We start from the raw sequence: 288,358 nt of genomic DNA, 5'->3' as shown, positions 1-288,358 counted from the left end.
AGCGGGTCTTCCTACTGAGGTAACTCTGGGTACAGTCACCAGGCCTTCCTTCTGAGTGAGCTCTGAGTACAGTCACCAGGCCTTTCTTCCGAGGTACGTCTGGGTAGTAAACAGGCCTTCCTTCCGAGGTACATCTAGGTACAGTCACCAGGCCTTCCTTCCTAGGTGCCTCTGGGTACAGTCACCAAGCCTTCCTTCCGAGGTACCTCTGGGTACAGTCACCAGGCCTTCCTTCCCACCTACCTCTGGGTACAGTCACCAGGCCTTCCTTCCGAAGTACCTCTGCATACAGTCACTGGGTCTTTCTTCCGAGGTACCTCTGGGTACAGTCACCGGGCCTTCCTTCTGAGGTACCTCTGTGTACCGTCACCAGGCATTTCTTACGAGGTACCTCTGGATACAGTCACCAGGCCTTCCTTCTGAAGTAACTCTGGGTACAGTCAACAGGCCTTCCTTCTGAGGTAGCTCTGGGTACAGTCACCAGGCCTTCCTTCAGATGTAACTCTGGGTGCAGTAACTAGGCTGTCCTTCCCAGGTACCTCTGATTACAGTCACCAGGCCTTCCTTCCGAGGTATCTCTGGGTACAGTCACCAGGCTTTCCTTTCCAGGTACCTCTGGGTGCAGTCACCAGTCCTTCCTTCTGAGGTGCCTCTGGTACAGTCACACAGCCTTGTTTCTGAGGTCCCTCTGGGTACAGTAACCAGGCCTTTCTTCCGAGGTACGTCTGGGTAGTCACCAGGCATTCCTTCCGAGGTACCTGTGGGTACAGTCTCCAGGCCTTCCTTCCGAGGTACGTCTGGGTACAGTCATTAGGCCTTCCTTTTGAGGTCCCTCTGCGTACAGGCACCGGAACTTCCTTCTGATGTACCTCTGGGTAGAGTCAAAAGGCCTTTCTTCCGAGGTACCTCTGCGTGCAGTCACTAGGTCTTTCTTCGGAGGTACTTCGGGGTGCAGTCACCAGGCCTTCCTTCCTAGGTGCCTCTGGGTACAGTCACCAAGCCTTCCTTCCGAGGTACCTCTGGGTACAGTCACCAGGCCTTCACTCTGAGGTACCTCTGGGTACAGTCACCGGGCCTTCATTCCGATGTACCTCTGGGTACAGTCACCAGGCTTTTCTTAAGAGGTACCTCTGGGTACAGTCACGAGGTTTTCCTTCTGAGTTAGCTCTGGGTACAGTGACCAGGCCTTCCTTCCGAGTTTCCTCTGGGTAGAGTCAAAAGGCCTTTCTTCCGAGGCACATCTGGGGCAGTCACTAGGCCATTCTTCCAAGGTACGTCTGGGTAGTCACCAGGCCTTCCTTCCGTGTTACGTCTATGTACAGTCACCAGGCCTTCCTTTTGAGGTGCTTCTGGGTACAATTACCAGGCCTTCCTTCACACGTACCTCTGGGGAGAGTCACCAGGCTTTCCTTCCGAAGTACCTCTGGGTACAGTCACCCGGCCTTCCTTTCGAGGTACCTCTGGGTACAGTCACCAGGGATTCCTTCTGAGGTACCTCTGGGTAGAGTCATCAGGCCTTCCTTCCGCGGTACCTCTGCGTACAGGAAGTGGGTCTTCCTACTGAGGTAACTCTGGGTACAGTCACCAGGCCTTCCTTCTGAGTTAGCTCTGAGTACAGTCACCAGGCCTTTCTTCCGAGGAATGTCTTCGTAGTCACCAGGCCTTCCTTCCGAGGTACATCTAGGTACAGTCACCAAGCCTTCCTTCCTAGGTGCCTCTGGGTACAGTCACCAAGCCTTCCTTCCGAGGTACCTCTGGGCAAAGTCACCAGGCCTTCCTTCCGAGGTACCTCTGGGTACAATCACCAGGCCTTCCTTCTGAAGTCACAGTGGGTACAGTCACGAGGTCTTCTTTCTGAGGTACCTCTGAGTACAGTCAGCAGGCCTTTCTTCCGAGGTAAGTCTGGGTAGTCACCAGGCATTCCTTCCGAGGTACCTCTGGGACAATCACCAGGTTTTCCTTCCGTGGTACTTCTGAGTAGAATCACCTGGCATTTCTTCTGATGTACGCCTGTGTACAGTCACCAGGCCTTCCTTCTGAGGTACTTTTGGGTACAGTCACCAGGCCTTCCTTCCGAGGTACTTCTGCGTACAATCATCAGGCCTTCTTTCTGAGGTCTCTCTGGGTACAGACACGAGGTCTTTCTTCCGAGGAACCTCTGCGTACAGTCACTAGGCCTTTTTTCCGAGGTACCTCTGGGTACAGTCACCAGGCCTTCCTTCCGAGGTAACTCTGGGTACAGTCACCAGCCCTTTCTTCTGAGCTAACTCTGGGCACAGTCACCAGGCCTTTCTTATGAGGTACCTCTGGGTACAGTCACTAGGCCTTCCTTCTGAGTTAGCTCTGGGTACAGTCCCCCAGCCTTCCTTCCGAGGTACTAATCAGTAAAGTCACCAGGCCTTTCTTACGAGTTACCTCTTGGTATCGTCACCAGGCCTCCTTCTGAGATACCTCTGGGTACAGTCACCAGGCCTTCCTTCCGAGGTATCTCTGGATACAATCACCAGGACTTCTTTCCGAGGTACCTCTGGGTACACTCACCAAGGCTTTCTTACAAGTTTCCTCTGGGTACAGTCACCAGGGTTTCCCTCGGAGATAGCTATGGGTACGTCACCAGGCCTTCCTTCAGAGGTATCTCTGGGTACAGTCACCAGCTTTCCTTCTGAGGTACTTCTGGGTACAGTCACCCGGCCTTCTTTCTGAGGTCCCTCTGGGTACAGTCACCACGCCTTTCTTCCGAGATAACTCTGGGTGCAGTCACCAGGCATTTCTTACTAGGTACCTCTGGGTACAATCACCAGGTCTTCCTTCTGAGGTCTCTCTGGGTACAGACACGAGGTCTTTCTTCCGAGGTACCTCTGGGTACAGTCACCAGGCCTTCCTTCCGAGGTGCCTCTGGGTACACTCAGCAGGCCTTCCTCCCGAGGTACCTCTGAGTAGAGTCTCCAGACCTTCCTTCTGAGTTACCTCTGGGAAGAGTCATCAGGCCTTCCTTCTGAGGTACTTCTGGGTATAGGCAGCGGGTCTTCCTTCTGAGGTAACTCTGGGTACAGTCACCAGACCTTCCTTCCGAGGTATCTCTGGGTACAGCCACCAGGACTTCCTTCCAAGGTACCTCTGGGTACAGTCATCAGGCCTTCTTTTCGAGGTACCCCTGGGTACAGTCACCATCGCTTCCTTCCGATGTACCTCTGGGTAGAGTCACCAGGCCTTCCTTCCGAGGTGCCTCTGGGTACACTCAGCAGGCCTTCCTCCCGAGGTACCTCTGAGTAGAGTCTCCAGACCTTCCTTCTGACTTACCTCTGGGAAGAGTCATCAGGCCTTCCTTCTCAGGTACTTCTGCGTATAGGCAGCGGGTCTTCCTTCTGAGGTAACTCTGGGTACAGTCACCAGGCCTTCCTTCCGAGGTATCTCTGGGTACAGCCACCAGGCTTTTCTTAAGAGGTATCTCTGGGTACAGTCACCAGGACTTCCTTCCAAGGTACCTCTGGGTACAGTCATCAGGCCTTCCTTCCGAAGTACCTCTGGGTACAGTCACCGGGCCTTTCTTTCGAGGTATCTCTGGGTACACTCACCAGGCCTTCTTTTCGAGGTACCCCTGGGTACAGTCACCATCGCTTCCTTCCGATGTACCTCTGGGTAGAGTCACCAGGCCTTCCTTCCGAGGTACCTCTGGGTAGAGTCACCATCACTTCCTTCCGAGGTACCTCTGGGAACAGTCACCCGGCCTTCTTTCTGATGTCCCTCTGGGTACAGTCACCAGGCCATTCTTCCGAGGTACATCTGGGTAGTCACCCGGCATTCCTTCCATGTTACCTCTATGTACAGTCACCAGGCCTTCCTTTTCAGGTGCCTCTGGGTACAGTCACCACGCCTTTCTTCCGAGATATCTCTGGGTGCAGTCACTAGGCATTTCTTACGAGGTACCTCTGGGTACAGTCACCAGGCCTAACTTCTGAGGTACTTCGGTACTGTCACCAGGCATTCCTTCCGAGGTCCATCTGGGTACAGTCACCACGCCTTTCTTCCGAGATACCTCTGGGTACAATCACCAGGTCTTCCTTCTGAGGTCTCTCTGGGTACAGACACGACGTCTTTCTTCCGAGGTACCTCTGGGTACAGTCACTAGGCCTTTTTTCCGAAGTACTTCTGGGTACAGTCACCAGGCCTTCCTTCCGAGGTGCCTCTGGGTACACTCAGCAGGCCTTCCTCCCGAGGTACCTCTCAGTAGAGTCTCCAGACCTTCCTTCTGAGTTACGTCTGGGAAGAGTCATCAGGCCTTCCTTCTGTGGTACTTCTGCGTATAGGCAGCGGGTCTTCCTTCTGAGGTAACTCTGGGTACAGTCACCAGGCCTTCCTTCCGAGGTATCTCTGGGTACAGCCACCAGACTTTTCTTACGAGGTATCTCTGGGTACAGTCACCAGGACTTCCTTCCAAGGTACCTCTGGGTACAGTCATCAGGCCTTCCCTCCGAAGTCCTCTGGGTACAGTCACCGGGCCTTTCTTTCGAGGTATCTCTGGGTACACTCACCAGGCCTTCTTTTCGAGGTACCTCTGGGTACAGTCACCATCGCTTCCTTCCGATGGACTTCGGGGTAGAGTCACCAGGCCTTCTTTCTGAGGTCCCTCTGGGTACAGTCACCAGGCTTTTTCCCGAGATAACTCTGGGTACAGTCACCAGGACTTTCTTACGAGGTACCTCTAGGTACAGTCACCAGGCCTTCCTTCCGAGGTACCTCTGGGTACAAGCACCAGGCCTTCCTTCTGAGGTACCTCTGGGTACAGTCACGAGGTCTTTCTTCTGAGGTTCCTCTGCGTACAGTTACCAGGCCTTCCTTCCAGGTTGTCTCTGGGTACAGTCACCAGGCCTTCCTTCCGGGTTACCTCTGGGTACAGTCACCAGGCCTTCCTTCCGAGGTACCGCTGGATACAATCACCAGGCCTTCTTTCCGAGGTATCTCTGGGTACACTCACCAAGACTTTCTTACGAGTTACCTCTGGGTACAGTCACCAGGGTTTCCTTCTGAGGTACCTATGGGTACAGTCACCAGGCCTTCCTTCAGAGGTACCTCTGGGTACAGTCACCAGGCCTTCCTTCCGAAGTACCTCTGGGTACAGTCAGCGGACCTTTCTTCCGAGGTAACTCTGGGTACACTCACCAGGCCTTCTTTTCGAGGTACCTCTGGGTACAAGCACCAGGCCTTCTATCTGAGGTCTCTCTGGGTACAGACACGAGGTCTTTCTTCCAAGGAAACTCTGGGTACAGTCACTAGGCATTTTTTCCGAGGTACCTCTGGGTACTGTCACCAGGCCTTCCTTCCGAGGTGCCTCTGGGTACACTCAGCAGGCCTTCTTCCCAAAGTATCCCTGAGTGCAGTCACCAGACCTTCGTTCTGAATTACCTCTGGGTAGAGTCATCAGGCCTTCCTTCTGAGGTACCTCTGCGTACAGGCAGCGGGTCTTCCTTCTGAGGTAACTCTGGGTACAGTCACCCAGCTTTCCTTCCCTTGTAACTCTGGTTACAGTCACCAGGCCTTCCTTCCGAAGTACCTCTGGGTACAGTCAGCGGACCTTTCTTCCGAGGTAACTCTGGGTACACTCACCAGGCCTTCTTTTCTAGGTACCTCTGGGTACAGTCATCATCGCTTCCTTCCGAGGTACCTCTGCGAAGAGTCACCAGGCCTTCCTTCAGAGGTACCTCTGGGTACAGGCAGCGGGCCTTCTTTCTGAGGTCCGTCTGGGTACAGTCACCAAGCCTTTCTTACGAGTTACCTCTGGGTACAGTCACCAGGCCTTCCTTCCGAGGTAACTCTGGGTACAGTCACCAGGCCTTTCTTCTGAGCTAACTCTGGGCACAGTCACCAGGCCTTTCTTATGAGGTACCTCTGGGTACAGTCACTAGGCCTTCCTTATGAGTTAGCTCTGGGTACAGTCCCCTAGCCTTCCTTCTGAGGTACTAATGAGTACAGTCACCAGGTCTTTCTTACGAGTTACCTCTTGGTACCGTCACCAGGCCTCCTTCTGAGATACCTCTGGGTACAGTCACCAGGCCTTCCTTCCGAGGTATCTCTGGATACAATCACCAGGACTTCTTTCCGAGGTACCTCTGGGTACACTCACCAAGCCTTTCTTACGAGTTACCTCTGGGTACAGTCACCAGGGTTTCCTTCGCAGATACCTATGGGTACGTCACCAGGCCTTCCTTCAGAGGTATCTCTGGGTACAGTCACCAGCTTTCCTTCTGAGGTACTTCAGGGTACAGTCACCCGGCCTTCTTTCTGAGGTCCCTCTGGGTACAGTAACCACGCCTTTCTTCCGAGATACCTCTGGGTGCAGTCACCAGGCATTTCTTACTAGGTACCTCTGGGTACAATCACCAGGTCTTCTTTCTGAGGTCTCTCTGGGTACAGACACGAGGTCTTTCTTCCGAGGTACCTCTGGGTACAGTCACTAGGCCTTTTTTCCGAGGTACTTCTGGGTACAGTCACCAGGCCTTCCTTCCGAGGTGCCTCTGGGTACACTCAGCAGGCCTTCCTCCCGAGGTACCTCTGAGTAGAGTCTCCAGACCTTCCTTCTGACTTACCTCTGGGAAGAGTCATCAGGCCTTCCTTCTCAGGTACTTCTGCGTATAGGCAGCGGGTCTTCCTTCTGAGGTAACTCTGGGTACAGTCACCAGGCCTTCCTTCCGAGGTATCTCTGGGTACAGCCACCAGGCTTTTCTTAAGAGGTATCTCTGGGTACAGTCACCAGGACTTCCTTCCAAGGTACCTCTGGGTACAGTCATCAGGCCTTCCTTCCGAAGTACCTCTGGGTACAGTCACCGGGCCTTTCTTTCGAGGTATCTCTGGGTACACTCACCAGGCCTTCTTTTCGAGGTACCTCTGGGTACAGTCACCATCGCTTCCTTCCGATGTACCTCTGGGTAGAGTCACCAGGCCTTCCTTCCGAGGTACCTCTGGGGACAGTCACCCGGCCTTCTTTCTGAGGTCCCTCTGGGTACAGTCACCAGTCCATTCTTCCGAGGTACATCTGGGTAGTCACCCGGCATTCCTTCCGTGTTACCTCTATGTACAGTCACCAGGCCTTCCTTTTGAGGTGCTTCTGGGTACAGTCACCAGGCCTTCGTTCACACGTACCTCTGGGGAGAGTCACCGGGCCTTCCTTCCGAAGTACCTCTGGGTACAGTCACCGGGCCTTCCTTTCGAGGTAACTCTGGGTACAGTCACCAGGGATTCCTTCTGAGGTACCTCTGGGTAGAGTCATCAGGCCTTCCTTCTGAGGTACCTCTGCGTACAGGAAGTGGTCTTCCTACTGAGGTAACTCGGGTACAGTCACGAGGCCTTCCTTCTGAGTTAGCTCTGAGTACAGTCACCAGGCCTTTCTTCCGAGGAATGTCTGGGTAGTCACCAGGCCTTCCTTCCGAGGTACATCTTGCTACAGTCACCAGGCCTTCCTTCCTAGGTGCCTCTGGTACAGTCACCAAGCCTTCCTTCCGAGGTACCTCTGGGCAAAGTCACCAGGCATTCCTTCCGAGGTACCTCTGGGTACAATCACCAGGCCTTCCTTCTGAGGTCACAATGGGTACAGTCACGAGGTCTTCTTTCTGAGGTACCTCTGAGTACAGTCACCAGGCCTTTCTTCCGAGGTAAGTCTGGGTAGTCACCAGGTATTCCTCCCGAGGTACCTCTGGGACAATCACCACGTTTTCCTTCCGTGGTACTTCTGAGTAGAATCACCTGGCATTTCTTCTGATGAACGCCTGTGTACAGTCACCAGGCCTTCCTTCCGAGGTATCTCTTGGTACACTCACCAGGCCTTTCTTCCGAGGTACCTCTGGGTACGATCACCAGGCCTTCCTTCCGAGGTACCTCTGTGTACAATCACCAGGCCTTCTTTCTGAGGTCTCTCTGGGTACAGACACGAGGTCTTTCTTCCGAGGAACCTCTGGGTACAGTCACTAGGCCTTTTTTCCGAGGTACTTCTGAGTACAGTCACCAGGCCTTCCTTCCGAGGAGCCTCTGGGTACACTCAGCAGGCCTTCATCCCAAGGTATCCCTGAGTACAGTCACCAGACCTTCGTTCTGAATTACCTCTGGGTAGAGTCATCAGGCCTTCCTTCTGAGGTAGCTCTGCGTATAGGCAGCGGGTCTTCCTTCTGAGGTAACTCTGGGTACAGTCACCCGGCTTTCCTTCCCATGTAACTCTGGTTACAGTCACCAGGCCTTTCTTCCGAGGTATCTCTGGGTACAACCACCAGGCATTTCTTAAGAGGTATCTCTGGGTACAGTCACCAGGACTTCCTTCCTAGGTACCTCTGGGTACAGTCACCAGGCCTTCCTTCCGAAGTACCTCTGGGTACAGTCAGCGGACGTTTCTTCCGAGTTAACTCTGGGTACACTCACCAGGCCTTCTTTTCGAGGTACCTCTGTGTACAGTCATCATCGCTTCCTTCCGAGGTACCTCTGCGAACAGTCACCAGGCCTTCCTTCCGAGGTACCTCTGGGTACAGTCGCCCGGCCTTCTTTCTGAGGTCCCTCTGGGTACAGTCACCAAGCCTTTCTTACGAGTTACCTCTAGGTACAGTCACCAGGCCTTCCTTCCGAGGTAACTCTGGGTACAGTCACCAGGCCTTTCTTCTGAGCTAACTCTGGGCACAGTCACCAGGCCTTTCTTACGAGGTACCTCTGGGTACAGTCACCAGGCCTTCCTTCCGAGGTACCTCTGGGTACAAGCACCAGGCCTTCCTTCTGAGGTACCTCTGGGTACAGTCACGAGGTCTTTCTTCTGAGGTTCCTCTGCGTACAGTCACCAGGCCTTCCTTCTGGGTTGCCTCTGGGTACAGTCACCAGGCCTTCCTTCCGGGTTGCCTCTGGGTACAGTCACCAGGCCTCCTTCCGAGGTACCTCTGGATACTATCACCAGGCCTTCTTTCCGAGGTACCTCTGGGTACACTCACCAAGCCTTTCTTACGAGTTACCTCTGGGTACAGTCACCAGGATTTCCTTCGGAGGTACCTATGGGTACAGTCACCAGGCCTTCCTTTAGAGGTACCTCTGGGTACAGTAACCGGCCTTCCTTCTGAGGTACTTCTGGGTACAGTCACCACTCCTTTCTTCCGAGATACCTCTGGGTACAATCACCAGGTCTTCCTTCTGAGGTCTCTCTGGGTACAGACACGAGGTCTTTCTTCCGAGGTACCTCTGGGTACAGTCACTAGTCCTTTTTTCCGAGGTACTTCTGGGTACAGTCACCAGGCCTTCCTTCCGAGCTGCCTCTGGGTACACTCAGCATGCCTTCCTGTGGAGGTACCTCTGAGTACAGTCACCAGACCTTCCTTCTGAGTTACCTCTGGGAAGAGTCATCAGGCCTTCCTTCTGAGGTACCTCTGCGTATAGGCAGCGGGTCTTCCTTTTGAGGTAACTCTGGGTACAGTCACCAGGCCTTCCTTCCCACGTAACTCTGGTTACAGTCACCAGGCCTTTCTTCTGAGGTATCTCTGGTACAGCCACCAGGCATTTCTTACTAGGTATCTCTAGGTACAGTCACCAGGCCTTCCTTCCGAGGTGCCTCTGGGTAAAGTCACCAGGCATTCCTTCCGAGGTACCTCTGGGTACGATCACCAGGCCTTCCTTCCGAGGTACCTCTGGGTACAATCACCAGGCCTTCTTTCTGAGGTCTCTCTGAGTACAGACACGAGGTCTTTCTTCCGAGGAACCTCTGGGTACAGTCACTAGACCTTTTTTCCGAGGTTCCTCTGGGTACAGTCACCAGGCCTTCCTTCCGAGGTGCCTCTGGGTACACTCAGCAGGCCTTCTTCCCAAGGTATCCCTGAGTACATTCACCAGACCTTCGTTCTGAATTACCTCTGGGTAGAGTCATCAGGCCTTCCTTCTGAGGTAGCTCTGCGTATAGGCAGCGGGTCTTCCTTCTGAGGTAACTCTGGGTACAGTCACCAGGCCTTCCTTCTGAATTAGCTCTGAGTACAGTCACCAGGCCTTTCTTCCGAGGAATGTCTGGGTAGTCACCAGGCCTTCCTTCCGAGGTACATCTAGCTACAGTCACCAGGCCTTCCTTCCTAGGTGCCTCTGGGTACAGTCACCAAGCCTTCCTTCCGAGGTACCTCTGGGTAAATTCACCAGGCATTCCTTCCGAGGTACCTCTGGGTACAATCACCAGGCCTTCCTTCTGAGGTCACAATCGGTACAGTCACGAGGTCTTCTTTCTGAGGTACGTCTGAGTACAGTCACCAGGCCTTTCTTCCGAGGTAAGTCTGGGTAGTCACCAGGCATTCCTTCCGAGGTACCTCTGGGACAATCAAGAGGTTTTCCTTCCGTGGTACTTCTGAGTAGAATCACCTGGCATTTCTTCTGATGTACGCCTGTGTACAGTCACCAGGCCTTCCTTCTGAGGTACTTTTGGGTACAGTCACCAGGCCTTTCTTCCGAGGTACCTCTGAGTACGATCACCAAGGCTTCCTTCCGAGGTACCTCTGGGTACAATCACCAGGCCTTCTTTCTGAGGTCTCTCTGGGTACAGACACGAGGTCTTTCTTCCGAGGAACCTCTGGGTACAGTCACTAGGCCTTTTATCCGAGGTACTTCTGGGTACAGTCACCAGGCCTTCCTTCCGAGGTGCCTCTGGGTACACTCAGCAGGCCTTCTTCCCAAGGTATCCCTGAGTACAGTCACCAGACCTTCGTTCTGAATTACTTCTGGGTAGAGTCATCAGGCCTTCCTTCTGAAGAAGCTCTGCGTATAGGCAGCGGGTCTTCCGTCTGAGGTAACTCTGGGTACAGTCACCAAGCCTTTCTTACGAGGTATCTCTGGGTACAGCCACCAGGCATTTCTTAAGAGTTATTTCTGGGTACAGTCACCAGGACTTCCTTCCTAGGTACCTCTGGGTACAGTTACCAGGCCTTCCTTCGAAGTACCTCTGGGTACAGTCAGCGGACCTTTCTTCCGAGGTAACTCTGGGTACACTCACCAGGCCTTCTTTTCGAGGTACCTCTGGGTACAGTCAACATCACTTCCTTCCGAGGTACCTCTGCGAAGAGTCACGAGGCCTTCCTTCCGAGGTACCTCTGGGTACAGTCGCCCGGCCTTCTTTCTGAGGTCCCTCTGGGTACAGTCACCAAGCCTTTCTTACGAGTTACCTCTGGGTACAGTCACCAGGCCTTCCTTCCGAGGTAACTCTGGGTACAGTCACCAGGCCTTTCTTCTGAGCTAACTCTGGGCACAGTCATGACGCCTTTCTTCCGAGATACCTCTGGGTGCAGTCACCAGGCATTTCTTACGAGGTACCTCTGGGTACAGTCACCAGGCTTAACTTCTGAGGACTTGGGTACTGTCACCAGGCATTCCTTCCGAGGTCCCTCTGAGTACAGTCACCACACCTTTCTTCCGAGATTCCTCTTGTTACAGTCACCAGGCCTTCCTTCCGAGGTACTTCTGGGTACAGTCTCCAGGCCTTCCTTCCTAGGTACCTCTGGGTACAGTTACCAGGCCTTCCTTCCGAAGTACCTCTGGGTACAGTCAGCGGACCTTTCTTCCGAGGTAACTCTGGGTACACTCACCAGGCCTTCTTTTCGAGGTACCTCTGGGTACAGTCACCAGGCCTTCCTTCCGAGGTACCTCTGGGTACAGTCGCTCGTCCTTCTTTCTGAGGTCCGTCTGGGTACAGTCACCAAGCCTTTCTTACGAGTTACCTCTGGGTACAGTCACCAGGCCTTCCTTCCGAGGTAACTCTGGGTACAGTCACCAGGCCTTTCTTCTGAGCTAACTCTGGGCACAGTCACCAGGCCTTTCTTACGAGGTACCTCTGGGTACAGTCACTAGGCCTTCCTTCTGAGTTAGCTCTGGGTACAGTCCCCCAGCCTTCCTTCCGAGGTACTAATCAGTAAAGTCACCAGGCCTTTCTTACGAGTTACCTCTTGGTACCGTCACCAGGCCTCCTTCTGAGATACCTCTGGGTACAGTCACCAGGCCTTCCTTCCGAGGTATCTCTGGATACAATCACCAGGACTTCTTTCCGAGGTACCTCTGGGTACACTCACCAAGCCTTTCTTACGATTTAACTCTGGGTACCGTCACCAGGGTTTCCTTCGGAGGTATCTATGGGTACGTCACCAGGCCTTCATTCAGAGGTACCTCTGGGTACAGTCGCCCGGCCTTCTTCCTGAGGTCCCTCTGGGTACAGTCACCAAGGCTTTCTTACGAGTTACCTCTGGGTACAGTCACCAGGCCTTCCTTCCGAGGTAACTCTGGGTACAGTCACCAGGCCTTTCTTCTGAGCTAACTCTGGGCACAGTCACCAGGCCTTTCTTACGAGGTACCTCTGGGTACAGTCACTAGGCCTTCCTTCTGAGTTAGCTCTGGGTACAGTCCCCTAGACTTCCTTCCGAGGTACTAATGAGTACAGTCACCGGGCCTTTCTTACGAGTTACCTCTTGGTACAGTCACCAGGCCTCCTTCTGAGATACTCTGGGTACAGTCACCAGGCCTTCCTTCCGAGGTATCTCTGGATACAATCACCAGGACTTCTTTCCGAGGTACCTCTGGGTACACTCACCAAGCCTTTCTTACGAGTTACCTCTGGGTACCGTCACCAGGGCTTCCTTCGGAGGTACCTATGGGTACGTCACCAGGCCTTCCTTCCGGGTTGCCTCTGGGTACAGTCACCAGGCCTTCCTTCCGAGGTACCTCTGGATACTTTCACCAGGTCTTCTTTCCGAGGTACCTCTGGGTACACTCACCAAGGCTTTCTTACGAGTTACCTCTGGGTACAGTCACCAGGGTTTCCTTCTGAGGTATCTATGGGTACAGTCACCAGGCCTTCCTTCAGAGGTACCTCTGGTTACAGTCACCAGGCCTTCCTTCTGAGGTACTTCTGGGTACAGTCACCCGGCCTTCTTTCTGAGGTCCTTCTGGGTACAGTCACCACGCTTTTCTTCCGAGATACCTCTGGGTGCAGTCACCAGGCATTTCTTACGAGGTACCTCTGGGTACGGTCACCAGGCTTAACTTCTGAGGTACTTGGGTACTGTCACCAGGCATTCCTTCCGAGATCTCTCTGGGTACAGTCACCACGCCTTTCTTCCGAGATACCTCTGGGTACAATCACCAGGTCTTCCTTCTGAGGTCTCTCTGGGTACAGACACGAGGTCTTTCTTCCGAGGTACCTCTGGGTACAGTCACTAGTCCTCTTTTCCGAGGCACTTCTGGGTACATCACCAGGCCTTCCTTCCGAGGTGCCTCTGGGTACACTCAGCAGGCCTTCCTCCGGAGGTACCTCTGAGTACAGTCACCAGACCTTCCTTCTGAGTTACCTCTGGGAAGAGTCATCAAGCCTTCCTTCTGAGGTACCTCTGCGTATAGGCAGCGGGTCTTCCTTTTGAGGTAACTCTGGGTACAGTCACCAGGCCTTTCTTCCGAGGTATCTCTGGGTACAGCCTCCAGGCATTTCTTCCGAGGTATCTCTGGGTACAGTCACCAGGACTTCCTTCCAAGGTACCTCTGGGTACAGTCACTGGGCCTTTCTTCTGAGGTACCTCTGGGTACACTCACCAGGCCTTCTTTTCGAGGTACCTCTGGGTACAGTCACCATCGCTTCCTTCCGATGTACCTCTGGGTAGAGTCACCAGGCCTTCCTTCGGAGGTACCTCTGGGTACAGTCACCATCACTTCCTTCCGAGGTACCTCTGGGGACAGTCACCTGGCCTTCTTTCTGAGGTCCCTCTGGGTACAGTCACCAGGCCATTCTTCCGAGGTACGTCTGGGTAGTCACCAGGCCTTCCTTCCGTGTTACCTCTATGTACAGTCACCAGGCCTTCCTTTTGAGGTGCCTCTGGGTACAGTTACCAGGCCTTCCTTCACACGTACCTCTGGGGAGAGTCACCAGGCCTTCCTTCCGAAGTACCTCTGGGTACAGTCACCCGGCCTTCCTTTCGAGGTACCTCTGGGTACAGTCACCAGGGATTCCTTCTGAGGTACCTCTGGGTACGATCACCAGGCCTTCCTTCCGAGGTACCTCTGGGTACAATCACCAGGCCTTCCTTCTGAGTTAGCTCTGAGTACAGTCACCAGGCCTTTCTTCCGTGGAATGTCTGGGTAGTCACCAGGCCTTCCTTCCGAGGTACATCTAGGTACAGTCACCAGGCCTTCCTTCCTAGGTGCCTCTGGGTACAGTCACCAAGCCTTCCTTCCGAGGTACCTCTGGGTAAAGTCACCAGGCATTCCTTCCGAGGTACCTCTGGGTACGATCACCAGGCCTTCCTTCCGAGGTACCTCTGGGTACAATCACCAGGCCTTCTTTCTGAGGTCTCTCTGAGTACAGACACGAGGTCTTTCTTCCGAGGAACCTCTGGGTACAGTCACTAGACCTTTTTTCCGAGGTTCCTCTGGGTACAGTCACCAGGCCTTCCTTCCGAGGTGCCTCTGGGTACACTCAGCAGGCCTTCTTCCCAAGGTATCCCTGAGTACAATCACCAGACCTTCGTTCTGAATTACCTCTGGGTAGAGTCATCAGGCCTTCCTTCTGAGGTAGCTCTGCGTATCGGCAGCGGGTCTTCCTTCTGAGGTAACTCTGGGTACGGTCACCAGGCCTTCCTTCTGAGTTAGCTCTGAGTACAGTCACCAGGCCTTTCTTCCGAGGAATGTCTGGGTAGTCACCAGGCCTTCCTTCCGAGGTACATCTAGGTACAGTCACCAGGCCTTCCTTCCTAGGTACCTCTGGGTACAGTCACTAGGCCTTCCTTCTGAGTTAGGTCTGGGTACAGTCCCCCAGCCTTCCTTCCGAGGTACTAATGAGTACAGTCACCAGGCCTTTCTTACGAGTTACCTCTTGGTACAGTCACCAGGCCTCCTTCTGAGATACCTCTGGGTACAGTCACCAGGCCTTCCTTCCGAGGTATCTCTGGATACAATCACCAGGACTTCTTTCCGAGGTACCTCTGGGTACAATCACCAGGCCTTCTTTCTGAGGTCTCTCTGGGTACAGACACGAGGTCTTTCTTCCGAGGAACCTCTGGGTACGGTCACTAGGCCTTTTTTCCGAGGTTCCTCTGGGTACAGTCACCAGGCCTTCCTTCCGAGGTGCCTCTGGGTACACTCAGCAGGCCTTCTTCCCAAGGTATCCCTGAGTACAATCACCAGACCTTCGTTCTGAATTACCTCTGGGTAGAGTCATCAGGCCTTCCTTCTGAGGTAGCTCTGCGTATCGGCAGCGGGTCTTCCTTCTGAGGTAACTCTGGGTACGGTCACCAGGCCTTCCTTCTGAGTTAGCTCTGAGTACAGTCACCAGGCCTTTCTTCCGAGGAATGTCTGGGTAGTCACCAGGCATTCCTTCCGAGGTACATCTAGGTACAGTCACCAGGCCTTCCTTCCTAGGTACCTCTGGGTACAGTCACTAGGCCTTCCTTCTGAGTTAGGTCTGGGTACAGTCCCCCAGCCTTCCTTCCGAGGTACTAATGAGTACAGTCACCAGGCCTTTCTTACGGGTTACCTCTTGGTACAGTCACCAGGCCTCCTTCTGAGATACCTCTGGGTACACTCACCAAGCCTTTCTTACGAGTTACCTCTGGGTACAGTCACCAGGGTTTCCTTCCGAGGCACCTATGGGTACGTCACCAGGCCTTCCTTGAGAGGTATCTCTGGGTACAGTCACCAGCTTTCCTTCTGAGGTACTTCTGGGTACAGTCACCCGGCCTTCTTTCTGAGGTCCCTCTGGGTACAGTCACCACGCCTTTTTCCGAGATACCTCTGGGTGCAGTCACCAGGCATTTCTTACGAGGTACCTCTGGGTACGGTCACCAGGCTTAACTTCTGAGGACTTGGGTACTGTCACCAGGCATTCCTTCCGAGGTCCCTCTGAGTACAGTCACCACACCTTTCTTCCGAGATACCTCTGGTTACAGTCACCAGGCCTTCCTTCCGAGGTACCTCTGGGTACAATCACCAGGTCTTCCTTCTGAGGTCTCTCTGGGTACAGACACGAGGTCTTTCTTCCGAGGTACCTCTGGGTACAGTCACTAGGCCTTTTTTCCGAGGTACTTCTGGGTACAGTCACCAGGCCTTCCTTCCGAGGTGCCTCTGGGTACACTCAGCAGGCCTTCCTCCCGAGGTACCTCTGAGTAGAGTCTCCAGACCTTCCTTCTGAGTTACCTCTGGGAAGAGTCATCAGGCCTTCCTTCTGAGGTACCTCTGCGTATAGGCAGTGGGTCTTCCTTCTGAGGTCACTCTGGGTACAGTCACCAGGCCTTCCTTCCCATGTAACTCTGTTTACACTCACCAGGCCTTTCTTCCGAGGTATCTCTGGTACAGCCATCAGGCATTTCTTACGAGGTACCTCTGGGTACAGTCACCAGGACTTCCTTCCAAGGTACCTCTGGGTAGAGTCACCAGGCCTTCCTTCCGAGGTACCTCTGGGTACAGTCAGCGGACCTTTCTTCCGAGGTACCTCTGGGTACAGTCACCAGGCCTTCTTTTCGAGGTACCTCTGGGTACAGTCATCATCGCTTCCTTCCGAGGTACCTCTGGGGACAGTCACCAGGACTTCCTTCTAATGTACATCTGGGTACGGTCACAAGGCCTTCCTTCCGAGGTACCTCTGGGTACCGTCACCAGGCCTTCCTTCCGATGCACCTCTGGGTACACACACCAGGCCTTCCTTCTGAGGTAACTCTGGGTACAGTCACCAGGCCTTCCTTCTGAGTTAGCTCTGGGTAAAGTCACCAGGCCTTCCTTCCGAGGTACCTCTGGGTACAGTCACCATCGCTTCCTTCTGAGGTAACTCTGGGTAGAGTCACCAGGCCTTCCTTCTGAGGTACCTCTGGGTACAGTCACCATCGCTTCTTTCCGAGGTACCTCTGGACAGAGTCACCACGCCTTCCTTCTGAGGTAACTCTGGGTACGATCACCAGAATTGTCTTCCGAGGTACCTCTGGGTGCAGTCACCAGGCCTTTCTTTCGAGGTACCTCTGGGTACAGTCAACAGGCCTTCCTTCTGAGGTACCTGTGGGCACAGTAACCAGGCCTGACTTCTAATGTACATCAGGTACGGTCACCAGGCTTTCCTTCCGAGGTACCCCTGGGTACAGCCACTAGGCCTTTCTTCCGAGGTATTTCGGGGTGCCGCCCCAGGCCTTCCTTCCGATGTACCTCTGTGTACAATCACCAGCCTTTCCGTCTGAGATACCTCTGGGTACAGTCACTAGGCCTTTCTTCCGAGGTACTTCTGAGTACAGTCACCAGGCCTGCCTTCCGAGGTGCCTCTGGGTACAGTCAGCAGGCCTTCCTCCCAAGGTACCTGTGAGTACAGTCACCAGACCTTCCTTCCGAGGTACCTCTGGGTAGAGTCACCAGGCCTTCCTTCCGAAGTACCTCTGGGTAAAGCCACCAGGCATTTCTTACGAGGTACCTCTGGGTAGAGTCACCAGGCCTTTCTTCCGAGGAATGTCTGGGTAGTCACCAGGCCTTCCTTCCGAGGTACCTCTGGGTACAGTCACCAGGCTTTCATTCCGAGGTACCTCTGGGTACAGTCACCATCGCTTCCTTCCGAGGTAACTCTGGGTAGAGTCACCAGGCATTCCTTGTGAGGTACCTATGCGTACAGTCACCAGGCCTTCCCTCCGAGGTAGCTCTGGGTACAGTCACCAGGCCTTCCTTCTGAGGTACTTCTGGGTACAGTCACCAGGCCTTCCTTCCGAGGTACCTCTGAATACAGTCACCATGCCTTACTTCCCAGCTACGTTTGGGTACGGTCACCAAGCCTTCCTTCCGAGGCACCTCTGGTTACAGCCACCGGGCCTTACTTCCGAAGTACCTCTGGGTACAGTTCCCAGACCTTCCTTCCGAGGTACCTCTGAGTATAGTCACCAGGCGTTTCTTCCGAGGTGCTTTTGGGTACAGTCACCAGGCCTTGCCTCCGAGGTACCTCTGGGTAAAGTCACCAGGCCTTTCTTACGAGGTACCTCTGGGTATAGTCAGCAGGCTTTCTTTCTGAGGTACCTATGCGTACAGTCACCAGAACTTCCTTCAGAGGTACCTCTGGGTACAGGCACTGGCCTTCCTTGTGAGGTAATTCTGGGTACAGTAACCAGGCCTTCCTTCTGAGGTAACCCTGGGTGCAGTCACCAGAATTTTCTTCCGGGGTACATCTGGGTACAGTCACCAGGCCTTTCTTTCGAGGTATCTCTGGGTACAGTCAGAAGGACTTCCTTGTGAGTTACCTCTGGGTAGAGTCACCAGGCCATCCTTCCGAGGTACCTCTGCGTACAGTAACCAGGCCTTCCTTCCGAGGTAGTTCTGGGTACAATCACCAGGCCTTCCTTCCGAGGTATCGCTGGGTACAATCACCAGGCCTTCCTTCTGAGGTACCTTTGGGTACAGTGACGTGGTGTTTCTTCTGAGGTAGCTCTAAGTACAGTCACCAGGCCTTTCTTCCGAGGTACTTCTGGGTAGTAACCATGCCTTCCTTCCAAGGTACCTCTCGGTACAGTCTCCAGGCCTTCCTTCCGAGGTACTTCTGGGTACAGTCACCAGGCCTTCTTCCGATGTAACTCTGGGTACAGTCAGCAGGCCTCCTTCCGAGGTAACTCTGGGTACAGTCACCAGGCCTTCCTTCTGAGGTAACTCTGGGTACAGTCAGCAGGCCTTTCTTTCGAGGTATCTGTGGGTACAGTCAGAAGGACTTCCTTGTCAGTTACCTCTGGGTACAGTTACCAGGCCTTTCTTACGAGGTACCTCTGGGTACAGTCACCGGCCTTCCTTCTGAGGTACTTCTGGGTACTGTCATTAGGCCTTCCTTCCGAGGTACCTCTGGGTACAGTCACCACGCCTTCCTTCCCAGGCATCTCTGGGTACAGTCACCAGGCATTTCTTACGAGGTACCTCTGGGTACATTAACCAGGCTTTCCTTCTGAGGTACTTGAGTACTGTCACCAGGCATTCCTTCCGAGGTACCTCTGGGTACAGTCACCAGGCCTTCCTTCTGAGGTAACCCTGGGTGCAGTCACCAGAATTTTCTTCCGGGGTACCTCTGGGTACAGTCACCAGGCCTTTCTTCCGAGGTATGTCTGGGTACAGTCAGAAGGACTTCCTTGTGAGTTACCTCTGGGTGCAGTCACCAGGCCTTCCTTCCAAGGTACCTCTGGGTACAGTCACCAGAACTTCCTTCTAATGTACTTCTGGGTACGGTCACAAGGCCTTCCTTCCGAGGCACCTCTGGGTACACCCACCAGGCCTTCCTTCTGAGGTAACTCTGGGTACAATCCCGGGTCTTCCTTCTGAGGTACCTCTGGGTACAGTGACAAGGTCTTCCTTCTGAGGTACCTCTGAGTACAGTCACCAGGCCTTTCTTCCGAGGTACTTCTGGGTAGTCACCAGGCCTTCCTTCCGAGGTACCTCTCGGTACAGTCACCAGGCCTTCCTTCCGAGGTAACTCTGGGTACAGTCACCAGGCCTCCTTCTGAGGTACCCCTGGGTACAGTCACCAGGCCTCCTTCCAAGGTCCCTGTGGGTACAGTCACCAGGCTTTCCTTCTGAGTTAGCTCTGGGTTCAGTCCACCAACCTTCCTTCCGAGGTACCTCTGGGTACAGTCACCAGGCCTTTCTTCCGAGGTACTAATGAGTACAGCCACCAGGCCTTCCTTCCGAGGTACCTCTGGGTAGAGTCAGCAGGCATTTCTGCCGAGGTACCTGTGGGTACAGTCACCAGGCCTTCTTTTCGAGGTTCCTCTGAGTTCAGTCACCTGGCCTTCCTTCTGATGTACCTCTGGGTAGAGTCATCAGGCCTTCCTTCTGAGGTACCTCTGAGTACAGTCACCAGACCTTCCTTGCGAGGCATCTCTGGGTACAGTCAGCAGGCATTTCTTACGAGGTACCGCTGGGTACAGTCACCAGGCGTTTCTTCAGAGGTACGTCTGGGTAAAGTCACCAGGCCTTTCTTCCGAGGTACTTCTTGGTACTGTCAGCAGGCCTTCCTTCCGAGGTACCTCTGGGTACAGTCACCAGGCCTTCTTTCCGAAGTACTTCTGGGTACAGTCACCAGGCCTTCGTTCCGAGTTATCTCTGGGTACAGTCATCATGTCTTCCTTCCGAGGTACCTCTGGGTACAGTCACCAGGCCTTTCTTCTGAGGTACTTCTGGGTACAGTCACTAGGCCTTCCTTCCGAGGTACCTTTGGGTACAATCACCAGGCCTTCCTTCCGAGGTACCTCTGGGTGCAGTCACCAGGCCTTCCTTCCGAGGTACCTCTGGGTATTATCACCGGGACTTTCTTCCGAGGTACCTCTGGTTACAGTCACCGGGCCTTCCTTTCTAGGTATCTGTGTGTAGAGTCAGCAGGCGTTCCTTCCGAGTACCTCTATGTACAGTCACCATGCCTTCCTTCCGTGGTAGCTCTGGGTACAGTCTCCAGGCCTTCCTTCCCACGTACCTGTGGGTACAGTCACCAGGCCTTCCTTCCGAAGTACCTCTGGGTACAGTCACCGAGCCTTTCTTCCGAGGTACGTCTGGGTACAGTCTCCAGGCCTTTCTTCTGAGTTACCTCTGGGTACAGTCACCAGGCCTTCCTTTCGAGGTACCTCTGGGTACAGTCACCAGGGCTTCCTTCCGAGGTACCTCTGGGTAGTGTCACCATGCCTTTTACAAAAACAGGCAAATGTATAGAGACGAAAGTTTATAGGGGTTCTCAGGGGCAGGAGGGAGGGAATAAAGAGGTGCTATTGCATATTTTTTTTTATTGCATATGGAAACTGAGTTTCTGTTTACAATGATGGAAAAATCACACAGATTAAGGGTAGGGTTGCACAGCCGATTAATGTAATTTCTGTTTTTTATTGCATATTTTTTTTTATTGCATATGGAAACTGAGTTTCTCTTTACAATGATGGAAAAATCACACAGATTAAGGGTAGGGTTGCACAGCCGATTAATGTAATTTCTGTCAATAGTGTGTACACCTGTAGAACTCGTTCACTTGGCAAAGGTTGTGTGTTATATTTACATCAACAACAAAAATGTGTAGCTGCTGAGGCAAAATGATAGTACTGAATTGATGAGATATATTCTTTTATTATACTCTTCTCTATTTTCTCATTTGTTTTTATAAGAAGTTACTGTTAAAATCAAAGGAAATAAAATGTTTGCATGATGAAAGTGGATAGCAATGTCTATTCCACCCATTGTGTCCCTCTGAAGTTTAAATGAGGAACTACATGCCACTAGCAGACGTCCAGCCTTATTTAGCACTCAGGAAATATTCATTTCTCCTACCTCTCTGGCTCACAGTCTTCTCCCCGTCTTTATATGCTCTTTTCTGGTTGCATGTGACCACCAGGCTTCCTGACTCCATCATTCTGCTTTCCATACTAATGTTATTATAACCTTGGGATCTTGGGCAGTGGTGAAAGTCACACATTGTCCCTGCCATTAGGAAGGGGACAAGCCAGTGCGGGTGGGAGGGGCAGTGGGGAAATTCGGCTTAGAGAAAGGACAGACCACCTTCCAGGAACCACACTGGCCTTCAGAGAGCTTTGTTGGCTGTGGTTCACCTGGCCAGCTTGTAGGCGTCAGGGTGCCCTAGGGCTCGGTGTTTAGTCCTCTCTCTCTATTGACACCCTCTGTCTGGAATGCCTCAGTGTGTCCACAGCCATTGGCCTATAGCTGAGGACGTGAGATTTACACCTCCAGCCATTTCAACTCCTCCTGGGTCCAGACTTATACTCAAATATCAGCTTAAATCTCTGTATCGGCCTCTTCATGTATAAAATGTGCATTATAATGATACATTCCTCATAGGGCTATCGTGCAGAACAAATATCTTAGGAAAGGAGAAGCCCTTACAAGAATCCTGGCACCAGTGCATGTACTCAGTAAGTGTTAGCTGTTAGTATTATTACCTGACATCTCCATGTGGATATCTTAACAGCTATTCCATGTTATCAAGGCCACGAGACAATTCCGGTCCCAACTCCATTCCACACTTATAAATGAATTTCCCAAGGCTTCAGTGATGGGAGGCTGTGTGTTTTTCCACACAACGGACATGGGTACGAAAGGTTGGCCAGGGCCTTCATAATAAGCTGCTCCAAAGTTCATATGAGTGGCCATTGAGACAAGTTACAACCAACTAATGCGGGAAAAAAATAGAACCACTCCTAGCTGCTCATGCTAGTATTCTCAGTCCAGAATATCTGGTGAGGGCACTATTATGGACTGAATTGTAAAACCCCAAAAGGTATGTTGAAATCCTAACCACCGTACCCGTAAATGTGACCTGATTTGGATATAGGGGATTTTAAAATTATATTAATGAGGCCATACCAGTGTAGGTTGGGTCCTAAACCTAGTCCCTTCTGAGTTATAAAAACAGCAGAATAGACACAGACACACTCAGTAGGAGAGGAAGACAGACAACGGAGCATATGCATCTACAAGACCAGGAACACAATGGGTGGCTGGAAGCTGCTAGAAGCTGGAGTAGACATGAGCCATGCCCTGAATTCAGGCAGGTAGCCTCCTGAACTGCGAGAGAATAAATTTTTATTCTCTAAAACCACCCAACTGTGTTATTTTTTTTTTTTCTTACGGCAGCACTAGGTAACTAACACACATAGCTGTGCTTATAAATCCAGCCCAGTGTAAAATAGTGCTCTCCCCTCCTTGGTCTAAAAAAAAATCTAGCCCACCTGAATCCTGCTGTTTCCCTGTCAGTGTCCTCTGCTTTCACTGAGAGCTATGACAGAGTTGCCTTGATGCTGCTGCAGAGAAATTCACTTTATTTTTTACTTTGTATTTATGATTAACTAATATTAATTCTAATATTTTCTATGGTTTTTAAATTTTTCTGTGGAGACATTCCTATAATCTATGAATAATAAGAGTTATATGTTTTCTTTTTCTTTTTGTACTCCAGTGTTAAATATTTAATAGAAATAATGAGAGAAAGCATCCTGATTTTGTTGCTAATTAATATTAAAGAGAATGTTCCATATTTCACCAGGAACTATCATGCTAGTTGTAGTTTTCCACATTCGGGAACTCCTTTTCTGTTCCGTGTTTGCTCAGAGTTCTTATGTCTCAGTGTGGTTGGATTTTATCACTGCCTTTTCACCGTCTCTTGAGGTGAACCTATGTCTTTTCTTCCTTAACCTACACATGTGGTGAATTAAATTATTAAACCTTTAATGTTCACTCAAGCTTGCATCCTTTAAATAAACCCCCTTGATCATGGCGTATTACGTGCTTTATACTTTGCTGGATTTCTTTGCCAGCATTTTAGGTAGGTTTTTGCATCTCAATTGCTTAGTGTGCTTGTCCTGTAACTCCCCTTGTACCTTCTTTTTCTAATTTGGTATCAATATTAAAGTGGCCTTAGGGAACAAGTTGGGAAGCATCTCATAGTTTTCTCTTCTTTATTGACTGTGTACAAGATTGAAATGATCTGTTTTTTGCGTGTTTGCTGGAACCTGCCTAAAAGTGATCTACCAAACCCAAAACCAGTTGGCCATTGAGTTGATTCCATCTTTGTAGGGAGATCTTGAACTACTGACCCATTTTGTGTAGTGATTAAAGGCCTCTTCTGATGCTACTTTACTTAGAAAAATTTCCACTGCATGTTTTAGGCTGTTAGGATTTCATCTTTAAATATTATGTGGTTATCACTGTTTTCCGCCTCATCCAGGTCAATTAATCCCAGATTTTCCATTTTCCTGAAGTGAGAGTGTGTATCTACTCCTGGTACCAATTCCCTAATCTAAGACTTATTTGCAAAGAAAGATACAACCCAGCCTCCTTGACTCCAAAATGTGAGGTCACAGTCTCATATTATGTGATTTTTTTTTGTTTTGTTATTTTTTTCTTTTACATATTCTGTAATTGTTCTTTTTCTTAAAATTTTTTTATTTACTTTTTTTTCCTTTTTTCATTTCCCACCTATCTAGCAGTTTTAGGAAACCTTGTGGAGTAGTGGTTAAAAGCTACAGCTGGTAACTAAAAGGTTGGCAGTTCAAGTCCACCGGGCGCTCCTTGGGAACCCTATAGGGCAGTTCTACTCTGTCCTTTATGGTCCCTATGAGTCGGAATGGATTAGACGACAACGAGTTATTGGGTCTAGTGGTTTTAAGGTTGTGCATTTCAGGTTCAGGTCTTTAATCTAGCTGAGAACCGACTCCGGGTTCTGTGTGGTGAGGTGCCCAGTTGCATCTGTGCATCAAGAGAAGGTGCCTCAAGAACTAGGGGAGGGGGCGGCAGGGATGCTCAGAGAGGGGCACCCGGGAGAGGTGCGGGGTCCTGGGCAGCTCTACCACAAGCTGGTGGGGAGCAGGAAAGAGCTGGCTTCAGGAGCCTTTTGTGACAGTCCCAGCCCACCCAGCCCCACCCACACCTCAGACTGCCCAGACTGGCAGGTCCCAACAGAACTCGGGGACCCGAAGGCCATAGAGGGCAAGACCCAGGGTACATACTGGAGCATGATCACAGCGCATATGATGAGATAGGAGGGCAGAGGAGGCATATGGGGACTTGGGTCCAGACAGTGGACACAGAAGGGTGAGAACTTGTGGTTAGCGTCAGGATCCAAACGTGGAGGCCTTCGAGATGCACTTCCTGGAGGAGAAGGTGAAGCCACAGAGGCCACACTGCCTGGCACCCACCCCGTCCCCTTCCCAGGGCCCCAGACTGGACTCGCCACCTGCACTGCCCTAGGAGAGCTCCCCAAGTGTGGTACTCTTAGTTTGAGGAGCAAGAGAGCCCGCCCTGGTCTAGGCTAGGGAATTTATTTCCTTTGCTTTCATCATGGGTGTGAGTGGACTCTTGTCTGCACAGACTAAAGACGAATTATCAAAATCAGCTCAAGACTCCAGATTTGACTTAGATATCATAAATTAAAACAGAGAAATACAACTTTAGCAATAAGTGCCTGCCTGGAGCCCAGGTTGCATTAAAAAACAAAAAAACCTGAACAAGATCCAAGAGGGAGTGAGTGATAGGAGCCTCCTTCTTTTGCCACCCTCCTGTGGTCCCAAGCTTTCTCTTTTCCCACCTCACAAGACTGTAGCAACTGCTCTGAGATTTTTAGAATAAAGATACCCAGGAATATCACTGCTCCCACCCTGTGAGGATTTCCCCAGTGCTCGGTTAGACTAAGACTGAGAATCCTCCTGAGGCTTCCGGGTCCTGTGTACTGGACAGTCAACACACCGAGGTTCAGAGCCACTTCATTTTTCCTGCAATTGGGCATGACCCCAGGACATGTCTCTGAGAGTGCTGACACTTCCAGAAACCAATGACCCTCTCACTGAGTTTCTGTCTGTCTTGGTCTCAAGATCAGTCAGGACAGCTTGTCACCTCAGGAGTGTTTCTGTTGAAGGAAACCTAAGCAGCACTATGGGTTTGTCCCTCACACCCCGCAAACCTGCCTCCTCTGAGTGGGGCGAGGAGCTACTGAAACATTGAAATCATTAAAACTAGCAGAAGCCACAGCCCATGGTACTGGGAGAAAACTGGGAGGGAGAGAGAGCTGGAGAGGTATAAAGACCCAGTTGTGAAGGCAACCAGCGGCCAAGATGTCCGAAGCCACAAAGCTGACAGAAGCTGAATGGCCTCAAACCTGCTGCTCCTGAGCCCATTTCTTCTTTCAATGGAAAAAGCCTTTCCCTGCTCTTATGTGACTGGGCTGGAAGGGCTTTTGACTTATAACATGAAGCAGCCTCCAGAGCCTCTTGGGGCAAGTGATGGTCAAGGAGGCTCTGCCCAATCCCACCCTGCCCTTCCCACTTGTCAGAGGACCAGGAATTTCAGTCTTCCAGCTCCTGGGCTGATCTAGTGACTTGTAACAGGATTTCACTTTCAAACTTTGAAAGATGGGAAATACTGCCTGGGTCCTGGTCTCATTACAGAACTTACATACAGGATAAGAAGAGTAGTTTGGGGCTTGACACCTGACATCTCAGCAAAGGTTTCTGTTTGTTTAGGAGGGAAGAGGTAAAAAGAAGGCAGTGTCTACTATGTTCTTTTCCGCGTGTTTAGAAAATCCTCACGAAGACGCTCTCAGGTAAGGAGTTATGGGAAATGCCTTGGTTTACTCTTAAACTTTGCCCTTGAGGCATTTTCTTCATGGAGGACATGTAAAATGTTGTCCATTCAAGGAGGCACTCTAACTCTTATGGAGACTTTGTACAGAATGACTATGTATGAAAACTAAACTTGGTCCTTCAGCAAAGAGGTTACTTCTCAGGGAAGGCCCACGGGGAAGTTTGTACCAAATTCTGTGGTGCTGCCATTATTCCAAGGAGCCCTGGTGGTGCAAAGTTTAAGTGCTTGACTGCTAACCGAAAGGTCAATGGTTTGAACCCACCCAAAGGCTCAAAGGAGTAAAGATCTGGCAATCCTCTCCCATTAAGATTACAACTCAGGAAACCCTGTTGGGACAGTATTGCCTTCACTCTGGGCAGCAATGACTCACAAATCCACTCCATGGCACCTAGCAACAAGAACAAGCCATTGCTCCCAATGTGCCTGAAACGCCTCTCTGGGGGAGGCCGGCCTTCAGAGGCAGCTCATGACCACATCAGAATTGAGACTCATTTTTTGTTACCACACCTTATTTTGGGTCCCAAAATTTAGTTTCCATTTTATTCACCAGACTTGACTACAGACATCTTTCAGATATTGTCAAAATTAGTTCTATTCTCTAATAATGATTTTCTGTCAAGAGTATGTTCCCAAGCGTTTCCAAGAGACTGGAAAAACTTTCCAAAGAGTCATGTCCAGCGCCATGTTGTGCAGTGACTACAGTATTAACACAGTATATTTACCCACATAGTTCCCATGTTTTCTGCTTTCCTGAAATACGGCTGAAATTCCAAGTCTACCTCCTGAAGCACTTCCATTAGCGTCTCGTTTGGGAGAAGTCTGGTGGCGATGAATTCTCTCAGTTTTCCTTCGCTAAGAATGGCACTATTTTTTCTTTACTCCTGAAGGTAATGATTGGATATAGAAATCTGGGGTAATGTTTCTGATCTTTCAGTGTTGAAAAAATGTTTTTTCACAACATTTCAGCCTCTGTGGTTTTCTGATAATGAAGAAAGAGTCAGTGAAATTATTTTTCCCATGTGAAATCTATTGTTTTCTCTCTAGCTTCTTCCTGGGTATTTTCTTGATCTTTGTTATTCTGCAGTTGATTATGATGTACTGTATTTTTGTGCAAATAATGCACACATTATAGATATTTTTTGCCAACTGAGCCTTCCTCTTTCCGGGTACTCTTATGAGAAATGGTGCCTAATTTTATTTTTTTTTTTATATATGTTGGTGTAAAAAACTAGCACAGCATGCTTGCAAATATGCCGGTTTGGGGGGAGGGGAGCGTGTGATTTGCAAAAAACACATAACACAATATTTGCATAAAAATATGATATTTTCACACAGAGTTCTTTAGGATTAACCTGTTGGGGTTTGCTGACCTTCTGAATCTGTAAGTTCACGTCTTTCATCAAACTTGGAAAGTGTTCACCCAGTATTTCATCAAATATGTTTTCCTACAGCACACATTTTCTCCACTTCTTCTGGAGTTCTAATAAATAAACAGATTTTTTCTCTAATTCTTGAGGCTCTTTTCATTTTTTTCCGTATTTTTTCTCTCTTTTCAGAGTAAATATTTTAAACTCATCTATTTTTTTCTCCGTCATCACCATTCTGCTGTTGAAACTATCAAATGAATTTTATTTCTACCATGTATTTTTACCATGTAAAATTTTCCTTTGCAAATAGCACCTGTTATCTTTCCATTTATTTAAAAAAGTGTCCCTGTTATTTCTTGGAGAATGATTAGAATAGCATTTTAAAATCTGTGTCTTATGATTTCAAGACTACAAGTCTGGCTTAATTTTATGAGAATTTTTTTCTTTTTTGTTTTTAGCAGTCTATTGACCCAGTTATGTTCAGGCTCCAAGTTCTGTCCCATCTTCTCTATTCTATGGTTCAAATGTTAGTTCAATTTTTGAAGGCTTTGCAGCTGTATTCAGATCTAATCTATGTGAGCCCCACTCAGTCTGGAACCTTGATGGCGTTCTAACCCATAGGGCGCCTCTTAAAGGATTTGATAATGCTTCTTAGAGTCAGGGCAATGCATATGCATCTGGGGGGTGAACCAGGAGTTCATAGCAAGTCTGCAGAATCTCTTTCTTGCACAGTCTCCTCTCTTTATTTCTCTGCTGCTGTCTGAGTTCTGAAGGAGTGCTTTCCTGGCCCACTGGCAGGAATGCTGGGGCTTTAATCTCTTCATTCTGTCGTTCACATAAGTGACTGGTTCTTCCTATGGGGCCAAAGAACTGGACAACCAGCCAAAAGGCTGGCAGTTTGAACTTGTCAAGAAGCACCTCAAAAGACAAGCCTGGCAATCTGCTTTTGAAAAGTCTCAGCCTTTGAGGTAGAATTGACTAGGTGCCAGGTAACAACAGAGAGAGAAAAAAAAATATATTGGAGATTCTTCTACACTCGTTGGCCCTTCCATACTCTGGTCAGAGAGAAGGATTCTCCTCTGCCAGAGTTTCAGGTGTCTGCCCACCTGTCCACCTGCCCACCTGCCCATCTCTCTCCTTTATGGACCCTCTATCCCATTTATATGAGAGAGGGCTTCTCTCGTAGCTGTTTCTGTCCACAACAGATGTGCAGCTCTGGGATTTGGGCTCATTTAATTTCAACCTCTGGAATGTTCATACTCTGTGTTCTGGTTTCCCACCCCCCCAATCCACCTTCAACAGTTTCCCTTGCAGAATCCTCAGATAGAATCCCATGCATTTGTCCAGATACTTAGCTGTCAGATACCAGCATAGCCACCGGGGGAAGTGATAGTTGTGGTAAGGGGGGGAGGGAGTGTACACTGCAGGAGCTGCAAGACCTGGCTGCCTTGTGTGAGCAGGACGGGGGTGTGCTGAGGGATGAGTGCTGAAGGTGCTGAGTCAAGGGGAGTTTAATATAAAGTTGGGTCAAGGAGAGTTTGTTGACAAGGATTTATTGCCGTAGCAAGGGTTCTGGAAATGGGTTTAATATGCTGTGGGATTGCTTTTGGAAGCTTAGAAAAGGCAATGGCCCAAATTCTATGAAATTGAAATGCCGGACCTACTGTGTCGGGTGTTGGAAGAAGAAATAAAAGCCTCCAATATGTGGGCATGTCTGAGTTAGTCCTCTATAAGACCATTTCTTGGAGGTCCTGAAGGACACCCATTTCATCAAAAGAATAAGGAATGCGGAGATGAGGGGAGCACCAGCAACATGGAGCTTACCAATATGTACCTTTGCAGGGGGTCCCTGGGTGCCACAAACAGTTAAGTGTTCTATACTAGCTGAAAGTTCGTTGGTTTGAACCTACCCAAAGGCACCTCAGAAGACAGTCCTGACGATCTGCTTTTAAAGGATCACAGCCTTGAAAACCCTATTGAACACTTCTACTATTCCCACATGGGGTGGTCATGAGTCAGAAATGACCTGATGACAGCTAACAAGAACAATTCTCTATAGGCTCATGTTGTTAGTGGGAGCTGGGCTGCCTAGTAGCAGTGTAAATCATGGGATCCCAGCTGAACAGAGGCCAGGTGGAAGTACTTACCTGTCAGAAACAAGTTGTGTGTAGATTACCATAAAGGTCAGTAGCTCGGAGTATTAGTTATCTATTGGTGCATAACAAATTATCCCCAAACTTATCAGGTGTGAGATAAATGGAAAAATATTAAACCCATTCCGATAAATTTGGAACTAGACAAAAATTTTGCTATCACTCAACATAGTTTTTAGGTGAAGGAATAAACTAGAAAATTTAAATAACTAGTACAAGTATTAAAAGAGATATTTAAAATAATGATGATATAATTACATACCTGCATAAAAGACAAATGCATCAAAATCAATGGTTTCTCTCCAGTATAGAATGAGGGTCTAAAATTGGCAAGGGTGGGAAGGGCAGACCCTTCTCTTTCCCCTACTACTTGACTGTATCACACTGTGTCCAAAACTGTAAAATATTTAGCAAAACATTGTTTTAACCAGAGCAGCAAAGGACCTCTATGAGGGAAAACAATGTATTAAAGTACATAAAATGAAACCTGAATATATGCAAAAATATGCCATATTTTCAAATGGAACGTCTTGTCAATTAAATGGAGGTCCCTAAAACTAATATATAAGTGGAATGCATTTCTAGCCGGAATATTAAGATAGTTGTTTTTGAACTGTATACAGGAATCATATGCTACAAATAGTACAGTAGATAAAAGAATAGATAACAAAGAATATACCTGTTGTTACGAGACTTGGAGGCGATTTTTGACTCAAAGCGATCCCATCTGACTGCCCCATAGGGTTTTCTAGGTTGTAATCATTACGGGAGCAGAACACCAGGTCTTTCTCCCTTGGAGCCACCTGGTGGGTTCCACCTGCCAAACTTTCTTTGGATTAGCAGTTGGGCACTTAATCGCTGCAAAACGAGGGCGGTTTTACCAAAGTAAAACATGAAAAAGCAGGATAGTAACAGGTGTCTACCTCTTCGGGTAACAGAACAAATTGACATTATATAGCATAGAAACTGACAAGTCGACCAATGAAACAGAAAATCTGTTAAGAAGTCACAATAACTTACAAAGGTCATATTTCAAGAAAATTATATTTATTTAATAAATGGTGCTGACTCAAGTGATCGTTCTGGGGGACAAAGCTTGCAAAAATGTGATACACAAATGATAGATTTGGAAAATCATGTGAAATGGAGATGACAAGGCTTAATAACAATTTCCATTTTACCCAGAAGGATAAAAGTTAATCACTTGAACAATGAGCAGTGAATTCAAACAGTTCATTCAGAGTAAATCCACATGCCCAGTAAACATAGTCCAAGTTAAGAAAATATCACACTGCCAGTGAAACTGGCACAATTTGAAAATCAGCACCACCTATGGCTGGCTGGGCTGTGGGGAGAAGGATGCCCTGAGACGTGGCTGGAGAGGTGCATTATGGCAGCCTCTAGGGGAATTTTTTTTTAGGGGAAAGACATGGCCATGGCTCTGTACTTTTACTATTCTTTGAATTGGAAATCTCACTCTGTGGAGTCTATTCCACAGAAACAAATCCTATAGTATAGAAAGGATAGTTATTATTAATATGACCAAACTTTGTCCATTGATGGTGGAATGATAGAGAACTTATGGTAAAGCTACATCCTCAATAAAACAGGGAGTCCTTAGAATGAAAAAGAGTTGTAGTAGTTGAGTGGGAGAAATCTCTATGAAGTATTATGGAAGTATTACTGAAACAATCAAGGTGCAGAGAAGTGTATATAAAATGAGCACATCTGGGTTAAACAATATCAATTTTTTGAATATGCTTGAATACCTGTTGATGTTTATGTGTGTGTATAAATGAGAAGATGAGGATACATGTAAGTCTGTGTGTGCTTGTTTAAGCAAGGATAAGAGAGACTACTTACCACATTGTTAACCCGAATTACCTTGGATTCACTTGTGGGTAGGAACAGGGGGAGGAGAGCTAGAACATGCAGGAAGAGTGGACTTAAAAAGCATGGATGATAATGTTTCCATTTTAGTGGTGTTATATATGGGTGAATAAATCTGTCTTGTACAGAGAAGGCCAGAATATTCCTTAGAAGTAAGGATGGCTTTGGACATGTTATCAAGAAGGACCAGTCCCTGGAAAAGGACATCATGCTTGGTAAAGCAGAGGTCCAGGGAAAAAGAGGAAGACCCTCAATGAGATTGATACAGTGGCTGCAACAGTGTGCTCAAATATAGCAACTATTATTGGGATTGCAATGACCGGGCCGAGTTTTGTTCTGTGGTGCCTAGGGTCACTGTGGGTCAGAACTGACTTGATAGCTTCTAACAACAACATGTATAAGTCCAGATAAAGTGTACTGAGTTGATATCATCTATTTAAATTTTTCATGTAAGTTAAAGACCCAAAAATATAGTGTCAGTGCCATATCTAATGACTTACAGAGAATCAAGGTAGAATGTCAAGTGAAAGAAGGGGCGAGAGCAATGTGGGTACAGTGAGACCAAGTTTCCATAAAAGCAAACACTCCAGCAGATGTACTTGTGTACCTGTGACTGTGTGTATGTGTCCCTGCAGAGAAATGTAGGGAAGGACACACATGTGTCTATTAACATTGGATACCTTGTGGGAACGGGAGCAAATTACATATGAGGGTGGGACCCTGATGTAACTTTTTTGTCATACAAATCTGTAATCTTGCAAATGTAATAAAAAACAATTTCAGAACTTTGGAAATTGATAAACATCATAGATACATGTATATTTTAATGTGTTTCGTTAGATATTTTAAATAGGTGAAAATTTTCTATAATGACAGACAAAAGATTTTAATCACTGGAAGGAGAGCACACCACAGACAGTAATAATCAGATCCAGTGGATTTCTTGTTCTTGGAACCAGTGAGCTCTTCTGGTCTCTATAACTGGAAATGACCAAAAATAATTTTGGGAAGTCAGTAGAGTTACCCCTCAAACATGTTTGCAAGCACATGTCTACAGCTAAATGTAGAAGGCTGGACACTATGTGCGATTCACTAGGTAACTCATGATGCTCCAGAAAATTCTCTTTCCTGGATGTGCTGGTACCACCTCCTCCCTGCCTTGACCCACTGTATAACCCGCCTTTGTGCATTCGAGGCCCTTTTCAGTTCTGAGCCTAGAGCATAGAGGACATCAACTGGGAAGGTAGCTTATAAGAATTAAGACGTTGATGAAAAGATTTCAGAAAGCAGTACCTCCCCAGCCAGCCTCTCCCCAGCCTGGGAATGCCAACCCCTCCCACCCTGATACCTCTGAGAATCTCTGATTTTTTGTTTTGGATCCTTAGGAGACTGCAGAATTTACCTGGCCTGAACACCTTGGCTCTTCTCTGCCTGTGACCCTCTCCCTCACAGGAGCTGTCTCTGTCACTCTGAGGCATACACACAGGACAGACTGTGGATGGAGGTGCCCATCCTAGAGGTTCTGCCCTCCTTTCCTCTGCCCTCTGCGGTCTCATCACCCAGAGAGATGGATACATCCCTGTCATGTCCAGGGCTTCCCCACACCTGGGATTTGATGTTGTGACTGAGACTTGGTCTTTGTTGTCCACTGTTGAGTCTGGGCCTGAATTTGCCTCTTCCCATCCATACCTCTGGTCACCTGTGTTCTCGCTGTTCTCCCCAGGTTCAGAAGCCTCTCCTCTCTTTTGCTTCTCTCATCTCAGATGGCCTTTTTCTTCCAGTTCTTTGACCTCGGGACAGGTCAGATTTGACAGGGGGGAAAAAAAATTAACAAGATTTATTGACGTGTCAAGAACTGGAATGTACAGCTTTATTTAAAGGAGAAGAAAAAGTTCCAAAGCTCTACCCCTTACCCGAGGACATACTCTACAAGAAATACCCTGCAAGCGCTGAATCAACTCTTATCCAGAAATGGTTAACACCCAGGGGGATTTTCTACACCACCTCCCACTTACATTCCCCTAATGAGGCAACAACAATGCATCCTAATCAGAACCCCAAATTCACCCTAGGAAACCAGAAGACATGGCTGGGGTGAATTCATTTTCCTTCACCGGGCCCTCCTCTCCTCCTGCCAAGCCCTACCTCTTTCTCTGCCTGTATGCTGCTGGGAAGGGACCCAGAGTCCTTGGTTTAGGGCTTTATGCCCACTGCTCACCTGCAGGCAGGTTTCCTGACACCCTGCCATCTCTCTGATTCCTTCTCCTCCAAAGAACTCAGTGATACCCCCTTCACCATCACACCTCAACAGGGTCCCCCTTAGCCTCCCAAGTCCCACTGAAATCCCATTCCCCTTTCCCTACTTACGCTGTGCTCATCCTTAGGGTCCCAAGACCTCACCATCAAGATGAGGCCTGTCCTGTCCTCTCCTGGGCCAGGGGAGCCTCTTAGGGGACCTGGTGTCTGTGTTCAGCTATCTGGGGCTTCTTCCATCCAGATCCCCCTTAGGGCTGGAGCTCTTTGTGCCCTTGGGGTTGAAGGCTGGTGGGCACACGGGAAGGAGGCTAGGATCTTCCAGGGAAGCTGGGTTAAACGAACCTGAATGGAGGTCTCTCCTGAAGGGCCCACGTTTCCAGCCCAAAGGCCCTGCTCCTCCTAGTCCCAGGGTGCTAGCAGGTCTTTAGGTGCTTCCCCCTCTGGCCTTGGTGCTGTGCCTTCTGCAGCCTGGCCTGCCTCTGCAGCCTGTCCAGCTGGTGCCTCAGCCTCTTCAGTTCTTCTCTCTGCTTCTCCAGCTGCTCCTCCAGGTGCCTGCAGACCGCTCTCTTCTCCCTCACCTCCCTCTTCTTGGAGGCCATCAGGTAACGCCTGGCCAGCTGCTGGCAGCGTTGGGGCCTGCGCTGGACTGAGCGTGGCAGCCGCCTCTCCAGCAGCTCTTCAAAGAAGACCCGGCAGCTGAAGCCCTGAGTCACACCACGCGCCGCGTGCGCAACCAGGGCCTCCCGGGACTCGAACACGCGGTAGCAGGCCACGCAGCGGAAGCCGTGCTCACGGGTCACCAGCCACTCTGGGGTGGCTGCGCGGGGGCTCTCCCCATGCTCCTCCCCTTGGTCGGTGGTGTCCGGAGTACAGGTCTGGGTCCCCTCCTGCCAGGGCTCCAGGTTGCTGACCAGGGACTGAGTGTTGGCCAGTGTGGGGGCAGAGCTGATCGTGCTCTCCTCAGAGAGCTTGGCCTCAAAGACCTGGGGCATCTTGCCCACGGGGGCAAAGGAGGTTTTGGTCTGCCAGGCGACCGCCACCCCCTTGACTGTGCGCACCTTGGTGAAATATGTGCACCTGACCCATCGCTGTCCTGGGGCAGCCCCGTAGCTGGAGGAGTGAGAGGTTTGCTTGGTGGAAAATGAAGGAAAAGAGCTCTCTGATGGTTTTTGGAATCTTCCTGGGCCTGGAACTTGGGCTTTTTGCTTGGGATATTGTTGACTCCTGGGCATTTTCCTCTTGGATAGAGACCTCTGAGAATAGAGAGTAGATTTAGTAGAGCTTTCAGGGTCCTTATCCTCACCTGTGAGCCCAAAGCTTTGGTCACAGGGACCCCTGGAGGCCTCTCCATCACCACATCCTCCACCTCTGCAGACCCCATGCTTTCTTTCTTCTTCCCCAGAGACCCACCACCCTTTGGGGGCACTGCTGTGGAAGACAAAGTCTCCATTGTAAAGTGGCACTGTTTATGGTAGTTCATTTTTTAAGAAGTTATTTTTCTTTAATTCCACATTTATTGAATTCCAAAGAATTTGTTCCTTTGGAACTTAGAAATGACCTCATTCCCCTGAAACGTCATAATAAATGTGTGACGTCATTGAAAGAAGTTTTCTATGAGGGTGATTTTCTTAGTAAATTTGGGGTGTAAACGCTCAAAGGAGAGCAATGCTCACCTCTTTTCAATCTCTTTTCCTGAAAGGCTGTTTTACGGAGAAGTTATACTTAAAGAGAAGAATGCGTATATTTAGTTAAGACACTTAACTAAATATACGCATTCTCCTTCTATCATTCATTAGATTTGGGTTGTTTTAGAATAACTCACTGTTGAATGAGAATATGTTAGAGCCAGGACATATGACAAAATATAAACACAAGAATTTGTTAAAATGAATAAATTTTTAACACTAAAACAATTTCATCTGGGAATAAAAATTCTTTTATATATATTGTTGATCCTCTACTATATACAGAGAATTTCTATTTTAATAACTTTCATTTCTTTCTTCCTTCCTTCCTCCCTCTCTCTTTCTCTTCCTCCCTCCCTCCCTTCCTTTACTTCTTTCCTTTCTCTCTCTCTTTCTGTTCTATGGCATTAAAAAGTGTACCACCCTTTAGATTCACCAGTTCCAAATAGTTGAGAGATAATATAGGGTAGCTGTGAGTTGGAATCAACTCTATGGTAATGGGTTTGGTTTACAGGGTATGTATTTTAAAAGGTTTTATATATATACATAATTTAGCTGGACATTTAGGGAAAACTACTTAAAATCTCCTCATATCAATTTTATCATCTATAAAATGTCAGTGGTGATATCAACCTTAAGAGGTTGTGTGAAGTATAAACTACAATTTAATCCTGACATGAATCCTGAAATATTTTAGGTGTCACCCAGTGAAGGTGGTGAATAAAAGTTTTACCTCCCATGTATGGTCATGGTCCAGATTTAAGGCTTGTTTCTCCCACTTTTGTTTCTTCTCTGAAACTATCATCAGATTTTTTTCTCCTTGTCCTTTCTTTTTGTGTATAATGTAATAAATGCTAGTGCCCATATCACAAAATTATGGGGGAAAATTAAAAATAAAGACAGGTTAAAAGTTTTGTAAATAGACTACAAATAAATATTTATTTTTCTTTCAATGGATAAAATAAAAATAAAAGGGACAAAAAAACCTATTTGGATTTATTTTTACAGAAGAAAAAACATCCTCTTCTATTTAGACCTGGGGAAAATGCTTAAAGCTGCTTCCGGGTCAGGCACACAGCCCTTGAAATGAGTTCACAGGACAGGATACTAGCACATAAACAGGGAGACATGGATAAAAAACAATATGTTCCATTGGCAGTCATAAGACATGGCATCAAATAACTGATCTGATGTGGCATTCATTACTTCTGTATTGTCCTGTTTTCCCCACTTCTTTAATTTAGGAAAATATTAGCTACCTCGTGGGCAAAACCATTTTAAAAACATGATTGTAAATATGATGTACATATATTCACAAAACGTGGAGGAATTCTATCCCTTCAAAAATATAGGAAAAAACATTTGGGGAACTAGTGACTAAAAACAATGAAACATATAAATCCTTAGATTAGGGAAGGCAAAGATATCCCAAGAGGGTAAAGTAAAAATAAATCTGAATCAAGATATAATGTAGTGAAACTTCAGTACATGAATACAATAAAAAATCTTAAAAAGAACCAGAGAGTAAAGAAAGACATTTATTCAAGAACATAGTGGAAAAATTAACAAGTTGCAAGAATCCTTAGAGAGACAGCATGTAGAAATCCAAAAGATTAACAATAAAATTACAGAATTAGACAACGCAATAGGAAGTCAAAGGAGCAGACTCGAGCAATTAGAATGCAGACTGGGACATCTGGAGGACCAGGGAATCAACACCAACATAGCTGAAAAAAAATCAGATAAAAGAATTAAAAAAAATGAAGAAACCCTAAGAATTATGTTGGACTCTATCAAGAAGGATAACCTGCGGGTGATTGGAGTCCCAGAACAGGGAGGGGGGACAGAAAACACAGAGAAAATAGTTGAAGATCTGCTGACAGAAAACTTCCCTGACATCATGAAAGATGAAAGGATATCTATCCAAGATGCTCATCGAACCCCATTTAAGATTGATACAAAAAGAAAAACACCAAGACATATTATCATCAAACTCGCCAAAACCAAACATAAACAGAAAATTTTAAAAGCAGCCAGGGAGAAAAGAAACGTTTCCTTCAAGGGAGAATCAATAAGAATATGTTCTGACTACTCAGCAGAAACCATGCAGGCAAGAAGGGAATGGGACGACATATACAGAACACTGAAGGAGAAAAACTGCCAGCCAAGGATCATATATCCAGCAAAACTCTCTCTGAAATATGAAGGCGAAATTAAGATATTTACAGACAAACACAAGTTTAGAGAATTTGCAAAAACCAAACCAAAGCTACAAGAAATACTAAAGGATATTGTTCGGTCAGAGAACCAATAATATCAGATATCAGCACAACACAAGGTCACAAAACAGAACGTCCTGATATCAACTCAAATAGGGAAATCACAAAAACAAACAAATTAAGATTAATTAAAAAAAAAAATACACATAACAGGGAATCATGGAAGTCAATAGGTAAAAGATCACAATAATCAAAAAGAGGGACTAAATACAGGAGGCATTGAACTGCCATATGGAGAGTGATACAAGGCGATATAGAACAATACAAGTTAGGTTTTTACTTAGAAAAATAGGGGTAAATAATAAGGTAACCACAAAAAGGTATAACAACTCTATAACTCAAGATAAAAACCAAGAAAAACGTAACGACTCAACTAACATAAAGTCAAGCACTATGAAAATGAGGATCTCACAATTTACTAAGAAAAACGCCTCAGCACAAAAAAGTATGTGGAAAAATGAAATTGTCAACAACACACATAAAAAGGCATCAAAATGACAGCACTAAAAACTTATTTATCTATAATTACCCTGAATGTAAAAGGACTAAATGCACCAATAAAGAGACAGAGAGTCACAGACTGGATAAAGAAACACGATCCATCTATATGCTGTCTACAAGAGACACACCTTAGACTTAGAGACACAAACAAACTAAAACTCAAAGGATGGAAAAAAGTATATCAAGCAAACAATAAGCAAAAAAGAAGAGGAATAGCAATATTAATTTCTGACAAAATAGACTTTAGACTTAAATCCACCACAAAGGATAAAGAAGGACACTATATAATGATAAAAGGGACAATTGATCAGGAAGACATAACCATATTAAATATTTATGCACCCAATGACAGGGCTGCAAGATACATAAATCAAATTTTAACAGAATTGAAAAGCGAGATATATACCTCCACAATTATAGTAGGAGACTTCAACACACCACTTTCGGAGAAGGACAGGACATCCAGTAAGAAGCTCAACAGAGACACGGAAGATCTAATTACAACAATCAACCAACTTGACCTCATTGACTTATACAGAACTTTCCACCCAACTGCTGCAAAGTATACTTTTTTTTCTGGCGCACATGGAACATTCTCTAGAATAGACCACATATTAGGTCATAAAACAAACCTTTGCAGACTCCAAAACATCGAAATATTACAAAGCATCTTCTCAGACCACAAGGCAATAAAACTAGAGATCAATAACAGAAAAACTACGAAAAGAAATCAAATACTTGGAAAATGAACAATACCCTCCTGAAAAAAGACTGGGTGATAGAAGACATCAAGGAGGGAATAAGGAAATTCATAGAAAACAATGAGAATGAAAATACTTCCTATCAAAACCTCTGGGACACAGCAAAAGCAGTGCTCAGAGGCCAATTTATATCAATAAATGCACACATACAAAAAGAAGAAAGAGCCAAAAGCAGAGAACTCTCCCTACAACTTGAACAAATAGAAAGTGAGCAACAAAAGAATCCATTAGGCACCAGAAGAAAACAACTAATAAAAATTAGAGCTGAACTAAATGAATTAGAGAACAGAAAAACAATTGAAAGAATTAACAAAGCCAAAAGCTGGTTCTTTGAAAAAATTAACAAAATTGATAAACCATTGGCTAGACTGACTAAAGAAATACAGGAAAGGAAACAAATAACCTGAATAAGAAATGAGAAGGACCACATCACAACAGAACCAAATGAAATTAAAAGAATCATTTCAGATTATTATGAAAAATTGTACTCTAACAAATTTGAAAACCTAGAAGAAATGGATGAATTCCTGGAAAAACACTGCCTACCTAAACTAACACATTCAGAAGTAGAACAACTAAATAGACCCATAACAAAAAAAGAGATTGAAACGGTAATCAAAAAACTCCCAAGAAAAAAAACCCTGGCCCGGACGGCTTCACTGCAGAGTTCTACCAAACTTTCAGAGAAGAGTTAACACCACTACTACTAAAGGTATTCCAAAGCATAGAAAATGACGGAATACTACCCAACTCATTCTATGAAGCCACCATCCCCCTGATACCAAAACCAGGTAAAGACATTACAAAAAAAGAAAATTATAGACCTATATCCCTCATGAACATTGATGCAAAAATCCTCAACAAAATTCTAGCCAATAGAATCCAACAACACATCCAAAAAATAATTCACCCTGATCAAGTGGGATTTATACCAGGTATGCAAGGCTGGTTTAATATCAGAAAAACCATTAATGTAATCCATCACTTAAATAAAACAAAAGACAAAAACCACATGATCTTATGAATTGATGCAGAAAAGGCATTTGACAAAGTCCAACACCCATTCATGATAAAAACTCTTACCAAAATAGGAATTGAAGGAAAATTCCTCAACATAATAAAGGGCATCTATGCAAAGCCAACAGCCAATATCACTCTAAATGGAGAGAACCTGAAAGCATTTCCCTTGAGAATGGGAACCAGACAAGGATGTCCTTTATCACCGCTCTTATTCAACATCGTGTTGGAAGTCTTAGCCAGGGCAATTAGGCTAGACAAAGAAATAAAAGGTATCCGGATTGGCAAGGAAGAAGTAAAGTTATCACTATTTGCAGATGACAGGATTATATACACAGAAAACCCTAAGGAATCCTCCAGAAAACTACTGAAACTAATAGAAGAGTTTGGCAGAGTCTCAGGTTATAAAATAAACATACAAAAATCACTTGGATTCCTCTACATCAACAAAAAGAACACCGAAGAGGAAATAACCAAATCAATACCATTCACAGTAGCCCCCAAGAAGATAAGATACTTAGGAATAAATCTTACCAAGGATGTAAAAGACCTATACAAAGAAAACTACAAAGCTCTACTACAAGAAATTCAAAAGGACATACTTAAGTGGAAAAACATACCTTGCTCATGGATAGGAAGACTTAACATAGTAAAAATGTCTATTCTACCAAAAGCCATCTATACATTTAACGCACTTCCGATCCAAATTCCAATGTCATATTTTAAGTGGATAGAGAAACAAATCACCAATTTCATATGGAAGGGAAAGAAGCCCCGGATAAGCAAAGCACTACTGAAAAAGAGGAAGAAAGTGGGAGGCCTCACCTTACCCGACTTCAGAACCTATTATACAGCCACAGTAGTCAAAACAGCCTGGTATTGGTACAACAACAGACACATAGACCAATGGAACAGAATTGAGAACGCAGACATAGATCCATCCACGTATGAGCAGCTGATATTTGACAAAGGACCAGTGTCAATTAACTGGGGAAAAGATAGCCTTTTTAACAAATGGTGCTGGCATAACTGGATATCCATTTGAAAAAAAATGAAACAGGACCCATACCTCACACCATGCACAAAAACTAACTCCAAGTGGATCAAAGACCTAAACATAAAGACTAAAACGATAAACATCATGGAAGAAAAAATTGGGACAACCCTAGGAGCCCTAATACAAGGCATAAACAGAATAGAAAACATTACCAAAAATGATGAAGAGAAACCCGATAACTGGGAGCTCCTAAAAATCAAACACCTATGCTCATCTAAAGACTTCTCCAAGAGAGTAAAAAGACCACGTACAGACTGGGAAAGAATTTTTAGCTATGACATCTCCGACCAGCGCCTGATCTCTAAAATCTACATGATTCTGTCAAAACTCAACCACAAAAAGACAAACAACCCAATCAAGAAGTGGGCAAAGGATATGAACACACATTTCACTAAAGAAGATATTCAGGCAGCCAACAGATACATGAGAAAATGCTCTCGATCATTAGCCATTAGAGAAACGCAAATTCAAACTACGATGAGATTCCATCTCACACCAGCAAGGCTGGCATTAATCCAAAAAACACAAAATAATAAATGTTGGAGAGGCTGTGGAGAGATTGGAACTCTCATACACTGCTGGTGGGAATGTAAAATGGTACAACCACTTTGGAAATCTATCTGGCATTATCTTAAACAGTTAGAAATAGAACTACCATACAACCCAGAAATCCCACTCCTAGGAATATACCCTAGAGATACAAGAGCCTTCATACAAACAGATAAATGCACACCCATGTTTATTGCAGCTCTGTTTACAATAGCAAAAGTTGGAAGCAACCAAGGTGTCCATCAACGGATGAATGGGTAAATAAATTGTGGTATATTCACACAATGGAATACTACTCATCGATAAAGAACAGTGACGAATCTGTGAAACATTTCATAACATGGAGGAACCTGGAAGGCATTATGCTGAGTGAAATTAGTCAGAGGCAAAAGGACAAATATTGTATAAGACCACTATTATAAGATCTTGAGAAATAGTAAACCTGAGAAGAACACATACTTTTGTGGTTACGAGGGGGGGAGGGAGGGAGGGTGGGAGAGGGTTTTTTATTGATTAATCAGTAGATAAGAACTGCTTTAGGTGAAGGGAAAGACAACACTCAATACATGGAAGGTCAGCTCAATTGGACTGGACCAAAAGCAAAGAAGTTTCCGGGATAAAATGAATGCTTCAAAGGTCAGCGGAGCAAGCGCGGGGGGTCTGGGGAACATGGTTTGCAGGGACTTCTAAGTCAATTGGCAAAATAATCTATCATGAAATCATTCTGCATCCCACTTTGAAATATGGCGTCTGGGGTCTTAAATGCTAACAAGCAGCCATCTAAGATGCAGCAATTGGTCTCAACCCACCTGGAGCAAAGGAAATTGAAGAACACCAAGGCCACAAGACAACTAAGAGCCCAAGAGACAGAAAGGGCCACATGAACCAGAAACCTACATCATCCTGAGACCAGAAGAACTAGTTGGTGCCCGGCCACAATCGATGACTGCCCTGACAGGGAGCACAGCAGAGGACCCCTGAGGGAGCAGGAGATCAGTGGGATACAGACCCCAAATTCTCATAAAAAGACCAAACTTAATGGTCTGACTGAGACTGGAGGAATCCCGGCGGCCATGCTCCCCAGACCTTCTGTTGACACAGGACAGGAACCATCCCTGAAGACAACTCATCAGAAATGAAAGGGACTGGTCAGCGGGTGGGAGAGAGACGCTGATGAAGAGTGAGCTAATTATATCAGGTGGACACTTGAGATTGTGTTGGCAACTCTTGTCTGGAGGGGGGATGGGAGGATAGAGAGAGAGGGAAGCCGGCAAAATTGTCAAGAAAGGAGAGACTGAAAGGGCGGACTCAAGAGGGGGAGAGCAAGTGGGAGTAGGGAGTGAGAAGTATGTAAAGTTATATGTGACAGACTGATTGGATTTGTAAACGTTCACTTGAAGCTTAATAAAAGTTATTAAAAATAAATAAATAAATAAATAATATAGGAAAAAACATTTGGGAAACTAGTGACCAAAAACAATGAAACATAAAAATCCTTAGATTAGGGAAGGCAAAGATATCCCAAGAGGGCAAAGTAAAAATAAATCTGAATCAAGATATAATGTAGTGAAACTTCAGTACATGAATACAATAAAAAATCTTAAAAAGAACCAGAGAGTAAAGAAAGACATTTATTCAAGAACATAGTGGAAAAATTCACAAGTTGCAAGAATCCTTAGAGAGACAGCATGTAGAAATCCAAAAGATTAACAATAAAATTACAGAATTAGACAACGCAATAGGAAGTCAGAGGAGCAGACTTGAGCAATTAGAATGCAGACTGGGACATCTGGAGGACCAGGGAATTAACACCAACATAGCTGAAAAAAAAAAACAGATAAAAGAATTAAAAAAAATGAAGAAACCCTAAGAATCATGTGGGACTCTATCAAGAAGGATAACTTGTGTGTGATTGGAGTCCCAGAACAGGGAGGGAGGACAGAAAACACAGAGAAAATAGTTGAAGATCTGCTGACAGAAAACTTCCCTGACATCATGAAAGACGAAAGGATATCTATCCAAGATGCTCATCGAACCCCATTTAAGACTGATCCAAAAAGGAAAACACCAAGACATATTAACATCAAACTCGCCAAAACCAAACATAAACAGAAAATTTTAAAAGCAGCCAGGGAGAAAAGAAGGTCACCTTCAAGGGAGAATCAATAAGAATAAGTTTAGACTACTCAGCAGAAACCATGCAGGCAAGAAGGGAATGGGACGACACATACAGAGCACTGAAGGAGAAAAACTGCCAGCCAAGGATCATATATCCAGCCAAACTCTCTCTGAAATATGAAGGTGAAATTAAGATATTTACAGATAAACACAAGTTTAGAGAATTTGCAAAAACCAAACCAAAGCTACAAGAAATACTAAAGGATATTGTTTGGTCAGAAAACGAATAATATCAGATACCAGCACAACATGAGGTCACAAAACAGAACATCCTGATATCAACTCAAATAGGGAAATCACAAAAACAAATTAAGATTAATTAAAAAAAATGCTCATAACAGGGAATCACTGAAGTCAAAATGTAAAAGATCACAATAATCAAAAAGAGGGACTAAATACAGGTGGCATAGAACTGCCATATGGAGAGTGATACAAGGCGATATAGAACATTACAAGTTATGTTTTTACTTAGAAAAATAGGGGTAAATATTAAGGTAACCACAAAGAGGTATAACAACTCCATAACTCAAGACAAAAGCCAAGAAAAAAGTAACGACTCAACAAACATAAAGTCAAACACTATGAAAATGAGGATCTCACAATTTACTAAGAAAAACGTCTCAGCACAAAAAAGTATGTGGAAAAATGAAATTGTCAAGAACACACATAAAAAGACATCAAAATGACAACACTAAACACTTATTTTTCTATAATTACGCTGAATGTAAATAGACTAAATGCACCAATAAAGAGACAGAGAGTCTCGGACTGGATAAAGAAACACGATCCATCTATATGCTGCCTACAAGAGACACACCTTAGACTTGGAGACACAAACAAACTAAAACTCAAAGGATGGAAAAAAATATATCAAGCAAACAACAAGCAAAAAAGAAGAGGAGTAGCAATATTAATTTCTGACAAAATAGACTTTAGACTTAAATTCACCACAAAGGATAAAGAAGGACACTACATAATGATAAAAGGGACAATTGATCAGGAAGACATAACCATATTAAATATTTATGTACCCAATGACAGGGCTGCAAGATACATAAATCAAATTTTAACAGAACTGGAAAGTGAGATAGACACCTCCACAATTATAGTAGGAGACTTCAACACACCACTTTCGGAGAAGGACAGGACATCCAGTAAGAAGCTCAATAGAGACACGGAAGACCTAATTACAACAATCAACCAACTTGACCTCATTGACTTATACAGAACTTTCCACCCAACTGCTGCAAAGTATACTTTTTTTTCTGGCGCACATGGAACATTCTCTAGAATAGACCACATATTAGGTCATAAAACAAACCTTTGCAGACTCCAAAACATCGAAATATTACAAAGCATCTTCTCAGACCACAAGGCAATAAAACTAGAAATCAATAACAGAAAAACTAGGGAAAAGAAATCAAATACTTGGAAAATGAACAATACCCTCCTGAAAAAAGACTGGGTGATAGAAGACATCAAGGAGGGAATAAGGAAATTCATAGAATACAATGAGAATGAAAATACTTCCTATCAAAACCTCTGGGACACAGCAAAAGCAGTGCTCAGAGGCCAATTTATATCAAGAAATGCTCACATACAAAAAGAAGAAAGAGCCAAAATCAAAGAACTGTCCCTACAACTTGAACAAATAGAAAGTGAGCAACAAAACAATCCATCAAGCACCAGAAGAAAACAACTAATAAAAATTAGAGCTGAACTAAATGAATTAGAGAACAGAAAAAACAATTGAAAGAATTAACAAAGCCAAAAGCTGGTTCTTTGAAAAAATTAACAAAATTGATAAACCATTGGCTAGACTGACTAAAGAAATACAGGAAAGGAAACAAATAACCCAAATAAGAAACGAGAAGGATCACATCACAACAGAAGCAACTGAAATTAAAAGAATCATATCAGATTATTATGAAAAATTGTACTCTTAGAAATTTGCAAACCTAGAAGAAATGGATGAATTCCTGGAAAAACACTACCTACCTAAATTAACACATTCAGAAGTAGAACAACAAAATAGACTCATAACAAAAAAAGAGATTGAAAGAGTAATCAAAAAACTTCAATAAAAAAAAAAAGAGATTGAAAAGGTAATCAAAAAACTCCCAAAAACAAAAAGCCCTGGCCCGGACGGCTTCACTGCAGAGTTCTACCAAACTTTCAGAGAAGAGTTAACACCACTACTACTAAAGGTATTTCAAAGCATAGAAAAGGACGGAATACTACCCAACTCATTCTCTGAAGCCACCGTCTCCCTGATACCAAAACCAGGTAAAGACATTACAAAAAAAGAAAATTACAGACCTATATTCCTCATGAACATAGATGCAAAAATCCTCATCAAAATTCTAGCCAATAGAATTCAACAACATATCAAAAAAATAATTCACCACGATCAAGTGGGATTTATACCAGGTTTTTTTTTTTTATGCAAGGCTGGTTTAATATCAGAAAAGCCATTAGTGTAATCCATCACATAAATAAAACAAAAGACAAAAACCACATGATCTTATGAATTGATGCAGAAAAGGCATTTGACAAAGTCCAACACCCATTCATGATAAAAACTCTCACCAAAGTAGGAATTGAAGGAAAATTCCTCAACATAATAAAGGGCATCTATGCAAAGCCAACAGCCAACATCATTCTAAATGGAGAGAGCCTGAAAACATTTCCCTTGAGAACGGGAACTAGACAAGGATGCCCTTTATCACCGCTCTTATTCAACATCGTGCTAGAAGTCCTAGCCAGGGCAATTAGGCTAGACAAAGAAATAAAGGACATCCAGATTGGCAAGGAGGAAGTAAAATTATCTCTATTTGCAGATGACATGATCTTAATACACAGAAAACCCTAAGGAATCCTCCAGAAAACTACTGAAACTAATAGAAGAGTTTGGCAGAGTCTCAGGTTATAAGATAAACATACAAAAATCACTTGGATTCCTCTACATCAACAAAAAGAACATCGAAGAGGAAATCACCAAATCAATACCATTCACAGTAGCCCCCAAGAAGATAAAATACTTAGGAATAAATCTTACCAAGGATGTAAAAGACCTATACAAAGAAAACTACAAAGCTCTACTACAAGAAATTAAAAAGGACCTACTTAAGTAGAAAAACATACCTTGCTCATGGATAGGAAGACTTAACATAGCAAAAATGTCTATTCTACCAAAAGCCATCTTTACATACAATGCACTTCCGATCCAAATTCCAATGTCATTTTTTAATGTGATAGAGAAATCACCAACTTCATATGGAAGGGAAAGAAGCCTCGGATAAGCAAAGCATTACTGAAAAAGAAGAAGAAAGTGGGAGGCCTCACTGTACCTGATTTCAGAACCTATTATACAGCCACAGTAGTCAAAACAGCCTGGTATTGGTACAACAACAGGCACATAGACCAGTGGAACAGAATTGAGAACCGAGATATAAATCCAACAACATATGAGCACCTGATATTTGACAAAGGCCCAGTATCAGTTAATTGGGGAAAAGATAGTCTTTTAACAAATTGTGCTGGCATAATTGGATATCCATTTGCAAAAAAATGAAACAGGACCCATACCTCAGACCAAGCACAAAAACTACCTCCAAGTGAATCAAAGACCTAAACATAAAGACTAAAACGATAAAGATCATGGAAGAAAAAATAGGGACAACCCTAGGAGCCCTAATACAAGGCATAAACAGAATACAAAACATTACCAAAAATGATGAAGAGAGACCCGATAACTGGGAGCTCCTAAAAATCAAACACCTATGCTCATCTAAACACTTCACCAAAAGAGTAAAAAGACCACCTACAGACTGGGAAAGAATTTTCAGCTATGACATCTCCGACCAGCGCCTGATCTCTAAAATCTATATGATTCTGTCAAAACTCAACCACAAAAAGACAAACAACCCAATCAAGAAGTGGGCAAAGGAAATGAACACACTTCACTGAAGAAGATATTCAGGCAGCTAACAGACACATGAGAAAATGTTCTCGATCATTAGCCATTAGAGAAATGCAAATTAAAACTACGATGAGATTCCATCTCACTCCAACAAGGCTGGCATTAATCCAAAAAACACAAAATAATAAATGTTGGAGAGACTGCGGAGAGACTGGAACTCTTATACACTGCTGGTGGGAATGTCAAATGGTACAACCACTTTGGAAATCTATCTGGCGTTATCTTATACAGTTAGAAATAGAACTACCATACAACCCAGAAATCCCACTCCTCGGAATATACCCTAGAGAAACAAGAGCCTTCACACAAACAGATATATGCACACCCATGTTTATTGCAGCCCTGTTGTTTTTTTTTTTTTTTTTACAATAGCAAAAAGCTGGAAGCAACCAAGGTGTCCATCAACAGATGAATGGGTAAATAAACTGTGCTATATTCACACGATGGAATACTACGCATTGATAAAGAACAGTGACGAATCTGTGAAACATTTCATAACATGGAGGAACCTGGAAGGCATTACGCTGAGCGAAATTAGTCAGAAGCAAAAGAACAAATATTGTATAAGACCACTAGTATAAGATCTTGAGAAATAGTAAAAACTGAGAAGAACACATACTTTTGTGGTTATGACTGGGGGAGGGAGGGAGGGATGGAGAGGGTTTCTTACTGATTAATTAGTAGATAAGAACTGCTTTAGGTGAAGGGAAGGACAACACTCAATACATGGAAGGTCAGCGCAATTGGACTGGACCAAAAGCAAAGAAGTTTCCGGGATAAAATGAATGCTTCAAACGTCAGCGGAGCAAGGTCCAGGGTTTGGGAACCATGCTCTAAGGGGACTTCTAAGTCAACTGGCAAAATAATTCTGTTATGAAAACATTCTGCATCCCACTTTGAAATGTGGCGTCTGGTGTCTTAAATGCTAACAAGTGGCCATCTAAGATGCATGAATTGGTCTCAGCTCACCTGGAGCAAAGGAGAATGAAGAACACCAAGGTCACATGACAACTAAGAGCCCAAGAGACAGAAAGGGCCACATGAACCAGAGACCTACATTATCCTGAGACCAGAAGAACTAGTTGGTGCCTGGCTACAATCAATAACTGCACTGACAGGGAGGACAATAGAGAACCCCTGAGGGAGCAGGACATCAGTGGGATGCAGACCCCAAATTCTCATAAACAGACCATACTTAATGGTCTGACTGTGACTAGAGGAATTCCGGCGGTCATGGTCCCCAAACCTTTTGTTGGCACAGGACAGGAACCATCCCCGAAGACAACTCCTCAGACATGAAAGGGACTGGACAGTGGGTAGGAGAGAGATGCTGAGGAAGAGTGAGCTAATTATATCAGGTAGACACTTGAGACTGTGTTGGCATCTCCTGTCTGGAGGGGGGATGAGAGGATAGAGAGAGTTGGAAGCTGGCAAAATTGTCACGAAAGGAGAGACTGGAAGGGCTGACTCATTAGGGGGAGAGCAAGTGGGAGTAAGGAGTAAGATGTGTATAAACTTATACGTGACAGACTGACTTGATTTGTAAACGTTCACTTGAAGCTGAATAAAAGTTAATAAAAAAAACTTTATTTAACAGAAGAAATGAGAAAATAATATCTGCTCTTAACACTTCTATTCATATTCATATTTCAGATTTACACCCCCCCAAAAAAGAAAGAGAAAGAAATTATAATGGTTGTGAATTGATATAAAAAATTATTATTGAAGGTTATACAATAGTCTAAACAGAAAACCTAATAGAAATTAAATGCAATTGATGAATTGTAACAGAAAACTTAGCAATGATTTTAGATGAATTTTCAAAACCATTTAATTAAACAAAAGCTTTACAAGATTTATTTTAAAAGATACAAGTACATAAGAACAAAACTGCACACACTCCTCAATGACATGCATGGAATCAAGCTTTCGAGACCTTCATTTGCTGATGTGGCATGACTCAAAATAAGAAGAAACGGCTGCAAACATCCATTAATAATAGAAACACAGAATGTATGAAGTATGAATCTAGGAAAATTAGAAATCATTAAAAAATGAAATGGAACACATAAACATCAATATCTTAGGCATTAGTGAGCTGAAATGGACTGATATTCGCCATTTTGAATCGGACAATCATATGGACTACTATGCCAAATCGAAGAGAAATGGCATTAAGTTTATCATCAAAAACAACATTTCAAGATCTATCCTGAAGTACAATGCTGTCAGTGATAGGATGATATCCATATGCCTACAAGGAAGACCAGTGTCTTAGTCATATAGTGGTGCTATAACAGAAATGCCACAAGTGGGTGGCTCTAACAAAGAGAAATTAATTTTCTCACAGTCTAGTAGGCTAGAATTCAAAATTCAGGGTGTCAGCTCCAGGGGAAACTTTCTCTGTCAGCTCTGTGGGAAGGTCTCCATCATCAATCTTCCCCTGGTCAAGGGGCTTCTCAGGTGCAGGGACCCTGGGTCCAAAGGACATGCTCTGCTACTGGGGATGCTTTCTTGGTGTTATGAGGTCGCCATATCTCTCTGCTTGCTTGTCTCTTTTATATCTCAAAAGGTATTGCCTTAAGACACTATCTAATCTTATAGATCTCATCAATATAACTGCGACTAATCCATCTCATCACATCATTGTGACAGGATTTACACCACATAGGGAAATCACATTAGATGACTAAATGGTAGACAATCATACAATACTGGGAATCATGGCCTAGGCAAGTTGACAGATATTTTTTAGGGACACATTTCAATCCATGACAAGCACTTAATATGACTATTATTCAAATTTATGCACCAACTGCTAATGCCAAAGATGAAGAAACTGAAGATTTTTACCAACTTCTGCAGTCTGAAATTGATCAGACATGCAATCAAGATGCATTGATAATTACTGATGAGTGCAATGTGAAAGTTGGAAACAAAGAAGAAGGAACAGTAGTTGGAAAATCTGGCCTTGGAGACAGCATGATAGAATTTTGCACGACCAATGACTTCTTCATTGCAAATACCTTTTTTCAACAACTTAAATGGTGAGTATACGCATGGGCTTCACCAGATGGAATATACAGGAATCAAATGTCTACATCTGTGGAAAGAGACAATGGAAAAGCTCAATATCATCAGTCAGAACAAGACCAGGGGCTGACTGTGGAACAGACCATCAATTTCTCATATGCAAGTCTATGAGAGCCAAAGCACAACCTTGATTATATCTCACCTGAATTTAGAGACTATCTCAAGAATAGATTTGATAAATTGAAGGCTAATGCTTGAAGGCCAGATGAGTTGTGGAATGACATCAAGGACATTATACATGAAGAAAGTAAGAGGTCATTGCTCTGACAGGGATCACAATAGAGGGTCTGAGAGCTGGAGAAAAATGTGGAACAAAATTCTAACTCTCAAAAAAGACCAGATTACTCACCTGACAGAGACTGGAGAGATGCTGAGTATGTCCCCCGGACACACTTTTAGCTCAGTAATGAAGTCACTCCTGAAGTTCACCCTTCAGACAAAGATTAGACAGACCCATAAAGCAAAACTAAAGGGGCACAAAAGCCCAGGGGCAAGGGCTAGAAGGCAGGAGGGGACAGAAAAGCTGGTCATAGGGAACCCAGGGTCAAGAAGGGCAGAGTGTTGACATATTGTGGGGTTGGTAATTAGTGTCACAAAACAATACGTGTACTAATTGTTTAATGGGAACCTAGTTTGTTCTGTAAACCTTCATCTAAAGTATGACAATAAAGATATAAAATAAAATATATATGTATATCTGTTGGAAAAAAAAGAAAGCAAGAGGTCATTAAAAAGCCAGGAAAGAAAAAAAGAAGACCAAAATGGATGTCAGAAAAAACTCCGAATTTGCTCTTGAATGTAGAGTAGCTAAAGCAAAAAGAAAATAATGAAGTAAAAGAGATGAATAGAAGATTTCAAAGGGCACCTCAAGAAGACAAAGTAAAATATTATCATGAAATGTGTAAAGACCTGGAGTTAGAAAACCAAAAGGGAAGCACATGCTCAGCATTTGTCAAACTGAAAGAACTGAAGAAAAAATTCAAGCCTTGTGTTGCAATATTGAAGGATTCTACAGGGAAAATATTAAATGACACAGAAAGTATCAAAAGAAGATAGAGAGAGGCAGAGTCAAGATTGCACAGTAGTCAGACACTTCCAGTGATCTCTCTTACAACAAAAACCAAAAAAAAAAAACAAAAAACAAAGACCTGAAAAAACAAGTGCAACAATTTTATACATGACAAGATAAGGGCCCTGAACATCAAAGGCAAAGTTAGGAAATCAGACTGAGTGGCAGGGGGAGGGAGACACGGTTCAGAAGTGGCGAGCAGTTGCTGGACCTGACGTGGTGAGAAATGGCACCCCTTGGACACAATCCCCTGGAGGGACACTGGCAGGGCTGGCAGTAGCATTCAGGATGCAGTTTCCTCAGGGGGAGACAGCAAGTCACACAGTCTACTCACAACTCCGGAACCAGAGAAGAACAGTGTTGTTGGCAAAAGCTAAGTATTTGCATTCGTTTTACTGTGCGCTCAGCCCCCAAGACGGCTTCAGTAGCTGTAGATTTCCCTGCACCTGAGATAGGTGTTGCTGTGCAGCCTGAGCCGTTCTCCTGGCCTTGGAGAAGGAATAAATTAACAACTGGTGGAAAAGATAATCTGCCAGCTCCACTAAGCTGGGGAGCTCAGGACAGAAGAAGCTCCTTTCCAGGCACAAATGGTCCACGGACTTTAAATACCTTTCACCCCTGCATGGACCTGTGTAGGCCCATCTCGGGAGATTAGGCCCTTGTTACTGCAACGGTGTATGTGCTGGGTATCCAACTTCAACTGTTTTACCTTGCAGTGGAGAGGTGTGTTTTTGATGTTTGACACTGCTCTGCCTATTAAACAGGGTCCTCACCTACCTACATTGGTGGCCTGAGGAGTGGTGGCTCCACCCACATCATCTAGACACCCAAGACAGGGGTCCAAGGATAACAGGTGCCTCCCAGTCCTTACAACCAAAAGCATAGGGTGCCTGTGGTATAAATGCAGAGCCCAGCTACCTGTGCACTATAGAAAACGGGTGCACTTTCCTCACAGACACTTGGGAGATGGTTGTCAGCCCCCTGCCTTTGTTCAGAGTGTGACCCCCTGATGCAACCAGATACCTGTGTCTCCAACAATCACCCCTCCCCATCTAAGACTATAGGACTTGATGACCTACAATTGATGACCAACTATCTAGACACCTGAGCTGAATCTATACAAGAAAAGTGAATGGACTCCTAGGCTCATATACCTGGTAACAGCTCGAGCCATCTGGTGACAGGACGTTAAATCTTGAAAGTTGCAAATGATCAAGCGAGCTCACTCAAGCACCCTATTTGGGCATATCAAAACAAAACAAAGCAAAAAGCTAGGATACAGTAGGCAAAAGTAAAATTATAAAATAAAATAACTTATGGATGCCTCAGAGACAGCAGTCAATATCAAATCACATAAAGAAGCAGACCATGATCACTTCAACAATCTCTCAAAACAAAGAATCAAGGAATCTTCCACATGAAGGTGTCTTCCTGGAATTACCAGACGTAGAATACAAAAGGTTAATATACAGAACTTTCAAGAGATCAGGGAGATCAGGCAAAGTGCAGAACAAGCCAAAGAACACACAGATAAACTAGATGAAGAAATTAAAAAGGCTACCCAAGAACATAAAGAAAAATTTAATAGGCTGCAACAATCCATAGAAAGAAAGCAATCAGGAATTCAGAAGATTGACAATAAAATTACAGAATTAGACAACTCAGTGGACAGAGGAACAGTATTGAGGAAATGGAAAGCAGAATTGGTGAGATTGAAGATAAATAACGTGGCACCAATATATTTGAAGAAAAATCAGATAAAACTATTTTTAAAAACATGAAGAAATCCTAAGAATCATGCGGGACTCTATCAAGAGAAATAACCTAAGAGTGAAGTATCAGATTAGGGAGGGTTAACAGAAAAAACAGAGAGAATTGTTGAAGATTTGTTGGCAGAAAATTTCCTTGATACCGTGAAAGATGAGCAGCAGATATCTATTCAAAATGCTCATTGAACCCCACATAAGGTAGATCTCAAAAGAAAGTCACCCAGACATATTATAAACAAACTTGCCAAAACCAAAGACAAAGAGAGAATTTTAAGAGCAGCTAGGAATAAACGAAAAGTCGCCTACAAAAGAGACTCAATAAGAATAAGCTCAGACTACTCGAGAGAAACCATGCAGGGAAGAAGGCAATGGGATGAGTTATATAAAGTAATGAAGGAAAAGATTTGCCAGCCAAGAATCATATACACAGCAAAACTGTCTCTCAAATATGAAGGTGAAATTAGGACATTTCCAGATAAACAGAAGATTAGGGAATTTGTAAAAAAAAAAAAAAAAAAAAACCTACAAGAAATACTAAAGAGGGTTTTCTGGTTAGAAAATCAACAATATCAGATATCAACCCAAGACTAGAATGCAGGACAGAGCAACCAGATATCAACCCAGGTAGGGAAATCACAAAAATAAATCAAGATAAAAAAATGCTCAGAACAGGGAAACAGTGATGTTATTACGTAAAGGACGACAATACTAAAATAATAAAGAGGGACTGAAAAATGTAGTCATAGATCTTTCATATAGAGAGATAGTCAAGGGGTAGAGAGAAATAAAAGTTAGATTTAAACTTAGAAAAATAATGGCAAATATTAAGGTAACCAAAAAGGAGACTAACAATCCTACACATCAAAATAAAATACAAGAAAAACGTAACAACTCAGAAAAAAAAAATCAACAACGAATAAGAGGAAAAGACCACATACAGAGAAAAACTACTCAGTACAAAAAATTAAGCAGAAAAAAGAAACTCGACAACATACAAAAAAAGATATCAAAATGACAGCACAAAACTCATAACTACCAGAATTACACTGACTGTAAGTGGACTAAATGCACAAATAGAGACAGAGAGTGAAAGAATGGATTAAAAAACACGATCCATCTATACACTGCCTACAAGAGACACTCCTTAAAGACACAAACAAACTAAAACTCAAAGGATGGAAAAAATATATATCAAGCAAAAAAGAATCAACAAAGAGCAAGAGTGGCAATATTAATTTCTGACAAAATAGACTTTAAAGTTAAATTCACCGAAAAGGATAAGGAAGGACACTATAAAATGATTAAACAGACAATATACCAGGAGGATATCACCATATTAAATATTCACACACCCAATGACAGGGCTTCAAGATACATAAAACAAACTCTAACAGCATTGTAAAGTGAGATAGACAGCTCCACAACAATATTAGGTGACTTCAACATACCACTTTGGTGACGAACAGAACATTCAGAAAGAAGCTCAGTAAAGACATGGAAGATCTAAATGCCACAATCAATCAACTTGACTTCACATACATATACAGAACACTCCACCCAACAGCAGCCAAGTATACTTTCTTTTCCAATGCATATGGAACATTCTCTGGGAGAGACCACATATTAGGCAATAAAGCACACCTTAAAGAATCCAAAACATCAAAATATTGCAAAGCATCTTCTCTGACCATGAAGCTATAAAAGTAGAAATCAAAAACAAAACAAAAAAAAAAGCAGGGGAAAGAAATCAAACACTCAGAAACTGAGCAATACCTTGCTCAAAAACGACTGGGTTATAGAAGAAATTAAGGATGGAATAAAGAAATTTACAGTATCCAATGAGAATGAAAACACTTCCTACCAGAACCTTTGAGACACAGGTAAAGCAGTGCTCAGAGGTCAATTTATAGCAATACATGCACACATCCAAAAAGAAGAAAGGGCCAAAATCAAAGAATTATCCCTACAACTTGAAGAAATAGAAAGAGAGCAACAAAAGAAACCCTCAGGCATCAGAAGAAATTAAATAATAAAAAGTAGAGCAGAATTAAATGAAATAGAGAACAGAAAAAAAAATTGAAAGAGTTAACAAGACCAAAAGCTGGTTCTTTGAAAAAATTAACAAAATTGCTAAAACATTGGCCAAACGGACAAAAGAAAAACAGGAGAAGAAGCAAATTACCCAACATCACAACAGACCCAACTGAAATTAAAAGAATCATATCAGATTAGTATGAAAAATCATACTCTAACAACTTTGAAAACCTAGAAGAAATGGATGAATTTCTAGAAACACATTGCCTACCTAAACTAACAGAAACAGAGGTAGAACAGTTAAATAAACCCATAACAGAAGAAGAGGTTGAAAAAGGTAATTTTAAAAATTAAAAATCTCCCAACAACAACAACAAAAGCCCTGGCCCTGACAGCTTCCCTGGTGAGTTCTACCAAACTTTCAGGAAAGAGTTAACACTACTACTAGTAAAGGTATTTTAGAGCATTGAAAAAGATGAAATACTCCCAAACTCATTCTATGAAGCCAGCATATCCCTGTTACCAAAACCAGGTAAAGACACCACACACACACACACAAAAAAAAAACAAATTACAGACCTATATTCCTTACGAAATTAGATGCAAAAATCCTCAACAAAATTCTACCCAATAGAATTCAATAACATGTCAAAAAAAATAATTCACCAGGACCACGTGGGATTCATACTAGGTATGCAGGGATGGTTCAACATTAGAAGAACAATCGAAGTAATCCACCATATAGGTAAAACAAAGGACAAGAACCACATGATCTTATCAACTGATGCAGAAAAGGCATTTGACAAAGTCCAACACCCGTTCATGAGAAAAACTCTCAGCAAAATAGGAATTGAAGGAAAATTCCTCAACACAATAAAGGGCATTTATATAAAGCCAACAGCCAACATCACCCTTAATGGAGAGAGCCTGAAAGCATTCCCTTGAGATGGGGAACCAGACAAGGATGCCCTTTATCACCACTCTTATTCAACAGTATGCTGGAGGTCCTAGCCAGAGCAATTAGGCCAGATAAAGAAATAAAGGGCATCCAGATTGGTAAAGAAGAAATAAAAGTATCTCTATTTGCAGATAACACGATCTTATACAGAGAAAACCCTAAAGAATCCTCAAGAAAACTACTGAAACTAGTAGAAGAGTTCAGCAGAATATCAGGATACAAGATAAACCTACAAAAATCAGTTGGATTCCTCTACACCAACAAAAAGAACATTGAAGAGGAAATCACCAAATCAATACCATTTACAGTAGCCCCCAAGAAGATAAAATACTAGGAATAATTGTAACCAGAGACATAAAAGACCTATACAAAGAAAACTACAAGACACTACTACAAGAAACCAAAAGAGACTTACGTAAGTGGACAAACATACCTTGATCATAGACAGGAACTCTGAACATTGTAAAAATGTCTCTTCTACTGAAAGCGATCTATAGATATGCTGCAATTCCAATCCCAATTCCAAGGACATTTTTTAATGTGATGGAGAAACAAATCACCAACTTCATATGGAAGGGAAAGAGGCCCCAGATAAATAAAGCATTACTGAAAAAGAAGAACAAAGTGGGAGGCATCACGTTACCTGATTTTAGAACTTATTATACCGCCATAGTAGTGAAAACAGCCTGGTACCGGTACAGCAGCAGACACATAGACCAATGGAACAGAACTGAGAAACCAGACATAAATCCATTCACTTATTAGCTGATATTTGATAAAGGCTCAAAGTCAGTTAAATGGGGGAAAGATAGCCTCTTTAACAAATGGTGCTGGCATAACTGGATATCCCTCCACAAAAAAATGAAACAAGATCCATACCTCACACCATGCACAAAAACTAACTGAAATGGATCAAAGACCTAAATATGAAATCTAAAATGATAAAAATCATGGAAGAAAAAACAGGGACAACACTAGGAGCCCTAATAAAAAAAAAATATGTAGCATAAACAGTACAAAAAACATTGCTAACAATGTGCAAGCACCCAAAGAGAAAAGAGAACTCCTAAAAATCGAACACTTACGCTCAGCCCAAGCCTTCACCAGAAGAGTAAACTGATTACTTACAGAGTGGGAAACAATTTTTAGCTATAACATTTCCGATCAGCCTCTGATCTCTAAAATCTACATGATATTGCAAAAACTCAATAACAAAAAGACAAATAATCCATTTTAAAGATGGGCAAAGGATAGGAACAGGCACTTCAACGAAGAAGACATTCAGGCAGGTAACAGATACATGAGGAAATGCTCACAATCATTAGCCATTAGAGAAATGTAAATCAAAACTACAACGAGACACCATCTCACTCCAGCAAGGCTGCCATTAATGCCAAATCACAAAATAATAAATGTTGGAGAGGTTGTAGAGAGACTGGAACACTTATTCACTGCTGGTGGGAATTTAAAATGGTGCAGCCACTTTGGAGATCAATCTGGCACTTCCTTAAAAAGCTAGAAATACAACTACAATAGGATATGGCAATCCCACTCCTTGGAATATATCTTAGAGAAATAAGAGCCTTTATATGAACAGATACATGGACAACCATGTTCATTGCAGCACTGTTTACAATAGCAGAAAGATGGAAGTAACCAAGGTGCCCATCAACAGATGAATGGATAAATAAATTGTGGTGCATTCACACGATGGAATACTTCACACAGATCAAGAACAATGATGAATCCGTGAAATATTTCATAGCTTGGAGGAATCTGGAGGGCATTACGCTGAGTGAAATTAGTCAGTTGCAAAAGGACAAATATTGTATGAGACCACTATTATAAGAACTCAAGAAATAGTCTAAACAGAGAAGAAAATATTCTTTGATAGTTACGAGGGTGGGGAGAAAGGGAGGGAGAAGGATATTTGCAAATCTAGATAGTAGACAAGAACTATTTTAGGTGAAGGGAAAGACAACATACAATAAAGGAGAGGTCAGCATAAATGGACTAAATGAAAAGCAGATTCCTGAATAAACCAAATGCTCCAAAGGCCAGAGTAGCAGGGGCAGCAGTTGAGGGACCATGTTTTCAGGGGACATCTAGGTCAATTGGCATAATAAAATCTATTAAGAAAACATTCTGCATCCCACTTGGTGAGTGGCGTCTGCAGTCTTAAAAACACTATCAAGCGGCCATCTAAGATGCATCCATTGGTCTCAACCCACCTGGAGCAAAGGAGAATGCAGAACACCAAAGACACAAGGTAATTATGAGTCCAGAAGACAGAAATGGCCACATAAATCCAAGACTATATCAGCCTGAGACCAGACGAACTAGATGGTGCCTGTCTACAACCGAAGACTGCCCCGACAGGGAACGAAACAGGGCATCCCTGACGGAGCATGAGAGCAGTGAGATGCAGACCTCAAAGTCTCATAAAAAAAAATCAGACTTAGTGATCTGACTGAGACTAGAGGAACCCTGGAGGTCATGGTCCCCAGACCTTCTGTTGGCCCAAGACTGGAACCATTCCCAAAGCCAACTCTTCAGACAGGGATTGGCCTGGATTATAGGATAGAAAATGATAGTGGTGAGGAGTGACCTTCTTGTCTCAAGTGGACACATGAGACTATGTGGGCAGCTCCCGTTTGGAGGGGAGATGAGAAGGCAGAGGGGGACAGAAAGTAGCTGAAGGGACACAGGGAATTCAGGGCTGAGAGAAGAAGTGTGCTGTCTCATTAGTGGGAGAGGAACTAGGAGTACATAGCAAGCTGTATACAAATTTTTGTATGAGAGACTGACTTGATTTGTAAAGGTTCACTTAAAGCACACACACACAAAAGATGGAAAGAATACACAGAGTCACAGTACCAAAAGAAATGGTCGACTTTCAGTCGTTTCATGAGGTGGCATATGATGAAGAACTGGTAGTAGTGAAGCAAGAAGTCCAAGCTACACTGAAGACACTGGCGAAAAACAAGGCTCCAGGAGCTGACAGAACACCCACTGAGTTGTTTCAACAAACAGATGCAGCACTGCAGATGCTCACTCCACCATGCAAAGAAATTTGGAAGCTAGCTACCTGGCCAACAGACTGCAAGAGATGCATGTTTGTGTCCATTCAAAGAAAGGCGATCCAACAGACTGCGGAAGTTATCAAATGTAAATCATAGTATTAGTAAATATGGTAAACAAACAAACAAAGAAACTCTATCTATTCTACACTGAATATGACATTCTATCCCCAGGAGATCTAGTGAGTTTATGATGTTGTTGTTAGGTGCTGTTGGGTCAGTTCCAACACATAGCGACCCTGTGTACAACAGAACGGAACAGTGCCCAGCCCTGGGCCTTTCTCATTGCTACGTCTGAGCCCACTGTTGCAGCCACTGTCTCAATCTGTCTCATTGAGGATCTTTGTCTTTTTCACTGACCCTCTACTTTACCAAGCACGATGTCTTTTTCCAGGGACTGATTCCTCCTGATAATATGTCCAGAGTACGTGAGACCAAGTCTTGCCACCCACTTTTCTAAGGAGCATTCTGGCTGTACTTCTTCCAAGACAGGTGTGTTCATTCTTCTAGCAGTCCATGGTATATTCATTATTCTTCACCAACAACATAATTCAAGTTTCAGTTCTTTCGTCTTCCTTATTCATTGTCCAGCTTTAGCATGCATATGAGGTGACTGAAAATATCATGGCTTGGTTCAGGCACACCTTAGTCCTCAAAGTGACATCTTTGATTTTTAACACTTTAAAGAGGTCTTTTGTAGCAGATTTGCCCAATAAAATATGTCATTTGATTTCTCAAAGTGTGCTTCCATGGGTGGTGATTGTGGATCCAAGTAAGATGAAATCCTTGACGACTTCAGTATTTTCTCTGTTTATTGTGATTTTTTTATTGTTCCAGTTGTGAGGATTTTTGCTTTCTTTATGTTGAAGTGTAATCCATACTGAAGGCTGAAGTCTTTGATCCTCATCAGTAAGTGCTTCAAGTTCTCTTCACTTTCAGTAAGCAAGGTTGTGTCATCTGCATGTCTAGGCTGTTAATGAGTCTTCCTCCAATCCTGGTGCCCCTTCTTCTTCATATGATCCAGCTTCTTGGACTGTATGGATTATATGTTTTTTTAAAGACACTGAGTTTTTGGTAATTTACTATGGCAGCCCTAGAAAATGAATACAGAGCCCTTCACCAAGAACAAGTCAAGTTAGCACCAAAAATGCTCCTGTAAGGGTAGCCACGTAACATGAGACATGGCAGTTTTAAAAAGTATAAAGTAAAACTCTCAGCTTTGACAGACAAAGGGCTCCTCTAAGACTAAGTTCATTGCTGTTGAGTCGATTCTATCTCATAGCAACCCTAAAGGACAGAGTAGAATTGACCCATAGGGTTTCCAAGGAGTGACTGGTAGATTCGAACTGCTTGAATAAGTATTGTGAAAAAATACAACCCTGACACACAACTTTTCTGAGCTTAGTATTAAAACAAAACAAAACAAAAAGAAGTCGCTATCGAGTGGATTCTCACTCATAGGGACCGTACAGGACAGAGTAGAGCTTCCCCACAGGGTTTCCAAGGAGCGACTGGTAGATTCAAACTGCAGACCTTTTGGTAGCAGCCAAATGCATAACCACTGCACCACCAGTGGCTTTCAAATCAGCTATAGGCTGATGATCTCCAAATTCTTAGAACCTGGAAAACTATTCTACCTCAGAGTGGTATCCACAGCTGGGAACTGTTCTCCACACTTGGATGACCTCAGACATCCAAATCTAACATGTCCAGAAAAAATCTTTTGGTCATTTTCTCAAGTTTGTTCCTCCATGGTTTTCCACATGGTAGAGAATGGCTCTGGTGACCATGCGCTCATGGTAGCCTGAATTCCAGAAGTCACCTTTGATTCTCCATTCCCCTCATCCCATACGTCTGATCGACCAGCAGTTCTTGGCAGCTCAAGCTCCAAAGTACACCTCAAGCCTGTCCACTGTTCCCACCTGCACTTCCACCATCACTCCTCACCCTGACCACTGCAGAAGCATCCTGACTGGTCCTCTGTATTTGCTGTCTTCAAGTTCTCCTGGGCTACAGTTAATTCCTGGGACACATTCTTTCTCAAGATCATTGAACAATAGAAGGAGAAGGGCATTTAGTTGTATGCTACCTCCTCCGCTTGAGCTGCATGCCCCTCAGAAATCACTTTTCACTGTCCACTCTATAATGTCTCTATTCCAATTTCCTGTCTTTGGCCGCACTGCTTTGATAGCGTGCATGCATGTTTGCTTCAGGGGTCATGTAGACAGCTGCTTGGAGGAATTTTTCTTAGTACAATCATGGTTGTGTGCCATCAAGAGATTCTGACTCATATCAACCCTGTATGACAACTTAGAACTGCTTCACAAGGTTTCCTAGGTTGCGGCTTTTTATGGTGCAGCCCCGGTGGCACCGTGGTTAAGAGCTCGGCTGCTAACCAAAGGGTGGACAGTTCAAATCCACCAGTTGCTTCTTGGCGGAAATACATGGCAGTCTGCTTCTGTAAAGACTTATAGTCTTAGAAACCCTATGGGGCAGTTCTACTCTGCCCTATAGGGTCACTACGAGTCTGAATTGATTCAACAGCAACTGGTTTGGATTTTGTTTGGTTAGAATCTTTATGGGAGCCCATCTCCAGATCTTTTCAACCCCTGAGCTGGTGGGTTCCAACGGCCCACCTTTCAGTTAGCCAAGCACTTAACCGTTGCACCTCCAATACTTAACTCTGCACGCGAGAGGGCCCTCTCCTGACGTCTCCCGTCTCCTCACCCCGCACACCTTGGCGTTGTCCTTGCTTCTAGACCCCACCCTCCCCTCTGGAGGCCCAACCCCCCCACGCCGGCCCCCCACCCGGGCCGCTGGGCCGGGCCAGCAGCCATGTTCCTCGCCCTCCAGCCAGTTACTCACAGAAGCGCCCGGACGGGTGGTGAGGGGCCCGGGCCGGATGGCGCGCCTTATAGCGGACGGTGTTCGTGCTGCTTTCCGTGCGTGTTTTCTGAAAGGTATGAAACTCCGGCAGGTGGGTGGAGGGACCCGCTCGCAGACTGAACAAGCCCGGCCCCTCGAAGGTGTGGAGGGAAGGCGCCAGGAGGGCAGGTTCCAGTGCCAGCACCCCGTGGGCTCCAGAGGTTGGAGAGTCCGGAAGTTGGTTTAGCAGCTGGCATCGCCCCCTCCGGCGTACCCCGACCCGAGTGATCCCCAGGGGCGGATGCGGCGCGGGGGCGGGCGGACGCAGCCACTCTAGGGGCTGCGAGAGGGAGCCTCTGGCCCGGGAGACGCAGCTGGTCTGTGAAATTTGCATCCCCATGGATTTGCGGGGGGCGGGGGTGGGGGTCCAGCCGCGGGGTCCAGCTGCGGAGTGCCCTCGGGCCTGGGGGCTTGAAGGGCTTGGGGAGAAAGGCCGTGTCCAGGGCTGCGCCCAGGTCCCTACTCTGCCCGGGGCGGGTTTGCGGGCCAAGCTGGGTGATGGGCTCCTGCCCCCTCCGCCCCCTACCTGCTCCCTGTGCCAGGGGAGAAACCAAGGCCCAGAGTTCACCCGGGGGCGGTGAGATTCCAGACTGAGGAGGGGGCACTCGCCCCCGTTCGTCGTCCCACCCCCACCAGACTCCGTAGGGTGCCAGGGACGGGGAGAGAGCGATCCCCCGCCCAAGGCCCCGCTGCCCCTTACTGTTTTGGGCGCTGTGCCTGGGAGGCTGAGGCACCCCGCGCCCTCGCCCGCGCCCAGCTGGTCTACTCTCGGGGCTGGGGCGTCGGCGCGGCCCCGGCCGCACCTGGAAAGGAAGGGGTCTTGGGAATCTCTGGAGCAGCGTGGGGACCCTACTCCTTGTGGAAGCAGCGATTCAGTGTGTGTTAACAGTGTGGATGCCGGTCCCGCTCCCCCTCTGGGTGGCGGGGGTGGGGGTAGCAGGAAGGGGTCCTGAGCAACCATGTTGTTTGTTAACTTAAACGTTTGTGCGGCGCTGTGTACCGGTCGCTGTGGACGCGATCTCTGGTGCTGAGGGGATTTGAGGGTTCCTCACACTGGCGGGATTTGGAGCCTCTACCCTGGTGGCAGTGGGTTTAGTGGGTTACCCTGGTGGCTAGTGGTTAAGTGCTAAGGCTGCTAGCCAAAAGGTTGGCAGTTTGAATCCACCAGGCGCTCCTTGGAAACTCTGTGGGGCAGTTCTACTCTGTCCTATAGGGTCGCTATGAGTCAGAATTGACTCGATGGCCACAGGTGTGGTTTTTTTTTTTTTTTAGGTTGGAGATTAGGTGTCTCTCGGGCTGACATTTGAAGGTCTGGAGCTGGCCGTTTATGAGGGTTTATAAGGGTTTTAAGTGCTCCGGCCATGGGCACCAACCCGATCTTCCAGCCCCTGCGGACGGACCGCCTCCCCCGCCCCGGGGGGATTGGCTGCTCTGGGACCCCGAGCCCAGAGGGCGGTGAGAAGCTGACAAACGTGAGTGATTGCCCTGCAGGCTCCAGTCGGCGGGGCAGCCCTGCTCACATGGTCTCAATACGGGCAGTCGGGCAGTGGGCTTCGTGCCTGGGGAGTGGTTTCCGAATGTTCCCTGGTGTCCCCCCACCCCGTGTGGGGCGACAACTCTCCCCTGGGCGGGGACCTAGTAGAGGCCTGCAGGGCATCAGGGTATGGAGGGGCAGAGCTTGGGCGGGGAGGGCACGGCCCTGCAGGTTCCTCTACGTGAGCACGGCGGGGGGGTTGCGGGTCGTGAAGGCTGGGCCTGGTCGAGGACCCACTAGGTCTTGCAGAAGGAGTGGGTTAGGATAATCATAGCATTAATGGGAGTATTGAGAGAGCGCCCTGGGGCGTTGGGTCCCTCGGGAAGAAAAGCTTCTGCTATCCCCACTGGAGCGGTACCCAGGTCGTCCCGGCTTAGGTCCAGGAGGTTCCCATGCACGGAGGGCCTGGTGGGCAGAACAGAACCGGCGGTGCGCGCGCCCTCTCGCGCCCTTGCGCCGAATCGCTGAAGTTCAGTGTCAGGCGATTCTAAGCCATGGTTCTGGAACTCAATAGTGAAGCAGAGCAAATGATGCAGTGCCTTGATGGGACCGGTGGAGACAACAAGAAGCAAAGCACAGCGGAAACTTCAAAATTCCACCGAGTGTTAGTAGGATTTGGAGGGAGAAAATAGACGGAGACTCGAGAGGCCCAGAGATGCAGAAGGGTTAGAGGATTAGGGTTAGGGGTTAGGGTTTGGTGTTAGGGGTCCAGGTTTGGGGGTTAGAGGTTTGGGAGTTAGGTTTAGGGGTATAGGTTTTAGGTGGTTGGGGGTTGGGTTAGAGCTGGGGTTACTAGGCTCGGGCACAAGTGGTTTAGGGTTATGGTTAGGGTTGGAGTGAGGCTGAGGTTGATTCCCCAGTCTTGTGTACCGTCTCTTCCTTCACCAGAGTTACCACATATCTGTTGTTTGGTTGGAAACCCTGATGGCGTAGTGGTTAAGAGCCACCGGTGCTAACCAAAGGTCTGCAGTTCGAATGCACCAGGCACTCCTTGGAAACTCTATGGGGCAGTTCTAATCTGTTCTATAGGGTCTCTATGAGCTGGAATCTACTCGACGGCAGTGGGTTTCGTTGTTTTGGTTATTGTTTAGTTAGCTTTTCTCTACCCACTCCGTCTCCTTGGTGAACATCAAGGATTGTTTCTGTGCGTAAATGTTTTCATGAATTTTTATGATAGTGGTCTCTCACTGTATATGTCGTTTTGTGATTGACTTAGTCAGTATGATGCGCCCCAGATTCATCCATGGTGTGAGATGTTGCGGAGATTCATCATTGGTCTTTATTGTCGTGTAGTGTTCCACTGTGTGTATGTACCGTAGTTTGTTTATCCGTTCCTCCATGGATGAGCACTTAGGTTGTTTCCATCTTTTTGTTACTGTGAATAATGTTGCAGTGAACACGGGTGTGCATATGTCTATTCCTGTGACTGCTCATGGAAACCCTGGTGGCTAGTGGTTAAGTGCTACTGCTGCTAACAAAAAGGGTTAGGGTTTGGGGTTAGGGATATTAGGGTTAGGGTTGTTAGAGTTAGGGTCCTTAGGGTTTGGGGTTAGAGTTTAGGGTTAGGGTTTTTCGGTTAGGGTTTTTGGGTTGGGGTTATGTGTTAGGGTTAGGTTTAGGGTTTGAGGTTAGAGTTTGAAGTTACAGGTTAGGTGTTAGGGGTTGCAGTTTAGGGTTTTGGGGTTTAGTCATTAGGGTTTGGGTTAGGTTTTAGGGTTTAGGGTTTAGGTTTAGGGTTGGGTTTGGTGTTGGGTTTGTTTAGGATATGTGGTTTGAGGTTAGAGGGTGGGTGTTAGAGGGTTGGGGTTTAGAGGGTTGGGGGTTAGAGATTGAAGGAGTTAGAGGGTGAGGGGTTAGAGGGTGAGGGGTTAGAGGTTGAGAAGATTATAGAGTGAGGGAGTGAGAAGGTGAGGGTGTGAGGAGGTGAATGTTAGGGTTTAGGGCTAGAGGGTTTAGGCTTAGGGTTCAGAGGCTTAGAGTTAGGGGGTTAGGGTTTCAGGGTTCAGAGGTTGGGGTTGGTGTTGTGGTTAGGGTTAGAGGTTTAGGGTTAGAGGTTTAGGGTTAGAGGATTAGGGGTATGGTTTAGAGGTTTAGGGTTAGGGGTTAGGGCTAGGGTTTAGGGATTCAGGTTTAGGGGTTTGGGATGGGTTTGGGGTAAGGTGTTAGGGTTAGGGTTAGAGGGTTAGGTTTAGGGCTTAGGGCTTAGAGTTTAGGGTTTTAGGACTTAGCTTTTAGGGCTTACGGCTTAGAGCCTAGGATTTAGGGCTTAAGATTTAGAGTTTAAGGCTCAGAGTGAGGGCTGGGGGCTGGGGTTAGAGTTTAGGGTTAGGGTATTAGGGTTAGAGGGTTAGATAGTTAAGCGTTTAAGTTTAGGGGTTAGTGGTTGGGGTTAAGGGTGTTAGTGTATAGGGTTTTGACGTTTAGGGTGTTAGGTTTAAATGTGTTAGGGCTAAGGGTGTTAGGGTTTTAAGTGTTATGGTTTAGGGTTTATGGTTAAGTGATAGGGTTAGGCTTAGGCTCATTGTTAGGTTTAGGGCTAGGGATTTGAGGTTTAGAGTTTGGAGCTGGGTTTGGGGGTTGGGGTTAGGTTTAGGGCTAGGGTTAGAGGATTAGGTTTAGAGGGTTAGGGTTCTGGGTTAGGGTTTCAGGTTAGCATTAGAGGGTTAGGGTTCGAGGGTTAGTGTTAGGGTTGTTAGGGTTAGAGAGGCTAGGGGTTAGGGTTAGGTGTTAGGGTTTAGGGTTTATGGTTAGGCTTAGGGTTTGGGCTTTGGGGTTTGAGGTTTGGGTTTAGGGTTTGGGGCTTAGAGTATAGGGTTTAGAGTGTAGGGTTTTGGTGTGTAGTGTTTTGGGGTGTAGGTGTTTAGGTTGTAGGGTTTAGGGTATAGGGGTTAGGGTTTGGGTTAGGGTTAGAGTTTAGGGCCTTGGAGGTTAGGACCTAAGGGCTTAGGGTCTTAGGGGCTTTGGGGCTCATGGCTTAGGGGCTAGAGTTAGAGGGCTAAGGCCAGAGGGCCAGAAGGCCAGAGGGCCAGGGTTATGGTTTGATTCCTGGCTGGCAATTTTTTTCCTTCAATATTTTGTATAAGTCATCCCATTGCCTTCTTGCCTCCATGATTTCTGCTGAGTAGTCCAAGTTTATTATTATTTACTCTCCTTTGTTGGTGACTTCCTTTATCCCTAGCCTCTCTTTAAGTTCTCTTTATATTTGATTTTGGCAAGTTTGATTATTATATGTCTCGGTCACTTTCTTTTGAGATCTACCTTATGTGGAATTCGATGAGCATCTTTCATGATATCAGGGAAGTTTTCTGCCAAAAAATCTTCAACAGTTCCCTCTGTATTTTCTGTTAGCCCTCCCTGTTCTGGTACTCCAATCACTCATAGTTATTTCTCTTGATAAAGTCCCACATGATTCTTTGGATTTCTTCATTTAAAATTCTTTTATCTGGTTTCTCTTGAAATATATTAGTCCCAAGAGATTTATCTTCAATCTCAGTAATTCTGCCTTCCAGTTCTTCAATTGTGCTCTTCTTAGTTTCTATTGAGTTTTCTAACTCTGTAATTTTATTTTTAATCTTCTGAATTTCTGCTTGCAGTCTCTCTGTGGTTTCTTGCAGCTTATTAAATTTTTAATTATGTTCTTGAGTAACCTTTTTAATTTCTTCAGCTGCTTTATCTTTGTGTTCCTTGGCTTGTTCTGCATTTTGCCTCATTTCCTTCCTGATGTCTTTAAGAGTTCTGTATATTAATCTTTTGTATTCTGCGTCTGGTAATTCCAGGATTGCACCTTCATCCAGAAGATTCCTTGAGTCTTTGTTCTGAGTGCTTGTTGAAGCAATCATGGGTGAGCTTCTTTTTTTTATTATTTTAATAATTTTTATTGTGTTTTAAATGAAAGTTTACAAATCAAGCCAGTCTCTCACATAAAAACTTATACACAACTTGTTACATATTCCCAATTACTTTCCCCCCAATGGGACAGCCCACTCCCTCCTTCCACTCTTTCTTTTCGTGAGCATTTTGCCAGTTTCTAAGCCCCTCTACCCACCCATCTCCTTTCCAGGCAGGAGATGCCAACATTGTCTCAAGTGTCCACCCAAACCAAGTAGCTCATGCCTCACCAGCATCCCTCTCCAACCCATTGTCTAGTCCAATCCACGTCTGATGAACTGGCTTTGGGGATGGTTCCCGTAGTGGGTAAACGGAAGTTGTGGGGGCCATGATCACTGGGCTCCTTCCAGTCTCAGTCAGACCATTAAGTCTGGTCTTTTTATGAGAATCTGGGGTCTGCATCCCACTGTTCTCCTGCTCCCTCAAGGGATCTCTGTTATGTTCCCTGTCAGGACAGTGATTGGTTGTGGCTCGGCACTATCTAGTTCTTCTGGTCTCAGGATGATGTAGTCTCTAGTTCATGTAGTCCTTTCTGTCTGTTGGGCTCATTATTATCTTATGTTCTTGGTGTTCTCCATTCTCCCTTGATCCAGGTGGGTTGAGAATCATTGATGCATCTGAGATGGCTGCTTGCTAGCATTTAATATCCCAGATGCCACTCTTCAAAGTGGGATGCAGAATGTTTTCTGAATAGATTTTATTATGCCAGTTGACTTAGATGTCCCTTGAAACCGTGGTCCCCAAACCCCTGCCCCTGCTTTGCTGACCTTTGAAGCATTCAGTTTATTCAGGAAACTGCTTTGCTTTGGGTTTAGTCCAGTTGTGCTGACCTCCACTGTGTTGAGTGTTGTCCTTCCATTCACCCAAAGTAGTTCTTGTCTATCTCTTTAGTAAATACCCCTCTCCTACCCTCCCTCCCTCCCCCCTCTCGTAACAACAAAGGAATATGTTCTTATCAGTTTAAACTATTTCTCAAGATCTTATAATAGTGGTCTTATACAATATTTGACCTTTTGCAACTAATTTCACTCAGCATAATGCCTTCCAGGTTTCTCCATGTTATGAAATGTTACACAGATTCATCACTGTTCTTTATTGATGTGTAGTATTCCATTGTGTGAATATACCATAATTTATTTATCCATTCATCCATTGATGGGCACCTTGGTTGGTTCCATCTTTTTGCTATTGTAAACAGTGCTGCAATAAACATAGATGTGCATGTATCTGTTTGTGTAACAGCTCTTATTTCTCTAGGATATATTCTGAGGGGTGAGATTGCTGGGTTGTATGGTAGTTCTATTTCTAGCTTTTTAAGGAAGCGCCAAATTGATTTCCAAAGTAGTTGTATACCATTTTACATTCCCACCAGCAGTGTATAAGTGTTCCACTGTGTCAATCCCCCTCATTGAGGGTCACCCTCTTTTCCGCTGACCCTGTACTCTGCCAAGCATGACGTCCTACTCCAGGGACTGATCCCTCCTGACAACATATCCAAAGTATATAAGATGCAGTCTCGCCATCCTTGCCTCTAAGGAGCATTCTGGCCGCACTTTTTCCCAAACAGATTTGTTCGTTCTTTTGGCAGTCCATGGTATATTCAATATTCTTCACCAACACCACAATTCAAAGGCGTCAACTCTTCTTCGGTCTTCCTTATTCATTTTCCAGCTTTCACATGTATATGATGTGATTGAAAATAGCATGGCTTGCGTCAGGCGCACCTTAGTCTTCAGGGTGACATCTTTGCTCTTCAACACTTTGAAGAGGTCCTTTGCAGCAGATTTGCCCAATGCAATGTGTCTTTTGATTTCTTGACTGCTGCTTCCATGGCTGTTGATTGTGGATCCAAGTAAAATGAAATCCTTGACAACGTCAGTCTTTTCTCCATTTCTCATGATGTTGCACGTTGGTCCAGTTGTGAGGATTTTTGTTTTCTTTATGTTGAGGCGTAATCCATACTGGAGGCTGTGGTCTTTGATGTTCATTAGTAAGTGCTTCAAGTCCTCTTCACTTTCAGCAAACAGGGTTGTGCCATCTGCATAATGAAGGTTGTTAATGAGCCTTCCTGCAATCCTGATGCCCCGTTCTTCTTCATATAGTCCAGATTCTCGTATTATTTGCTCAGCATACAGATTAAATCGGTATGCTGAAAGAATACAACCCTGACGCACACCTTTCCTGACTTTAAACCAATCAGTATCCCCTTGTTCTGTCTGAACAACTGCCTCTTAATCTATGTAAAGGTTCCTCATGAGCACAATTAAGTGTCCTGGAATTCCCATTCTTCCCAGTGTTATCCATAGTTTGTTATGATCCACACAGTCGAATGTCTTTGCATAGTCAATAATACACAGGTAAACATCTTTCTGGTATTCTCTGCTTTCAGCCAGAATCGATATGGTTTCAGCTATGATATCCCTCCTTCCATGTCCTCTTCTGAATCCTGCTTAAATTTCTGGCAGTTCCCTGTCAATGTACTGCTGCAGCTGCTTTTGAATGATTTTTAGCAGAATATTACTTGCATGTGATATTAATGATATTGTTTGATAATTTCCACATTTGGTTGGATCACCTTTCTTAGGAATAGGCGTAAATATGGATCCTTTCCAGTTCGTAGGCCAGGTAGCTGTATTCCATATTTCTTGGGATTAGACAAGCGAGCGATTCCAGTGCTGCATCCATTTGGTGAAACGTCTCAGTTGGTATTCCATCAATTCTTGGAGGCTTTTTTTTCTCACCAATTCCTTCAGTGCAGCACGGACTTCTTCCTTCAGTACCATCGGTTGCTGATCATATGCTACTTCCTGAAATGGTTGAAGATCGACCAATTCTTTTTGGTATAGTGACTGTGGGTATTACTTTCATCTTCTTTTGATGCTTCCTGCGTCATTTAATATTATACCTGTAGAATCCTTCAGTATTGCAACTCAAGAGTTGAATTTTTTTGTCAGTTCTCTCAGCTTGAGAAATGCTGAGTGTGTTCTTCCCTTTTGGTTATCCATCTCCAGATCTTTACACATGTCATTATAATACTTTTTCTTCTCAAGCCACCCTTTGAAATCTTCTGTTCAGCTCTATTACTTCATCATTTCTTCCGTTCACTTCAGCTACCTGACATTCAAGAGCAAGGTTCAGAGTCTCTTCTGACATCCGTTTTGGTCTTTTCTCTTTCCTGTCTTTTAAAGGACCTCTTGCTTTCTTCATGTGTGATGTCCTTGATGTCATTCCACAACTCGTCTGGTCTTCAGTCATTAGCGTTGAACACGTAAAATGTATTCTTGAGGTGGTCTCTAAATACAGGTGAGATATACTCAAGGTCGTACTTTGGCCCTTTTTGACTTATTCTAATTTTCTTCAGTTTCAACTTGAACTCCCATGTGAGCAATTGACAGTCTGTTTCACAATCGATCCCTGGCCTTGTTCTGACTGATGATATGAGTTTTCCCATCTTCTCTTTCCACAGATGTAGTCAGTTTGATTCCCGTGTATTCCATCTGGTAAAGTCCACGTGTATAGCTCCCGTTTATGTTGGTGGAAAAAAATATTTGCAGTGGATGAGTCACTGGTCTTGCAAAATTCTTTCATGAGATTTCTGGCATCATTTCTATCAGCAATGCTGTGTTTTCCAACTACTTTTCCTTCTTTGTTTCCAACTTTAACATTCTAATGACCGGTAATTATCAATGCATCTTGATTGCATGTTTGATCAATTTCAGGCTGCAGAAGTTGTTTAAAATCTTCAATTTCTTTGTCTTTGGCATTAATGGTTGGTGCATAAATTTGAAGAGTCATATAAACTGGTCTTCCTTGTAAGTGTATGGATATTAGCTATCAGTGACAACATTGTACTTCAGGCTAGATCTTGAAATGTTCTCTTTGATGATTAATGTAACGTCATTCTTTTGACTCTGGTGGAATATCCATGTTTGTAAGACCGCTCACAGACTGTTTCACCAGAGAGTTTTCTGGTACTGCAATATCTACCACTAATCTCTGTGATCCCTGTGAATTGGCAAAATAAGAATAGCGCTATAGATTTCTTCCAAATACAGAAAACATAATTATGAAAATGTTCTTGCTATTGATTATATTCTTTACTAATCTGTTCCTATGGGATTTTTGGTACTTCACTTGAAAAATGAGTCCATGGTACTCTGTTGTGATTGTTTACTTTGTGTGGCCTTTCTAGCCATGGTCTTATAACATCCACCCTGGTGCTTGGGCAGGACTGTGTGATAGGGTAATTGTGGCTCACCAAGGGGATTGTTTAGTTTTCCCTTCAAAGAGCACCAGTTCCAGAGCAAAGAGGAGGATTCAACTCCCATCAAGGAAGAACAGCCAGGAGCTGAGCGTATATTATAGACCTGAGATCCCTGCACTGAGAAGCTCCTAGAAGCAGGAGACTGAGATAGAGAGAGGAAGCTGTAACCCTGAAGACGGTAAGATGCCATGGCAGGAGAGACCAAGCAACAGGGACCCGGCTATAGGAGATGATGGCCCAGGGAGAAGGAAAGCTGAGTGCCTTCGGAGAGAGGCCCAAGGCCAGGCAGAGTCACACCTATGAGCACAGGAGGGAAGAGGCTGTCCTGATATAGAAGAACTGTATTCTGAGTGTCTTTGAGCCTGAGCTATAACTGTTACTTCCCTAATAAACCCCATAATCGTGAATATGGACTATGAGTTCTGTGTGGCCATTGTAATGAGTTATTGAACCCAGCAGAGAAGTGCTGTGTGAGGGACAGTTGGTGTCATAGTAGTGAAGATGGTGGAGAGAGGATAGTTTTTCACCAATGCCTTCAATGCAGCTTCGATTTCTTCCTTTTATACCATCAGTTCTTGATCTTATGCTACCTCTTGAAATGGTTGAAAATTATCCAGTTCTACTGCAGTAACTATATTAATATCAGATAAATTATACTTCAGAAAAAGGAGTATTATTGGGAATAAGTAGGGACATAACATAATAAAGGTTCAATTCTCCAAAAAGATACAACAATCCTAAATGTGTATGTATTTAACAACAGGGCTCCAAAATACAAAAACTGATAAATCTGAAAGGGGAAATGGACAAATACGCATTTATAATTGATATCAGTACTTTTCTATCAATAATTAATAGAGCCCTGCTGGTTGAAGTCCAAAGCATCTGTGTGATGTCTATGTGTGTGTATGTGTGTATGTATGTATATAGTATAATGACAAGTAATACAGAAATAAATAGAGATGTTGTAGTCCTTGGGAGGTGCAAACGGTTAATGCATTCAGCTGCTAACCAAAATGTTGGAGGTTTGAGTCCACTCAGAGGGACTTCAGAAGAAAGGCTTGGTGATCTACTTTTGAAAAATTAGTCACTGAACTGACACACTTGTGTGTCACTACTACTCTGACTCATGGGGGGAGGGGTTACCATGAGTCAGATCAGCTTGATAGCAATCGAATGATTTTTTTTTTTCATTCTGCCAATGTTTGCCCTTTAATTGGTATCTTAGGCTGGGTTCTCTAGAGAAGCAAAACCAGTGAGATATATATATACATATATATTTATATGTAAATAGATTTATATGAAGGAAATGGCTCACGAGGCTGTAGAGGCTGGTAAGTCTCAAGTCCATGGGTCAGGCTGGTAGCTTCTCCTGACTCACACAGATGCAGGGACTGCAGAACTCAAGATCTGCAGGTCATACAACAGGTCTGTGGCTCACAGGCTGCAAAGGCTGACAAATCTCAAGATCGGCAGGTAAGCTGGCAGGTCGTGGCTCACAGACTGCGGAGGCTGATGAATCCCAAAATTGGAAGGTAAGCTGAGAGTTCAAGTCCCAAAAACTTGAGATCAGATGAAGAGGAGCCAGCTGCAGGATTCAGAGTGAGCAAAAGCTCAAGAGCCTTGCCAGAAAGTCCACCTATATTGGATGCAGTCCACACCCCTGAGGAAACTCCCTCACATCTGATTGGCTACTCACAGCAGATCCCATCATGGAGGTAATCACATTATGTCACATCTCATCATGGAAATGATTGCATCGTTATACGACTGCTAAACTACAAGATAACTGCCAAAGCACTGAAAATCATGGTCCGACAAAGTTGACACACAACTTTAATGATCCCAATTGTGAATTTAATCTATTTATATTTAAAGCGATTAATGATAAGGAAGGACTTATATCTTCTACTTTTGTAGTAGGTGTTATATGTATTTTGTTTCTCATTTTCTTGACTACTGTCCACTTTTGTGTTTGACTGATTTTTTTCAAGTGTACAATTTTGATCCTCTCCTTTTTTCCTTTCCTGATATTTTTTAGCTTCTTAGTGGTGACCATGAGGATTACAATTAATATTTTATATTTATAACAATCTTCTTTTAATTAATACAAATTTAGCTTCAACAGTATAGAAAATTCTGCTTTTATTCAGCTCAGTTACCACCCCTACTTATGTTGCTGGTACAAGAATTGCATCTTTATACATTGTGTGTCCATTAAGAGAGATGTGTAATCATTTTTATGCATTCGTGCTTTAAATCATATATGAAAAAAAGAGAGGCGTGATATAAAAATATTACTGACTTTGTTTTATCTAAGTAGTTACCTTTACAGAGTCTTTGTTTCTTTTTATGGCTTCCAGTTACTGTCTAGTGTCCTTCCATGCCAGCCAGAATGATTCCCTGTAGCATTTCTCATAAGGCAGTTCTGCTGCTAACACACTCCCTCAGGTTTTGTGTATCTGGGCATGTCTTAATTTCGCCTTCATTTTTGAAAGATAGTTTTGCTAGATATTGAAATCTTGGTTCATAGTTTTGTTTCTGTATTTTTTTTCCAGTATCTTAACTACATCATCCCACTATTTTCTTGTCTCAATGGTTTCTGATGAAAAATCAACAGTTAAACTTGTTGAGACTCTCTTGTACCTTAGGAGTCACTTATCTCTTTCTGCTTTCAAGTTTCTGTCTTCATCTTTTGACATTTTGATTGTGTCTGTCTGTGGATATCTATGTATTTATCGTCCTTTGAGTTTATTGAGCTTCTTGGATATCCAGATGACATTTGGGAAACTTCCAGTCATTACGCTTTCAAATATTCTTTCTGTCCTTTCATCTTTCTTTCCTTTCTGGGACTCCCTTAATGAGTATATTGGTATGCTTGATGTTGTCCCGCAGGTCCCTTAGGCTCTGTTCGTTCTCTTCATTCTTTTTCCTTTATGCTCCTCAGTTAGAACAATTTCAGTTGTGCTTTTTCAAGTTTACATTTTCCTGCTTTCTTGCTCAAATCTGCTGTTGAGCTCCTCTGATGAAAATTTTATTTCAGCTATTCTGCTTTTCAGCTCTATAATTTCTATTTGGTTCTTTTGTATAATATTTCTTTATTAATATTTTCTACTTGTTCATACATTCTTCTCCTGGTTTCCTTTTTTTGTGTGTGTGTCTATGGTTTCTTTAGCTCTTTGAGGAAATTTAAGACAATTGGTTTAAATTCTTTGTCTAGTAATCCCAATATCTGTGTTTCCTTAGGGATGCTTTCAGTTCATTTCTCTTCTTTCTTTCTTCTTAACAAATGAACCATCCTTTTCTTTTTTCTTTTTATGACTTAAAATAGTGTGTTGCAAACTGGATATCTTAAATATTATAATGTAACTCTGGAAATCAGATTCCCTCCAGTCATTAGGGTTTGCTTTTTTATTTTTAATTGTTGAGGGCCAGTCATCCATTTGCTTAGTGATGTTCCCAAACTATTTCTGCAAAGATTGTATGTCTTCTCATGTGTGGACACTGAAGTTCTGTTCTGTTATGTCAGCAGTCAGTTCATGACCTGACAGTGCTTTCTTTAAATGCTTGTAGCCAAAAAGAAAAAGTAACATTATCCCAGTCTTTGCAGATTGGCTCTGAACTGGGGCATTCTTTCAATGCTAAGCAAGAGCGCCTAAAACTCTGCCTTAGCCTTCACTTCCTGCCTCCATGGAGCCCAAAGATCAGCCAGAGGTGCAAGCCTAAAGCTTTGTCAGGATCTTTATGAGCATGTCTTCATCCTTAGGCAAGAACATTGCACTCCAGATTCCTCAGTATATGTGGTGGCCCTTCAAAGCCCTTAAACCACCAACCATCTTCCTTTCAGCCCCCTTTTTTCCAAGCTTTTTGGATGTCTCTGCTGTTTACTCTGTCCTTCATCCTTTGACCCTGGAGGTAGGACCAATTCTTTGAGCTTCGTACTCCTGAGTTTCCATCACATCATACATTTTTTCTTGTGTGCTGTTGAGTCAATTCTGACTCATAGTGACTATAGGATGGAGTAGAACTTCTCCAAAGGGTTTCTAAGGCTGTAATCTTTATGGAAGGAAACGGTCATATCTTTCTCCTGTGGAGTAGTTGGTGGATCAAATCAAAAAGTTTAAGAGCTGGGTGCTTAACCACTGCTTACTGGGGCTCCTTTTGACATCATGCATCATAACAGATTTTTAACACACCCCTCAGAAACATAGAAGTCCATAAATTATCAAGGATACAGAAGATTTAACATGTATAAAAATAATACCAAATTGATATATGTATATCTGCATGCATTATTCAACCACTAAAGAATGTACATTCATCTCATGCACATAAAAACATAGTGTTTATAAAAATTGACTGTATACTGTGTTATAAAGCAAGTCTCAACAAATTTCAAGAGTCTGCAATAATATAGAGGATACTATGTAAGTACACCATAATTCAAAAAAAAAAACCATCTTAGAAAAAGAAAATACAAAATCTCCACGTGCTTGAATATTTTCAAATACTATGAGTCAAAAAAGACATCGTGATGAAAATTAGAATACATTTTGAAGTGAACAGTTATGAGCATAGTGCATATAAAAATTTGTGCAGTACAGACAATATAATATAGGAAACTAATAGCCTTAAAAATATAATTGGAAATAACAAATCTTGAAAAATAAGTGAGTTAAACATCCATTCAAAATGTTGGGAAAAAACCAGAAACAAACATTCATAGGAATTTTTGTTTCTATTAATGATTGAATACATGCAACAGACGATCAACGAAGACTAAAGTTGATTCTTAGAAAATGCTAGTAAAATTGAGAAACTCTAGGCAAGATTGATCAAGTGAAAAAGAATGAAGGTATAAATAACGAATATCAGGAATTAGAAAGAAAATGACTACAGATCTTGCAGAACTTAAAGGTAATGTGAGAATGTCATGAACCATATTAGCCAATAAATTTGCAAATTTAGGTAAAGTAGGCAAACGTATCATACCATGTAAGTTAATAACAACGATTCAAGAAGAAACAGGAAGTAAAAGTAATTCCACAACTGTTAATAGAATTGAATTAGAGCTCAAACTATTCTCAAAAAGAAAACTTCATGTCAGATGGCTTTTCCTGCAAATTCTGCCAAATATTCAAGAAATATTTGACAAATTCTTCAATATAAAATGAAATATATACCCAAACTTATTTTATAAAGCTTGTAGAATGAATATTGATACCAAAACCTGACAAGAGCAGCACAAGATGGGAAAAATACAGGCCAATGTCACTGATGAACATAGATGCAAAATATAAAAATAAATAGGCAAAACAAATCCAGCAATACTATAAAGAAGAATATATTATGACCAAGTTGGGTCTATCCCAAGAATTCAAGGTTAGTTTAACATTCAAAAATGAATCAGTATAATTTACCATATGTACAGGAAAAATAAATGTGATTACATTAATAGGTGTAATAAAATAAGTATTTGATAACCTTCAGCATCCACTCATGTTTTTTAAAAGAACATCTAGCATGCCATGAGACCAGAAGAACCAGAAGGTTCCCGGCTACTGTCGCTGAACATTTTGATCAAAGAGTCCATAGAAAAGCCCTGATCAAAAGGGGGAAAATGCAGAACAGAATTTCACATTCTCATGAACCCTAGACTTTGTGGAGCCGTTGAGGGTGAATGAACTCCTGAAACTATTGCCGTGAGATAATCTTTAAACGTTACACCAAAAGCATTCCCTTGAATCATGTTAAAACCGAAGCATAAAAAAGAAAAAACCAGACTGTTGCTGTTGAGTTGATTCTGACTCAGAGACCCTGTAGAATAGCACTGCCCCACAGGGTTTCCAAGGTGCAGGTGGTGGATTCAAACTGCTCTTCTTTTGCTTGGCTACCGTATCACTTAACCACTGTGCCACGAGGGCTCCAGAACATTAGCTTACTTAACTAATAAAAGTGGTCTACCTTGAGCATATGCTCTTTGAAGAACTGTCTACATGGCATCAGATTGACAACAGCTACTGAAAAGATTAGATAGGAACCTTAAGGAGCAGTGGGTTTATGTTAATGACAGAGGAACAACTCAGAAAAGGAGGGTAAGAATGGTTGCACAACTTGAATGTAACCGATGTCATTAAATTGTACAGGTAGAAACTGCTGAGTTGGTGTATGTTTTGCTACATATATTCTCCACCACAAAAAATAAATTTACAGGTAATAACGAAAAATGTCAAGGAGAGCTAAATATTTTGAAAATAAGACAGAGTTGCATGTGAGGGAATGAGTGGGGTGAGCTGTTTTAGATTAATAGTCAGTAAAGGCTTATGGGAGCAGGATATTTAAGAAGATAACTGACCTATATCAAATGAGATAATAGCTGTATGAAGTTCTGAAGGGAGGATATTGCCAATAAAGGCAAGAGTTGTTTCTGAGGCCCTTAAATAACCAAGTGTTTTGGCATGTTTGAGGAAGCTCAGGAAATAAGTCATGGCTAGTGTGGAGTGAACCGAGGGAAGACTGTTAGGAAATGAGGTTAGTATGGTGGGCAAGCCCTGCATCATGAAAGACCATGGGAAGGGTTTGGGAATTTTTCCTAATCGCCATGAGAAGCCACTGAAATGATGCTGTTATGTAGACTGTAAGAGGGAAGATCAGTGGCATGGAGTCCAGTTTTAACCAAGAGATGATGGTGGCTGTAAGGTGGAGGTAGTGAGAAGTGGATAGAGTCAGGATTTATCTTAAGGTAGCGCCAAGAGTCCAGAATATGTGTCAATGGATTGGATGCAAGATTTGAATAAAGGAGAGAAATCAAGGATGATTTCTAGGTTTTTGTCCTGAACAACTCAGAGGATAGTGAGAACATTTGCTGAGATAAGGAAGACTGGCAGGTAAATAAGACACTTGGAGCAAGAATTTTATTTGAACCACATTAAGTTTGAGATGCCTAGTAGACATTCAAGGGGCGATGCGAAGTCAGCCATTAGTGAAGGAACAACAGCGCAGAGTATGTAAATGAGGGTATCCTAGGGCTCAGGTGGAATTGACTGCCATGAATTGGCTCAGATAACCTAGACAGTGAGAAGTGATGAGTGATGTTACTTAAACAGGGCATGGAAATCAATGAAAAAGGTGTGGGAGTGGCAGGGAGGCTAAGGTAGAGAAGTTTCTCTCTCCCTAAACCTGATTGGCTGGATTTGAAGACAGCATAAGTTCCTATATAAGAAATATCCAGCAAATTACCAGTTGATTTAATAAATTGATAACAAAGTCCACCTTTCAGCCAAAGATTGAAAAACAAACAAACCAATTACCATCCAGTGGATTCTGACTCTTAGCAACCCTATAGGACGGAGTAGAACTACCCCACAGGGTTTCTAAGGAGCAGCTCATGGATTCAAACAGCAGACCTTTTGGTTAGCAGCTGAGCTCTTAACCACTGCACCACCAGGGCTCAGACCAAGAATAACACACGTGAGGAACTTACTCCTTAGTTCAATCAAGTATGTAGAAATTCAAATTTGTAATTTTGGAGATTCCCCCTCCTTTTTTTCAAAATGGTGGACATTGAGATGGAGGATTTTCCTATGCCCACCATCCTAAGGGATTTAATTAACCCATAGTTGAGACATTGTAAACATCTCAAGAGATTATTACCTTTGAGAAACTTGAGGGTGAGTAGGCATATCACCTGGCTCCTCTTAAACTCCTTTTAAAAACCTGACTTGAAGACTCACCTGCCTTTTTGAATAAGTGCCAGCTTGAATAGGCAGGGTTCAGGGAATTGCCAACCAAAGGTATGGTTTCTCCAGAGGCCTCCAAGGGGTGTAAAAGAAGAGTGGAGCCAGACTCCGTGCTTGGGACACACCGTTGGTATGAAATATTTGAGTGTGTGTGTGGTGAGGGGAGCACTCGGTGTGGGAGAGTGGGGTGGGTGGGTAATAGGGAAATGCCTGGGGTTTTTTTTGTTTGTTTTTAAGAAACAGTGTTTTACAATTTTTTATTATTATTATTATTTATTACAGTGAACAGTTCAGTGGAGACACATTCCTTATCTGCAGGGGCTAGTGGAAGTGCTGACAGCTGAGAATGTAGCCTGCTCCCCAAGTGCCAGTTGGCATTTTGGAGAGAAAACTTGATGTTTGGAGCACTGACTGGCCCTGCCTTTTCTAAATAATTAAGGGTGGTGGGGTGGTGGTAAGAGAAAGAGGATGGTCTATGAACACTGACCCTGGAAAATTAACCCGAGTGTGTGGGTTGTGGATAGCAGGAAAAGAACATCACCCGCAAATGACAGCAGTGCCTTTATTTATTTGTTTATTTATGCTTCTTTTTAGTTCTGAGTTGTTTTTAAACCACAAATTAATGGGGCCACCATGAGTTTTCAGAGAATGAGTTTTACAAAAATCTAAGTGTTTTAAATATTGCAAGGATTTATTTATATATGCTGTATATGAGAAAAGTCCTTACAGTTAAAGGGAGGAGAAAGAAAGTATATTCAGGAATTAAATTTTCACAGTTCTCTAAATTCTTATATTTCTCTTGTTGTCCATTTTTCTTTTTTTGTCCTTCATCCACCCCTTCCACCTTGACCCACTGTCTTCATCATCTAGTGCTGCCATAACAGAAATACCATGAGTGGATGGCTTTAACCGAGAGAAATTTAATACCTCACATTAAAGTAGGCTGATAGTCCAAATTCAAGGCATCAGCTCTAGGGGAAAGCTTTCTCTCTCTTTAGGCTCTGGAAGAAGGTCCTTGTCCTTAGCCTTCGCATGGTCAAGGAGCTTCTCAGGTGCAGGGACCCTGGGTCCAAAGGACATGCTCTGCTCCTGGTGCTGCTTTCTTGATAGTATGAGGCCCCCAACTCTCCGCTTGCTTCCCTTTCGTTTTATCTCTGGAGAGATAAAAGGTGGTGCAGGCCACACCCCAGGGAAAGGTGACCTGAGTGAGGGTGGTGTTACAATCCCACCCTAATCCTCTTAAAGTAAAATTACAATCAAAAAATGGAGGACAACTACACAATAGTGGGAATCATGGCCTAACCAAGTTGAAACACAGGTTTTTTTCGGGTTATAATTCAATCCATGACACCCACCAAACCAAACTTGTCACCATCAAGTTGATTCCAACTCATAGAGACCCTAGTTGATTCGAACTCGTAGAGACCCTATAGCATAGAGTAGAACTACCCAATAGAGTTTCCAAGGACTAGTTGTTGGATTCGAACTGCTCACCTTTTGGTTAGCAGCTGAGCTCTTAACCACTATGCCACCAGGGCTCTTCTTGATCCACAGTCCACCCTAATTCACCACTGTGTTAGAAAAAGGTTTTGCTACTCTGAAATAAGAACTTTTGTGTTAGTGGTTGCTTTTGGTATGTCTTTAAGCACTGAACAGTTACCTCATACCCGTTAAAAACCCATTGCCACTGAGTCTATTCCAACTCATAGCGGCCTAATAGGGCAGAGCAGAACTGTGCCATAGACTTTCCAAGGAGCACCTGGTGGATTTGAACTGATGACCTTTTGGTTAGCAGCCATAGCTCTTAAACAGTACACCACCAGTGTGGGAGGGGTTTAATTGATAACATCATGTCTGGGCTCCAAGGGAGATGGAATGGATGTGCAGGAGAAGGGCATGCAGAGTCTGCCTGTATAGTCCCCAGAGCTCTGTTCAAGATCATAACACACCTCAGTAATCACTTGAATCTAAACATACAACTTTAACAGTTGATGTAAATGACTTTACACATGAATTTTGGAACTCAACTCTTTCTCAATGGAAGTTCCTTCAACCTAGCCGTTTGTTTGTATTCCCTTAATAATTATGAAAACTAACATTTATTGTGTTCATTCTGTGTGTAAGGCCTTTTTCTAAGTGCTTTGTGTGTTTTATTTAACCTGCGTAACAACCTTTTGAATAAGACCCATTTTAGAAATGGGAAACTGAGGCAGTGAGAGGTAAAGTAACGTGCCCAGATCACCCAGCTGATAAACTGAGTTAGGATTTAAACCCAGGGAGTTTGTTTCAGAATTTGCTTATGTAATCACTGTAGATGACAGCAGTGAGCCCTAGTGGCTCTGTGGTTAAAGAACTTGGCTGCTAACTGAAAGGTCAGTGGTTCGAACCCACCAGCCTCTCTGTAGGAGACAGATGTGGCAGTCTGCTTCAGTGAAGACTTACAGCCTTGGAAACCCTATGGGGTAGTTTTACTCTGTCCTTTGGGGTCAGTATGAGTTAGAATCGACTTGATGACAGTGGGTTTTGGCACATAATACTAACGTACAGTGTATTCTACATGCCGTGTATATGTTCAGGAACTAATTTTCCCAACATTTATGCCATATATAGATTACCAATCCAGTTGCCGTTGAGTAGATTTTCACTCATGACGACCCCGTGAGTTTTCAGAGTAGGACTGCCGTCCATACGGTTTTCAATAGCTGTGACCATTTGGAGGTAGATTGCCAGGCCTTTCTTCCAAGACAACTCTGAGTGGATTTAAACTGCCTACCTTTCAGTTAGTAGCTGAGCACTTAACTCTTTGTGCCACCTAATACATATATATACTAGGAGGTTTTCCTCCTTATTTGTACTTTAACGTTTTTTAGACTCTTATGAATACTTGTTCCTGGCAGTGAACTAGATGCTAAAGAACAGAATAGGCACATGTAACCCTCTGTCACCTCCTCCCTCCCCTCTTTTGCTGAGATGAAATGAAAAGGAATTAATGAGGACAGATTATTGGATTAGGGCCCATACTCAGGGCTCTAACAGCATGGGGAGTTTCTCCTGTCACTTCAGTTCTTGTTCAGGAATTGACACCTCCTTTTTGTGAATCACAAAAGACCAGTGCTTTATATCAAGCCATTTACATGTGGTGTATGGAGCAGTGATTTAAAAAAATTAAATTTTATTTTCAGAGATTTTTTTCTAATAATTGTTTACATTTATTTTAATTGTATATTCCAAAACCCCTACAAAAAGGCTGAATGAAGTTCTTCCCTGAAAGGTGCATATTTTGCAGTCCAGACATCCTGCTCCTCTCAGTCTGAGAGTCCTAGCACGTCTTCAGGCGCTTTCTCCTTTGACCTTGAGGCCATGCCTGCACCCTCTGCAGCCAGGTCTCCGACATGTGTAGCAGCACCAGTAGGTGTGGTAGCCTCTTCAGCCCCTGTCTCCTCCTCCAGATGCTCCTGGAGGTGCCTGGCTCTTCTTGCCAGGACTCCAGGATGCTGACCAGGGACTCAGTGTTGGTTAGACTGAGGGCAGACCTGATGGCACTCACTCTCTTCAAAAACTCAGCCCCAAGACCAGGGGCCTTTTCCCGACAGGGGTGCGAGATGTTTTGGTCTGGTCTGTCAGACCATGGCTAACCCCTTGACTTTACACACTTGGGTAAAATACTCATACTTGACCTATTGATCTCTGGAGTAATTTGATGAGTGAGAATTCTGCCTAGTGGAAGCTGATGCAAAAGGCCTCGCTGATACTTGGGGAATCCTCCTGGGCTTGGAACTTGGGCTTTTTGTTCTCATGTTCTACCCTGAGTGACACTTTCCTCTTGGGTTGAGACTTGCAATAATGGAGAGTTAATTTACATGAGCCCTCTGGGCTCTGGTTTCTCAACTGTGACCTAAGTCTCTGGTCTCAGGGATCCCTGGAGACCTGTCCATCACCACCACCATCCTCCACTTCCACAGTCCCCATGGTTTCTTTCTTCTTCCCCAGACACCGACCATAGTTTACGGAATTTACTCTGGGCAATAAAGTCTCCTCCTGAAAATTTCAGTGATGGTACTACCTTATAGCAAAAGTCTATCGTTTTTCAAAAAATTATAATACATTGATTTAAAAAAAAAAAAAAAACTCCCAGTTTTCTTTTAGTAGATTCCAATTCTTAGCAACCCTATAGGACAGAGTAGGACTCCCCACAGGGTTTCCAAGGAGCAGCTGGTGGATTCCAACTGCCAACATTTTAGGTAGCAGCCAAAGGTTTATCCAGTGATAGTTTATAATATAAACAGAGGATCGCCACATTAAAAAACATTTTTTTTTTTTTTTTTTTGCATTTGTTGGATGGAAGTGAACTTGCTCCTGTGGAATATGGAAATTACCTCATTCTCTGCACTTTCATGATAATACATGGTTTCTCTAAAAGCTGTTTTCTATGAAAGTTATTTTTTTTAGTAAATTTAGAGTGTAAACATTGAAACAGGAGAATCGGTCTCCTCTTTGTAACTTGTTTTCATCCTCCTTTTAAGGGAAGGATTTTCATAGAAGGAATTATACTTAAAGAGACAGCATAATTTGTACTTTTCTGTATAATTTAAAACTTCTCCTCATACCCATAACTAGCCTACACCAGGAGATTAAAATTGCCTTTCTCTGAACAGAAGCCCATTACCATGTCCTTCAGGGTGAGGCAGAAACAGATGTCCATATATGAGAGTCTGATGGCACAAACCTTAGTAGCCAAATCACAACCATGCCTCCTGTGGGCGGGGGGGGCGGGGGGCAGGCTTGAATATGTCAGCATAAGGGTCAGTATTTTTCTAAGTATGAGGGAATGATTGGCCAGTTAAGGAAGAAAGAGAAGGATTTTGGGAGGAGAGTGTAAGCTCCAGTGACAGACAGAAGATGGGGTGGGGGATCTCTCAAAGGGTATTAGAGGCCAGTCAGAAAACCAGGAAGCAGCAGGAAGCAGGGCCAGTGGAGGGCAGCACTGGGTGGAGGAGCACAGCAGAGGTAATAGTAGTGGGGAGGGTAACAAAACTGGCCTGAAAAGAGTGATACATGACTGATCCTAGATGAAGCTCAGGTTGAGAAAAGTAGGAAAATAAAAAATTCTATCCTGTAGCCATGTTTGTGGTTAGGAGTTGTTAGGCTCTTGAAGGAGGTGGGTAGGAGACACAGGAGGGTAACGGGAGTTCCTGGATCTAGGGAGGAGTCTACAGCCCTTCTTCTGCCCTCAATGATGTGGGTTCTGGGCTCTTCAACCTACTACTCCCAGAACCTCCTGAGTAATTTCCTTAGTTCTTCACATGGTATATTAATTCCATCTCATTAGAAAATATAATAATTAAGTACGCTTCTTCCTACCCACCCTTTCCACCATCCTATATTCTCTGCCCCAGTTGCCCACTGGCTTCCTTCCCTTCCATCATGTTCAGATCCAGAAGAAAAGAGTGCCTTGTCAGCAGCTATTCTGGAAAGCTCTCAAACTTACAATTGAATTCTTTCGTTTCATCCCTCATTTATTCCTACATTTCTTATTGACAAAATAAACTTTGGTTAATTATCTACTAAATGACAGAAAGTGCTTTCTCAGGAGAATCTTCCTTATGACCTTATCCATTCATCCCAAATCCTTCATCTTGTCCTACCATGGCTCTCTTTTCTGGTGGAAGTCAGACCTTTTGTTCTGTAGCACTCATCAATCTGGGTCGATTTTTCCTTATCTTTATCTAGAGTCTTAGAGAAAGGCCTTTTCCTCGTGTATCACTGTTTCATCCTGCCTGGGTGAAGATGTCCAAACATAATGGTCTCTGAAGGACCTTTATCCCTTCTCCCAGCAGGACCCTTTGATAACCTGGGGACTCTGGCTTGCTCCTGAATTTCCTTGATTCAGTAGCTACGGTTTCTCTCCCACAAGACCTGAGATCGGCACCCTTTTCAAAAAGCAGCTGAGATCTGAGTTAGCACCAAGGCTTCCGTGATCCTGTGTGACATCATTGCTGACAGTGCTGAGTTCCATGGGCCCAGTTTGAAGCTAAACAGGGCAACCAGAAAAACATGAAACTGTCAGGTAGACACTTGAGAAGTGCTAGTGCCAATGTAGGAAGAAGGAGATTAGATACTAAAAATGAATTGAAATTTTCCATGCCGTGTAAGGGGTTACTATCCCCTGGTGGGTAAAGAGAGCACAGGGAATGATAACAGTATAATGGGCAGCTGCTTTCTCCCAGTCCTCTCATTTGACTCTGTTGGAATCATGTCTCTCCAGCTCTGGTTATAAAATGTCCACTCTGAGCCCCTCTTAGGTCTCCTTAGCCTCTGAGGCTTCACACAGGCTCTGCTCTCTGACTAGGAGATGTTCTCTCCCTTCCCGTCTGCTGGCCTACTCTCCCTGGTGAAGCGTGAAGGTGAAGAAAACTGACCCCATTGGAAAGATTAGGCTCATGACTTCACCAAGAAGCCCTAAGACTCAGGAGTTTTGTGGTCAGTCAGAATGGGAAGTTTGGGAGTTGACTTGGGGAAAGCCCATGACAGACTCTGCTTTTGTTTAGGAGGCCATTTAGAAGAGAAGGCAGCAAATGGGGAGACCATTTGAGGAGGAAATTAAGAAGGTTGGGGTGGTGATGAGGAAGGAGGAGACTTCTCCAAGGAAAATAAAAGTTTCAACATGGGGATGGTAGGGGCTTGTTTTGTGTGACCCCAAAGGACAGAAGAGGCAGGAATGGTAGGGAAACAATAGAACAAAAGATAATCTGTGCCTGTTCACAAATGTAACAAATGCCCCAGTGTTTTCAGCCTATTTCCTCAGACTTTTCTCATCAAGCCATCCCTCCCCTTTTACTGAAGCCTCTGGAAAATACCTGGGGCTTCCTGGATGCTCGGCCTTTTTTCACCCCTTAACTATTCAGTCATATTCCCAACTTGGTTCAGGCATCACTTCCTGGTTGTAGTCTTCCCTGAATCTTCTCCTGGTAGATGAGTCCACTTCTTGCTCTGTACTCCATTGTACCCAGGAAACCCTTTACTGCCGCATAAAACACAATTGCATTTACTACACATTCTTCCTCTCTCTGTGCCCACGCCTTCTATGAGACTCCAGAGCACCTTTCATTAGCAGTAGGAGTCTTCTTCTAATGGTTGCTTCAGCCATTGAAATAGTAGCAGAGATGATACAAGGAGAGAATTGAAAAGATTTTACATTGAGTCTTGCCCTTTTGTTGCTCTTAAACCCTGAGAACCTGTGGGAGTGACCCCAGGCCAGCCTGCTGAATGATGAGGGACCATTGGAAAGAGGATCCAGCGGTTTCCCTGAGTTGATTTTATGAAACTGACTCGCAGGTGACCTGGAATCAAATTGTAGACACATGAGTAAGCCCTGCTGTGAGCCACTGTGGCTGGCCCAGATCAGAAGAACCCCAAATTGACAACCTGAAAAATTGTGAGCTTAGTAAATGGTTGTTTTTTTAAGACACTACCTTTTGGAGTCATCTGTTACACAGCAATACGTGACTGATACACCTGTTAACTTGGCCGTTTCTCTCACCAGGCAGTGAGGCAACTTCTCTAAGTCATTTCATCACCAAGAGCATCTGGCCTAGGGTCTGACATGTAGCTGTTTATACAGGAAATCTTTGTTGACTTAATGCACGAATGAGTAATACGAATTTTATGTGCGAGTCTGCACAAAATCATGTATGAATAAAAGCATGATTTTTTAAAAAATAAAATGAATTGAGGCTCAGAACTACCTGCTTACAAAATTGAGGGGAGTTTTTAACCTCACTTACTTTTAGGGTACTCCCTCCTCCAGATATGCAATAATTCCCAGGGTCTGGACCAGTGCTTGGAGAAGACCTTCAACACACCCATTGCCTCAGCCTATGTGGGTGATCTCTCTAGAAGCATTCGTTCTGCTGTTTCCATTCTCAGCTGGATCATGAGAACCTTGGTGGGGCTGTCAACAGCATAACAGGGTTTGTCTACTTATGTGCCTGCATCAGCCTTTGAAGTGCTGTAACCTACTCCAGGGCACTATCAAGAAGGAGGTCCTACCCCTTCCCAATGTCTAGGACCCTACTATCTGACTGTCACTCTTCCCCTGGGCTCCAGTTCCCTCAGTGTGATCACCTCAGTGAGCTGAGGCTTTTACCACAGACTCTTCAGAGTCTTGAAGTTTCAGGGCTTCAACACTGTGAGTCCAGCTATCTCCTTGAAATGAGGTAGGGAAGGAGGAAAAATGTAGGAAGATTTTATTTTCCATTTAATGTTGCAATAAAATTTCCTGCCCTGCATTTTTGAAGGGTCCTGCCTAACAATTCCCTCTGTTCTCTTCCAAGATGTAGGACGATGAAGAGTGAATGTTTGTTGTGTCATAATCTGCAGAAGGCTGCAAAGTGCACATGGGGTCCATTCCCCCGATGCTCACACTAGAGCACCCCACCCATGTGGAAATCTCTGCAAGTGTTACTGAGTCCCTCTCACATCCACAGTGAACAGCTTTCAGATTCTTATAAGAGGGAATTGTGTCCCAACACCAGCTGCTCCCTAGAAACCCTATGGGGCAGTTCTACTCTCGTATAGGGTCTCTGAGTCAGAATTGACTAGATGGCTACAGGTTTGGTTTTTTCTTTCAGCCAAGTGGTGAGAGTTTGATGTCAGCTCCATAATCATGTTATTAAAAAATAATGACAGGGTACCAGGTGAAAGTAACAAAACAAAACTGAAATGTAATGGCTTTTTCACATTTATTGGCCCCACAGAGTTCCTTCGAGGTGTTTACTTTTCACTAGATTCGGAGAAATCTTTGTGAGAGAGACAACAGCTTGAGATAGCTCCAAAATTACGTTTCCCTCCTTAATGTTAGGTTACATTAAGAGCTGGTTGGCTGGTTTATCATCTGCCTGCTTCACAAAAATAGAAGGCCCATGCAGGCAGGAACTTGTCTGTTGTGTTTGTCCGAGTATCCTGGTACATGGCACCTAAGAAGTGCTAAAAAATGATTTGAGCGAATGTGGGTGGGTTTTTATAAAAAACACTGTGTTGCTGTCTTTATTTAGTTAAATAGTGAAAACAGGGATAAGGAAAATGGAGACAATTATTTGTATAATTTAGAGTTACATAAGATGAGAATAGAAGTTGAATAATGAAGAGATAAAAAAATAAGCTGTACGGATGGAATGTACCCCCTTCCCTTTGCTTTGGAGGGAGACGTTTTAAAATTGGATTGTTTTTTTCCCTACTGATTTATAGGTTCTATATGTTAATTGAAAAGTTAGTCTTTTAGGAATCACAAATATTTCTATTGAGATACAATTCACCTGCCGTAACACTGCCTTTGAAAATATGCACAATACCGTGGCTTTTAGTATATGGGCAGACTTGGCACAACAGTCACCACTGTCTGTCTTCAGAATATTTTCAGTGCCCCGTAAATAAAGGCCCTTGTTAATGAAGGCGTATTAACAGTCACCCTCATTACTCCTTTCCTCCAAGCCGTAGCAACGACTAATCTACTTCTGTCTGTGTTGGTTTGTTCTGGACATTTCACGTAAATGGAATCATGCAGGATGCGGTCATTTGTGTTTGGCTTCTTTCATTTAGCGTAATGTTCTCAAGGTTCGTCCATGTTGTGGCATGTATCAGTACTTGGTGCCTTTTTGTGGCTGAGTAATATTCCAGTCTATGAATATACCACATCCTGTCTATCAGGTCATGACATGTGGGTTCTCTCCACAGTTTGGCTGTTATGAATAACACTACTAGGAATACTCTGTGTAAGTTTGTATGTGAACATGCTTTTGATTCTCCGGGGTACAGACCTAGGAGTGCAATTGCAGTGTTGTGTGGTAATTCTCTGTTTAACTTTCTGCAGAATTGCCAAACCGTTTTCCAAAACAATTGGATCATTTTACATTTCCACCAGCGGTATTCCAGCTTCTCCACATCGTCGCCGACACTTGTTGTCCATCCTGTTGAGTTTAGCCATCTTACTGCTTTTGAAATAATAGTGCACTTTAGTTTAGATTTGAATTTCCCTGATGACTAATGAGGTTACGCTTCTTTTCCTGTGCTTGTTGACAGTTTCTGTATCTGCTTTTGAGAACTCTCTATTCAAATCCTTAGCCTGCAAACTTTTTTTCAGCTTTTTGCCTGTATTTTTACTCTCTTCATATACTTTTTGATATGCCAAAGATCTATAGATCTTAACAGTTTTAGCCTTCATATTTTGGGATTTTTAAAAAGTCTTTCTCTTTTATCAATAAAAAGAAAATAAAAACTTCTAAAATTTTTATGGTTGCATATTTTAGTTTTAAATATTCGATCCATCTGGAATTTTGTTTTGTGTAAGGTTGTTTTGTGTAAGGTATGAGAAAAAGGATGAAAACATTTTTACAGGTGGTCTGAGTGATTACCAAATTGCTACAAACGCTCCTTTTCCCATGACCCATATCTTGACTGCATTTTCCCGTAGTCCGTACAGAGAAGCCTTTTTACAAAGGGAGGCCACCATTCCCAGCCATTTCATTTTAAGGTTTGTTTTCTGCAATTAAATCCCTTGTGTATCTTATCTACACACCTTTTCTTTTAAGCTAATACAAATTTTGTGTGAGTAGGACCTTGGCGAGTGTAAGATGGGCTTGAATTTCATAACTGGTTCCGTGTGGTGCAGCCCAGCAGACGGACAGACAGAAGCAGGGGCTGCAGAGGCGACAGAAGCTATGAGAACAGGAGCCTCTAGAGATTTGCTGTGGAATTTCACATAAAGCTCTAGACTTTTCTGTGTAAACTTATCATCATATATGGACATCACCTTAGAACAGACAGAGAATAATGCTTTAAAAGTTAGACATTCCTAAGGAAGGTGTTCATTCCTTAGCAGATGCTGAGAAGTGTATGTGTTTTGGTGAAGATATGTACCCATTTCTACTGGGTATGTATCTAGAAGTAGCATTGCTGGGTCCTAGGATATATGTATGTTCACAGCTCTTGTAAATACAGACAAAACATTTTTAAATTGGTTGTATCAAATTACACTTCCAGTAGCGGTAGATTAGAGCTCCATTTACTCCACGTTATACCCAATAGTTGGTATTTTCCATCCTTTCCATTTTAGCCATTCTGGCGTGTAGGGGATAGTATCACATTATGGCTTTTTATTAGAATTTCTCTGATAACCAGTGAAGTTTTGTCACTTTTCATATGTTTCTTGGCCATATAGAAATCTTTTATACAGTGTACAAGTATTCGCTCATTTTTCTATTGAACTGTCCGCTTCCTTTTTCCTTTTTGGATTGTTCTTTATGTATTCCAGAACCAAGTCAGTATTAGGATATATGTATTGCAAATAACTTCTGCTACCACATGAATTCACCCTTGTGGCTTGTCGTGAACTTTCAGATGCAAACACCCGTCTTTTACAAAAACAAGCAAATGTGTAGACATAAAAGTTTATTAGGGGTTACCAGGGGCAGGAAGGAGGAAATAAAGTGGTGTTCCTGCATATGGAGACTGAGTTCTGGTTAACAGTGGTAGGAAAGTCACATTGATTAAGGGCAGGGTTGCACAGCCAATTAATGGTAATTACTGTCAGTTGTTCAGTCACCAAAGGTTGTGTGGTATGTTTACAACAACAACGATGAGCAGCTGCTGGGGCAACATAATAGTACTCAACGGATGAGGCGTATTCTTTTATTATACTTTTCTCTATTTTCTAATTTGTTTTTGTAACATGCTACTGTTCAAATTTATAAAATGTTTGCATGATGAAAGTGGATAACAAGGTCTATCCCACCCATTACATCCTTCTAAGGTTTAAATGAGGGACTACATGCCATCAGCAGAGGCTCAGCCTTGGTTGGCACTCGATAAATACTTGATTTCTCCCACTCTTCTGGCTCACTGTCTTCTCCCCTGGTTTATTTGCTCTTCTCTTTCGAGCTGGAAGCATGTGACCACCAGGCTTCCCGACACCATCATTCTGCTTTCCATACCAATGTTATTGTAGTCTTGGGTTCCTGGGCAGCCTCTCCACAGGTTTAATTCTTTCACTTCTGTTCATTTATTGTTTAAATATATTCGTTTAATTTTGTCCTGCTTGTAGAAGTATATTCTAGTCATTGAAAATTTGGAGACTACCCCAACACACATGGGAACACCATGAGTAAGAATAGACTCCACGGCAATGGGTTTTATATGTGTGTCGCACACATTTATGTATATTCACTTAAATATTATATCCTGCTCCTTTCACTCAATATTATATTTCCATGATAAAGTTTTGTTTATTTTACAGACAACATCAAATTGTTTTATTATATTCTGCTGTGTGCAAGGAGTATATAATTTTAGCAATTTGAGTATAGTTGAAATATTAAATGTGCATGTTTCTGGTAATCTTCAACCTATACTTAAATCTTTTAACAAAAATCTTTGCTATTGAACCTTTTTTTTTATTTGTTATTCAGCATTCTTTAACACTAGGAGATAGTCTCAGGATCAACTCAGATCATATTTTCTCCCTCTTACACACGAAGGCCCTTAAAGTATTCAAAGATTGTCGTTGTTGTTGTTAGGTGCCGTCGGGTCGGTTCTGACTCATAGGGACCCTATGCACAACAGAACGGAACACTGCCTGGTCCTGCGCCATCCTTACAATCATTGTTATGCTTGAGCTCATTGTTGCAGCCACTGTGTCAATCCCCCTCATTGAGGGTCACCCTCTTTTCCGCTGACCCTGTACTCTGCCAAGCGTGACGTCCTTCTCCAGGGACTGATCTCTCCTGACAACATATCCAAAGTATATAAGACACAGTCTCGCCATCCTTGCCTCTAAGGAGCATTCTGGCCGCACTTTTTCCCAAACAGATTTGTTCGTTCTTTTGGCAGTCCATGGTATATTCAATATTCTTCACCAACACCACAATTCAAAGGCGTCAACTCTTCTTCAGTCTTCCTTATTCATTTTCCAGCTTTCACATGTATATGATGTGATTGAAAATAGCATGGCTTGCGTCAGGCGCACCTTAGTCTTCAGGGTGACATCTTTGCTCTTCAACACTTTGAAGAGGTCCTTTGCAGCAGATTTGCCCAATGCAATGTGTCTTTTGATTTCTTGACTGCTGCTTCCATGGCTGTTGATTGTGGATCCAAGTCAAATGAAATCCTTGACAACTTCAATCTTTTCTCCATTTCTCATGATGTTGCACATTGGTCCAGTTGTGAGGATTTTTGTTTTCTTTATGTTGCAGTGTAATCCATACTGGAGGCTGTGGTCTTTGATCTTCATTAGTAAGTGCTTCAAGTCCTCTTCACTTTCAGCAAGCAGGGTTGTGTCATCTGCATAATGAAGGTTGTTAATGAGTCTTCCTCCAATCCTGATGCCCCGTTCTTCTTCATATAGTCCAGATTCTCGTATTATTTGTTCAGCATACAGATTAAATAGGTATGGTGAAAGAATACAACCCTGACGCACACCTTTCCTGACTTTAAACCAATCAGTATCCCCTTGTTCTGTCTGAACAACTGCCTCTTAATCTATGTAAAGGTTCCTCATGAGCACAATTAAGTATTCTGGAATTCCCATTCTTCCCAGTGTTATCCATAGTTTGTTATGATCCACACAGTTGAATGCCTTTGCATAGTCAATAAAACACAGGTAAACATCCTTCTGGTAGTCTCTGCTTTCAGCCAGGATCCATCCAACATCAGCAAGGATATCCCTGGTTCCACGTCCTCTTCTGAAACTGGCCTGAATTTCTGGCAGTACCCTGTCGATATACTGCTGCAGCCGTTTTTGAAAGATCTACAGCAAAATTTTGCTTGTGTGTGATATTAATCATATGGTTCTATAATTTCCACATTCGTTTGGGTCACCTTTCTTGGGAATAGGCATAAATATGGATCTCTTCCAAAAAATATATATATATATATATTTCTTTTTTTTTTTTTTTCCAATCAGTTGGCCAGGACGCTGTCTTCCATATTTCCTGGCATAGACGAGTGAGCATCTCCAGCGCTGCATCTGTTTGCTGAAACATCTCTATTGATATTCCATCAATTCCTGGAGCCTTGTTTTTCGCCAATGCCTTCAGAACAGCTTTGACTTTTCTTCCTTCAGTACCATTGGTTCCTGATCATAGGCCACCTCTTGAAATGGTTGAATAGTGACCAATTCTTTTTGGTATAATAATTCTGTGTATTCCTTCCATCTTCTTTTGATGCTTCCTGCGTCGTTTAATATTTTCCCCATGGAATCCTTCACTTTCGCAACTCGAGGCTTGAATTTTTTCTTCAGTTCTTTTAGCTTGAGAAACACCGAGCATGTTCTTCCCTTTTGGTTTTCCATCTCCAGCTCTTTGCACATGTCATTATAATACTTTACTTTGTCTTTTTGAGAGGCCCTTTGAAATCTTCAGTTCTTTTATTTCATCAATTCTTCCTTTTGCTTTAGCTGCTCGAGGTTCGAGAGCAAGTTTCAGAGTCTCCTCTGACACCCATCTTGGTCTTTTCTTTCTTTCCTATCTTTTCAGTGACCTCTTGCTTTCTTCATGGATGATGTCCTTGATGTCATTCAAAAACTTGTCTTGTCTTCGGTAACTAGTGTTCAATGTGTCAAATTTATTCTTGAGATGGTCTCTAAATTCGGGTGGGATATTTTTGCTGTCATGGACTTGCTCTGATTTTCCTCAATTTCAGCTTGAACTTGAATATGAGCAATTGATGGTCTGTTCCACAGTCAGCCCCTGGCCGTTTTGTGACTGATGATATTGAGCTTTTCCATCGTCTCTTTCCACAGATGTAGTCAATTTGATTTCTGTGTGTTCCATCTGGCGAGGTCCATGTGTATAGTCACCGTTTATGCTGGTGAAAGAAGGTATTTGCAATGAAGAAGTCATTGGTCTTGCAAAATTCTATCATTTGATCTCCGGCATTGTTTCTATCACCAAGGCCGTATTTTCCAACTACTGATCCTTCTTTATTTCCAGCTTTTGCATTCCAATAGCCAGTAATTATCAATGCATCTTGATAGCATGTTCGATCAATTTCAGACTGCAGCAGCCGAAAAAAATCTCCTATTTCTTCATCTTTGGCCCTGGTGGTTGGTGTGTAAACTTGAATAATAGTTGTGTTAACTGGTCTTTCTTGTAGGAGTGTGGATATTATCCTATCATTGACAGCGTTGTATTTCACGATAGATCTTGAAATGTTCTTTTTGACGATGAATGCAACATCATTCCTCCTCGAGTTGTCATTCCCAGCGTAGAAGACTATATGATTGTCTGATTCAAAATGGCCAGTACCAGCCCATTTCAGCTCACGAATGCCTAGGATATTGATGTTTGTGCATTCCATTTCATTTTTGATGATTTCCAATTTTCCAAGATTCATAATTCGTACATTCCAGGTTCCAATTATTAATGGATGTTTGCAGCTATTTCTTCTCATTTTGAGAAGTGCCATATCAGCAGATGAAGGTCCTGAAAGCTTTACTCCATCCATGTCATTAAGGTTGACTCTACTTTGAAGAGGCAGCTCTTCCCCAGTCATGTTTTGAGTGCCTTCCAACCTGGGGGGGTCATCTTCCGGCCATATATCAGACAGTGTTCCGTTGCTGTTCCTAAGGTTTTCACTGGCTAATGCTTTCCAGAAGTAGATTTCCGGGTCCTTCTTCCTAGGCTCTCTTGTCTGGAAGCTCAGCTGAAACCTGTCCTCCATGGGTTACCCTGCTGGTATCTGAATACCGGTGGCATAGCTTCCAGCATCACAGCAACACACAAGCCCCCACAATATGACAAACTGTCAGACACGTGGGGGTAGCAAACTATGATTTCATTCATCATTTTCATTTTTTCATTCAATCAATATTTAGAAAGATTCCATGTGCCAGGAATAGTCTACATCATGTGGACGCAGTGGTGAAAGGTACACATTGTCCCTGCCATTGTGAAGGGGACACCCAGTGCGGGTGGGAGGGGGACTGGTAAAATGCAGTCCAGAGAAAGGACAGACCATGCTCCAGGAACCACACTGGACTTCAGAGAGCTTTGTTGGCTGCCGTTCATCTGTCCGGCTTCTAGATGTCAGAGTGCCCTCAGGCTCAGTGCTTAGTCCTCTCTCTCTATATAGACACCCTCTCTCTAGGATGTCTCAGTGAGTCGGTGGCTGTCTGTAGCTGAGGATGTGATGTTTACACCTCCATCCATTTCAACTCCTCCTGGTTCATGACTTCTATTCAAATGTCAGCGTAACTCTCTGTACTGAGTTCTTCATCTGTAAAATGTGCCTTATAATGATACATTCCTCACATGGGTATCATGCAGAGCAAGTATCTTAAGAAAGGAGAAACCCTCACAAGAGTCCTGGCACCAGTAAGTGTTAGCTGTCAGTATTATTACCTGCCATCTCCACGTAGATGTCTAACAGCTATGCCATGTTATCAACGCCATGAAACAATTCTTGGTCCCAACCCCATTCCACCCTTATCGATGAATTTCTCAGGGCTTCAGTGATGGGAATGTGTGCGTTTTCCCACATAATGGACATGGCTAATAAAGGTTGGCCTGGTCCTTCATAATAAGTTGCTCCAAAGTTTATATGGGTGGACTCAGACAAGTGATAGCCAACTAATATAGACAAAAAATAGAACTCTCAGCTGCTCATATTTGTACTCTCAGCCTAGAATATCTGGTGAGGGTACTATATGGACTGAATTGTGTAACCCCAAAGGTACGTTGAAATCCTAACTACTGTACCTATAAATGTGACCTGATTTGGATATAGGGGATTTTTAAAATTATTTTAATGAGGCCATACCAGTGTAGGGTGGGTCCTAAACCTAATCCCTTGTGAGTTACAAAAAGAACAGAATAGACACAGACACAAACAGGGGAAGAGGGAGACAGACAAAGGGGAAGATAATCTACAAGGCCAGGAACGCAAAGGGTGGCTGGAAGCTGCTAGAAGCTGAAGTAGACATGAGCCATGCCCTGAATTCCTACTTCTAGCCTCCCGAACTGTGAGAAAATAAATATCTGTTCTTTAAAGCCACCCAATAGTGTTATTTTTTTCTTATGGCAGCCCTAGATGACTAACACATACCCATGGTTATCCATGAAGCCTGGTGTAAAATAGTGTTCTCCCCTCCTTGTCTAGCCCACCCGAATCCTGCTATTTCCTTATCAGTGTCCTCTGCCTTCACTAAGAGCTACAACAGAGTCGGCTTGATGCTGATGCATAGAAATGCAGTTTATTTTTTAGTTTATATTTATGATTGACTAGCATTAATTTCAATGGTTTGTTAATTTTTCTGTGGAGGTATTTCTGTAATCTATGAGTAATAGCAGTTGCAGCTTTTCCTTCTTTTTGTTGTCGCTTTGTTCTAGCTTGGGCCTCCAGTGTTAAATATTTAATATAAATAATGATAGAAAGCATCCTTATTTTTTTAAAGAATTTTTTTGTGTGCTTTAAGTGAAAGTTTTCAAATCAAGTCAGTCTCTCACACAAAAACGCGTATGCACCTTGCTACACACTCCCAATTACTCTCCCCCTAATGAGACAGCCTGCTCTCTCCCTCCACTCTCTCTTTTCGTGTCCTTTTCGCCAGCTTCTAAACCCCCTCCACCCTCTCATCTCCCTTCCAGGCAGGAGATGCCAACATAGTCTCAAGTGTCCACCTGATTCAAGAAGCTCACTCCTCACCAGCATCCCTCTCCAACACATTGTCCAGTCCAATCCATGTCTGAAGAGTTGGCTTCGGGAATGGTTCCTGTCCTGGGGCAACGGAAGGTCTGGGGGTCATGACCACTGGGATCCTTCCAGTCTCAGTAAGACCATTAAGTATGATCTTATGAGAATTTGGGGTCTGCATCCCACTGTTCTCCTGCTCCCTCAGGGTTTCTCTGTTGTGTTCCCTGTCAGGGCAGTCATTGGTTGTAGCCGGGCACCATCTAGTTCTTCTGGTCTCAGGATGATGTAGTAACTGATTCACGTGGCCCTTTCTGTCTCCTGGGCTCGTAATCACCTCGTGTCCTTGGTGTTCTTCATTCTCCTTTGATCCAGGTGAGTTGAGACCAATGGATGAACCTTAGATGGCTGCTTTCTAATGTTTAAGACGCCAGACGCCAGTCTTCAAATTGGGAAAGCATCCTTATTTTAATGCTAATTAATTTTAAAGAGAATGTCCCACATTTCACCATGAACTATCATGCCAGTTGTATTTTTCCAACTTAAGGAACTCCTTTTCTGGTCCATGATTGCTCAGAGTCCTTATCTCTCAGTGTGATTGGATTTTATCAACTGCTTTGTCCCCATCTCTTGAGGTGAACATGTCTTTTCTTCTTCCATCTGTGCTTATGGTGAATTAAATTATTAAATCTTTAATGTTCACTCAAGCTTGCATGCTGATGATAAACCCCCTTGATGATGGCGTATTACCTGGTTTATACTTTGCTGGATTTCCTTTGCCAGTATTTTATGTAGGTTTTTGCATCTCAGTTACTTAGTGTGCTTGCCCTGTAACTCTTCTTCTACGATCCTTGTCTAATTTGGTGTCAATATTAAACTAGCCTTAGGGATGAAGTAGAGGAGCATCTCATCTTTTTCTCTTCTTTTCTGACTTTGCACAAGACTAAAATGCTCTGTTTCTTGCCTGTTTGCTGCAACCTGAATGAAAGTGGTCTCGGCCTCCTATTTTCTTAGGGAGATCTTGAACTACTGACCCATTTTGTGTAGTGATTAAAGGTCTTTTCTGGTGCTACTTAGAAAAATTTCCACTGCATGTTCTAGGCTGCTAGGATTTCATCTTTGAATGTTATGTTGTTATCACTATTTTCAGTCTCATCCACGTCAATTAATCAATCCCAGATTTTCCCTCATTTTTCCAAAGTCAAACTCTACATCTATTCCTGGTACCAATTCCCTTATCTAAGACTTGTTTGCAAACAAAAATACAACCCAGCCTCTTTGAGTCCATGATGTGAGAATACAGTCCCATATAACTTTTTTTGTAACTGTTTTTCTTGTTAAGTGTTTCTCCTCTTTTTTTTTTTTTGTTCATTTCCCACGTATCTAGCAGTTTCAAAGTTGTGCACTTCAGGTTGAGGTCATTAGCTGGATTGACTCCGTGCAGGGCCATGGGGTGCCAGTTGCAAATGGGCATCCAAAGAGCACTCCTCTAGAACTAGGAGGCAGGAGGATGTGGTTGGGCGGTTGCGGGGGCGGGGGAGGGAACTGGGCAGGGCTGTGTGGAGAGGGGCGCCCAGGGGAGGTGCCAGGTCGGAGGCTGCCCCACCACAATCTCAAGTGCATCAGGAAGGAGCTGGCTGCAGGAGCCTTTCGCCAGGCTTTCCCTGAACTCAGACCCGCTAGGCTCACAGGTCCCACCAGAACTAGGGGAAGCCTGAGTCTACCGAGGTCAAGTCCCAGGGTACACCCCTGAGCCCAGTCACAGTGCTTATGCTGGGATAGGAGGGCAGAGGAGGCGTATGGGGACTTGGGTCCAGAGGGTGACCCAGAAAGGGTGGGAGAGTTGTGGTCACCCTAGGACTCTGGCTCTGCACGTGAAGGGCCCCAGGTTGCACTTCCAGGAGGAGAAGGCAAAGCCACAGAGCCCACACTGCTCACACAAACAATCCCCCACCCCCCTCTGCCCTTTCTCCAGGCGGGACGCCCCTCCTGTGCTGTCCTCAGAAGGGCTCTTCAGGGACCACACCCCTAGTTTGCGGAGCAGCAGAGCCTGCCCCAGTCTGGACTAGGGACTTTATTTCTTCCACTCTCACCACTGGCTGAAGGCAGACTCCTGTCTCCACAGACTAAAGAGGAATTATCAAAATGAGCTCGAAACTCTAGATTTGAGTTAAGGATCATAAATTAACACAGAGAAATACAACTTTAACAACAAAGACCTGTTTGGAGCCCCAGTTGGAATTAAAAAAAAAAAAACTTGAACAGAGGGAGTGATAAAGGCTTCCTTCTTTTGCCATCCTCTCTCGGTGGTCCCAAGCTTTCTCATCTCCCACCTCACAAGACTGTATCAACTGCTTTGAGACTTTTAGAATAAAGATCCCCAGGCGTATCACTGCTGTTACCCTGTGAGGATTTCCCCAGTGCTGGGTTAGACTAAGACAGAATCCTTCCAAGGCTTCCAGGGCCAGTGTACTGGACGGTCAACACACAGAGCCTCAGAGCCCACTTCATTTTTCCTGCAGTTGGGCATGACCCCAGGGACATGACCCTGAGAGTGCTGACACTTCCTGAAGCCAGTGACCCTCCCCCTGGGCTTCTCTCTGCCTGGGTCTCAGAATCTCTGAGGCCAACTTGTACCCTCGGAAGTGTTTCTGCTGAAGGACACGTAAACAGCACTGTGGATTTGTGTCCTGCAGTCTGCAAAACTGCCTCCCCTGAGTGGGGTGAGGAGCTACTGAAATACTGAAATCGTTGAAACTAGCAGAAGCCACAGCTCATGGTGCTGGGAGAAAACTGGGAAGGACGGAGAGGTGAAGAGGCTATAAAGGCCCAGGTGTGAAGGCGACCATGGGCCAGGATGTCCTGAAGTCGCAAAGCTGACCAACGCTGAGTGCCCTAAAACCTGCCACTCCTGTGCCCATCTTTTCTTTCAATGGACAAAGTCTTCCCCTGCTCTTATGTGCCTGGGCTGGAAGGGCCTTTGACTTAGAACATGAAGCAGCCTCCAGAGCCTCTTGGGGCAAGTGATGGTCAAGGAGGCTCTGCCTAACCCCACCCTGCCCTTCCCAGTTGTCAGAGGACCAGGAATTTCAGTCTTCCAGCTCCTGGGCTGATCTAGTGACTCGTAACAGGATTTCACTGGAACTGGAAGGTGTTGAAGACAGGAAGTACTCCTGGGTTTCTTCACCCAGCTGAATGCCTAGTTCCTGGTCTTATTACACGGCTTACATTCAGGATAAGAAGAGGCGTTTGGAGCTTTACGCATGACCTCTTAGCAGCGGTTTCTGTTCAGGAGCGAAGAGGTAAAAAGAAAGCAGTGTCTACTAAGTCCTTTTCCAAGAGTCTCAGGAAATTCTCACGAAGACCCTCTCAGGTAAGGACTGATGGGAAATGCCTTGGTTTAATATTAAACTTTGCCTTGACACATTTTGTTTATGGAGGGCATATACAATATTGTCCGCTCAAGGAAGCACTGTAATTCTTATCTAGACTTTATGTAGAATGAGTATATATAAAACCTAAACTTGGTCCTTAAGCAAGGGGTTACCTCTCAGAGAAGGCCTATGGGAAGGTTTCTACCAAATTCTGTGGTGCTGCCATTGCTCCAAGGAGCCCAGGTGGTGCCAAGTTTGAGCACTCGGCTGTTAACTGAAGGTTAGTTTTTTGAACCCACCAAAAGGCTCTAAGGAGTAAAGACCTGGCGAACTGCTTCCATTAAGATTACAAACCAGGAAACCCTATCAGGGCAGTTCTCCTTTTACACTGGGCCGCAATGACTCAGAAACCCACTCGATGGCACCTAGCAATAACAACAGGAAGCTGTTGCCCCCAATGTGCTTGAAGTGCCTCTCTGGGGAAGGCTGGCCTTCACAGCCAGCTCATGGCCACACGGGAACTGAGACTCATGTTTTGTTGCCACACCTTAGTTTCAGTCAGTAAATTTATTTTCCAGTTTATTGACGAGACTTGACTACAGACATCTCTCAGGTATTGTCAAAATTAATTCCATTCTCTACTAATGATTTGCCAGGATGTATTTCCAAGCATTTCCAAGAGACTGGAAAAACTTTCCAAAGAGGCTTGTCCAGCGCCATGTTGTGCAGTAACTACAGTGTTGACGTAGTATATTAACCACATAGTTTCCACGTTTTCTGCTTTCCTTAAATAACAACTGAAATTCCAAGTCTACCACCTGAAGTACTTCCCGTAGTGTTTCACTTAGAAGTCTGGTGGTGATGAATTCTCTCAGTTTTCTTTCCCCTAAGAATGGCATTATTTGAGCTTTACTCCTGAAGGTAATGATACATAGATACATGATACATAGAATTCTGGGTTAATATTTCCATCTTTCAGGGTTGAAAAAATGTTGTTTCACAATCTTTTTTTTTTTGGCTTCCATGGCTTCTGATAGTGAATACAGAGTCATTCAAATTATTTTTCTCAGGTGAAATGTGTTGTTTTCTCTCTACCTCCTTCCTGAGTATTTTCTTGACCTTTGTTATTCTGCAGTTGATTTATATATATATGTGTGTGTCAACTGTTTTTCCCCTCCCGGGTATGTCTGTAAGTTCAGTACACTGTTTTTTTCTTTTTACATGCTGCTGTTAAAAAATATATATATATATTAGTAATGTACTTACAAATATACTTGGGATGTGGCGTAAGGCCCACTGGGTTGGCAAAAAACCCATAACCCGCAGAATATTTTTGTGCAAATTCGGTATTGGGGCATGGAATTCTTTAACTTGCTGTGGTTTGCTGAACTTCTTGAATCTGTAAGTTTATGTCTTTCACCACATTTGGAAAGTGTTCAGCCAGTATTTTTTCAAATACTATTTTCTTCACCACACGTTTTGTCCACTTCTTCTGGAGTTCCAATAAATAAGCTTTTTGTCTAGTTCTTGAGGCACTGTCCATTTTTTTCCATATTTTCCTCTCAGTTTGCAGAATGGATATTTTCTACTGATCTATTTCAAGTATTTAGTTTTTTTCTCTGTCATCACCATTCTGCTATTGTGAAAATATCAACTGAATTTTTGATTTCTACGATTGTACTTTTAACATGTAAAATTTTCATTTGCAAATAGCACCTATTATCTTTCCATTTATTTAAAAAGTGTCCCTGTTATTTCTTGGATTAGAATAGCATTTTAAAATCTGTTTCTTATGATTTTGAGAGTACAAGTCCTGCTTAAATTTTATGGAGAATTTTTTTGTTTTTAGCAGTCGATTGACCCAGTTATGTTCAGGCTCCAAGTTCTGTCCCATCTTCTGTATTCTATGGTTGAAATGTTAGTTCAATTTTTGAAGGCTTTGCAGCTGTATTAAAGTCTAATCTATGTGAGCGCCACTCAGTATGGAACCTTGATGGCATTCTAACCCATAGTGCGGGTCTTAAAGGATTTGATAATGCTTCTTTGGGTCAGGGCAATGGATACGCACCTGAGGGGTGAACCAGGAGTTCATAGCAAGTCTGCAGAATCTCTTTCTTGCACAGCCTCCTCTTTCTCTTTCTCTTCTGCTCTCTGAGTTCAGAAGGAGTGCTTTCCTGGCCCACTGGTGGGAATGCTGGGGCTTTAATCTCCTCATTCTGTTGTGCACATCAGTGACTGGTTCTGCCTATGGGGCCAAAGCACTGGACAACCAGCCAAAAGGCTGGCAGTTTGAACCTGTCAAGAAGCGCCTCAGAAGACAAGCCTGGCGATCAGCTTTTGAAAAGTCTCACCCTTTGAGGTAGAATTGACTAGGTGTCAGTTAACAGCAGAGAGAGAGAAAATGTAATGGAGCTTTCTCTACAATATTTGGTTCTTCCATACTCTGGTCAGAGAGAAGGATTCTCCTCTGCCAGAGTTTCAGGTGTCTGCCCACCTGCCCAGCTGCCTGTCTCTCTCCTTTGTGGATCTTCTATCCCATTTATATGAGAGAGGGCTTCTCTCGGGGCTGTTTCTGTCCACAACGGGTGTGCAGCTGTGAGATTTGGGCTCATTTAATTTCAGCCTCTGGAATGTTCATACTTTATGTTCTGGCTCCGCCCCGCCCCCATCCACCTTCAACACTTTCCTTTGCAGAGTCCTGAGATAGTGTCCCATGCATTTGTCCAGATACTTAGTTGTCAGATACCAGCATAGCCACCGGGGAAGTGTTGGTTGTGGTTGCGGAGAGGGACTGTACACTGAAGGAGCTGCAAGACCTGGCTGCCTTGTGTGAGCAGGACGGGGGTGTGCTGAGGAGTGGGTGCTGAAGGTGCTGAGTCAAGGGGCGTTTAATATAAAGTTGGGTCAAGGAGAGTTTGTTGACAAGGATTTATTGCCGTAGCAAGGGTTCTGGAAATGGGTTTAATATGCTGTGGGATTGCTTTTGGAAGCTTAGAAAAGGCAATGGCCCACATTCTCTGAAATCGAAATGCCAGACCTGCTGTGTCAGATGTTGGAAGAGGGATTAAAAGCCTCCAATATGTGGGCACGTCTGAGTTAGTCTTCTATAAGACCATTTCTTGGAGGTCCTGAAGGATACCCATTTCATCAGAAGAATAAGGAATGCGGAGATGAGGGGAGCACCAGCAACACAGAGCTTTCCAATATGTATACTTTGTAGGGAGTCCCTGGACACCACAAACAGTTAAGTGCTTGACTATTATCCGAAAGTCTGGCAGTTTGGCAGTTTGAACGTACTCAGAGGGTCCTTGGAAGACAGTCCTGGCCATCTGCTACTAAAGGATGAAAGCCTTAAAAACACTATTGAACAGTTAGTTCTACTATGCCCACATGGGGTGGTCATGAGTCAGAAATGACTTGATGACAACTAACAGCAACAATCGTCTATAGGCTCAGGTTGTTAGTGGGAGCTGGGCTGCCTAGTAGCAATGCAAATCATGGGATCCCAGCTCCACAGAGGCCAGGTGGAAGTACTTAACTGTCAGAAACAAGTTGTGTGTGATTCCAATAATGGTCAGCAGGTCAGAGTAGTAGTTATCTATTGGGGCATAATAGATTCTCCCCAAACTTAGCAGGTGTGAGTTAAATGGAAAATTAATATTCAACTCATTCTGATAAATTTGGAACTAGACAAAAATTTTGGTATCACTCAACATAGTTTTCAGGTGAAGGAATAAACTGGAAAATTTAAATAACTAGTATAAGTATAATAAGAGATTTTTCAAATAATGATGATATAATTGCATACCTGAATAAAAGACAAATACATCAAAATCAATAGTTTGTCTCCAGCATAGACATGAGGGTCTCAAATTGGCAAGGGTGAGAAGGGCAGACCGTTCTCTTTCCCCTACTACTTGACTGGATCAAACTGTGTTCAAAACTGTAAAATATTTAGGAAAACATTGTTTTGACCAGAGCAGCAAAGGACTTCTATGACGAAAACTAATGTACTAAAATACATAAAATGAAACCTGAATATATGCAAAAAAATGCCATATTTTCAAATGAGAAGTCTTGTCAATCAAATGGAGGTCCCTAAAACTAATATATAAGTGGAATGTATTTCCAGTCAGAATATTAAGATAGTTGTTTTTGAATTGTATACAGTGATCATATGCTACAAATAGTACAGTAGATAGCAGAGGATGTTGCTGGTGTTAGGAGACTTGGAGTCCATTTCTGACTCATAGTGATCCCATTTCACTGCCCCATAGGGTTTTCTAGGCTGTGATCATTATGGGAGGAGAACAATAGGTCTTTCCCCTCAGTGCCCCCTGGTGGGTTCGACCTGCCAAACCTTCTTTGGATTAGCAGATGAGCACTTAATCACTGCAACACCACGGCTGCTTTAAAAGGTATAGAGAAGAAAAACATGAAAAAGCAGGATACTGACAGGTGTCTACCTCCTCAGGTAACAGAAAAAATTGATATTACATAGCATAGAAACTGACAAGTCGACCAATGAAACAAAATCTGCTAAGAAGTCACAATAACCATTGATACAAAGGCGCTATTTTGAGAAAATTATATTTATTTAATAAACGGTGCTGACTCAAGTGATCGTTCTGGGGGACAAAGCTTGAGAAAATGTGATACACAAATGATAGATTTGGAAAATCATGTGAAATGGAGATGATAAGACTTAATAACAATTTCCATTTTACACAGAAGGATAAAAGTTAAGCACTTGAAAAATGAGCAGTGAATTCAAAAAGATCGTTCACAGCAAATCCACATGCCCAATAAACATAGTCCAAGTTGCTCAAAAACACTGCTAGTTAAGAAAATATCAAAGTCCCAGTGAAACTGGCACAATTTAAAAATCAACACCATCTATGGCTGGCTGGGCTGTGGGGAGAAGGATACCCTGAGACATGGCTGGAAAGGTGCTTTAGGACAGCCTCTAGGGGAAAGACACGGCCATGGCTCTGTACTTTTAAAACATACTTTGAGCTGGAAATCTCACTCTATGGAGTCTATTCCACAGAAACAGATCCTGTAGTACACAACGGATAGTTATCATTAGTGTTGACCAAACATTGACTGTACATTGATAGTTGAATGATAGATAACTTATGGTAAAGCTACATCATCAATAAATGAGTTGTAGTAGTTGAGTGGGAAAAATATCTGTGAAGTATTATTTATTACTGAAAAAATCTAGGTGCATGCAGAGAAGTGTATATAAAATGAGCATTTCTGGGTTAAACAATATCAATTGTTTGAATATGCTTGAATACCTGTTTATGTTTATGAGTGTGTATAAGTCCGTGTGCTTGTTTAAGCAAGGATAAGAGAGACTACTTACCACACTGTTAACCTGAATTATCTTGGATTCACTTGCGGGAAAGAACAGGGGGAGGAGAGCTAGAACACGCAGGAAGAGTGGACTTAAAAAGCATGGATGATAATGTTTCCATTTTAGTAGTGTTACGTATGGACGAATAAATCTGTCTTAAAGGGAGAAAGCCAGAATATTCCTTAGAAGCAAGGATGGCTTTGGCCATGTTATCAAGAGGGAGGGACCAGTCCCTGGAAAAGGACATCATGCTTGGTAAAGCAGAGGTCCAGTGAAAAAGAGGAAGACCCTCAATGAGATTGATACAGTGGCTGCAACAGTGTGCTCAAATAGAGCAAAGATTATTAGGATTGCACGTGACCGGGTGGTGTTTTGTTCTGTGGTGCAAAGGGCCACTGTGAGTCAGAACTGACTTGATAGCTTCTGACAAGAACATGTAGAAGTCCAGATAAAGTGTACTGAATTGATATCATCTATTTAAATTATTCATGTAAGTTAAAAGATCAAAAAATATAGTGGCAGTGCCATATCTAATGACTTACAGAGAATCAAGGTAGAATATCAAGTGAAATAAGGGGCGAGAGCAATGTGGGTGGAGTGTGACCAGGCTTTCATAAAAGTAAACACCCCAGCAGATGTACTTGTGTACCTGTGACTGTGTATATGTGTCCCTGCAGAGAGGTGTAGGGAAGGATACACGTGTGTCTATTAACATTGGATACCTTGGGGGAGCAGGACCAAATTACATATGAGGGTGGGACCCTGACATAAATTTTTTTGTCACACAAATCTGTGATCTTGCAAATGTGATAAAAAACAATTTCAGAGCTTTGGAAATTCATAAACATCATAGATATATGTATATTTTAACGTGTTTTGTTAGATATTTAAAATAGGTGAAAATTCTCCAGAATGACAGACAAAAGATTTGAATCACTGGCAGGAGAGCACACCGCAGAAAGTAATAATCAGATCCAGTGGATTTCTTGTTGTTCTTGGAGCCAGTGAGTTCTTCTGGTCTCTATAACTGGAAATGACCAAAAATAACTTTGGGAAGTCAGTAGAGTTACCCCTCAGATACGTCCTGCAAGTACACGTCTACAGCTAAATGTAGAAGGCTGGACACCACGTGCAATCCACTAGGTAACTCATGCGCCTCTAGAAGATTCTCTTTCCTGAATATGCTGCTTCCACCTCCTCCCTGCCTAGCCCCACTGGATAACCCACCTTTGTGCATTGTAGGCCCCATTCAGGTCTGAGCCTAGATCATAGAGGACATCAACTGGGAAGGTAGCTTTTAAGAAGAAAGATGTTGATGAAAAGATTTCAGAAACCAGCACCTCCCCAGCCAGCCTCTCCCCAGCCTGGGAATGCCAACCCCTCCCACCCTGATACCTCTGAGAATCTCTGAGTTTTCGGTTTGGATTCTTAGGAGACTGCAGAATTTACCAGGTCTGAACACCTTGGTTCTTTTCTGCCTGTGACCCTCTGCCTCGCAGGAGCCGTCCCTGTCACTCTGAGGAATACACACAGGACAGACTGTGGACGGAGGTGCCCATCCTAGAGGCCCTGCCCTCCATTTCTCTGCCCCTGGGGGGTTCCCTGTGATACTTGTGGTCTCATTTCCTAGAGAGATGGATACACCCCTGTCATGTCCAGGGCTTCCCCAGACTTGGGATTTGATGTCGCGACTGAGACTGGGGCTTTGTTGTCCACTGTTGAGTCTGGGCCTGAATCTGCCCCTTCCCACCATTACCTCTGATCACCTGTGTTCTTGCTGTTCTCCCTGGGTTTGAAGCCTGTCCTCTCTTTTGGTTCTTTCACCTCAGAGGGCCTTTTTCTTCCAGTTCTTTGACCTCGCGACAGGTCGGATTTGACCACAGGAAAACAAAAAAAAATTAGCAAGTTTGTTTGACATGTCAAGAACCGGAATGTACAGCTTGATTTTAAGGAGAAGAAAAAGTTCCAAAGCTCTACCCCTTACCCTAGGACATGCTCTACAGGAAATATCCTGCAAGCCCTGGATCAACTCTTATCCACAAATGGTTAACACCCAGGGGGATTTTTCTACACCACCTCCCACTTACATTCCCCTAATGTGGCAAAAAGGATGCATCCCAATCATAAACCCAAATTCACCCTAGGAGCCCAGAAGACATGGCTTGGGTGAGTTCATTTTCCTTCAACCTGCCCTCCTCTCCTCCTACCAAGCCCTGCCTCTTTCTCTGCCTCTATACTGCTGGGAAGGGACCCAGAGTTGTTTGTTTAGGGCTTTATGTCCACTGCTCACCTGCAGACATGTTTCCCAACAGCCTGCCATCTCTCTGATTCCTTCTTCTCCAAAGAACTCAGTGACACCCCCTTCACCATCACACCTCAGCAGGGCCCCCCCCAATCCTCCCAAGTCCCACTGAAATCCCATTTCCCTTTCCCTATTTATGCTGCGCTCATCCTTAGGGTCCCAAGATCTCACCATCCAGATGAGGCCTGTCCTATCCTCTCCTGGGCCAGGGGAGCCTCTGAGGGGACCTGGTGTCTGCGGTCAGCTATCTGGGGCTTCTTCCATCCAGATCCCCCTTAGGGCTGGAGCTCTCTGTGCACTTGGGTTGGGAGGTTTGGGGTCACAGGGGAAGGAGGGTAGGATCTTCCAGGGGAGCTGGGTGAAACGAACCTGAATGGAGGTCTCTCCTGAAGGGCCCACGTTTCCAGCCCAAAGGCCTTGCTCCTCCTAGTCCCGGGGTTCTAGCACGTCTTCAGGCGCTTCCCCCTCTGGCCTCGGTGGTGTGCCTGCTCCTTCTGCAGCCTGGTCTCCTGCCTCTTCAGCCTGTCCAGCTGGTGCCTCAGCCTCTTCAGTTCTTCTCTCTGCTTCTCCAGCTGCTCCTCCAGGCGTCTGCAGACCGCTCTCTTCTCCCTCACCTCCCTCTTCTTGGCAGCCATCAGGCAACGCCTGGCCAGCTGGTGGCAGCGTCTGGGCCTGCGCTGCACTGAGCGTGGCAGCCGCCTCTCCAGCAGCTCTTCAAAGAAGACCCGGCAGCTGAAGCCCTGGCTCACACCATGCTCCGCATGGGCCACGAGGGCCTCCCGGGACTCGAACACGCGGCAGCAGGCCACGCAGCGGAAGCCGCGCTCACGGGTCACCAGCCACTCCGGGGTGGTTGCACGGGGTCTCTCAGCATGCTCCTCCCGTTGGTCAGTGGGCTCCTGGGTACAGGTCTGGGGCCCCTCCTGCCAGGGCTCCAGGGTGCTGACCAGGGACTCAGTGTTGGCCAGACTTGGGGCAGAGCCGATGGTGCTCTCCTCAGAGAGCTCGGCTTCAAAGACCTGGGGCATCTTGCCCACGGGGGCAAAGGAGGTTTTGGTCTGCCAGGAGACCGCCACCCCCTTGACCGTGCGCACCTTGGTGAAATATGCGCACCTGACCCATGGCTTTCCTGGGGCAGCCCCGTAGCTGGAGGAGTGAGAGGTCTGCTCGGTGGAAGAGGAAGGAGAAGCGTTCTCGGATTGTTTTGGAATCTTCCTGGGCCTGGAGCTTCGACTTTTTTCATGGGACGTTGTTGACTGTTGCACATTTTCCTCTTGGATAGAGACCTCTGAGAATAGAGAGTTAATTTAGTTGAGCTTTCAGGGTCCTTATTCTCACCTGTGACCCCAAAGCTTTGGTCATAGGGACCCCTGGAGGCCTCTCCATCACCACATCCTCCACCTCTGCAGACCCCATGCTTTCTTTCTTCTTCCCCAGAGACCCACCACCCTTTGGGGGCACTGCTGTGGAAGACAAAGTCTCCATTGTAAAGTGGCACTGTTTATGGTAGTTCATTTTTTAAGAAGTTATTTTTCTTTAATTCCACATTTATTGAATTCCAATGAATTTGTTCCTTTGGAACTTAGAAATGACCTCATTCCCATGAAGCTTCATAATAAATGTGTGACTTGATGTTTTGTATGCGGGTGATATTCTTAGTAAATTTGGAGGGTAAACACTCCAGAGCAATGGTCACCTCTTTTCATCCTCTTTTTACTGAAAGGCTTTTTATAGAGGAGTTATACGTAAAGAGAAGAATGTGTATATTTAGTTATGATTCTTACACGTATACCTCTTCCTTGCACCCTTCTTAACCCAGCCACAGTAGAAGATGAAAATTGTTTTTCTCGGAATAGAAGCCCAGTCCTTAGTAGATGAAGTGAGGCAGAAAGAGATGGCCGTATCTGAGAACCTTGATGCGAGAACTTCAGATGGAGAACACACAGCCTCCTCCGCTGTGTATGTCTCAGTGGGTTGTCTATGTCAACCTAAAGGCCTCTGTATGTTTCTGAATCTTTGGGAACGACTGCAGAGTTCAGGATGCAGAAAGAGATGGAGCTAGGTCAGGTGCGTTGGATGGAGGGAAAGCTTGAGAGAGAGACAAGATTCAGAGATGGAACATGCCAGCAGTTGGTTAGAAGGATACAGAGATCAAGGAGGGAGCAGAAAGCAGGGCTCAGCCACTGAAAGGCAGAATGGGGCAGCAACAAAGAAGACAAGGCGGGGGCAGACTAGTCGGAGAAAGAATGGATAACTAAGAATGATAGCAGAAGCTGAGGTTAGCTATAGTTGGAATTTTAAAATTCTTTCCTGCTAGACTTTGAAAACATCATGCTAAATGGAATAAGTTAGTATTTGCCCTAAGTATAGGGCAAATACTGTACGATCTGACTTATATGAAATAAGCAAATATATAGAAAGCAAGGATTATTGGTCGTTGCCAGTTGTGGGCAGGGGGAAGGGGAAGTTTTTCCACTGGGGCATTGAGGTTATGTTAATGGTTGTAGAAAAGTTTGGAGAAGGATATTGAGAATGGTTATATGACTTGAAGAATGTAATGAGTATCACTGACTCATACATTAGCAATTATTCAGTTATGTTTTATGTATATTTTGAACACAATTAAAAAAAATAAAACTTTGCAATTACAAGAGAAAAAAAAACGATCTATACTATAGCTGTCTTTACCTAGAAGAAATGTTAAACCCTTCGGTAAAGATGGTCAGGAGACCTTGGAGGAGAAGGGAAATCCCTAGAGCTAGAGGGGCAGGGCCTTCCTGGACCTTCTTCTGCTTGAGTCCAGGCTGAGGACTGTGGCAGCTTACATTGACTGGGAACTCTGAATGAACGTGTCGTACTGTGCTCCATCACACCACCCACTCCCAAAACCTCCTGATAAATTTGATATATTTTTTTAATTCGCATGATATATTAATTCATTCTCATGAAAAAATTAAGTACAAGTCTCTGTAACCACCCTTCTCCCTGGTTCTATACCCACTGCCCCAGTTGCCCACCTGCGTTCTTTCCACTAACAAAGCAGGAGAGTTCACCAATCTGACTTGTCTGCTACTGTTATGGAAAGCCCCTCAGATGACAGTAGAATTCTATACTTCACTTACATATTTATTCCTTTGTTTATTTATTCACACTATAATTTCTTACTGTTTACTAATTGACAGGAAGTTTTTTCAGGTGAAAGCCTCGGTGATCCCTTGTGGTCCTTGTTTCCAGGGTGAATCAAACCCCTTGCTGCCCAGCACCCATCGCACAGACTGAATTTTCCTCCCGCCCTTACCTCGGGCCTTAGAGAAAGGCCTCTTCCTCATGTATTGCCGCTCCATTCTGGCTGGGTGAAGATGAACCACGAAGGATGGTCACCGGCAAGATGTTTCTCCTCCTCCCACGTAGAGATGATGTCCCAAACTCTCACAAGTTGGGGACCTTGATTTAGGCAGAACCGTTTGTAATTTGGTATCCAAAGTCGCTCTCCCACAGGAGACCTCAGACCCACAAAGAGCAGTTGGGATCTGAGTGAGCACCAAGGTTTCCAGTAACTCTTGTGTGACATCATCGCTGACATCGCTCAGTTCCAAGGGCCCAGTTTGAATCTAAACAGCGCACTAGGAAAAAATATGGCAACTGTTGTGGGAGAGGCTAGGAGGCTGGGAGGAGGGAAATTATATCTTAAAAATGAATTGAAATGTTCACTTAAAGAAGTCAACATCTAAGAGGAAGGAAACTGTGAGTTGAGGAAATAGAAGAGTATAATGAGTCGCTATTTCTCCCAAACCTCTTCTCTGGCCCTGAATCAAATCTCTCCAGCCCTAGAAACACAATGTCCACTCTGAACACCTCTCAGGCCTCCTTTGCCACTTAGGCTTCACACAGGCTGTTCCCTCTGACTAGTAGACATTCTCTCCCTTCCTGTTGACTGGTTCCTCCTCCAAGGTACCCAGTCTGTGCTTCTGGTTTATGTATTCAGAGGACCTAGTAATCTTTTAGTAATCCTCCATCATAGCACTGAGTCATAGGAGATGCTCAATTTCCAATTTGTGTCTTCCAAATGTGTTGTAAATAATTTGGGGACAAAGACAAGGTCTGCCTCATATTTGGTAGTCCCAGAAAGTGAGACAGAACCCCACCCATAGGAGATACCCAATATATATCTATTGATTAAATAAAAGAAAACTCTTCCAAAAGACTCACCCTTCGTAGCTATCCGTGCAGAATGGAGTTTTTGGTCTGTTGCCTGGAGGTACCATCACTCAGTGGTGGTGTCTAGGCCACTCTCTCTTGACCTCCTGACTCTAAACCCTGTGAAGCCTCTTGGCCTGTCCACACGCTTCTCCCTTGGAGCCACTAAAAAGGGTAGGATTACATCATCACAGAAAAGCACTGAGACTCCGGACGTCTATGGTTAACCTGCCTGGGAGGCTTAGGAGAGCCCTCGGGGAAAGGTCCACTGTCCTCTGCTTGATCTCCTTGTTTGTCCAAGGGGCAATTAGAAAAGGAACAAGCAAATTGTTGAAACATTTTAAGGCAGGGTTTGGGAAGTTGTGCTTGGTAGGTAGAGGAGAGCCTGAGGATTTGAAGGAAAAAAATAAAGATGTCAACGTGGGAGCAGAGGGCTCGCTTTGTGTGACGACAGATGGTAGAATGTGGGCAAGTGGTTGGAAATATATAAAAAAAGAAAATCTCCTAACCATCCACTCGTATTTCAAAATTTAGGTCAAGCATCACTTCCTGGTGGAAGCCTTTCCGACCCTACACCTGGTAGAATTTCCCACCCTGCTCCACACTCTATTGTATTTAAGAAACGCTTCTGCCACAACTAGGGACAAACTTGGTTGCATTTACATGTTGTGATGGATAGCAAAAATGGCCACATGTTCTAATATGTATGTATCCATACATATTATATGACTTATATCTCCCTTTCTCAAGAGCAAGATTCTTCCTCCACTCCTTGAATTTGGACTGATCTATGATTGCTTTGGCCTTTGGAACAGTACAAAGACCAATAGAAGCAGAGACCGAACATAATTAGACACATCGTGACTTGCTCTCTTACCAAAAACGAAACCCATCACTCTCAAGTATATTCTAACTCATAGTGACCCTGAAGGACAGAGTAGAACTGCCCCATAGGATTTCCAAGGCTGTCATCTTTACAGAAGGAGAGTGCCATGTCTTTCTTCCACAGAGCAGCTGGTGGGTACAAACTGATTACCTTTCCTTTAGCAACTGAGCCCTTAACCACTGCACCACCAGGGCTCCTCCTTGCCTTCTTGCTGCTCTTCAAACACTGAGAACCCATGGGAACAGCCCAGGCCACCCTAATAAATGACAAGAGACCATTAGAGAGAGAATCCAGCTGAGAAGACTTCAGGCCCTCTGCCCGCCAGCTGACATGGTGGCTGATTCCAGATACATGAGGGAGCCCAGCCGAGAGCGGCTGAGTCTGCCCCAGACCAGAAGAACCCCAAACTGCCAACCCGGAAACCTGTGAGCGAAGTAACTGCTTGTTCTTTTAAGGCACTTCATTTTTGGGTCATTTGTTATACAGCAATTGATAACTGATTCATTAACTGGGCTGTTTCTCTCACCAGACTGCAAGGAATCTTAATCATTTCTGTATCAACAGTATCTGGCAGAGGGTTGTTCCTGTAGTCATTAGACAGTAGAAATTTCTTCATTTGCATAATTTAAAAGTTTCTATCATTATGTTTTAACTTTCTTTTATAAATAAGATATGGCTGGATTTGCAAGTCTAAGCTGAGTGTACATGTTTTTTCCTTAGGTATTAATCCCTTTTTCTTGCTATTACTCATACATTTAGACATAATTCCAATATTATACTTCATATTCACTGTTCTTTTTTTTCTGCCTTTCCTGTTTCTTTTTTTATTGGAATGATGAAATTTCTCTTACTTTCTTTTTCCTTCTAGCTATTTGAAAGTCGTATTTTCAATTCCTATTCATTCATGGCAAACATGAGATCTTTGAACATTTTAATATGTGGTATATTGTATCAAGTTCATATCTCAGTTCTCCTCTCAAACAGTAATTTTTTGCTAGCTGCCATTGAGGTGACTCCGACTAATGGTGAACTTAGGTAACACAGAACTAAAGGTTGCCAGGTCCTGTGTCATCCTCACAAGTGCCAGCAATTTAGATTCCATCATTATGGCTAATGTGCCAGTCCATCTCACCAAGGGTCTCCTACAGCCTTGTTGGCCTTCTCCTTCACCAACCATGATATTCTCCTCTAGGACTGATTAATCTCTCCTGATGACATGTCCAAAGCAAGTGAATTGGACAGTATTCTCTTGTGATCTGTAAGGGTTTAATTGTCTAATTTTCAGAAGTAAATCTCCAGGTCTTTCTTCCTAGTGTGTCTTAGTCTTGAAGCTCCACTGAAACCTGTCCACCATGGATAACCCTGTTGGTATTTAAAATACTGGTGGCCTAGCTTCCAGCATCATAGCAACATCCAAACCACCACCGTACAGCAAACTAAGACAGGCAGCGAGCTGAACAGCATATTGTTGTTGTTAGGTGTCATCAGGTCAGTTCTAATTTATAGTGACCCTATATACAGCAGAACAAAACACTGGCCAGTCTTGTGCCATCCTCACACTTGTTATTATGCTAGAGCCCATTGTTGCAGCCACCGTGTCAATCCATCTCACTGAGGGTCTTCCTCTTTTTCACTTTCTACTTTACCAAGCATAATGTCCTTCTCCAGGGCCTGGTCTCCCCTGATAACATGTCCAAAGTATGTGATACAAACACTCACCATCTGTGCTTGTAAGGAATATTCTGGCTGTACTTCTTCCAAGACAGATTTGTTTGTTCTTCTGGCAGTCTATGGTATATTCAATATCGTTCACCAACACCATAATTCAAAGGCAGCCTTTCTTCATCAGTTTCCCTTATTCATTGTCCAGCTTTCACATGCGTATGAGGCGTTTGAAAATGTCATGGCTTGTGTCAGGCACACCTTAGCCTTCAGAGTGACATCTGTGCTTGTCACCAGCTTAAAGAGTTCTTTTGCAGCAGATTTGCAATACGTCATTTGATTCCTTGATTGCTGCTTCCATGAGCGTGGACTGGGGAACTGAATAAAATGAGATGCTTGATAACTTCAATTTTTTCTCTGTTTATCATGATGTTGCTTATTGGTCCAGTTGTGAAGATTTTTGTTTTCTTTATGTTGAGGTGCAACCCATGCTGAAGGTTGTAGTCTTTGATATTCACCACTAAGTGCTTCAGGTCCTCTTCACTTTCACCAAGTTTGTGTTATCTGCATATCGTAGGTTGTTAATGAATCTTCCTCTAAACCTAATGCCACGTTTGTCTTCATAGAGTGCAGCTTTTTGGATTATTTGCTCAGCATACAGATTGAATAAATGTGATGAAAGGATAGAACCCTGACACAAACTATTCCTGATTTTAAACCACATAGTGCCCTTTGTTCTCTCTGAAAAACTGCCTCGTGGTCTATGTACAGGTTTCAAATGAGCAATATTAAGTGTTCTAGAATTTCCGTTCTTTGAAGTGTTATCCATAATTTTTTATGATTCACACAGTATAATGCCATTTCATAGTCAATAAAACGCATGGAAACATCTTTCTGGTATTCTGGTATTCTCTGCTTTCAGCCCAGATCCATCAGACATCAGTAATGATATTCCTCATTCCATATCCTCTTCTGAATCTGACTTGAATTTCTGTTGCAACTTCTTTTTAATGATCTTCAGCAAAATTTTACTGAGTTTTGATATTAATGATATTGTTTGATAGTTTCTGAATTTTGTTGAATCACTTTCTTTGGAATGTGCACAAACATGGATCTCTTCCAATCGGATGGCTAGATTATTCGGCCAGTGCTGCATCTGTTTGTTGAAACATCTCAATTGGTACCTGTCAGTTCTTGGAGTCTTGTTTTTTGCCAATGCCTTCAGTGAAGTGTGGACTTCTTCCTTCAATACCATCAGTTCTTGATGACATGCTACCTCCTGAAATGGATGAACATCGACCCATGCTTGTGTGTGTGTGTGTGTGTGTGTGTGTGTGTGTCTGTGCAGTGACCCTGTGTATTCTTTCCATCTTATTTTGATGCTTCCTGTGTTGTTCAAGATTTTGCCTGTATAATCCTTCACTATTGCATCTCGAGGCTTGGATTTTTTCTTCAGTTCCTTTAGCTTGAGAGATGCCAAGCATGTTCTTCCCTTTTGTTTTTCTAACGCCAAGTCTTTGCACATGTCATTATCATACTTTGTCTTCTCGAGCCGCCCTTTGAAATCTTCTCTTCAGCTCTTCTACTTCCTCATTTCTTTCATTTCCTTTAGCTACTTTACGTTCAAGAGCAAGTTTCAGAGTATCTCTGACATTCATATTGGTCTTTTCTTTCAGTATAAGGGCTGTATTAGAGGGTACCATCATTTTTATAACTTGCAAGTATCCTCTGTCAGGGCAGTTATTGACTGTAGCTGCACACCACGTAGTTCTTCTGGTTTCAGGCTGATGGCGTCTCTGGTTTATGTGGCCATTAAGGGAAGACCTTTTATTCAAAGAATTATACTTAGAGCAAAATTTGTATATTTATGTATAATTTAAAGCTTCTCCTTTAAGATTGCCTTTCCCTGAACAGAAAGCTCTCACCATGTCATTATGAGAAATACTCTTTCAGTGTGAGGCAGAAAGAGATGTCCATATTTGAGAGTCCGATGGTACAAATCTCAGTAGCCAAGACACAACCACATCAACTGTGTGTGTGGGTGGGTTGTATAAGGGAACATAAGGGTCTGTATTTTCCTGAGTATGAAGGTAGGATTGGCGAGTTAAGGAAGAAAGAGATGGAAGCATCTTGGGAGTGGAGTGCAAACTCCGTGACAGAAGTTGCAGCAGGGGATCTCTCAAGAGGGTTTTAGAGGCCAGTTAGAAACCTAGGAAGCAAAAGGAAATAGGGCCAGTGGAGGGCAGCACTACAGTAGTGGTGGGGGGTAGCAAAAATAATGGTAGTGGAGAGGGCAACAAAACTGCCCTGAAAGGAGTGGCAAATTAAAGATCCTAGACAAAATTCAGGTTAAGAAAAGTAGGAATGTAAAAAAATTCTATCCTATAGCTTTCTTTGCTGTGAGAGTTTTTTAGGCCCTTCGAGAGATGTGGGGAGAAGACATAGGAGGAGAAGGGGAGTTCCTGAATCTAGGGGAGGAGTCTGCAAGCCATCTTCTGCCCTCAATGATGTGGGCTCTGGGCTCCTTCAACTTCTCACTCCCAGAACCTCCTGAAATATTTTCTTAATTCTTCACATAGTACATTAATATCATGTCATTAGAAAATATAATAAGTACGCTTCTCTCTAACCACCCTTTCCCCCATCTATACTCTCTGCCCTAGTTGTCCACTGGCTTCCTTCCTTTCCATCAGGTACAGATCCTAAACAACAGAGTGCCTGGAAAGCTCTTGAACTCCCAATGAATTCTGTAGCTTGATCCCTCACTTATTCCTACATTTCTTATTGATATAAGAATTTGGTTAATTGCCCACCAAATGACAGGAAATGCTTTCTCAGGACCCTCCTTCTTATGACCTTATCCATTCCCAATTCCTTCATCTTGTCCTATCATGGCTCTCTTTTCTGGTGGAAACCAGACCCTTTGTTCCGTAACACACATCAGTCTGGGACAATTTTTCCTCTCACCCTTATCTAGAGTCTTAGAGAAAGGCCTCTTCCTTGTGTATCACTGTTTCCTCCTCTCTGGGTGAAGAAGTTCAATCATAATGATGTTCTGAAGGATCTTTATCCCTTTTCCCAGTTCTTCACGATGCATGACCGTTTGGTGACTTGGGGACCCCGGTTTAGTCCGGAATTTCCGTGATAGAGTAGTTCCAGGTGCTCTCGCACAGGATCTCAGATCGACACCCTCTCCAAAAGAGTAGGTGAGATCAGCGTGAACTTCCATAACCCTGTGTGACATCATTCCTGACATTGCTCAGTTCCATGGGCCCACTTTAAATAGAAACACAGCAAAAACAAAAATATGAAACAGTTCAAGTAGGAGCTTGAATACTGCCAGTCCCAGACTGGGAAAAGGGGGCTTAGATATAAAAAAGGAATTGCAACTTTTCTCTGCACTCCATGTCATTACTATCCCTTGGTGGGGAGAGAGAGAGTACAGGGAATCGTTACAGTGTGATCAGGAGTTGATTTGCCCAAAACTTCTCATTTGACTCTCTTGGAATCATGTCTCTCCAGCCCTGGTCATACAATGTCCACTCTGAACACCTCTCAGGTCTCCTTAGCCTCTGAGGCTTCACACAGGCTCTTCCCCGTGACTAGAAGATTTTCTCTCCCATCCCATCTTATGGCCTACTCTCTGGTGAAGCATGGTGGTTAAGAGAACTGACCCCATTGGAACAGATTGGGCTTATGAGCTCACCATAAAATGCTAAGACTCAGGAATTTGTGGTCAGCCAGAATGGGAGGTTTAGGAGTTGAGTTGGGGAAAGTCCATGACCTCTGCATCTTCCAGGCTCTGCTTTCACTCTGGAGCCCATATAGAAAAGGAGCTGGTAAATGGAGACAGCATTTGAGGAAGCAATTAAGAACGTTGGGGTGGTGATGACTTCTCAGAGGAAAATAAAAGTTTCAACAGGGAAATGCTAGGGTCTACTCTTGTATGACTCCAAACTATAAATAGGGACGAGTGGTTGGAAAACAGTAGAACAAAAGATGATCTGCATCTGGTCACAAATGTACCAAATGCCTCAGTGGCTTCAGCCTGTCTCCTCAGACTTCTCTCTGGAGAAGACATGGGGCTTCCTGGACCTGGGCCTTTTGTCACCCCTTAACTATCCAATCATATTCCCAACTTGGTTCAGGCATCAATTCCTGGTTGTGCTCTTCCCTAAATATCCTCCTGGTAGATTTGTTCACTTCTTGCTCCTTACTCCATTGTACCTGCAAAACCCTTTACCACAGTATAAAACACAATTGCATTTACCTGTTGTGGTTGATGTAAGAAATGTCTACACATTTATCCGCTGTCTGTGCCCATGCCTTCTATGAGACTCTGGAGCGCCTTTCATTAGCAGTAGGAGTCTTTCTCCATCCCTTAGTTGGGGCTGACATTATTGTTTTGGACATTGGGATGGTAGAAAATCTGATAAAATGAGAGAGTTGAAAGACTTTACACTGAGACTTCCCTTTTGTTGCTCTTAAACCCTGAGAACTCATGGGAACATCCTCATGCCAGCCTGCTAGATGATGGAAGACCAATGGAGGGAGGATCTAGCGGTTTCACTGACTTGATGTTATGAACTGGCTCCCAGCTACCTGGAAGCAAATTGTGGACACATGAGGAAGCCATGTTGTGAGCCACTGTGCCTGGCCCAGATCAGAAGAGCTCCAAACTGACAACTTGAAAAATTGTGAGCTGGTAAATTGTTGTTGTTTTAAGACACTACAATTTGGGGTCATTTGTTACAGAGCAATACATGACTGATACAACTGTTAACTTGGCTGTTTCTCTCACCAGGCATTGAGGGAAATTCTCTGAGTCATTTCATCATCAAGAGCAACTGCCATAGGGTCTCACATGTAGCTATTGTATAGTAAATCTTTGGTGGCTTCATGGATGAATGAATAATATGAACCGTAACTGTGAATCAGCACAAATTCATGTGTGCAAGAAAACATGATATTTCTTTCAATCAACTGAATTCCAACTCAGAGCTCTTGGCTTACAAAATTGGGGTGAAATTTTAACCTTACTTATTTTTAGGGCTTTGTTTTTTTTTTCCGTGTTGGTTTATTTTTAGGGTGCCCCTCACCCAGATATGCAGTAATTCCTGGAGTCTAATGAAGGACCAAGGTTTGGAGAAGAGCTTTAACACACTCATTGCCCCAGTCTATGTGGGTGATCTCTCTAGAAGCATTGCCTCTGCGGCTTCCTTTCCCAGCTGGAGCATGAGAACGTTGGCAGGGCTGGGAACGCCATAAGGGAGTCTGTCTACTTACGTGCCTGCATCACCCTTTGAGGTGCTGCCACTTACCCCAGGGCTTTATCAAGAAGCAGACCTCACCCCTTCCTAATGTCTAGGACTCTGCTGTCTGACTCCCACTCTTCCCCTGGGTTCCAGTTCACTCACTGTGATTAATCCAGTGAGCTGAGGCTTTTACCATAGACTCTTCAGAGTCTCCAGGCTTCAGGGATTCAACTCTGTGAGTCCAACTACCTCTCTGAAATGAGGTAGGGAAGGAAGGAAAATGCAGAAAGATTTTATGTTGAATTTAATGTTTCAATAAAATTTCTTGCCCTGCGTTTTCAAAGGGTCCTGCCTGACGGTTCCCTCTGTTCTCTTACAAGATGCAGGACGATGAGGAGGGAATGTTTGTTGTGTCATAATCTGTGGAAGGATGCAAAGTGCACATGGGGTTCGTTACTCCTGATGCTCACACTATTGCACCCCACCTACTGGGAAATCACCGTAAGTGTTGCTGAGTCCCTCACACATCCACACTGAACAGCTTTCGGATTCTCATAAGCAGGAGTTATTTGTGTCCTAAGATGAGCCACTCCTTGGAAGCCCTACCCTGTCCTATAGGGTCGCTGTGAGTCGGAATCAACTGCATGGCAAGAGTGTTTTTTTTGGAGAGGGGTTGATATTAGCTGCAGAATAATGTTTAAAAAAATGCTGACAGCGTAGCAGGTGAAACCAACACAATGAAACTGAAATGAAATCTCTTTTTCACACTTATCAACCCCACAGTTCCTTCGAAGTGTGTACTTTTCACTGGGTTTAGAGGAAAGAGAGAACTCTTCACGAGAGAGACACAGCTTGGGACACCTCCAAAATCACACGACTCCTCCCTGATGTTAGGTAACATTCCATGCTGTTTGGCTGGTTTATCATCTGACTGCTCCACACAAATAGAAGGCCCATACGGGCAGGAGCTTCTCTGCTGTGTTGCAAGAGTATCCTGGTTCCTAGCACCTAAGAAGCACTCAAAACTGATTTGAGTGAATGAATGAGTGGGTGGGTTTTTATAAAAACCATGGTACTGCTCTCTTTATGTAGTTACAATAGTGAAAACAGGGATAAGGAAATGGAGACTAGTACTTGTATAACTTAAAGTTATATAAAATGAGAACAGAACTTCTATAATGAAGAGAGAGACAAAAATAAAGTGTACTAACTGAATGTACCCCCTTCGCTTTGGTTGGAAAGAGACATGGTAAAGTTGGGTTGTTTTTCCCCTACTGATTTATAAGTTCTATATATTGAATTGAAAAGTTAGTCTTTTAGGAGTCAGAAATATTTCTATTGAGAGATAATTCACCCGCCATAACATTGCCCTTTGAAATGTGCACAATTCTGTGGTTGTTAGTATATGGACAGAGTTGTGCAACAATCACCACTGTCTAGCTTCACGATATTTTCAGTGCCCTGTAAATAAATGCCCTACATATTAGTAGTCATCCTCATTATTCCTTTCGTCCAAGACGTAGCAACCACTAATCTACTTTCTGTCTGTGTTGGTTTGTCTGTTCTGGACATCTCATATAAATGGAGTCACACACCATGTGGTCATTTCTGTTTGGCTTCTTTCACTTAGCATAACGTTCTCAAAGTTTGTCCATATTGTTGCATGTATTTTAATGACTAATATTCCAGTCTACGAATATACCACAGCTTGTCTATCAGTTCATGACATTTGGATTCTCTCCATATTTTGGGTATTTATGAATAATTCTGCTATGAAAATTCTTTTGTAAGTTGTTATGTGAACATGCTTCAGCTCTCCTGGGTACATACCTAGGAGTGGAATTGCTATGCATGGTAACTCTATGTTTAACTTTCTGAGCAAGTACTTAACTGTTTTCCAAACTGATTGGATCGTGTCACATGTCCACCAGCAATGTATGAGGGTTCCAGTTTCTCCACATCCTCACCACATATGTTGTCCATCCTATTGATTTGAGCCATCTTAGTGGTTTTGAAATAATAGTGCGTTTTGGTTTTGATTTGCATTTCCCTAATGACTAATGAGGTTGAGCTTCTTTTCATGTGATTATTGACCATTTATATATCTTCTTTGGAGAAATGTCTAGTCAAATCCTTAGCCTGCAATTTTTTTTTTCAGCTTTTTGCCTGTATTTTTGCTTTCTTCATATAGTTTTTGCTATGCCAAAGATCTGTATCTATATCTTACCAGTTTTAGCCTTCACAGCTTTGGGATTTTTAGAAAATCTTTCTCTTTTACCAATAAAAAGCAAAACAAAATCTCTCATAGTTTCTTCTGAAATTTTTATGGTGGCATATTTTACTTTTAAATATGTGATCCTTTTGGAATTTTTTTTCCTGCAAGCTATGAGAAAAAGGATGAAAATATTTTTACAGGTGATCTAAATGATTACCAAATTGCTGCAAACATTCCTTTTTGCCTTTTTGCATAAGCCATATCTTAACTGCATTTTCCCATATTCCATATAGAAAAGCATTTTTACAGAAGGAGGCCCGCCATTCCCAGCCATTTCATTTTAAGGTTTTGCTTTGCTGCAATAGAAATCCCTTCTATACCTTATCTATACACCTGTTCTCATAGCCAATAAAAATTTTGTGTGAGTAGGACTCCTGTGAATTTATAAGATGAGGTTGAATTTTATAACTGGTTCCATGTGGTGCAGCCCAGCAGAAGGACAGACAGAAGCAGTAGCTCCAGAGGGAACAGAAGCTATAAGCACATGAGCCTCTAGAGATTTGCTCTTGAATTTCAGAGAAAGCTCTAGACTTTTCTATATAAACATATTATATATGGCCATCACCTTAGAACAGACAGAGAATAATGCTTTGAATGTGAAGCATTCAGGACAGAACTGGAGAAAAATGTAGAACAATCTTCTAACTCACAAAAAAAAACACCAGACTTACTAACTTGACAGGGATTGGAGAAACCCTGAGTGTATGGACCCCAGATATCCTTTGAGGTCAATAATGAAGTCGCTCATGAGGTTCACCCTTCAGCCAAAGATTAGACAGGCCCATAAAACGAAATGAGGCTCCAGCAGCATACTAGCCCAGGAACAAGGACTAGAAGGTAGAAGAGGACAGGAAAGCTGGTAATAGGGAACCTAAGTTGAAGAAGAGAGAGTGTCGACATGTCATGGGGTTGGTAACCGTTGTTATAAAACAATATATGTACTAGCTGTTTAGTAAGAAGCTAGTTTGTTCTGTAAACCTTCATCTAAAGAAAAATTTAAAAAGTTAGGCTTTCAGAATGAGAGTGTTCATTCCTTAGAAGTATGTGCTTTGTTGAACATATCTACGCATTTCTATTGGGTATGTATCTAGAAGTAGAATTGCTGGGTCGTAGGATACATGTGTGTTCACAGCTTTAGTAGATATGGCCAAAGCATTTTTAAAGTGGTTGTACCAAATTACACTTTCACTAGCAGTAAATTAGAGATCCCTTTGCTCCATGCTCTACCTAGTAGTTGGTATTTTCCATCTTTTTCATTTTAGCCATTCTGGTATGTGGGGGATAGTATCACATTGTGACATTTTGTTAAGAGTTTCTCTGATAACTAATGAATGTATGTTGGCCATATAGAAATCTTTTCAAGTATTTCCTCATCTATTGGACTTTTTTTTTGTTTTTGCTTTATAAACGGTTCTTTATATATTCTAGAACCAAGTCCATAGTAGGACATAGGTATTGCAAATAACTTCTGCTACCATACGAATTCACCCTTGTGGCTTGTCAAGAGCTTTCAGATTCAGAAACCTGCCTTTTATAAGAACAGGCAAATGGTTAGTAACGAAAGTTTATTAGGGGTTAACAGGGGCAGGAGGGAGGAAATAAAGCAGTGTTATTGCATACAGAGCACGGAGTTTCAGTTTATGGTGATGGAAAAATCCCATTGATAAGGGTAAGTTTGCACAGCTGATTAATGTAATTGCTGTCAATAGCTTGTACACCTGTACAACTTGTTCACTTGGCAAAGGTTGTGTGCAATATTTACAGCAGCAACAAAAATGAGCAGCTTCTGAGGCAACACTATAGTCTGTAATTGATGAGATGTATTCTTTTATTATACTTTTCTCAGTTTTCTGGTTTGTTAACATGTGACTGTTAAAATCAAAGATAATAAAGCGTTTGCATGATGAAAGTGGTAACAATGTCTATCCCACCCATTGTGTCCCTCTGAAGCTTAAATGAGGAACTACATGCCACTAGCAGTCGCCCAGCCTTACTTGGCACTCGGGAAATATTTCATTTCTCCCACTCCTCTGGCTCACGGTCTTCTCCCCTTGTTTATTTGCTCTTTTCTCTTTCCAGCTGGCTGCATGTGACCACCAGGCTTCCTGACTCCATCATTCTGCTTTCCATACCAGTGTTATTGTAACCTTGGGATCTTGGGCAGTGGTGAAAGTTACACACTGTCCCTGCCATTAGGAAGGGGACAAGCCAGTGCGGGTGGGAGGGGCAGTGGGGAAATTCGGCCTAGAGAAAGGACAGGCCACCTTCCAGGAACCGCACTGGCCTTCAGAGAGCTTTGTTGGCTGTGGTTCACCTGGCCAGCTTGTAGGCGTCAGGGTGCCCTAGGGCTCGGTGCTTAGTTCTCTCTATTGACACCCTCTGTCTAGGATGACTCAGTGAGTCCACTGCTGTCTATCTGTAGCTAAAGATGCCAGCTTTGTAGCTCTAGTCAAATTCCTCCTGGGTGCAGACTCGTATATTCAAATGTCAGCCTAACTCTCTGTATCGACCTCTTTTGTAAAATGGGCATTATAATGGCACATTCCTCATAGGACTATCATGCAGAGCAAAACTCTTAAGGAGAAGCTTTTACAAGAGCCCCTGACACCAGTGCATGTGCTCAGTAAGTGTTAGCTGTTAGTATTATTACCTGACATCTCCACGTGGACGTCTGACAGCTATGCCATGTTATCAAGGCCATGAAGTAAGTCTTGGTCCCAAACCCATTCCACCCGCATCAATTTCTCAATGCTACAGTGATGGGAGTCTGTGTGTTTTTCCACATAATGGACATGGTTAAAAAGGTTGACCAGGTCCTTCATAATAAGTTGCTCCAAAGTTCATATGGGTGACCATTGATACAAGTTACAGTCAACTAATATAGAAAAAAAACAGAACCACTCTCAGCAGCTCATGCTTGGACTCTCAGTCCAGAATATCTGGTGAGGGCACTATTATGGACTGAATTGTATAACCCCAAAAGGTATGTTGAAATCCTAACCACTGTACCTGTAAATGTGACCTAATTTAGAAATAGGGGATTTTTAAAATTATGTTAATAAGGCCATACCAGTGTAGGGTGGGTCCTAGACCTAGTCCCTTCTGAGTTATAAAAACAGCAGAATAGACACAGACAGGAGCAGATGCATCTACAAGGCCAGGAACACAAAGGGTGGCTGGAAGCTGCTAGAAGCTGAAGTAGACATGAGCCATGCCCTGAATTCAGACTTCGAGCCTCTCCTGAACTGTAAGAAAATAAATTTCTGTTCTTTAAAGCCACTCAGTTGTGTTATTTTTTTCTTATGGCGGCACTAGGTAACTAACACACATATCTGTGCTTATAAATCCAGCCTAGGGTAAAATAGTGCTCTCCCCTCCTTGTCTAGCCCACCTGGATCCTGCTGTTTCCCTATCAGTGTCCTCTGCTTTCACTAAGCTACAAAAGAGCCGGCTTGATGCTGATGCATAGAAATTCACTCTATTTTTTACTTTGTATTTATGATTAGTATTAATTCTAATGTTTTCTATGGCTTTTAAAAATTTCCTGTGAAGACATTCGTATAATCTATGAATAATAACAGTTATACTTTTTCTTGTCATTTCGTTCTAGCTTCGACCTCCATTGTTAAATATTTCATAGAAATAATAAGAGAAAGCATCCTTGTTTTATTGCTAATTAATTTTAAAGAGAATGTCCCACATTTCGCCATGAACTATCATGCTAGTTGTAGTTTTCCAAGTTTGGGAACTCCTTTTTTTGTTCCTAGTTTGCTCAGAGTTCTTATGTCTCAGTGTGATTGGATTTTATCACTACTTTTCGCCATCTCTTTATGTGAGCCTTGTCTTTTCTTCCTTAACCTACACATGTGGTGAATTAAGTTATTAAATGTTTAATGTTCACTCGATTGCATGCTGACAATAAACCCCCTTGATCGTGGCGTATTACATGGTTTACACTTGTCTGGAGTTCTTTGCCAGCATTTTATGTAGGGTTTTGCATCTCAATTACTTATACCTTTCTTTTCTAATTCGGTATCAATATTAAAGTAGCCTTAAGGATCAAGTTGGAGAGCATCTCATATTTTTCTCTTCTTTGGTGACTATGTACAAGATTAAGATGATCTGTTTTTTGCATGTTTGCTGGAACTTGCCTGAAAGTGGTCTCCCAAACCTGAAACCATTTGGCCATCGAGTTGATTCCTTCTTCTTAGGGAGATCTTGAACTACTGACCCATTTTGTATAGTGATTAAAGGCCATTTCTGGTGCCAATTTACTTAGAAAAATTTTCACTGCATGTTGTAGACTGCTAGGATGTCATCATTAAATATTACGCAGTTATCACTGTTTTCAGCCTCATCCAGGCCAATTAATCAATCCCAGATTTTCCATTTTCCGGAAGTCACGCTGCGTATCTACTCCTGGTACCAGTTCCCTTATCTAAGACTTATTTGCAAAGAAACATACAACCAAGCCTCCTTTGAGTCTATGATGTGAGAATACAGTCAGTCCCATATAATGTGACATCTTTGTAATTGTTCTTTTTAAGTGTTTCACATTTACTTTTTTTTTTTTCATTTCCCACCTATCTAGCAGTTTTAAAGTTGTGCATTTCAGGTTGAGGTCATTAGCTGGATTGACTCTGCGGGGCGGTGCGGTGCCCAGTTGCATCTGGGCATCAAGAGAAGGCGCCTCTAGAACTAGGAGGCCTGAGGCGGAGGGTGGGTGGTTGGGGGGTGGGGGCGGGGCAGGGCTGCACAGAGAGGGGCGCCCTGGGGGATGCGCGATGCCCAGGGCTGCCCCACCGCAAGCTCGCGGGCAGCAGGATGAAGCTGGCTTCAGGAGCCTTTTGCGACAGTCCCAGCCCACCCAGCCCTGCCCTGAACTCACCCACCAGGCTCACAGGTCGCACCAGAATAGGGGAAGCCTGAGGCCACAGAGAGCGAGACCCAGTGCACGCACCTGAGCCTGATCACAGCGCTTATGCTGGGATAGGAGAGGAGAGGAGGCATATGGGGACTTGGGTCCAGAGGATGACCCAGGAAAGGTGGGAGAGTTGAGGTCACCCTCTAACTCTGGGTCCGCACGTGGAGGCCCGAGGTTGCACTTCTGGGAGGAGAAGGCAAAGCCCCAGAGGCCACACTGTAGGTACACACACTGCACCCCCTTTCTCCCTCAGAAGGGCTCCCCAGGGAGGTCACCCCTAGTTTGGGGTGCAGCAGAGCCGACCCCGGTCAGGACTAGGGACTTTATTTCCTGCACTTTCACCACTGGCTTATAGTAGACTCCTTTCTCCATAGACTAAAGAAGAAATCATCAAAATAAGCTCAAAACTCCAGATTTGAGTTAAGGATCATAAATACAACTTCAGTGATAAATGCCTGTTTGGAGCCCAAGTTGCATTAAAAAAAAAAAAAAATCCTGAACAAGACCCCAGAGGGAGTGATAGGAACCTCCCTCTTTTGCCACAGTCCCTCTGTGGCCCCAAGCTTTCTTATCTCCCACCTCCTAAGACTGTATCAACTGCTTTGAGAGTTTTAGAATAAAGATCCCCAGGAATATGGCTGCTCTCATTCAGTAAGGATTTCCCCAGTGCTGGATTAGACTAAATTCTGAGAATTCTCCAGAGGCTTCCGGGGCCTTCATACTGGACGGTCAACACACCAAGCTGCAGAGCTAATTCCTTTTTCCTGCAATTGGGCATGACCCCAGGGACATGACCCTGAGGGTGCTGACACTTCCTCAACCAATGACCCTCCCCCTGGGTTTCCCTCTGTCTGGGTCTCAGGATCAGTCAGGCCAACTTGTCCCCTCCAGAGAGTTTCTGTTGAAGGACACCTAAGCGGCACTATGGGTTTGTGCCCCCCACCCTGCAAACCTGCCTCCTCTGAGTGGGGTGAGGTGCTACTGAAACATTGAAACTAGCAGAAGCCACAGCCCATGGTGCTGGAAGAAAGCTGGGAGGGAGAGAGAAGTGGAGAGGCTATAAAGGCCCAGTTGTAAAGGTGAACTGGGGCCGGGATGCCCTGAAGCCAAAAAGCTGAATGGTCTCACACCTGCAGCTCCTGAGCCCATCTCTTCTTTCAATGGAGAAAGTCTTTCCCTGCTCTTACTCTGCTGGGCCGGAAGGGCCTTTGACTTTTAACATGAAGCAGCCTCCAGAGCCTCTTGGGGCAAGTGATGTCAAGGAGGCTCTGCCCAGTGCCCCCCCCGCCCCCACTTGTCAGAGCACCAGGAATTTCAGTCTTCCAGGTCCTGGGCTGATCTAGTGACTTATAACAGGATTCCACTGGAACTCGAAACTTTGGAAGATGGGAAATACTAAAAAAAAAAAAAAATTTTTTTTTTCTCTTCACACAGCTGAACACCTGGTTCCTGGTCTTACTATACAAGTTTCATAGAGGATGCGAAGAGGAGTTTGGGTTTGACACCTGACATCTTAGCAGTGGTTCCTGTTTGTTTGGGAGGGAAGTGGTAAAAAGAAGGCAGCATCTACTACTTCCTTTTCCATGAGTCTCAGAAAATCCTCCTGAAGACCCTCTCAGGTCCCAAGGACTGGTGGGAAATCCCTTGGTTTATTCTTAAACTTTGCCCTTGAGGCATATTTTGTTGATGACCACATATAAAATATTGTCCTCTCAAGGATGCACTCTAATTCTTACCTAGACTTGATGCAGAATGAGTATATATGAAAACTAAAGTTGGTTCTTAAGCAAGGGATTATCTCTCAGAGAAGGTCCATGGGAAGGTTCATACCAACTTCTGTGGTACTGATATTGCTCCAAGGAGCCCTGGTGGTACAAAAGTTAAGTGCTCGGCTGCTAACCGAAATGTTAATTGTTTGAACCTACCCAGAGGCTCTAAGGAATAAAGATCTGGCAACCTCCTCCCGTTAAGATTACACACCAGTAAACCCTATGGGGACAATTCTCCTTTCACACCGGGCCACGGTGACTCAGAAATCCCCTCGATGGCACCTAGCAAAAACAACAGGAAGACATTGCTCCCGATGTGCTTGAAATGCCTCTCTGGGGAAGGCCTTCAGAGCTGGCTCATGGCCACATGGGAATTGAGACTCATTTTTTTGTTTCCACGACTTATTTTGGGTCCAAAAATTTATTTTCCAGTTTATTCACCAGACTTGAATACAGCCAGCTCTCAGATATTGTCAAAATTAATTCCTTTCTCTAATAATGATTTGCCACCAAGAGTGTATTCCCAAGCATTTCCAAGAGACTGGAAAACCTTTCCAAAGAGGCATGTCCAGCGCCATGTTGTGCAGTGACTACAGTGTTGACATAGTATATTTACCCACATAGTTCCTACGTTTTCTGCTTTCCTGAAATATGAATGAAATTCCAAGTCTACCACCTGAACCACTTTTCTCAGTGTTTCATTTAGCAGAAGTCTGGTGGTGATGAATTCTCTCAGTTTTCCATCCCCTGAGAATGGCATTACTTTTGCTTTACTCCCAAAGGTATGACTGGGTATAGAATTATATATCTATATAGATTAATATTTCCCTCTTTGTGTTGAAAAAATGTTGTTTCACAATCTTTTGGCTTCCATGGCTTCTGATAATGACTATAGAGTTATTTGAATTATTTTTCCCATTTGAAATGTGTTGTTTTCTGTCTAACTTCTTCCTGAGTATTTTCTTGGTCTTTGTTATTCTGCCATTGATTATGATATATCATATTTTTATGCAAATAATGCATGTTTTATATATATTTTTTCTTTTTTTGTCAACTGCATTTTCCCCCTCCCAGGTATTGTCATAAGCACAGTACGCCGTTTTCTTTTTTACATGTCACTGTAAAAGAATTCGTATAGTGTGCTTAAAATATTTTCATAATAATATGTTATTGCGGTATATAATTCCTTAAATTTAACTCATTGGGGTTTGCTGAGCTTCTTGAATCTGTAAGTTCATGTCTTTCACCAAATTTGGAAAGTGTTAGTATTTCTCCTAATACTTTTTTCTGCACCACACATTTTCTCCATGTCTTCTGGAGTTCCAATAAAGAAATAGGGTTTTGGTCTAGTTTTTGAGGCTCTGCTCATCTTTTTCTGTATTTTTTCTCTGTTTTCAGAATAAATATTTTCTATTGATCTACTTCCAACTCAGTTTTTTTCTCTGTCATCACCATTCTGCTTTTGAAACTATCAAATGAATTTTTCATTGCTAGCATTGCATTTTTAGCATGTAAAATTTTCCTTTGCAAATAGCCACTATCTTTCCACGTATTTAAAAAATGTCCCTGTTATTTCTTGGAGCATGATTAGAATAGCATTTTAAAATACGTGTCTTAAGATTTCAAAACTGTAAGTCTTGCTTAAATGTTATGGAAAAACAAAATGTTAATTTTGTTTTTTTTAGCATTCAATTGACCCAGATATGTTCATGCTGCAAGTTCTGTCCTGTTTTTGTATTCTGTGGCTCACATCTTCGTTCAATTTTTGAAGCCTTTGCGGTGATACTCGGGTCTAATCTACATGAGTGCCACCCAGACTGGAATCTTGATGGCGTTGTAACCCCTAGTGAGGCTCTTAAAGGATTTGATAGTGCTTCTTAGGGTCAGGGCAAGGCATATGCATCTGGGGGGATGGGTGGTGAACCAGGAGTTCATAGCAAGTTTGAAGAATCTCTTTCTTGTGCCGCTTCCTCTCTCTATTTCTCTGATGCTCTCTGAGCTCTGAAGGAGTGCTTTCTTGGCCCACTGGTAGGAATCCTGTGGCTTTAATCTCCTCATTCTGTCGTGCACATAAGCGACTGGTTCTGCCTATGGGGCCAAAATACTCCACAACCGGCCCAAAGGTTGGCAGCATGAGTCTGTCAAGAAGCGTCTCAGAAGACTAGCCTGGTGATCTGCTTTCGAAAAGTCACACCCTTTGAGGCAGAACTGACTAAATGCCAACAGCAGACAGGGAGAGAGAAAACTTAATGGAGCTTCCTCCACACTCTTGGGCCCTTACATACTCTGGTCAGAGAGAAGGAATCTGTTCTTCCAGAGTTTTAAGTTTCTTCCCACCTGCCGACTTGCCCACCTCTCTCCTTTATGGACCCTCTATCCCATTTGATATGAGAGAGGGCTTCTCTTGGAGCTGTTTCTGTGCACAGCTGGTATGCAGTTACATGATTTGGACTCATTTAATTTCAGCCTCTGGAATGTTTATACTTTATGTTCTGGTTTCCTACCACTGCCAACCACTTCCTTTGCAGAGTCCTGAGATAGCAGCCCATGCATTTGTCCAGATACTTAGTTGTCACATACCAGTATAGCCACTGGGGGAAGTGTTGGTTGTGGTAAGGGGGGGAGGGACTGTACACTGAAGGAGCTGCAAGATCTGGCTGCCTTGTGTGAGCAGGACGGGGGTGTGCTGAGGATGGGTGCTGAAGGTGCTGAGTCAAGGGGAGTTTAATATAAAGTTGGGTCAAGGACAGTTTGTTGATATGGGGGAACTCTCTCCTAACAAGGATTTATCGCCATAGCAAGGGCTCTAGAAATGGGTCTCGTAAGCTGTGGCATTGTTCTTCGATGCTTGGAAAAGGCAATGGCCCACTATCTACGAAATAGAAATGCCAGACCTGCTGTGTCAGATGTGGGAAGATGAGGCAAAAGTCTCCAATATGTGGCCGTGGCAGAGTTAGTTTCTATAAGACCATTTCTTGGCGGTCCTGAAGGACGCCCATTTCATCAAAATAATAAGGAATGCAGAGATGAGGGGAGCAGCAACAACACTGAACTTACTGATATCTGTCTTCTCTAGGGGGTCCCTGGGTGCCACAAACAGTTCAGTGCTCAACTACCAGCTGAAAGGTTGGCAGTTTGAACCCACCGAGGGGTGCCTCAGAAGACAGGCCTGGTGATCTCCTTCTAAAGGGTCACAGCCTTGGAAACCCTATTAAGCAGTTGTACGCTGCACACATGGGGTTGTCATCAGTTGGAAATGACTTGACAGCAACAAACGACAACAACAAACGACAACAATTCTCTATTGGCTGAGATTGTTCATGGGAGCTGGGCTACCTCATACCAATATAAGTAATGGGATCCCAGCCCAACAGAGGCCAGGCAGAAGTACTTAACTGTCAGAAACAAGTTGTGTGTGATTACAACAACGGTCAGCAGGTCAGAGTATTAGTTACCTATTGGGGCATAATAGATTATCCCCAAACTTAGCAGATGAGAGATAAATGGAAAAATATTCAATTCATGCTGATAAATTTGGAACTAGACAAAGATTTTGGTAAGACTCAACATACTTTTAAGGTGAAGGGTTAAACTAGAAAATTTAAATAACTGGTATAAGTATAAAAACAGATTTTCAAAATAATGATATAATTGCATACCCGAATAAAAGACAAATACATCAAAATCAAGGGTTTCTGTCCCATGTGGACATAAGAGACTAAAATTAGCAAGGGTGGGAAAGGCTGGTCGTTCTCTTTCGCCTATTACTTGACTGTAGCAAACTGTGTCCAAAACTATAAAATATTTAGGGGAACATTGTTCTGACCGGAGCAGCGAAGGACATATATAAAGAAAACTAATGTATTAACGTAAATAAAACAAAACCTGAATATGTGCAAAAAAATATGCCATATTTCCAAGTGGGAAGCCTTGTTAATCAAATGGAGGTTCCCAAAACTAACACATAAATGGATTGCATTTCCAATTAGAATATTCGGGTAGTTGTTTTTTAATTGTATACATTAATCATAAGCTACAAGTAGTACAATAGATAACAAAGAATGTTGTTGCTGGAGCCTTGGACAAGATGTTTGACTCACAGCCGTCCCGTCTGACTGCCCAGTAGGCCTTTATAGGCCGTAATCTTTATGGGAGCAGACCGCCAGGCCTTTCTCCCTCAGAGCCACTGGGTGGGTGCGACCTGGCAGCCTTTCTTTCAATTAGCAGTCAAGCACTTAACCATTGCAACACCAGGGCTGCATTACCAAAGAATAGACAAGAAAAACCTGAAATAACAGGATAGTAACAGGTGTCTACCTCATCAAGTAACAGAACAAATCAATATTACATAGCATACAAACTGACAGACAACTGAAATAGAAAACCTACTAGGAAATCACAGTAACTATTCATAAAAAAAAAAAAAAAGGTGGTGTGAAAATCATATTTATTTAATAAATGGTGCTGACTCAACTGATTGTTCTGGGGGACAAAGCTTGCAAAAATGTGATACACAAATCATAGATTTGGAAAATTATGTGAAATGTAGATGACCAGGATTAATAACAGTTTATATTTTACACAGAAGGATAAAAGTTAAGCACTTGAAAAATGAGCAGTGAATTCAAACAGATCGTTCACAGCAAATCCACATGCCCAATAAACATAGTCCAAGTTGCTCAAAAACACTGGTAGTTAAGAAAATATCAAAGTCCCAGTGAAACTGGCACAATTTAAAAATCAACACCATCTATAGCTGGCTGGGCTGTGGGGAGAAGGAAACCCTGAGACATGGCTGGAAAGGTGCTTTAGGACAGCCTCTAGGGGAAAGACATGGCCATGGCTCTGTACTTTTAACATTCTTTGAACTGGAAATCTCACTCTGTGGAGTCTACTCCACATAAGCGAATCCTGTACTATACAAAGGATGTTTATTATTGATGCTGACAATACATTGACTGTCCATTGGTGGTGAAATGATAGAGAATATATGGTAGAGCTACATCATCAATAACATAGGAAGTCATTAGAATGAAAAAGAGTTGTAGTAGTTAAGTAGGAGAAATCTCTGTGAAGTATTATGGAAGTTTACTGAAAAAATCAAGGTGCAGAAAAGTATATATAAAATGAGCACATTTGGGTAGAACAATAACAATTGAACATATTTGAATACCTGTTTACATGTATGTGTGTGTATAAATGAACAGATGATGGTACATGTATGTGTGCGTGTGCTTGTTTAAGCAAGGATAAGATAGACTACTTACCATATGGTCGAAGTGAATTACCTTGGATTCACTTGTGGGAAAGAACAGGGGGTGGAAACCTAGAACATGCAGGAAGAGTGGACTGAAAAAGCATGGGTGATAACGTGTTTCCATTTCACTAGTGTTATGTATGAGACAAACAAATCTGTCTTGAAAGAAGCTGGAATGTTCCTTAGAAGCAAGGATGGCTTTAGACATGTTATCAGAAGGGACCAGTCCCTGGAGAAGGACACCATGCTTGGTAAAGCAGAGGTCCAGCGAAAAAGAGGAAGACCCTCTATGAGATTGACTGACACAGTGGCTACAACAGTGGGCTCAAATATAGCAACCATTATGAGGGTTGCCCAGGACCAGGCAGTGTTTTGTTGTGTTGTGCATAGGGTCGCTGTGAGTCAGAGCCAACTCGATAGCACCTAACAACATGTCTAAGTCTAGATAAAGTGTACTAAAACTGTTATTATCTATTTAAATTATGTGTGTAACTTAGAAGACATAAAAATATAGTTAATGCTATATCTAATGACTTACAGAGAGTCAAGATAGAATGTCAGGTGAAAGAAGGGGCAAGAGCAATGTGGGTAGAGTATGACCAAGTTTCCATAAAAGCAAACACCCCATCAGATCTACTTGTGTACCTGTGACTGTGTATACATGTCACAGCAGAGAAACCTAGGGAAGGGTACACATGTGTCTATTAACTTTGGATACCTTGGGGGAGCAGGAGCAAAATATGAGGGTGGGACTCTGCATGTTAACTTTTTCATTATACAAATTTGTATTCTTAGATATGTAATAAAAAAGAATTTCATAGCTTTGGAAATTTTTGGAAATTAGTAAATGACATAGACATATATTTTTAAATAGGTGAAAATTCTCTATGACAGACAAAGGTTTTAATCACTGAAAGGAGAGCATACCACAGACAGTAATAATCACGATCAGTGGATTTCTTGCATGTTCTTGGAGCCAATGTGCTCTTCTGGTGTCTGTAACTAGAAATGACCAAAAATAATTTGGGGAAGTCAATCACCTCTTGCAAACACACGTCCACAGCTAAATGAAGGAGAATGGACACCATGTGCAATTCACTAGGTAACTCATGTGCCTCTAGAAGATTCTCTTTCCCAGATATGCTGCCACTACCTCCTCCCCACCTTGCCACACCGAATAACCCACCCTTGTGCATTCTAGGCCCTTTTCAGGACTGAGCATAGATGACGTCAACTGAGAAGATAGTTGATGAAGAGAAGAGGGTTTGATGAAAAAATTTCAGAAAGCAGTACCTCCCCAACCAGCCTCTCCCCAACCTGGGAATGCCAACCTCTCCCACTCTGATACCTCTGAGAATCTCTGATTTTCCGTTTGGATCCTTAGGAGACTGCTGAATTCACCTGTCCTGAAAGCCTTCACTGCCCTCTAGCTCTGACGCTGTTCCATGCAGGAGCTGTCTCTGTCACTCTGAGAAATCCACACAGGACAGCCTGTGGTTGGAGGTGCTCATTCTGGAGGTCCTGCCCTCCCTTCCTGTGCTCCCGAAGGCTTCCCTGTGACAGTAGAGGTCTCATCTTCCAGGGAGATGGCTACGCCCCTGTCATGTCCAGACATGGGACCTGATGCTACGGCTGAGATTTGGGCTTTTCTGTCCACTGCTTAGTCTGGGCCTGAATCTGCCCCTTCCCACCCTCACCTCTGATCACCTGTGTTCTTGCTGTTCTCTCTGGGTTTACAAGCCTGCCCTCTGCTTCTTTCATCTGAGTCAACCTTTTTCTTCAGTTCTTTGACCTCAGGACATGTCAGGTTAGACCACAGAAAGAAGAAAAAATATTAGCAAGTTTCATTAACATGTGGAAAACCTGAAAGAATAGCTTGATTTATTGGAGAGGAAAAAGTTCCAAAGCTCTACTCCTTACTTTAGGACATGCTATACAGAAAATATCCTGCAAGCACTGGATCAACTCTTATCCAGAAATGGAAAACACCCAGGAGGATTTTGCTACACCAGCTCCCCCTTCCCCTCCCCTAATCCTAATTGTAAACCCAAATTCATCCTGTGAGGACAGAAGACATGACTGGGGTGAGCTCCTTTTCCTCCACCCCGCCCTCCTGTCCTCCTCCCAAGCCCTGCTTCTTTCTCTGCCTGCAGGCTGCTGGGAAGGGACCCAGAGGCCTTGGTTTAGGGCTTTATGTTCACTGCTCACCTGCAGGCAGGTTCCGCACAGTCTGCGGCTTCTCTGATTCCTTCTCCTGCAAAGAACTCAGTGATACCCCATGACCGTCACACCTCCCTTAGAGCTGTCCTTGCAGGGACCCCTCAACCTCCCAAGTTCCACTGAAATCCCATTTCCCTTTCCCTACTTATGCTATGCTCATCCTCAGAGTTCTGAGACCTCATCATCCAGGTGAGGCCTGTCCTCTCCTCTTCTGGGCCAGTGGAGCCTCTGAGGGGACCTGGTGTCTGCGGTCAGCTATCTGGGGCTTCCTCCATCCAGATCCTCCTAGGGCTGGAGCTCTCTGTGTACTCGGGGTGGGAGGGTGGGGATCTTCCAGGGGAGCTGGGTTAAACAAAACTGAATGGAGGTCTCTCCTGAAGGGCCCACACTTCCAGCCCAAAGGCCCTACTCCTCCTAGTCCGGGGGTCCTAGAGGGTCTTCTGGTGCTTCCCGCTCTGGCCTTGGTGCTGCACCTGCACCCTCTGTAGCCTGAACTTCTGCCTCTGCAGCCTCTCCAGCTGGTCCCTCAGCCTCTTTAGCTCCTCTCTCTGCTTCTCCAGCTGCTCCTCCAGGTGCCTGCAGACCACACTCTTCTCCCTCACCTCCCTCTTCTTGGCGACCATCAGGCAGCGTCTGCCCACCTGGCGGCAGCATTCGGGCCTACAGGGGACTGAGGGTGGAATCTGGAAGGCATTATGCTGAGTGAAATTAGTCTGTTGCAAAACGACAAATACTGTATGAGACCACTATTGTAAGAACTCATGAAAAAGTTTAAACGCAGCAGAAAACATTCTTTGATGGTTAAGAGTGTGGGGAGTGAGGGAGAGGAAAATTCACTAACATTGTGAAAATGTCAGTTCTACCCAAAACCATCTACAGATACAATGCAATCCCAATTCCAATTCCAAAGACAGTTTTTTAACAGTAACTGTAGACAAATATCATCTTAGGTGAAGGGAAGGACATCACACAATACAGGGGAAGTCAGCACAACTGGACTAAACTAAAAGCTAAGAAGTTTCCTGATCACAACCAAATACTTTGAGGGACAGGAGAGCAGGGGCAGTGGTCTGGGGACCATGGATTCGGGGGACGTGTAGGTAATTGGCATAAGGAAGTTTATTAAGAAAATGTTCTGCATCCAGTTTTGGTGAATGGCATCTGGGGTCTTCCCAGCTAGTAAGCCGCCATCTAAAATTCAGAGATAAGAGGTTTGGGAGAAACCACAGCCCATCACACTCCATTATCATTCCCTGAACTCACATTTCTCTTCCCAATAGAATGGTAACCTCTTTGAAGGCAGGGAAAACTTTCAATTCATTTTTATTACATACTTATTATTAAGTTTCCCCCAATCCTCCCAACACCTCCAAAAGCTGCCATGTTTGTCTTGTTTAGGTTCACACTGGGCCCTCGAAACTGAACAATGTCAGCAATGATGTCACACAAGTGTTATGGAAGCCTTGGTGCTCACTCAGATCCAACTGCTCTTTGGAGAGGTTGTTGATCTGAGGTCTCCTGTGGGAGAGCAACTTAAGCTACCAGTTCACAGAGAGTGATTCCTCAGTTGGAGTTCCCAACTCGTGAGAGCTTGGAACAGAGGGGTGAACATCCTTTGGGGGACCTTTTTTTTTTTTTTGGTTTACCTTCACCCAGTCAGGATGAAATGGCAATATGGGAAGGAGAAACCTCTAAGACTCGAGGTAGGGGTGGGAGAAAAATTCTTCCTGATTGACAGGAGGTGTGTGGCAAAGAGTCTGATTTCACCAGACAAGATTTGGAGACAAGATATGGATTTTGAGTGAGGAGATGAAGTGGCTCTCCCAGAGAAAGTACTTGCTGTCATTTAGTAGACAACAAAACAGTGATATGAATAAAGGAATGAGCGAGTGAACCAAAGAACACTACTGTAACTCTAAGGGCCTTTCTGAGTAGGCACAGACTAGCTACTCAATTGTTCAGGCTTGGGAACCTCCTATGTTGAGGAAGCCACTGGGCAACTGGGACGGGGGTGAAGGGTGTTTAGGGAGATCAGTTATTCATTTGTATCATATTTTCAAATAAGATTGAATTAATATGTCATGTCAGGAATAACGAAAGAAGTAAAATTTCTCAGGAGCTTATGAAAGTGGGTGGCGTGAGGAAGCACTGTGTCTGTACCACTGTGAGCTATGCTGTCCCCAGCCTGGGCTTGGGCGGAAGAACCCATCCCCCTAGATCCAGGGAATCCCCTTCTCCTCTTCCAAGGCTTAACACCCAGTCACAGCAAAGCCTCACTTCAGGATAGCATTTTAAATTCCTACTCTACTTAGCTTGAAGTATAGGTTAAGGAGGTAAAAGTGCCTAGATGATGCAGTTTGTGCTCAACAGCTCACCTAAAAGTAGGAGTACTGGGGAGAAAAGTCCTGGCGATCTGCTTCTGTTAAGATTACAGTCAAGAAAACCCAATGGAGCAGTTCTACTGTGAAACACATGGGGTCGCCACAAGTCAGAATCGACTTCATGGCAACTGACAACAACAAACTGAACCTGAGCTTCTGTGGTTCCTAATTGTGCACACTTTCATCAGCCAGTGTCTGTCCTCCTTCATCTTTTCAGCTGCTTGCCCATGCTGCCCTGGACCTCCCCAGCCCCGTTTCCTGTTTCCTCCTTGGTCCTCTGCCTGGCCGCTAACTTGCTTCTGAGAGCTTTCGCTACTTTCCACCCCACACCCAACCTGGCTCCGTCTGTTTTCTCTCTTCATCCTGAGGCCTTGAATCCTTCCCTCATGTTCAGAAGTGTACATAGATAGACCTTATGTTGACACACACAACCCTCCTAGACACACACAGGTGAGGTGGTTGTGTCTTAGCCTCTCAGGTTTGTGGCATCAAGGCTTTCAGTCAAACATATGTTATCTGCATCACTCTGAAGTCACTCATCTAATAAGGACATGGTAAGGGGCTTCTGTTCAATTGTTTTCAAGAGGAAACAATTTTAACCTATTACTGTGGCTTGGTTAAGAAGGGTACAAGGAGGAGGTATACCTGTCAGGGTCTTAACTAAATATACAAATTATTCTCTAACTTTTAGGTATAATTCCTTCTATGAAAGGCTTCCCTTAAAAAGAGGTGAAAAAAAATTTTTAAAAAAGAGGTGAAAATTTCTCCCATTTGCGTGTTTAAATTTACTAAGAAAATCACTTTCATAGGAAACTCCTTTTGGAGAAGTCACAAAATATTATAAAAGTTCAAGAAAATGAGGTCATTCCCATGTTCCAAAGGAGCAAATTCCCTGAACATTCAGCAAATAAAGGGGGGAGGGAGCACATTGGATGATCTTCTATTTACAAATATAAAATCCCAAGACATGTTATAGTGTTTTCAGAGTAAACATTTTTGTTATAAGGTACTACTATCATTAGTGTCATTGTGCCCAGGGGATTCTGTCTCCCACAGCAGCGCCCCCAAGAGGAGTGAGGGGTCCCAGGACAGAGGGAGAATTGATGGGAGGATGGTGGTGATGGACAGGCCCCAGGGATCCCTAAGACCAAATCCTTGGGCTCATAGATGAGTCTTCCCAAGACCCAGACTCGATAATGAGCAGAAAAGGCCAAGTTTCAGCCACAACAGCAAGCACTAGGAGCTGGGAAACCCTGGAGGTGCCAGGGGTATGTCCTTCCCTCGGTGATGAGACCCCAAGTGGCACAGGGAAGCCCTCAGGGGCAAGGAAGGGAGGGCAGGGCCTCCAGGAGGGGCATTTCCAACCACAGGCTGCCCTGTTTGTACTTCTCAGAGTGACAGACTCTCCTGCGAGGGACAGGGTCAGAGGCGGAGGAAGCGAGGGCTTTCAGGCGAGGTGAATTCTGCAGTCTCTGATGATCAAACAGAAAGCCCTGGATGCTCAGAGGTACAAGAGAGTGAGGGGGCCGGCATTCCCACAGTGGCCATAGGCTGGCTGAGGGGGTCCTACTGTCCCTGGAGCTATTGGTCGAAATATTTTTCCTTAAAAGCTGCATCTTTCCAGTTAACTTCCTCTATGTTCAGTCCAGGAAAAGGTATAGCATGCAAAGGGTACGTTTTCCAGCAGAGCAACAAGTGGAAGGAAGTGATAGTGGCATATCAGGGAAAGAGAATCTTCTAGTCGTCTATGAGTTACCTAGTGAACTGCATGTGGTGTCCAGCCTTCTTCCTTTATCTGTAGACATGTACTTGCAAGAAACATTTGAGGAGTAACTTCATGGACCCTTACAAAATTCTTGCTGGTCATTTCCGGGTGTAGAGACCAGAAGAGCTCATTGTCTCTAAGAACAAGCAAGAAATCTGCTGGGTCTGACTGTTGAGCAGTCTGTGGTGTGCTCTTCTTCCAGTGATTAAAATCTTTGTATCTGTTGTTAAAGATATTTTCCCCCTGTTCAAAAAAAAAAATCCAACAAAATGTTTTTAAAATAATGTATCTATGATGATGTTTATCAACTTTCAAAGCTCTGAAAGTCTTTTGTATAACACCTCTAAGGGTACAGATTTGTATAAGGAAAAAGTTACAGTCATGGTCCCACCCTCATATGTAATTTGGTCCTGCACCCCCAAGGCATCCAATGTTAACAGACACATGTGTATCTTTCCCTACGTTTCTCAGCTGGGACACATACACACAGTCACAGGTTCGCAAGTAGATTCCCTGGTTTGTTTGCTTTAATGGAAATTGGGTCATACACTACCCACGGTGCTCTGTAAATTGCTGATTCCCTGAAGGTCATTAGGTATGGCACTAACACTGCCTTTTTGGGTTTTTTTTAAGATTGAACTCATATTTACATATAAAGCATTTAAATAGATGAGAACAATTACTGTATACACTATCTAGACTCATACATAGCACTAAAAAAAAATTTTTTTATTGAACTCATATTTACACATAAAGCGTTTAAATAGATGAGAACAATTACTGTATACACTATCTAGACTCATACATAGCACTAAAAAAAATTTTTTTTTATTGAACTCATATTTACACATAAAGCATTTAAATAGATGAGAACCATTACTGTATACACTATCTAGACTCATACATAGCACTACTACAGTGGAAACACATATCACCCGTGCTTTCTAAGTCCGCTCTTCCTGCATGTTCTAACTCCCCCGCCCCCGCCAGTCCTTTTCCAGAAGTGAATCCAAGGTGCTTCAGGTTAACAATGTGGTAAGTAGTCTCTCTTACCCTTGCTTATACGAGCACACACAGACATACATGTATCTTCGTCTGCTCATTTACACACTCACATAAACACAAACAGGTATTCAAGCATACTCAAACAATTGCTATTGCTTTACCCTAATGTGCTCATTTTATACAGACTTCTCTGCACCTTGATTTTCTCCTTCAATAATACTTCACAGAGATTTCTCCTATTTAACTACCAGAGTTCTTTTTCATTCTAATGACTCCTAAATTTTATTGATTTAGCTCTACCATAAATTATCTTTCCACCATCCATGGCAGTCGATTTTGCCATTATTAACAATAACCGTCCTTTGTATACTAGAGGATTTGCTTCCATGGGATAGATTCCAAAGGGTGAGATTTCTAGGTCAAAGAATGTTTCAAAATTACAGAGCCATGTCCGTGTCTTTCCCCTAAAGGCTGTCATAATGCCCCTTTCCAGCCATGTCTGAGGCACCCTTCTCCCCACAGCACCCCCCGGCCCCAGCCATAGGTGGTGTAGATTTTTAAATTGTGCCAGTTTCACTGGGACTTTGATATTTTCTTCACTGCCAGTGTTTTTGAACAACTTTGATTATGCTTATTAGCCATTCGTATTTGCTCTGAACGGTCTTTTGAATTCATTGCTCATTTTGCAAGTCCTCAATTTTTGTCTTCCTTGTATAAAATGGAAATAGTTGTTAATCCTTATCATCGACATTTCCCATAATTTCCCAAATCCATCGCTGATGTATCACATTCTTAGAAGTTTTTTTTTTTTTTTTTTGCCCAGAATGATCAGTTGAGTCAGCAGCATTTATAAGATAAACCATAATTTTCCTGAGTTGAAATACCACCTCTGTATTAACGGTTATTATGATAATCTTTGTGGATTTGCTACTTCGTTTCCTTGGTCTAGCTTTCAGTTCCTATGCTATGTAATATTTGTTCCATTAGTTGATGAAGCAGCCTCCTTCTTTTTCATGTTTTTGTTGTCTGTTCTTTTGTATCTGTTATACTATTTGCATCTTAAGATTACTGTATACAGTTCAACAAATAACTAGGTAAATATTCTAATGGGAATTGCAATACATTTGTATGTTGATTTTGGGGGACTGTCATTGATTAAACAAGACTTCCCATTTGATAAAACATATTTTTTGCATTATTAAGGTTTAATTTTATTTCCTCCTCTACTTCAAATAGGTTCTTTTCTGTTCCAGTCAAAACAACGTTTTCCTAAGTAGTTCATGGTTTTGGACACAATTTGATGCAATCATGTAGCAAAGAAAATTGTCTTTATTCCTCCCACGCTGAAACTTCCAATTTTGGGCACTGTGTCTAGATTGGAGAGAAGTCATTGATTTTGGTATATTTGGCTTGTCAGTTTACCAAAATTTTTATCCTCATTTTCTAGGTATGCAATTATATTATCATCATAAAAAGAAGAAAATCTGTTTTAATATTTAATTCATTCCTTAACTTTTCTAGCTCATTAATTCACCTAGAAAAGTATGTTGGGTCATAAAAGTAATAACAGTATATTTGTCTACTTCGAAATTTTATTAGCATGAATGGAGTATTTTTCCATTTATCTAATATCTACTATGTTTTATGATAATTTTTTATGCCCCAGTAGATAATATATTGACCTGTTGACCGTTACAGTAATGACATACACCTTGTTTCTGATACTTAAGTGCTTCCACCTGGCTTCTGCTGCTCTGGGACCCCATTATTCCCATTGCTACTAGGCAGCTGTCTCCTACCCACAACCTAAGCCTCCAGAGGACAGACATCGCTAAGTTTCACTTTGCTGCCGCTCCCCTCCACCGTGCCTTCCTTATTGTTCTGATGAGAGGAGTGTCCTTCAGGACTTCTCAAAAATGGTCTTAAGAAAACTCACTCTGGATGTCCATGTATTAGAGACTTTCCCCCATTTTTCAACATCTGACACAGCAGTAACGGCATTTTGATTTCATAGAATGTGGACCATTGCCTTTTCCAAGCTTCCAAGCGCAATCCCTGTAGCATATTAAACCCATTTCCAGAACCCCAACAATGGCAATAAATCCTTTTTAGGAGAGAGTTCCCCCATATCAACAAACTCTTCTTGACCCAACTTTACGTTAAACTCCCCTTGACTCAGCACCTTCAGCACTCGTCCCTCAGCACACCCCGGTCCTGCTCACACAAGGCAGCCAGGTCTTGCAGCTCCTTCAGTGTACAGTCCCTCCCCGCAACCACAACCAACACTTCCCCGGTGGCTATGCTGGTATCTGACAACTAAGTATCTGGACAAATGCATGGGATGCTATCTCAGGACTCTGCAAAGGAAGTGGTTGAAGGTGGCTGGGGGAGGAAACCAGAACATAAAGTATGAATATTCCAGAGGCTGAAATTAAATGAGCCCAAATCTCATAACTACACTCAGGTTGTGGATAGAAATAGGTCCAAGACAATCCTTCTTTCTCTCATGTGGGGGGTAGACGGTCTGTAAAGGAGAGAGATGGGCAGGCAGGCAGGGGGGCAAACACCTAATACTCTAAGTCCAAAGAGTGTAGAGGAATGTCTGTTACATTTTCTGTCTCTATCATACCATTATTTCGCCCCATAGACAGACCCACTCACTTAACCGTGTGGCAGAATGAAGAGATTAAAGCCCCAACATTCTTGCCAGTGGACCGGAAAGGTAGCCCCTCAGAAGGCAGATATAGAGAGGAAGCAGCTCAAGACAGGGATTTCATAAAGTCGCACATAAAGTCACCTCTAAGTTGACTCGACGGCAATGGGTAAGTTGCACATGCATAGATCTGATCCTAAGAAGCATTGTAAACCTTTGAGCACTGTATTATGGGTTAGAACACCATCTAGGTCCCAGACTGAGTGGCACTCACATAGATAAGTCCTCAAAATATTTTCGTCCTCTTAAGCTTTGAAAATTCAAAAGACATTTGAGCCACAGCATACAGGAGATGAGACAGAACTTGCAGCCTGAACATAACTGGGTCTATTTCTTGCTAAAACAAGCAAACAAAAAAAATGACAATTTCCATAAGGTTAAAGCAGGACTCACAGCACTGGCATAACAGAAAAACTGTAAAAAGGTATTGTAACCGTGCTCTAAGAAGTAACAGGAAGAGTTTTTTTTTTTTTTTTTAAACAAATGGCAATGTAAATATTATCACTAAAGAAAAAGAAGGTATTTACAAATGACAATTTTTGATGTGAGAAAAATTTAGGTATGAATACACTAATAAAAAAAATTTTTTTTAGAAATTAAAAATTCACTTGATGGGCTCAATAGCAGAATGTAGATGGTATTCTGTGTAGGTGTTAAAGTATTTGAAAAAATCTGGGCTGAACAGTTCCCAATTTTGGTGAAAGACAAACTTACGAATTTAAGAAGCTCAGGACATGCCAACAAATTAAATTCAAAGAACTTTATGCCCAAATAAGTTATAATCAACTATAGAATACCAAAGACAATGAAATGCCTTGGAAGAAGTTAGAGAGAAAACAACACATTTCACAAAGGGGAAGAAAATTTTCAATTACTCTACAGTTCTCATCCAAAACCATGGAGGTCAAAAGACTGCAACAACATTTTTTCAGTGCTGAAAGAAAAGAATCGTTAACTCAGAATTCTATATCCAGTGAAAATATCCATCAGGAATAAAGGAAAATAATGACATTCTCAGCTGAAGGAACTCTAAAGAGAATTCATAACCACCAGACTTAGTTTAAGCACTAAAGGAAGTTCTTCAGGTGGCAGACTCGGAATTTCAGGAATTATAGAAAGCAGCACAGTGCTAAGTATCTGGGTGAACACTCTATGCCAACCCTGCTGTCACTACACAACATGGCGCAGGACTGCCCTCTTTGGAAAGTCTTTACAGCTTGGTGCAAACACTTTGGAATACACTCTTGGTGGCGTATCAGTACTAGAGAATGAAATTTACTTTGAAAATATGAGAGATGTCTGTAGCCACATCTGGTGAAAAACTGGATAATAACATTTTGGACACCAAATGAAAGATGGTAGCAAACAAACAAACAAAATGAGTCTGAATTCCCATGTGCCCATGAGCCAGCTCTGAAGGCCTTCCCCAGGGAGGCATTTCAAATACATCTGGAGCAATGGCAGCATCAGGGAATGAAGGCTATATACCTCTCCTCTGGCCTTCTCTGAAGGGTAACCACTTGCTTAAGTACCAAGCTTAGTGGTTAACATATAGTCATTCTGTAGACAGTCTAGCTAAGAATTACAATGCCTCCTTGAGAGGAAAGCATTTTATACAAATGACATAAACAAGTGCCTCAAAGACAAAGTTATAGTAAACCAAGGCATTTCCCATCAGTCTTTACCTGAGAGGGTCTTTGTAAGGATTTCCAGCGGCTCAGAAAAAAGAACAGAGTAAACTCTGTCTTCTTTCACCTCTTCCCTCCTCAAGAAACAGGAACTGGTGCTAAGATGTCAGGGGTCAAGCTCCAAACTCCTCTCCTGGTCCCGTATCTAAGTTGTGTAATAGCACCAGACAATGAGCTATAAGAAGATGAACCCAAGGAGTATTTCCAGTCTGTGACAGGTTTGCCTTCCAGTGAAATCCTGTTTCAAATCGCTAGACCAGTGGAGGAGCTCTGGTCCTCTGACCTGAGAGAAGGACAGGGTGGGGTTGTCAGAACCTCCTTGACCATCATTCTCCCCAAGAGGTTTTAGAGACTCGTTCATGTCATAACTCAAGGACTATTACTGCCCAGTTGCATAACTGCGGAAAAAGACTTTCTCCTTTGAAGGAGCAAAGGGCCCAGGAGGGGCAGGTGTGAGGCTTTTCTCTTTAAGTCAGCTTTGTGGCTTCAGGTCACTGGCCCCTGGCCACCTTCACAACCTGCCTTTTGAACTCATCCTCATCTCTCCCTCCCAAATTCCCCCAGCACCCTGGGCTGTGGCTTCTGCGGGTTTCAATGGTGTCCTTTCAGTAGCTCCTTGCTCTCCGCTGAGGGAGCAAACCCACAGTGCCCTTAAGTGTCCTTCAGTAGGAACATTGCTGAGGGTACACGATGGCCTGACTGATCCTTAGACCCAGATGGGCAGAACTTTGGGCGGGGGGTCATTGTCCAGAAGTCTCAGCTTCCTTTAAGTGGCTCCAAACTTCAGTGTGTTGACTGCCCAATACACAGGTGGGGGAAGCCTGTGGAAGATTCTCAGTCCTAGTTTCACCCAGCACTGGGCAAACCCTAAGGGGGGAGAGCAGTGATATTCCTGAGGATCTTTATTCTAAAGTTCTCAAAGCAGCTGATATAGTCTTAAGAGGTGGGAGATGAGAAAGCTTGGGACCATGGGAGGGTGGCAAAAGAAGGAGACTCCTATCACTCCCTCTGCGGTCTTGAGTAGTCCTTTCTTCCTTCCTCCCTTCCTTCCTCACACCCTCCCCCTTCCTTCCTTTCTCTTGCTTTTCCTCCCTTCCCTTCCTCCCTCCCTCCCTCTGTCGCTTCTTTCCTTCCTTCCCTCCATCCCTCCCTTTCTCCCCGCTTCTTCCCTCTTCTTTTTTTTTTTTTAATGCATCTCAGACTCCAAGCAGGCATTTGTTGCTAAAATCATATTTCTCTGTGTTAACTTATGATCCTTAACTTAAATCTGGAGTATGTAGCTCATTTTGATAATTCCTCTTCTGTCTGCACAGAGAAGAGACTGCTCACAGCCAGTGATGAGAGGGGAGGAAACAAATTCCTTAGCCAGAGCAGGCTCTGCTGTTTCCTGTACTAGGGGTGACGCCCCTGGGGAGCCTTTCCCAGGGCAGCAGGGCAGGCAGTGAGTCCAGCCTGGGGCTGCGGCCAGGCTGTGTGGCCTCTGTGGCTTTGATTTCTCCTCCTGGAAGGGCACCCTGTGGGCTTCCCATGGGAGGACCCTGACTCCATGGGTGACCACAACTCACTGCCCTGCCTCCTGTCCTCCTCTGGACCCATGTCCTGATAGGCCTTCTTCCCTCCTTCCCAGTATAAGCATTGTGATCAAGCGGGGCAGAAAAAGTCCTCAGGGCCAGACCCTGGGCCTTGCCCTCCGTGGCCTTAGGCTTCCCCGAGTTTTGGTGGGACCTGTAGCCTGGCGGGGGTCTGGGGCCTTGAGGTGCTGGACTGGCTGGGCCTGTCCCAGAAGGCACAGCAGGCCGGGCTCTGTCCAGCAGCCCCACGGGTTTGCGATGGGGCTGCCCCGGGCCTCGCGCCACCCTCGCGCCCCTCTCCGCGCAGCCCCGCCCCCCCCCCAACTGCCCAACCGGCGCCCTCCCCGCCTTCTGGTTCTAGAAGTGTGTTCTCTCGCTGCATAGATGCAACTGGGCACTGCACTGCACACAGAGTCAATCCCACCTGAGTTGAAGACTTGAACATAAAACCCACAACTTTAATACTACCAGATGGAGGAGGAGGGAAGGGATGAAAAAAGAAAGTAAAGAAAAAAAGTTTTAGCAAAAGAACAATTAGAAAAATAAGTATTAGAAGATTATATGCTCACATTATGGATTCACGGAGCCTGTGCACACAAAACTGCTTGGATAGCATACTGTGATATCTTTCTTTGGAAATAAGACTTAGATACGGGGATTGGTGCCAGGAATAGTTGCAGAGGCTGACTTTGGGAAAAGGGGGAAAATTTGGCATTGATTAGTTGGTCTGAATGAGGCTGAAAACCATGAAAATCAAGATAATATTTAAGATAGAATTCTAGTAGCCTAGAACAGGCAGCAGAAATTTTTCTAATTACTACCAGAAGAGGCCTTTAATCACTAAACAACATGGATCAATAGTTCAAGATCTCTGTACAAAGAAAATAATGGGCCTAGATAATTTTCAGTCAGGTTACCATCAAACATGCAAGAAACAGATAATTTTAAACTTGTACATAGGCAACAAAGAATAGAAAACCATGAGACACTCCTCCAACTGGATCTTAAGGCTAGTTTAATAAGGATAACCAATTACAGAAGGATGGTAGAAGAAGAGTTACAGGACAAGCACACTAAATAACTGAGATGCAAAAACCTACGTGAAGTGCTGGCAAAGGAAATCTGGCACAGAATAAAACATATAATATGCCATGATCAAGATGGTTTATTGTAGGCACGCAGGTTTGAGAGAACATTAAAGATTTAATAATTTAATTCACCACATGTATAGGTGAAAGAAGAAAAGACAGGGTCACCTGAAGAGATGGGATAAAGCAGTTGATAAAATCCAGTCACTGTGAGAGATAAGAACTCTGAGCAAACATGAAACAGGAAAGGAGTTGCCTGACCTGGAAAACTATAATTAATATGGTATTAACTGGAAATGTTGGACATTTCACTTAAAATTAGCAATAAAATAAGAATGCTTTGTATTATTTTTATTAAACATTTAAAATGGAGATCAAACTCATACAATAAGACACAAAACAAAAAAGAAAGAAAAGGCATAACTTTTATCATATGTAGATTACAGAGCAGTCTCCATAGAAAAAAATTCAAAACTATAGAAAGTATTGTAATTAATAAAAATTAATCATACATATGAGGAACCCTCGTGGCACAGTAGTTCTGTGTTCGGCTGCTCAGTGAAGGATGGGCGGTTCCAACCCACCAGCCTCTTCAGGAGGAAGATGTGGCAGTCGGCTTCCGTAAAAATGTACAGCCTTGGAAACCATATGGAGCACTTCTACTCTGTCCTACAGGGTGACTACGAGTTGGAATTGACTGGAAAGCAGTAGGTAATCATAAATATAAAATAAGAATATGTATTTTCACCACAATTAAAAATTAATCAATCAAATTTCTATCCATCAGCACGAAGCTGACCCTGCCAAGGCTCTCGGGTGAGAGCAGAGGACACTGAGAGGGAAAGAGCAGGATTCTGGTGGGCCGCACCGAGGAGGAAGGGGGCAGGGTGGTTCAGTGGTTGAATCCTTGCCTTCCATGCAGGGGACCCCAATCAATTCCCGGCCCGTGCACCGCACGCACGGTTACCACCATCTGTCAGAGGAAGCTTGCTTGTTGCTGTGAGGCTGAACAGGTTTCAGCAGAGCTTCCAGACTAAGAGGAATGAAGAAGAAAGAGGTGGCAATCTATTTTTGAAAATCAGCCAGTGAACACACTACGAATCAAAACAGTCCCATCTCGCTTTGCATAGCATCACCATTAGTCAGGGGCTGAGTAAAGAGCAGCTAACACCAACAACGAATACCAAGGAGGAAAGAACATTACTTTACTTTGGGCTAAATTTATCATCTTGGTACCTGTAGGAGTTACAATAACAACAACAAAAACAAAGTGACTATTGGGTGGCTTTAAAAGAGAAATATATTTCCTCACAGTTCAGGAGGCCAGAAGTCTGAATTCAGAGCATAGCTCCAGGGGAGGGTCCTTCCTCCTCTATTTCAGCTTCTAGAAACTGCCAGCAATCCTTAGAGTTCCTGCACTGTAGAGGCATTTGTCTCCACCCTCCACCATCTGCCTTCCTCTGCCCCGTGTGTATTTCTGTGTCTATTCCACACATTTTCATAGCTCAGAAGTGAATAGGTTTAGGACCCACCGTACACTGTTATGGCCTCATTAACATAACAAAGGGAGCCCCCTATTTTCAAGCTGGGTCATATTTACAATTGCGGGAGTTAGAATTTCAACACACATTTTTGTGGGACACAATTCAGTCCATAACAATAGTCTTACCAGATATTCTGGATTGAGAGTCCTAGCAGGAGCAGCTGAGGATGATTCTAATTGTTTGCTACATTAGTTGGCTAAAGCTCGTAGCAAAGTTTGCCCATTCAAATGTCTGAGCAATTCATTAGGTAAGACCCGGCCAAACTTTCCTAAACATATCCATTGTGTGGAAGAAAACACATACTACCATTATGGAAGTCTGGAGAAATGCATTAATAAAAGTAGAATAGGGCTTGGGACCAAGAATTATTTCATGGCCTTGATAACATGTGATAACTGTTAGACGTCCACCTGGAGATGTCAGGTAATGATACTAACAGCTAACACGTATTGAGTACATGCACTGGTGGTGCCAGGACCCTTGTGAGGGCTTCTCCTTTCTTACGATATTTGTTCTGCATGATAGCTGTATGAGGAATGTATCATTATAATGCACATTTTATACATGAAGAGGTCGATACAGAGATTTATGCTGACATTTGAGTATAAGTCTGGACCCAGGAGGAGTTGAAATGGCTGGAGGTGGAACCTTGACTTAATAAATAAGTGAATAGAAATGGAAGCACTACATCTGTGGAGAGGCTGCCCATGAGCCCAAGATTACGGTGCACTGGTATGGAAAACAGAATTGCGAAGTCATGAACCCTGTAGCCATATGTAGCCCTCAAGGTCTTAGTAGAGCAATAAGGAAAAGAGAGAGAGCTAGAGGAGAGAAGAACACATTCCCTGAGTGACGTAGGAGGCTTGGCCCTCTGCTATGTTCACATGTCATTCCTCATTTAACCCTTAGATTGATACAGTGTGTGAGATAGGTATTATTATTCACTTTTAACATTGCAAAAGTTTTATTTTCTCTGACTTAACAGTAATGAGTGTTTATTGAAACAAACGAGAAACTAGAGAAAAGTATACTTAAAGGGGAAATCTCATCAATTGACTACTATTATTTAGTCAGAAACTGAGGAAGTTGTTGTTGTTAGGTGCCATCCAGTCATTTTTGACTCATAGTGACCTGATATGACCGAACAGAACTGCTCCATAGGTTTTTCTAGGCTGTAATCTTTATGGAAGCAGATTGCCAGGTCTTTCTCCCATGGAGGTGCCTTGTAGGTTTGAACTGCCAACCTTTCAGTTCGCAGGGAGCTCTTAACCTTTGCACCACCAGGGCTCAGGAGATATGTATGGAAAAAGAAAATAGAACATCATTAAAAGAGTCAAGCAGAATGGTGGTGGGAGTATTTCTAATACAGGGCTTAGCTGCTACCAGTTAGGAAAGCAGACAGAAGTATATGATCTACAAGGAAAAATGGCACATTATTTCTGACTCCTTTTTTTACCCCAGCCCTCACTCTCACCTCCCACTTTGGCCTGCCTAGTGAGCAATAAACACAAGAAAAGGGGCTAGACATCTTTGGTCATCATGCAAATGCAAATATAAAGCAACAATATTATACTACCCCATACCAACCAGGATGGGTAAAATAAAAAAGATACTAAATACCAAATTTTGAGTAGAATGGAGGAACTGGAACTCTAATCTACTGCAAGGGAGAGTGTAAACTGGTATAACCATTTTAAACAATTATTTGAACCTATCTATAATTTATAATTCAGCAAATTTACTTCTAGACAAATACCCATCAAAAATGAAAATATATGTTCACCAAAATACATATACTTGTAAATATCCTCCAAGGCATGAATATATTCCTTATAAATGCCTATGGCTTAGGGTGTTATTCCCTGTGGATAGTAAAGTTGATATACAGATTCATCTTCATATGGAAAAAATCTAGAGCCCTTTGTAGAACAAAATAGCAAATCCCAGAGAATCATGTTCTCATGGCTTAAGACATCCTTGTGGTTTCTATTTACACCTCTCCTGCTTTGAGGCTGGAACACATAGACCCAGTTATGAAATCACCCTTGCTTGTTAGTTTTGCAAAAATCCCGCACACCTCAAAATTTTTGTGAGTTTAATAGAGAAAAGATCACAGATGGATAAATAAAAAAAAAAAAGAGAAAGGGTATATTTTGCACCAAAGCAATATATTTAAAATGAAATGGTGAGAATGGTGGGCTTCCTTTTTCTGAAAATGCTTTTCAATTTGTTTGATGGTGGGGAGCAGAGGAAAGAGACGGTTTATTCAAGAAGTAGTTTTCTGGGCAATTTGGTAACTACCTAAACAATAACCTCTAAAAATAAACATTTTGATCCATTGACTTGCTGCTTACACCTGCTTATTTCCAGTTAGATCACATATTTAAATTTAAAATACAAAAAATAAAAAAATTTTAAGAAACTATGGCATTTTTGCTTAATTTTTTAACTGATAAGGAGGAAGTGCATTCTAAAATACTCAAAGTCATAAAATAGAAAGGTGATAAGTTAGGTGTAAGAAAATATAACCAAATAGAGAAGTAGTAACTTTGGCAAAGGATAAAAGAGTACACAATACTGGGGAAACCAGCAGAACTGTATAACTCAGGGTCATGGTAGCTCCATAAACACATCCAAACTCCCTGAGGGACCAAATTACTGGGCTGAGGGACCAAATTACTGGGCTGAGGGACCTGGGGACCATGGTCTCAGGGAACATCCAGCTCAACTGGCATAACATAGTTTATAAAGAAAATATTCTACATTCTACTTTGGCGAGTATCATCTGGGGTCTTAAAAGCCTGTGAACAGCCATCTAAGATACTCCACTGGTCTCACCCCTCAGGAGCAAGGGGGAATGAAGAAAACCAAAGACACGAGGGGAAGATTAGTCCAAGGGACTAATGGATCACAACTACCATGGCCTCCACCAGACTGAGTCCAGCACAACTAGATGGTGCCAGGCTACCACCACTGACTGCTCTGACAAGGATCACAATAGAGGGCCCCAGACAGAGCTGGAGAAAAATGTAGGAAAAAATTCTAACTCACAAAAAAAGACCAGACTTACTGGCCTGACAGAGACTGGAGAAACTGCAAGAGTATGGTCCCCAGGCATCCTTTTAGCTCAGTAATGAAGTCACTCCTGAGGTGTGCCCTTCAGCCAGAGATTAGAGATTATGGCCCACAGACACCTGCTAACCCAGAACTGAAGACACTCCCAAAGTCTACCTTTCAGCCAAAGATTAGACAGGCTTATAAAACAAACAATAACACACGTGAAGAACATGCTTCTTAATTCAATGAAGTGTATGACACCAAATGGGCATCATCTGTTCAGGACAACTGGAGGAATGGACACAGGAAACCTGAGGTGTAAAGGGAAAGTGGGAGCATGCTAATAGATAGTGGGGATTGCAACCAACGGCAACAAAACAATTTGTGTATAAATTTTTGAATGAGAAAATAATTTGTGCTGTAAACTTTCACCTAAAGCAAAATAAAAATGTATCACTCATAAAGGCAAACTTAAATAAACAGAAGCAATACATCAATAGGGGTTACTATAAAATCCCCAATTAATAAATGGGCAAGGTCAATGATTCCACTTTAAGACAGAAGATTGAATACGCATACTTACCTCCTTTAATTCCTTAAAGTCCACTAAAATAAAAAATAGCCATAGAAAAATCATTTTTAAAGGAATTAATATGCAAGTATCAGACTGGGAGAGGCAACCAAGAACATTGATTCCTGAGCTGTCAGTAGGGCATGAGACCTGATTTGTAGTGTAAATACCCAAAAAGGCTCAGCAAATAATGACACCTCATCCTACTTTTGAAGTGACAGTGAATGTGATGCGAAAAACAATATAGTTGAAAAAACTTAATGTAATGGAAAATGGCAGAGTAGAAAGCACCAAGTATTGGTCTCTCCAGCAAAACAGCACTAAGCTTGAAAAAAAAAGTCAGAATCATCTATTGCAGTGCTCTGCAACCTAATCAGATACTTAGGGCAACCAGAGAACTACTTGATGAAGAGAGTGGCTGCTGAGCTTTAGTAAGAGAGCAACATGGGGGAACGAGCTACCAGCACCCATTCCTCAGCATGACCACAGACATACGGGCAGTGGCTTTTATTCTTAGAGTGGCTAACTGATGCCAGCATGGACTATAAGAACCTTGTCCTCCAAATATTTGGAGTTGTACATTTTGGTGGGTCAGGGGGTTACTTGAGGGAACACTGAGGATATTTTTGCCCTGTTTTAGCCCCTTCAGGATCCAGTGGCTGAAAGAGATACAAACAAACAAAAAAAAACTTGTTGCCATAGAGTCATTTCCAACCAACAGCAACCCTATAGGACAGAATAAAACTGCCTCATAGGATTCCCAAGGAGCAGCTGTTGGATTTGAACTGCCAACCTTTTGATTAGCAGCCGAGCTCTTAACCACGGTGCTAACAGGGTTTCTAAAGAGATATACACACCTTTAAAAAAATCTCCATATTTAAGGAAATATCTGTAAGGTCACAAACTGACCACAGAGATAATGGAACAGATGCTTGACTGACCACTCACAGGTGAAATAAAGACATTACATACATAATTTAAAAATCCACTTTGCAAATGGATGGCTGAAGCCCTCAAAAAACAACAGCAGTAACCATGATGAGGGAGAGAATATAATTTCCAGAACTGCCACATTTTAATAGTCAAAATTTCCATTTCTCAACAAAAAATTCCAGAGCATACAAAAAACCAGAAAAATATGGCTCATATAAAGTAAAGAAAAATATCTGACAGAAACAATCTCTGAGGGAGCCTAGACATTGGAAGTAGTAGTCAAAGACATTAAATCAAATATCTTAAATATGCTCAATGAAATAAAGAAAGCCATGAATAAAGAGGTAAATCACAAGAACAATGTATGAACAAATAGAAAATGTCCACAGTGGTATAAATCAAACCGGTTGCTATTCAGTTGAACCTGACTCATTGTGACCCTATAGGACAGAGGAGAACTGCCCCATATGGTGTCCAAGGAGAAGCTGGTGGATTCTAGCTGCCAAACTCTTAACCACTGCACCAGCAGAGCTCTAATAAAGATACAGAAACTTTTTTTTTTTCAGCTGTTGTGCTTTTCATCTTCATGATTTCCATTTGGTTCATTTTTATAGTTTCTATGATATAGTCTCACTCATGATGACATAGTTTCTATAATAAAGGAATTGAAACTATAAAAATGAACCAAATGGAAATTATGAAGCTGAAAACACAACAGCTGAAATAAAAATTCACTAGAGTGGCTCAATGACAGATTTGAACAGGCAGAACACAGAGTCAGCAAATTTGAAGACAAGGTATTTGGAATTATCCAGTCTGAAGGGGGAAAAAAGAATAAGAAAAACAAACAGAACCTGCATTTCCCGTGGGACATCAAACACGCCAGTAAACATATCACACCAAAACCAAACCCATTGCTGTTGAGTCGATCCCAACTCATAGCAACCTTGTAGGACAAAGTAGAACCAGCCTCATAGGGTTTCCAAGGCTGTAAATCTTTATGGGAGCAGACTGCCATATTTTTCTCCCGGCAACACATCATGGTCATCCCAAAAGTAGAGGATAGAGAGAAAGGTGCAGAAGCAAAAATAACAGCCGGACACTATCCAAATTTGATGAAAGACATAAATCATGCAGCACACTGGCCTTGGCTCAAACCCATGAGTTTCCAGGGTTTGAAGAGCAGCTATAGAGCAAGCCCCAAAGCCCAAGTCCTTTCAGTTCTCTACTTCTATCAGGTTTGGTATTGGCCAATGGCCAAAGCTGTCATAAGTTCAGTCGCAATTCAAGAGGTTAACAGACTTCTGCTTTTGATGAAAGCAGCTTCCAGGTCATTTTCCAAAGGCATGGAAAACAAACAGGAAAAATATATGGCCATACTGTATTCAGGTACAATAAATAAAAGCACTTGAGTGTTTTCTGAACTATGGTAAGGAATTTCTTGAGTACAAGAATCTCCCGGAGTGGGACATAGTTCTGTTGTACATAGGGTCACTATGAGTCGGAATTGACTCAATGGCACCTAAAGACAACAGCAACAGGGAGTAGGATGTGCTACCAGGAATAGTGTCAAGAAAGGCTTCAACCAAGAAGTGATGCTTGAAACATTAAAAGGGCACAGGTACAGAGATAGCAAGAATGAGTGGCCACTTTTACCATCAATCACAAGAAGCAAATACAATCAAGTGTGTTCTGAGCTATGGCAAATTGTTTCTAAAACACAATGGAGTACACAGCAGGGAGTGACGAGTTATACCAGCAGTAGGGTCAGAGAAGGGTTTACCAGGAAGTGATGCTGAGCCAAATGTGGAAATATCAGTAGCTGGTTAAAAAGTAGGAAATGGCCCAATATATTCAGGAAACCCCAAGTATTCTCCTGAGGCCACAGTGCAAGTGCATGGGTATCATGAACGTAAAAATTCTGAGGAGACAGGGTGAAGCTATTGGGGCATTTTTGCTGCATTTCTGAGCAAGAAAGTTCTTCTTTTGTCCTTTTGTGTTTAGAGATGCTTGTCCCGGTTCTACCCTTTGCAGTCACACAAAACAATCCTCCTCTCCTCCTCATCTGAGACCTTCCGTTTTCCTCCAAGTTATCAGATTCCCTTCTGTTCACCAACAAAACTTTCTAAAACCCCTTCTCAAATGGTTTCAACAATTTTACTGGTTGCTTTTCTAAACAGCGCTCTAGAACAAAATCAAATGTGCAGCAAAGCAGAGAACAGTGGGCTTTTTCCTGAGGGCTCTGCTAGGCCTCCCATGTGGGTTGACCATGGAGGTCCTTATACTCATTACTTTTCTGTGAGGCCATAATGCTAACCCTTTTCCAGAAGGCCCAAGAGAAAGCATGGGAAGGGGGTAAGTGTACCATATTCTGGGGCTCAGAGCCAGGAAGATCAATGAATTTGGGTCAACAGCCTACCCATGAGTGATGGTGCTTTTAGGCACCACATCGAAGAGTTCTATTCTGCGCTGATTTTCTACAAAGGATGGGTCTTTTGGGGGACTCATTATTCATCATTCATTGATCCAACTAATATATGTCAAGTATCTACTATGTGTCAGGTACTATCCTACTTTCTAGGACTACACGTATAAGGCAGACCTTGTGTTTGCCCCTAAGTTGCTTATAATCCTTCTAAAGGAGATAGATTTTTAAATGAGGATTTCACGTGAACAGTTGAGTGGGGTGGGGAGGGGGAGTGTTATCATGTAGGGATTATAGAGTGATCTGATATACTTAGAGCAGGAATATCAAGTAGTTTAGGCAGACTCAGCAAGCTGTGACATGAAGTATAACAATGTTGTTGTTGTTGCTATGTTCTATCAACTCGATTCCAACTCCTACTGACCCCACGTGACAGAGTAGAATAGCCCCATGAGGTTTCCAAGGCTGTAATCTTTACGAGAGCAGATAGCCAGCTCTTTCTCCCCAAAAGCCACTAAGTGGGTTTGAACTGACACCTTTTTCCTTAGTAGCCAACACTTAACAATTGCACCACCATGGCTCCTCTAACAGTGAGCATTCACACAATCTTAGTCTGTAGCAGTCACTGTTGTTAAAGGTGGCATCTTCTCAACAACCCTATGAGAAGGATAAAAAAAAAAAAAAAGAGTTCTCTTAATCTGACAGGTGATGGAAGTGAGGCATAGAGAGGTTAAATGCCTCATCCAAGGTCATATGGCAGGTATATGGAGACACTGGGACTCAAGCCCAGGAGTTTGGCTGGGGCCTGCTGTCTTCACCATCATGGTTCACCACGGAGAAGAAGGGAGGGGAGAGAACATCTTCCATCCGAAGGGAACAGCCTATGTGAAGCCTCAGCTGCAAAGGAGGCCTGAGAGGGCTTCAGAGTGCACATGTGTTTCTAGGACTGGAGCAAAGTGGTTCAAACAGTGTCAGAGGAGTGGCTTGGGGAACAACAGCCCTTATACTGTTATCATTCCCTGGACTCTCAAGTCACCCCAGTGGATATTAACCTGTTTAAGGGCAGGGGAAAGGTTCAATTCATTCTTTCTATATTATTTCCCTTAAAATAACTTCCTAACCCCTGCCAGAAGAGTTGCCACATTTTTCTTGTTGCCGTGTATGGATTCACAATGGGCCCTTGGAACTGAGATATGTCAACAATGATGTCACACAAGAGTTACGGGAAGCCATGGTGTTCACTCAGATCCCAACGGCTCTTTGGAGAGGTTGTTGATCTGAGGTCTTCTGTGGGAGAGCGACTTAAGCTACCAGTTGCCAGAGAGTGTTTCCTAAGTCAGAGTCGTCCAGCTAGTGAGAGTTTGGGATATCTTCTCTAACTGGGAGGAGGGAGAAACCTCCTTCAGAAAACCACCCTTTTTGGCTCATCTTCACCCAGGGATGGAGCAGCGGAATGCAACGAAGAGGGCTTTCTCTAAGAATTGAGGTGGGAGGAAAATTCTTCCCAATCAATTAGAGCTGGCAGTGAGGGGTTGTATTTCCCTGAAAAAGAAGGCCACAAGGAGAGAAGATGAAGCCTTTGATGTGGGATGACCGGGCTCACTAAGGTTTTTGTTGGGAAAGTACTTCCTGCCATTTAGTAGACGATTAAGCAAAGTAGGTAATGTGAAGGAATAAATGCGTTAATCATAAAATTCTACTGTAACCTGAGGGTTTTTCAGAGTAGGGAGGAGAAGACACTCAATATTTTAGGCATATGCTTCTATCTCTGGGATTGAAGGAGGCAAGTGGTCACCTAGGGCAGTGGGTGAAGGACCAGGAAGAAGGGTAGTTATGGAGACTTGTACTTATTTTTAATATGTTCTAATGAGATCGAATTGATAAGTCATGTGATGAACTAAAAGAAATAAAGGTATTTGAGGAGTTTTGGGAGTGGGTGGTGTGAGAGAACACAGTACCCCACGCTGACCCAGAGTTGCCGGTCACTGTGAGCCCTAACAGTTCCCAGCCTGGACTCAGGCAGCAGAAGGTCTGGGCATGACTTGCTGCCTGAGCTCCAGGGACTTGCCCTTTTCCTCCAAGTTCTAAAGTTCTATTTAGACTTGAAGTTTTAAAATTTTACCACACTGAACCTGAGCTTATGCTGTAAATCCTGGTGGCACACCCTGATACTATAACCTCTTCCACCACCCACCCCTTTTTCTTCTCTGCTTTTCTCCTGTATTGCCCCACAGTGGCTGAGCCCTGCTTTCTGCTCCCTCCTTGGTCTCTGTATCTCTCTAACATACTCCTGGGAGGTCCCTCCTCTCTATCCTGTATCTCACCTTGGAGTTTTCTGTCCATCCAACTCACACAACCTACCTCCATCTCCTTCTTCTCTCTGAGCTCTCCAGTCCTTCCCTCAGATACAGAAAAACCTACAGACCTTTAGGCTGACATGGACAACCCACCCAGACACACCCAGGTGAGGTAGTTTTATTTGACCACTGACGTCTGTGGAATCAAGACTCTCAGATACATACAGTCATCTGTTTTCTGCCTGAGGACCTTGAAAGAGTTCATCTAAGATGGACCTGTAGAGGGGACTTCTGTTTACAGAAAGATGAGTTTAACCCTCTGTTGCTTGTTTAGGAAGGGTACAAGGAAGAGGTATACCTGTAAGGTTTTTAACAAAGTATACAAATTTTTCTTTCTCTTTAGGTACGGCGCCTCTATAAAAGTCCTCCCTTCAAAGAGAGTTAAAAGAGATGAGCATTTCTCCTGTTTGAATGTTTACTTGTTAAATATGGTAAGAAAATCACCGGTGTAGAAGAAATCTTTAGGAGAAGTTTCAGACTGTTAAAAAGGTTCAGGGAAATGAGGACATTTACATGTTCCAAAGGAGGGAATTCACTTGGCATTCAACATATCAATGCCACGAAAAAATTAACTTGAAGATTCTTTGTTTACAAATATGAAACCCCACAATACTATTTTCAAAGGGCGTGAACTTTTGTTACAAGGCACTACTATCACTAGAAGGGGACCTTTGGTGGCACAAACCGTTTGTGCTCTACAGATAAACGAAGGGTTAGTGGTTCCAACTCACACAGGTGCGTCCTGAAAGAGAGGCCTTGCTTCTGCTGTCATAATGATTACAGCCAAGAATACTCTATGGAGTGCAGCTTTACTCTGTAACACATGGTATAGCCATGAGTCAGAATCCACTGCTTGGAAATGGCTATTATCATTGGTACCATTTTGCAGAGATTTTATTGCTCACAGCAATGCCCCCAAAAATATGGTAGCTTCTGTGGAAAGAGAGAAGGGACGAGGTCTGCAGAGGTGGAGGATGCTGGTGATGGAGAGGCCTCCAGGGATTCCTGAGACCAGAGCCTTGGGCTCCTATATGAAGATCAGGGCCATGAGAGCTCATATAAATTAACTATTCTCAGAGGTCTCTATCCAAAAGGAAAATGCCCAAGAATCCACAACATCTCAAGCAAAAAACCCAAGCTCTAGGGCCAGGAAGACTCCACTACCATCAGAGAGGCCTTTTCCCTCAGCTTCCGCTGAGCAGACATCTCATTCATCCAGCTAAGGGGCTACCCCAGAGAAGCGATGGGTAAGGTGTGCATATTTCACCCAGGTGCGCACGGTCAAGTGGGTGGCTGTGGCCTGGCAGACCAAAACCTCCTTTGCCCCCGTGGGACAGATGCCCCAAGTCTTTGAGGCCGAGCTCTCTGAGTAGAGCACCGTCGCTGTGCCCCCAGTCTGGCCAACACTGAGTCCCTGGTGAGCACCCTGGGGCCTTGGAAGGAGGGGCCCCAGGCCCGCACCACCGAGCCCAGCATCTAAGGAGAGGAGCATGGGGAAAGCCCCCACGCAGCCACCCCGGAGTGGCTAGTGACCCATGAGCGCAGCTTCCACTGCTTGGCCTGCTGCCTTGTGTTCAAGTCCCAGGAGGCCCTGGTGGCTCACGTGGAGCATGGACTACGCCAGGACTTCAGCTGCCAGGTCCTGTGTGAAGAGCTGCTGGAAAAGGAACTGCCACCCTCACCCCCACGCGAGCCCAGAGGCGGCCACCAGCTGGCCAAGGCCACTTGATGGCCTCCAAGAAGAGGAAGGTGTGGGAGAGGAGTGCCATCTGCAGGAGTTGGAGGGGCAGCTGGAGAAGCAGAGAGAGCAGCTGAGGAGGTTGAGGCACCAGCTGGTGAGGTTGCAGAGGGAGGAGGCCAGGCTACAGAGGGTGGGGACACAGCAGAAGAGGAAGAGCCTGAAGACCTGCTAGCAACTTGGGACTGGGAGGAGCAGGGCATTTGTGCCGGGAAATGTGGGTTGTCTCATCAGCTGCTACCCAAAAGATATGTGGCCCACGGAAGAAAGGCCTGGCAATCTACTTCTGTACTATCACAGTCGTTGAAAACTCTGTGCAGTGCAGTTCTACTCTGAAACACCTGGGTTCACCATGCATTGAAATCAACAAGACAGTAGGTTTTTGTTCTGTTAAGGCCTCTGTTCAGGCTCCTTTAACCCACCTGCCCTGTAAGAACCTCTCCTCCCAGCCTGTGCCCCAACCCAACTACTCCAAGTGCATGGAGAGCTGCAATCCTAGGGGAACCTGGATGGAAGGAGCCCCAGGACACCTGACTGCAGACACCAGGTCTGCTCAGAGGTTCCCCTAGCCTAGGAGAGGAGAGGACAGGCCTGATCTGGATGGTGAGGTCTCAGAACCCTGAGAATGAGCACAGCATAAGGAGGGGGAGGAGAAATGGGATTTCAGTGGGACTTGGGAGGCTGAGGGGGACCCTGGAAAGACAGCTCCAAGGGAAGTGTGCTGGTGAACGGGGTGTCACTGAGTTTTTTGCATAGAAGGAACCAGAGAGAGAGTAGGCTGTGGGGAGACCTGCCTGTAGGTGAGCAGTGGGCATAAGGCCCTAACCAAGGACTCTGGGTCACTTCTCATCATCCTCCAAGCATAGAAAGGAAGAGGTCCTGGTTGGGCAAAGAGGAGGAGGTGGTGAAATAAAGAGCTCACCGCATTCAAGTCTACTGCCCTCGCTGGGGGGATTTGGGTTTATTGCTGTGATTTAGTGTTGCCTCTTTGGAGGAAACCCTCATGGTGTATTGGTTAAGTGCCAGGGCTGCTAACCAAAGCGTCGGCAGTTCGAATCCACCAGGTACTCATTGGAAACTCTATGGGGCAGTTCTACTCTGTCCTATAGGGTCACTATGAGTCGGAATCGACTTGGCGGCACTGGGTACTGGGCCTCTTTGGACTGGACTGGGAGATGGTTTAGAAAAACTCTCCTGGGTGTCACCCTTTTCTGCGTAACAGTTGATCTAGTAGTGTCTGCATAACTCATGCAAAGGATGAGTTCCTAGGATGTAAGGGAACTTTTTTTTTTCTTTTAAAAAAGATTTTTCTGTTTGATTTTGCACATATCAATGACACTAGCTTGTTCTTTCTTTTTTTCTGTGGTATAATTTGGCCAATCCTGAGGTCAGAGAACCGGAAGAAAAAGACTGGGCTGGAAGTATAGGAACAAAGGCAGACGAGGCCTCTTAACCCTGGGAGAACACAGATGGTTAGAGGTGAGGCCAGCAAGGGGCAGATTCAGGCCCAGACTGTATAATGAACAAAAAAGCCCAAGTCTTAGACACATCATCATGTCCCACGCCCTGGGAAGCCCTGCAGGTGCCAGGGGCATGTTGACCCTCCTGGGAGATAAGACCCCAAATGGCACAGGGAAGCCTTCAGGAGCAAGGAAGGGAGGGCAGGGCCTCCAGGACAGGCATCTCCATCCACAGGCTGCCCTGTGTATATTTCTCAGTGACAGTAATGGCTCCTGCGAGGGACGGGGTCAGAGGCAGACAGAAGCGAGAGCTTTGAGACAGGATTAATTCTGCCAGTACCAGAGGATGAAAAAGGAAAGCCTACGGTTCTCAGAGGTACAGAACTGCCAGGGGCCTGATGTTTACAAGGTGGGCAGAGGTGTCTGAAGAGGTCCACCTGTCTAAAGACTTATGGCCATAGTCTTCATTATCCTAAAAGCAGCAATTTCCCAGTTAACTTCCTCTAAGTTTAAACCAAAGCCAAACCCATTGCCACTGAGTCCTGATAAAAGGCCTGGAGTGCTCAAGGGTGGGTTTTCCAGTAGAGCAATGAGGGGAGGAAGATGGTAATAGCATACCTGACAAGGAGACTCTTCTTTGTGCCTTGCGTTACCTACTCAATTGCACATGGTGTTCAGCCCTCATCTTTGCGTATACACGTGTACATGCATTAAGAGTTACTGTATTGAGCCTCGCAGAATTCTTTTTGGTCCTTTCTAGGGATAGAGATCAGAAGAGGTCACTGGCTCCATATACCAAACATGAAATCTGCAGAGTCTGACTTTTGTACAGTCTGTGTTTGTGTTCTCTATCCAGGGATTAAAATCTCTGATCTGACATTAAAGATTGTTTTTTTTCCTACAAGAAAAAGAGGAAGACCCTCAACAAGATGGATTAACACAGTGGCTGCAACAATGGGATCAAACAGCAACAGGTGTGAGGATGGTGCAGGATGGGGTAGTATTTCCTACTGTTGTACATAAGGTCATTATGAGTCGGAACCAACTTGATGGCACCTAACAACAACAACAACATAAAAAAAATAGTTTTAAAAACATATATGTCATATTTTACGACTTGCAAATATCTTATAATCTTATTATGACATACGTAACAGTACAAATTTGTAAAGAAGTTATAATACAAGCCATCCCTACATATGTATGATGCTCCTGCTCTCCCAAGGTGTCCAGTGTTCAAAGACACATGTGTGTCCTTCCTTACATTTCTCTTTTCTGGGACACATGTTACAGTTGTACGTATCCATGTAGATCTATTTGCATGTTTGCTGTTACAGAACCTTCAACACAGTCTACCCACATTGCTCCTTGCCCCTTTTTTCACTTGACATTTGATCATGGCCCCCTGTAAGTCAGTAGATATGGAACTAATGCTGTTTGGTTCTTCTAATTTTTTAACTCGTATTTATACACAAAGAATGTAAATAAATGGGAACAATGACAATGTGCAACCTATACACTTTCATATAATTCTACAGAAATGAAAACACATAGCAGCTATGATCTTTAAAAAAATCTGCTGCCATTGAGTCGATTAAGCATAGTCTTTTCAGTATGTTCTAGCTCCCCACCCCTTGTCCCTTCCCATAACTGAATCTAAGATAGTTCATATCAACAATCAGGTAAGTGTTCTATCTTATTATTCTTGCTTAACTATCATACTCATACATGCAAATAACCACATCTACTCATTTATGGACATATATATATATACATATAAAAAAATTTTTTTATATGCTTATGTAAATACATTTGGTTATTTGTTATTGTTTTACCCATAGGGGCTCACTTTATATATATACTTCTCTCTGTCTTGCTTTTTTTTCTTCAATGATACTTCACAGTGATTTCACTTACTAATCTTCTATAGCTCTGTTTCATTCTAATGACTACCATATATTATTATATGATATGGTTATTATATTATTATTCTAATATTACTGGAATATTTGAATATTATGTATTAAAATTTTATCATAATATCACATCATCAATGGGCAATAATTTTATTTTTCCTTTTTTGTCTTTAACAATAACCATCCTTTGCATATACTACATGGAGCCTTGGTGGCACAGTGGTTAAGAGCCCAGCTGCTAACCAAAAGGTTGGCAGTTCGAATCCACCAGCTGCTCCCTGGAAACTGTATGAGGCAGTTCTACTGTGTCCTGTAGGGTTACTATATACTCTAGGATTTGTATCTGTGGGGTAGATTCTAATGAGTGACATTTCCAGTTCAAAGAATGTTTTAAAAAGTATAGAGCCATGTCTATGTCTTTCCCCTATGAGCCTGTAGTAACGCACCTGTCTTTGTCATCTAGTGCTGCTTTAACAAAAATACCACAAGTGGATAGCTTCAACAAAGAGAAATTTATTCTCTCACTGTCTAGTAGGCTGCAAATCCAAATGCAGGGTGGCTTTCTATCTCTGCTAGCTCTGGAGAAAGGTCCTTGTCATCACTCTTTCCTTGGTCTGGGAGCTTCTCAGTGTGGGAATCTCAGGTCAATTGCTTCCCTTTCCTTTTATCTCTTGTAAGGTAAAAAGTGGAGCAGGCCACACCCCAGGGAAACTCCATTTACACTGGATCATAGTAAGGGTGTTAAAATCCCACCCTAATCCTCTTTAACGTAAAATTACAATCAAAAGTGGAGGACAATTACACAATACTGGGAATCATGGCCCAGACAAATTGATATATACCTTTTGGAGGGGACATAATTCCATCCATGACAGCACCTTTCCAGCCATGTCTGAGGGCATCCTTCTTCCCACAGCCCACCCAGCCATAAGTGGTGTTGATTTTTAAATTGTGCCAGTTTCACTGGGATTTTGATTGACATTTTCTTAACTATCAGTGTTTTTGAAACTTTGATTATTTTTATTGGGGATTTGGATATTTTCTGAATGGTCGGTAATTGCTCATTACCAACAGTGCTGATGAGGGCCACGATACATAGATGCTGAAAAAGTGGGAGAAAAATGAAGAACAGAACTCAGGTTATTAAAAAGTCCAGACTTACTGGACCAGTTGAGACTAGAGGACTCCCTGAGATTATCACCCTGAGATACTCTTTAAACCTTGTACTGAAACTATTCCCTGAGTTCATCTTTTAGCGAAATAGCAGACTGGCACACAAAATAAAGGGTATTATCCATCAGTACGGCACTCCATTAAAAAGCCATTATATGCAGCCAAAATGTCAACCATTACTCTAAAGCAAAGACGAGATGATAAGGGGGCAGGGAAACTAGAGTACTGGAAATGGAACAACCAGAACACAATTAAAGACACTGTTGACACGCTGTGAAAGATCTGAATGATTTTTGTAGAAATTGTCAGACAGGAACCTAATTTGCTGCGTAAAGTTTCACCAAAAACATAATAAAATATTATTAAAAAAAATCATTGCTCATTTTCCAAATGCCAAATTTTTGTGTCTCCTTCATCTAAAGTAGGAATAGTTATTAGTCCTTTGTCATCTACGTTTCAAATTTTTAAATCTTTTGCTTGTTTATCTTTTCTTTTTTTTTTTTTTTGCGAGTGATATTTTCCTCTCTTCAATAATTGAAATGTTTTATGCTCAATTACATCTACCTTTTCTCTTAGAATTTCTGGATTTCCTATATAGGTTAAGAAAATCTTACATGTAACTTCGTAATTTTCTGTTAAGATTGTTGTTGATTTATACATTAAATTTGTAAATCCATGTGGTATTTTGGCACACTTTTCTATAAGGACAATCAGTTGAGTCAGCACCATTTATTATGTAAATCATAATTTTGCCTAGTTGAAATATCAACTCTGTCTTCGTGGTTATTAGGATCTCCTTATGAATTTTCTATTTTGTTCCATTGGTGTATTTCTCAGTTCCTAGTATAAACCCTGGTGGCGCAGTGGTTAAGAGCTATGGCTGCTAACCAAAAGGTTGGCAGTTCAAGTCCACCAGGCGCTCCTTGGAAACTATGGGGTAGTTCTACCCTGTCCTATAGGGTCACTATGAGTCAGAATCGACTCGACAGCATGGGTTTGGTTTTTTGGTTTAGTATAATGTATTAATATGTTCTATTATTCAATGAAAGAAGGCTGCACTTACTATCCTTTTTCATATTTCAATTGTCTGTTCTTTGGTATAAGGAGCCCTGGCGGTGCAATGGTTAAGCACTTGGCTGCTAACCGAGAGGTTGGCGGGTCGAACGCACCCAGCAGCTCTACAGGAGAAAGACCTGGGAATCTGCTTCTGGAAAAATTACAGCCCCCTTCCTTCCCCCTCAGAAAAAACCCTAAGTGGCAGTTCTACTCTGTGTTCAGTTCAACAGACAACTATTTTGATATTCTAATGGGAATCACATTATATATATATCTTAGTTTTGAAACACTTGACTTATTTTACAAGTCTTCACGTTTGGGAGAACAGGCATATTTCTTTGCGTTCATTCGGGTTTTGTTTTATTTACTTCAGTAGATTATTTTCTTCATATAGGTTCCTTACCGTTTCTATCAAAACATTTCCCTAAGTATCTTATTGTTTTTGACACTATTTGGTACAATCAAATAGCAGAGAAAAAAGAATGGTCTATCCTTCCCATTTCCATTTTTTCGCGTGCTTATTTCTGGTCGAAAATATAGCACTGATTTTGGTATATATGTCCTATATCCTGCCACTTTATCAGCAATTTTATATTCGTCTTCTAGGTTTGCAATTATATCAGCATTAAAAAAGTTTTAAAATCTTTTAATAGTTACCCTCGTTATTTAAAATTTCTGGCTTATTCATTCACCGTCAAAACTATATTCTGGGATAGAAGTAATTATAGCTATCTTTGTTTAGTTGTGAATTTTATCAAAATGAATGGACTGTTTTGTAGTCTATCCCACATTTGTTAAGTTTTGGGATAATTCGTTGCGCACCAGTAGATAACAAACACATTGACCTTGCCGACCATGATTGCATTTAGCTTCGTGGGCAAGTTGGGGAGAGTTTCATCTTCATCTATTCTTTGATGGATCCTGTCTAAGACCAAAATTAACTGTTTGCATGCTTCATGAAATCTGAGAGCCAACCAGGCCTGTAATTTTCTTTGCAGGAAGATTTTTAACTCTAATCCATTTTCGACTCAACGGCAAGTAGCGACAACAACAATCCATTTTGCTTCATGGAATCTTCTGGCAATAATTTATTAGAGAAGTTTCCAATGTGTGCTCTAGGCTGCTAGAAACCCATCTTTAAAGATTATGTGGATATTCACTCTTTTCAGCCTTATCCAAACCCATTGATCAATCCCAGATTCTCCCCATTTCCACAAAGGTCCTTTCCTGCATCCACTCCTGGTACCAGTTCCCTCCTCTCAGACTTTGTATTTTCTGAAAAGAAATGAACAGTGTGCCACCCAAGCAGTGTCGTGCCCACAGGCTCCTGAGTCCAAAATAGGGAGGATACTGTCTTCAAATATTCTTTTATTTTCTATTTTTGTCTTTACTTAATTTCTTTTTCATACCGTATCGTAATTGTTTTAAAGTTGTGCTTTTATGTCTGGGTCTGAAACCCAGCTGAGATTCCCTTTGTGTGTGGTATGTTGTGGTGTCCAGCTGCATGTGGGCATCAAAAGGACACATTTTTCAGGAGGGTGGGGATGGGGAGGGTGCTGACACATTGCCGGGATTGCAACCAATGTCGAGGAACAATTTGTGTATGAATTGCTGAATGGCAAACTAATTTACTATGTAAATTTTCACCTAAAGCACAAAAATGTTATACGCACACACACTCACACACACACACACGCACGCACAGTGTGAAACTAAAAGGCAGGGAGAGGCAGTTGGGGCGGTTGGGCCAACCACAGTGGGTGCTGCGCGCGGGGAGAGGAGCACTCCAGGGCGTCACGGAGTCCTGCGCCCAGCAGGGCTGGCAGAGGACCTGAGCCTGGGTCCGGTGCCTCTGGCGAAGGGCCAGCTCCCCTCATACCTGCCTGCCAGCCAGGCTTCAGCCCCTGCCCTCATCCCTCTGGGTCTCCCCCACCAGTCTCCTCATTGCTACCACTAAAATTTAGGGGGAGGCCAATGCCACGGAGGGGGTGGCCCAGAACCTGGACTTCAGGAGCTCCGCGTGCACCGCCGGGCCCGCAGCACTTCCGCTGCGAATCAGTCAGCTGTCGGGTATCCCTAGGACGCTAGGCACGGGTGAGTGAGTTGCGATCACACATGGGTTTCTAAATCCATCCATAGGAAACCCCGGGGGGTGCACTTCCAGGAGGAAAAGGCCAGGCCAAAGAGGCCACACTGTCAGGTGGACCCTCTCTCCAGTCAGGACTCACCACCTGCACCGCACTGGGAAGAGTCCTCCCAAGGGCTCACCCCTAGATTGAAGGCCACGATCAGACTGTGGGGATCCCCAGGCTCCCAGAGCTGCAGCACCGCACGGGGAGGGTGAAGTGGTGCTTACAGGCCAAGCCCTGGCAGCAGTTCCTCTTGCATGTGACCCCTTTGTCAGCCTGAATTTCTTGCACTGTTTTTCCACCAGCCTGGCATTCCGCAACAGAAGCTGCAGGGAGAGTTGCCTCATGAAGCTGCTTTGCACTGAGGTCCTGAGCCTGTGCACTCCCAGGACGAGGTCCCATGATTTTAGTTGGGTGGTTTCTTTCCAATGACATGTTTTCCTAGATTTTCTTCTCAGCCCTATCTAGTTCTTTCTTCTTTTCCTCCCACCTCCATTTTGTTGGCTCCTGTGACATCTATCAGTTCTTTTGCCCCCACCCTCCCATGACTCTGCCACTGTAGACCCCACCCTGGAAGACCCCCATGGAAGGTGCTAGAGAGTGGTTCATGGGCCCCTAGCTGCTCAGCAATTTGGGGAGGGGGTATCTAGGGATCTATACTTCTAAGAAGCTCTTCAGGCAATTCTGGTCCTGATACAATGGAAGGCTTTATTTTAGAGGTCAGCTGTGAGCAGGCCCCTACTGAGAATGGCTGTGGCAGGTTTTCCACACACCCCTCTGCTTTGCTCAGTCTAGGGGAGACAGAAGAAGATAGCAGAGCTAAGCTGCAAGGATTTCCTGCAGCAAAGCCTGCCCTGGTGTGGGCTAGGGAATTTGTTTCCCCCATTCTCATCACTAGCTGTGAGGAGACTGTTCTCTGCTCAGACAGAGTTAACAAAATGAGCTCGAAACAATAAATGCCTGTTTGGAGCCCTAGTTGCTAAAAAAAAGGCGGGAGGGGGGGAATGAAACAAGAATCCAAAGGACGTGAAATGAGCCTCCTCTTTTGACACTCTGCCTGGTCCCTAACTTTCTCATCTTCCACCTCCCAAGACTGTACAAACTGAGTTCAGATCCTGGAATAAAGATCCCCAGGAATATTGCTGCTTTCGTCGCCCCGTGAGGGTTTCCCCAGTGCTGGCCAGAATAAGGTCTGAGAATCCTCCAGGGACTGCCCAGGCCTGTGTACTAGACATTCAACACACTGAGGTTCAGAACCACTTCAGTTTTCCAACACTCGGGCTTGACCCCAGGGACCTGACCCTGAGGAAGCTGAGATTTTCTGAAGTCAATACTCCCACCCACTCCTCGGGTTCTCCCCATCTGAGCCTCAGGATCAGTCAGGCCTCATGTCCTCTCAGCAGTGTTTCTGCTAAAGGACAACAAAGGGTACTGTAAGGAGCCCTGGTGGCACAGTGGTTAAAGTGCTCAGCGGCTAGCCAAAAGTTTGGTGGTTCAAACCTGCCAGCCACTCCACAGGAGAAGAGGTGGCAGTCTGCTTCTGTGAAGATTTACAGCCTTGGAAACCCTGTGGGGCAGTTCTACTGTGTTGTACAGGGTCTCTATGAGTTGGAATCGACTTGATGGCAGTAGGTTTGGGTTTTGAAGGACACTGTGGGTTTGTGCTCTATACCCTGAGCACCTGCCCACTCTGAAAGGTGCAAGGAGCTACTGAAAGGACACCATCATAACTGGCAGAAGCCACAGCCCATGGTGCTGAGGGAAAGCTGGGAGGGAGAGAGAGGTGGATGAGTTAGAAAGGCCCGGTTCTGCAGGCAGCCAGGGGCCAGGGTGACCTGAAGCCAGAAAGCTGACTGAAGACGAAAAGCTTCAAACCTGCCCCTCCTGAGTCCGTTTCTTCTTTCAAAGTCTTTCGCTGCTCTTATTGGCTAGGCCTGAAAGGCCTTTGCTTTAACACGAAGGAGCCTCCAAAGCCTCTTGGGGCAAAGAATAGCCCAGGAGGCCCTGTCAACCACACTCCGTCCTTCCCGCAAGTCCGAGGGCCAGTAGTTTCAGCCTTCCAGCTCCTCCACCGATCTAATGACTTGAAACAGGGTTTCACTGAAGCTCAAACATGACATAGACTGGAAATACTCCTGGGTTCTCTTCTCACAGCAGCTGATCGCTTGGTTCCTAGTTTTATTAGAAAACTTAGATACGGGACGAGAAGAGGAGATTGTGGAATGCCTGACATCTTAGCGCCAGTTTTTTTTTTTTTTTCTTGAGGAGAAAAGAAGGCGGCATTTACTGTGTCCTTTTCCGTGAGTCTCACGAAATTCTCACGAAGACCCTCTCAGTTAAGGACTGGTGGGAAGTGCCTTGCTTTTCTTTTAAACTTTGTCCTGAGGTGCTTTGATTATGGAGCACATATGAAGAATTTTCCCCTCAGGGAAGCATTCTAATTCTTACCTAGACTGTAAGCAGAATGACGACATTTTAAGCACTAAGCTTGGTACATAAGTGAGTGGGCACCCCTCAAAGCAGGCCTGTGGAGAGGTTCATTCACGATTCCCTGGGAGGCACACCCGTTGCTCCAGACAACTTTGAAATGCCTCCCTGGGGAAGGCCTTCAGGCCTGGTTCCTGGCCACATGGGAATTCAGTCCCGTTTTTCTGTTAACACTGCTCATTTGGGGTCCAGAATGATATTGCCCAATGTCTCATTTCCAAGGCCTCTGCTGTGAGTGTGACTAAGAGACAATATGGGAATTCTTAGAAAATCCTGCAAGAAAGGCACTTTTTAAATTCAGTATTTTTCAAACCAATGAAGTTTTCATTCTTACTGAAAAAGGGGAAAAAATGCCACAAACTCGGGGGGGGGGGTGGGTGGGGATATTTGCAATGAACATAACTACCTAAGGATAGGCATTCAGAATATGTTAAGATCTCTCTCAGTGAATAGAGAAAAAGCAAAAACCCAATGGAGAAGAGTCACTAGAAGGCAGATTATAGCAGAGGCACCTAAAATGGCCTATAAACCCGAGCTCCTCAGAAGTAATCAGGGATCATCACAGAGACCACACAGAATAGTCCTTCCCACACAGGGAGCAGTCCAGGGCCAGGCCCCTGAATGAACGTGTTATGAAGCTATCACTGAGAAAAGAGGATCAGTCCGTCTATACCACCACTGGGGCCCACTCGGCATCCTGCATGCCTTTGACCAGAATACCTAGGTTCTGCTTCTGGTTAAGTAAAAAAACCAGGTGACCTTATAGAGGGGTTTGGAGAGCATTTCCCTTAGCCCAGCTTCTCAAAACGGGTGTCTGCTGCCCAAGAGGAGAAAATCAGAGGGAAAACCCATGCAGTGCGCAGATGGGGAGATGACCTATTTCCCTGGGGCCAGCCCTGAAATCCTATAGCCTATTTCAAGGTGGCACAGCATAGCCATATTGAGAGGGAAATCTCCATGGTTCCCTGAGATGAGCTCACAGCTCTGCCCATGTCCTGGCCCATTCCAGCACCACCTCTGGCCCCCAGAATCTAGGATTTAGATGTGACTAATTAGCTCACCATTTAAAATTCATTGCTCAAAATCCATTTCCTCATTAAGGGTTACCCTGACCACCCATTTAAAATTGCAACCAGGGAAACTCTTCCCTCCCATTCACACTCACATGCTCCCTAGCCCTGCCCTATTTTATTACTAGCACTTATCACCTTTAACTGTCTTAGTCATCTAGTGCTGCTGTAACAGGAATACCACAAGCTGATGGCTTTAACAAAGAGAAATTTATTTTCTCATACCCTAGTAGGCTAAAAGTCCAAAATCGGAGCACCAGCTCCAGTGGAAGTCTTTCTCTCTCTGTCATCTCTGGAGGAAGGTCCTTGTTACCAATCTACCCCTGGACTAGGAGCTTCTCTGTGCAGGAACCCCAGCACTGCTTTCTTGGTGTTATGAGATCTCCAACTCTCTGCTTACTTCTCTTTCATTTTATCTCTTGAAAAGAAAAGGTGGTGTAGGCCATACCCCGGAGAAACTCCCTTTACATTGGATCAGGGATGTGACCTTAGTAAGGGGGTTACAATCCCACCCTAATCCTCTTTAACATAAAATTACAATCACAAAATGAAGGGCAAGCACACAATACTAGGAATTATGGCCTAACCAAGTTGACTCATATTTTGGGAAGACACAGTTTGATCCATGACATTCCACCCTTTGCCCCTCAACCAAATTCATGTCCTTGCTACATGTAAGATGTATTTACCCCATCATATGACAGCAAAAGTCTTAAATCAACTCCTAGTCTAAAATCCAAACATTCCTCTTCATCTGTGAAATCTAGAATATAAGTTTTCTGTTTTCAAATGCAGTGGCAGGACAAGTGCAAGCTGTACGTTTCCATTACAAATGGAGAAACTAGAAGAATAGAAGGGATAACAAGCACCAAGCAAGTTAACAGAACACATTACATTATCCCTAAAGGCTTTGCAAATAATCCTCTGTTCTCTGAGACCATTTACACAATGGCCCAGCCCTCTAGACTCTAGGTATTGGCCACACTCTCCAGATTCTGAGCGGAGGCCCCAGAGCCCTGGGGTTCAGCTCTGCCTTCCTGACCCACTTTGATGGCAACTCTGCTCCCTCGACTTTAGTCATACCATTCTCCTGGTCCATCTGAGTGGCGACTCCACCCTTAGAAACACCAGAAGTCATGGCTCCACTTTGAAATCCCAGAGGTCAAGGCTATACCTTTTGAGACTAAGGCAGCTCAGCTTACAGTGTTCCTTGTCTCTTTTAACCTCTGCTTTTTGGCTTCTTGGCCCTCTGGCCTTATGCCCACATCTGTCCTATTGGGGCAAGTGTTCCAAAGCTCAGTAGCTCCCCCGATAAGTGCCTGGAGGCACCCCACTCTGCCAGGAATCCTCCAGCACACAGGCACTCAGCTCTCTCGCTCCTTGGGTTGACTTCAGCACTGCCTGGCCCTGGTTTCCTGGGTGTGCTGCTCCTGGCTCCCTGCTGCTGCTGGTCCTCTGCTGCTGTTTCTCACCATCGGTACCTTCTCCGGTGTTACCAGTTCTCCTCACTTCCTTCTGAGTCTGTCCATTTACAGTTTCAAAACCACTTCCACATTTTAAGTATCTGTTAGAGCAGCACCCCATTCTCTCAGTACCAAATTCTGTCTTAGTCATCTAGTGCTGCTACAACAGAAATACCACAAGAGGATGGCTTTAACAAAGACAAATTTATTTTCTCACAGTCTAATAGGCTGGTGATCCAAATTCACGGTGTCAGCTCCAGGGGAAGGCTTTCTCTATCAGTTTTGGAGGAAGTCTTTGTCACCTTCACTAATTGTGCCCTATTTTATTACTAGCACTTATCACCTTTAACATAATAAATATTTCCTAGTTTATTACATTTATTATCTATTGTCTCTCCACTGGACTATAAGCTTAGTGAGGACAGGAATTTTTGTGTGCTTTATGCATTGATATATATCCCCCGATCATAGATAGAACACTTCCTAGTGTAGTATGTTTTAGGTAGTTCAATATTTGTGGAATGGATGCATGAATCCAAAGAAAGACAGCTCGAATAGGGAAATTCTCTGCTATCTCTTCTCCCAATGATGGAGGCACAACTGTCATATCTCTGGTGATTCCAGGGCTTTCCATGCCTCTCATTTGCAGCCAAAGCTGTAGACTGGGATTTCCTAACTACTCTTTATGCTGGAGACATGCACGTGAAATGCTCCATGTCCCCCTCCCACCACTGAGATTCAAGTTGACACCCCTCACCCAGGCCCAACCAACATCCCCTCTTTTTTGCTCTTTTGGGCACTCGCTGCATCTGATCTTGCGATGTCAGCAAGGGTCAGAGAGCCCCATGGAAAGAAAGAAAGGCCCCCCCGTGTCAAATCTGCGCCCCAAAACAGACACCAAGCCCATCAGAAAATCCCAAGGCCACAGATCTTCTCATCAAATTTGTCTCAGAGGTGTCTCTTATGGAAGAATTCTGAGCTGACCACAGGTCATGGAGCCTCACCAGGTCTAGAAGGAGGGAGTCACAAGTTGGGCCTGCATGTATTGAGGTCAACACTCACACCCGTGCTTATGATAGAAGTAGACTCGGCCACTTCTGACTTCACCAATCCGTATTACTCTTCTTTGTACCTTGGTGGGCTGAGCACAGGAACCCAGCCATGGCTCTGGCTACTGCTCTGATATCCCGGTTGGGTTTGGGAATGAAGGATGGTTGCTCTAGGCACTTTTGACCCCCACCCTTCTTAGAGGTATGGCCAGTTGAATTGATGTAGATGTTTCTTCTTTATTCCCTGAATCTTCTTGAATCTGAATTCTTCATTTGGATATTCTAGGACCTCTCTCCTCAGGCTGGGATCCAGGGACCAGCAGCACTGGTAGCACCTGGAACCTTGATGGAAATGTAGACTCTTGGGCCTCAACCCAGACCTCCTGACTCAGACTCATCATTTTAACACGATCCTTAGGTGATCTGGGTGCACAGTGAAGTTTGGGAAGCACCATGACTGACCTGGATCTCAGAGAAATCAAATATAATGCATGTGAGTTCTTGGGCCCATTACAAAAGGGATTGTCATCCCTGAGATCTGGTTTGGCCCCATCTTTCTGTCAGTAAGTGAGATCTCTTTGGTTCCTTCTCAGGAGATAAGCCTTCCCAGCTTCTAGTTGAGGTCTTAAAGAGAAGTACTTAGTACCAAAGGACATGAAAAATAAACTTGAAAGAAAAATGTGTTCATTTCCAGGAGAAAACCCAGTGCAAAGTGTTGCATTTATACTTGGTATATTTTCAATCTCAGAGGAATTCACAGTTTAAATAATTCTGTTAAAACATTTTTTGTTAATTGACTGCTGAATTAATGTCTACCACTGGGACATGGAAACAACACGGATTTGCTCAACCTTGGTAATGTGAATTTATCATATTATTTCAGGAAGAAAATGCACGTTTCTTCATGAACGTGTAATTTAAATAGGGAATCTGCAGAGTTTTATAACTGTTTAACGGTTTAAGCAAGGATAATGAGATAAACTTAACAGATTCTTAGTGTGAATTCCCTTGGATTCACTTGTCGGAAAAGACAGGCAGAGGAGAGTTAAAACATATAGAAACAGTATGCTTCAAAAGCATTGATGATATGTCTTTTCATTTCTGTAGAGTTGTATGTGACTGTTGACAGTGTGTACTGCCCTGGTGGCACAGTGGCTAAAAGCTCGCTTGCTAACCAAAAGATTAGTGGTTCAAATCCACCAGCTGCTCCTTAGAAACCCAATGGGCAGCTCTACTCTGTTCTATAGGGTTGCTATGAGTCGGAATCAACTTGCTGGCAGTGAGTTCGGGTTTTTTGTTTTTTTGGTATGTTCCCGTTTATATATGAGTTAAAAATTAGAAGAACCAAAAAGATAGTGTTACTGCGATGTCTACTGACTTATGGGAAACAAGATAAATTGTCAAGTGAAGAATGGTGCAGAGAAACATGTGGGTAGAGTGTGACCTAATCTCCAGAAGAGCAAACAAACCATAAAGCTACGTGTGTACCTGTGACTATGCATATGTGTTCCAGCAAACAGGAATGTGTGAAGAGGTACACATGTGTCTTTGAACACGGACACCTTGGAGAAGCAGGTAAAATTTACACATGTGGGGATGGCTCTTATTATAATTCTTATAAAGATCTGTGTTGTTAAATGTGTTATAATAAGAATACAAAAGTTTTCAAAGTAAAAAAAAAATCATAGAAATATATATATGTATATATTTAAAACAGTTTTATTGGCTGTTATTTTATATAGGCAAAACACTGTCATCAATACTGGATTCAGAGACTTTCACCACTGGATGAAGAGCAAACTCAGAGATGGAACAAAAGTCTCAGCAAATTTCTTGCTTGTTCTTGGAGCTAATGACCTCTTCTGGTCTCTATACCTGGAAATGGCCAAAAAGAGTTCTGTCAGGATTAATGTAGTCATTGTTCAAACATCTACTGCGTGTACATGTCTTCGGGGTAAGGAAGAATGCTGGACACCATGTGCAATTCATTAAGTAACAAGTGGACCATTAGGCAGTTTTTTCTCTGATGTCCCACTACCCCGTTCCTCCCCTTGTTGATCTACTGGAAAACCCATGGTATACATTGTAGGCCATTTTTCAGGACTCAACATAGAGGAAGTTAACTGGAAAGATACATCTTTTAAAGATAAAGAAGATTTTGTCCACAAGGTCTTTAGACAGGTGGACCTCCCAGGCAGCCTCTGCATAGGATGGGAATGCAAGACCCCTCTCACTCAGTATCTCTGAGCATTTCAGTCTTTCTGTTTCTTTATCAGGAGACTGCAGAATTTACCCACTTCAGAACGCTTGCTGCCATCAACCCCAACCAGTCCCATATAGGACCCCTCACTTCCACTCTGAGAAATAAAAGTAGGACAGCCTGCAGGTGGAGGTGCCTGACCTGGAGGCCCTGTCTATCCTTCCTTACCCCTGAGGGCTTCCCTGTGCCAACTGGGGTTTCATTTCCCAGGGTGGACATACTTCTGGCACTTCCAGGGCTTCCCAGGCCCTGGAGCTTGATATTAAGGATGGGACTTGGGCTTTTCTGGGCCTGCAGAGCCTGGGCCTCAAGCTGCCCCTTCCTACCCTCAACCTTTGGTTATCTGTACTCTGGCTGTCTTTACCAGGTTTAGGAGGCCTTGCCTTCTCTTTTGCTCCTTTCATCTCAGTCAGGCTTTTCTCTTCCAGTTCTCTGATCTCAGGGCAGTTCAGGCTAGACCACAGAAAAGAGAAAGATGAAACAAGTGTCATTGATTATGTGTGGAGGCTGCTGGGAAAGGAATTGACTGTCATTGGTTTAGGGCTTTATGCCCACTGCTCACCTGCAGGCAGGTTTCCCCACAGCCTACTGTCTCATTGGCTCCTTCTGTCACAAATAACGTGGTGATGCCCCCTTCACCATCACACTTCCCTTAGAGCTGTCATTACAGAGGCTCCCTCTCAGTCTCCCAAGTCCCACTGAAATCCCATTTCACTTTCCCTACTAATGCTGTGCTCATCCTCAAGGCCTCAAGAGCTCACCATCCAGATGAGGCCTGTCGTTTCCTCTCCAAGAGAGCCTCTGAGCAGACCTGGTGTCTATGATCAGCTGTCCTGATGCTTCTTCCATCCAGTTCCCCCTCCGGCTGGAGCTCTCCATGCAGTTAAGGGGATGGAGTGGGGTGGGGAGGAAGGCACATGTGAGGATTTTACAGGTGTAGTGGGTGAAAGGAGCCTGAAAGGATGTCTTTCCAGAAGGGCCCACACTTTAAGGCCATGCCTGTACCCTCTGTAGCCAGGTCTCCCACATCTGCAGCAGCACCAGTAGGTGCTGTAGCCTCTCCAGCCCCTGTCTCTGCTCCTCTAGATGCTCCTGAAGGTGCCCGGCTCTTCTTGCCAGGACTCCAGGATGCTGACCGAGGCTTAGGTATTGTGTAGACTGGAAGCAGAGCCGATGGGGCTGTCTTTGAGAACTTGGCCTCAAGACTGGGGGCATCTTGCCTACGGAGGCATGGGATGTTTTGGTCTGCCAGACCACGGCTACCCCCTTAACTGTACACACTTGGGTGAAATACACATACTTGGCTCATTGCTTCTCTGGAGTAGCTTGATGAGTGAGATATCTGTTCAGAGGAAGCTGAGAAAGAAGATCTCTCTGATTCTTAAGGAGTCTTCCTGGACCTGAAGCTTACGTTTTTTGCTTCCGATATTCTGGCTTGAGTGGCACTTTCCTCTTGGGTTGAGACTTCTGATAATAAAGAGTTAACTTACATGAACCCTCTGGGCACTGAGTTCTCAACTGTGACCCAAGACCCTGGTTTCAGGTGTCCCTGGGAGCCTCTCCATCATCACTGTCCTCCACCTCTGCAGGACCTGTGGGTTCTTCCTTTTTCCCTGGGGACCTTCCATCTTTGGGGAACATCACTGTGGGAGACCAAGTCTCCTCTGGAAAATCTTTTGTGATATTAGCACTTCATAACAGAAGTCTATAGTCTTTCAAAGGACTATAATACACTGATAATTTCTATTGCAAAGAGAGGGTCTCCACATTAATTTTTTTGGCATTTGTTGCATGCCAAATGAAATTGTTCCTTTGGAACTTGAAAATGACCTCATTTGTCTGAACTTTCATAATCACACATGACTTCTCTGAGAGACATTTTCTATGAAAGTGATTTTCATAACAGATTTAGAGTGTAAACAGTGAAACAGGAGAAATTGTCATCACTTTTTAAACTCTTTTCAGCCTTCTTTTAAGGGAAGGGTATTTATAGGAGGAAGCATACTTAGAAAAATTTGTATTTTATATGCATATAAAGCTTCTCCTTGTATCCTTAACCAACCCAGGGTAGAAGGTTAAAATTGCCCTTTTCTGAACAGAAGGCCCTTACCATGCTGCTATGAGAAGCACTCCTTCAGGGTGAGGCAGAAACAGATGTCCATTTCTGAGAGTTTTGATGCCACAAACCTCAGGTGGGCAACATACAAGAACCTCACCTGAGTGTGGCTGGGTGTGCTGTAATGTCAGCCTAAGGGTCTGTGTACATTTCTGAATATGAAGGAAGGATTGGTGAGTTAACGAAGAAATGAATGGAAGCAGTTTGGGAGGGGAGTGAAAGCTCCAGGGACAGACAGAAGATGGGATGGGGGACTTGTCAAGAGGGTGTCAGAAAACCAGGAAGGAGCAGGAAGCATGGCCAGGGGAGGGCAGCATAGGCTAGGGGGCATCAGAGATAATGGTAGTGGGGAGAGCAACAAAACTGGCCTGTGATACAGTGGGAAATTAGTAATCCTAGATGAAGCTCAGGTTAAGTCAAGTAGGAATGTAAAAAATTCTATCCTGTAGCTATCTTTGCTGTGAGGGATTTAGGCCCTGGGGGAGAGGTAGGGAGGAGACATAGGAGGAGAAGATGAGTTCCTGGGTCTAGGGAAGGAGTCTGAAAGACCTTCTTCTGCCCTAACAGGCTGGGGCTGCATGGTTGACAATGATGTGGGCCCTGTACTTCTTCACACCACCCACTCCTAGAACCTCGTGAAAATTTTCTTAGTTCTTCACATAGTATGTTCATTCCATCTCATTAGAAAATATAATAATGCAGTACACTTTTCCCTAACCACCCTTTCCTCAGTCCTACATTCTCTGTCCCAGTTGTACACTGGCTTCCTTCCTTTCCATCAGGTTTAAAGGCCAGAACAATTGAGTATTATTTCTGCACTTATTCCAGAAATTTCTCAGAATCCTAAGTTTGATCATTGATTTATTCCTGCATTTCCCATTGACATTACAAACTTTGGTGAATTATCTACCAAATGACAGGAAATGCTTTCTTAGGTCAATCCTCCTTATGACCCTATCTGTTCACCTCAAATCCTTCATCTTCTCCTGTCATAGCCCTGATTTCTGTGGAAATCAGATCCCCTAGTTCCCTAGCTCTCACCCATCTGGGAGATTTTTCCTCCCACCCTTATTTAGAGTCTTAGAGAAAGGCCTCTTCTTCGTTTATCACTGATTCATCCTGTCTGGGTGAAGACATCCAAAAATAATGGTATTCTGAAGGATCTCTATTCCTCCTCCCAGTTACTGATGATATCTGAATCTTTCATGACTTGGAGACTCTGACGTAGTCCTGAATTTCCTGGATTTGCTATCTAAAGACACTCTCCTGCAGGAGACCTCAGATCGGCACCCTCTCCAAAGAGCAGTTGACATCTGAGCGAGCACCAAGACTTCCATAGCCCTTGTGTGACATCATTGTTGACACTGCTCGGTTCTATGGGCCCAGTTTGAAGCGAAGCTGGGCAGCAAGGAAAATATGGCAACTGTTGAAGTAGGGGCTTGGGGGCTGGGAGGAGGGAGATTATATATTAAAAATAAATTAAAACTTCTCTCTGCACTCAAAGAGGTTACCATCCCTTGGGAGGGAGAGAGAGCATACAGGGAATGAAAATAGTGTGATAGGCAGTTGCTTCCACCAAATCCTCTCATTTAACTCAATTTGAATCGTCTCTCCAGCCCTGGTCATACAACATCCACTCTGCACCCTTTTCAGGTCTCCTTAGCCTCTGAGGCTTCACACAGGCTCTTCACTCTGACTAGGAGATGTTGTCCCCCTTCCCATCTCCTGGCCTACTCTCCCTGGTGAAGTATGTGGTGAAGAGAACTGACCCTGTTGGAACAGGTTAGGCTTATGGCCTCACCAAAAAGCCCTAAGACTCAGGACTTTTATGCAGCCAGAATAGGAGGTTTAGGAGTTGACTTGGGAAAGCCCATGACCTCTGCTTCTTCCAGACTCTATTTTTGTTTTGGATGCCATTTAGAAAAAGATCCTGGAAATGGGGAGATCTATTATGGAAGAAATTAGGAAAGTTGGGGAGGTGATGAGAGAGGTGCTGACTTCTCGGTAGAAAATAGAAATTTTAACACGAAGATGCTAGGGGCTCGTTTTGTGTGACTCCCAACTGTATAGGAGGGAGGACTGGTTGGAAAACAGAACAAAAGACGATCTGTGCCTGTTGACAAATGCACCAGTGGCTTCACTCTGTCTCCTCAGAATGTTCTCATCAAGCCATCCCTCACCTTGTACTGAAGCCTCTAGAGAATTCTTGGGGTTTCCTGGATTCTGGGCCTTTGTCATCCCTTAACTATCCAACCATATTCCCAACTTGGTTCAGGCATCACTTCCTAGTTGAGATCTTCCCTGACCCTTTTCCTGGTAAATTTGTCCACTTCTTGCTCTGTACACCTTTGTATTCAAGATACCCTTTACCACCACATAAAACACAATTACATTTACTTGCCACAGATGATTTTAGGAAGGTCGACACATTCTCCCTCTCTCTGTGTCCATGCCTTCTGTGAGACTCTGGAGCGCCTTTCCTCAGCAGCAGGAGTCTTTCTGCACCCTCAGTTGAGGCTGACCTTACGGTTGCTTTGGCCATTAGGATAGTAGTGAACCGGATACAAGGTGAGAGTTGAAAGGACTTTGCATTCAGACTTGCCCTTTTGTTGCTCTTAAAGCCTGAGAACCCATGGGAACGGACCCAGACCAGCCTGCTGGATGATGGGAGACCATTGGAGAGAGGATCCAGCAGTTTCACTGAGTTGATTTTAGATGAAATGGCTCCTAGCTGACCTGGAAGCGAATTGTAGACACATGAGGAAGGCCTGCTGCGAGTCACTGTGCTTGGCCCAGATAGGAAGATCCCCAAATTGACAACCAGAATAACTCTGAGCTTAGTAAGTGGTTGTTCTTTTAAGTGCTACATTTTGGGGTCATTTGTTACACAGCAATACACAACTGATACAACGGTTAACTTGGCTCTTTCTCTGATCAGGCAGTGAGGGACCTTCTCTGAGTTATCTTATCATCAAGAGTACATGGCATAGGGTCTGACATGTAGTCAGTATACAGTAGATCTTTGTTGACTTAATGGATAAATGAATAATATGAATCATAAGTGTGAATCTGCATAAAATCCTGTGTGAAAAAAAGCATGATATTTCTTTAAATAAACTGAATTCCAGCTCAGAGCAGCCTGCTTACAAAATTGGGGGGCGGGGGGGGGGACGGGGTGGTGGATTTTCACCGTACTTATTTTTAGGTTTCCTCCTCATCCAGATATGCAATAATTCCTGGGGTCTAATGAAGGACCAAGGTTTGGAGACAGGCTTCAAAACACCCATTGCCCCAGCCTACGTGGGTGATCTCTCGAGAAGTATTGGCTCTGCTCCTTCCATTCCTAGCTGGAGCAGGAGAACCTTGGCAGGGCTGCGAACACCATGATGGGGTTTGTGTACCTATGTGCCTGCATTATCCTTTGAGGTGCTGCCGTCTACCCCAGGGCACTGTCAAGAAGCAGGGCCAACCCCTTTTCTATTTCTAGGACTCTGCTATCCGACTCTCACTCCTCCCCTGGGTTTCAGTTCACGCAGTGTGATTACTCCAGTGAGCTGAGACTTTTACAACAGGCTCTTCAGGGTCTCAAAGCTTCAGAGGTTCAACCCTGTGAGTCCAACTACCTCCTTGAAATAAGATAGAGAAGGAAGAAAAATATAGGAAAATTTTATTTTGAATTTAATGTTTCAATAAATTTTCTTGTCATGTGTTTTGAAAGCGTCCTGCCTAAAAATTCCCCCTGTTCTCTTACAATTTGCAAGACAGTGAAAAGGGAATGTTTGATTGTGTCATAATCTGCAGAGAATGTAAAGCACACATTAGGTCCATTCCTCCTGATGCTCACACTAGAGCACCCCACCCACTTGGAAATTTCTGCAAGTATTTCGGAGTCCCTCACACATCCACAATGAACAGCTTTCAAATTCTCCTAAGCAGGAATTATTACTGTCACAGCCTGTGACCCAATAAGCAAGGTTATGCATGGGTCCAGTTGTGCCTTCCCACTAATCTACAGTGCACCATTTCACCTGTCAACCACCACATCAAAGACGTGGTGAAACCCATGTGAAATTGCCGTACATTGTTGCTGTTGTGTTGTTCTTGTTAGGTGGATCTAATCAGTTCCAGCTCATACTGACCTTATGGACCACAGATGGAAACACTGCCCAGTCCTGCACCATCCTCACAGTTGTCACCATGTTGGAGACCACTGTTGCAGTCACTGTGTTAATCCATCTCATTGAGGAACTTCCTCTTTTTTGCTGAGCTTCTACTTTATCAAGCACGATGTCTTTGTCCAGGGACTGGTTCCTCCTGATAACATGTCCAAAGTACGTGAGACAGAGCCTCATCATCCTCGCTTCTAAGGAGCACTGTGGTCATACTTCTTCCAAAACAGATTTGTTTCTACTTCTGGTAGCCCATGGTATATTCAATATTTTTTTGCCAACACCATAATTCGAAGGTGTCAGTACTTCTTCAGCCTTCCTTATTTATTGTCCCAGCTTTTGCATGCATGTAAAAAAAAAAATGCATATAAGGCGATGGAAAATACCATGGCTTGGGTCAGGCCCACCTTAGACCTCAGAGTGTCATCTTTGCTTTTGAACACTTTAAAGAACTCTTTTGCAGCCAATCTGCCCAATACAATAAGACATTTGATTTTTTTGACAGCTGCTTTCCTGGATGTTGATTGTGGATCCAAGCAAAATGAAATCCTCTACAACTTCAGTCTTTTCTCTGTTTATCATGTTGCTGCTTATTGGTTCAGTTTTGATGATTTTTGTTTTCTTTATTTTCACCATACTTATTCAATCTGTACGTTGACCAAGTAACCTGAGAAGCCAGACTGTATAGAAGAATTTGGCATCAGGATTAGAGGAAGACTCATTAACAATCTGTGATATGCAGATGACAAGACCATGCTTACTGAAAGTGAAGAGGACTTGAAGCACTTAGTGATAAAGATCAAAAACCACAGCCTTCATTATAGACTACACCTCAACATAAAGAAAACAGAAATCCTCACAACCAGATCAGTAAGAAACGTCATGATAAAAGGAGAAAATATTGAACTTGTCAAGGATTTCATTTTACTTGGAGAGACAATCAAAGCAGCATTCAAGAAATCAAATGACGTGTTACTTTAGGCAAATCTGCTGCAAAAGACTTCCTTAAAGTGTTAAAAAGCAAAGATGTCACTTTAAGGACTACGGAGTGCCTGATCCAAGCCATGGTGTTTTCAACTGCCTTATACGTGTGTGAAAGCTAGACAAGGAGTAAGGAAGACCAGAGAAGAGTTGGTGCCTTTGAATAATGGTTTTAGTGAAGAATATTTAATGTACCGTTGACTGCCAAAAGGAGAAAAAAATCTGTCTTGGAAGAAGTAGAGCAAGAATGTCCTACTGAGCAGTTACATCTCTCTTAGAGGGTTGCTGTAAGTTGGAATCAACTCAATAACAATGGGTTTCATTTGGTTTAAGTGGCATTCAAGGCAAAAATGTTTTATATAAATATCACCAAATACATTTCCTAAATATAAATTGATAATTTAAATTTTGTTGCATTTTTTATTTTATAAGAAAATAAAATTTATAACTCTTCAGGGTTATACTTTATCTATATTAATGGGGTGCCAATTATACTTTCTGAGCATTCTTTTTAGTTTATATGATTTTTCAGTTGAATCTAATAGTGTTTCAGGATGATTATATCATACGTAAATACCATTCGTTTTTGCTAGCTTTTCAAAGGTAAGATTTTTTGGTTCCAGTGTTGATATCCAGATCTACGATTTCCAAGAAAAATGTTGAGTATTGGATCCTTAATGTTTGATTCTAACATTGATGGAAAACATTAACAGTGTTTTATTTTCCATTTAAAATATGTATGCATTTTATCATATTACAGATTTTTTTCTGCCTCTTCTAGACTATTAAAAAAAATTAGTATGTTTGTATTTAGTGTTCTATGGGAATTTGTATTATTTTTTACCAAAAATGTTTCTCCTCCACTGATGTGATGTCGGGGTTTTTCTCTAATTTGGAGTATTCATTGACTTCTCTCTTTCTCTAACATCTTATATACAACACTTTCTGTTGGTTGTATCTTCAGAATAGATTCCATATCTGCCCACTTCTAAATTACTCCCTTGCCAACACCCTGGGCCTGGCTGCCATTACAGCTTGCTCAGACACTGAAAGGGCCTCCTAACTGCTCTCCCAACTTTCAATTTTTCCCTCTAGAGTCTAATCAGACAACAACCAGGGAGAAGTTCTTAAAACATTACTCAGGTGACATGTCTCTCTGATCAAATCTTTTCAAAGATTTTAAATAAATCCAAGTCCTTTAGGCTGCCATGATAATCTTTTGGACATATCTCTCACCTCACTACAGAGCACCCCTCTCTCCCTTGATTTCTGCTGTGCATCCTCCTTATTTTGTTTCATTGCCTCCAGGCCTTTGGACTGGGGTTGGTTCTCTCTCCTAGTATTTTTTTTTTTTTTTTTTGCATATTTTCCTGTTGGTTGTCTCTCCCCTTTCATTCAGATCTCTGCTCAGATATCACTCTTAAGAAAGGACTTTGCTGACCAACTAATTTAACCTATAAATTAACATTCTACTTCAATGCCTTGCTCATTTTGTAAGCATTAGCATTACTTTGAGTTTTACTGTATCTCTATTTGTATATGCATTTTTTGTGTATTTCTACATTGGAATGTAAGTTTCTGCTGGGCAGAGAATTTGTCTGATGGTTTACTTCCATTTCTATGGGACCTGAAACAGCAGTTGACAAACAATATGCACTTACTTAATATTTTTTAATGAATGGATGATTGTACTGGTCCTATTGTAGGACCATCTTAGGAATTTTGTAATTACAAATATATGTTTAAAATACAGTATCTTTTTATCTACTGATAGCACACATTTTCTGGGATTTTATTTATGGTATTAAATAATATGCATAAGTGAGACTTGTCCAACTTTATATTTTTGTTCTCTTTGTTATCAAATGTTTCAGTGATAATGCCATAAATATTCATGATATATTGATAACAATTAAGTAGCAACTACAATATACCAAGCAGTGTTCTACACATTTTGTTTATAATAAGTCACTTAACTTTCACAGGGAGTCCCTAGTTGCACGAATTATTAAGCTCTTTGCTGTTAACCAAAAATATTTGTGGTTTCAATCTGCCCAGAGGCACCTCAGAAGAAAGACCTAGTGATCTACCTCCAAAAGGTCACAGCAATTGAAAGCCCTACAGAGTACAGTTCTGCTCTGACACACATGGGCTTGCCATGAGATGAAATCAGTTGGATGGCAACTAGTTAATCCTCACAACGTCAAGACCTATTACTTCTATTGAATCTGTTACTGTTATTACTGCCATTGTACAGATGACAAAGTTGAGGCTCAGAGAGGTTAAGTAACTTGTCCTTGGTCATGCAACTAGAATTTGTATGATTATTATTAATCACATGGTTTTGTTCTATTTTATATTCTCCATTGTCTAAACAGAAGCATCGCAAAAGGGGGGCAGAGGAGGGCACGTGCGCCAGGGTCCAAGTCCAAGGGTGCAGCAGACAAGGTACAGAATGCTTTTAGGCGCCACAAATATGAAAGCCAGACAAGAGGGGGGACATTTCTGCTGACTCATCAACATCTATTCGTCTTGAAATTTGGGATAGGGAAAGGCTGAACTTAGAGATTGCCCCTGGAAATGCCTTACCCTCACTATGTCCTGTGTCTGAAATATATTACAAAGTATAAGAATTGCAAGTTTCTTGATATTTTGATAAAAGTAACATAAAAATTATACGACAGTGATTTGCTTTGGATTTTACTAGTTCAGTAGCTTTCTAGTTTAGGTATTTTCTATTCAGTATTTTTTTTGTATTTTATTGATTATATTTTGCTAATGTATATCTGTGAACAGACTTACACGCGTGTATATGAACGCACACATGCATGCACACACTCCTACACTCGTGAACACACATATCCACTCAAGGATTTCATGGATAAAATTAAAATATTGACATGAAGGTAGATCTCAATAATTCTCGAGATATAGAAAGTTAATGGTTAAGAAGACTAAATTCCACCAATACTGTTTATATATTCTATGCAAATCTAATAAAAATCACAACAAAATTTGTAAAGAAAATGACAAACTAATTCTAAAACTTATGTAGGTATGTAAAGGCCCAATAGTAGCTAGAGTAGTACTAAAAAATAAGTAACAGCCCCTACCAGATACCTGACATTTTGTAATAAATGAACAGTGCTGTGTCCTTACTTAAATAAACAGACTTCTCATTTGACTAAATCTAGTTTATGTCATTGTTTAATTTCTATCTCTATGCTTACAACTACCAAATTCATATCTCCAAATAGAATCTCTTCCCTGAAATCCATGGTTGAATATCAACTTCCAAGTTAATATCTCCATTAGGATATATATTAAGTATTCAAAATTGACTTATTTGAAGTTTAAAGGTTGATTAGGCTCTCCAAGATATTTTCCTGCTCAATCTTCATCCTATCAATAAATGATGCCTTTATTCAACCAAAGCTTTAGTAGCATCCCTGACTCCACTGTTCTCTCAAAGAATGCATTATTCAGCATTTCCTCATTGTCTTCAGGATTTTGCTACTTTTGCTATTTTCCATAGTTGATGGTTCAAGTCATCATACTTACTCACCTGTACTTTTGTAATATCTATCTAAATGGTCTTACTGTGCCCATCTTTGTACCATAAAGCACATGGAATAATCCATTTAAAGTATGTTAGATTTTATTAAGGTTCTATTCAATTTTACAAAAACCTGAGTTGAATGGAAAGCTTTTAAAATTAAACTCAAGGCCCAACTCCACCTGGCCTCCATTATTGTATGCTCCTCAATTCCTATTACATCACTGGGCTCTTTCATTGTATTACAGCTATATTTTGCTGAGGTTTCTTCTATTTTAGGGCTTTAGCCAGTTCATTTACTTTGAGCAGTCTGCTTCTAGAAATGATAGAGAGACTTCATCCCTGAACCAGTTACTATCTTGTCTTTTTACCCTACTTTTTAAATTTTTCTTCAGATAGCAAGGCACCATCTTACTATATATATGTAATTATGTGTATCTATTTCTGTCTATCTACTACTAGAAAAAGAATCGATGCATGCAAACTCCAGCATTGATGAAGAATGTTGAATATACCATAGACTCCCAATAGAATGAATGTTTACTCATTCAGTCTTAGAAGAAATACAACCAAAATGTACCTTAGAAATTAGGATGGTGTCTTAGTCATCTAATGCTGCTATATCAGAAATACCACAGGAGGATGGCTTTAACAAAGAAAAATTTATTCTCTCACTGTCTAGTAGGCTACAAGTCCAAATTCAGTCGTCAGCTCCAGGGGAAGGCTTTCTCTGTCTGCTCTGGAGGAATGCCCTTGTCATCAATCTTCCCTTGGTCTGGGAGCATCTCAGTGCAGGAATCTCAGACCCAAAGGACATGCTCTGCTTCAGCACTCCTTTCTCGGTGGTATGAGGCCCCCATGTCTCTCTTCTCACTTTGCTCTTTTGTATCTCAAAAGAGATTCACTTAAGACACTACCTGATCTTATACATTTCATCAACATAACTTCTGCTAATCCATCTTATTACATCATAGTGATAGGGTGTACAACACTTAGCGAAACCACATCAGATCGTAAAATGATAGGCAATCATAGAATCACACAAGGTAATCATGACCTAGGCAAGTTGACAGATATTTTGGGGGGGGGACACAATTCAATCCATGACAGATGGTGAGACTTCAAATTGCTTACTTTGAACATGTCATCAGGAAAAACCAATTGCTAGAAAAAGGTACCATGTTTGGTAAAGTAGAGAGCCAACCAAAATGGGGGAAACCCTCAGTGAGACGGATTAACCCAATAGCTGCAACAATGGACCCAAAATACCAAAGATCATGAAGATGTTACAGGACATGGCAATCTTTCATTTTATGATGCATAAAGTCACCATAACTCGGAACCAACTTGATGGCAGCTAACAACAACTAGAATGCATATACTTTGACATCCTGCTTTGGTATCTGAAAAAAATATTTGTGTCCAGAAAGTATTTCTTGGATGAGTGAATGCAACTTGTGTAGATTAGATTATTAAAAAAAAAAAATTATTATTATTAGTCACCAAATATTGACATTATTCCTGTGCTTGCCCCCACACACATAGACCTACACTGTCTCCATGGGAGGAGTATATTTCCTGACCCACTGACACTAGTCTTGGCCATGTTACTTGGTTAACGGAATGTGGATATGAGTGTGAGTGTGGTGTTTCCCAGCCTAGTCTGTAAGAGACTTCTCCTCTGAAAGCTTGAAGTTCTACCATGAGATGAACATGCCTCAAGTGTCTGCTGCCCCTTCAACTTGTCCAAGGAAATTAAGAGATGCATGGAAACAACCTGAACTCAAAACCTAGCTGATCTGTAGAGTTGCATGAAATACTTTTTATTATGTGTCACTAAGATTTTGTGGTTGTCTTTTATGCATCATTATTGTAGTAAAATTCTGACTAATATCCCAACCCAGTGCCTTCGAGTCGATTCCATGACTAATATAGGAACATGATATGGAAGCCAAATACAGACCTAATGGTATATGAAATATATGATTAATTCACTATACCTAGAAACAAGGGAGAGGGTTATCCTTGGTGCATCCTGAGTAGCGGGGTATTTCTCATCTCTTTCACGTCAGGATTTGCCATATGACTTGCTGGGCAAATGGAATATGAGTGAAGTGAAAGATTCCACATTCAAACAGAAGAATTAAGTGCCATTTACCTGGTTCCAGGCATATTCCTATGCATTTGCCATGATAGTGGCTAACATAAGAGCTGCTAACCACAAATGAAATTAGAAAAGATGATAATACAGAGCAGATTTGCACTTGACTCACACCCAAGGGGTATTATAAATGAGAAATATCCCCACATTTTAAGTCAATGAAACTTGTGGATTGTCAATCAACTAGGATAGAGTTCAAGCCCAGTTCTAAGGATATAACCTAACCATTTCACCAATAACAGTAATCCCATTTGTCGTGATTATTTCTGGAGCATGAATTAAACCAGATGTTGTCTAATTAGGTCAATTGTTTATTTATTCTAGAAGGGGTTCATGCACCTGTAATTATTATACAAGTTTGAACTCAGGTTTTTTTTTTAACCCAGTTCACACAAATTTTAACTGATTTAGTGATAATGCAAAAAAAGTGCTTTTGCTGATGATAATGGTGATGATATACACCCATCCCAATCCATATGTATTTTATATAATTAATACTGACAGAAGCTTGGGTGAAACTTTGACTTGCTCTACAAACATGACTAGAAACCAGTGAGATATCACAGGTGTCTCCTATGAACAATAGGCATATTGGTTTTTACAGACCCTAAACCAAAGATGTCTCTATAATAGCTGACTTGAATATCATATTTTTAATACCATTAGGTGACCATTAATATATATATATTTATTAACTTTTATTGAGCTTCAAGTGAACGTTTACAAATCAAGTCAGTCTGTCACATATAAGTTTACATACATCTTACTCCGTACTCCCACTTGCTCTCCCCCTAATGAGTCAGTCCTTCCAGTCTCTCCTTTCGTGACAATTTTGCCAGCTTCCCACTCTCTCTATCCTCCCATCTCCCCTCCAGACATGAGATGCCAACACAATCTCAAGTGTCCACCTGATATAATTAGCTCACTCTTCATCAGCATCTCTCTCCCCCCCACTGTCCAGTTCCTTTCATGTCTGATGAGTTGTCTTCAGGGATGGTTCCTGTCCTGTGCCAACAGAAGGTCTGGGGACCATGGCCGCCAGGATTCCTCTAGTCTCAGTCACACCATTAAGTATGGTCTTTTTATGCGAATTTGGGGTCTGCATCCCACTGATCTCCTGCTCCCTCAGGGGTTCTCTGTTGTGCTCCCTGTCAGGGCAGTCATCTATTGTGGCCGGGCACCAACTAATTCTTCTGGTCTCAGGATGATGTAGGTCTCTAGTTCATGTGGCCCTTTCTGTCTCTTGGGCTCTTAGTTGTCGTGTGACCTTGGTGTTCTTCATTCTCCTTTGCTCCAGGTGGGTTGAGAGCAATTGATGCACCTTAGATGGCCGCTTGTTAGCATTTAAGTCCCCAGACACCACATTTCAAAGTGGGATGCAGAATTTTTTCATAATAGAATTATTTTGCCTATTGACTTAGAAGTCCCCTTAAACCATGGTCCCCAAGCCCCCGCCCTTGCCCCGCTGACCTTTGAAGCAGTCATTTTATCCCAGAAACTTCTTTGCTTTTGGTCCAGTCCAATTGAGCTGACCTTGCATGTATTGAGTGTTGTCATTCCCTTCACCTAAAGCAGTTCTTACCTACTAATTAATCAGTAAAAAAAACCCTCTCCCTCCCTCCCTCCCCCCCTCCCCGTGAAATATTTCATAGTTTGGAGGAATCTGGAGGGCATTATGCTGAGTGAAATTAGTCAGTTGCAAAAGGACAAATATTGTATGAGACCACTATTATAAGAACTCAAGAAATAGTTTAAACAGAGAAGAAAATATTCTTTGATGGTTATGAGGTTGGGGAGAAAGGGAGGGAGAAGGATATTCGCAAATTAGATAGTAGACAAGAACTATTTTAGGTGAAGGGAAAGACAACATACAATAAAGGAGAGGTCAGCATAACTGGACTAAATCAAAAGCAGTTTCCTGAATAAACCAAATGCTCCAAAGGCCAGAGTAGCAGGGGCAGCAGTTGGGGGACCATGTTTTCAGAGGACATCTAGGTCAATTGACATAATAAAATCTATTAAGAAAACATTCTGCATCCCACTTTGGTGAGTGGCGTCTGCAGTCTTAAAAACACTATCAAGCGGCCATCTAAGATGCATCAATTGGTCTCAACCCACCTGGAGCAAAGGAGAATGAAGAACACCAAAGATACAAGGTAATTATGAGTCCAAAAGACAGAAATGGCCACGTAAATCCAAGACTACATCAGCCTGAGACTGGAAGAACTAGATGCTGCCCATCTACAACCGAAGACTGCCCCGACAGGGAACGAAACAGAGTATCCCTGACAGAGCACGAGAGCAGTGAGATGCAGACCTCAAAGTCCCGTAAAAAAATTAGACTTAATGATCTGACTGAGACTAGAGGAACCCTGGAGGTCATGGTCTCCAGACCTTCTGTTGGCCCAAGACTGGAACTATTCCCAAAGCCAACTCTTCAGACAGGGATTGGACTGGATTATAGGATAGAAAAAATAGTGGTGAGGAGTGACCTTCTGGTCTCAAGTGGACACATGAGACTATGTGGGCAGCTCCCGTTTGGAGGGGAGATGAGAAGGCAGAGGGGGACAGAAAGTGGCTGACTGGACACGGGGAATACAGGGTTGAGAGGAGTGTGCTTTCTCATTGGTGGGAGAGGAACTAGGAGTACATAGCAAGCTGTATACTAATTTTTGTATGAGAGACTGACTTGATTTGTAAAGTTTCACTTAAAGCACACACACAAAAGATGGAAAGAATACACAGAGTCACAGTACCAAAAGAAATGGTCAATTTTCAGTCGTTTCATGAGGTGGCATATGATCAAGAACTGGTAGTAGTGAAGCAAGAAGTCCAAGCTACACTGAAGGCACTGGCGAAAAACAAGGCTCCAGGAGCTGACAGAATACCCACTGAGTTGGTTCAACAAACAGATGCAGCACTGTAGATGCTCACTCCACTATGCAAAGAAATTTGGAAGCTAGCTACCTGGCCAACAGACTGCAGGAGACGCACGTTTGCGTCCATTCCAAAGAAAAGCGATCCAACAGAATGTGGAAGTTATCAAATGTAAATCATAGTATTAGTAAATATGGTAAACAAACAAACAAAGAAACTCTATTTTTCTACAGTGAATATGACATTCTATCCCCAGGAGATCCAGTGAGTTTATGATGTTGTTGTTAGGTGCTGTTGGGTCAGTTCCAACTCATAGCGGCCCTGTGTACAACAGAACGAAACAGTGCCCAGCCCTCGGCCTTTCTCACTGCGATGTTTGAGCCCACTGTTGCAGCCACCGTCTCAATCTGTCTCATTGAGGATCTTTGTCTTTTTCACTGACCGTCTACTTTACCAAGCACGATGTCTTTTTCCAGGGACCGATTCCTCCTGATAATATGTCCAGAGGACGTGAGACCAAGTCTTGCCACCCACCTTTCTAAGGAGCATTCTGGCTGTACTTCTTCCAAGACAGGTGTGTTCATTCTTCTAGCAGTCCATGGTATATTCATTATTCTTCACCAACAACATAATTCAAGTTTCAATTCTTTTGTCTTCCTTATTCATTGTCCAGCTTTAGCTGCATATGAGGCGATTGAAAATATCATGGCTTGGTTCAGGCACACCTTAGTCCTCAAAGTGACATCTTCAATTTTTAACACTTTAAAGAGGTCTTTTGTAGCAGATTTGTCCAATAAAATATGTCGTTTGATTTCTTGACGGCTGCTTCCATGGGTGTTGATTGTGGATCCAAGTAAAATGAAATCCTTGATGACTTCAGTATTTTCTCTGTTTATTGTTCCAGTTGTGAGGATTTTTGTTTTCTTTATGTTGAAGTGTAATCCATACTGAAGGCTGAAGTCTTTGATCCTCATCAGCAAGCGCTTCAAGTCTTCTTCATTTTCAGTAAGCAAGGTTGTGTCATCTGCATGTCTAGGCTGTTAATGAGTCTTCCTCTAATCCTGAGGCCCCTTCTTCTTCATATAATCCAGCTTCTTGGACTGTATGGATTATACGTTTTTTTAAAGACACTGAGTTTTTGGTAATTTACTATGGCAGCCCTAGAAAATGAATACAGAGCCCTTCACCAAGAACAAGTCAAGTTAGCACCAAAAATGCTCCTGTAAGGGTAGCCACGTAACATGAGACATGGCAGTTTTAAAAAGTATGAAGTAAAACTCTCAGCTTTGACAGACAAAGGGCTCCTCTAAGACTAAGTTCATTGCTGTTGAGTCGATTATATCTCATAGCGACCCTAAAGGACAGAGTAGAATTGACCCATAGGGCTTCCAAGGAGTGGCTGGTAGATTCGAACTGCTTGAATAAGTATTGTGAAAAAATACAACCCTGACACACAACTTTTCTGAGCTTAGTATTAAAACAAAACAAAACAAAACAAAGTCGCTATCGAGTGGATTCTGACTCATAGGGACCCTATAGGACAGAGTAGAGCTTCCCCACAGGGTTTCCAAGGAGCGACTGGTAGATTCAAACTGCAGACCTTTTGGTAGCACCCAAATGCATAATCATCGCACCACCAGTGGCTTTCAAATCAGCTATAGGCTGATGATCTCCAAATTCTTAGAACCCAGAAAACTACTCTACCTCAGAGTGGTATCCACAGCTGGGAACTGTTCTCCACACTTGGATGACCTCAGACATCCAAATCTAGCATGTCCAGAAAAAATCTTTTGGTCATTTTCTCAAGTTTGTTCCTCCATGGTTTTCCACATGGTAGAGAATAGCTCTGGTGACCATGCGCTCATGGTAGCCTGAATTCTAGAAGTCACCTTTGATTCTCCATTCCCCTCATCCCATACGTCTGATCCACCAGCAATTCTTGGCAGCTCAAGCTCCAAAGTACACCTCAAGCCTGCCCACTGTTCCCACCTGCACTACCACCATCACTCCTCACCCTGACCACTGCAGAAGCATCCTGACTGGTCCTCTGTATTTGCTGTCTTCAAGTTCTCCTGGGCTACAGTTAATTCCTGGGACACATTTTTTCTCAAGACCATTGAACAATAGAAGGAGAAGGGCATTTAGTTGTATGCTACCTCCTCTGCTTGAGCTGCATGCCCCTCAGAAATCACTTTTCACTGTCCACTCTATAATGTCTCTTTTCCAATTTCCTGTCTTTGGCCGCACTGCTTTGATAGCGTGCATGCCTGCGTGCTTCAGGGGTCATGTAGACAGCTGCTTGGAGGAATTTTTCTTAGTACAATCATGGTTGTGTGCCATCAAGAGATTCTGACTCATATCAACCCTGTACGACAGCTTAGAACTGCCTCACAAGGTTTCCTAGGTTGCAGTCTTTATGGCGCAGCCCTGGTGGCACCGTGGTTAAGAGCTCGGCTGCTAACCAAAGGGTGGACAGTTCGAATCCACCAGTTGCTTCTTTGCAGAAAGACATGGCAGTCTGCTTCTGTAAAGACTTACAGTCTTAGAAACCCTATGGGGCAGTTCTGCTCTGCCCTATAGGGTCACTATGAGTCGGAATTGATTCAACAGCAACTGGTTTGGATTTTGTTTGGTTAGAATCTTTATGGGAGCCCATCTCCAGATCTTTTCAACCCTTGAGCTGGTGGGTTCCAACGGCCCACCTTTCAGTTAGCCAAGCACTTAACCGTTGCACCTCCAATACTTAACTCTGCACGCGAGAGGGCCCTCTCCTGACGTCTCCCGTCTCCTCACCCCGCACACCTTGGCGTTGTCCTTGCTTCTAGACCCCACCCTCCCCTCTGGAGGCCCAACCCCCCCACGCCCGCCCCACACCCGGGCCGCTGGGCGGGGCCGGCAGCCATGTTCCTAGCCGTCCAGCCAGTTACTCCCGGAAGCCCTGGGACGGGTGGTGAGGGGCCCGGGCGGATGGCGCGCCTTAGAGAGGATGCTGTTCGTGCTGCTTTCCGTGCCGTGTTTTCTGAAAGGTATGAAACTCCGGCAGCTGGGTGGAGGGACCAGCTCCCAGACTGAACAAGCCTGGCCCCTCGAAGGTGTGGAGGGAAGGCGCCAGGAGGGCGGTTCCCAGTCCCAGCATCCCGTGGGCTCCAGAGGTTGGAGAGTCCGGACGTTGGGTTAGCAGCTGGCATCGACCCTTCCAGGGTACCCCGTCCCGAGTGATCCCCAGGAGCGGATGCGGCTCGGGGGCGGGCGGACGCAGCCACTCTAGGGGCTCCGAGAGGGAGCCTCTGGCCCGGGAGACTCAGCTGGTCTGCAAATTTGCATCCCCATGGATTTGCGGGGGGCGGGGGTGGGGGTCCAGCCGCGGGATCCAGCTGCGGAGTGCCCTCGGGCCTGGGGGCTTGAAGGGCTTGGGGAGAAAGGCTGTGTCCAGGGCTGCGCCCAGGTCCCTACTCTGCCCGGGGCGGGTTTGCGGGCCAAGCTGGGGGATGGGCGCCTGCCCCCCCGCCCCCCACCTGCTCCCTCTGCCAGAGGGGAAACCAAGGCCCAGAGTTCGCCCAGGGGTGGTGAGATTCCAGACTGAGGGCGGGGCACTCGCCCCCATTCGTCCTCCCACCCCCACCAGACTCCGTAGGGTGCCAGGGACAGGGGAGAGAGGGATCCCCCGCCCAAGGCCATGCTGCCCCTTATTGTTTTGGGCGCTGTGCCTGGGAGGCTGAGGCACCCCGCGCCCTCGCCCGCGCCCGGCTGGTCTACTCTCGGGGCTGGGGCGTCGGCGGGGCCCCGGCCCCACCGGGAAAGGAAGGGGTCCTGGGAATCTGTGGAGCAGCGTGGGGATCCTACTCCTTGTGGAAGCAGCAGCGATTCAGTGTCTGTTAACAGTGTGGATGCCGGGTCCCGCTCCCCCTCTGGGTGGCGGGGGTGGGGGTAGCAGGAAGGGGTCCTGAGCAACCAGGTCGTTTGTTAACTTAAACATTTGTGTGGCGCTGTGTACCAGTCGCTGTGGATGCGGTCTCTGGTGCTGAGGGGATTTGAGGGTTCCTCACACTGGCGGGATTTGGAGCCTCTACCCTGGTGGCAGTGGGTTCAGTGGGTTACCCTGGTGGCGTAGTGGTTAAGTGCTAAGGCTGCTAGCCAAAAGATTGGCCATTTGAATCCACCAGGCACTCCTTGGAAACTCTGTGGGGCAGTTCTACTCTGTCCTATAGGGTCGCTATGAGTCAGAATTGACTCGAAGGCAACGTGTTTTTTTTTTTTTTTTTTAGGTTGGAGGAGATTAGGTGTCTCTCGGGCTGACATTTGAAGGTCTGGAGCTGGCCGTTTATGAGGGTTTATAAGGGTTTTAAGCGCTCCGGCCATGGGCGCCAACCCGATCTTCCAGCCCCTGCGGACGGACTGCCCCCCCCCGCCCTGGGGGGATTGGCTGCTCTGGGACCCCGAGCCCAGAGGACAGTGAGAAGCTGACAAACGTGAGTGATGCCCTGCAGGCTCCAGTAGGAGGGGCAGCCCTGCTCACATGGTCTCAATACGGGCAGTCGGCTTCGTGCTTGGGGGGTGGTTTCCGGATGTTCACTCGTGTCCCCCCACCCCGTGCAGGGCGACAACTCTCCTCTGGACGGGGACCTAGTAGAGGCCTGCAGGGCATCAGGGTGTGGAGGGGCAGAGCTTGGGCGGGGAGGGTGCGGCCCTGCAGGTTCCTGTACATGACCACGGCAGGGGGGTGCGGGTCGTGAAGGCTGGGCCTGGTCGAGGACCCACTAGGTCTCACAGAAGGAGTGGGTTAGGATAATAACAGCATTAATGGGAGTATTGAGAGAGCGCCCTGGGGCGTTGGGTCCCTCGGGAAGAAAAGCTTCTGCTATCGCCACTGGAGCGGTACCCAGGTTGGTGCCGGCTTAGGTCCAGGAGGTTCCCATGCACGGAGGGCCTGGTGGGCAGAACAGAACCGGCGGTGCGCGCGCCCTCTCGCGGCCTTGCGCCAAATCGCTGAAGTTCAGTGTCAGGTGATTCTAAGCCATGGTTTTGGAACTGAATAGTGAAGCAGAGCAAAGAAATGATGCAGTGCCTTGATGGGCCCGGTGGAGACAACAAGAAGCAAAGCACAGCTCAAACTTCAAAATTCCACTGAGTGTTAGTACGATTTGGAGGGAGAAAATAGACGGAGAGTCGAGAGGCCCATAGATGCAGAAGGGTTGGAGGATTAGGGTTAGGGGTTAGGGTTTGGTGTTAGGGGTCCAGGTTTGGGGGTTAGAGGTTTGGGAGTCAGGTTTAGGGGTATAGGTTTTAGGTGGTTGGGGGTTGGGGTTAGGGCTGGGGTTACTAGGCTCGGGCACAAGTGGTTTAGGGTTAGGGTTAGAGTGAGGCTGAGGTTGATTCCCAGTCTTGTGTACCGTCTCTTCCTTCACCAGAGTTACCACATATCTGTCGTTTGGTTGGAAACCCTGATGGCGTAGTGGTTAAGAGCCACCGGTGCTAACCAAAGGCCTGCAGTTCAAATCCACCAGGTGCTCCTTGGAAACTCTATGGGGCAGTTCTAATCTGTCCTATAGGGTCTCTATGAGCTGGAATCAACTCGACGGCAGTGGGTTTGGTTTTTTTGGTTATTGTTTAGTTGACTTTTCTCTACCCACTCTTCGTCTCCCTGGTGAACATCAAAGATTGTTTCTGTGCGTAAATGTTTTCATGATAGTGGTCACTTACTGTATATGTCGTTTTGTGATTGACTTAGTATGATGCGCTCCAGATTCATCCATGGTGTGAGATGTTTCGGAGATTCATCATTGGTCTTTATTGTCGTGTAGTGTTCCACTGTGTGTATGTACCGTAGTTTGTTTATCCGTTCCTCTGTGGATGAGCACTTAGGTTGTTTCCATCTTTTTGCTACTGTGAATAATGTTGCAGTGAACACGGGTGTGCATATGTCTATTCCTGTGACTGCTCATGGAAACCCTGGTGGCTAGTGGTTAAGTGCTATGGCTGCTAACAAAAAGGGTTAGGGTTTGGGCTTAGGGATGTTAGGGTTAGGGTTGTTAGAGTTAAAGTCCTTAGGGTTTGGGGTTAGGGGTTGGGGTTTGGGGGTTAGAGTTTAGGGTTGGGTTTTTTGGTTAGGGTTTTTGGGTTGGGGTTAGGTGTTAGGTTTAGGGTTTGAGGTTAGAGTTTGGAGTTACAGGTTAGGTGTTAGGGGTTGCAGTTTGGGGTTTAGGGTTTTGGGGGTTTAGGGTTTTGTGGTTTAGTCATTAGGGTTTCGGTTAGGTTTTAGGGATTTAGGTTTAGGCTTGGGGTTGGGTTTGTTTGGGATTTGTGGTTTGGGGTTAGAGGGTTGGGGTTAGAGGGTGGGTGTTAGAGGGTTGGGGTTTAGAGTTTGGGGGTTAGAGATTGAGGGAGTCAGGGTGAGGGGTTAGAGGGTGAGGGGGTTAGAGGTTGAGAAGATTATAGAGTGAGGGAGTGAGAAGGTGAGGGTGTGAGGGGGTGAAGGTTAGGGTTTAGGGTTAGAGGGTTTAGGCTTAGGGTTCAGAGGCTTAGGGTTGGGGGTTAGGGTTTTTGGGTTCAGAGGTTGGGGTTGGTGTTGTGGTTAGGGTTAGAGGGTTAGGGTTAGAGGGTTAGGGGTATAGTTTAGAGGTTTAGGGTTATTGGTTAGGGCTAGGGTTTAGGGGTTCAGGTTTAGGGGTTTGGGATGGGTTTGGGGTAAGGTTTTAGAGTTTAGGGTTAGAGGGTTAGGTTTAGGGCTTAGGGCTTAGAGTTTAGGGTTTTAGGACTTAGGGTTTAGGGCTTAGAGCCTAGGGTTTAGGCCTTAGGGTTTAGGGTTTAAGGCTTAGAGTGAGGGTTAGGGCTGGGAGCTGGGGTTAGGGTGTAGGTTTTAGGGTTTAGAGTTAGGGTATTAGGGTTAGAGGGTTAGATGACTTAGGCTTTAAGTTAGGGTTTAGGGGTTAGTGGTTGGGGTTAAGGGTGTTAGTGTTTAGGGTTTTGGCATTTAGGATGTTAGGGTTAAATGTGTTAGGGCTAAGGGTGTTAGGGTTTCGCGTGTTAGGGTTTCGCGTGTTATGGTTTAGGGTTTAGGGTTGTGTTTTAGGGTTAGGCTTAGGCTCATTCTTAGGTTTAGGGCTAGGGATTTGAGGTTTAGTGTTTGGGGTTGGGTTTGGGGGTTGGGGTTAGAGGGTTAGAGTTAGAGGGTTAGGGTTTTGGGTTAGGGTTTCATGTTAGCGTTAGAGGGTTAGGGTTGGAGGGTTAGGGCTAGAGTAGTTAGGGTTAGGGTTGTTAGGGTTAGAGTCGTTAGGGTTAGGGTGATTAGGGTTTAGGGTTAGGTGTTAGGGTTTAGGGCTTACGGTTAGGTTTTGGGTTTGGGCTTTGGGGCTTGAGGTTTGGGTTTAGGGTTTTGGGCTTAGAGTATAGGGTTTAGTGTGTATGGTTTTTGTGTGTAGTGTTTTGGGGTGTAGGTGTTTAGACTGTAGGGTTTAGGGTATATGGTTACGGTTTGGGTTAGGGTTAGAGTTCAGGGCCTTGGTGGTTAGGACCTAAAGGCTTAGGGTCTTAGGGGCTTTGGGGCTCAGGGCTTAGGGGCTAGAGTTAGAGGGCTAAGGCCAGAGGGCCAGAGGGCCCGAGGGCCAGGGTTATGGTTTGATTCCTGGCTGACAGTTTTTTTCCTTCAATATTTTATATAAGTCATCCCATTGCCTTCTTGCCTCCATGATTTCTGCTGAGTAGTCCAAGTTTATTATTATTTACTTTCCTTTGTTGGTGACTTCTTTTATCCCTAGCCTCTCTTAAAATTCTCTTTATATTTGATTTTGGCAAGTTTGATTATTATATGTCTTGGTCACTTTCTTTTGAGATCTACCGTATGTGGAATTCGATGAGCATCTTTCATGATATCAGGGAAGTTTTCTGCCAACAAATCTTCAACAGTTCCCTCTGTATTTTCTGTTAGCCCTCCCTGTTCTGGTACTCCAATCACTCATAGTTATTTCTCTTGATAAAGTCCCACATGATTCTTCAGATTTCTTCATTTTTTAAATTCTTTTATCTGGTTTCTCTTCAAATATATTGGTCCCAAGTGTTTTATCTTCAATCTCAGTAATTCTGCCTTCCCGTTCTTCAATTGTGCTCTTCTTACTTTCTGTTGAGTTTTCTATCTCTGTAATTTTATTGTTTATCTTCTGAATTTCTGATTGCAGTCTCTCTATGGTTTCTTGCAGCCTATTAAATTTTTAATTATGTTCTTGAGTAACCTTTTTAATTTCTTCGGCTGCTTTATCTGTGCGTTTCATGGCTTGTTCTGCATTTTGCCTCATTTCCTTCCTGATGTCTTTAAGAGTTCTGTATATTAATCTTTTGTATTCTGCATCTGGTAATTCCAGGATTGCACCTTCATCCAGAAGATTCCTTGAGTCTTTGTTCTGAGAGCTTGTTGAAGCAATCATGGGTCAGCTTTTTTTTTATTTTAATAATTTTTGTTGTGTTTTACGTGAAAGTTTACAAATCAAGCCAGTCTCTCACATGAAAACTTATACACAACTACTTACATATTCCCAATTACTTTCCCCCCAATGGGAGAGCCCACTCCCTCCTTCCACTCTTTCTTTTCGTGACCGTTTTGCCAGTTTCTAAGGCCCTCTACCCACCCATCTCCCTTCCAGGCAGGAGATACCAACATTGTCTCAAGTGTCCACCCAAACCAAGTAGCTCACACCTCACCAGCATCCCTCTCCAACCCATTGTCTAGTCCAATCCATGTCTGATGAACTGGCTTTGGGGATGGTTCCCGTAGTGGATAAATGGAAGGTGTGGGGGCCATGATCACTAGAGTCCTTCCAGTCTCAGTCAGACCATTAAGTCTGGTCTTTTTATGAGAATCTGGGGTCTGCATCCCACTGTTCTCCTGCTCCCTCAAGGGATCTCTGTTATGTTCCCTGTCAGGGCAGTCATTGGTTGTGGCCCGGCACTATCTAGTTCTTCTGGTCTCAGGATGATGTAGTCTCTAGTTCATGTAGTCCTTTCTGTCTCTTGGGCTCGTTATTATCTTATGTTCTTGGTGTTCTGCATTCTCCCTTGATCCAGGTGGGTTGAGAATCATTGATGCATCTGAGATGGCCGCTTGTTAGCATTTAAGACCCGAGACGCCACATTTCAAAGTGGGATGCAGAATGTTTTCTTAATAGATTTTATTATGCCAGTTGACTTAGATGTCGCCTGAAAACATGGTTCCCAAACATCTGCCCCTGCTTTGCTGACCTTTGAAGCGTTAGGAAACTGCTTTGGTTTAGTCCAGTTGTGCTGACCTCCACTGTGTTGAGTGTTGTCCTTCCATTCACCCATAATAGTTCTTGTCTATCTCTTTAGTAAATACCCCTCTCCTACCCCCCTCCCTCCCCCTCTCATAACAACAAAGGAATATGTTCTTCTCAGTTTAAACTATTTCTCAAGATCTTATAATAGTGGTCTTATACACTATTTGACCTTTTGCAACTAATTTCACTCAGCATAATGCCTTCCAGGTTTCTCCATGTTATGAAGTATTTCACAGATTCATCACTGTTCTTTATCAATGTGTAGTATTCCATTGTGTGAATATACTATAATTTATCCATTCATCCATTGATGGGCACCTTGGTTGGTTCCATCTTTTTGCTATTGTAAACAGTGCTGCAATAAACATAGATGTGCATATATCTATTTGTGTAAAGGCTCTTATTTCTCTAGGATATATTCCGAGGAGCGGGATTGCTGGGTTGTATGGTAGTTCTATTTCTAGCTTTTTAAGGAAGCACCAAATTGATTTCCAAAGTGGTTGTATACCATTTTACATTCCCACCAGCAGTGTATAAGTGTTCCAGTCTCTCCACAGCCTCTCCAACATTTATTATTTTGTGTGTTTTGGATTAATGCCAGTCTTGTTGGAGTGAGATGGAATCTCATTGTAGTTTTGATTTGCGTTTCTCTAATGTCTAATGATCGAGAGCATTTCCTCATATATCTGTTAGCCGCCTGAATGACTTCTTTAGTGAAGTGCCTGTTCATATCCTTTGCCCATTTTTTAATTGGGTTGTTTGTCTTTTTGTGGTTGAGTTTTAGCAGAGTCATGTAGATTTTATAGATCAGGCGCCAGGCGGAGATGTCTTATCTGAAAACTTTTTCCCAGTCTGTAGGTGGTCTTTTTACTCTTTTGGTGAAGTCTTTAGATGAGCATAGGTGTTTGATTTTTAGGAGCTCCCAGTTATCTGGTTTCTCTTCGTCATTTTTAGTAATGTTTTGTATTCTGTTTATGCCATGTATTAGGTCTACTAGTGTCCCTATTTTTTCTTCCATGATCTTTATTGTTTTAGATTTTATGTTTAGGTCTTTGATCCATCTGGAGTTAGTTTTTGTGCATGGTGTGTGGTATGGGTCCTGTTTCATTTTTTGCAGATGGATATACAGTTACGCCAGCACCTTTTGTTAAAAAGACTGTCTTCTCCCCAATTAACTGACACTGGGCCTTTGTCAAATATCAGCTGCTCATATGTGGATGGATTTATATCTGGATTCTCAATTCTGTTCCATTGGTCTATGTGTCTGTTGTTGTACCAGTATCAGGCTGTTTTGACTACTGTGGCAGTATAATTGGTTCTAATATCAGGCAGAGTGAGTCCTCTCACTTTGTTCTTTTTTAGTAATGCTTTACTTATCCACGACTTTTTTCCCTTCCATATGAAGTTGGTGATTTGTTTGTCCATCTTTTTAAAAAATGTCATTGGAATTTGGATCGGAAGTGCATTGTATCTATAGATGGCTTTTAGTAGAATGGACAATTTTACAATGTTGTCTTCCTATCCATGAGCAAGGTATGTTTTTCCAATTACGTAGGTTTCTTTTGTTTTTTTGCAGTAGTACCTTGTAGTTTTCTTGGTATAGCGGTTTTGGTTTTTGGTGAGGTTTATTCCTAAGTATTTTATCTTCTTGGGGGCTGCTCTGAATGGTATTCATTTGATGATTTCCTCTTCAATGTTCTTTTTGTTGATATAGAGGAATCAACTGATTTTGTACGTTTATACTGTAACCTGAAACTCTGCTGAACCCTTCTATTAGTTTTAATAATTTTCTTGAGGATTCCTTAGGGTTTTCTGTGTATAAGATAATGTCGTTGGAAAATAGAGATAATTTTACTTTTTTCCTTACCAATCTGGATGCCCTTTATTTCTTTGTCTAGCCCAGTTGCTCTGGCTAGGACCTCTAGCACAATGTTGAATAAGAGCGGTGATAAAGGGGATTCTGGTCTGTTTCCCCTTCTCAAGGGAAATGCTTTCAGGCTCTCCATTTAGGATGATGCTGGGTATTGGCTTTGTACTAATACCCTTTATTATGTTGAGGAATTTTCCTTCTATTCCTATTTTGCTGAGAGTTTTTATCATGAGTGGGTGTTGGACTTTGTCAAATGCCTTTTCTGTATCAATTGATAAAATTATTTGGTTCTTGTCTTTTTTTATGTGGTGGATTACATTAATTGTTTTTCTAATATTGAACCAACCTTGCATACCTGGTATAAATCCCACTTGGTGATGGTGGATTATTTTTTTGATACGTTGTTGAATTCTATTGGCTAGAATTTTGTTGAGGATTTTTGCATCTATGTTCATGAGGGATATAGGTCTGTAATTTTCTTTCTTTGTGTTGTCTTTAGCTGGTTTTGGTATCAGGGTTATGCTGGCTTCAGAGAAGGAGTTAGGTAGTATTCCGTCCTTTTCCATGCTTTGAAATACCTTCGGTAGTAGTAGTAAGTCTTCCCTGAAAGTTTGGTAGAACTTTGCAGTGAAGCCGTCAGGTCCAGAGCTTTTTTTGGTTGGGAGTGTTTTGATTACCTTTTCAATCTCTTTTTTTGTTATCGGTCTATTTAGTTGTTCTACTTCAGTGTGTGTTAGTTTAGGTAGGCAGTGTGTTTCTAGGAATTCATCCATTTTTTCTAGGTTTTCAAATTTGTTAGAGTACAATTTTTTGTAGTAATTTGATATGATTGTTTTAATTTCAGTTGCATGTGTTGTGATATGGCCCATCCCATTTCTTATTCGGGTTATTGGTTTCTTTTCCTGTATTTCTTTAGTCAGTCTGGCCAGTGTTTTATCAATTTTGTTAATTTTTTTCAAAGAAGCAGTTTTTGGCCTTGTTAACTCTTTCATTTGTTTTTCTGTTCTCTAATTCATTTAATTTTGCTGTACTTTTTATTTTTTGCTTTCTTCTGGTGCCTGACAGTTTCTTTTGTTGCTCTCTTTCTGTTTGTTCAAGTTGTAGGAACGGTTCTTTCATTTTGGCTCTTCTTTAATATGTGTGCCTTTATTGATATAAATTGACCTCTGAGCACTGCTTTCACCATGTCCCAAAGGTTTTCATAGGAAGTGTTTTCAGTCTCGTTGAATTCTGTGAATTTCTTTATTCCCTCCTTAAGGTCTTCCATAACCCAGTCTTTTTTGAGCAGGGTATTGTGCAGTTTCCAAGCATTTGATTTCTTTTCCCTGGTTTTTCTGTTATTGATTTTTACTTTTACGGTCTTTTGTTCAGAGAAGATGTTTTGTAATATTTCAGTGTTTTGCATTCTGCAAAGGCTTGTTTTATGACCTAATATGTGATCTATTCTAGAGAATGTTTCATGTGCACTAAAAAAAAAATTATACTTTGCAGCTGTTGGGTGGAGTGTTCTGTATAAGTCTATGAAGTGAAGTTGTTTAATTGTAACAATTAGACCTTCTGTGTCTCTATTGAGCTTCTGACTGCATTTCCTACCCTTCACCGAGAGTGTTGTGTTGAAGTCTCCTACCATAATTGTGGAGGTGTCTATCTCACTTTTTAATTCTGTTAACGTTTGTTTTATGAATGTTGTGGCTCTATCATTGGGTGCATAAATATTTAATATAGTTGTATCTTCCTGGTAAATTGTCCCTTTAATCATTACGTAGTGTCCTTCTTTATCCTTTGTGGTGGATTTAACTTTAAAGTCTGTTTTGTTGGAAATAAATATTGCCTCTCCTGCTCTTTTTTGATTGTTGTTTGCTTGATATATTTTTATCCGTCCTTTCAGTTTTAGTTTATTTGTGTCTCCAAGTCTAAGGTGTGTCTCTTTTATGCAGCATACAGACTGATAGTGTTTTTTTATCCAGTCTGCAACTTTCTGTCTCTTTATTGGTGAATTTAGTCCGTTTACATAAGTGTAATTATAGATAAGTATGAGTTTAGCGCTGTCATTTTGATGCCTGTTTTTGACAATTTCATTTTTCCATTTACTTTTTTGTGTTGAGTTTTCTTTGTAGAATGTGTGTTCCTCCCTTTCATAGTAGTTGAATTTATTTTGCTGAGTCGTTATGTTTATCTTGGTTTTTATTTTGAAGTATGGAATTGTTAGACCTCATTGTGGTTACCTTAATATTTACCCCAGTTTGACTAAGTAAAAACCTAACTTGTTTCACCCTATATCACCTTGGTTTCCTCTGCATATGTAAGATCTATGCCTCCTGTATTTAGTCCCTCTTTTTTGACTGTTGTAATCTTTTACATAATGACATCAATGATTTCCTGTTTTGAGTAATTTTTTTTTAATTAATCTTATTTTGTTTTTGTGATTTCCCTATCTGAGTTGATATTAGGATGTTTTGTTCTGTGACCTTGTGTTGGTATCTGATATTATTGATTTTCTGACCAAAGAATTTCCTTTAGTAATTCTTGCAGTTTTGGTTCGTTTTTTGCAAATTCTCTAAGCTTGTGTTTATCTGTAAATATCTTAATTTCACCTTCATGTTTTAGAGTTTTGCTGGATGTATGATTGTTGGCTGACAGTTTTTCCTCTTTGAGTGCTCTATATATGTCATCCCATTGCCTTCTTGGCTGCATGGTTTCTGCCGAGTAGTGCAAACTTATTGATTCTCCTTTGTAGGTAACTTTTCGTTTATCCTTGGGTGCTTTTAAAATTTTCTCTTTATCTTTGGTTTTGGTATGTCTTGGTGATTTTCTTTTGGGATCTATCTTGTATGAGGTTCGATGAGCATCTTGGGTAGATACCTTTTCATCTTTCACGATGCCAGGGAATGTTTCTGCCATCAGATCTTCCACTATTCTCTCTGTATTTTCTGTTATCCCTCCCTCTTCCGGAACTCCAATCACACGCAAATTATTCTTGAGAGAGTCCCCCATGATTCTTAGGGTTTCTTCATAGTTTTAAATTCTATTTGATTTTTCTTCAACTATATTTGTGTCAGTTGCCTTATCCTCCAGCTCCCCCACTCTGCATTCCAGTTCCTCGAGTCTGCTCCTCTGACTTCCTATTGAGTTGTCTGATTCTGTGACTTTATTGTTAATCTTTTGGATTTCTGAATGCTATCTCTCTATGGATTCTTACAGCTTATTAATTTTTTTACTATGTTCTTGAATAATCTTTTGGATTTCTTCAACTGCTTTATCCGTGTATGCCTTGGTTTTTTTGTAGATTGCCTTATTTCATTTGTGAGGTCATTCCTGATGTCTTGAAGCATTCTGTATACAATTTTTTTATATTCTACATTTGGCAATTCTAGGAATGTATCTACATCCGGGAATGATTTTGATTCTTTGATTTGGGGGTTTGTAGAATCAATCATGGTCTGCTTCTTCATGTGATTTGATGTCGACTGCTGTCTCTGAGCCATCTATAAGATTTTGTAATATTTTCTTTTATATTTGCTCACTGAGTCTTATCTTGTTGTTTTGTTTTGTTACAATACACCCAGATGGGCTACTAGATTGTGGTATCGTGATTGCTGTAGCTTTTGAATCACTTACATCCTATTACCAGCTTGCCTGAGCTGTTACCAGGTATATAAGTGTATGAGCCCATTCACTATTCTTGAATAGAATCAGCTCAGGTGTCCTGATAGCTGGTCCCCTAGTGTGTGGTGTAGGCTCTCACCTATTATCTTAGAGGAGTAGTGGTGATGGTTGTATGTGCCAGTTTCTATTAGTGGTAGGGGGTCACATTTCGAGGAGGGCAGGATGCTGACAGCCTTCCTTCAAGTGTCAGTGAGGTAGGTGTGGCTCTATTCTCTAGAGTGCTCTGGTGGGTGAGCTCTGCAGCTGTATCTTAGGCACCCAATACTTGGGTAGACGTCACTATTCTCAGACTCCTCTAGCAGGTGGCTAGGTGGTGTGGGTGGAGTTTCAGCCCTCTTTTCACTGGTGTGGACCAGTGAGGGCTCTGTTTAATAGGTAGAGAGGTATCTGACCTCCAAAACTTGCCTTTCCACTGCTGAGCTAAAACAATTATGGTCAGATCTCTATCAGAATTACCTTTGCATTATAATAGCCACCTAGTTACCTGTAGGGTGAAAGCCAAAGACTATGGGTCTCTTAATGCCTGGATGGAGCTGATTCTGTATTGTTAATTGCAGTTTAGGGAAGTCAGGGAAGGATTTTTTCTTTGATTGTTAAATGGTACTTTTCTCAGGCCAGGAGAATGGGTTAGAAAAGAAAGAAGAAAAAAAAAATCGAGCAGTGCACTTCACTCTCTGGCACAGGGAATTCCAGTCTTAATGAAGCTGGCTGGGGCAATGAGGGGTGGAATCAGATATATAGAAGAGAGTAACCTGGCAAAATATACAAAGTTACTTATGTTGTTTGGTGAGGACTGTTTTTTCTGAGATTCCAGAGCGTTGTGTAGCTTGCGTGTGCTGGCTGTATCCCTGCTGAGACTGTCCCAGAGGGTTAGGGTTGCGTCCATGCTCACACCATCTCAGGAAGCCACAATCAGCTCCCCCACACTTTGTCCAACACCCAGCACCAAGGTTTCCTTTCTGGGGCGCTGCACTCCAGGCTCCAAAACCAGTTGCTGCTTCCCCGTGGTTTTTCATTTCCCTGCCAGCCGCGTCTGTGTGGAGCCTGCGTGTGCTGCCTGGGTCCCCTCTGAGGTTGGTCCTGAGGTTAGGCCTACATCCGTGCTTCCCTGTCTCAGTAAGCCACAATCAGCCCCACCACTCTGACACCAGGAAACCGTGAGGGCTCAAGGCTGTGGCGTGGGACACTGGCTCCGGAAGCGGTCGCTGCTGCAGTGTGGCTTTTCACTCCCCTGTCACTCAGGTCAACTCCTTAGTTCTGTGTTTGATGGTCAGGGTTTGTAGATTGTCCTTTATGTAATTGATTCACTTGTTTTTTCGAGTCTTTGTCTCAAGAGGGATAAGCGGAAGCTTCTACCTAGTCAGCCATCTTGGTCCTGCCCCCGTGTCTGCCTCTTTATGTGATTTGATATTGACTGTTGTCTCTGAGCCATCTATAAGTTATTGTATTAGTTTATTTTATGCTTGCTTTTTGTATCCTAGCTTCTTGCTTTGTTTAGTTTTGGTATACCCAAATAAGCTGCTTGAGTGCGTTAGGTTGATTATTTTCACTTTTGAAGCTCTAATGTACTATCACCAGATGGCTAGCACTGTTACCAGGTATATGAGCCTAGGAGTTCATTTATTTTTCTTGTATGGATTCAACTCAGGTGCCCAGGTAGTTGGTCATAAAGTGTGTGGTACAGGCTCTGTCCTACAGTCTTAGAGGGGCAGGGGTTATTGGTGTAGGCAGAAGTATCTGGCTGCAGTAGGGGGTCAGGCTCTGATCAAGGCAGGGGTCTGACAGCTGTCCTCTGAGTGTCTGTGAGGAAAGTGCATCCCTGTTCTGTAGAGCACACGGGTGGGTTCTGCAGAAGGGCAGTGGGTACCCAATGCTTTTGGTTGTAAGTTCTGGGCGGTACTACTTATCCTTGGAACCCTATCACAGGTGGCTAGGTATTGTGAGTGGAGCCACCAGTCCTTAGGCCCCTGATGTGGGTAGGTGAAGACCCTGTTTAATAGGCAAAGCAGTGTCAAACATCAAACACCCATCTTTCCACCGTCCAGCTGAAACCATTGCAGTCTGGCAACAAGGGCCTATTCTCCTGAAATGGGCCCACACAGGTCCATGCTGGGGTGAAAGATATTCAAAGCCCATGGACCGTTTGTGCCTGAACAAGAGCTACTTCTGTCCTGAGCTCCCCAGCTTAATTGAGCTGGCAGATTATCTTTCCCCCAGTTGTGAACTTATATCTTCTTCAAGGACGGAAGAATGGCTCAGAGTGCTACCGGGGCCTATCTCAGGCCCAGGGAAGTTGACAGCCACTGAAGCCGGCTTGGGGGCTGGGGGCGTGGTAAAATAAACACAAGTAATTAGCTTTTGCCGAGAGTGCCGTTCTTCTCTTGTTCTGCAGGTGTGAGTAGTCTGTGCAACTTGCTGTCTTTCCCTGAGTGAAGCGCCTCTGGAACGCTACTGCCAGCCTCACTGCAGTCGCTCCAGGGAATGGTGCCTGAGGGTTCCTGGCAATTCAGGTCCAGTAACTCCTCTCCACTTCTGAATAGTCTCTCCCTCCCTCTGCCGTTGAGTCCATTTTCTAACTTTGCCTTTGATGTTCAGGGTTCCTAGCTTGTCATAAATATAATCGCTTCACTTGTTTTTTCGGGTCTTTTTTGTAAGAGGGATCACTGGCAGCGTCTCACTAGTCTGCCATCTTGGCCTCGCCTCTCTAATATAATCAACAATTTTTTTAAAAAAGAAAGAAAAGAGTGAAACCTGTAGAAACAACAAATAACAGAATGAGATCCACAGAAAAACTAGATATTTGAACTATCAGACAAAAACAGTGAAATAACTCTATTATGTTCAAAGAAATAAAGGCAAGACTTAGAAATTTGGCAAAAAACTAGAAACTACGAAAAAGATAAACTTAGAAAGTCAACTGAAAACTACAGCTGAAGTTAAAATCTTAATGTATGTATATAACAGCAGATTACAAATGCTGAAGAGAGATTTAGTGAACTGGAAGACATGTTGGAAGAAAATAGAGGCATAGACAAAAGGAAAAATATATATAATATAAAAAGGAATAAGATACAGAGAATACAATGAGAATATCTAGCATAAAATACTTTAAGAAGGAAGAAAAAGAATGAGGCAGAAAAACTGAGATCATTGCTGAGAATTTTCCTCAAATGATTAAAGATATCAAGTCACGGATTCTAGAAGACTTACAAAACCCAAACCAAAAAAAAAAGAACAAAGCCACTGCTGTCAAGTCGATTCTGACTCAAAGCGACCCTATAGGACAGAGTAGAACTGCCCCGTAGAGTTTCCAAGGAGCGCCTGGTGGATTCGAACTGCTGACCTTTTGCTTAGCAGTCGTAACGCTTAACCACTACGCCACCAGGGTTTCCTTATAAGACCCATGTAGGGTAAATACAAAGAAATTCATAGTAGGACTGCTGAAGCTAAAGACAAAAAACCCCACAAAAAGCAAATAATTGAACACTACTAAAAGATTATCTTTAAAGGACAAAGAAACTGACCGATGACTTCTGTACAGAAATAGTGAAAACCGTAAGACAATAAGATGGTATATTTAAATTATAGAGAGAAAATCCATGGCAACCCAGAACTCTATGCTGAGGAAAAACATCCTTCATGAACGAGCAAAGACCTTTTGTTTTCAGACAAACAAAACCTAGATAAGTTAACATCAGCATGCCCACATTAAAGAAAATTCCAAAGGTATTCTTCAAGCAGAAAGAAAATAGGGTGAAAGGCTTAAGATGCAAGAAGGAATGAAAGTTAATGAAATGGGTAAAAATAGAGGATTACTGACTGCATAACATAATAAGAATAGACTTTATTGGGTTTAAAATATGTAAGAAATTAAAATGTGTGATAACGACAGCATTTTGACTTTTATGGCTTTATGGTCAGGAAACATGCTGTGTAATATTTTGATGTCTTGGATTCTGTTAATGCTTGCTTTGTGGCCTAATACGTGGTCTATTCTCAAGAATGCTCCATGAGCGTTAGAAAAGAAAGTTTACTTGACTACCGTTGGGTGAAGTGTTATGTTTAAGTCTATGAGATCAAGTTGGCTGATTGTGGTAGTTAGATCTTCCGTGTCTTTATTGAGCTTGTTTATGGATATCCTGTCTGTCATCAGAAGTGGTATGTTGAAGTCTTCGACTATTATTGTGGAGCTATTTCTCTTTTCAATGCTGTTTGAGTTTGTTTTATGTATTTTGGAGCCCTGTCATTGGGTATGTAAGTATTTATTATGATTTTGTCTTCCTGGTATATTGACCCTTTAATCATTATATAGTGTATTTCCTTTTCCTTTGTGGCGGATTTTACTTTAAAGCCTGTTTTATCAGAGATTAATATTGCCACTCTTATTTTTTATTGTTGTCTGCTTGATATATATATATATTTCCATTCTTTGAGATTTAGTTTGTTTATGTCTTTGAGTCTATGGTGTGTCTCTTGCAGTCTGCATACAGAAGGATCATGTTTTTTAATCCATTCTGCTACTCTCTGTCTCCTTATTGGTGCAATTAAACCATTTACATTTATCGTAATTATTCATAGTTATGAGTTTAGTGCTGTCATTTTCGTCTTTTTTGTGAATGTCTTGTTGACATTTTCCTTATTCCACCTAATTTTCTCTGTTGAGTCGTTGTTCTTTGTGCATTTTCTTTCCATCCTCTTCATTTTTGTTGCCTTTGTATTTACTGCTAATTAATTTTTTCTGTGCTGAATCGTTTTTCTTTTTAGTCTTTCATCTTTTTCCTTGTTGTTGCTTTTGTATTTGCCGAAAATTTATGTTTTCCTTGTTTTTTTTATTTTAATGTGTAGGATTGCTAGTTTCCTTTGGGTTACCTTAACATTTACCTCTGTTTTTCTAAATTTAAACCAATCTTTTATTTCTTTATATCGTCTTGACTTCCTCTCCATATGAAAGATCTATGACTACATTATTTAGTCCCTCTTTTTTCTCTTAATGTTGTCATCTTTTACAGATCGATGTCTCTGTTTCTACATTTTCAGTGTTTTAGCTTTGATTTATTTGTGACATCCCTACGTGGGTTGATATCTGGTTGTTCTGTCCCGTGTTCTAGTGTTGGGTTGTTAGCTGATGTTATTGATTTTCTAACTGGAGAACTCCCTTTATTATTTCTTGTCATATTGGTTAGGTTTTTAAAAATTCCCTAAACTTCTGCTTATCTGGAAATGTCCTAATTTCACCGTCATATTTGAGACACAGTTTTGCTGGATATATAGTTCTTGGCAGGCAATTTTTTTTTTCCTTCAGGGCTTTGTATATGTCCTTCTTGCCTGCATGGTTTCTGCTGAGTAGTCCGAGCTTAGTCTTACTGACCCTTCTTTATAGGTGACTTTTTGTTTATCCCTAGCTACTCTTAAAATTCTCTCTTTATTTTTGGTTTTGGCAAGCAAGATTATTATATGTCCTGGTGACTTTATCTTGGCATCTACCTTGGGTGGGGTTCAGTAAGCATCTTGGATAGATATCTTCTTATTTTTCACAAGATCAGTGAAGTTTTTAGCCAAAAAGTCTTCAACAGTTCTCACTGTGTTTTCTGCTATCCCTCCACCCCCTGCCGCAATTCTGGTGTTCCAATCACTCTTGATAGAGTCCCGCATAATTCTTAGAGTTTCTTCAATTTAAAAAAATTACTTTATCTGATTTTTCCTCAAATAAGTTGGCGTCAAGAGCTTTATCTTCAGTCTCACTAATTCTGACTTCCAGTGCCTCAATTCTGCTCCTCTCATTTTCTATTGGGTTGTCTAATTCTGAAATTTTATTGTTACTCTTTTGGATTTGCTTGCTGTCTTTCTATGGATTCTTGCAGCCTGTTACATTTGTCATTATATTCTTGTGTAACTTTCTTAAGTTCGTCTATTGTTTTATCTGTGTGTTCCTTGGCTTGTTCTTCGTTTTGCCTGATCTCCTCCTGGATCTCTTGAAGGGCTCAGTCTATTAATCTTTTAAATTCTACCTCCAGTAATTCCTGGAATTTTTCTTCATTTGGAAGATTTCTTGATTTGTTGTTTTGGGAGCTTCCTGAATCCATCATGGTCTGCCTCTTTATGTTATTTGATATTTACACTTGTCTCTGAGCCATCAATAAGTTATTATATTCATTTATTTTATGTTTGCATACTGAGTCGGAACCTACTTGATGGCACTGGGTTTGGTTTTGTTGTTGTTGTTGTTGTATTGTGTCCTAGTTTCTTGTTTTATTTTAATATGCCCAAATAGGCTGCTTGGTTGAGCTAGTTTGATTATTGGCACCTTTGAAGCTCTTACATCCAGTCACCAGGTGATCAGAGCTGTTACTAGGTATGTGAGCCTAGGAGCCCTTTTACTTTTCTTGTATGGATTCAGCTCAGTTGTCCACGTAGTCGGTCACCAAGTGTGTGGTGTAGGCTCTCACCTACAGTCCTGCACAGACAGGGTTGATTGGTGTAGGTACAGGTGTCTGGCTACTGTGGGGGGAATGACTGCCCCTGAGTGTCTGGGAGGAAAGCATGTCCCTGTTCCCTAGAGCACATAGGTGTGTGGGTTTTACAGCCAGACCATGGGCACCCAATGCTGTTGGTTGTAAGGACTGGGATTCACCACTTATTCTTGGACTCCTGAATTGGGTGGCTAGGTGACGTGGGTGGAGCCACCAACCCTCAGGTCACTGATGTGGGTAGGTGAGGACCCTGTTTAATTGGCAGAACATTGTCAAATATCCCGAACCTGCCACTCCACTTTATAGCTGATAGAGTTGAAAATAGGCTTCAGGTATATACCCTGTTGTAGTGTGCTAATGAGGGCCTACGCTGTTGAAATGGGCCCACACAGGTCTATGCAAGGGTGAAAGTCTTTGGACCCCTTATGTCTGTGCCTTTCCTGAGTTCCTGGCTTAGGGAAGCTGGCAGATTATTTTTTGTTGTTTGTTCCTGCTCCAGGGCATGTGATAGTTCCTACTTCTGGCCCAGGGGACCCAGAAATAGCCGAAGCTGGTCTAAGACTAAAAACAGAGAGGGAGGAAGCAGGTAAATGGGAGAGATGTTCTTCCCAAAGGGGATGATTTTTGATTTGTGTGGCATTTTAAATGCATGTACTTATCTTTTGCCAACTTAGCACTGCTTTTCACTGGTTCTGGAGACTTGTGTAGACTTTCTACCACTCAGTCTCTTCTGATGTGAAAAACATGTCCCGAGCGTCACTGCTTGTGTCACCGCACATGCCATCCGATCCAGCCTGCAGGGTGCTGGTTTCTGCCGGGTCAGATCTGTCCACCTCTCACTGCTTCTGAACCATATCCCCCTCCCCCTGCCACTAAGTCCAATTCTGTAACTTCACCTTTGATGTTCAGGGCTCCTAGATTGTCATATATAATCGATTTACTTCTCTGGGTCTTTGTTATAAGAGGGGCTACACAAAGCATCTGACTATTCTGCCATCTTGGCCCCACCCCTACAAGAGACATTTTTCATCACATTCCTGAATCTGACACTATCACAGAAACTTATCTCTGAGAAAATGAAATAGGGATGAGGCAGTAGGCAGAACAAACCTGTTGGGTTGGAGTCGATTCTGATGCATAATGACCCTATAGGTCAGAGTAGAACTGCCTCATAGGGTTTTCAAGGAGCGGGTGTTGCATTTGAACTACTGGGCCAGAGTATATTTGGAGCACTGGTGGTGCAGTGGTTAAGAACTCAGCTGCTAACCAAAAGCTTGGCAGTTCGAATACATTAGCTGCTCCATGGAAACCCTATGGGGGCAATTCTATTCTGTCCTATAGCGTTGCTATGTGCTGAAATCAATTCACCAGCAATGGGTTTGGTTTTTTGGTTTACACGCCTACATGAGTAAAATTTGTCTTCAATCTCTAAACTTAATTCTAATGTAAGAATGAAATTGTAGCACTTCTCCATAAAGGTTTATCTTAAGTCATCAGGATAAAAACCAAACCCACTGCCGTCGCGTCGATTCTGACTCATCCCGCCCCTATAGGACAGAGTAGAACTGCCCGATAGAGTTTCCAAGGAGCGCCTGGTGGATTTGAACTGCTGTCCTCTGGGTTAGCATTCGTAGCACTTACCCACTGTGCCACCAGGGTTTTCTCGTCAGGATAAGCCTGTGCTGGTTTATTGGGTACCTTCAGGAATTCTTCATCAGTTATATTCACATTAAGAAGGAAAAAAATATCAGAAGGAACTTCATACATCTTCACCCTTCATTTCATGCAAGATTCAGGTGTGTCAGTGAGGATGGTTGTGTGAAATTGATCCCTGGCACTCAATACTTCTGGAGCATTTCTGTCATTTACTTGTTTCTTTTAATGCTTCTGCAACAATAAACTGCTTGATAATCAGTATTTGGCAGTATTTGTTTTATTGTGTTTTCAAAATATTCTCTTATGTAAATATCTTGTTAATAGCTGGTAGAGATCCATGCATGTCTATAAATTTACTTCTGAATCTTGGAGAATTGACTCGTCAAATGAAAATAATGCAATATATTATTATACATAACAAACATAAATATATGGGCTGTGTTTACATTTTGTTGGCGACGTTTTAAGCTTCTGTTCTGGTATCTCCTTTTTGTGACTGGTCTTCAGCAATATTCTCTATGGCACCTAGAATCTGAGTGTGTGATTCCAGGATTGCACTCGTTGCTATAGCATGTGCTTCCCAGTGGGTATTAGAAAGACATTTTAATGCTGATCATTTCCTATGAAGAGCTCATCGGTGAATAGAGATGGCAAAAAATTTGTAAAATATCTGAATAGAAGAAAAAATCATTTTTTTGACAAAAATCCATTGTGATACATCCTAAAAAATTAAGTGAATATGCAGCACCTTGGTATGAAAATGGCATATTCATTACATTCCAGAATTTTCTGTTGCATGCCTTTATAATGCAGTGACATTTCACAGCATTGTCATAGGATTGGTCTCTGCACTTAGAAAAATCAATTTTGCAAGTTTCTCCTAATTAGTGAAACACTTGGTTTGCAATGTCTTTGAGGGCTAATGCGATGTGTTCTCCTGACTCGCTTGGTGCATGTTACGCCTTCTTTCCCTCAAGTTTCTTCAGTTTGTAATGCAAATGTCTAGCTTGTGCCTTTTATGCCATTGTACCTTTGGAAGCAGATAACTTGTGTCCTAGATTTCACAGATGAAGAGGGATTTTTGAATTTTGGACTTGGACTTGATTTAAGACTTTTTCTATGCTATGATGGGATGAGGAAACCCTGGTGGCGTAGTGGTTAAGTGCTATGGCTGCTAACTGAAAGGTCGGCAGTTCGAATCTGCCAGGCGCTCCTTGGAAACTCTATGGGGAAGTTCTACTCTGTCCTATAGGGTCGCTATGAGTCAGAATCAACTGGACGGCAGTGGGTTTGGTTTTGGTTTGTGATGGGATGAATATGTTTTCCATTTGCAAGAATGTGATTTGGGGTGGGGGCCAAAGGGTATAATGTCATGGATTGAATTATGTCCCCCCAAAATGTGTGTATCAACTTGGATAGGCCATGTGAGGTTGTCCTCCATTTTGTGATGGTAATTCTATGTTGAGAGGATTAGGGTGGGATTTTAACACCTCCCTGATCCGAGATACAGGGAGTTTCCCTAGGGTGTGGCCTGTACCACCTTTTATCTCTCAGGAGATGAAAGGAAAGAGAGTTGGGGACCTCATACTACCAAGAGCAGAGCATGTCCTTTGGACCCGGGGTCCCTGCGCCTGAGAAGCTCCTTGACCATGGGAAGATGGAGGACAAGGACCTTCTTCCAGAATCAACAGAGAGAGAAAACCTTCCCCTGGAGCTGACGTCCTGAATTGTAACCTTTTTTTTTTTTTTTTAGACTGTGAGAAAATAAATTTCTCTTTGTTAAAGCCATCCGCTTATGGTATCTGTTATGGCAGCACTAGATGACTAAGACAGCGATGATTTTAGCTTCTGTTTTGGTGTTTCCTTTTTGTATCTGGTCTTCAGCAATATTCTGTGTGGCACCTAGAATTGTACTTGTTGCTATAGCATGTGCTTCCCAATGTGTATTAGACATTTTAATGCTCAATCATTGCCTGAATGTGTTTTAAGAACAGCTCATCAGTGAATAGAGGTGGCAAAAAATTTGTAAAGTAACTGAATATTAGAAAAAATATCAATTGCTTTTGGACAAAAAAAATCTATTGTGATACATCCTACAAAATTAAGTGAATGTGCAGCACCTTGGTATGAAAAGGGCATATTAATTTCATTCCAGAATTTTCTGTCGCATGCCTTTATAATGCAGTGACGTAATGGCAGCATTGTCACAGGATTGGTCTCTGCACTTAGAAAAATCAATTTTGCAAACTTCACATAATTAGTGAAACACTTGCTTCACAATGTCTTTACTAGTATGATTTTTTAGATTTTTTAAGCTAGCAAATGTGATAAATCACCACACAGGTTTTCTGTCTGTTGGAGATATGGATCTTTAAACAATACTTAGCTGGCCTGTATGAGAAGGCTCAGAAGTGGAATCCACAGACAAAATAAAATATCGAGCTATACTTATTTCACTGACAGTGGTTGATTGAACTTCATCACTTATCAAGATTATAAATTTTTTACACATTATTTTAGAATTATAGGATGGATTGCCCTTTCCTGTGTTACCGTATTTTGAGATGTGACTCGTTAAAAATAGATCAAATGAGCAACAAGTTGAAGCCAACTTTAAAATTTTCCATTTCGTGGGGACCCAAAGACTTCATTTCTTTTTCACGAAGATAGTCCACATTCAGTGATTGTTAGGAAAACAAAGACACATTACAAAATGGCTTTTCAATACTGATGTTCATTAATTTGTGATTCCAGTTCATAAATTAAGCCAGAACAATGTGTTTGGTTTAAATATGATAACATAATCTCTGTGAATTGAACTATTTTCATGTTTACCGATCCTATTCAATTTGCACCAATTGCTAAATTCATCTGTAACAATTCGAGAATTAAATGAGGATGACGGGTTTGTTTGTTTGGTTAGTAGGTTTGCAAACAAAACAATACACAGAGCTGACTGATGGAGATTGCAGTAGCCACTCCCTCTTATAATTTTCATCATTAACATTGCACTCTAGAAAAAATTCTGGCTACAGAAGTTTGTTTACCGTCCAGAAATTTTCAACACAAATTTACAAGTGGACAAATGTGATGTTGACAATCACTTGGGCCTCTTTTGATCCAGTAATTTACTTCATTGGAAGAAAATTATTCCACAAGGCAGGATCTGCATTTCTGTTATTTATGGGGTCTGCAGATGTGACAATTTAATACTCTTAGTTTCACTTTCTAGATCATTACTAATTTCTTTTTTTTTTTTACTACAGCAAGAAATAGTTGCAGAATTTGGAACAAATTCTGTTATATTTGTATTGCCATCGTTAATTTCAGCACTAGTGGTACTAGTAAGATGATTTCCACCCATTAAGCACGTACCTTTAATGCAAGAAGTCTCTGCTGATTTATTACATTCTAAAAACGAATTTTGGAATAGTCTTTAGGGATTCACAGATCATTTTCTTTTTATCTTCTGCAGGCTTCCATTTTTGTACAGCACTTAGTTATTGCCGTTTCATTTTGCCTGGATTGAAAATTAATGTCACTTTTTAAATTTGATTCTACCATAACAATAAATTTGAATAATAGAAAATAAATTTATAAAACCGGAAGTTTATAAAATAAAATTTACTTTAGAATTTAGATATTAACACAAAAAAATTTATATTTGAAAATTAAATAACTCATTGCTGTGGATTAAATTTTAACTAACAGTGACCCTATTGGACAGAATAGAACTGCACAGTAGGGTTTCTAAGGAGAGGCTGGTTGAGACCTTTTAGTTTCAGCCAAGCTCTTAACCACTGTTCCACCAGGGCTACATTTGAAAATTAGTAAGTAAAAATGTTAATTTGGACCATGAGATTTTGTTCTTGAGGTCTTAGATAGTCCAAAGAAATAGTACATGATATCCTTCTCCATGGACTAATTCCTTCTGAAAACAGGTCCAAAGTATTGTAGGATGTAGTCTAGCCAGCCATCTTTGCTTCTAGGCTAGGGTACATTCTCGTTATACTTCTTTCAGGATAGATTTTTTCCTTCTTTTGGCAGTTCATGGTATATTCAGAATTCTTCACCAACACAATTAAAAGGCATCAATTCTTCTACGGTCTTCCTTATTCATCAGCCAGCTTTCCCACACATACGAGGCCACTGAAAACACCTTGGCTTGGATCGGTTGCATCTTAGTTTTCAAGGTGATGTCTTTGCTTTTCAACACTTTGGAGGTCTTTTGGGCCGATTTGCCTGATGTCAGTGCATCTTTTGATTTCTTAACTGCTGTTTCCATGGGTGTCGATTGTGGATCCAAATAAAATGAAATCCTTGACAACTTCAGTCTTTTCTCCGTTGATCATGATGTTGCTCATTGGTCCAGTTGTGAGGATTTTTGTTTTCTTTATGTTGAGGTGCAATCTCTACTGAAGGCCGCGGTCTTTGATCTTCATCATTAAGTGCTTCAAGTCCTCTTATCTTTTAGCAAGCAGGGTTGTGTCATCTGCAAAATGCAGGTTGTTAGTGAGTCTTCCTCCAATCCTGATGTCGTGTTCTTGGTAAAGTCCAGCTTCTCAGATTATTTGCAGATTAAATAAGTATTGTAAAAGAATACAACCCTGATACACACCTTTCCTGACTTTAAACCACGCAGTATCACCTTTTTCTGTTTGAACGTCTACCTCTTGATCAGGTTCCTCATCAGCACAATTAAGTGTTCTGGAATTCCCACTCTTTGCAATGTTATCCATAATTTGTTATTACCCAAGCAGTCAAATGCCTTTGCATAGTCAATAAAACACAGGTTTAAACATCTTTCTGGTATTCTCTGCTTTCGGCCAGAATCAATATGACATCAGCTGTGATATCCCTCCTTCCATGTCCTCTTCTGAATCCTGCTTAAATTTCTGGCAGTTCCCTGTCAATGTACTGCTGCAGCTGCTTTTGCATGATTTTTAGCAGAATATTACTTGCATGTGATATTAATGATATTGTTTGATAATTTCCACATTTGGTTGGATCACCTTTCTTAGGAATCGGCATAAATATGGATCCTTTCCAGTTCGTAGGCCAGGTAGCTGTATTCCAAATTTCTTGGGATTAGACAAGTGAGCGATTCCAGTGCTGCATCCATTTGGTGAAACATCTCAGTTGGTATTCCATCAGTTCTCGGAGGCTTTTTTTCTCACCAATTCCTTCAGTGCAGCATGGACTTCTTCCTTCAGTATCATCGGTTTCTGATCATATGCTACTTCCTGAAATGGTGGAAGGTCGACCAATTCTTTTTGGCATAGTGACTGTGGGTATTACTTTCATCTTCTTTTGATGCTTCCTGCGTCATTTAATATTATACCCGTAGAATCCTTCAGTATTGCAACTCAAGGGTTGAATTTTTTCTTCAGTTCTTTCAGCTTGAGAAATGCTGAGTGTGTTCTTCCGTTTTGGTTATTCATCCCCAGATCTTTACACATGTCATTATAATACTTTTTCTTCTCAAGCCACCCTTTGAAATCTTCTGTTCAGCTCTATTACTTCGTCATTTCTTCCTTTCCCTTTAGCTACTCGACATTCAAGAGCAACGTTCAGAGTCTCTTCCGACATCCATTATGGTCTTTTCTTTCTTTCCTGTCTTTTAAAGGACCTCTTGCTTTCTTCATGTGTGATGTCCTTGATGTCATTCCACAACTCACCTGGTCTTCAGTCATTAGTGTTTAACACATAAAATGTATTCTTGAGGTGGTCTCTAAATACAGGTGAGATATACTCAAGGTCATACTTTGGCCCTTTTTGACTTATTCTACTTTTCTTCCGTTTCAACTTGAACTCCCATATGAGCAATTGATAGTCTGTTTCACAATCGATCCCTGGCCTTGTTCCGACTGATGATATGAGTTTTCCCATCTTCTCTTTCCACAGATGTAGTCAGTTTGATTCCTGTGTATTCCAACTGGTAAAGTCCACGTGTATAGCTGCCGTTTATGTTGGTGAAAAAAAATATTTGCAGTGGATGAGTCACTGGTCTTGCAAACTTCTTTCATGAGATTTCTGGCATCATTTCTATCAGCAATGCTGTATTTTTCAACTACTTTTCCTTCTTTGTTTCCAACTTTAACATTCTAATGACCAGTAATTATCAATGCATCTTGATTGCACGTTTGATCAATCTCAGACTGCAGAAGTTGTTTAAAATCTTCAATTTCTTTGTCTTTGGCATTGGTGGTTGGTGCATAAATTTGAATAGTCATATAAACTGGTCTTCCTTATAAGTGTATGGATATTAGCCTATCAGTGACAACATTGTACTTCAGGCTAGATCTTGAAATGTTCTCTTTGATGATTAATGTAACGTCATTCTTTTGACTCTGGTGGAATATCCGTGTTTGTAAAACTGCTCACAGACTGTTTCACCAGAGAGTTTTCTGGTACTGCAATATCTACCACTAATCTCTGTGATCCCTGTGAATTGGCAAAATAAGAATAGTGCTATAGATTTCTTCCAAATACAGAAAACATAATTATGAAAATGTTCTTGCTATTGATTATGTTCTTTACCAATCCGTTCTGATGGGATTTTTGATACTTCACTCGAAAAACGAGTCCAAGGTACTGTGATGTGATTGTTTACTTTGTGTGGCCTTTCTAGCCATGGTCTTATAACATCTACCCTGGTACTTGGGCAGGACTGTGTGATAGGGTAATTGTGGCTCACCAAGGGGATTGTTTAGTTTTCCCTTCAAAGAGAACCAGTTCCAGAGCAAAGAGGAGGATTCAACTCCCATCAAGGAAGAACAGCCAGGAGCTGAGCATATATTATGGACCTGAGATCCCTGCACTGAGAAGCTCCTAGAAGCAGGAGACTGAGATAGAGAGAGGAAGCTGTAACCCTGAAGACGGTAAGATGCCATGGCAGGAGAGACCAAGCAACAGGGACCCGGGTATAGGAGATGATGGCCCATGGAGAAGGAAAGCTGAGTGCCTTTGGAGAGAGTCCCAAGGCCAGGCAGAGGCACACCTATGAGCCCAGGAGGGAAGAGGCTGTCCTAATAGAAGAACTGTATTCTGAGTATCTTTGAGCCTGAGTTATAACTGTTACTTCCCTAATAAACCCCATAATCATGAATATGGACTGTGAGCTCTGTGTGGCCGTTGCAATGAATTATTGAACCCAGCAGAGAAGTAGGGAGTGCTGTGTGAGGGACAGTTGGTGTCAGGGTTAGTGAAGATGGTGGAGAGAGGATAGTTTTTTCACCAATGCCTTCAATGCAGCTTCGATTTCTTCCTTTTATACCATCAGTTCTTGATCTTATGCTACCTCTTGAAATGGTTGAAAATTATCCAGTTCTACTGCAGTACTATATTAATATCAGACAAATTATACTTCAGAAAAAGGAGTATTATTGGGAATAGGTAGGGACATAACAAAATAAAGGTTCACTTCTCCAAAAAGATAAAACCATCCTAAATGTGTACATATTTAACAACAGGGCTCCAAAATACAAAAACTAATAAATCTGAAAGGGGAAATGGACAAATACGCATTTGTAATTGGTATCAGTACTTTTCTATCAATAATTAATAGAGCCCTGCTAGTCGAAGTCCAAAGCATCTGTATGAACCACTCATGGATGTCTATGTGTGTGTGTATGTATATAGTATAAAGAGAAGTAATACAGAAATAAACATAGAGTCCTTGGGAGGTGCAAACGGTTAATGCATTCAGCTGCTAACCAAAATGTTGGAGGTTTGAGTCCACCCAGAGGCACTTCGGAAGAAAGGCTTGGCGATCTACTTTTGAAAAATTAGCCGTTGAACTGACACACTTGTGTGTCACTACTACTCTGACACACATGGGGCGAGGGGTCACCATGAGTCAGATCAGCTTGATAGCAATCAAATGATTTTTTTATTCATTCTGCCAGTGTTTGTCTTTTAATTGGTATCTTAGGCTGAGTTCTCTAGAGAAGCAAAACCAGTGAGATATATATATGTATGTATTTATATATAAATAGATTTATATCAAGGAAATGGTTCCCGAGGCTGTAGAGGCTGGTAAGTCTCAAGTCCATGGGTCAGGCTGGTGGCTTCTCCTGACTCACATAGATGCAGGGACTGCAGAACTCAAGATCTGCAGGTCATACAACAGGTCTGTGGCTCACAGGCTGCAAAGGCTGACAAATCTCAAGATCGGCAGGTAAGCTGGCAGGCCGCGGCTCACAGACTGCGGAGGCTGATGAATCCCAAAATTGGAAGGTAAGCTGAGAGTTCAAGTCCCAAAAACTTGAGATCAGATGAAGAGGAGACAGCTGCAGGATTCAGAGTGAGCAAAAGCTCAAGAGCCTTGCCAGAAAGTCCACCTATATTGGATGCAGTCCACACCCCTGCGGAAACTCCCTTACATCTGATTGGCTACTCACAGCAGATCCCATCATGGAGGTAATCACATTATATCACATCTCATCATGGAAGTGATTGCATCGTTATACGACTGCTAAACTACATCATAACTGCCAAAGCACTGAGAATCATGGTCCAACAAAGTTGACACACAACTTTAATGATCCCAATTGTGAATTTAATCTATTTATATTTAAAGCGATTAATGATAAGGAAGGACTTATATCTTCTACTTTGTAATAGTAGGTGATATACGTATTTTGTTTCTCATTTTCTTCACTACTGTCCACTTTTGTGTTTGAATGATTTTTTTTCAAGTGTACAATTTTGATCCTCTCCTTGTTTCCTTTCCTTATATTTTTTAACTTCTTAGTGGTGAGCATGAGGATTACAATTAATATCTTATATTTATAACAATCTTCTTTTAATTAATACAAATTTAGCTTCAACAGTATAGAAAATTCTGCTTTTATTCAGCTCAGTTACCTCCCCTACTTACGTTGCTGATACAAAAATTGCATCTTTATACATTGTGTGTCCATTAAGAGAGATGTGTAAGTATTTTTATGCATTCGTGCTTTAAATCATATATGAAAAAAAGAGAGGCGTGATATAAAAATATTACTGACTTTGTTTTATCTAAGTAGTTACCTTTACGGAGTCTTTGTTTCTTTTTATGGCTTCCAGTTACTGTCTAGTGTCCTTCCATGCCAGCCAGGATGATTCCCTGTAGCATTTCTCATAAGGCAGTTCTGCTGCTAACATACTCCCTCAGGTTTTGTGTATCTGGGCATGTCTTAATTTCGCCTTCATTTTTGAAAGATAATTTTGCTAGATATTGACATCTTGGTTCATAGTTTTGTTTCTGTATTTTTTTTCCAGTATCTTAAATACATCATCCCACTATTTTCTCATCTCAATGGTGTCTGATGAAAAATCAACAGTTAAACTTGTTGAGACTCTCTTCTTGTACATTAGGGGTCACTTATCTCTTGCTACTTTCAAGTTTCTGTCTTCGTCTTTTGACATTTTGATTATGTCTCTCTGTGGATATCTATGTATTTATTGTCATTTGAGTTTATTGAGCTTCTTGGATATCTAGATGACATTTGGGAAACTTCCAGTCATTACGTTTTCAAATATTCTTTCTGTCCTTTCATCTTTCTTTCCTTTCTGGGACTCCTTAATGAGTATATTGGTATGCTTGATGTTGTCCCGCAGGTCCCTTAGGCTCTGTTCATTCTCTTCATTCTTTTTCCTTTATGCTCCTCAGTTAGAACAATTTCAGTTGTGCTTTTTCAAGTTTACATTTTCCTGCTTTCTTGCTCAAATCTGCTGTTGAGCTCCTCTAATGAAAATTTTATTTCAGCTATTCTACTTTTCAGCTCTATAATTTCTATTTGGTTCTTTTGTATAATATTTCTTTATTAATATTTTCTACTGGTTCATACATTCTTCTTTTGGTTTCCTTTTTTTTTTTGTCTATGGTTTCTTGAGCTCTTTGAGGAAATTTAAGACAATTGGTTTAAAATCTTTGTCTAGTAATCCCAGTATCTGTGTTTCCTTAGGGATGCTTTCTGTTCATTCTCTTCTTTCTTTCTTCTTAACAAATGAACCATCCTTTTCTTTTTCCTTTTATGACTTAAAATAGTGTGTTGAAAACTGGATATCTTAAATATTATAATGTAACTCTGGAAATCAGATTCCCTCCAGTCATTAGGGTTTGCTTTTTTTTTTTTTTAATTGTTGAGGGCCAGTCATCCATTTGCTTAGTGATGTTTCCAAACTATTTCTGCAAAGATTGTATGTCTTCTCATGTGTGGACACTGAAGTTCTGTTCTGTTATGACAGCAGTCAGTTCATGACCTGACAGTGATTTCTTTAAATACTTGTAGCCAAAAAGAAAAAGTAACATTATCCCAGTCTTTGCAGATTGGCTCTGAACTGGGGTGTTCTTTCAGTGCTAAGCAAGAGCGCCTAAAACTCTGCCTTAGCCTTCACTTCCTGCCCCCGTGGAGCCCAAAGATCAGCCAGAGGTGCAAGCCTAAAGCTTTGTCAGGATCTTTATGAGCATGTCTTCATCCTTAGGCAAGAATATTGCACTCCAGATTCCTCAGTATATGTGGTAGCCCTTCAAAGCCCTTAAACCACCAACCATTGTCCTCTCAGCCCCCTTTTTTCCAAGCTTTTGGATGTCTCTGCTGTTTTCTCTGTCCTTCATCCTTTGACCCTGGAGGTAGGACCAATTCTTATACCTTTGTACTGCTCAGTTTCCATCACATCATACCTTTTTTCTTATGTGCTGTTGAGTCAGTTCTGACTCATAGTGACTATAGGATGGAGTAGAACTTCTCCAAAGGGTTTCTAAGGCTGTAATCTTTATGGAAGGAAACTGTCATATCTTTCTCCTGTGGAATAGTTGGTGGATCAAATCAAAAGATTTAACAGCTGAGTGCTTAACCACTGCACTACTGGGGCTCCTTTTGACATCATGCATCATAATAGATTTTTAACACACCCCTCAGAAACATAGAAGTCCATAAATTGTCAAGGATACAGAAGATTTAACATGTATAAAAATACCAAATTGATATATGTGTATGTGTGTGCATTATCTAACCACTAAAGAATATACATTCATCTCATGCATATACATAGTGTTTATAAAAATTAACTGTATACTGTGTTATAAAGCAAGTCTCAACAAATTTCAAGAGTCTGCAATAATATAGAGGATACTGTGTAAGTACAGCATAATTAAAAAAAAAATCTTAGAAAAAGAAAATACAAAATCTCCATGTGCTTGGATATTTTAAAATACTAGGCGTTAGAAAAGACATCATAATGAAAATTAGAATATATTTTGAAGTGAACAATTATGAACATAGTGTATATAAAAATTGGTGCAGTACAGACAATATAAAATAGGAAACTTATAGCCTGAAAAATATAATTGGAAAGAACAAATTTTGAAAAATAAGTGAGTTAAACATGCATTCAAAATGTTGGGAAAAAAACAGAAACAAACATTCATAGGAATTTTTGTTTCTATTAATGATTGGATACATGCAAAAGACGATCAACGAAGACTAAAGTTGATTCTTAGAAAATGCTAGTAAAATTGAGAAACTTTAGGCAAGATTGATCAAGTGAAAAAGAATGAAGGTATAAATAACGAATATCAGGAATTAGAAAGAAAATGACTACAGATCTTGCAGAACTTAAAGATAATGTGAGAATGTTATGAACCATATTAGCTAATAAATTTGCAAATTTAGGTAAAGTAGGCAAACGTATCATACCATGTAAGTTAATAACAACGATTCAAGAAGAAACAGGAAGCAAAAGTAATTCCACAATTGTTAATAGAATTGAATTGGAGCTCAAACTATTCTCAAAAAGAAAACTTCATGTCAGATGGCTTTTCCTGCAAATTCTGCCAAATATTCAAGAAATACTTCACAAATTCTTCAATATAAAATGAAATATATACCCAAACTCATTTTATAAAGCTTGTAGAATGAATATTGATACCAAAACCTGACAAGAGCAGCACAAGATGGGAAAATTACAGGCCAATGTCACTGATGAACATAGATGCAAAATATAAAAAGAAATAGGCAAAACAAATCCAGCAATACTCTAAAGAAGAATATATTATGACCAAGTTCGGTCTATCCCAAGAATTCAAGGTTAGTTTAACATTCAAAAATGAATCAGTATAATTTGCCATATGTACAGGAAAAATAAATGTGATTATACTAATAGGTGTAATAAAATAAGTATTTGATAACCTCCAGCATCCACTCATGTTTTTTAAAAGAACATCTAGCATGCCATGAGACCAGAAGAACCAGAAGGTTCCCGGCTACTGTCGCTGAACATTTTGATCAAAGAGTCCATAGAAAAGCCCTGATCAAAAGGGGGAAAATGCAGAACAGAATTTCAAATTCTCATGAACCCTAGACTTTTTGGAGCCATTGAGGGTGAATGAACTCCTGAAACTATTGCCGTGAGATAATCTTTAAACATTACACCAAAAGCATTCCGTTGAATCATCTTAAAACTGAAGTATAAAAAAGGAAACACCATACTGTTGCTGTTGAGTTGATTCCGACTCAGAGACCCTGTAGGACAGAATAGCACTGCCCCATAGAGTTTCCAAGGTGTAGGTGGTGGATTCAAACTGCTCTTCTTTTGCTTGGCTACCGTATCACTTAACCACTGTGCCACGAGGGCTCCAGAACATTAGCTACTTAACGAATAAAAATGGTCTACCTTGAGCATATGCTCTTTTAAGAACTGTCTATATGGCATCAGATTGACAACAGCTACTGAAAAGATTAGATAGGAACCTTAAGGAGCAGTGGGTTTATGCTAATGACAGAGGAACTACTCAGAAAAGGAGGGTAAGAATGGTTGCACAACTTGAATGTAACCAGTGTCGTTAAATTGTACAGGTAGAAACTGTTGAGTTGGTGTATGTTTTGCTGCATATATTCTCAACCACAAAAAATACATTTACAGGTAATAATTAACAAAAAATGTCAAGGAGAGCTAAATATTTTGAAAATAAGACAGAGTTGCATGTGAGGGAATGAGTGGGGTGAGCTGTTTTAGATTAATAGTTAGTAAAGGCTTATGGGATCAGGATATTTGAGGAGATAACTGACCTATATCAAAGGAGAGAATAGCTGTATGAAGTTCTGGAGGGAGGATATTGCCAATAAAGGAAAGAGTTGTTTCTGAGGCCCTTAAATAACCAAGTGTTCTGGCATGTTTTGAGGAAGCTCAGGAAATAAGTCATGGCTAGTGTGGAGTGAACCGAGGGAAGACTGTTAGGAAATGAGGTTAGTATGGTGGGCAAGCCCCGCATCATGAAAGACCATGGGAAGGATTTGGGAATTTTTCCTAATTGCCATGAGAAGCCACTGAGGTGATGCTGTTATGTAGACTGTAAGAGGGAAGATCGGTGGCATGGAGTCCAGTTTTAACCAAGAGATGATGGTGGCTGTAAGGTGGAGGTAGTGAGAAGTGGATAGAGTCAGGATTTATTTTAAGGTAGCGCCAAGAGTCCAGAATATGTGTCAATGGATTGGATACAAGATTTGAATAAAGGAGAGAAATCAAGGATGATTTCTAGGTTTTTGTCCTGAACAACCCAGACGATAGTGAGAACATTTGCTGAGATAAGGAAGACTGGGAGGTAGATAAGACACTTGGACGAAGAATTTTATTTGAACCACATTAAGTTTGAGATGCCTAGTAGACATTCAAGGGGAGATGTGAGGTCAGCCATTTGTGAAGGAACAACAGGGCAGAGTATGTAAATGAGGGTATCCTAGGGCTCAGGTGGAATTGACTGCCATGAATTGGCTCAGATAACCTAGATAGTGAGAAGTAATGAATGATGTTACTTAAACAGGGCATGGAAATCAATGAAAAAGGTGTGGGAGTGGCAGGGAGGCTAAGGTAGAGAAGTTTCTCTCTCCCTAAACCTGATTAGCTGGATTTGAAGACATCATAAGTTCCTGTACGAGAAATATCCAGCAAATTACCAGTTGATTTAATAAATTGATAACAAAGTCTACCTTTCAGCCAAAGATTGAAAAACAAACAAACCAATTACCATCCAGTGAATTCTGACTCTTAGCAACCCTCTAGGACGGAGTAGAACTACCCCATACGGTTTCTAAGGAGCAGCTGTTGGATTCAAACAGCAGACCTTTTGGTTAGCAGCTGAGCTCTTAACCACTGCACCACCAGGCTCAAACCAAGAATAACACACATGAGGAACTTACTCCTTAGTTCAATCAAGTATGTAGAAATTCAAATTTGTGATTTTGGAGATTCCCCCTCTTTTTTTTCAAAGTGGGGGGCATTGAGATGGAGGATTTTCCTATGCCCACCATCCTAAGGGATTTAATTAACCCGTAGTTGAGACATTGTACACATCTCAAGAAATTATTACCTTTGAGAAACTTGAGGGTGAGTAGGCATATCACCTGGCTCCTCTTAAACTCCTTTTAAAAACCTGACTTGAAGACTCACCTGCCTTTTTGAATAAGTGCCAGCTTGAATAGGCAGGGTTCAGGGAATTGCCAACCAAAGGTATGGTTTCTCCAGAGGCCTCCAAGGGGTGTAAAAGAAGAGTGGAGCCAGACCCCGTGCTTGGGACACACCCTTGGTAGGAAATATTTGAGTGTGTGTGTGGTGAGGGGAGCACTCGGTGTGGGAGAGTGGGGTGGGTGGGTAATAGGGAAATGCCTGTTTTTTTTGTTTTTTTTCTGGTTTTAAGAAACAGTTTTTTACTTTTTTTTTTTTTAATTACAACGAACAGTTCAGTGGAGACATGTTCCTTATCTGCACGGGCTAGTGGAATTGCTGATAGCTGAGAATGTAGCCTGCTCCCCAAGTGCGAGTTGGCATTTTGGAGAGAAATCTTGATGTTTGGAGCACTGACTGGCCCTGCCTTTTCTAAATAATTAAGGGTGGTGGGGTGGTGGTAAGAGAAAGAGGATGGTCTATGAACACTGACCCTGGAAAATTAACTCCCAAGTGTGTGGGTTGTGGATAACAGGAAAAGAACATCACCCGCAAATGACAGCAGCGTCTTTATTTATTTATTTATGTTTCTTTTTAGTTCTGAGTTGTTTTTAAGCCACAAATTAATGGGGCCACCATGAGTTTTCAGAGAATGAGTTTTACAAAAATCTAAGTGTTTTAAATATTGCAAGGATTTACTTATATATGCTGTATATGAGAAAAGTCCTTACAGTTACAGGGAGGAGAAAGAAAGTATATTCAGGAATTAAATTTTCACAGTTCTCTGAATTCTTATATTTCTCTTGTTGTCCATTTTTCTTTTTTTGTCCTTCATCCACCTCTTCCACCTTTACCCACTGTCTTCATCATCTAGTGCTGCCATAACAGAAATACCATGAGTGGATGGCTTTAACCAAGAGAAATTTAATACCTCACATTAAAGTAGGCGAATAGTCCAAGGCATCAGCTCTAAGGGAAAGTTTTCTCTCTCTTTCGGCTCTGGAAGAAGGTCCTTGTCCTTAGCCTTCCCATGGTCAAGGAGCTTCTCAGGTGCAGGGACCCTGGGTCCAGAGGACATGCTCTGCTCCTGGTGCTGCTTTCTTGATAGTCTGAGGACCCCAACTCTCCGCTTGCTTCCCTTTCCTTTTACCTCTTGCGAGATAAAAGGTGGTGCAGGCCACACCTCAGGGAAAGGTGACCTGAGTGAGGGTGGTGTTACAATCCCACCCTAATCCTCTTACAGTAAAATTACAATCACAAAATGAAGGACAACTATGCAATAGTGGGAATCATGGCCTAACCAAGTTGAGACACACATTTTTTAGGGTCATAATTTAATCCAAACCAAATCAAACTTGTCACCATCAAGTTGATTCCAACCCATACAGACCCTAGTTGATATTAACTCATAGAGACCCTATAGCATAGAGTAGAACTACCTCATAGAGTTTCCAAAGACTAGTTGGTGGATTCGAACTGCTGACCTTTTGGTTAGCAGCTGAGCTCTTAACCACTATGCCACCAGGCCTCCTCTTGATACACAGTCCACCCTAATACACCACTGTGTTAGAAAAAGGTTTTGCTATTCTGAAATAAGAACTTTTTACTATACTTTTGTGTTCGTGGTTGCTTTTGATATGTCTTTAAGCACTGAACAGTTAACTCATACCCATTAAAAACCCATTGCCACTGAGTCTATTCCAACTCATAGCGGCCCAATAGGGCAGAGCGGAACTGTGCCATAGACTTTCCAAGGAGCGCCTGGTGGATTTGAACTGATGACCTTTTGGTTAGCAGCTGTAGCTCTTAAACAGTACACCACCAGTGTGGGAGGGGTTTAATTGATAACATGATGTCTGGGCTCCAAGGGAGATGGAATGGATGTGCAGGAGAAGGGCATGCAGAGTCAGCCTGTATAGTCCCCTGAACTCTGTTCAAGATCATAACACACCTCAGTAATCACTTGAATCTAAACATACAACTTTAACAGTTGATGTAAATGACTTTACACATGAATTTTGGAACGCAACTATTTCTCGATGGAAGTTTCTTCAACTAAGCTGTTTGTATTCCCTTAATAATTATGAAAGCTAACATTTATTGTGTTCATTCTGTGTGTAAGGCCTTTTTCTAAGTGCCTTGTGTGTTTTATTTAACCTGCGTAACAACCTTTTGAATAAGACCCATTTTAGAAATGGGAAACTGAGGCAGTGAGAGGTAAAGTAACGTGCCCAGATCAACCAGCTGATAGATTGAGTTAGGATTTAAACCCAGGCAGTTTGTTTCAGAATTTGCTTATGTAATCACTGTACATGACAGCAGTGAACCCTAGTGGCTGTGTGGCTAAAGAACTTGGCTGCTAACTGAAAGGTCAGTGGTTCGAACCCACCAGCCTCTCTGCAGGAGACAGATGTGGCAGCTTGCTTCAGTGAAGACTTACAGCCTTGGAAACCCTATGTGGCAGTTTTACTCTGTCCTTTGGGGTCACTATGAGTTAGAATCGACTTGATGACAGTGGGTTTTGGCACATAATACTAATGTGCAGTGTATTCTGTATGCCGTGTATATGTTCAGAAACTAATTTTCCCAACATTTATGCCATATATAGATTACCAATCCAGTTGCCGTTGAGGAGATTTTCACTCATGACGACCCCGTGAGTTTTCAGAGTAGGACTGCCGTCCATACGGTTTTCAATAGCTGTGACCATTTGGAGGTAGATTGCCAGGCCTTTCTTCCAAGGCAACTGAGTGGATTTAAACTGCCAACCTTTCAGTTAGTAGCTGAGCACTTAACTCTTTGTGCCACCTAATACATATATATACTAGGAGGTTTTCCTCCTTATTTGTACTTTAATGTTTTGTAGCCTCTTATGAATACTTGTTCCTGGCAGTGAACTAGATGCTAAAGAACAGAATAGGCACATGTAACCCTCTCTCACCTTCTCCCTCCCCTCTTGCACAGAGATGAAATGAAAAGGAATTAATGAGGACAGATTATTGGATTAGGGCCCACACTCAGGGCTATAACAGCATGGGGAGTTTCTCCTGTCACTTCAGTTCTTGTTCAGGAATTGGCACCTGCTTTTTGTGAATCACAAAGACCAGTGCTTTATATCAAGCCATTTAGATTTGGGGTATGGAGCAGTGACTTAAAAAAATTAAATTTTATTTTCAGAGATTTTTTCTATTAATTGTTTACATTTATTTTAATTGTATATTCTGAAACCGCTACAAAAAGGCATGAAATAATTGTTTAAATTTTAATTCGTATGGGTCAAAATGTATGTTAAACTACCTATCGTCGCCTTCACAGTCGTTGTTATGTTTGAGCCGATTGTTGTGGCCACTTGTTACCAAGTATGACTTTCTTCTCCAGGGACCGATCTCTCCTGACAACATGTCCAAAATATGTGAGATGAAGCCTCGCCATTCTTGCTTCTAAGGAATATTCTGGCTGTACTTCTTTCAAGACAGATTTGTTCATTCTTTTGGCAGTCCGTGGTATATTCAATATTCTTTGCAAATACCGTAATTCAGTGCCTTCAATTTTTCTTTAGTCTTCCTTATTCATTGCCCACCTTTCGTGTGCGTATGAGGTGACCGAAAACACCATGGCTTGAGTCAGGGGCACATTAGTTTTCAAGGTGACATCTGTGCGTTTGAACACTTTAAAGAGGTCTCTGGCAGCAGATTTGCCCAATGCAACGTGTCGTTTGATTTCTTGACTGCTGCTTCCATGGGTGTTTATTGTGGATCCAAGTAAAATGAAGCCCTTAGTGATGTCAACATTTTCTCCGTTGTCCTGATGTTGCTTATTGGTCCTGTTGTTAGGCTGTTGGTCTGTAGTCTTTGATTTTCTTCAGTAAATGCTTTAAGGCCTCTTCACTTTCAACAAGCGAGATTGTATCATCTGCATATCTCAGGTTATTAATGAGTCTTCCTCCAATCCTGACGCCTTATTCTTCTTCAGACAGTCCAGCTTCTCGGATTATTTGCTCAGCATACAGGTCGAATAGGTATGGTGAAAGGATACAATGGAGATGCACACCTTTCTTGACTTTAAACCATGCAGTATTCCTTGTTCTGTTTAGATGACTGCCTCTTTTTCTGTGTACACGTTTCTCCTGAGAACAATTAAGTGTCCTGGAAATCTCATTCTTCCCCATGTTATCCATAATTTGTTATGAGCTGGAGTAGGTCTCAGAAATAATGTGCCATTTCTTCCAGTTGGTCCTGCACGGCTGCCTGCTTCCCTAGGTGGTAGCAAGTAAGGCCTGTCTCAGAAACACTCCCCTCCTCACTAAGCATGATTCTTCACACTGCTCCATCTTCTTTCCCGTGTGTGTTTCCTGCCCTCCTCAGTGGCTGGGGAAAATGATAGTAGTCCACTATGAGATTTATTCTTTTATTATACTTTATTTTATCATTTGTTTTTATAACATAGTTCCGTTAAAATCAAGGGTAATAAAAATGTTTGTGTGATGGAAGTGGATAATCCCACCCATTGTGTCCATCTAAAGTTTCATGAGAAAACTGTGCCCACAACAGAGGGCTCCCACTCCTCTGGCTCACTGTATTTTCTCCTTGTTTATTTGCTCTTCCCTCTTTCCTGATGCATGCATGGGACCACTGAGCTTCAGGACTCCACAATTCTGCTTTTCATACCAGTGTTACTGTAATCTTGGGTTCATGGGCTGCCTTGCCACAGATTTACTCATTCTGTTTCTGTTGATTATTTCATTACTTAAAAATCTCTCATGAATTTTTCCAGAAGTACATTCTATTCCTCAAAAACTTGGAAGCAATGGGAAAGTATGCAATAAATAACAAGAAAACATACGTAATGCATAGAATAAATTACTAACTTTCCGATATGTCTGTTATCTTACTTACATTGGCATGTATGTGTGTTAGAGTCTCTGGTTGGTGCAAATGGTTAATATCTTGAGCTGCTGACAGAAAGTTGGAGTTCAGGTCCACCCAGAATTGCTATGAAAGAGAGGTCTGGCAGTCTACTTCCGAAAACTCAGCCATTGAAACCCCTATGGAGTACAGTTCTACTCTGGCACGCTGGTGTCATCATGAATCAGAACTGACTCAATGGCAACTGGTTTTATGTGTGTATTAGCACACACATTTATGTATATTAACAGGGATATTATATCCTGATATTTTCATTCATCATTAGTCTTTTCTCATGATAATTTTTTTTGTTTTTTTTAATGAGAGCATTAAATTACTTTATAATATTCTGTGTGCATGTAGTATATTTTTTTTAACAATTTGAACTATAGTTGCAATAATAAATGTGCATGTTTCTAGTAATCTTCAACGTATACTTACATCTTTTTAACATACATCTCTGCCATTAAATCTCTTTGTTTAATTATTGTTTAACACTCTTTACGCCTAAGAGATGGTCTCAGAAGCAGCCCTGATCAGTTTTTCTCCCTCTTACTCATGAAGCTCCTTAATGTATCCCAAGGTATCAACTACGAAGGATTTTACGTACTTATCGTTTATTTTTCATTCAGTCAGTATATTCCATGGGCCAGAAGTAGTCTATGTTATGCAGATACAGTGGTGAAAGGTACACACTGCCCCTGTCCTCATGAAGGGGACAACCCAGTGCAGGTGGGAGGGGCACTGGGGAAATGCAGCTGAGAGCAAGGACAGACAACCCTCCAGGAACCACACTGGACTTCAGAGAGGCTTGTTGGCTGCTGTTCACCTGGCAGGCTTCTAGATACCCGAGTACCCTTGGGCTTGGTGCCTGTTCCTCTCTCTATTGACACCCTCTCTCTAGGATGCCTCAGTGAGTTTACTGCTGTCTATTTGTAGCTAAGGACGTGAGGTTTATACCTCCATCCATTCAAACTCCTCCTGGGTCCAGACTCATATATTCAAATGTGAGCCTAGCTCTCTGTATTGACCTCTTTAGGCATTATAATGATACATTCCTCATATGGCCATCATGAAAAGCAAACATGAAAGAAAAAGCACAGGAGTGCCTGGCACCAGTGTAGGTACTCAATGAACATTAGCTGTTGGTATTATCCTTGACATCCCCATGTGGGGTGAAGTTTTATTACCTGACATCTCCATGTGAATATCTAACACCTGTACCATGTTATCTAGGCTATGAAACAATTCTTGGTTCCAACCACCATTCTTTTCTTATCCATGAATTTCTCAAGGCTTTGGTGATGGGATTGTGTGTTTTTCCACACAATGGACTTGATTAGGAATGGTTGGCCAGGTCCTACACAATAAATTGCTCTAGCATTCCTTTGGGTGACCATTGAGACAAGTTTCAGCCAACGAATGTAGCAAAGAATTGGAACCACTCTCAGCTGTTCATGCGAGTACTCTCAATCCAGAATATCTGGTAAGTCGACTGTTAGGGATTGAATTGTGTCCCTCCAAAATGTCTGTGGAAATCCTAACCCCTGTACCTGTAAATCTGACCTTGTTAGGAAAGAGGGGGCCTGCTTTTATTATGTGAATGAGGTCATACCAATGTAGGGTGGGTCCTAAGCCTAACTCTTCTTAGTTATAAAAGGAGCAGAATACACACAGACTCAAACAGGTGAAAAGGAAGACAGACAAAGAAGACAGATGCTTCTAGAAGGCCAGGAACACAAATGATTGCTGGCATCTACTAGAAGCTGAGGTAGACAAGGAAGGACCTCCCACTACAGCCATGCCCTGAATTCGAACGACCACCTGCTAAACTGTGAGAAAATAAATTTCTGTTCTTTAAAGCCATCCAGTTGTGTTATTTTTTGTTATGGAGGGACTAGGTAACTAACACACATAAGACCCGTTCTTATAAGTTCAGCCCAGTGCAGAATAATTTTCTTCCCTCCTTGGTCTAGACCACCCGAACCTGCTCTTTCCCTATCAGTGTCCTTTGCTTTCACCTAAGAGCTATGACAGAGTCAGCTTGATGCTGATGCATTGAAATTTCAATTTATTTTTTATTTATGATTACTATTAATTCCGGTATTTTCTACAGTTTTCAATGGAGACAGTCCTATAATCTATGAATAGCAGTTATACTTTTTCTCTTTTTGTACTAGCTTACACTTCCGGTGTTCAATGTTTAATAAAAGTAATGATAGAAGCACCCTTATTTTATTGTTTATTAATTTTAAAGAGAATGTCCCACACGTCACCATGAACTATCATGCTAGTTGTAGTTTTCCACGTTCGGGAACTCCTTTTCTGTTCCATATTTGCTCCTAGTCCTTATCTCTCCATGTGATTGGATTTTATCAACCTGCTTTGCCCCCATCTCTTGAGGTGAGCATATGTCTTCTCTTCTTTCACCTATGCATGTGGTGAATGAAATTACTAAATCTTTAACGTTCACTCAAATTTGTATGCCTACATGATCATGGCATGTTACGTGGTTTATACTTTGCTGGATTTCCTTTGCTGGCATCTTACGTAGAGTTTTGCATCTCAGTTACTGAGTGTGCTTGTCCTCTAACTCTTCTTCTACCATCCTTCTCTAATTTGTTATCATTTTTAAACTAGCCTTAAGGATCAAGTTAGGGGAGTATCTCATGGTTTTCTAATCTCTGTTGACTATGTACAAGATTAAAATGACTGTTTCTTGCATGTTTGCTGGAACCTGACTGGAAACGATCTAGGTCTGCCGTTTTCTTTTTAGGGAGATCTTGAACTACTGACCCATTTTATTTAGTGGTTAAAGGCATCTTCTGGTGCTAATTTACTTAGAAAAAATTCTGATGCATGTTCTAGGTTGCTCGAATCTCATCTTCAAATATTGATTATCAGGGCTTGTAGCCTCATGCAAGGCAATTCATCAATCCCAGATTTCCCCAAAGTCAGGCTCTGCAACTCTTCCCGGTACCAAATTCCCTCATTTAAGACTTATTTGCAAAGAGACAACAGTATGCTATCTACGCGGTTGTTTATCCGCAACTTTCTTGAGTCCATAATGTGAGGATACAGTCTTCTAATACTTTTTTTGTAATTGTTCTCTTTCTTATTTTTTTTTTTTGCTTTTTTCACTGCCAATAACCTCCCCGCCCCGTCTAGTAGTTTTAAAGTTGTGCGTTTCAGGTTCAAGTCTGTAATCCAACTGAGCTTCTGTGTGTGCTGCATGTGTGCATCAAAAGAACACGCTTCTAGAAGCAGAAAGCAGGCAGTGCGACTGTTGGGTGGTTGGCGGGGGAGGGGGAGGGGAGCTGCTGCTCAGAGAGGGCTCCCAAGGGAGGCACGAGATGCCGGGCTGCCCACTGCAAGCCCACAGGCTCCAAGGAGGAGGAACCTGAGTGCGCCATGAGCCTTTTGAGACAGGCCCAAGCCCACCCAGCCGGGTGCTAACCTCGCATCCGCCAGGCTTGCAGGTTCCACCAGGACTACGGAAGCCTAAGGCCAAGGAGGGCAAGGTCTAGGGTCTGGACCTGAGAACTGGTTCTGCCACTTGTGATCGCAGCGCTTATGCTGGAAAGGAGGGCAGAAAGCATATCGCAACGTGTGTCCGGACGATGACCCAGAACGGGGGAGTTGTGGTCACCCACGGACTCTGGGTCTGCATATGGAGGCCCCCAGGGTGCAATTCCAGGAGCAGAAGGCAAAGCCACAGAGGCCAAAGTGCACCTCGCCGATGCTTCCCAGGGGCATTGCCCCAAATATGGGGAGCAGTCCCTCCTCTGGGCTAGGGACTTTGTTTCCTCCATTGTCATCACTGACTGTGAGCAGACTCTAGTCTATGCAGACTAATGAGGAGTTATCAAAATGAGCTCCAAACTCCAGATTTGAGTTAAGGATCATAAATTAACACAGAGAAATACGACTTTAGCAATATGTGACTGTTTGAAGCCCAAGTTGCCTTAAAACACGGAATTTCAGTCTTTCAGCTCCTCTGCTAATCTAGTGACTAAGAACAGGATCTCACTGGAGCTCAAAGATGTGGGGCACTGGGAATACTCTGGGTCTGTCTGCTCACGGCTGATTGCCTGATCCCAGTTTTATTATACAGCTTAAATACAGACCAGAAGAGGAGTTTGGGGCTTGACACCTGACGTCTTAACACCAGTTCCTGTTTCTTGAGGAAGGAAGAGGTAAAATAAATCAGCGTTTACTGTGTCCTTCTCCATCCCCGGAAGTCTTCATGAAGACCCTCTCAGGTAAGGATTGACAGGGAGTGGCTTGGTTTACTATTTGACTTTGTCCTTCAGTCACTTTGTTTATGTCCTGCATGTAAACTATTATGCATTGACAGAAGCATTCTAATTCTTATGCAGAAGGACTAGACCTGCTGCAGAATGACTATATTGTGCCTCCCTTGGGCACCCCTGTCTGCGCAGCACCCCCCACCCCCAACTGCCCAACCGCCTCTCTCCTGGCATTCTGCTTCTAGAAGCATGTTCTTTTGATGCAGAGATGCAGCACACACAGAATCCCAGCTGGATTACAGACTTGAACCTGAAGACCTTATGCAGAATGACTATTTATGAACCCCTAAGCTTTTTTTTTTTTAAGCTTAGTACTAAAGCAGGTACTTACTCCTCAGAGAAGGCCCTGGGGGAGGTTGATACATGCATTCCCCAGTGCTCCTGCTGCTCTAGAAGTGCCTGAAATGCCTCTCTGGGAAAGGCCTTCAGATTAGGCTCATGGCCCACGTGGGAATTCAGGCCTATTTTTCTGTTAGAACATCTCATTTCGCTCTGAAAATTTTATTATCCAGTTTATTCACCAGACATGAGTACAGACATCTCATATTTTCAAAATAATCCCATTCTCTAATACTAATTTGCCACCAAGAGTATATTCCAAAGTGTTTCCAATAGGCTAGCAAGTCTATCCAAAGAGGGGAGTCCTGCGCCATGTTGTGCAGTGACAGCAGGGTTGGCGTAATATGTTTACCCAGATACCTACCACTTTTTAAAAAATTTTTATTGTGCTTTATTTGAAACTTTACAAAGCAAATTACTTTCTTGTTCAGCCATTTATACACAATTGGTTTGTGACATTGGTGGCAATATTCATGATGTGTCAATATTCTCTTCTATGCTCCAGTTCCCCGTTCCCATCCGCCATGATTCCTGTTCCATCCTGCCCTCTTTTCTGTGCTTTTGGGCAGGTTTTGCACCTTTGGTCTCATACACACGATTGAACTAAGAAACACTTTCTTCACGTGTGTTATTGTTTGTTTTATAGACCTGTCTAATCTTTGGCTGAACGGCAAACTTCAGAAGGTACTTTCGACTTTGTTGCTTTCCATAATTCCTGAAATTCCAAGTCTACCACCTGAAGAACTTCCTTAGTGTTTCATTTAGAACAAGTCTGGTGGCGATGAATTCTCTTAAGCGTCCTTCACCTGAGAATGTCAATATTTTTCCTTTACTCATGAAGGAAATAACAGCCTATAGAACACTGGGTTAATGTTTCTTTTCTTTCAGTGTTGAAAAAATGTTGTTTTCACAGCCTTTTGGCCTCCATGGCTTCTGATGATGAATACAGAGTCATTCCAATGGTTTCTCCTGTGTGAAATGAGTTGTTTTCTCTCTAGCTTCTTTGAAGATATTTTCTTGGTCCTTGTTATTCCACAATTGACAGTGAGGCATTTGGGTGTAAAATTATGTGAGTTTAACTTGTTGGAGTTTGCATAGCTTCTTGAATCTGTAAGTTTATGTCTTTCAACAAATTGGGAAAGTGTTGAGCCAGTATTTCTTCAGATATTTTTTTCTACACTATATATTTTCTCTACACCTTATGGAATTCCAATAAATAAATGTTAGGTATTTTTGGATTTTTTTGAGGCTCTGTTCATTTTTTTTTCAATATTTGTCCTCTGTTTTCAGATTGGATATTTTCAATTGAACTATTTTCATCTCATTGATCCTTTTGTCTGTCAACAGCATTCCGCTGGTCAAGTGAATTTTTTATCTCTATTTTTCCTGTCTAAAATTTTCATTTGTGAATGGTTTCTATGTATTTTTCTATTTTTCTAAGGTGTGACTGTTACTTCTTTGAGCATGGTTAAAGTAGCTTTTTAAAGTTTTTGTCTATGATTCTAAGACTATGTCTTACTTCAATCTTACAGAAAATGTTGATGTTGTTTGTTTTAGCAATCACTTGACCCAGTTATGTTCAGGCTGCATGTTCTTTCCCAACTTCTGGATGCTGTGGCTCAGATGTCAGTTCAGATTTTGAAGACTTTGCAATGATATTTGGATGTAATCTATGGGAGTGTCACTCAGTCTGGGACCTTGTTGGTGTTCTAACCCATAATGCAGTTCTCAAAGGATTGATCTACTTCTTGGGGTCAGAGGAAAGCATATGCAACTATGGGAGTGGAGGGGGGTATGAAAAACAACTTTATGGTATCCCTCTCTTGAGCCACCTGGTCTCTGTCTCTCTGAGGCTCTCTGATGTCTGAGCAGCTACCTTCCTGGTCCACTGGCAAGAATGTTGGGCTTTAATCTCTTCATTCTGCCGTGCAATTAAGTGACTGGGTCTGCCTATGAGGCCAAATAACGGTAAGATGGAGAAAATGTAACAGAGATTCCTCTATATTATTTCGTCCTTATATACTTAGGTCAGAGAGAAGGCACACTGTTTCTGGTGATACTTCCAAATGGGTATGGAGAAAAAGGCATTAACAGGTCGATAGCTGCATACTAGGTGTTATGGATTAAACTCTGTCTTCCCAAAATGTATATATCAGCTTGACTAGGCCATGCTTCCCAGTATTGTGCGATTATCCACCATTTTGTCAGCTGATGTGATTTTCCAATGTATTGTAAATCCTACCTCTATGATGTTAATGAGCGAAAATTTGAAGCAGTTATGTTAAGGAGGCCGGGCTCAATCTACAAGATTAAGTTGTGTTTTAAGTCAGTCTCTTTTGAGATATAAAAGAGAAAAGAGCAGAGAGACGGGGGACCTCAGTACCACCAAGAAAGAAGTGTCAGGAGCAGTGCATCCTTTGGACCTAGGATCCCTGTGCTGAGAACCTTCTTGTCCAGGGGAAGACTGGTGACAAAGACCTTCCCCTAGGAGTGACAGAGAGAAAAAGTCTTCCCCTGGAATTGGCACCCTGAATTTGGACTTATAAAGCCTCCTGGACTGTGAGGGAATAATTTTCTTTGTTAAAGTCATCCGTTTGTGGTATTTCTGTTACAGGAGCACTAGATAGCTAAGACACTAGGTACCAGGAGATGTACATTTCCCAGCTCTTTCACTCCCAGGGACACTATGACTAAGTAGCCATTGCCATAAATCCATGTGAGCAGACTATTCTGATTACTGCTTTGACTCTACTGTCTGTTATGGTAACCACACCCACCTTGTCTTTGTTCATTGAGTGCCACCACTTGGCTGTTACCACCATGGGGTCCAGTCAACTGCATTGTAGTTAGGTGTCTTAATTCAGTTAGGGCAGTTCTCACTGTGGACTCTTACTTACATAAAATAGCAACCACAGAAGTCTTCAATAATGCTGGGGCTTGCTGCACAAATTTGTACCTCACTGCTATGGTAAAAAGAGAGCCCTCTGGGCACTCCGTGTGTGGGTCTGTGGGTCCAGCCTAATAAATCCATTCTAACCTGCCAGTTTCCCTCAGCCTTTGGTTACCTTCTCCTACAGTATACAATGGCAGATCTGCCATTTCCACTTGATTTATTGTAGGCCACCACTTAATCCATGCTTCAGTAAACCAACCAAATAAACTATGAGATCCTTTTCTAACCTCTGAAGCTGAAACACTGAATGAAGAATCTATGCTTCCTGGGTCTATATCAATAAACTTAGACTAATCCACCTTTATGTTGCTTGCACCGTTATCCCACACCCATAATAGCCATTCCCACACATATTCACCAGGTTTCTGTATATATATATTAGAAAAATCAAGTAGTTCTTTTGGAGTTTAGCATACCTTCTCCTGGGTCACACTTCATAGTTCACCTTTTGGGGCTTGTTGGGACTGAAGTCTAGGTATAGGTCTAGAAGCAAAAATGGGCAGTGGCAGTGGGATGTTCAGCCGTGTCTTATAAGACATCTGCCTAAGGTGATGCCCCAGGCAATGCCCCAGATACCACCCCAGGAGATAACTCAAACAAGACACTTCAGGCACAGCTGGGGTAATCTCATCAGATGGAGGTGGAAGGGATAATTGTTTTACTGGGAAGGGTGCCTTAGCGGCAGAGTTAGAGAATCTCTTCAGATGGGAATAAGAGGTCTGGTTCTGTTAGGAAGAGCGATTCAATAGAAATTGGAGGTTCATTGTCCCCCGCTTCCTGACTGTCTGCCCATATGTCCTCATCCCGAGTTTCAGGATCCCATTTCTTCCCAATCAGTGCCCTCACTCTAACTTCAGACACCATTTGAGGCTGGATATTCAACTAGCGCTTTAATTCAGTCACTCTTATGATAAGAATCTGAGTTTATTTTTGGCAGCATTAGCCTTGTTACTATAAGAAATATGGTTTTCTTTCTGGGCACAAGTGGCAGCTTTCAGATCTTGTATGTGGTGCTTCAGCTTTGAGCCCATTTCTTTCATTCACCAGTGTGGCTAGCAAAAGCAGGACTAACCAAGCAGCTTCCTTATTATTCTTATTCTGACAAAATTATAGAAAAGTATCAAATATGTAATCAGGCAGAGCCTTGTCTCTCACAAATATTTGATCCAGTGGTAGTAGTATTTTGCGTATTTCTATTGTCACCTCCCACCATGGATTAGCAATAGCCTGTTTACTACTGGAGACAGTCATCAGTGCCTTTAAGACTAGCCAGACTTGAGAATCAATTCAGAAAACTCATCCTTAAGATTTGGTTCCTCTAGAACCACAGTAGGTACCAAATGTCTTAGCCTGGGATCTCTAGAGATGCAAAACTAGTGAAGAGAATATATATATATATATATATATATATATATGGAAACCCTAGTCGCATAATGGTTAATAGCTATAGCTGCTAACCAAAAGGTTAGCAGTTCGAATCCACCAGGCGCTCCTTGGGAACTCTGTGGGGCAGTTCTACTTTGTCCTGTAGGGTCACTATGAGTTGGAAACGACTCGATGGCAATGGGTATATATATATATACACACACACATACACGCATACATATGTTAGTTGTGGCTGTTAGATGCCATCGATCCTGTGTAAAACAGAATGAAACACCACCTGATCCTGAACCATCCTCACAATCATTGCTATGTTTGAGCCCATTCTTGCAGCCATTGTGTCAGTTCATGTTGTTGAGCGCCTTCCTCTTTTTTTCTGACCCTCAGCTTTTCCAAGCATGATGAGCCTCTCCTGGGACAGGTCCCTCCTGAAAATATGTCCAAGGCACGTGAGACGAAGTCTCGCCATCCTTGCTTCTAAGGTGCATTCTTGGTGTACTTCTTCCAAGATGGTTTTGTTTATTCTTCTGGCAGTCCATGGTATATTCAGTATTCTTTGCCAACACCATATTTTAAATGAATCAGTTCTTCGGTTTTCCGTATTCATTGTCTAACTTGCTCAAGCATGTGAGGTGATAGAAAATATCATGGCTTTGCTCAGGCACACCTTAGTCCTCAAAGTGACATCTTTCTTTCTCAACACTTTAAGGAGGTCTTTTGCAACAGATTTGCCCAATGCAATACATTGTTTGAATTCTTGACTGCTGCTTCTGTGGGCATTGATTATGGATTCAAGTTAAATGAAATGCTTGATGACTTCAGTATTTTCTCTGTTTATCATGGTGTTGCTTACTGGTCCAGTTGTGAGAATTTTTGTTTTCTTTATGTTGAGGTGTAATCCATAGTGAAGGCTGTAGTGGTTGCTCTTCATCAGCAACTGCTTCAAGTCCTCTTTACTTTCAGCAAGCAAGGTCGTATCAGCTGCATATCATAGGTTGTTAGTGAATCTTTCTCCAAAACTAATGCCATGTTCTTGTTCTTCGAGACCAGCTTCTCAGAATGTTTGCTCAGCATACAGATTGAGTAAGTATGGTGAAAGGATACCACCATGACACATAACTTTCTGATTTTAAACCACAGAGTATCACCTTGCCCTACTCAAATGACTGCCTCTTGGTCTACGTAGATATTCCGCATGACTACAGTTAAGTGTTCTGGAATTCCCATTCTTTGCTAAGCTATCCATAATTTGTCATGAGCCACACAGTTGAGTGTGCTTGTATAGGAAACAAAAATAGGTAAACATCTTACTGATATTCTCTACTTTCAGCCAAGATCCATCAGACATCAGAAATGATATCCCACATTCCATGTCTTCCTCTGAATCCAGCTTGAATTTTTGGTAGTTGCCTATCTGTGTACTGCTGCAACTGTTTTTAAATTATATTCAGCAAAATTTTTCTTGCGTGGGATGTTAATGACATTGCTCGATAATTTCCGCATTGCGTTGGACCACCTCTCTTTGAAATGGGTACACATGTAGATCTCTTTCAGTCATTTGGTCAGGTAGCTGTCTTCCAAATAGATTGGAATAGTCAAGTGAGCGCCTCCAGCACTGCGTCCCTGTGTTGAAACATCTCATTTGGTACTCCATCAGTTCCTGGAGCCGTGTTTTTTGCCAATGCCTTCAGTGCAGGTTGGAGTTCTTCCTTCAGTACCATCAGCTCTTGATCCAATGCTACCTCCTGAAATGGTTGAATGTCGACCAATTCTTTTTGGTGTATTGAGTCTGTGTATTCCTTCCGTCTTCTTTTGATGTTTCCTGTGTTGTTCGATATTTTCCCCATAGAATCCTTCCTTCAGTATTGCACCTAGAGGCTTGAATATTTCCTTCAGTTCTTTCAGCTTGAGAAATGCCAGGTGTTTTCTTCCCTTTTGGTTTTCTAACTCCAGATCTGTTCACATTATTATTATCATACTTTGTCTTCTCCAGCTTCGCTTTCAGGTATTCTGTTGAGCTCTTTTACTTTATTTTTCCTTCCATTCTCTTTAGCTACTGTACATTCAAGAGCAAGATTCAGAGTCTCTTGTGACATCCTCTTTGGTCTTTTCTTTCTTTCCTGTCTTTCTAATGACTTTTTGTTTTTTTCATATATGATGTCCTTGCTATCATCCCACAACTAATCTGGTCTTCGATCATTAGTGTGCAGTGCATCAAATCTATTCTTGAGATGGTCTCTAAATTCAGGTTTGATATACTCAAGGGCATACTTTGACTCATGGACTTGTTTTAATTTTCTTCAGCTTCTACTTGAACGTGAATATGAGCAACTGATCATCTGTTCTGCGGTCAGCCCCTGGCCTGATTCTGACTCATGATATTGACCTTCTCCATCATCACCTTCCACAAATTTGATTCCTATCTATTCTGCCTGGAATAGTTCATGAGTATAGTCACCATTTATGTTCCTGACGAAAGGTATGTGCAATGAATAAGTCATTGGTCTTGCCAAATTCTATCATGTAAGCTTCATTGTCATTTCTATCATCAATACCTTATTTTCCAACTGCTGATTTGTCTGCTTTGTTTTCAACTTCGCATCCTAATTACGTAATTATCAGTACATCTTGATTGATTAATGCATCACGTTTGATCAGTTTCAAACTGCGGAACTTGGTAAAAACCTTCAACTTCTTCATCTTTCACATTCATGATTTGTGTGTAAATTTGAATAATAGTCTTATTAACTGGTCTTCCTAGTAGGCCTGTGGATATTATCCTATTGTTCGTAGTGTTCTACTTCAGAAAAGATCTTGAAATGTTCTTTTTATCGATGAATATGATGCCGTTCTCTTCAGTATCTCAATCCTGGCATAGTAGAACATATCATTGTCTACTTTAAAATGTCCAAAACCAAGCTATTTCAGCTCACTAATGCCTTGGATTACTGACCTTTATGCATTCCATTTCATTTTTGATGACTTCCAATTTCCCTAGATTCATACTTCCTTCATTCCACATTCTGATTATTAAAGGATATTTGCATCAGTTTCTTCTCATTATGAGTTGTGCCCATCAGGAAACGTCATTAAACTGGGATCTACTTTGAGGAGGTAGCTCTTCCCCACTTGTATTTTGAGTGCCTTCCAACCTAAGGGGTTATCCTCTGTCATTCAGTCAGACAGTGTTCCAGTACTATTCGTAAGATTTCACTGGCCAGTTTTTTTTAGAAATAGATCACTAGGTCCTTTTTCCTAGTCTGTCTAAATCCAGAGCTCCACTCAAACCAGTCTACCATGGGTGAACCTGGTGGTATTTGAAATACCGGTGGCATAGCTTCTAACATCACAGCAACATGCAAGCCACCACAGTACAACAAACTGACAGAAGAGTGGTGGGAGTTAAAAATAAGAAGAACCAAAAAGAGTGCTTCTTCCATGTCTGCTGATTTAGAGGAACCATGAAAAATTGTCAAGTGAAGAGTGATTCAGAGGAAAACATGGGTAGAATGTGACCTAATTTCCATAAAAACAAACAAATGAATGTACTTACATGTGTCCAAGCAAAAAGAAGTGTGTAAAAGGGTACATATGTATCTTTGGACACTGGACACTTTGGGGGAGCAGGTACAATATAATTATGTGGGGATGGCTCTTATTATAACTTCTGTATACAAATCTCTGTTGTTAAATGTGTTATAAGAATGTAACATCTTTTAAAGTTTAATAACATCATACGTGTATGTGTGTGTATTTGAAACATTTTTTTTTTTTGACTATTTTATATATGTGTTTTTTAGTTATCTAGTGTGGCTATAGCAGAGATTCCACAAGTGGATGCCTTTAACAAACAGAAACTTATTCTCTCACAGTTTAAGAAGCAAGAAGTTTGAAGTCAGGACACCAGCTCTAGGAGAAAGCTTTCTCTCTTTGTGGCTCTGGGGGAAAGTCCTTGTCATCCATCTTCCCCTGGCCTAGGAAATTCTCAGTGCGTGGACGCTGGGTCAAAAGGACCTGCTCCACTCCAGGCACTTCTTCCTTGGTGGTATGAGGTCCCTCTCATTTCTGCTCACTTTTCTCTTTGTATCTCAAAAGAGACTGACTCAAGACTCACCCTTATCCTGTAGATTGTGTCCTCCCTCATTAACCTAACTGTCTCTAATCCCGCCTCATTAACATCACAGAGGTTAGAATTTACAACACATAAGTAATCACATCAGATCACAAAATGCAGGACAACCACACAATACTGGGAATCATGGCCTGGCCAGGTTGACACACATTTTGGGGGACACTATTCAATCCATAACAATAGAGAAAACACTGTCTTCAATGCCAGATTCAGAGACTTTTATCCATTTGTGAAGGGCAAACACAGAAATTGAACAAAATTCAGACCAGCGAATTATTGCTTGCTCTTGTAACTAATGAATTCTTCTGGTCTCTGTACCTGGAAATGGCCAAAAAGAATTCTGTGAGGATTAATTCAGTTATTGCTAAAACATCTACTGCATTTGCATGTCTACGGGTAAGGAAGAATGCTTGACACTGTCTGTGATTCATTAAGTAACACAGGGACCCTTAGACTATTGTTCTCCTTCTCTGATATGTCACTATCACCTTCTCCCCTTGTTGCTCTCCTGAAAAACCCACACTTGTATATTCTAGGCTTTTATCCAGGATTGAATTTGCAGGAAGTTAAAGATATATCTTTGAAAGATAAAGAAGACTTTGGCCACATTGTCTTTAGACAGTCGAACTTCCCAGCCAACCTCTGTGCAGGATGGGAATTCACAATCCCTCCTACTCAGTACCTCTGAGCAGGACAGGATTTCTGTTTCATTGTCAGGAGAAGGCGGAATTCACCCCTCTTCAGAAAACTTACTTTCCTTTGCCTCAAACTGTCCCTCTCAGGATCTGTCACGGTCACTCTGAGAAATTCACATGGGCAGCCTGTATGGAAGTGCCCATCCTAGAGGCCCTGCCCTCCCTTCCTTGCTCCGTAGGGCTTCCTCTGACACTTGGGGTCGCATCTCCCAGGGAGTACACACCTCTGGCACTTCCAGGGATTCCAGGCCCTGGGATACTGTGGATGGGACTTGGAACTCAATCTGTTTCTTCCCATCCTCACCTTTGGTTATCTGTGTTCTGTCTTCACCAGATTTAGGAGGCCTTGTCTTCTCTTTGCTCGTTTCATCTCAGTCAGGCTTTTCTATTCCAACTCTCTGATCTCAGAACAGATCAGGTTAGACCACAGAAAAGAGAAAGACCAAGCAAACATCACTGATCTGTGCAGAAGCTGCTGGGAAGGGATTCGATTCTCATTGGTTTAGGGTTTTATGCCCACTGCTCACCGGCAGGCAGGTTCCCCCCAGAGTCTGGCTTCTGTCTGCTACCTTGTACTACAAAGAACTCAGTGACCAGCCCACCTTCACAATCACACCTCCCTTAGAGCTATCTTTGCAGAGGCTCTTTCTCAGACTTCCATGTCCCACTGAAATCCTATTTCTCTTTCCTTACAGACATTATGCTCATTCTCAGGGCCCTGAGACCTCATCTGCAGGTAAGTCTTGTCCTCTTCTCTCCTTGGCGGGGGAAGCTTTTGAGTGGGCCTCATGTCTTCGGACAGCTATCCTGGGGCTTCTTCCACCCTGGTGCCGTAGGGCTGCATCTCTCTTTGTACTAGAGGGGGCGTGGAAGGGGCACAAGGCTAAAAGAGGATGGATTTTCCAGGTGAGGTGAGTTTAAGAAGCTTGAATGAACTTCTTCCCTGAAGGGTGCATATTTTGCAGTCCAGACATCCTGCTTCTCTCAGTCTAAGAGTCCTAGCACGTCTTCAGGTGCTTTCTCCTTTGACCCTGAGGCCATGCCTGCAATCTCTGCAGCCAGGCCTCCCACATGTGTAGCAGCACCAGTAGGTGTGGTAGATTCTTCAGCCCCTGTCTCCTCCTCCAGATGCTCCTGGAGGTGCCTGGCTCTTCTTGCCAGGACTCCAGGATGCTGACCAGGGACTCAGTGTTGGTTAAAGGATGTCGGCCAGTGACCACGTGTCCTCATTTCCTTTGAAGGCTTAGGCTAGTTGCCTGGGCAGAAGACAGCCAAGGTCAGTCTGAGCCTAGACACCTAGTGACCTGTGACACTGCAGCGAGTGACAGGTGTTAATTTCCATGCTCAGGTATCCGCAGGTGGCGGATTCAGAGTGGTCGGAGGAGAAGTGTAACTAGAGATCACACACTCATGAGGGCACGGGCCCAAGGTCAGGGAAAATAGCTGAGGTCGTGGAGCTCTAGCGGAGCCAGTCTAGGGCACAGGTCTCCCTCCTGTATGTGGCAAAGAGGCGATCCATGTGCCGCCTTCTGCAGACTCTGGACTTCTGGGGCCCTGGTTGTCCGGATTTCGGCCTTGTCTTCGGAGAAGTGACGTGCATGCAGTGTGCCACCGGGGGCTGTGGCCCAGCAGAAGCAAAATCTTGACAATGGGGGCTTCAGTTGACTTTGCCTGTGCTCTCCTTTGGCTGAGTGACATCGTGTGTTTCCTAGCAGGTGAAGGCATTCGTGGAGAGAGGCGGTTTCCGTGCGTGCAGGCAAAGTGTGTGCTGAGATGAGTCGCTGGAGACTGGGGTGGACTCTTCAGACCCAGGATAGGCCTCTGGCAGGTATATGTCAATGTTTTCTGCCCATGGCACTCACCCGGATATTTGCATACAATGTTATCAGTGGAATTAGTAGTCTCCAGAGAGGCTGCCACATGTCAGCAAGCTTCACCTGGCCAGGTCCGCCCAGGATGTAGCTCCCCAATCAATCACTACTCTCTAGACCTTCCAGATAGACTAGCAGATCTTCTCTGCCCATGGGCAACCAGTAGAGCCAGAGGCCTTCTCTCTTTGCTCTTTCGTCTCTAGGCATTCTATCAGGCATTCCAAGCTGTGAAGTGCCTGGGAGGAGAAGGAAGAGATTTCAGAGAATGAACACATACAGAGAGACAGGCAAGAGACGGTGAGTGGGGATGTCTTGCCTACTGATATCCTCAGGAAAGTGGGAAAATTGGACCCTGGCCTGCTATGACAATGCCCTGAAGCAGTCCGCACCAGGGGCTCCCTTGTGCCTGCATAGCCTTTCCCAGGGTGTGCTCAAATCCTGTGGCCACTAGGTGTCCTGGGTCACAATGGAGGGCCCTGTGTCATCTGCCTGTTGGGCTGGATCTCTGCCATTGGCTGAGTCTTGTCACCAGGCCCATCATAAGCTCTGCCCACTCTTCCTGTGGGGGGACTGTCTCCATGGTGATGGCAAAGAAGCCTGAGTTCCGCCCACCTGGCCTTGACTTCACCTACCTGGCCTGCTGACCCTCACTCAGACCTCTGTGTTGATCAAAATGAATGTCCGCCAGTGGCCAGGTGTCAGCATCTGGGATAAAGGATTGGGGACCTTGCCTGGGGCAGAAGGCAGCCTAGGTCTGTGGGTACCTGGAAGTCTTGTGACTTCTGCCGCTGCTGCCAGTGACAGATGGTGACTCCCACACTCACATATCCCCTGGTGGCAGAAGGATAGTGATGGGCGGAGAAACATGGCTCCGGAGCACACTTTAAATGCGGCACCAGCCAAAGGCCAGGGCAAGGAGTGGACGTCGTGGAGCTTAATTGCAAGCCAGTGAAGGGCCCAAGGATTTCTCCTATATGTGGCAAACAGGTCATCCGTGTCCCCACGTCCATAAACCATTGGACTGCAGTGCCAGACTGCCAGGATTTCGGCCTTGCCATTGGAGCCCGTCCACATACGCTGCGTTGCACCGGAGGCGGGGACATGTAGACAGCAAAAATTTGGAAAATGGCATCATCTCTTCAATTTCCCTAGCATTGGCCTTTTTCAGTGGCATGCTTTGTTTCCTAGTAGGATAAGGCACTGACGGAGAAAGGCAGGAGTATGTGTGTAGGAAAGGTGTGTGCCGAAAGGGTGACGACGTTGAGACCACGTTGGGATCTTTAGTCCCAGGAAAGGCCCCTGGCAGGTGTGGGTCAATGTTCTCTGCTCATCCGAGTTGGCGGGGGAGGTTTTCACCAAACAAAGCAGCAGTGGAATTATTCGTAGCCTGAGAGGTTGCATCTGCCCACAAGCTCCACCTGGCCAGGGTCCGCCCCTACTGTATTGCCCATGTCAATCAACAGAAGCTAAGACCTTCCAGAGAGACTACCTGCTATTGTCTACCCACCGGGAAGCGGTCCAGCCAGAAGCCTCCCCCGTTTCATCTCCAGGCTCTCTGTCAGGCCCCTCATACTTGTGATGTGTCTCAGGGGTAGAAGGAAGAGATTTCTCTGAATGAACACATCCAGAGAGGAGCCATAGATGCTGAGGAAGGGCGCCTTGTCTACTGATATCCTAGCGTAAGTGTAAAAGAGGTACCTGCCTGCTGTCCCAGTGTGTCGAACGTGTCCACATCAGGGGTTGGCTACTGTAAAATTATTCCCTGCTGCCCTCGATTTTGTGGCCAAAGACACGAGGGGCCGTTGTGTGTCCATGGGTACAATGGAGGGCTCTGCGGAACGGGCTGGTTAGGCTGGACTTCTCCTATTGGCTCAGTGTTTGTGACTCGTCCCCGTCAGAAGTTCCGCCCAGCCTTCTGGTGGCTGTCTCCATGAGGATTGGGAAAGAAGCCCTAGGCCCCGCACTCGGCCTTCACCTGGCCTACCTGGCCTCTTTACCCTCATCTAGACCGCTCTGTGCATGAAAGAAAGGATGTCGGCCACTGACCAAGCATCCTCATTTCCTTGGAAGTATTAGGCTCCTTGCGTGGGCAGAAGACAGCCAAGGTCAGCCTGAGCCTAGACACCTAGTGACCTGTGACACTGCAGCCAGCGATAGATGTTGATGTCCACGCTCAGGTATCCGCAGTTGACGGATTCAGAGTGGTCAGAGGAGAAGTGTAACTAGAGATCACACACTCATGAGGGCACGGGCCAAAGGTCAGGGAAAATAGCTGAGGTCGTGGAGCTCTAGCGGAGCCAGTCAAGGGCCCAGGCCTCCCTCCTGTACGTGGCAAAGAGGTGTCACCTTCCGCAGAGTATGCTGCCACCCGCAGACTCTGGACTGCTGGGGCCCTGGATGCCCGGATTTCGGCCTTGTCTTCGGAGAAGTGACGTGCATGCAGTGTGCCACCGGGGGCTGTGGCCCAGCAGAAGCAAAATCTTGAAAATGGGAGCTTCAGTTGACTTTGCGTGTTCTCTCCCTTGGCTGAGTGCCATCCTGTGTTTCCTAGCAGGAGAAGGCATTCGTGGAGAAAGGCAGATTCCATGTGTGCAGGCAAAGTGTGTGCTGACATGATGAGACCCTGGAGACCAGGGTGGACTCTTCAGACCCAGGACAGGCCTCTGGCAGGTATGTGTCAATGTTTTCTGCCCGTGGCACTCAACCGGGTATTTGCATACAGTGTCATCAGCAGAATTAGTAGTCTCCGGAGAGGCTACCACATGTCAGCAAGCTTCACCTGGCCAGAGTCCACCCGTGATGTAGCTCCCCAATCAGTCACTACTGTCTAGACCTTCCAGATAGACTAGCAGATCTTCTCTGCCCATGGGCAACCAGTAGAGCCAGAGGCCTTCCCCCTTTGCTCTTTCGTCTCTAGGCTCTCTATCAGGCACTCCAAGCTGTGAAGTGACTCAGGGAGAGAAGGAAGAGATTTCAGAGAATGAACACATACAGAGAGAGAGGCAAGAGATGCTGAGTGGGGATGTCTTGCGTACTGATATCCTCAGGAAAGTGGGAAAATTGGACCCTGGCCTGCTCTGCCAATGCCGTGAAGCAGTCCACTCCAGGGGCTCCCTTGTGCCTGCATAGCCTTTCCCAGGGTGTGCTCAAATCCTGTGGCCACTAGGTGTCCTAGGTCACAATGGAGGACCCTGTGTCATCTGCCTGGCGGACTGGATCTCTGCCATTGGCTGAGTCTTGTCACCAGGCCCATCATAAGCTCTGCCCACTCTTCCGGTGGGGAGACTCTCTCCATGGTGATGGCAAAGAAACCTTAGTCCTGCCCACCTGGCCTTCACTTCACGTACCTGGCCTGCTGACCCTCACTCAGACCTCTGTGTTGATCAAAATGAATGTCCGCCAGTGGCCCGGTGTCAGCGTCTGGTATAAAGGATTCGGGACTGTGCCTGAGGCAGAAGGCAGCCTAGGTCTGCGGGTACCTGGAAGTCTAGTGACTTGTGACGCTGCTGCCAGTGACAAATGGTGACTCCCACACTCACATATCCCCTGGTGGCAGAAGGATAGTGATGGGTGGAGAAACATGGCTCCGGAGCACACGTTCAGTGGGGCACCGGCGAAATGCCAGGGCCAGTAGTGGACGTCGTGGAGCTGTATGGCGAGCCAGTGAAGGGCCTAAGGATTTCTCCGATGAGGCAAAATGCAGATCAAGCCAAGGAACACAAAGATAAAGCAGCTGAAGAAATTAAAAAGGTTACTCAAGAACATAATTAAAAATTTAATAAGCTGTAAGAAACCATAGAGAGACTGCAATCAGAGATTGAGAAGATTAACAATAAAATTACAGTTAGAAAACTCAATAGAAAGTAAGAAGAGCACAATTGAGGAATTGGAAGGCAGAATTACTGAGATTGAAGATCAAACTCTTGGGACTAATATATTTGATGAGAAAGCAGATAAAAGAATTTTAAATGAAGAAATCCAAAGAATCATGTGGGACTTTATCAAGAGAAATAACTATGAGTGATTTCAGTACCAGAACAGGGAGGGCTAACAGAAAATACAAAGGGAACTGTTGAAGATTTGTTGGCAGAAAACTTCCATGATATCATGAAAGATGCTCATCGAATTCCACATAAGGTAGATCTCAAAAGAAAGTGACCGAGACACATAATAATCAAACTTGCCAAAATCAAATATAAAGAGAATTTTAAGAGAGGCTAGGGATAAAGGAAGTCACCAACAAAGGAGAGTAAATAATAAAAAACTTGGACTACTCAGCAGAAATCATGCAGGCAAGAAGGCAAAGGGATGACTTACACAAAATATTGAAGGAAAAAAATTGCCAGCCAGGAATCAAACCATAACCCTGGCCCTCTGGCCCTCTGGCCCTCTGGCCTTAGCCCTCTAACTCTAGCCCCTAAGCCCTGAGCCCCAAAGCCCCTAAGACCCTAAGCCCTTAGGTCCTAACCCCCAAGGCCCTAAACTCTAACCCTAACCCAAACCCTAACGCCTATACCCTAAACTCTACAACCTAAACACCTACACCCCAAAACACTACACATCAAAACCCTACACACTAAACCCTATACTCTAAGCCTCAAACCCTAAACCCAAACCTCAAACCCCAAACCCTAAACCTAACCGTAAACCCTAATACCTAACCCTAACCCCTAACCACCCTAACCCTAATGACCCTAACTCTAACCCTCGAACCCTAACCCTCTAACGCTAACATGAAACCCTAATCCGAAACCTGAACCCTCTAACTCTAACCTCTAGCCCTAACCCTCTAACCCTAGCCCTAATCCTAACCCTAACCTCCAAACCCAACCCCAAACCCTAAACCTCAAATCCCTAGCCCTAAACCTAAGAATGAGCCTAAGCCTAACCCTATCACTTAACTCTAAACCCTAAACCATAACACTTAAAACCCTAACACGCAAAACCCTAACACCCTTAGCCCTAACACATTTAACCCTAACACCCTAAACGCCAAAACCCTAAACACTAACACCCTTAACCCCAACCCCTAACCCCTAAACCCTAAACTTAAACACTAAACCGTCAAACCCTCTAACCCTAATACCCTAAACCCTAACCCCAGCCCCCAGCCTTAAAGCTCACTCTAAGCCTTAAACCTTAAGCCCTAAACCCTAGGCTCTAAGCCCTAAGCCCTAAACTCTAAATCCTAAAACCCTAAACTCTAAGCCCTAAGCCTAACCCTCTAATCCTAAACCCCAAAACCTTACCCCAAACCCCTAAACCTTAAGCCCTAGCCCTAACCCCTAACCCTAATCCTCTAAGCCTAACCCTCTAACCCTAACTCTCTAACCCTAACCACAACACCAACCCCAACCTCTGAACCCTGAAACCCTAACCCCCTAACCCCAAGCTTCTGAACCCTAAGCCTAAACCCTCTAACCCTAAACCCTAACCTTCACCCCCTCACACCCTCACCTTCTCACTCCCTCACTCTATAATCTTCTCACCTCTAACCCCCTCACCCTCTAACCCCTGACCCTCTAACTCCCTCAATCTCTAACCCCCAACCCTCTAGACCCCAACCCTCTAACACCCACCCTCTAACCCCAAACCACATATCCCAAACAAACCCAACACCAACCCCAACCCTAAACCTAACCTCTAACTCCTAAAACCTAACCCAAAACCTAACGACTAAACCCCAACGACTAAACCCCAAAACCCTAAACCCCAAACTGCAACCCCTAACACCTAACCTGTAACTCCAAACTCTAACTTCAAACCCTAAACCTAACCCTAACACCTAACCCCAACCAAAAAATCCTAACCCTAAACTCTAACCCCAAACCCTAACAACCCTAACCCTAACATCCCTAACCCCAAACCCTAACCGTTTTTGTTAGCAGCCGTAGCACATAACCACTAGCCACCAGGGTTTCCACGAGCAGTCACAGGAATAGACATATGCACACCCGTGTTCACTGCAACATTATTCACAGTAGCAAAAAGATGGGAACAACCTAAGTGCTCGTCCACAGAGGAATGGATAAACAAACTACGGTACATACACACAGTGGAACACTACACGACAATAAAGACCAATGATGAATCTCCGAAACATCTCACACCATGGATGAATCTGGGGCGCATCACACTGACTAAGTCAATCACAAAATGACATATACAGTGAGAGACCACTATCATAAAAACTCATGAAAACATTTACGCACAGAAACAATCCTTGATGTTCACCAGGGAGACGAAGAGTGGGTAGAGAAAAGCCAACTAAACAATAACCAAAAAAACCAAACCCACTGCTGTCGAGTCAATTCCAGCTCATAGCGATCCTACAGGACAGATTAGAACTGCCCCACAGAGTTTCCAAGGAGTGCCTGGTGGATTCGAACTGCAGACCTTTGGTTAGCACCGATGGCTCTTAACCGCTACGCCACCAGGGTTTCCAACCAAACAACAGATCGGTGGTAACTCTGGCGAAGGAAAGACGGTACACAAGACTGGGGAATCAACCTCAGCCTCACTCTAACCCTAACCCTAAACCACTTGTGCCCGAGCCTAGTAACCCCAGCCCTAACCCCAACCCCCAACCACCTAAAACCTATACCCCTAAACCTAACTCCCAAACCTCTAACCCCCAAACCCTAACCCCTAACCCTAATCCTCTAACCCTTCTGCATCTCTGGGCCTCTCGACTCTCCGTCTATTTTCTCCCTCGAAATCGTACTAACACTCAGTGGAATTTTGAAGTTTGAGCTGTGCTTTGCTTCTTGATGTCTCCACCGGTCCCATCAAGGCACTGCATCATTTGCTCTGCTTCACTATTCAGTTCCAAAACCAAGGCTTAGAATCGCCTGACACTGAACTTCAGCGATTCGGTGCAAGGCCGCGAGAGGGCGCGCGCACCGCCGGTTCTGTTCTGCGCACCAGGCCCTCCGAGCACCGGAACCTCCTGGACCTAAGCCGGGACGACCTGGGTACCGCTGCAGTGGCGACAGCAGAAGCTTTTCTTCCCGAGGGACCCAAGGCCCCAGGGCGCTCTCTCAATACTCCCATTAATGCTATGATTATCCTAACCCACTCCTTCTGCGTGACCTAGTGGGTCCTCTACCAGGCCGAGGCTTCAGGACCCGCAGCCCCCCGCCGTGGTCACGTAGAGGAACCTGCAGGGCCGCGCCCTCCCCGCCCAAGCTCTGCCCCTCCATACCCTGATGCCCTGCAGGCCTCTACTAGGTCCCCACCCAGGGGAGAGTTGTCGCCCCGCACAGGTGGGGGGACACGAGGGAACATTCGGAAACCACCCCTAGGCACGAAGCTGACTGCCCGATTGCCGGTATTGAGACCATGTGAGCAGGGCTGCCCCGCCAACTGGAGCCTGCAGGACATCACTCACGTTTGTCAGCTTCTCACCGCCCTCTGGGCTTGGGGTCCCAGAGCAGCCAATCCCCCGGGGGGGGGGCGGTCCATCCGCAGGGGCTGGAAGATCGGGTTGGTGCCCATGGCCGGAGCGCTTAAAACCCTTAGAAACCCTCATAAACGGCCAGCTCCAGACCTTCAAATGTCAGCCCGAGAGACACCTAATCTCCAACCTAAAAAAAAAAAAAAAAAAACACACCCGTTGCCATCGAGTCAATTCTGACTCATAGTGACGCTATAGGACAGAGTAGAACTGCCCCACAGTTTCCAAGGAGCGCCTGGTGGATTCAAACTGCCAACCTGGGTAACCACTACGCCACCAGGGTAACCCACTAAACCTACTGCCACCAGGGTAGAGGCTCCAAATCCCGCCAGTGTGAGGAACCCTCAAATCCCCTCAGCACCAGAGACCCCGTCCACAGTGACCGGTACACAGCGCCGCACAAACGTTTAAGTTAACAAACGACCTGGTTGCTCAGGACCCCTTCCTGCTACCCCCACCCCCGCCACCCAGAGGGGGAGCGGGACCCGGCATCCACACTGTTAACAGACACTGAATCGCTGCTGCTTCCACAAGGAGTAGGATCCCCACGCTGCTCCACAGATTCCCAGGACCCCTTCCTTTCCTGGTGGGGCCGCGCCGACGCCCCAGCCCCAAGAGTAGACCGGCCAGGCGCGGGCGCGGGGTGCCTCAGCCTCCCAGGCACAGCGCCCAAAACAATAAGGGGCAGCATGGCCTTGGGCGGGGGATCCCTCTCTCCCCTGTCCGTGGCACCCTACGGAGTCTGGTGGGGGTGGGAGGAGGAATGGGGGCGAGTGCCCCGCCCTCAGTCTGGAATCTCACCCTCCCGGACGAACTCTAGGCCTTGGTTTCCCCTCTGGCAGAGGGAGCAGGTGGGGGGCGGGGTGGGCAGGCCCCCATCCCCCAGCTTGGCCCGCAAACCCGCCCCGGGCAGAGTAGGGACCTGGGCGCAGCCCTGGACACGGCCTTTCTCCCCAAGCCCTTCAAGCCCCCAGGCCCGAGGGCACTCCGCAGCTGGATCCCGTGGCTGGACCCCCCTCCCCCGCTGCAAAGCCATGGGGATGCAAATTTCCCGGACCAGCTGCGTCTCCCGGGCCAGAGGCTCCCTCTCGGAGCCCGTAGAGTGGCTGCATCCGCCCGCCCCCACGCAGCGTCCGCCCCCGAGGATCACTCGGGATGGGGTAAGCTGGAGGGGGCGACGCGAGCTGCTAACCCAACGTCCGGACTCTCCAACCTCTGGAGCCCACGGGATGCTGGGACTGGGACCCGCACTCCTGGTGCCTTCCCTCCACACCTTCGAGGGGCCAGGCTTGTTCAGTCTGGGAGCTGGTCCCTCCACCCAGCTGCCGGAGTTTCATACCTTTCAGAGAACACGGCAGGGAAAGCAGCACGAACAGCATCCTCTCTAAGGCGCGCCATCCGGCCCGGACCCCTCACCACCCGTCCCAGCGCTTCCGGGAGTAACTGGCTAGATGGCGTGGAACATGGCTGCCGGCCCCGCCCAGCGGCCCGGGTGTGGGGCGGGCGTGGGGGGGGTTGGGCCTCCAGAGGGAAGGGTGGGGTCTAGAAGCAAGGAGAATGCCAAGGTGTGCGGGGTGAGGAGACGGGAGACGTCAGGAGAGGGCCCTCTCGCGTGCAGAGTTAAGTATTGGAGGTGCAACGGTTAAGTGCTTGGCTAACTGAAAGGTGGGCCGTTGGAACCCACCAGCTCAAGGGTTGAAAAGATCTGGAGATGGGCTCCCGTAAAGATTCTAACCAAACAAAATCCAAACCAGTTGCTGTTGAATCAATTCCGACTCATAGTGACCCTATAGGGCAGAGCAGAACTGCCCCATAGGGTTTCTAAGACTATAAGTCTTTACAGAAGCAGACTGCCATGTCTTTCTGCAAAGAACCAACTGGTAGATTCGAACTGTCCACCCTTTGGTTAGTGGCCAAGCTCTTAACCACGGGGCCACCAGGGCTGTGCCATAAAGACTGCAACCTAGGAAACCTTGTGAGGCAGTTCTAAGTTGTCATACAGGGTTGATATGAGTCAGAATCTCTTGATGGCACACAACCATGATTGTACTAAGAAAAATTCCTCCAAGCAGCTGTCTACATGACCCCTGAAGCACACATGCATGCACGCTATCAAAGCAGTGCGGCCAAAGACAGGAAATTGGAAAAGAGACATTATAGAGTGGGCAGTGAAAAGGGATTTCTGAGGGACATGCAGCTCAAGCAGAGGAGGTAGCATACAACTAAATGCCCTTCTCCTTCTATTGTTCAATGGTCTTGAGAAAGAATGTGTCCCAGGAATTAACTGTAGCCCAGGATAACTTGAAGACAGCAAATACAGAGGACCAGTCAGGATGCTTCTGCAGTGGTCAGGGTGAGGAGTGATGGTGGTAGTGCAGGTGGGAACAGTGGGCAGGCTTGAGGTGTACTTTGGAGCTTGAGCTGCCAAGAATTGCTGGTGGATCAGATGTATGGGATGAGGGGAACGGAGAATCAAAGGTGACTTCTAGAATTCAGGCTACCATGAGCGCATGGTCACCAGAGCTATTCTCTACCATGTGGAAAACCATGGAGGAACAAACTTGAGAAAATGACCAAACGATTTTTTCTGGACATGTTAGATTTGGATGTCTGAGGTCATCCAAGTGTGAAGAACAGTTCCCAGCTGTGGATACCACTCAGAGGTAGAGTAGTTTTCTGGGTTCTAAGAATTTGGAGATCATCAGCCTATAGCTGATTTGAAAGCCACTGGTGGTGCGATGATTATGCATTTGGGTGCTACCAAAAGGTCTGCAGTTTGAATCTACCAGTCACTCCTTGGAAACCCTGTGGGGAAGCTCTACTCTGTCCTATAGGGTCCCTATGAGTCAGAATCCACTCGACAGCGACTTTTTTGTTTTGTTTTAATACTAAGCTCAGAAAAGTTGTGTGTCAGGGTTGTATTTTTTCACAATACTTATTCAAGCAGTTCGAATCTACCAGCCACTCCTTGGAAACCCTATGGGTCAATTCTACTCTGTCCTTTAGGGTTGCTATGAGATAGAATCGACTCAACAGCAATGAACTTAGTCTTAGAGGAGCCCTTTGTCTGTCAAAGCTGAGAGTTTTACTTCATACTTTTTAAAACTGCCATGTCTCATGTTACGTGGCTACCCTTACAGGAGCATTTTTGGTGCTAACTTGACTTGTTCTTGGTGAAGGGCTCTGTATTCATTTTCTAGGGCTGCCATAGTAAATTACCAAAAACTCAGTGTCTTTAAAAAAACATATAATCCAAACAGTCCAAAAAGCTGGATTATATGAAGAAGAAGGGGCCTCAGGATTGGAGGAAGACTCATTAACAGCCTAGACATGCAGATGACACAACCTTGCTTACTGAAAGTGAAGACGACTTGAAGCACTTACTGATGAGGATCAAAGACTTCAGCCTTCAGTATGGATTACACTTCAACATAAAGAAAACAAAAATCCTCACAACTGGAACAATAAAAAAATCACAGTAAACAGACAAAATACTGAAGTCGTCAAGGATTTCATTTTACTTGGATCCACAATCAACACCCATGGAAGCAGCCGTCAAGAAATCAAACGACATATTTTATTGGGCAAATCTGCTACAAAAGACCTCTTTAAAGTGTTAAAAATCGAAGATGTCACTTTGAGGACTAAGGTGTGCCTGAACCAAGCCATGATATTTTCAATCACCTCATGTGCAGCTAAAGCTGGACAATGAATAAGGAAGGCAAAAGAACAGAAACTTGAATTATGTTGTTGGTGAAGAATAATGAATATACCATGGACTGCTAGAAGAATGAACACACCTGTCTTGGAAGAAGTACAGCCAGAATGCTCCTTAGAAAGGTGGGTGGCAAGACTTGGTCTCACGTCCTCTGGACATATTATCAGGAGGAATCAGTCCCTGGAAAAAGACATTGTGCTTGGTAAAGTAGACGGTCAGTGAAAAAGACAAAGATCCTCAATGAGACAGATTGAGACGGTGGCTGCAACAGTGGGCTCAAACATCGCAATGAGAAAGGCCCAGGGCTGGGCACTGTTCCGTTCTGTTGTACACAGGGTCGCTATGAGTTGGAACTGACCCAACAGCACCTAACAACAACATCATAAACTCACTAGATCTCCTGGGGATAGAATGTCATATTCAGTGTAGAATAGATAGAGTTTCTTTGTTTGTTTGTTTACCATATTTACTATCACTTACATTTGATAACTTCCACATTCTGTTGGATCGCTTTTCTTTGGAATGGATACAAACATGCATCTCTTGCAGTCTGTTGGCCAGGTAGCTAGCTTCCAAATTTCTTTGCATAGTGGAGTGGGCATGAACAGTGCTGCATCTGTTCGTTGAACCAACTCAGTGGGTATTCTGTCAGCTCCTGGAGCCTTGTTTTTCACCAGTGCCTTCAGTGTAGCTTGGACTTCTTGCTTCACTACTACCAGTTCTTGATCATATGCCACCTCATGAAATGACTGAAAGTTGACCATTTCTTTTGGTACTGTGACTCTGTGTATTCTTTCCATCTTTTGTGTGTGTGCTTTAAGTGAAACTTTACAAATCAAGTCAGTCTCTCATACAAAAATTAGTATACAGCTTGCTATGTACTCCTAGTTCCTCTCCCACTAATGAGACAGCACACTCCTTCTCTCAGCCCTGTATTCCCCATGTCCATTCAGCCACTTTCTGTCCCCCTCTGCCTTCTCATCTCCCCTCCAAACGGGAGCTGCCCACATAGTCTCATGTGTCCACTTGAGACCAGAAGGTCACTCCTCACCACTATCATTTTCCATGCTATAATCCAGTCCAATCCCTGTCTGAAGAGTTGGCTTTGGGAATAGTTCCAGTCTTGGGCCAACAGAAGGTCTGGGGATCGTGACCTCTAGGGTTCCTCTAGTCTCAGTCAGATCATTAAGTCTGATTTTTTTATGGGACTTTGAGGTCTGCATCTCACTGCTCTCGTGCTCCGTCAGGGATACTCTGTTTCGTTCCCTGTCGTAGCAGTCTTCAGTTGTAGACGGGCACCATCTAGTTCTTCTGGTCTCAGGCTGATGTAGTCTTGGATTTACGTGGCCATTTCTGTCTTTTGGACTCATAATTACCTTGTATCTTTGGTGTTCTTCATTCTCCTTTGCTCCAGGTGGGTTGAGACCAATTGATGCATCTTAGATGGCCGCTTGATAGTGTTTTTAAGACTGCAGACGCCACTCACCAAAGTGGGATGCAGAATGTTTTCTTAATAGATTTTATTATGCCAATTGACCTAGATGTCCCCTGAAAACATGGTCCCCCTACTGCTGCCCCTGCTACTCTGGCCTTTGGAGCTTTTGGTTTATTCAGGAAACTGCTTTTGGTTTAGTCCAGTTATGCTGACCTCTCCTTTATTGTATGATGTCTTTCCCTTCACCTAAAATAGTTCTTGTCTACTATCTCATTTGCGAATATCCTTCTCCCTCCCTTTCTCCCCACCCTCATAACCATCAAAGAATATTTTCTTCTCTGTTTAAACTATTTCTTGAGTTCTTATAATAGTGGTCTCATACAATATTCGTCCTTTTGCAACTGACTAATTTCACTCAGCATAATGCCCTCCAGATTCCTCCAAGCTATGAAATATTTCACGGATTCATCATTGTTCTTGATCTATGTGAAGTATTCTATCGTGTGAATGTACCACAATTTATTTATCCATTCATCTGTTGGTGGGCACCTTGGTTACTTCCATCTTTCTCCTATTGTAAACAGTGCTGCAATGAACATGGTTGTGCATATATCTGTTCATATAAAGGCTCTTATTTCTCTAAGATATATTCCAAGGAGTGGGATTGCCATATGCTATGGTAGTTCTATTTCTAGCTTTTTAAGGAAGTGCCAGATTGATTTCCAAAGTGGCTGCACCATTTTAAACTCCCACCAGCAGTGAATAAGTGTTCCAGTCTCTCTACAACCTCTCGAACATTTATTATTTTGTGATTTGGGATTAATGGCAGCCTTGTTGGAGTGAGATGGTATCTCATTGTAGTTTTGATTTACATTTCTCTAACGGCTAATGATTATGAGCATTTCCTCATGTATCTGTTACCTGCCTGAATGTCTTCTTCGTTGAAGTGCCTATTCCTATCCTTTGCCCATTTTTAAAATGGATTATTTGTCTTTTTGTTATTGAGTTTTTGCAATATCATGTAGATTTTAGAGATCAGATGCTGATCGGAAATGTTATAGCTCAAAACTGTTTCCCAGGCTGTAGGCAATCAGTTTACTCTCCTGGTGAAGACTTTGGATGAGCATAAGTGTTTGATTTTTAGGAGTTACCTAATTTCTCTTTGGGTACTTGTACATTGTTAGTAATGTTTTTTGTTACAATCCCACCCTAATCCTCTTTAACATAAAATTACAATCACAAAATGGAGGACAACTACAGAACACTGGGAATCATGGCCTAACCAACTTGGTACACACATTTTTCGGGGGGGACATAATACAATCCATGACATCCACCTTTTAGTATATTTTGGGGACTGGCTCTTTTAGTCAGAAACAGGTTGAATAAAAGTGCTTACTTACCAGCAGTTTCCCGACAGTGTTGGTGACGGATCCCCAGTTGGATACACACAATCACACTGACTGCATTTGCGGTGCCTCAGCAAGTCCCACTTGCCTTCGTAACACTGATCTCTAGAACAAAACACAGCTCTGTAAGCAAGTCAGTTAAAAATAAAGGCATTGGATATTGAACATCACTAAAGACATAAGTGCATATTGGTTCTGTGTTGGTTGCCAGAATCTAATTCTCTTAATTAATTCATATTTTTTGTAGATATTTTTCTTGCTCCATATACCCAGAGTTCTGTGTACATATAATGAACATTCTACACGTAGGTTTCTCACAAATATTACCCAATGTCATTCATTTTTTTGACCATTCACTCAATGTTCAAGAATAAATTGAAGTATAGGAAATATTCTTATGGTTATTTAACTCTAAGGATGAAGAAATTGCATAGCGGGTCTTGGCTCCCTTTAGAAATTCTCTACCTGATGCAGTTCCACACAGCAACACGGACCTTCATCTCAGCACAGGAAGAAAGACAGCTTTGTCTCAATATCTGCCACTGCTCTTCACCTTCTACTAAGGTAAAAATTCTTCAGCCTGCCAAGAGCATTGTTCAAGAATTGGCTTCAAATCTCTCCTTGAAAAGTACAGTGAAAAATCTTATAAAAATGTTAAGTTTTATTATTAGGCAAACCACTATTTTGTCAAATCATCGTCTCTATATAAATTTTTCACCACTATGTGGCTTAAGGCAGCAATCAGGTGTGTAATAATGTGTATATCATTACATTTCAAATTATAAAGTGATGTTCCAATGGTTTAAAGAGTTGGAGGGACTATTGTGGCTAGAGAATATTGAATCAAAAAATATTTTGACATGAAAGTTTCAACAACAAATATGTTCCATAACTGTAGGTGTACTTGTAGATAAATATTTAATGTAATAATTCGGATGGTTAAAAAAGACAAAAACAAATAAAAACACATTAAACAGCAGAATAAGTCAATAGATGTCTATTATCATGACAGATACAAACAGAAAACAAAGAATAAAAAATAAGTGCAGCAGAGGTTACCAGCATTATGTAAAAGAGAGGAGCATCTTGACACCGAAATAAAATAGCTAGATGCTTCAAAATGTGCATCCAGCAGCTTTTCCTTTTAGCAGGTGTTGCAATTTCTGATTTATTGGAATTAAACTAGTTGTCCATGTCATTCACGTATTATTTTAGTGCAATAAATCATTTTACAAGTCCCATGCTGTAGAAAAAATGCTTAAATCATTACATAAACATAGCTTTGCTCACAACTCTTCCCATTCTGAATCCATTACTTTTCCCTTTACCACTTCCTAAATAGCTTTGAAAATCTTCGCAAAGCTGTAAACCCAAGTTCTAGTCCCACCACCATTTTATGTGATACTGATCACTCTGTATCCCTGTGAAGTCTTTTTTTTTTTTTTTTACCTCGTCACTATTGTCGACTCAACATGTTTACTGCCTTATTGCGCTCTTTACCTGTTGTTGAAGCCTTGGTATTTACTTTCAAATGTCTTTCTTATTTCTCTACCTTAACAGTTAAAACAGTGTTTCATTTTATTTGCTGTTGTTGTTTTCTTTTATTATATTTCTTCTTGTCCACTCAGAGTTCAGGCATGATTAAACATATGGGTAATTACATTTTTGTGGAGACAGAATGGGATTTAGAATCAAGTTTCAATTACCCGGGTTTTACTTCCTTCATTGACTAGCTGTATATCGGCAATACTTACTGACTATAAAACTTAATTTCAACATTTGTAAAACAGGTTACAATCTATGCTTTTTTTAGATATATACATTTTTTAAAATTTCAAAATATAAATTCACCAAAAATGATGTTAACATTTAGATTTTTCTTGTGATAAAAAAACTAAACCAAACCTGTTGTCATCAAGTTGATTCCAACTCATACCGACTCTATAGGACAGAGGAGAGCTGCGCCATAAGGGCTTCCAAGGAGTGGCTGGTGGATTTGAACTGTCGGCCTTTTGGTTAGCAGCCAGGTTGTAATCCACTACATCACCAGGACTCCTTTCTTGTAATAAGTCAGATAAATTGATAAGCTTATATTCCAGCTATGTATTTAGTGCATGAAATATGTCAAAGAGAATTATGTAATGTTTAAAAGTTTAAAATGTAAATTGATCAAAAATTATAATAAATTCCAAATAAGTAAGATAAAATGATTAGCTCCAAATCTCAGTAGGGGTTTAAATGCCTTTGAGACCAGTTGGTGCTCCTGTTTTCACCCATTCTCAATGGCACAAACTCAGCATCAGTCTCTGAATAGTGATTATGATGCTAACCCTGTAGACGATCAGGAGTGGTTAGGCTACTATTTTCACATGTTTTGCTGGCTAATAGATTTAAATTATCTTTACTGTCTAATATTTTTTATCTTTTACTTTTGGAGAACGAAGTCAATTGTTCATGTCGTATTATGTATGGTACAGCCCAGAGTGTTTGTAGTGTTCAATACTTTAAATTTCTCACCACTTTCATCATTACTTTTTTGTATAGGAAACTCAGGAATCAAATATTTTATACTGTCCAGCAATGCTTACACTGTAAGTATAAAGTGGGAGCCATTATAACGTTAAGGGAAATATCATTGATACAATGTTGGCTTTTTAATTAGGCAGATTTGTCTTTGTAATCCCACTCTGCCCTTAATTGGCTGATGACTTTAAGTATGCTTCTTTACTTTCCGTAGCCTTGATTTACTCACCCACAGAATGGGACGATGACCTTCATCTGGAAAGAATATACATATATACATATATACAGACGTATGAAGCTTACTTCTGACAATACTAACAAATATTGCTATTTTTTTTTTTTTGCCTTCTTTACTCCAAGCTTCTAGACGGTTTACTCAGTTACATTTCCTTCCTTCCTTTCTTCTTTCTTTCTATGCTGCCTCTTTTTTTTTCCCTTTCAGTTTTATTGTGAATTCATAAACGCTAGGTTGAATTTCAGTGTTTATATGCTATTGGGGGTATGCATATAAGTAAGCAAATTTAGCTTCCTGAAATTGAAATGTAGGTAATTCCTGCACTGTCTGCCTCACATGACATGCGAAAGTTATTTAAAATAGTAAGAAAATATAAATATGTTACTTATTATCTATTGAATCCATACATCAGGCTAGATAATTTAACTGTCATGTTGAAGTGATAAATTTATAAATATGTTAATATTTTGTTATTAATGTAAGAAGAGTAAGTTAGACACCTAATATGAAGAGCAGGTAAGGATTTCAAAAGGATTGGTTCTCAGAAGAGTAGGACTAGAACAGTAATAAACAAAAGGTAAAATATGTTCGTAGCAGGAACATACAGAAGGTTGCTTCTACAATGGTGTTTAAAATAGAATAATGTATATTTGATTAGACAATCATTTATGGGAATAAAAAGATTAAGAAAATTTATCCTTACCTGCAAAATCTTAGAACCGAAAAACCAAACCAAACCCAGTGCCGTCGAGTCGACTCCACTCCTACTCATGGCGACCCTATAGGACAGAGTAGAACTGCCCCATAGAGTTTCCAAGGAGCGCCTGGAGGATTCAAACTGCTGACCCTTTGGTTAGCAGCTGTAGCACTTAACCACTATGCCACCAGGGTTTCCACAAAATCTTAGAAGCAGCAACATATTCATCATATTTCATCCAGAACATTCCTGATGTCCTGCAGTCATGCATTTAAAGTCATTTTTGCAGAAACATTCATTTTTATAGCTACTTACCTTCCTGGTGATTACATCATTGGCTCATAAAGACGAGAAAAAGAACCAAATGCAATTTGGCTGTCTTGACTGGGTCCCAAAGAAGACTATTAAGTTAAACAAATGAATAGAAACATCTTAAATAAGCAATATCTTCTATGTGCAACTGCTTGTGTGTGGCACCAGGAAAATAAACACTAATCAAGGTAATTTTAATTCCCAGTGAAATGAAACATCATATGGAAACATGGGGATTTTACTCTCCCTTGATAATTATATCATCTAGAATCATCTCATGTGAGATTTTTATCATAAAGGAAGGGTCCATGGAAAGGAAATGCCTGACTGGAGCCCGCTGTGGATTATTCTTAATTGCCTCTCCACTCTCACATTCCCAAAAGGAAGGAGGATATCAGGGCTTAATATGACTCAAGTACAGCATGAAAAAATGGAATATGTTTGCAAATGTCAACACAACTATTTGTAAAATAATTAGATATTTATTAAATCATTTTGTGAGAAATGAAGTGGCTCTGATCAGACTTAAATAAATGGGTTGACTAATTTTTTTTTTGTTGTTAATATTTGAATGTACCATGCAACTAGGTTGATGGAAGTTGTATATAAAAGTTATCCAAATCACTCAGTAGGATCATTTCAAAGAATCTGAAAAAAGTTAGGAAAATAAATTTGAAATACTGTGGCACTATGAGTCAACCAGAATTACAGAGCGTTCAGTAAATTGGAGTAAAAAAAGAACTGAAGGTATCATTTTCAAGTCGATTGTTGTTAGGTGCCATCAAGTCTGTTCTGACTCGTAGCCAAACTATGTATCACAGAACAAAACACTGCCTGGTCCTGTGCCATTCTTACAATCGTTACTATGCTTGAGCCCATTGTCGCACCCACTGTGTCAGTCTCTCTCTTTGAGGGTCTTCCTTTTTTTCCACTGATCCTGTACTGTACCAAGCATGATGTCCTTCTCCAGGAACTGATCTTTCCTGACAACATGTCCAAAGTATGTAAGACACAGTCTCGCCATCCTTGCTTCTAAGGAGCATTCTGGTTGTACTTCTTCCAAGACAGATTTGTTCCTTCTCTTGGCAGTGCATTCAATATTCTTTGCCAAGGCCAAAATTCAAAGGTGTCAATTCTTCTTTGGTCTTCCTTATTCATTGTCCAGTTTTCACATGCATATTAGGTGATTGAAAACACAATGCCTTGGGTCAGGTACACCTTAGTCTTCAAGGTGACATATTTGCTTTTCAACACTTTAAAGAAGTCCTTTGCAGCAGATTTACCTAATGCAATGCGTCTTTTGATTTGTTTAATTTTTTAAATTTTGTTGTGCTTTAAGTGAAAGTTTACAAATCAAGTCAGTCTCTTACACAAAAACTTATATTCACCTTGTTACATACTCCCAATTGCTCTTCCCCTAATGAGACAGCCTACTCCCTCCCTCCACTCTCTCTTTTCATGTCCATTCCTCCAGCTTCTAACCCTCTCTACCCTCTCCTCTTCCCTCCAGACAGGAGATGCCAGCATAGTCTCAAGTGTCCACCTGATCCAAGAAGCTCACTCCTCACCAGCATCCCTCTCCAACCTATTGTCCAGTCCAATCCCTGTCTGAAGAGTTGGTTTCTGTCCTGGGCCAACAGAAGGTCTGGGGGCCATGACCACCAGGGTCCTTCTAGTCTCAGTCAGACCATTAAGTCTGGTCTTTTTAGAGAATTTGGAGTCTGCATCCCACTGCTCTCCTGCTCCCACAGGGGTTCTCTGTGTTCCCTGTCAGGGCAGTCATCAGTTGTAGCTGGGCACCATCTAGTTCTTCTGGTCTCAGGCTGTTGTAGTCTCTGGTTTATGTGGCCCTTTCTGTCTCTTGGGCTCTTAATGACCTTGTGTCCTTGGTGTTCTACATTCTCCTTTGATCCAGGTGGACTGAGACCAATTGATGCATCTTAGATGGCCGCTTGCTAGGGCCGAAGACCCCAGATGCCAATCTCCAAAGTAGGATGCAGAATGTTTTCTTAATAGATTTTATTATTCCAATTGACTTAGATGTCCCTTGAAACCATGGTCCCCAAACCCCTGCCCCTGCTACTCTGGCTTTCGAAGCGTTCAGTTTCTTCAGGAAACTTCTTTGCTTTTGGTTTAGTCCAGTTGTGCTGACCTTCCCTGTATTGTGTGTTGTCTTTCCCATCACCTAAAGTAGTTCTTATCTACTACCTAATTAGTGAATATCCCTCTCCTTCCCCCCTCCCTCCCATCTCTCTTAACCATCAAAGAATATTTTCTTCTCTGTTTAAACTATTTCTTAGTTCTTATAGTAGTGGTCTTATACAATACTTATTCTTTTGTAACTAATTTCACTCAGCATAATGCCTTCCAGGTTCCTCCATGTTATGAAATGTTTCACAGATTTATCACTGTTCTTTATCAATGTGTAGTATTCTGTCGTGTGAATATACCAAAGTTTATTTATTCATTCATCCGTTAATGGGCACCTTGGTTGCTTCCATCTTTTTGCTATTTTAAACAGTGCTGCAATGAACATAAGGGTGCATATATCTGTTCCTGTAAAAGTTCTTATTTCTCTAGGATATATTCCAAGGAGTGGGATTGCTGGATCTTACGGTAGTTCTATTTGTAGCTTTTTAAGGAAGCGCCAAATTGATTTCCAAAGTGGTTGTACCATTTTACATTCCCACCAACCGTGTATAAGTGTTCCAATCTCTCCACGACTTCCCCAACATTTCTTGTTTTGTGTTTTTTGGATTAATGCCAGCCTTGTTGGAGTGAGATGAAATCTCATTGTAGTTTTGATCTGCATTTCTCTAATGGCTAATGACCATGAACATTTCCTCATGTATCTGTTAGCTACCTGAATGTCTTCTTTAGTGAAGTGTCTGTTCATATCTTTTACCAATTTTTTAATTGTGTTATTTGTCTTTTTGTAGTTGAATTTTTGCAGTATCATGTAGATTTTAGGGATCAGGCACTGATTGGAAATGTCATACCTAAAAACTTTTCCTCAGTCTGGGTAATCTTTTAACTCTTTTGGTGAAGTCTTTGGATGAGCATAGGTGTTCGATTTTTAGGAACTCCCAGCTATCTAATTTTTCTTCTGCATTGTTAATAATGTTTTATATACTGTTTATGCCATGTATTAGGGCTCCGAACAGTGTCGCTATTTTTTCTTCCATGATCTTTATCATTTTAGATTTTATATTTAGGTCTTTGATCCATTTTGAGTTTGTTCTTGTGCATGGAGTGAGGTATGGGTCTCGTTTCATTTTTTTGCAGATGGATATCCAGTTATGCCAGCATCATTTGTTAAAAAAAACTGTCTTTTCCCCGTTTAACTGTTTTGGGGCCTTAGTCAAATATCAACGGCTCATATGTGGATGGATTTATGTCTGGATTCTCAAATCTGTTCCATTGGTCTATGTATCTGTTGTTGTAGGAGTACCAGGCTGTTTTGACTACTGTGGCAGTGTAATATGTTCTAAAATCAGGTAGAGTGAGGCCTCCCACTTTATTCTTCTTTTCCAGGAATGCTTTATTTATCTGGGGCCTCTTTCCCTTCCCTATGAAGATGGTGATTTTTTCTCCATCTCATTAAAAAATGTCATTGGACTCATTAGACCTGGATTGGACTGGACAACGGATTGGAGAGAGAGATGATGAGGAGTGAGCTACTTGTATCAGGTGGACACTTGAGGCGATGTTGGCATCTCCTGTTTGGAGGGAAGATGAGAGGGTTAGAAGCTTACAAAATGGTCACGAAAAGAGAGACTGGAAGGAGGGAGCGGGCTATCTCATTGTGTAGTAAGGTGTATATAAGTCTATATGTGAGAGACTGACTTGATTTGTAAGCTTTCACTTAAAGCACAATACAAATTATTTTTAAAAAGTTGGAATTTGGCTTGGAATTGCATTAAATCTATTGATTGCTTTTGGTAGAATAGACATTTTTATAATGTTAAGTCTTCCTATCCATGAGCAACATATGTTTTTCCACATAGGTAGGTCTCTTTTGGTTTCTTGCAGTAGCGTCTTCTAGTTTTCTATGTTTAGGTATTTTACATCTCTGGTAAGATGTATTCCTAAGTATTTTATCTTCTTCGGGGCTATTGTAAGCGGTATTGATTTGGGGATTTCCTTTTCGGTGTTCTTTTCGTTGGTGTAGAGGAATCCAACTGATTTTTGTATGTTTATCTTGTATCCCGATACTCTGCTGAACTCTTCTATTAGTTTCAGTAGTTTTCTGGAGGATTCCTTAGGGTTTTCTGTGTATAAGATATGTCATCTGCAAATAGAGATACTTTTATTTTTCCCTGCCAATCTGGATGTCTTTATGTCTTTATCTAGCCTAATTGCTATGGGTAGGACCTCCAGCACAGTGTTCAATAAAAGTGTTGATAAAGGGCAAACTTGTCTGGTTCCCTATCTCAAGGGGAATACTTTCAGGCTCTCTGCATTTAGGATGATGTTGGCTATCGGTTTTGTATCAAAGCCCTTTATTATGTTGAGGAATTTTCCTTCTATTCCTATTTTGCTGAGAGTTTTTATCATGAATGGTGTCGAACTTTGTCAAATGCCTTTTCTGCATCAACTGATGAAATCATGTGATTCTTGTCTTTTGTTTTATTTATATGATAGATTACATTAATGGTTTTTCCAATGTTGAACCATTCCTGCATACGTGGTATGAATCCCATTTGGTCATGGTGAATTATTTTTTTGATATGTTGTTGAACTCTATTGGCTAGAGTTTTGTTGAGGATTTTGGCATCTAAGTTCATGAGGGATATAGGTCTGTAATTTTTGTGTGTGTGTGTGATGTCTTTATGTGGTTTTGGTATCAGGGATATGGTGGCTTCACAGAATGAGTTTGGGAGTATTCTGTCCTTTTCTGTTCTCTGAAATACCTTTAGTAGTAGTGGTGTTAACCCTTCTCTGAAAGTTTGGTAGAACTCTTCAGTGAAACTGTTCGGGTCGGAGGTTTTTTTTGGGGGGGGAGAGTTTTTTGATTACCTTTTCCACCTCGTCTTTTGTTATGGGTCTATTTAGTTGTTCTACCTCTGTTTGTGTTAGTTTAAGTAGGTAATGTGTTTCTAGGAATTCATCCATTTCTTCTAGGTTTTCAAATTGTTAGAGTACCATTTTTCAGAGTAATCTGATATGAGTCTCTTAATTTCAGTTGGGTGTGTTGTGATATGGCCCATCTCATTTCTTATTCGGGTTATTTGGTTCCTCTCCTGTTTTTCTTTTGTCAGTTTGGCCAGTGGTTTATCAATTTTGTTCATTTTTTTCAAAAACACTAGCTTTTGATCTTGTTAATTCTTTCAATTGTTTTTATGTTTTCTATTTCATTTAGTTCTGCTCTAATTTTTATTATTTGTTTTCTTCTAGTGCCTGTGAGTTTCTTTTGTTGCTGTCTTTCTATTTCTTCAAGTTGTAGAGATAATTCTTTCATTTTGGCCATTTTTTCTTTTTGTATGTGTGCATTTATTGATATAATTTGGCCTCTGAGCACCGCTTTTGCTGTGTCCCAAAGGTTCTGTTAGGAAGTGTTTTCATTCTTATTGGATTCTATCAATTTCTTTATTCCATCCTTATTTTTTTTTTTTTAATGTCTTCTATAATCCAATCTTTTTGGAGCAGGGTATTGTTCAGTTTCCAAGTGTTTGATTTCTTTTTCCTGTTTTTCCTGTTATTGATTTCCACTTTTATGGCCTCTGGTCAGACAAAATGCTTTGTAATATTTCAATGTTTTGGATTCTGCTAAGGCTTGTTTTATGGCCTAATATGTGGTCTATTCTAGAGAATGTTCCATGTGCACTAGAAAAGAAAGTATAGTTGGTTGCTGTTGGGTGGAGTGTTCTGTATATGTCTATGAGGTCATGTTAGCTGATTGTGGCATTTAAATCTTCCGTGTCTTTATTGAGCTTCTTTCTGGATATCCTGTCCTTCAGCGAAAGTGGTGTATTGAAATCTCCTGGTATTATTGTGGAGCTATCTATCTCACTTTTCAATGCTGATAGAGTTTGTTTTATGTATATTGCAGCCCTGTCATTGGGTGTGTAAATATTTAATATGGTTATATCTTCTTGGTGTATTGTCCCTTTAATCATTATATAGTGTCCTTCCTTATCCTTTCTGATGGATTTAACTTTAAAGTCTATTTTGTCAGAAATTAATATTGCTACTCCTGCTTTTTTTGATTGTTGTTTGCTTGATTTTTTTTTCCATCCTTTGAGTTTTAGTTTGTGTTTCTAATTCTAATGTATGTTTCTTGTAGGCAGCATATAGACGGATCTTGTTTTTTAATCCATTCTGCCACTCTCTGTCTCTTTATTGGTGCATTTAGTCCATTTACATTAAGAGTAATTATGGATAGGTGTGCATTTAGTGCTATCATTTTGATGTCTTTTTTTGTGTGTTGACAGTTTCTTTTTCCCACTTGATTTTATATGCTGAGTAGATTTTCTTTATATATTGTCTTTTCCTCATATTTGTTGTTGTTGATTTTGTTTCTGCTGAGTCTGTATTTTTCCCTTGTATTTTATTTTGATGAGTAGGATAGTTTGTCTCCTTTGTGGTTACCTTATTCTTTACCCCTATTTTTCCAAATTTAAATGTAACTTCTATTTCTTTGTATTGCCATATTTTCCTCTCCATATAGAAGGTGTATGATAACATTTCTTACTCCCTCTTTATTATTCTAATGTTGTCTTCTTTTATATGATAACATTGCTGTTACCCTGTTTTGAGCTTTTTTTTTTTTAAATAATTTTGCTTTGTTTTTTTGGATTTCTCCATCTGGGTTGACTTCTGGTTGCTCTGCCCAGTGTTCTAGTCTTTGGTTGATACTGATATTATCGATTTTCTAGCCAAAGAACTCCCTTTAGTATTTCTTGTAGTTTTGCTTTGGTTTTTATGAATTCTCTAAACTTCTGTTTATCTGGAAATGTCTTAATTTCACCTTTATATTTGAGAGACATTTTTGCTGGATATATGATTCTTGGTTGGCAATTTTTTCCTTCAACTTTTTATATGTCATCCCATTGCCTTCTTGCCTGTGTGGTTTCTGCCTAGTAGTCCAAGCTTACTCTTATTGGCTCTCCTTTCTAGGTGACTTTTACTTTATCCCTAGCTACCCTTAAAATTCTTTCTTTATCTTTGGTTTTGGCAAGTTCAAGTATAATCTGTCTTGGAGACTTTCTTTTGACATCTGTCTCATGTTCAGTTAGATGAGTATCTTGGATAGATATCTTCTCATCTTTCATGACATCAGGGAAGTTTTCCGCTAAAAAATCTTCAACAATTTTCTCTGTATTTTGTGTTATCCCTCCCTGTTCTGATACTCCAATTACTCGTAGGTTATTTCCCTTGATACAGTCTGCCATGATTCTTAAGCTTTCTTCATTTTTTAAAAATTCTTTTGTCTGATTTTTCTTCAAACGTATGAGTGCCAAGTGCTTATCTTCAAGTTCAGAAATTATGCCTTCCATATGCTCAAATCTGCTTCTCTGGCTTTCTATTGGAGTTGTTTATTTCTTTAATTTTATTGTTAATTTTCTGAATTTCTGATTGCTGTCTGTCTATGGATTTTTCCAGCTTATGAAATTTTTCCTTATGTTCCTGAATAATCTTTTTAATTTCTTCAATTGCTTTATCTGTATGTTCCTTGGCTTGTTCTGCGCATTGCCTTATTTCCTTCTTGATGTTTTGAAAGGTTCTGCATATTAATGTTTTGTTTTCTGCCTCTGGTAATTCCAGGAATGCACTTTCATCTAGAAGATCCCTTGATTCTTTGTTTTGAGAGTTTGTTGAGGTGATTATGGTCTGTTTCTTTATGTGACTTGAAATTGACTGTTTTCTTTGAGCCATCTATAAGTTATTGTATTAGTTTATTTTATGTTTGCTTACTGTGTCATAGCTTCTTGCTTTGTTTTGTTTTGATATGCCCAGATGGGTTGCTTGAGTGAGCTAACTTGATTATTTTCAATTTTGGTGCTCTGATGTCCTCTCACCAGATGGTTAGAGCTGTTATCAGGCAGATCAGTCTAGGAGTGCATTCAGTTTTCTTGTATGAATTCAGCTCAGTTGTCTAGGTAGCTGATCATCAAGTGTGTGGTGCAGGCTGTGTCCTACACCCTTAGAGGGGCAGGGGTGATTGGTGCAGGTACCTGTATCTGGTTGTAGCAGGTGGTCATACTCTGAACAAGGCAGGGGGCTGAGAATCATCCCCCAAGTGTCTCTGAAGAAAGTGTGCCCCTATTCCCTAGAGTGTACAGTTGGGTGGGTTCTTTAGATGGACCATGAGCACCCAATATTTTTGGTTGTAAGGACTGAGAAGTACCAGTTATCCTCGGACCCCTTTTGTGGTTGGCTGGGTGACCTGAGTGGAGCCATCTGTTCTTAGGCCCCTGATATGGGTAGGTGAGGACCCTGTTTAATAGGCAAAGCAATGTCAAACATCAAACACCCACCTTTCCACTGCACAGCTGAAATAGTTGCTGTCTGCCAACAGGGGCCTATTCTCCTGAAATAGGCCCAGACAGGTCCATGCAGAGGGGAAAGGTTGTCAAAGTCCATGGACCGCTTATGTCTGATCAGGAGCTGCTTCTGTCCTGAGCTTCCCTGGTTAATGGAGCTGGTAAATTAAGATTTTCCCCAGTTGCAAATTTACTCCTTCTCAAAGCCCGTGAGGATGGGTCTAGGCTCTAAACAGGACCTATCTCAGGCCCAGGGAAGTCAGCCACTGAAGCCATCTTGGGAGTAGGGGGGTGGGGGTGCAGAGTGGGGATTGCAGTGAAATATATGAAGGTAATTAGCTTTTGCTGAGAGCGCCATTCTTCTCTGGTTCCGGAGGTCTGAGTAGGCTGTATGGCTGGCTGCTTCTCCCTGAGGAAACTGTGGCCGAACGCTAGTACCAACCAGCCACTGCAGCTCCTGGGAATGGTGCCTGAGGGTTCCCCATGATTCAGGTCTGGTAACTCCTCTCCACTTCTGAACCATCTCTTCCTCCCCCTGCCCCTCAGTTCTTTTTCTAAGCTTGCCTTTGATACTCAGGGCTCCTAGCTTGTCATAAATATACTTGTTTCACTTGTTTTTTTCAGGTGTTTGTTGTAAAGAGAGCTCGCTGGAAGCGCCTGTCTATTCTGCCACTTTGGCTCTGCCTCTGGAAATAGCATCTTTTGATTTCTTGATTGCTGCTGCTATGGGTATTGATTGTGGATCCAAGTAAAATGAAATCCTTGACAACTTCAATCTTTTTTCTGTTTATCATGGTTTGGCTTATTGGTCCAATAGTGAGGATTTTTGTTTTTTTATGTTCAAGTGTAATCCATAATGAAGGCTGTAGTCTTTTATTTTCCTCAGTAAATGCTTCAAATCCTCTTCACTTTCAGCAAGCAAAGTTGTGTCATCTGCATAATGCAGGCTGTAATGAGTCTTCTTCCAATTCTGATACCTCATTCTTCTTCATGTAGTCCAGTTCCTCAGATTATTTGCTCAGCACAGAGATTGAATAGGTATGGTGAAAGGACACAACCCTGACACTCACCTTTCTTGTCTGTAAACCACTCAGTCTCCCCATGTTCTGTCTGAACAATTGGCTCTTGATCCATGGACAGGTTCCTGATAACACAATTATGTGTTCTGGAATTCCCATTCTTCACAATGTTATCCGTAATTTGTTATGATCCACACAGTCAAATGCCTTTGCATAGCCAGTAAAACACAAGTAAACATCCTTCTGGTATTCTCTGCTTTCAGCCAGGATCCATCTGACATCAGCAATGATATCCCTGGTTCCACTCCCTCTTCTGAATCTGGCTTGAATTTCTTGCAGTTCCCTGTTGTTATACTGATATTCAAATCTATTAATGTCCCGTTTATCTTACCATTAATAAGGACCAGTTATAAAAATATATAAATGGTCACCTAATGGTATTAAAAATATGATATTCAAGTCAGCTATTATAGAGACCTCTTTGGTTTAGGGTCTGTCAAAACCAATATGCCTATTGTTCATAGGAGACATCTATGATATCTCACTGGTTTCTAGTCATGCTTGTAGAGCAAGTCAAAATTTCACCCAAGCTCCTGTCAGTATTAATTATATAAAATACATATGGGTTGGGACGGGTGTATATCATCGCCATTATTATCAGCAACAGCACTTTTTTTGCATTATCACTAAATCAGTTAAAATTTGTTTTAACTGGGTTAAAAAAAAAAAAAAAACCTGAGTTCAAACTTGTATAATAATTACAGGTGCATGAACCCCTTTAGGAAAAATAAACAACTGACCTAATTAGACAACATCTGGTTTAATTCATGCTCCAGACATAATCACGACAAATGGGATTACAGTTATTGGTGAAATGGTTAGATTATATCCTTGGAACTGGGCTTGAACTCTATCCTAGTTGATTGACAATCCACAAGCTTCATTGACTTAAAATGTGGGGATATTTCTCATTTATAATACCTCTTGGATGTGAGTCAAGTGCAAATCTGCTCTGTATTATCATCTTTCCTATTTCATTTGTGGTTAGCAGCTCTTATGTTAGCCACTATCATGGCAAATGCATAGGAATATGCCTGGAACCAGATAAATGGCACTTAATTCTTCTGTTTGAATGTGGAATCCTTCACTTCACTCATATTCCATTTGCCCAGCAAGTCATATCGCAAATCCTGACGTGAAAGAGAAGAGAAATACCCCGCTACTCAGGATGCACCAAGGATAACCCTCTCCCTTGTTTCTAGGTATAGTGAATTAATCATATATTTCATATACCATTAGGCCTGTATTTGGCTTCCATATCATGTTCTTATATTAGTCGTGGAATCGACTCGAAGGCACTGGGTTGGGATATTAGTCAGAATTTACTACAATAGTGCATGAAAGACAACCACAGAATCTTAGTGACAAATAATAAAAAGTATTTCATGCAACTCTACAGATCAGCTAGGTTTTGAGTTCAGGTTGTTTCCATGCATCTCTTAATTTCCTTGGACAAGTTGAAGGGGCAGCAGACACTTGAGGCATGTTCATCTCATGGTAGAACTTCAAGCTTTCAGAGGAGAAGTCTCTTACAGACTAGGCTGGGAAACACCACACTCACACTCATATCCACATTCCATTAACCAAGTACCATGGCCAAGACTAGTGTCAGTGGGTCAGGAAATATACTCCTCCCATGGAGACAGTGTAGGTCTATGTGTGTGGGGGCAAGCAGGGGAATAATGTCAATATTTGGTGACTAATAATCTAATCTACACAAGTTGCATTCACTCATCCAAGAAATACTTTCTGGACACAAATATTTTTTTCGGGTACCAAGCAGGATGTCAAAGTATATGCATTCTAGTTGTTGTTAGCTGCCATCAAGTTGGTTCCGAGTTATGGTGACTTTATGCATCATAAAATGAAAGATTGCCATGTCCTGTAACATCTTCATGATCTTTGGTATTTTGAGTCCATTGTTGCAGCTATTGGGTTAATCCGTCTCACTGAGGGTTTCCCCCATTTTGGTTGGCTCTCTACTTTACCAAACATGGTACCTTTTTCCAGCAATTAGTTTTTCCTGATGACATGTCCAAAGCAAGCAATTTGAAGTCTCACCATCTGTCATGGATTGAATTGTGTCCCCCCCCCAAAATATCTGTCAACTTGCCTAGGTCATGATTCCCTTGTACGATTCTATGATTGCCTATCATTTTACGATCTGATGTGGTTTCGCTAAGTGTTGTACACCCCATCACTATGATGTAATAAGATGGATTAGCAGAAGTTATGTTGATGAAATGTATAAGATCAGGTAGTGTCTTAAGTGAATCTCTTTTGAGATACAAAAGAGAGAAGTGAGAAGAGAGACATGGGGGCCTCATACCACCGAGAAAGGAGTGCTGAAGCAGAGCATGTCCTTTGGGTCTGCACTGAGATGCTCCCAGACCAAGGGAAGATTGATGACAAGGACATTCCTCCAGCGCAGACAGAGAGAGAAAGCCTTCCCCTGGAGCTCACGACCTGAATTTGGACTTGTAGCCTACTAGACAGTGAGAGAATAAATTTTTCTTTGTTAAAGCCATCCTCCTGTGGTATTTCTGATATAGCAGCATTAGATGACTAAGACACCATCCTAATTTCTAAGGTACATTTTGGTTGTATTTCTTCTAAGACTGAATGACTAAACATTCATTCTATTGGGAGTCTATGGTATATTGAATATTCTTCATCAATACTGGAGTTTGCATGCATCGATTCTTTTTCTAGTAGTAGACAGAAATAGATACACATAATTACATATATATAGTAAGATGGTGCCTTGCTATCTGAAGAAAAATTTAAAAAGTAAGGTAAAAGGACAAGATAGTAACTGGTTCAGGGATGAAGTCTCTCTATCATTTCTAGAAGCAGACTGCTCAAAGCAAATGAACTGGCTAAAGCCCTAAAATAAGAGATGAGTTATTATCCAAAGAAGAAACCTCAGCAAAATATAGATGTAATACAATGAAAGAGCCCAGTGAGGTAATAGGAATTGAGGAGCATACAATAATGGAGGCCATGTGGAGTTGGGCCTTGAGTTTAATTTTAAAAGCTTTCCATTCAACTCAAGTTTTTGTAAAATTGAGTAGAACCTTAATAAAATCTAACATACTTTAAATGGATTATTCCATGTGCTTTATGGTACAAAGATGGGCACAGTAAGACCATTTAGGTAGATACTACAAAAGTACAGGTGAGTAAGTATGATGACTTGAACCATCAACTATGGAAAATAGCAAAAGTAGCAAAGTCCTGAAGACAATGAGGAAATGCTGAATAATGCATTCTTTGAGAGAACAGTGGAGTCAGGGATGCTACTAAAGCTTTGGTTGAATAAAGGCATCATTTAACGATAGGGTGAAGATTGAGCAGGAAAATATCCTGGAGAGCGTAATCAACCTTTAAACTTCAAATATGTCAATTTTGAATACTTAATATATATCCTCATGGAGATATTACCTTGGAAGTTGATATTCAACCATGGATTTCAGGGAAGAGATTCTATTTGGAAGTATAAATTTGGTTGTAGAAATTAAACAATGACATAAACTAAAAAAAAAAAAAAAAACTGGATTTAGTCAAATGAGAAGTCTGTTTATTTAAATAAGGACACAGCACTGTTCATTTATTACAAAATGTCAGGTATCTGGTAGGGGCTGTTACTTATTTTTTGGTATTACTCTGGCTACTATTGGGCCTTTACGTACCTACATAAGTTTTAGAATTAGTTTGTCATTTTCTTTACAAATTTTGTTGTGATTTTTATTAGATTTGCGTAGAATATATAAACAGTATTGGTGGAATTTAGTCTTCTTAACCATTAACTTTCTATAACTCAAGAATTATTGAGATCTACCTTCATGTCAATATTATAATTTTATCCATGAAATCCTTGAGTGGATATGTGTGTTCACGAGTCTAGGAGTGTGTGCATGCAAGTGTGCATTCATATACACGCGTGTAAGTCTGTTCACAGATATACATTAACAAAATATAATCAATAAAATACCAAAAAAACACTGAATAGAAAATACCTAAACCAGAAAGCTACTGAACCATTAAAATCCAAAGCAAATTGCTGTCGTATAATTTTTATGTTACTTTTATCAAAATATCAAGAAAGTTGCAATTCTTATACTTTGTAGTATATTTCACACACAGGGCATAGTGAGGGTAAGGAGTTTCCAGGGGCAATCTTTAAGTTCAGCCTTTCCCTATCCCAAATTTCAAGATGAATAGATGTTGATGAGTCAGCAGAAATGTCTTCCCCCCTCTTGTCTGGCTTTCATATATGTGGCGCCTAAAATCATTCTGTACCTTGTCTGCTGCACCCTTGGACTTGGACCCTGGTGCATGTGCCCTCCTCTGCCCCCCTTTTGCTATGCTTCTGTTTAGACAATGGAGAATATAAAATAGAACAAAACGATGTGATTAATAATCCCTCTTGCAAAAAAGACTCGGAAAAACAAGTGAATTGATCACATACATAACAATCTATGAACCCTGAACAACAAACACAGATTTAGAGATGGAGAATGAACAAATACGGAGAGGCAGCGATTGTTTTCAGAGCCTGGAGCCAGCTTACCAGTCAGCAGATTTTCTGGAAAAACTAGTTTCCCAGTGATGGCTCGGAGACAGCAGTCCATATCAAACCACATAAAGAAGCAGACCATGACAGCTTCTACAACCCCCCAAACAAAAGAATCAAAATCTTTGTCAAATGAAGATACAATCCTGGAATTATCAGATACAGAATAGAAAAAACTAATTTACAGAATGCTTCAAGACATCAGAAACGAAATAAGGCAAACTGTAGAAAAAGCCAAGGAACACACCAATAAAACTGTTGAAGAACTCAGAAAGATTATTCAAGAACATAGTGGAAAAATTAATAAGTTGCAAGAATCCATAGAGAGACAGCATGTAGAAATCCAAAAGATTAACAATAAAATTACAGAATTAGACAACGCAATAGGAAGTCAGAGGAGCAGACTCGAGCAATTAGAAGGCAGACTGGGACTTCTGGAGGACCAGGGAATCAACACCAACATAGCTGAAAAAAAAATCAGATAAAAGAATTAAAAAAAATGAAGAAACCCTAAGAATCATGTGGGACTCTATCAAGAAGGATAACTTGCGAGTGATTGGAGTCCCAGAACAGGGAGGGGGGACAGAAAACACAGAGAAAATAGTTGAAGAACTCCTGACACAAAACTTCCCTGACATCATGAAAGACGAAAGAATATCTATCTGAGATGCTCATCGAACCCCATTTAAGATTGATCCAAAAAGGAAAACACCAAGACATATTATCATCAAACTCGCCAAAACCAAAGATAAACAGAAAATTTTAAAAGCAGCCAGGGAGAAAAGAAAGGTTTCCTTCAAGGGAGAATCAATAAGAATAAGTTCAGACTACTCAGCAGAAACCATGCAGGCAAGAAGGGAATGGGATGACATATACAGAGCACTGAAGGAGAAAAACTGCCAGCCAAGGATCATATATCCAGCCAAACTCTCTCTGAAATATGAAGGAGAAATTAAGATATTTACAGATAAACACAAGTTTAGAGAATTTGCAAAAACCAAACCAAAGCTACAAGAAATACTAAAGGATATTGTTTGGTCAGAAAACCAATAATATCAGATACCAGCACAATACAAGGTCACAAAACAGAATGTCCTGATATCAACTCAAATAGGGAAATCACAAAAACAAACAAATTAAGATTAATTAAAAAAATAACAATACACATAATGGAATCATGGAAGTCAATAGGTAAAAGATCACAATAATCAAAAAGAGGGACTAAATACAGGAGGCATTGAACTGCCAGATGGAGAGCGATACAAGGCGATATAGAATGATACAAGTTAGGTTTTTACGTAGAAAAATAGGGGTAAATAATAAGGTAACCACAAAAAAGTATAACAAATCCATAACTCAAGATAAAAGCCAAGAAAAATGTAATGACTCAACCAACATAAAGTCAAACACTATGAAAATGAGGATCTCACAATTTACTAAGAAAAACGTCTCAGCACAAAAAAGTATGTGGACAAATGAAATTGCCAACACCACACATGAAAAGGCATCAAAATGACAACACTAAACACTTATTTATCTATAATTACGCTGAATGTAAATGGAATAAATGCACCAATAAAGAGACAGAGTCACGGACTGGATAAAGAAACACGATCCATCTATATGCTGCCTACAAGAGACACACATTAGACTTAGAGACACAGACAAAATAAAACTCAAAGGATGGAAAAAAATATATCAAGCAAACAATAAGTAAAAAAGAAGAGGAGTAGCAATATTAATTTCTGACAAAATAGACATTAGACTTAAATCCACCACAAAGGATAAAGAAGGACACTATATAATGATAAAAGGGACAATTGATCAGGAAGACATAACTATATTAAATATTTATGCACCCAATGACAGGGCTGCAAGATACATAAATCAAATTTTAACAGAATTGAAAAGTGAGATAGACACTTCCACAATTATAGTAGGAGACTTCAACACACCACTTTCGAAGAGGGACAGGAATTCCAGTAAGAAGCTCAATAGAGACACGGAAGACCTACTTACAACAATCAACCAACTTGACCTCATTGACTTATACAGAACTCTCCACCCAACTGCTGCAAAGTATACTTTTTTTTCTAGCGCACATGGAACATTCTCTAGAATAGACCACGTATTAGGTCATAAAACAAACCTTTGCAGAGTCCAAAACATCGAAATATTACAAAGCATCTTCTCAGACCACAAGGCAATAAAACTAGAAATCAATAACAGAAAACCTAGGGGAAAAGAACTCAAATACTTGGAAAATGAACAATACCCTCCTGAAAAAAGACTGGGTTATAGAAGACATCAAGGAGGGAATAAGGAAATTCATAGAATGCAACGAGAATGAAAATACTTCCTATCAAAACCTCTGGGACACAGCAAAAGCAGTGCTCAGAGGCCAATTTATATCGATAAATGCACACATACAAAAAGAAGAAAGAGCCAAAATCAGAGAACTGTCCCGACAACTTGAACAAATAGAAAGTGAGCAACAAAAGAACCCATCAGGCACCAGAAGAAAACAAATAATAAAAATTAGAGCTGAACTAAATGAATTAGAGAACAGAAAAACAATTGAAAGAATTAACAAAGCCAAAAGCTGGTTTTTCGAAAAAATTAACAAAATTGATAAACCATTGGCTAGACTGACTAAAGAAATACAGGAAACAAATAACCCAAATAAGAAACGAGAAGGACCACATCACAACAGAACCAAATGAAATTAAAAGAATCAGATTACTATGAAAAATTGTACTCTAACAAATTTGCAAACCTAGAAGAAATGGATGAATTCTTGGAAAAACACTACCTACCTAAACTAACACATTCAGAAGTAGAACAACTGAACAGACCCATAACAAAAAAAGAGATTGAAACGGTAATCAAAAAACTTCCAACAAAAAAAAAAAAGCCCTGGCCCGGACGGCTTCACTGCAGAGTTCTACCAAACTTTCAGAGAAGAGTTAACACCACTACTACTGAAGGTATTTCAAAGTATAGAAAAGGACGGAATACTACCCAACTCATTCTATGAAGCCACCATCTCCCTGATCCCAAAACCAGGTAAAGACATTACAAAAAAAGAAAATTACAGACCTATATCCCTCATGAACATAGATGCAAAAATCCTCAACAAAATTCTAGCCAAAGAATCCAACAACACATCAGAAAAATAATTCACCATGATCAAGTGGGATTTATACCAGGTATGCAAGGGTGGTTTAACATCAGAAAAACCATTAATGTAATCCATCACATAAATAAAACAAAAGACAAAAACCACATGATCTTATCAATTGATGCAGAAAAGGCATTTGACAAAGTCCAACACCCATTTATGATAAAAACTCTTACCAAAATAGGAATTGAAGGAAAATTCCTCAACATAATAAAGGGCATCTATGCAAAGCCAACAGCCAATATCACTCTAAACGGAGAGAACCTGAAAGCATTTCCCTTGAGAACGGGAACCAGACAAGGATGCCCTTTATCACCGCTCTTATTCAACATCGTGCTGGAAGTCCTAGCCAGGGCAATTAGGCTAGACAAAGAAATAAAGGGTATCCGGATTGGCAAGGAGGAAGTAAAGTTATCACTATTTGCAGATGACATGATCTTATACACAGAAAACCCTAAGGAATCCTCCAGAAAACTACTGAAACTAATAAAAGAGTTTGGCAGAGTCTCAGGTTATAAAATAAACATACAAAAATCACTTGGATTCCTCTACATCAACAAAAAGAACATCGAAGAGAAAATCACCAAATCAATACCATTCACAGTAGCCCCCAAGAAGATAAAATACTTAGGAATAAATCTTACCAAGGATGTAAAAGACCTATACAAAGAAAACTACAAAGCTCTACTACAAGAAATTCAAAAGGACATACTTAAGTGGAAAAACATACCCTGCTCATGGATAGGAAGACTTAACATAGTAAAAATGTCTATTCTACCAAAAGCCATCTATACATTTAACGCACTTCCGATCCAAATTCCAATGTCATATTTTAAGGGGATAGAGAAACAAATCACCAATTTCATATGAAAGGGAAAGAAGCCCCGGATAAGCAAAGCATTACTGAAAAAGAAGAAGAAAGTGGGAGGCCTCACTGTACCTGATTTCAGAACCTATTATACAGCCACAGTAGTCAAAACAGCCTGGTACTGGTACAACAACAGGCACATAGACCAATGGAACAGAATTGAGAACCCAGATATAAGTCCATCCACGTATGAGCAGCTGATATTTGACAAAGGACCAGTGTCAGTAAGTTGGGGAAAAGATAGTCTTTTTAACAAATGGTGCTGGCATAACTGGATATCCATTTGCAAAAGAATGAAACAGGACCCATGCCTCACACCATGCACAAAAACTAACTCCAAGTGGATCAAAGACCTAAACATAAAGACTAAAAGGATAAAGATC

At 42.8% G+C, this 288,358-nt stretch overlaps 1 long non-coding RNA gene across 4 annotated transcripts; it reads left to right on the top strand.

Annotated features, from left to right (window-relative positions):
• Positions 1-63,123: 63,123 nt before the first annotated feature.
• LOC135229206 (uncharacterized) lies at positions 63,124-258,746 on the top strand. Of its 4 annotated transcripts, none has more exons than XR_010319988.1 (7): positions 196,962-197,066; positions 198,306-198,509; positions 240,432-240,579; positions 247,607-247,781; positions 250,825-250,865; positions 251,842-252,297; positions 254,555-258,746. It is a non-coding gene; the product is annotated as an uncharacterized LOC135229206 (long non-coding RNA). The 4 variants fall into 4 exon arrangements; XR_010319987.1 differs by lacking the exon at positions 254,555-258,746 and having other exon boundaries at positions 251,842-251,957; positions 252,204-253,742; XR_010319986.1 differs by lacking the exon at positions 254,555-258,746 and having other exon boundaries at positions 251,842-253,742.
• Positions 258,747-288,358: the final 29,612 nt, after the last annotated feature.

The sequence above is a fragment of the Loxodonta africana genome, unplaced genomic scaffold (genome assembly GCF_030014295.1).
Source record: "Loxodonta africana isolate mLoxAfr1 unplaced genomic scaffold, mLoxAfr1.hap2 scaffold_152, whole genome shotgun sequence".
Classification (NCBI taxonomy): Eukaryota; Metazoa; Chordata; class Mammalia; order Proboscidea; family Elephantidae; genus Loxodonta; species Loxodonta africana.
Note: the sequence above shows the minus strand (reverse complement) of the source record. Positions and strands in the feature narration are given on the sequence as shown.